Consider the following 281,292-nt stretch of genomic DNA (forward strand, 5'->3'; position numbering starts at 1 on the left):
GCTAAGAACTAACAGGTTGGTAGGTGCTAACAAACTCATGCAAACCCCCCAAAAAAGTGGGCAGACACACCTGTTCATTTAAGTACAATATGTAGATGCACATTCACACTGTGGTCATTAACAAACAAATTCTAGGTTAAAAACAATGAACAAATACCCGGCAGTAAGTAAGCAAATAACTACTATTAGTACATATAAATACCATAAGTGTGATGATTATTCACATCTCATGGAAATGCCGTGAGGCGGGGAAGTCAAAGATTCCCAGATCACATGCCAGGAGAGTACATCAAAGACAAAAGGGATAAGACAAACGAATAGTCAAAAGTAGGTCTGGGGTCAAACGACAATGATCAGAGTATGTCAAAGGCAAAAGGAGTAATGTAAACAAGTACTCAAACAGGCAAATCCAAAGTCTGGCAAAAATTAATCAGAATATCAGAAAACAGAGCACAGGGCAAACACACCACTGAGCAAGGCAGCGACCAGTCAACTAGTCAGGTAATCACCCTGAACAGGTGACACCTGGTAGAATCTCTACAGGCCTGGCCAGATTGAGCAGTTGAACTGTCACTCACAATACTGACAGCACAGCACACCTTTAATCCTGTAGGGCGGCTGAGTTGTCACTCACAGCACCCTTAGGACACCATGAGTGATAGAGTCATAACAGTGAGGCCACCAGATCCAAACATTTCCCAGGAAATCTATAATAGAAGACTGTTGTGAATTCCGTTCTGGAGCTCCCTCCTGTGGCTGCTAATGGTATTTTTGTGAGTTCTGCCCTTGGGCTCCCTCTGGTGGTTTCGAGTGGAACTGCTGCTCTTTTAAGTGGCTGTAGCAGCTGCATTCACTGATCGCCTTGCCTGGGTTTGTTATTTAAACCTGCTCTGGGCTTTAGTTCATGCCAGCTGTCATTGTCTTAGGTTGGATTTTGTTCTCTCCTTGGATTTCTCATATGGCCTGTCCTTGTCAGCAAAAGATAAGTTTCTGCTAGTTCTTGTTTGTCCATTTGCTTTGGACTCTATTGCTTTGCAAATATGTCTCATTTTGTCCAGCTTGTCGCTATGTCATATTCAGGCTAGCTGGAAGCTCTGGGGTAGCAGATTTGCCCCTCCACACCGTGAGTCGGTGTGGAGTTCATTTTTGTAAACTCTGCGTGGATTTTTGTAGTTTTTAATACTGACCGCACAGTATCCTTTTCTCTCTGTCTATCAAGTTTAGTATTGGCCTCCTTTGCTGAAAACTGATTTCATTTCTGTGTATGTCATTTCCCCCTCCACTCACAGTCAATATTTGTGGGGGGCTATCTTTCCTTTTGGGGTTTTCTCTGAGGCAAGATAGCTTTCTATTTCCTTCTTTAGGGGTAGTTAATTCTTTGGCTGTGAAGACGTGTCTAGGGAGAGTCAGGAACATCCCACGGCTATTACTAGTGTTGTTGTTAGGATTAGGGACTGCGGTCAGTAGAGATACCACCTCCTCAGAGCTCATCCCATGTTGCGTTTTAGCCACCAGGTCATTTCAGTGTGGCCTCTTAACCACCAGGTCATAACAGAAGACCCTCTGACCAGACAGTCAGCCTCCACAGATTGAGCTGGAAGCCAGGATCTTTCCTTTGGTCTGTTTACCTTCCAATGGATGAGGTACTGGAAAAAAATTCAGACCCTCTGAGAATCCATGATTCTCTGTAGCTCGTACTCCAAACCATCATTGACAGGAACTGGGATAAGGGAGAAAAATTGAATGGACAAACTTTAATAAGATTCTGTTCAAATGTTAGGGATACAAAGAGATGGCGGAAACTTCAATCTAAATACCATTGGATATCATACTGTAGCTCGGTTTTGGCAATTGATACCGTGACCTGTTGCTTTATGGTCGGTTCTTCTGTCTGTTGAGCTATTGCTTTTTTCCTTCCTTGTCCAAATGTTTTTTGTGCCTATTTGCTATGCCAGTGTAGCTACTCACTCTGGATAATAAGTTAAGCTAAATACTTTAACTGACCCTTCCGGTTCCTTTACAGACTAGAGATCCTAGCCCCGCAGTACCTAGTGATTCCTGCGGGATATAGCCCTAACCACAGACTAGACAATGGCAACTTGGACCTATGCTGCCAGAGAGGCCCTTAAGTGCTTCATGTTCCTCCTATAGAACCAGAGGACAGAGCAGAGTGTGAATTACCTACAAAAGGGAAAGTGTGCCGAAAAAGGAAAAATCCCAGAGTGAGTAAAATAAACCACGAAATACAAAATAAAGTATATAAAGTACATATTGATAGATAACATGCTGCCTACAACCTAATGAGAAACAGAAGATAGATGTAGAGTAGTGATGAGAGAGCATGCTCGCATAAGATGTTATTCGAGCATGCTCAAGAGCTAATAGAGTATCTTCGGCATGCTCTAATGCTATGATCGTGTCGCTGTGGCTGCATGTCTCTTGGCAGTTTAACATCCCCAACACGTGTGGATGTTCAGGTTCATCAGGAACAGTCGAACTGCATTCTGAAGTTTGGGTAGGGCATCAGAGCTTGCCTCGAACTTGACCCCAAACCCCATAGTATTCAATGGGACCCAGAACTATGGTGCTGTAAAATGGCTGGAAAATGTAAGGGCTAGGGGGCTGCAAAAGGAAGCAAAATGGATGTAAGAGCAGGAAATTGCCCTGCAAACAAATGTGGGTAGGAAAATGACTTAACATAACATAGAATAAAAAAATGATAATCTTGAACCAGGAGGTGGAGGTCCAAGAAGAGGAGGAGGTGAATGTGGTGGCATAAGTGTAAGAGGCAGAGCAGGAGGTAGCCAACACTGTTTTAGTGTTTCTTTTGTTATTTATTTTTTGGAGGTACTCTGAAAACAGACTCTGTGACAGGACATGGCTGAATACATGTTGTGGTGCCTTCGCAATTACCACTGAGTTGCCCGAATTGTTACCAGTGCTGATTACTGGGTGACCATCCTGCTGGATTCCCACTACAAGGACTACATGCAATTCTTACTTCTGTCACTGGAACATGATCGGAAAATGCGGTAATGCAAGCACACTCTGGTAGATGCACTACTGATGGCATTCTCACCTGACAGTGGGGGCTCTGTGGAAGTCCAAGGCAGAGGAGGAAGTCTCCAACAGAGCTGGGGCACTGGCACCACCTAAGAAGGGAGGGTAGTATGACTAAAATGTTAAAAACTTTCCTCAGCACGCCACAACATCCACTACCACCATCTGATACGGTCCGTATTAGCAGGCGGCAGCATTTCAACAGCATGGTGGTAGAGTATATGGCCACACGTCACCACATACTGAGTGATGGGTGTGCCCCATTTAACTTCTGGGTCTCCAAATTGGACACATGGCCGGAGCTTGCCCTTTATGGCTTGGAGGTACTGGACTGCCCAGCGCCAAGTTTACTTTCGGATCGTGTGTTTAATACAGCAGGGGGTGTGATCACAGACAGGCACATCTGCCTATTCAAAGCCAACATGGGCAAGCTCACATTCATTAAAATTAATCAGGCATGAATCCCACAGAACTTGTCCATTCCTTTGGCTGAATAGAAACATTTACCAGCTGCACTCCACCACATTTTATTTGTCCTATTTGCCGTTACCAATGCTTAGGGGTCCCCCAAATAAAAATATCAATGAGATTGTTTTGTAGAGTTCCCCCACAGATGCTGTTTTACAGAGTTCACTCACACAGGCTTTTTGGTAGAGTACTCCCACAGAGACGGGTGCAGAGTACACACAAAGAGGCACACACACAACCTAAAGGTACCTTCACACGAAACGACTTTGTAACGATAACGATAGCGATCCGTGACGTTGCAGCGTCCTGGCTAGCGATATCGTTTAGTTTGACACGCAGCAGCAATCAGGATCCTGCTGTGATGTCGCTGGTCGCTGAATAAAGTTCAGAACTTTATTTGGTCGTCCGATCGCCGTGTATCGTTGTGTTTGACAGCAAAAGCAACGATACCAGCGATATTTTACACTGGTAACCAGGGTAAACATCGGGTTACTAAGCGCAGGGCCGCGCTTAGTAACCCGATGTTTACCCTGGTTACCAGCGTAAAATGTAAAAAAAAACAAACAGTACATACTTACATGAGTCCTCCGGCGTCCGCTTCCTACACTGACTGAGCGCCGCAAAGTGAAAGTGAAAGCACAGCGGTGACGTCACCGCTGTGCCCTGCTACTGCCGGCGCTCAGTCAGTGCAGGAAGCGGACGCCGGGGGACGCATGTAAGTATGTACTGTTTGTTTTTTTTTACTTTTACGCTGGTAACCAGGGTAAACATCGGGTTACTAAGCGCGGCCCTGCGCTTAGCAACCCGATGTTTACCCTGGTTACCCGGGGACCTCGGCATCGTTGGTCGCTGGAGAGCGGTCTGTGTGACAGCTCTCCAGCGATCAAACAGCGACGCTGCAGCGATCGGCATCGTTGTCGCTATCACTGCAGCGTCGCTTTGTGTGAAGGTACCTTAACGCTGTCCCTCACTTGAGCTGCATCCTGTCCCTATGCTTATCAAAGCAGAATGCTGGTGCCACCCATGATACGGTGGTTATACAGGCCGGGTCACGTGGTGCGCTGGCCAATCATATAGGCTGTGATGGCTGCAGTCTTTCAATAAAGTTTATTTGGCATCCGAACACCAGCAATACAATGGCTTTCAATAAAATGTTCATGTTCTGAGTTCACTTTACAGTTCAGGTTTACTCATCTCTACTTATTTCCATCAGGTGATACTGACATTTGACGAGAAATACAACAAGATGGGACAAAGCAAGAACTTGACTTGGCATCAGAAAAACATTTTTGGACTATTTAAAAAGATTGTGGATTGGATTGGAAAAAGAATGGAAGATAAGGCCCTCTCCCACAACTACCACGTACACACCAATAGCACAGTGAAACTGCGAATGGTCATTAACCCCTTCATGACCCAGCCTATTTTGACCTTAACCCCTTAATCCCATATGACGTACTATACCGTCGAGGTGGGGTGGGCCTTAATTCCCGGTGACGATATAGTACGTCATACGCGATCGGCCGCGCTCACGGGGGGAGCGCGGCCGATCGCGGCCGGGTGTCGGCTGCATATCGCAGCTGACATCCAGCACTATGTGCCAGGAGCGGTCACGGACCGCCCCCGGCACATTAACCCCCGGCACACCGCGATCAAACATGATCGCGGTGTACCGGCGGTACAGGGAAGCATCGCGCAGGGAGGGGGCTCCCTGCGGGCTTCCCTGAGACGATCGGTACAAGGTGATGTACTCACCTCGTACCGAACGTCTTCTCCCTGCAGGCCCCGGATCCAAAATGGCCGAGGGGCTGTATCCGGGTCCTGCAGGGAGCACTTCCGGGTCGGAGCAGGCTGCAGATGAAAGCTGCAGCCTGCTCCGATGAAAGTATGATCGCGGATCTGATAGAGTGCTGTGCACACTATCAGATCTGCGATCTGTGATGTCCCCCCCTGGGACAAAGTAAAAAAGTAAAAAAAAAAATTTCCACATGTGTAAAAAAAAAAAATAATAATTCCTAAATAAATAATAATAAAAAAAAAAATATTATTCCCATAAATACATTTCTTTATCTAAAAAAAACAAACAAAAACAATAAAAGTACACATATTTAGTATCGCCACGTCCGTAACGACCAAACCTATAAAACTGGCCCACTAGTTAACCCCTTCAGTAAACACCGTAAGAAAAAAAAAAAAAAAACGAGGCAAAAAACAACGCTTTATTACCATACCGCCGAACAAAAAGTGGAATAACACGCGATCAAAAAGACGGATATAAATAACCATGTTACCGCTGAAAACGTCATCTTGTCCCGCAAAAAACGAGCTGCCATACAGCATCATCAGCTAAAAAATAAAAAAGTTATAGTCCTCAGAATAAAGCGATGCCAAAATAATTATTTTTTCTATAAAATAGTTTTTATCGTATAAAAGCATCAAAACATAAAAAAATGATATAAATGAGGTATCGCTGTAATCGTACTGACCCGACGAATAAAACTGCTTTATCAATTTTACCAAGCGCAGAACGGTATAAACGCCTCTCCCAAAAGAAATTCATGAATAGCTGGTTTTTGGTTATTCTGCCTCACAAAAATCGGAATAAAAAGTGATAAAAAATGGTCACGTGTCCGAAAATGTTACCAATAAAAACGTCAACTCGTCCCGCAAAAAATAAGACCTCACATGACTCTGTGGACCAAAATGTGGAAAAATTATAGGTCTCAAAATGTGGAGACGCAAAAACTTTTTTGCTATAAAAAGCGTCTTTTAGTCTGGTTTCACACTTGCGTTTTTATCTGCATGCGTTTTTTAAAAAAACCGCATGTGTGAAAAAATGCATGTAAACGCGGTAAAACGCATGCGTTTTTATAGAAAAACACAAGAAAACAAGAAAAAAACAAAAAACCCTAACCCTACCCCTAACCCTACCCCTAACCTGAAATACGTGGCACTGAAATACGTGGCACTGAAATATACGTTTATATACGTATATACGTATATAAGTGCCACGATATTTCAGTGGCCACGTATTTAAGTGCCACGTATTTAAGTGCCACGTATTTAAGTGCCACGTATTTAAGTGCCACGTATTTACGTGCCACGTATTTTTCAGTGCCTGAAATACGTGGCACTGAAATACGTGGCACTGAAATATCGTGGCACTGAAATATCGTGGCACTGAAGTATTTACGTGCCACGTATTTTTCAGTGCCTGAAATACGTGGCACTGAAATACGTGGCACTGAAATACGTGGCACTGAAATATTGTGGCACTGAAATATCGTGGCACTTAAATACGTGGCACTTAAATACGTGGCACTTAAATACGTGGCACTTATATACGTGGCACTTATGACTGTCAGAAAATGTTCAGTAAACGGTTAGGGTTAGGGTTTCAGGTAGAATTGGGGAGTTTCCACTGTTCAGGCACATCAGGGGCTCTCCAAACGCGACATGGCGTCCAATCTCAATTCCAGCCAATTCTGCGTTGAAAAAGTAAAACAGTGCTCCTTCCCTTCCGAGCTCTCCCGTGCATCCAAAAAGGGGTTTACCCCAACATATGGGGTATCAGCGTACTAGGGACAAATTGAACAACAACTTCTGGGGTCCAAGTTCTCTTGTTATCCTTGGGAAAATAAAAATTTGGGGGGCTAAAAATCATTTTTGTGGGAAAAAAAATATGTTTTATTTTCACGGCTCTGCGTTGTAAACTGTAGTGAAACACTTGGGGGTTCAAAGTTCTCACAACACATCTAGATAAGTTCCTTGGGAGGTCTAGTTTCCAATATGGGGTCACTTGTGGGGGGTTTGTACTATTTGGGTACATCAGGGGCTCTGCAAATGCAACGTGACGCCTGCAGACCAATCCATTTAAGTCTGCATTCCAAATGGCGCTCCTTCCCTTCCGAGCTCTGTCATGCGCCCAAACAGTGGTTCCCCCCCACATAGGGGGTATCAGCGTACTCAGGACAAATTGGACAACAACTTTTAGGGTCCAATTTATCCTGATACCCTTGTGAAAATACAAAACTGGGGGCTAAATTTCATTTTTGTGAAAAAAAAAAAAAAATTATTTTCACGGCTCTGCGTTATAAACTGTAGTGAAACACTTGGGGGTTCAAAGTTCTCACAACACATCTAGATAAGTTCCTTGGGGGGTCTAGTTTCCAATATGGGGTCACTTGTGGGGGGTTTGTACTGTTTGGGTACATCAGGGGCTCTGCAAATGCAACGTGACGCCTGCAGACCAATCCATTTAAGTCTGCATTCAAAATGGCGCTCCTTCCCTTCCGAGCTCTGTCATGCGCCCAAACAGTGGTCCCTCCCCACAAATGGGGTATCAGCGTACTCCAGACAAATTGGACAACAACTTTTGGGGTCCAATTTATCCTGATACCCTTGTGAAAATACAAAACTGGGGGCTAAAAAATCATTTTTGTGAAAAAAAAAAATAATTTTTATTTTCACGGCTCTGCGTTATAAACTGTAGTGAAACACTTGGGGGTTCAAAGCTCTCAAAACACATCTAGATAAGTTCCTTAGGGGGTCTACTTTCCAAAATGGTGTCACTTGTGGGGGGGTTTAATGTTTAGGCACATCAGGGGCTCTCCAAACGCAACATGGCATCCCATCTTAATTCCAGTCAATTTTGCATTGAAAAGTAAAATAGCGCTTCTTCCCTTCTGAGCTCTGCCCTGCGCCCAAACAATGGTTTACACCCACATATGGGGTATCAGTGTACTCAGGACAAATTGCACAACAATTTTTGGGGTCCAATTTCTTCTCTTACCCTTGGGAAAATAAAAAATTGGGGGTGAAAAGATCATTTTTGTGAAAAAATATGATTTTTTATTTTTACGGCTCTGCATTATAAACTTCTGTAAAGCACTTGTTGGGTCAAAGTACTCACCACACATCTAGATAAGTTCCTTAGGGGGTCTACTTTCCAAAATGGTGTCACTTGTTAGGGGTTTCAATGTTTAGGCACATCAAGGGCTCTCTAAATGCAACATGGCGTCCCATCTCAATTCCAGTCAATTTTGCATTGAAAAGTCAAATGGCGCTCCTTCCCTTCCGAGCTCTGCCCTGCGCCCAAACAATGGTTTACACCCACATATGGGGTATCAGCGTACTCAGGACAAATTGCACAACAATTTTTGGGGTCCAATTTCTTCTCTCACCCTTGGGAAAATAAAAAATTGGGGGTGAAAAGATAATTTTTGTGAAAAAATATGATTTTTTATTTTTACGGCTCTGCATTATAAACTTCTGTAAAGCACTTGTTGGGTCAAAGTGCTCACCACACATCTAGATAAGTTCCTTAGGGGGTCTACTTTCCAAAATGGTGTCACTTGTGGGGGGTTTCAATGTTTAGGCACATCAGGGGCTCTCCAAATGCAACATGGCGTCCCATCTCAATTCCAGTCAATTTTGCATTGAAAAGTCAAGTGGCGCTCCTTTGCTTCCAAGCTCTGCCATGCGCCCAAACTGTGGTTTACCCCCACATATGGGGTATCAGCGTACTCAGGACAAATTGTACAACAACTTTTGGGGTCTATTTTCTCCTGTTACCCTTGGTAAAATAAAACAAATTGGAGCTGAAATAAATTTTGTGTGAAAAAAAGTTAAATGTTCATTTTTATTTAAACATTCCAAAAATTCCTGTGAAACACCTGAAGGGTTAATAAACTTCTTGAAAGTGGTTTTGAGTACCTTGAGGGGTGCAGTTTTTAGAATGGTGTCACACTTGGGTATTTTCTATCATATAGACCCGTCAAAATGACTTCAAATGAGATGTGGTCCCTAAAAAAAAATGGTGTTGTAAAAATGAGAAATTGCTGGTCAACTTTTAACCCTTATAACTCCGTCACAAAAAAAAATTTTGGTTCCAAAATTGTGCTGATGTAAAGTAGACATGTGGGAAATGTTATTTATTAAGTATTTTGTGTGACATATGTCTGTGATTTAAGGGCATAAAAATTCAAAGTTGGAAAATTGCGAAATTTTCAAAATTTTCGCCAAATATTCGTTTTTTTCACAAATAAACGCAAGTTATATCGAAGAAATTTTACCACTAACATGAAGTACAATATGTCACGAGAAAACAATGTCAGAATCGCCAAGATCCGTTGAAGCGTTCCAGAGTTATAACCTCATAAAGGGACAGTGGTCAGAATTGTAAAAATTGGCCCGGTCATTAACGTGCAAACCACCCTCAGGGCTTAAGGGGTTAATGACCTGGCCATTTTTTGCAATTCTGACAAGTGTCCCTTTATGAGGTAATAACTCAGGAATGCTTCAACAGATCCTAGCGGTTCTAAGACTGTTTTTTCGTGACATATTGGGCTTCATGTTAGTGGTAAATTTAGGTCGATAATTTTTGCGTTTATTTGTGAAAAAATGGAAATTTGGTGAAAATTTTGAAAACTTCGCAATTTTCAAATTTTGAATTTTTATTCTGTTAAACCAGAGAGTAATGTGACACAAAATAGTTAATAAATAACATTACCCACATGTCTACTTTACATCAGCACAATTTTGGAAACAAATTTTGTTAGTAAGTTATAAGGGTTTAAATTTGACCAGCAATTTCTCATTTTTACAACAAAATTTACAAAACCACCTCACATTTGAAGTCAGTTTGAGGGGTCTATATGGCTGAAAATACCCCAAATTTACGCCATTCTAAAAACTGCACCCCTCAAGGTGCTCAAAACCACATTCAAGAAGTTTATTAACCCTTCATGTGCTTCACAGCAGCAGAAGCAACATGGAAGGAAAAAATGAACATTTAACTTTTTAGTCACAAAAAATTATCTTTTAGCAACAATTTTTTTTATTTTCCCAAGGGTAAAAGTAGAAACTGGACCCTGAAAGTTATTGTACAATTTGTCCTGAGTACGCCGATACCCCATATGTGGGGAGAAACCACTGTTTGGGCATACAACAGGGCTCGGAAGGGAAGGAGCGCCATTTGACTTTTTGAATGAAAAATTGGCCCCAATCTTTAGTGGACACCATGTCGCGTTTGGAGAGCCCCTGTGTGCCTAAAGATTGGAGCTCCCCCACAAGTGACCCCATTTTGGAAACTAGATCCCCCAAGGAACTTATCTACATGCATAGTGAGCACTTGGAACCCCCAGGTGCTTCACAAATTGATCCGTAAAAATGAAAAAGTACTTTCTTTTCACAAAAAAAATTGACGCCATTTTGGAAACTAGACCCCCCAAAGAACTTATCTAGATGTGTGGTGAGCACTTTGAACCCCCAAGTGCTTCACAGAAAGAACACTCATTTCCATCAGATGATATTCACATGAGACAAGAAACAGAACATGAGCATCAGGCTGTTAGGACACTCTACACCTGGCTGTTATGCCACTCTATACCACACTGTTAGGGTACACTGCACCAGGCTGTTATGGCACTCTGCACCAGGCTTTTATGTCAAACTCTACACAAAGCTGTCATGGCACTCTACACCAAACTGTTAGGGCAATGTTATGGTTCTCAATGGCAAGAGAACATAGCCCAGCAAACATAAGAACTAGCTCTTGGAAGGATGGAAACTAAACTGACCATGAACTAAACCTGCCGCACAACTAACAGTAGCCGGGTAGCGTAGCCTGCGTTTTATCCCTAGACGCCCAGCGCCGGCCGAAGGACTAACTAATCCTGGCAGAGGAAAATATAGTCCTGGCTCACCTCTAGAGAAATTTCCCCGAAAGGCAGACAGAGGCCCCCACAAATATTGGCGGTGATTTTAGATGAAATGACAAACGTAGTATGAAAATAGGTTTAGCAAAATTGAGGTCCGCTTACTAGATAGCAGGAAGACAGAAAGGGCACTTTCATGGTCAGCTGAAAACCCTATCAAAACACCATCCTGAAATTACTTTAAGACTCTAGTATTAACTCATAACATCAGAGTGGCAATTTCAGATCACAAGAGCTTTCCAGACACAGAAACGAAACTACAGCTGTGAACTGGAACAAAATGCAAAAACAAACAAGGACTAAAGTCCAACTTAGCTGGGAGTTGTCTAGCAGCAGGAACATGCACAGAAAGGCTTCTGATTACAATGTTGACCGGCATGGAAGTGACAGAGGAGCAAGGCTAAATAGCGACTCCCACATCCTGATGGAAACAGGTGAACAGAGAGGATGATGCACACCAGTTCAATTCCACCAGTGGCCACCGGGGGAGCCCAAAATCCAATTTCACAACAGTACCCCCCCCTCAAGGAGGGGGCACCGAACCCTCACCAGAACCACCAGGGCGATCAGGATGAGCCCTATGAAAGGCACGGACCAAATCGGAGGCATGAACATCAGAGGCAGTCACCCAAGAATTATCCTCCTGACCGTATCCCTTCCATTTGACCAGATACTGGAGTTTCCGTCTGGAAACACGGGAGTCCAAGATTTTTTCCACAACGTACTCCAACTCGCCCTCAACCAACACCGGAGCAGGAGGCTCAACGGAAGGCACAACCGGTACCTCATACCTGCGCAATAATGACCGATGAAAAACATTATGAATAGAAAAAGATGCAGGGAGGTCCAAACGGAAGGACACAGGGTTAAGAATCTCCAATATCTTGTACGGGCCGATGAACCGAGGCTTAAACTTGGGAGAAGAAACCCTCATAGGGACAAAACGAGAAGACAACCACACCAAGTCCCCAACACAAAGCCGAGGACCAACCCGACGCCGGCGGTTGGCAAAAAGCTGAGTCTTCTCCTGGGACAACTTCAAATTGTCCACTACCTGCCCCCAAATCTGATGCAACCTCTCCACCACAGCATCCACTCCAGGACAATCCGAAGATTCCACCTGACCAGAAGAAAATCGAGGATGAAACCCCGAATTACAGAAAAAGGGAGACACCAAGGTGGCAGAGCTAGCCCGATTATTGAGGGCAAACTCCGCTAAAGGCAAAAAAGCAACCCAATCATCCTGATCTGCAGACACAAAACACCTCAAATATGTCTCCAAGGTCTGATTCGTCCGCTCGGTCTGGCCATTAGTCTGAGGATGGAAAGCAGACGAGAAAGACAAATCTATGCCCATCCTAGCACAGAATGCTCGCCAAAATCTAGACACGAATTGGGTACCTCTGTCAGAAACGATATTCTCCGGAATACCATGCAAACGGACCACATTTTGAAAAAACAGAGGAACCAACTCGGAAGAAGAAGGCAACTTAGGCAGGGGAACCAAATGGACCATCTTAGAGAAACGATCACACACCACCCAGATGACAGACATCTTCTGAGAAACAGGAAGATCCGAAATAAAATCCATCGAGATGTGCGTCCAGGGCCTCTTCGGGATAGGCAAGGGCAACAACAATCCACTAGCCCGAGAGCAACAAGGCTTGGCCCGAGCACAAACGTCACAAGACTGCACGAAGCCTCGCACATCTCGAGACAGGGAAGGCCACCAGAAGGACCTTGCCACCAAATCCCTGGTACCAAAGATTCCAGGATGACCTGCCAACGCAGAAGAATGAACCTCAGAAATGACTTTACTGGTCCAATCATCAGGAACAAACAGTCTACCAGGTGGGCAACGATCAGGTCTATCCGCCTGAAACTCCTGCAAGGCCCGCCGCAGGTCTGGAGAAACGGCAGACAATATCACTCCATCCTTAAGGATACCTGTAGGTTCAGAATTACCAGGGGAGTCAGGCTCAAAACTCCTAGAAAGGGCATCCGCCTTAACATTCTTAGAACCCGGCAGGTAGGACACCACAAAATTAAACCGAGAGAAAAACAACGACCAGCGCGCCTGTCTAGGATTCAGGCGTCTGGCGGACTCAAGATAAATTAGATTTTTGTGGTCAGTCAATACCACCACCTGATGTCTAGCCCCCTCAAGCCAATGACGCCACTCCTCAAAAGCCCACTTCATGGCCAAAAGCTCCCGATTCCCAACATCATAATTCCGCTCGGCGGGCGAAAATTTACGCGAGAAAAAAGCACAAGGTCTCATCACGGAGCAATCGGAACTTCTCTGCGACAAAACCGCCCCAGCTCCGATTTCAGAAGCGTCGACCTCAACCTGAAAAGGAAGAGCAACATCAGGCTGACGCAACACAGGGGCGGAAGAAAAGCGGCGCTTAAGCTCCCGAAAGGCCTCCACAGCAGCAGGGGACCAATCAGCAACATCAGCACCCTTCTTAGTCAAATCAGTCAATGGTTTAACAACATCAGAAAAACCAGCAATAAATCGACGATAAAAGTTAGCAAAGCCCAAAAATTTCTGAAGACTCTTAAGAGAAGAGGGTTGCGTCCAATCACAAATAGCCTGAACCTTGACAGGATCCATCTCGATGGAAGAGGGGGAAAAAATATATCCCAAAAAGGAAATCTTTTGAACCCCAAAAACGCACTTAGAACCCTTCACACACAAGGAATTAGACCGCAAAACCTGAAAAACCCTCCTGACCTGCTGGACATGAGAGTCCCAGTCATCCGAAAAAATCAAAATATCATCCAGATACACAATCATAAATTTATCCAAATAATCACGGAAAATGTCATGCATAAAGGACTGAAAGACTGAAGGGGCATTTGAAAGACCAAAAGGCATCACCAAATACTCAAAATGGCCCTCGGGCGTATTAAATGCGGTTTTCCACTCATCCCCCTGCTTAATTCGCACCAAATTATACGCCCCACGGAGATCTATCTTAGAGAACCACTTGGCCCCCTTTATGCGAGCAAACAAATCAGTCAGCAGTGGCAACGGATATTGATATTTAACCGTGATTTTATTCAAAAGCCGATAATCAATGCACGGCCTCAAAGAGCCATCTTTCTTAGCCACAAAGAAAAAACCGGCTCCTAAGGGAGATGACGAAGGACGAATATGTCCCTTTTCCAAGGACTCCTTTATATATTCTCGCATAGCAGCATGTTCAGGCACAGACAGATTAAATAAACGACCCTTAGGGTATTTACTACCCGGAATCAAATCTATGGCACAATCGCACTCCCGGTGCGGAGGTAATGAACCAAGCTTAGGTTCTTCAAAAACGTCACGATATTCAGTCAAGAATTCAGGAATCTCAGAGGGAATAGATGATGAAATGGAAACCACAGGTACGTCCCCATGCGTCCCCTTACATCCCCAGCTTAACACAGACATAGCTTTCCAGTCAAGGACTGGGTTATGAGATTGCAGCCATGGCAATCCAAGCACCAACACATCATGTAGGTTATACAGCACAAGAAAGCGAATAATCTCCTGGTGATCCGGATTAATCCGCATAGTTACTTGTGTCCAGTATTGTGGTTTATTGCTAGCCAATGGGGTGAAGTCAATCCCCTTCAGGGGTATAGGAGTTTCAAGAGGCTCCAAATCATACCCACAGCGTTTGGCAAAGGACCAATCCATAAGACTCAAAGCGGCGCCAGAGTCGACATAGGCATCCGCGGTAATAGATGATAAAGAACAAATCAGGGTCACAGATAGAATAAACTTAGACTGTAAAGTGCCAATTGAAACAGACTTATCAAGCTTCTTAGTACGCTTAGAGCATGCTGATATAACATGAGTTGAATCACCGCAATAGAAGCACAACCCATTTTTTCGTCTAAAATTCTGCCGTTCACCTCTGGACAGAATTCTATCACATTGCATATTCTCTGGCGTCTTCTCAGTAGACACCGCCAAATGGTGCACAGGTTTGCGCTCCCGCAGACGCCTATCGATCTGAATAGCCATTGTCATGGACTCATTCAGACCCGCAGGCACAGGGAACCCCACCATTACATCCTTAATGGCATCAGAGAGACCCTCTGAAATTCGCCGCCAGGGCGCACTCATTCCACTGAGTAAGCACAGCCCATTTACGGAATTTCTGGCAGTATATTTCAGCTTCGTCTTGCCCCTGAGATAGGGACATCAAGGCCTTTTCCGCCTGAAGTTCTAACTGAGGTTCCTCATAAAGCAACCCCAAGGCCAGAAAAAACGCATCCACATTGAGCAACGCAGGATCCCCTGGAGCCAATGCAAAAGCCCAATCCTGAGGGTCGCCCCGGAGCAAGGAAATCACAATCCTGACCTGCTGAGCAGGATCTCCAGCAGAGCGAGATTTCAGGGACAAAAACAACTTGCAATTATTTTTGAAATTTTGAAAGCAAGATCTATTCCCCGAGAAAAATTCAGGCAAAGGAATTCTAGGTTCAGATATAGGAACATGAACAACAACATCTTGTAAATTTTGAACTTTCGTGGTGAGATTATTCAAACCTGCAGCTAAACTCTGAATATCCATTTTTAACAGGTGAACACAGAGCCATTCCAGGATTAGAAGGAGAGAGAGAGAGAAAGGCTGCAATATAGGCAGACTTGCAAGAGATTCAATTACAAGCACACTCAGAACTGAAGGAAAAAAAAAATAAAAAATCTTCAGCAGACTTCTCTTTTCTCTCCTTTCTCTGTCAATTAATTTAACCCTTTGGGGCCGGTCAAACTGTTATGGTTCTCAATGGCAAGAGAACATAGCCCAGCAAACATAAGAACTAGCTCTTGGAAGGATGGAAACTAAACTGACCATGAACTAAACCTGCCGCACAACTAACAGTAGCCGGGTAGCGTAGCCTGCGTTTTATCCCTAGACGCCCAGCGCCGGCCGAAGGACTAACTAATCCTGGCAGAGGAAAATATAGTCCTGGCTCACCTCTAGAGAAATTTCCCCGAAAGGCAGACAGAGGCCCCCACAAATATTGGCGGTGATTTTAGATGAAATGACAAACGTAGTATGAAAATAGGTTTAGCAAAATTGAGGTCCGCTTACTAGATAGCAGGAAGACAGAAAGGGCACTTTCATGGTCAGCTGAAAACCCTATCAAAACACCATCCTGAAATTACTTTAAGACTCTAGTATTAACTCATAACATCAGAGTGGCAATTTCAGATCACAAGAGCTTTCCAGACACAGAAACGAAACTACAGCTGTGAACTGGAACAAAATGCAAAAACAAACAAGGACTAAAGTCCAACTTAGCTGGGAGTTGTCTAGCAGCAGGAACATGCACAGAAAGGCTTCTGATTACAATGTTGACCGGCATGGAAGTGACAGAGGAGCAAGGCTAAATAGCGACTCCCACATCCTGATGGAAACAGGTGAACAGAGAGGATGATGCACACCAGTTCAATTCCACCAGTGGCCACCGGGGGAGCCCAAAATCCAATTTCACAACAGGGCAATCTACAGCAGGATTTTAGGTCACTCTGCCCCTTGCGGATTAATGAAGGTAAACCTGGATTTCTCCTCCACCTATCATCCACAATCCAACGGTCAAGTGGAACAAGTCAATCAAGCTCTAACTTCCTACCTTCGGCATTTCTCCAGAATGATTGAGTCTCTCTTCTCCCATCGGCGGAGTTCGCTTATAAAAATCACCCCAGTAAATCCTCTTCCAAGTCTCCCTTCTTTGTGGTCTTTGGGCAACATCCTGGCATCCCACTTCCTATTTCCCTCACCTCGGGTGTACTGGCTGCAGACTTCTTGTCCTTGGAATTCTCTAAACTTTGGGAGGAAACTAAAGAGGCTCTTGAGAGGGCTAGTTGCCGGATGAAGAGGTATGCTGATAAGAAATGCCTGGACGCTCCTCCTAATCTTCAGGGCGATAAGGTCTGGCTTCTTCACGCTATATCAGACTTAAGATACTCTCTCATAAACTAGGTCCACGTTACATTGGTCCCTTTCAGATCTTAAGTTGCATCAATGACGTGGCCTACAAATTGAAATTGCCTGCCTCGCTACGAATCCCCAATGCTTTCCATGTATCGCTCCTCAAACCCACAGTGTCTAATCGCTTTCACTCTTCTCCGTCTTGCTCTCCACAACCCAGCTCTTCTGATGGTGTCTTTGATGTAAAAGATATTCTGGCCAAAAAGACTGTTAGAGGGAGGACCTTTTTTCTGATTGATTGGAAAGGATTCGGTTCTGAGGAGACAGGGGCCCCAGGAGAACATCAATGCTCCTCATGTCATGAGGAGGTTCCTCTCTAGCATTAAAAAGAGGGGGAGTAAGGGAGGGGGTACTATCATGGCCTCAGATACTTACCCGCCTGTCTCCATCCCTCGGCTCGTTCCCAACATGGTCCCTCACCACTCCTCGCCTGACTTCTCGGGATTGCGGCGTATCGGCAGTTCGCCCCATCATGGCGGCGCCCACCGGATATTTCTTCTCGGCGTCTTCTGTGTTAAGACGCCTGTGTATCTATTGTGGTTACGCTAGCATCCTTGCTGGCACTCTCCCTCATTCTCAGGCTCCCTGTCACTGTTTCCTTTACTTAGTCTCAGCCATGACTTTTCTGTTTCTCAGTCATTCCTGTCCTGTGTCTCAGCCATGCCTGTCCAGTGTCTCAGCCATGACTGCCCTGTGTCTCAGCTGTGTCTGTCCAGTGTCTACTCTTGTCTGCCAGTTCCGCCCATACCTGCCAGTCATTACTATTTTCGTTTTCCCTTTTTTGCAGCATCGTGCCGATGCCAGTGTCTGGCCCTCCTGGTTCCACCTGTCTCCCATATTCCTCTGTTTCCAATTGTTCTCTGTTCCTATCCACTTTGTCCATACCCCGGTCTCTTCTCTTCCTTGACCTGCCCTTAGTTGCCCCTTTCGCTCCAGCCATTGTGGTTTCATCCCCCTTGGGCCTGGCCCTAACGCTCCATGTATAGGGGGTGGTTCCATCTGGTCCGCTCGCCCTCAGGGGCTCTAGAGCCACGACCCAGAGGGTCCACTTTTGGGTTTCTACTTAGAATTCTAATAATATGTATATATAATGTCCAGTGTAATGTGATTTTGCTGCACAATGTATTTAATAGGGAAAGTGCAGTGTATAGATTGGCCATAAGATGTAGACGTAGAGTCCTATAGTCTATCCACCCTGTAAATAGTGAAGGAAAAAACCTCAAAGCAGTCAATAACTTCACCTACTTAGGCAGCACACTTTCCCGTGAAGTAACCATAGACGCTGTGGGTAATAAGAGAATTGCCAAAGCGGGTGCCACCTTCGGGAGACTGCGTAAGAACATCTGGGAATGAAGGGGACTCAGCCTTACCACCAAGCTGAAGATCTACTGCACGGAGGTCCTCACCACACTTTTCTATGCTAGCGAGATATGACAGTCTACAGCCGCCATGCTAAACAGCTTAATCATTTTCACATGAGTTGCCTCAGCAGACTCCTCCACATCAGGTGGCAAGACAATGTCCCGGACATGGAAATTCTGGAACAAACTGGGCTCTGCTGTGTTTACACACTCCTGATGAAAGTCCAAGCCAGGTGAGCTGGTCATGTGGTTGGAATGCCTGACAGCCGACTACCAAAACAATGGCTGTACGGAGAACTGTGCCAAGGAAAGCGAGCAGTTGGGGGGCAGAAGAAGCGCTATGAAGACCGCCTTAAGGCGTCTCTCAAAAACCTGGAAGTCAACACCAATGAATGGGAAAAGCTTGCCATGGATCAACCAGATTGGCGGGGAAGGATCACCACAGGATCACATGCAGCTGAAAATAGGAAAATCTTTGATGCAAAAAGAAAGCGTGCTGTCCACAAGGCACAAGTAGAATCTGGTGTGACTACATCTGCTTCCTTATGTCAAGTATGTGGGTGAACCTTCAGGGCCCGGATTGGACTCATCAGCCACCTCCGGACCCATAACTACTAATTCTCTTCTAACCCTGAAGTCACGGTAATCTTCGACTACAAAGGACGAACATCAGATAACCACATAGCACATAAAAGTGGTTAGCTGGGGAGTAAGGTAGAAGAGCTTCCTGTTTTTGAGTCAGTGTAGCCTGGTAGCTGAAAAGCTCAGGGGGGCTGGAGTGCCCTGACAGTCCAGATGAGCATAATGCCTGGGACTACGCAGTGACCCCACAACGTTCAAGTGCAAGGCCAGCCATCCAGGGTCAGTGGAGAAGATCGCAGCAGTGACAGCAGTAATAGCAGTGACAGCGAGTGAAAAAGCCTGAGCTTCGGTGTGCTCAAAGACAGAAGGGCAGGTCACTCACCTGTATGCAGTTGACTTCGAGGGCTGAAGTTCTTGTGTCTGGGGCGAAACAGATTACAGGATGCCTGACCATGACAGAGCTGAATGGGGAGGACACTGTGGAGCTGTGAAGTGCAGTTCAACCCTGGCGCGTGCTTTGTGTCAGTGAAGGAAGTATAGGGAAAGAGGAAGACGTATACTGCTTGAAACATGGTATTAATGCTGTAAAGGAAATGGATGTGCTGTGTCCTGAAGTCAGTAAAGTTGGTCAGTTAAGAGTTGATTTGTACTGTGTCTCAGTTTCTCCTGATTCATTTGGAGAGGATATCACACAGCAGAAAAGGAAATCCAAAGGAGCTGGACCTGAAGGTACAGGTATGCTGACAAATGGAGAATATGTTTCTGTGAGGAGAGGCCAGGGCACCAAGGTACCAGAGTGTTTGGCCATGACTACAGCCCTGGCCCTGTACTCTACATATAGGTCACAGTCCTGTCAATATTAAGTGAAGCTCGATGAGTACGCACTGGGGATTCAGGGACCCAGTCTCTGTCTCAGTCTCAGTCAGGCGGCACCCACGCAGCACTGACCGTTAAAGAGCAATTGGCACCTCGGTGTTTCTGGAGCCAGCCTGCACACGGCAGGCTTCTCATCAGAGTCCATGTGGTAGATTTCCCCCACAGCCGGGTGCGTGTCTCTGCAGCTAATGGTCCCCGAAGCAGGAGCTCTCCTTCTCCTCAGCCACGCACTCTGCCTTCCCACCAACAACTCCTGTACCCGCGCGCTGAGCTCACCCTGGTAATGCTTAGCCATGCCCCCTGTCAACCCGTACACAGATCGTTCCGGTTCCCTAAACTTTCCCCCGGGCAGCAGAGAAGACAGCCTTGATATTTCCGGACACGGCACAAGAAAGGCACCCCCAGCCTGGTTTCTCTTCTTACATACACAATCTACATAGCTGCTAGTAAAAGAATAAGAAAGGGACAGAGGTGTAAGCCAATAATTAGACAAGAGGTGAGTTTAAAGGAAACATGCCTGCAAACTGATATAATCTATCTTAGGTAATTCAGAATAAATCTATAACTTTCTGTTGTGAATCCTCCATTCAATTGCAAAATAATTATATGTCCAATTTTTATGCCTAGAGTGCAGGGGGACACGTGTCATTATGGGCTGCAGACTAAAGACATACAGCTTCTGAGACCTATGTCTCAATTGACAAGAGGTTTATCACACATACCTCACTCAGGTGTCAGGAGCCTTGCTGTGATATGTGAAGAAATATGTCTTAACCCACATTGTGCTCAGCGAAGAGATCTCCAGCATCATACTCCTCCATCAGTCTGAGAGTTTTATGGCAAGGGACTGTCTGCACCCAACTTTAAAACAAATCAATATTGAGGAGGATGAAGCTGGAGGTAACCCACATGGTGCTCATTTAGGAATAGATAATCTCATATTACAGCCCTGCTCCCGGTTGACTAAGGCTGTTTACACACCTGTGTTTGGCTGGTCTGCGTATGGCTGCGTACATCCTCCCTTAAGCTCCACCAACTTCCGCATGCGTCCTGCTTACCTATCTTTAACATTAGGTACGCAGGGACGTACTCAATGTTAAAGATAGGTACGCAGGACGCATGCAGAAGTAGGCGGAGCTTACGCAAGCCAAATGCAAGTGTGTACATATCTTGAGATATGTGAGATACAGCTCTTGTCATTGAGACTCAGGTCTCGGGAGCTGTATGTCTTCAGTCTACAGCCCATCCAGACACATGACTGGGACAGACTGCAGTTTGAATTATATCAGTGACAGCATTTTATCACTTTTTCAGAGAATCTTGAATTATTTTCTTTGAGTAGAAAATATAAAATCAGTTATAAAGGAAATTTGTTAGAAAAAAAACTGTTAAAAGAGTTAAAAGAAAATCGAATAGGATGTTCTTTTTGAATTACCGGTACTTCCATTTACAAATTTTCAGTTATCCCCTAGTGGAGTAGTACCAAAGAGAAAACTTATGTCTTTTCCTGATAAATCTTTTGTACATTATTGTTTATTTACAGAAGATTTATTGTTACTTAGAGCAGAGGGTTGAGATTTTTTTTAATTTAAAACAGATGTTAAATCGGCCTTGTTACCTGATAATTCAAGAAGGACCCATAGGTCTTCAATTTGAAGGAGAAATTTATTTTGAGAGATGTATCCCAATGAAATTTAATGTATCTTACTTTCATTTTAAAACAGTTCCACATAATTGACTTAGTGTGATTTCCTGGGGATTGAAAAATAGTTCATTATTTAGATTACATTTTCTTCATAAGTGTTTCTGCTGAAGCTCATTTCAATTTATTAAATTTATTTTGTGAATATTTGTGACTTCTTTGGAATTCTGTTAGCCAAAGAAAAGGCAGTATTGCTTACCAATTGTCTTGAAAATCTAGGAATGAAATACTTTTTCAGTGCAATGTCATATAGAATTAATTAAAACTGTTTAGAATTAGAACTAATTTTGTTAACATTTTTATTGACAAAGAAAACTAATCAGAAAAATGGCAATTGGGTTTATTGGTATTTGTATTAATAATAATTCCCATTGGATAAAACATTTCTAGGTTTTATATTTGGCCACAAGAAGATTACTGTCTTCTTCATGTTTTTACTCTTTTTTATTCAAAAGGTTGAGATAGTTTCTAATGTAATTTTGGACATTTGTTATACCGAGTTGGAATGGACCTCAAGGGTCAATGTGTCCAACCCCCTGCTTAATGCAGAATTCACTAACCATCTCATACAGATGTCTTTCCAGCCTCTGTTTGAAGACTTCCATTGAAGGAGAACTCACCACCTCTCGTTGCAGCCTGTTCCACTCGTTGATCACCTTCAACGTCGAAATGTTTTTTCTAATATCTAATCTATTTCCTCCTATTCAGTTTCATCCGATTGTTTCTAGTCTTTCCTTGTGCAAATGAGAATAAAGCTGATCCTTCTACACTGTGACAGACCTTGAGATATTTGTAGACACTGTGGTGTAGTGACCCCTGTGGCAGCTAGGGGGCGCTGTGTGTGCTCCTTGGGATATGCATTGAGGCATATCTGTTGTGATAATGGTAGTAAAACAGTGACTGGCAGTGTAGTGAATGGCCGATATGTGTCGCAGAGGGAGTCTGCGTGGTAAGTCTGATGCAATGTTGTTGTTCTGGGACCTGTAGTCCCTCAAGAGCGTGTATATCTATGGTGTAGTTGTAAGGGAGACTTATTAGGCTACTTGTGTGAGATGGGCGGGACAAACTAGCCACACAAACGCACTCCCATCTAGGGGAGTGGTTGGTAGCATATAATGTGACTGAGGTTTGGTCACATGGGCTCTGAGTGTGGATCTAAATGGTCTGTGCTGGAAGGTCCTGGAGAGAGCCCCATGTGTTGGGAGTGTCGGCTCCATGAAGAGCACATGGTGGGGGCTCTGGACCTCGCACAGACCAGACTGTGGAACGGATGGAGATCCGTGTTGTACTGACCGGGGTCAGAGTGAGAATGTCGGAAGGATGCCTCTGGTGAAGAGAGGTATCCGAGAACCTGTACAGCAATGGCAGGTAACGAATGGAGATTCGTGTTGTACTGACCTGGGTCAGAGAAAAGGAAAGACAGTGTGAATGTCTATAGGATGCCTCTAAGGAAGAGAGGTATCTGAGAACCTGTGCGGCACCAACAGGTAACGGGAAGGAACCATGTTGTACTGACCGGGGTCAGAGTGGAAGAAGAGAGAGACATTGTGTCTGGTGCACCTCTGAGGCCAAGGGGTGTCCAGGAACCCGTGAAGGTTGCCAACGGGTAACGGTCTGAAAACCGTATGTAATGCTGACCGGGGTCAGTGACGAACTGTGGTAAAGTTGAATATGTCCAGATACTGTTCAAGCTGTTACTATGTTCCTGTGGATGTGGTTTATATTGTGTGAAATAAACCTAAGAGACTGTGTTTTTGGTAGAAAACCGTGCCTGAGTGCATTAATCCCGTGCCAAGCGAGTGTCCCCCAAGACACGTAGTAGGCGCTATGCTACAATTGGTGCTCACAAACGGTTCCCTAAAAAGCACATGTGCGGTGCTGGCTAAGCCAGAGGAGTCGATGGTCTGACAACCGTGTGATACTGATCGGGATCAGTGAGAGAAAGTGTTTGTACAATAATGCTGTAACTCGGCGGGGTTACGAAGGTGACAAGCGTCTTGCTGTAACTAGGCACGGTTACGAAGGTGACAAGCATCTTGCTGTGGATCGGCGGGTCCACGAAGTCTGCGGTGGAGCCGTACAGAGCGTTGTGGAGTGCGGCTGCAGTTGCAGCAAGAGGTTCAGCAGCAGCAGCTTGTGATTGCCAGCAGGAGCTGGTGAAGTGTTGAAAAAAAAAAACAAACATTTTTTTTCTCCTCTCTGTGCAGACTCTTAAAGGGCCGGTGCGACCCAAAGAGACGTGTTTTTTTTCTCTATACTGTGTGAACTGGTACTGTTGGGTTTACCCCAGGGAAGGGGTGGTGTCCCTAAAGGGTAGCATCCCCAAAAATGGGGCGGAAATCCCAAACAGGGATGGTTGCAAAAAAGGGGCGGAGTCCCAAAAGGGGGTGGTATCCCAAAAGGGAGTAATTGCCCAAAAAGGGGTGGTAACCCTAAAGGGGTGGTGTCCCTAAAGGGGCGGTAACCCGGGGAATGCCAGTGTCCAAAAAGGGGTGGAGTTCCGCTGAATGGTGGTTTCCAAAAAAGGGGTGGAGTCCCAAAAGGGGGCGGTAACCCAAAAGGTAGTCGTTGCCCAGAAAGGGGTTGTGGCCCAAAAGGGGGTGGAGTCCCGCGGGATGGTGGTTTCCCAAAAGGGGGCTCAGCATCCCAAAAGGGTGATTCAGTCGGACTGTTGTCCGGGGCAAATTAATTCTTGTGCATGAAAATTGATGCAGAGAATGTACCCCCTATAGTTGACAGTCCTAAGTTAGGCGTGACCAAGGAAAATGGTGGACGGTCCCAACTTACATACATGACATCACCTGATGTGTGCCACAATATGACTGTTAGTGATGTGGTAGATAAAACGTGTGGAGCTGACACCCAGAAAGAGTGTGATTTGGGGGTTCGCCACGCTGTGAGGTGTGACACAGACTATGCGGGTGACTGTAACTCTGAAGAAATAAGGGAGTACTGTGAAGAAAAGGCCACCAAAGGAGTGGGGCTTGAAGTAGAAACCCGGTTAAAGCAAGAGGAGCTTTGGAGACAGGCTGCTGAGTGCCGTGTGAGTGCCTAATGGAAGGATTGGTCAAGCCATGCAAGAGATGGTGGATGGGTCTGGAGTGGTGAGGTTGAGAGTGACATAGGTGGGAGACCTTGTTACAAAAAATGTGGTGACTTGAAGACTAGAATTCAAGACTTACATGTTGACCGCTAGGGGCTGGAAAAAACCTAACAAAGGTGTGATGATGAGGATGGTGTGTGATAAGTGTTCAACCCTACGGGTTTGAACAGAGGGGGGGAATATGTGGTGTAGTGACCCCTGTGGCAGCTAGGGGGCGCTGTGTGTGCTCCTTGGGATATGCATTGAGGCATATCTGTTGTGATAATGGTAGTAAAACAGTGACTGGCAGTGTAGTGAATGGCCGATATGTATCGCAGAGGGAGTCTGCGTGGTAAGTCTGATGCAATGTTGTTGTTTTGGGACCTGTAGTCCCTCAAGAGCGTGTATATCTATGGTGTAGTTGTAAGGGAGACTTATTAGGCTAGTTGTGTGAGATGGGCGGGACAAACTAGCCACAAAAACGCACTCCCATCTAGGGGAGTGGTTGGTAGCATATAATGTGACTGAGGTTTGGTCACATGGGCTCTGAGTGTGGATCTGAATGGTCTGTGCTGGAAGGTCCCGGAGAGAGCCCCATGTGTTGGGAGTGTCGGCTCCATGAAGAGCACATGGTGGGGGCTCTGGACCTCGCACAGACCTGACTGTGGAACGGATGGAGATCCGTATTGTACTGACCGGGGTCAGAGTGAGAATGTCGGAAGGATGCCTCTGGTGAAGAGAGGTATCCGAGAACCTGTGCAGCAATGGCAGGTAATGAATGGAGATTCGTGTTGTACTGACCTGGGTCAGAGAAAAGGAAAGACAGAGTGTGAATGTCTATAGGATGCCTCTAAGGAAGAGAGGTATCCGAGAACCTGTGCAGCACCAACAGGTAACGGGAAGGAACCGTGTTGTACTGACCGGGGTCAGAGTGGAAGAAGAGAGAGACATTGTGTCTGTGGCACCTCTGAGGCCAAGGGGTGTCCAGGAACCCGTGAAGGTTGCCAATGGGTAACGGTCTGAAAACCGTGTGTAATGCTGACCGGGGTCAGAGACGAACTGTGGTAATGTTGAATATGTCCAAATACTGTTCAAGCTGTTACTATGTTCCTGTGGATGTGGTTTATGTTGTGTGAAATAAACCTAAGAGACTGTTTTTGATAGAAAACCGTGCCTGAGTGCATTAAACCCGTGCCAAGCGAGTGTCCCCCAAGACACGTAGTAGGCCCTATGCTACAACACCTATTAAGTCTCCCCTCAGTCTTCTCTTTTCCAAGCAAAAACATTCCCAAATCCTCTAATCGTTCCTCATAGGACATTATTTGTAGACCAGTCACCAATCTGGTGTCTCTTCTCTGAACTTGCTCCAGTTTGTTCATGTCTTTTTTAAAATGTGGCACCTAGAACTGGACACAGTATTACAGATGAGGCCTGACTAAGGATGAGTAGAGGAGGAAACAGTTTCTGTTTGTTCACTGATGCACATCAGGTTTTGATGCTTATTTTTAAGATAAACAGCATTTGTTGTTGACAGACATGCAACAGATACAGAGTTATTTGTGTGCAGGAGGAGTTTACACTTTTCTGACAGTAGCTGGCGATGTTGTTACTGTTATATGCTTAGTTGAATGTAATGCATATACTTGTTGTACTTTTGTTTCACTTTCTCTCTGGTAAATAGTCCTTCAGACTTCCAGTAATGCGGTATTAAGAAGCTGATGCATGTACCTCATGTTCCGTGAAGATAAAAGTTGAATAACCCCATATAATCTACTCTCACAAGTTTCTTCTGCGACCAAACTATGCAACAGGTTATGGGCCCAGCATAGAAGACAAAAGGGACTTGGTGAATGCAAAAGAATACTTCAGAGCAATTCTCTCCAAACAAGTAAGACAAATAAGTTAAAGATGAGCTGCAGTTCAGAGCTGAGACTCACATTAGCTAAACTGAACAATGAGAACTACCAGTTATGGAAGTTCAAACTGGAGATGTTATTTATGGGAGGTAGTAACTACAGACAGACCCAATGATAATAAACAGACATGGGATAAGAAAAACAGACAAGCAAGATCTACTATCAGCTTATTAGTGGAGGATGATCAGTTAATCCACATAAGGAATGAGAATACAGCAAAGGGAGTGTGGGAAGCATTGAGAAAGCTACATGAAAGATCTAGTGGAGCGCCCCCTGTTATGGTTCTCAATGGCAAGAGAACATAGCCCAGCAAACATACGAACTAGCTCTTGGAAGGATGGAAACTAAACTGACCATGAACTAAACCTGCCGCACAACTAACAGTAGCCGGGTAGCGTAGCCTGCGTTTTATCCCTAGACGCCCAGCGCCGGCCGGAGGACTAACTAATCCTGGCAGAGGAAAATATAGTCCTGGCTCACCTCTAGAGAAATTTCCCCGAAAGGCAGACAGAGGCCCCCACAAATATTGGCGGTGATTTTAGATGAAATGACACACGTAGTATGAAAATAGGTTTAGCAAAATTGAGGTCCGCTTACTAGATAGCAGGAAGACAGAAAGGGCACTTTCATGGTCAGCTGAAAACCCTATCAAAATACCATCCTGAAATTACTTTAAGACTCTAGTATTAACTCATAACATCAGAGTGGCAATTTCAGATCACAAGAGCTTTCCAGACACAGAAACGAAACTTCAGCTGTGAACTGGAACAAAATGCAAAAACAAACAAGGACTAAGTCCAACTTAGCTGGGAGTTGTCTAGCAGCAGGAACATGCACAGAAAGGCTTCTGATTACAATGTTGACCGGCATGGAAGTGACAGAGGAGCAAGGCTAAATAGCGACTCCCACATCCTGATGGAAACAGGTGAACAGAGAGGATGATGCACACCAGTTCAATTCCACCAGTGGCCACCGGGGGAGCCCAAAATCCAATTTCACAACAGTACCCCCCCTCAAGGAGGGGGCACCGAACCCTCACCAGAACCACCAGGGCGATCAGGATGAGCCCTATGAAAGGCACGGACCAAATCGGAGGCATGAACATCAGAGGCAGTCACCCAAGAATTATCCTCCTGACCGTATCCCTTCCATTTGACCAGATATTGGAGTTTCCGTCTGGAAACACGGGAGTCCAAGATTTTTTCCACAATGTACTCCAACTCGCCCTCAACCAACACCGGAGCAGGAGGCTCAACGGAAGGCACAACCGGTACCTCATACCTGCGCAATAATGACCGATGAAAAACATTATGAATAGAAAAAGATGCAGGGAGGTCCAAACGGAAGGACACAGGGTTAAGAATCTCCAATATCTTGTACGGGCCGATGAACCGAGGCTTAAACTTGGGAGAAGAAACCCTCATAGGGACAAAACGAGAAGACAACCACACCAAGTCCCCAACACAAAGCCGAGGACCAACCCGACGCCGGCGGTTGGCAAAAAGCTGAGTCTTCTCCTGGGACAACTTCAAATTGTCCACTACCTGCCCCCAAATCTGATGCAACCTCTCCACCACAGCATCCACTCCAGGACAATCCGAAGATTCCACCTGACCAGAAGAAAATCGAGGATGAAACCCCGAATTACAGAAAAAGGGAGACACCAAGGTGGCAGAACTGGCCCGATTATTGAGGGCAAACTCCGCTAAAGGCAAAAAAGCAACCCAATCATCCTGATCTGCAGACACAAAACACCTCAAATATGTCTCCAAGGTCTGATTCGTCCGCTCGGTCTGGCCATTAGTCTGAGGATGGAAAGCAGACGAGAAAGACAAATCTATGCCCATCCTAGCACAGAATGCTCGCCAAAATCTAGACACGAATTGGGTACCTCTGTCAGAAACGATATTCTCCGGAATACCATGCAAACGGACCACATTTTGAAAAAACAGAGGAACCAACTCGGAAGAAGAAGGCAACTTAGGCAGGGGAACCAAATGGACCATCTTAGAGAAACGATCACACACCACCCAGATGACAGACATCTTCTGAGAAACAGGAAGATCCGAAATAAAATCCATCGAGATGTGCGTCCAGGGCCTCTTCGGGATAGGCAAGGGCAACAACATTCCACTAGCCCGAGAACAACAAGGCTTGGCCCGAGCACAAACGTCACAAGACTGCACGAAGCCTCGCACATCTCGAGACAGGGAAGGCCACCAGAAGGACCTTGCCACCAAATCCCTGGTACCAAAGATTCCAGGATGACCTGCCAACGCAGAAGAATGAACCTCAGAAATTACTTTACTGGTCCAATCATCAGGAACAAACAGTCTACCAGGTGGGCAACGATCAGGTCTATCCGCTTGAAACTCCTGCAAGGCCCGCCGCAGGTCTGGAGAAACGGCAGACAATATCACTCCATCCTTAAGGATACCTGTAGGTTCAGAATTACCAGGGGAGTCAGGCTCAAAACTCCTAGAAAGGGCATCCGCCTTAACATTCTTAGAACCCGGCAGGTAGGACACCACAAAATTAAACCGAGAGAAAAACAACGACCAGCGCGCCTGTCTAGGATTCAGGCGTCTGGCGGACTCAAGATAAATTAGATTTTTGTGGTCAGTCAATACCACCACCTGATGTCTAGCCCCCTCAAGCCAATGACGCCACTCCTCAAAAGCCCACTTCATGGCCAAAAGCTCCCGATTCCCAACATCATAATTCCGCTCGGCGGGCGAAAATTTACGCGAGAAAAAAGCACAAGGTCTCATCACGGAGCAATCGGAACTTCTCTGCGACAAAACCGCCCCAGCTCCGATTTCAGAAGCGTCGACCTCAACCTGAAAAGGAAGAGCAACATCAGGCTGACGCAACACAGGGGCGGAAGAAAAGCGGCGCTTAAGCTCCCGAAAGGCCTCCACAGCAGCAGGGGACCAATCAGCAACATCAGCACCCTTCTTAGTCAAATCAGTCAATGGTTTAACAACATCAGAAAAACCAGCAATAAATCGACGATAAAAGTTAGCAAAGCCCAAAAATTTCTGAAGACTCTTAAGAGAAGAGGGTTGCGTCCAATCACAAATAGCCTGAACCTTGACAGGATCCATCTCGATGGAAGAGGGGGAAAAAATATATCCCAAAAAGGAAATCTTTTGAACCCCAAAAACGCACTTAGAACCCTTCACACACAAGAAATTAGACCGCAAAACCTGAAAAACCCTCCTGACCTGCTGGACATGAGAGTCCCAGTCATCCGAAAAAATCAAAATATCATCCAGATACACAATCATAAATTTATCCAAATAATCACGGAAAATGTCATGCATAAAGGACTGAAAGACTGAAGGGGCATTTGAAAGACCAAAAGGCATCACCAAATACTCAAAGTGGCCCTCGGGCGTATTAAATGCGGTTTTCCACTCATCCCCCTGCTTAATTCGCACCAAATTATACGCCCCACGAAGATCTATCTTAGAGAACCACTTGGCCCCCTTTATGCGAGCAAACAAATCAGTCAGCAGTGGCAACGGATATTGATATTTAACCGTGATTTTATTCAAAAGCCGATAATCAATGCACGGCCTCAAAGAGCCATCTTTCTTAGCCACAAAGAAAAAACCGGCTCCTAAGGGAGATGACGAAGGACGAATATGTCCCTTTTCCAAGGACTCCTTTATATATTCTCGCATAGCAGCATGTTCAGGCACAGACAGATTAAATAAACGACCCTTAGGGTATTTACTACCCGGAATCAAATCTATGGCACAATCGCACTCCCGGTGCGGAGGTAATGAACCAAGCTTAGGTTCTTCAAAAACGTCACGATATTCAGTCAAGAATTCAGGAATCTCAGAGGGAATAGATGATGAAATGGAAACCACAGGTACGTCCCCATGCGTCCCCTTACATCCCCAGCTTAACACAGACATAGCTTTCCAGTCAAGGACTGGGTTATGAGATTGCAGCCATGGCAATCCAAGCACCAACACATCATGTAGGTTATACAGCACAAGAAAGCGAATAATCTCCTGGTGATCCGGATTAATCCGCATAGTTACTTGTGTCCAGTATTGTGGTTTATTGCTAGCCAATGGGGTGGAGTCAATCCCCTTCAGGGGTATAGGAGTTTCAAGAGGCTCCAAATCATTCCCACAGCGTTTGGCAAAGGACCAATCCATAAGACTCAAAGCGGCGCCAGAGTCGACATAGGCATCCGCGGTAATAGATGATAAAGAACAAATCAGGGTCACAGATAGAATAAACTTAGACTGTAAAGTGCCAATTGAAACAGACTTATCAAGCTTCTTAGTACGCTTAGAGCATGCTGATATAACATGAGTTGAATCACCGCAATAGAAGCACAACCCATTTTTTCGTCTAAAATTCTGCCGTTCACTTCTGGACAGAATTCTATCACATTGCATATTCTCTGGCGTCTTCTCAGTAGACACCGCCAAATGGTGCACAGGTTTGCGCTCCCGCAGACGCCTATCGATCTGGATAGCCATTGTCATGGACTCATTCAGACCCGCAGGCACAGGGAACCCCACCATAACATCCTTAATGGCATCAGAGAGACCCTCTCTGAAATTTGCCGCCAGGGCGCACTCATTCCACTGAGTAAGCACAGCCCATTTACGGAATTTCTGGCAGTATATTTCAGCTTCGTCTTGCCCCTGAGATAGGGACATCAAGGCCTTTTCCGCCTGAAGTTCTAACTGAGGTTCCTCATAAAGCAACCCCAAGGCCAGAAAAAACGCATCCACATTGAGCAACGCAGGATCCCCTGGAGCCAATGCAAAAGCCCAATCCTGAGGGTCGCCCCGGAGCAAAGAAATCACAATCCTGACCTGCTGAGCAGGATCTCCAGCAGAGCGAGATTTCAGGGACAAAAACAACTTGCAATTATTTTTGAAATTTTGAAAGCAAGATCTATTCCCCGAGAAAAATTCAGGCAAAGGAATTCTAGGTTCAGATATAGGAACATGAACAACAAAATCTTGTAAGTTTTGAACTTTCGTGGTGAGATTATTCAAACCTGCAGCTAAACTCTGAATATCCATTTTAAACAGGTGAACACAGAGCCATTCCAGGATTAGAAGGAGAGAGAGAGAGAAAGGCTGCAATATAGGCAGACTTGCAAGAGATTCAATTACAAGCACACTCAGAACTGAGAAAAAAAAAAAAAAAAAAAACCTTCAGCAGACTTCTCTTTTCTCTCCTTTCTCTGTCAATTAATTTAACCCTTTGGGCCGGTCAAACTGTTATGGTTCTCAATGGCAAGAGAACATAGCCCAGCAAACATACGAACTAGCTCTTGGAAGGATGGAAACTAAACTGACCATGAACTAAACCTGCCGCACAACTAACAGTAGCCGGGTAGCGTAGCCTGCGTTTTATCCCTAGACGCCCAGCGCCGGCCGGAGGACTAACTAATCCTGGCAGAGGAAAATATAGTCCTGGCTCACCTCTAGAGAAATTTCCCCGAAAGGCAGACAGAGGCCCCCACAAATATTGGCGGTGATTTTAGATGAAATGACACACGTAGTATGAAAATAGGTTTAGCAAAATTGAGGTCCGCTTACTAGATAGCAGGAAGACAGAAAGGGCACTTTCATGGTCAGCTGAAAACCCTATCAAAATACCATCCTGAAATTACTTTAAGACTCTAGTATTAACTCATAACATCAGAGTGGCAATTTCAGATCACAAGAGCTTTCCAGACACAGAAACGAAACTTCAGCTGTGAACTGGAACAAAATGCAAAAACAAACAAGGACTAAGTCCAACTTAGCTGGGAGTTGTCTAGCAGCAGGAACATGCACAGAAAGGCTTCTGATTACAATGTTGACCGGCATGGAAGTGACAGAGGAGCAAGGCTAAATAGCGACTCCCACATCCTGATGGAAACAGGTGAACAGAGAGGATGATGCACACCAGTTCAATTCCACCAGTGGCCACCGGGGGAGCCCAAAATCCAATTTCACAACAGCCCCCACACCGCCGCAGGGCCGAGGGGCACCCGGAGCCGGGCCTCTGAGTCTCTGCTCTGGGGTTGTCACGGTGGCTAGACCCGGTCCGTGGCCCTGTCTGTCAGTGGGGGACAACCGGTGCAATAAGTGGTGTTGTAACGGTGCAGTTGTGGGGTGCAGGTCGCGGTAAATAACGAGGACACCAGGTTGCAATCTCTTTACCTCTTTACTGAAGATCTCTGAGTCCTCAGTACAGAATACGGTTCACCAGGCTGCGCAAGTCCGGCCGGTCCAATGACACTTCCAGAGTTCTCTTCACAGGAGGAAATCTGTGCCTTCCCCCTAGCGCTATGTGTTGTAGTCCTTCCCTGCTGCGCTTACGGAAAGTACCCCACAACTGTTGTGTCTGTTTCTTAAGTTCCCTCACAACTCGACTAGATGATGTTCTGCTAATCCTCCGTCCCTCCCTGAGGTTCGGGTAGGAACGGCACCCGTTTGACAGGTAGGCCTGGAGTTCTTCCGGGACCCTAGAGACGCCCCTCTCCCACAATTGCCTCCCAAGACTTCATAGGTGATTTGAGTTAGACAGCCCGCCTGAGACTGACTGTCCTGCCGCTGTTTGGAGTATTGCTTGAAGCTGAATGTTATTCTACTCCCTCGGCGTTCCGGCCACCGGTAGTGCACCTCAGTAGGATGTTGCTTCGATCTTACAGCACGACTCCTACTGGTATTTCTCCTTTTGCGTGATCCCGTTTCTCACTCAGCACAATCTATCTCTCTTCTAATCATTTCTTGGACACCGCCGCTACCCGGAGCAGGCACGGTCCCGTTACGTTCGTTCTCGTTGCCAAGCCTCTGTCAGGATCCCACCCCTGACAGAGACCCTACTGTATCTTCCCCTACAACACCCTCTGCCACAAGGTGTTGCCTGGTTCCAACCCAGTCAGCTTTCTGATCTAACTTCCTGCCTGACCCCCAGTTTACCCACTATGGTGGGGAGTGGCCTAATGAATAGCACCCTTAGCTCCCCCCGGAGGCCCGGCTGTGAAATGTATTGGTGTCTGTGATACCTGATCAGATGAACTCCTTCAGTGCCATCGGACGCACCATAGCTCCCCGTAGTGGCGGAGCCACAGTACTGCAACGACCAGGACTCTGGGGCGCTGCACTAGCATAAATAAGAAACTATTCCTGCTAAGAAAACTTTACAAGATGAGATTAAGTGCAAGGAAAGACATGCAGGAGAATATAAACTCCATGATGGAGGTGGTAACACAGCTGAGATCAGTCGGTGAAGACATTAAGGAAAGTCATATAGCAGCAATATTATTGTGCAGTTTACCAGATTCATACATTGCTCTGATAAATGCACTAGAGACAAGACCTAAAGCAGACATTACACTAGAGTTTGTAAAGACCAGACTTATAGATGAATATCATCAAAGGAAAGAGCAAACAAACGATTCCACTGAAAGGGATAGTGAAAATGCTCTTAAAGAGACAGAGAAGAAACCCCATAATACAGAGACAAGAGAATGTTTCAGATTTAAGAAAAAGGGACATTTAAAGAAAGACTGTACTATACGGAAAGCAGAACAAAAGTAATTACACCAAAAGGAGACTGGAATGGTACATTTAAAGTAACTGATAAAGAGCCATCATCAGGTTTATTGACTCAGGAGCATGACTAGTGATAAAAGCTTCTTTACTGAACTTGATGAAAATAAGAAGGAAGCAATTTATCTTGCTGATCGGAGTAAAATAGTCGCAGAAGGTATTGGACAAGGAATGCTAATATGTCCTGATAGATTTGGGTATAATTCAAAATTACTAGTAAAGGATGTGTTATATGTTCCAGGACTAGAAGGGGGATCGTTATCCACAAAGCGTCTGACAGCCAAAGGACTTAGGGTACCGTTACACTAAATTATTTACCAACGATCATGACCAGCGATATGACCTGGCCGTGATCGTTGGTAAGTCGTTGTGTGGTCGCTGGAGAGCTGTCACACAGACAGCTCTCCAGCGACCAACGATGCCGAAGTCCCCGGGTAACCAGGGTAAACATCGGGTTACTAAGCGCGGCCCTGCACTTAGTAACCCGATGTTTACCCTGGATACAAGCGAACACATCGCTGGATCGGTGTCACACACACCGATCCAGCGATGACAGCGGGTGATCCAGCGACAAAATAAAGTTTCAAACGATTTGCTACGACGTACGATTCTCAGCGGGGTCCCTGATCGCAGTAGCGTGTCAGACACAGCGAGATCGTATGTATATCGCTGGAATGTCACGGATCGTGCCGTCGTAGCGACCAAAGTGCCACTGTGAGACGGTACCCTTACTGTCAAATTCAAAGAGGATAATTGTACAATCCTAGTGGGAGATAAGTTAATAATTAATTTCAAAGCAGGTGAACAATTATATCATCTAGACACATTAAAGGAACAGATGAAGTTATGTACACATGATCACAAGAATTGTATTCACATGTGGCATAGACGTCTAGGACAGGAGAGTATAATGGCATTACAAAAGAAGAATTTGACAAAAGACCTATTGATATCTGATTGCTTAATTACTGTAAAATGTGAATGTTGTATAAAATCTAAAGCTACAAGAGTATCTATACCTAAAGTGGGAAAAAGCACAAGACCACTTGACTTGGTACACACTGATGTATGTGGACCCATGAAAGCGACCACATCAAGAGGTAATAGATATATGGTGACCTTCAAGGATGACTACTCAAGATACACACGTACTTGTTAAAGAACAAAAGTGAAGTTTTTGAAAAATTAGAAGACTAGAGCAGAGTTGGCAGTGGAAATGAAAGCAACTCACCTGGTATTTTCTGAAGTTGTTTTAAGATTAGCTTGGATTAGTGAACAGAACAACACTTTGGAAAAATAAGGAATAAAATCAGGATGAAAAAGATTATGTCATCTATTGGATTTCTGTATACAACATATAGAAGGGTTCGAACGTGACTTTTATAGGAAGTATATGATTGATTTGTCACCTATTGGTCTTTTTATAATAAAAGTGGGACTGCAATCCATAATAGAAGAAGCTGTGTTCATCATCAGACATCATCCTTGGACTGCCTACTGTGAATTGTTAAGATCTTAACATAGTTGTTTTCTATAAAGTGTCAGGACTCATGACTTATTTTTTTGCCATAAACTGGTTGCAGATGTGAAACGAGAGATGTTTTTAGAATATTAATTTCAAATGTTTCCCAAACAATATTTTTTCCTTACAGTATCCATAAGTAGCAGAAATAACACACCGTCTAATACCATCAATACATTGTACCATATTGTATCATATCATTCGTACTTTATTCTCCATTTTCTGCCATCTATAAAGAAATCCTATGATAAATGCAGGCAAAAATGTAAATAATTAAAATTGAAATATGTTTTAATTTCTATAATGTAATATACATTTTCAGTGCTTTATAATAATAATAATTTTCCAATTCTTAGGATACATGTACTAGAAATATCAGACATTACAGAATAACTCATAGTTCAACGATTCAAAAAAGAGGAAGGACCTGCCTTACAATCTATGAGGAAATAGGGGAGACACAAAAAGTCAAAAGTGTTGTATTGTATGGTCCAGACAACTTTAACATATATGAAAGTATTCACGTAAAGCTGGATAAACCGTTCACCAGCCAGTATCTGTCTATGTGCACATACCAATTGCTACTGAGTGCATGAAGCGCATGGGAACAGACAATATTAGGGACCAGATTCTCGGGAAAATGTATGAAGAGAGAACAGAAAACTGATTAGTGAGGTGACATGATAGGCCTGGCTACTAAGTTGTCTTTTAGGTAATGCTTAAAACTGTAGACACTAAGAATTAACTGGATTGCCTGGGGGAGTGTATTCCAGAGAATTGCTACAGCACAAAATAAGTTTTGGAGATGAGAGTGGGAGTTTCAGATTATTGACTTTGTTAGTCTTAAGGTACCGTCACACTTAAGGTACCTTCACACGAAACGACTTTGTAACGATATCGCTAGCGATCCGTGACGTTTCAGCATCCTCGCTAGCGATATCGTTTAGTTTGACACGCAGCAGCGATCAGGATCCTGCTGTGATGTCGCTGGTCGCCGAATAAAGTCCAGAACTTTATTTGGTCGTCCGATCGCCGTGTATCGTTGTGTTTGACAGCAAAAGCAACGATACCAGCGATATTTTACACTGGTAACCAGGGTAAACATCGGGTTACCAAGCGCAGGGCCGCGCTTAGTAACCCGATGTTTACCCTGGTTACCAGCGTAAAAGTAAAAAAAACAAACAGTACATACTCACCTGCGCGTCCCCCAGCGTCTGCTTCCTGACACTTACTGAGCGCCGGCCCTAAAGTGAAAGTGAAAGCACAGCGGTGATGTCACCGCTGTGCTGTTAGGGCCGGAGCTCAGTCAGTGTCAGGAAGCAGACGCTGGGGGACGCGCAGGTGAGTATGTACTGTTTGTTTTTTTTACTTTTACGCTGGTAACCAGGGTAAACATCGGGTTACTAAGCGCGCCCTGCGCTTAGCAACCCGATGTTTACCCTGGTTACCCGGGGACCTCGGCATCGTTGGTCGCTGGAAAGCGGTCTGTGTGACAGCTCCCCAGCGATCAAACAGCGACGCTGCAGCGATCGGCATCGTTGTCGCTATCGCTGCAGCGTCGCTTCGTGTGAAGGTACCTTTAGCGACGCTGCAGCAATACAGACAACGATTCCGATCGCTGCAGCGTCGCTGTTTGGTCGCTGGAGAGCTGTCACACAGACAGCTCTCCAGCGACCAACGATGCCGAGGTCCCCGGGTAACCAGGGCCGCGCTTAGTAACCCGATGTTTACCCTGGTTACCAGTGTAAAATGTAAAAAAAACAAACACTACATACTCACCTTCCGCTGTCTGTCCCCCGGCACTGTGCTCCTCTGCACTGTGTAAGTGCCAGCCGGAAAGCAGGGCACAGCGGTGACGTCACCGCTCTGCTTTCCGGCCGCTGTGCTTACACAGTGCAGAGAAGCAGAACGCCCGGGGACAGACAGCGGAAGGTGAGTATGTAGTGTTTGTTTTTTTTTACTTTTACGCTGGTAACCAGGGTAAACATCGGGTTACTAAGCGCGGCCCTGCGCTTAGTAACCCGATATTTATCCTGGTTACCATTGTAAAACATCGCTGGTATCGTTGCTTTTGGTGTCAAACACGACGATACACGCCGATCTGACGACCAAATAAAGTTCTGAACTTTCAGCAACGGCCAGCGATATCACAGCAGGATCCAGATCGCTGCTGCGTGTCAAACTCAACGATATCGCTATCCAGGACGCTGAAACGTCACGGATCGCTAGCGATATCGTTTAGTGTGACGGTACCTTTAGGTCATTAGCAGAAGAAAGAGCATGGGTAGGTTAGTAGACAGAGATGAGAGTAGAGATATAGGGTTGTGCAGTACTGAGAACTTTGTGGGTCAGTGTGAAATGAGATAGGCAACCTGTTCAATGAGTGGCACAAAGTGGAAGCATTGGTGTAGGCCAGGGGTGGGGAATCTTTTTTCTGCGAAGGGCCATTTGGATATTTATACCATCCTTCGTGGGCCATACAAACTCCGCTCACAAAGTTCATCCTGACTGTGGCACTGGTTTCAAGACACAATCTTTCATTACATGCATATGAGTGCTAACAGAGCAAGAAGAAATTAATGAGCTTGTGGCAATCAAAATACAGCTCCTTGCCCAAGAATGCGGTCCCTGAGAATCTGCTTGGGGGTCATTGAGGGCCGTAAATGGCCCTGGGGCCTGAGATTGCCCACCTCTTGTTTAGTGGCTAGATAAAAGTATGATCCTGGCTGATGTATTCATGATGTATTAGAGATGGGAGAGTATAGTGGGGAAAGGTCTATTAGTAGTGAACTACAGAAGTCAAGGAAATAGGAAGGTTTTTTTGCGACTTCTTGGTAAGAAAAGGTTAAATTCTGGAGATGAAAAACAAAAAGTGGTATTCACCTGCGCTGTCTACAAAAACGAACCATAAAATGAAAAATAGATGAATAAATGAATAAGAGAGCACTTACTTAATGAGTAATCATTGGTTATGCAGTGGATGTTGTAATAGGTCCTTAAAGTACTACCAGAAACTTAGGGGAATGAGAGGAAATAAAAAAAAAAAAAAAAAAGGTGTAAATGTTTGTATTGGTGAATATAGTGAGACTAAATAGATTTATAATATATACTCACTCAGATATTAAATGTAAATGTGCAATGAAGAGACGTGTTCCCTGTGTATCTGCAATTGATGCGGGTATTGTGATGACCACCGTTGCTTAATCTTCAAAGTTTTGTAGACAGCGCAGGTGAATACCACTTTTTGTTTTTCATTTGATATACTTTACAGGTCTACACAGAACCTGTCACAATCACCTGCAGCACTCTACAGTTAGCAATTTTGTTCCCCCACTAGGAACTATCAGGAGCGCCAGTGCTTTCTACTTCCTTTTTTAAATTCTGGAGATGTTTATGAGGTGCAGGTAATGTACCGTATTTTCCGGCATATAAGACGACTGGGCGTATAAGACGACCCCCCAACTTTTCCAGTTAAAATATAAAATCTTCTTAAAAGTCGGGGGTCTTCTTATACGCCGTATGTCATCTTATAGGGCCGGTGAATATGTGCCTTTTGGCGTGGGGAGTGGTCCCGATGACGAAGAGAGGGGGCGTCTCACAGTAAAGTGTGAGTGGAGTATATCCCCCTATTACCTCATTGCGGCAGCGTGGGGGTCTCTGTGCTGGGAGCGGTAGCTCCTCTTCGTGCCGTGGGTGCTCTGTGCTGTGGGGCGGCGGCGCATCTTCGTGCCGTGGGTGCTGTGGGGCGGCGGCGGCGCATCTTCTTGCAGCGTCAGGGCTCCTCCGGCATCTCCTCCAGGCCCGGAGGCACCGGCAGCCCCATTGCTGTGATGCGGTGGCCTCCGGGAAAATGGCCGCTGCTCAGATTCAGATCTCGTCTCCCGAGATCTCGGGAGACGAGATCTGAATCTGAGCAGCGGCCATTTTCCCGGAGGCTGCGATGCGGTGGCCTCCGGGAAAATGGCCGCTGGGGGCGGCGCATGCTCAGATTCAGATCTGAATCTGAGCAGCGGCCATTTTCCCGGAGGTCACCGCATCACAGCAATGGGGCTGCCGGTGCCTCCGGGCCTGGAGGAGATGTCGGAGGAGCCCCGACGCTGCAAGAAGATCCGCCGCCCCACAGCACCCACGGCATGAAGATGCGTCGCCGCCCCACAGCACAGAGCACCCACGGCACGAAGAGGAGCTGCCGCTCCCAGCACAGAGACCCCCACGCTGCCGCAATGAGGTAATAGGGGGATATACTCCACTCACACTTTACTGTCTCTTCTTCATCGGGACCACTCCCCCACCCACCATATGCACATTTTATCTGTACCCGGCGTATAAGACGACCCCCGACTTTTAAGAAGATTTTGAGGGGTTAAAAAGTCATCTTATACGCCGGAAAATACGGTAAGTAAATGAGTGATTGAATATATGGAGTTAAGGAAAGATTTTTATTATTTTTTTCGCCGTTTTTTTTAATTTAAAATTCAATGATAATTACTTTACCTCTTCCCAAAATGTAACCTCCATATACAGTATTCAAACATAACGATCCTTATCACAGGATCAAGAAGTGCTACCAAACAGAATTTATAAAACATAATTTCTTTATTTCAATATAAATATCACAAACATTAAAATTGGTGCCTCAAACCAAGCAAACCAGAGACCAGGCAGGCAAAGTGGAATATAATTAGATTTTTCAATAAATAACATAATTTATAGGGACATATACATTATAAGTCTAATACCTGACATATTGCAATCATCTCTCTTTACATAATAAATAGTGAGATATTACGCCAAATACATTGACCATATAGCTATTATAGGGAAGGAAAGCACAAGAACCGGAACTTCTATCCACAAATTGTAGCAGGTGCTGAGGTTGCAATTAACCTATATCAAACAGACACCCCTCATCAATATATATATCCATATATAGTAGCATAGATACCAGGTGAACAAAGGGGGTGGTGGGGACAGAGACTAGGTATAACTGCACTATCACTCTCTGTTCTGAGGACCGCAGGTCGCTTTAGGCCTGCGCCTAAAGAGTGGTAGGGTGATGCTCTGGACGAGTTCCAGCCTGGGCCAGAGCGACATGATGATGTAAAGATTCGAGGTTAGGTGTAAGGATTCCAGACTTTCCTGGTGTCTGTTCGCCCTGATCCAAGATAGAGTCTTGGATCTCGCCCTGTCATGGAACTTCCTGTCTGTCCTGATTATTTAAGTCTGGGTCTTGTGTTCACCTGTGCCTGAGTATTTTGTGCTGCTGGCTCCTGAGCATCTGCCTGTTTGCTGGTTAACTCCCTGCTTCTGCTGCTCACTAGTCGGTGGTCTGCCTTACTCCATTCAGCTACCTCTCTCCTCTGGAACTGCTGTGACGGGCTGCGCACCAGTGGAAGGATCTCCTTTGTTTATAAAACTTTTCCCAGTGTTGTGCCTCTTTGCACAACCACATCAGGTGAGCAAGTTTCAAGCTGTGCTTTCTTCTCCAAGAAAGATCTACTCATCTACTACGCTTAGATAGCGCTCTCCCTCTTTCTCCCCTCGTCCTCTCTTTTCCAGAACATCATTCACATTACGCACCATCTGTGAACTATTGGACTCCTACTAACAAGTACTGTGCGCATATGTGAGTAAGTTTTGCTGGACTTCATCATTTAAGTGCACTAATAACTAATTAGTGCACTAATAACCTTATTGGATTTCCTCGTTTAAGTGTCTTGTTTGCTTCCACATCATTTCCTTGCTGGACTGGTTCACATTAGCGGTCGTGCCCCGCTACTCCGTTTGCTGTGATTTTCTATATAGAGCTGAGGACCTCGTTACTATTGCAGGAATATCTGTACTATGTTTTGTTCACTATCCTGTTGGCTATTTTCTATATAGAGCTGAGGACCTCGTTTCAATTGCAGAAATATCTGTTAGTTCTGTTTACTTTACTGTTTTTGGGTAAATACATCTTATGCTGCAACTTTGCTCTCAGACTGGCTTTATCCCATGCTATGAGATTCCGTAGTACCCATATAATTATTACAGGATACTCAGGCCATTAAAGAAATCTGCTGGGATAATGTCGACTGAGACAAAGATGGATCAGTTGTTCTCTATGATCCACTCTTTACAGGGGGATATTGAGGCACTGCAAAACAAGTTGTTGTGCAATTTGTCCTGAGTACGCTGATACCCCATATGTGGGAGAAAACTACTGTTTGGGCTCACAGCAGAGCTCGGAAGAGAAGGAGTACCATTTTACTTTTTCAACACAGAATTGGCTGGAATTGAGATCGGACGCAATGTCGCATTTGGAGAGCCCCTGATGTGCCTAAACAGTGGAAACCCCCAATTCTAACTCCAAACCCAAACACACCCCTAACCCTAATCCCAACCCTAACACCCCTAACCCTAATCCCAACTCTAACCACACCCCTAACCCCAACACACCCCTAACCCTAATCCCAACCCTAACCATAACCCTAACCACACTCCTAACCTTGACACACCCCTATCCTAATCCCAAACCTAACCCCAACTGTAAACGTAATCAAAACCCTAACCCCAACTCTAGCCCCAACCCTAACTTTAGCCCCAACCCTAACCCTAATGGGAAAATGGAAATACTTTTTAAATTGTATTATTTTTCCCTAACTAAGGGGGTGATAAAGGGGGGTTTGATTTACTATTTATAGCGGGTTTTTATGTTTGGCAGCTGTCAAACACTAAAAGACACTTTTTATTGCAAAAAATAGTTTTTGCATCACCACATTTTGAGAGCTATAATTTTTCCATATTTTGGCCCACAGTCATGTGAGGTCATGTTTTTTGCTGGACGAGTTGATGTTTTTATTGATACCATTTTCGGGCACATTACTTTTTTTGTGAGTTTTTTTGTGAGGCAGAATGAACAAAGGCCAGCAGTTCATGAATTTCTTTTGGGGGCGCGTGTAGTAAAACTGATAAAACAGTTTTATTCTTCAGGTCAGTATGATAACAGCGATACCTCAGTTATCAGACATATTGGCACCACAGATTCCAGGCTCACCAGCACAAGGCTTTGAGATATTGAAACTAGAAAATGACCTATAATAAAAGAATGCAATATCTCTGAACCTAGCTGAGCACATAATCAGAATCTGTATTCCTTTCCCCACAAGCCCATAGCATGCAGCCACCTTTAGAACTCTACATTATTGAGTAATAAAGCATAGCTATCAGGAATTAAATACAGTAGCCGTATTTGGTCTCCCTGCACAGATAAAATCCATATAGTCAATAAGTCCCTAAATATAACCGCAATGGCGCTTCAACAATGCATAACCACAAAAAAGACTTACTAATAGAGTAGTCAAAAGAAGCGAACCATAATATTAAAACCATCAATATTTATTTGAACATTTTTTTAAAGAAAACATGCGACAAAAACACGGGTATTACATACCTGGTAATGTGTTTTTTCATGAGACATGACGGCACCACGAGAGAGGGGATCCGCCCATCAAGGACAGGAAACCTTCAAGATAAAAGGGGCGGCTCCTCTCTCCACATCAGTTGTTTACAGAGTACGAGAGGAACTCCGCTGGTTAGTGTACACATAAATAATACATCCTATACGGTTCTATTCACCGATACCCCAGGGAGTGTATAATACAAATAATGCTAATAATGCACCCAACTAATGACGTGATCAAAAGGGTGGGAATATAAGGGTGCCGTCATGTCTCATGAAAAAACACATTACCAGGTATGTAATACCCGTGTTTTTCCATCATACATGACGGCACCACGAGAGAGTTACAGAGATTGTATTCTCTTTAGGGAGGGATCACTGCTTGTAACACTCTTCTCCCAAATGTGAGATCAGAGGTAGCAGATAGGTCTAGCCTATAATGTTTAAAGAACGTAGACGGAGAGGACCAAGTGGCCGCCTTACAAATCTGGTCGATGGTAGCATCTGCTCTCTCCGCCCACGACGTCGCCATGGCCCTCGTGGAGTGGGCTTTCAGACCCTGTGGAACAACCTTGCCTGCACTACTATATGCTAGAATAATGGCCTCTCTCACCCATCTAGCTATAGTCTGTTTTGAGGCTTTAAGGCCCTTCCTTGACCCCTGGAACGAAACAAATAAAGCCCTATGCTTCCTCCAGGATTTTGTCACCTCTAGATACTGTAGGATACATCTCCTAACGTCTAGGCAATGGAGTCTCTCCTCTTTTTGGTTACTGGGATTGGGACAGAAAGAGGGTAGGGTTATGTCCTGAGCCCTATGAAATCTCGATACCACTTTGGGGAGATATGCCGGATCTAATTTTAATACAACCCTATCGTCCATGATTTGTGTGTAAGGGGGGTCAGCTGACAACGCGTGTAAATCCCCCACGATACGGGCTGATGTAAGGGCCACTAACAAAGCTGTTTTTAATGTTAGTATTTTATCAGAAGTTGTATTTAATGGCTCAAAGGGGCTTTCCGTCAGGGCTGTTAACACTAGATTTAGATCCCATGGTGGAGGAGTAGGAGATGGAACAGAGTCAGCTCTACTACAGGCTCGGACAAACCTCACCACCCACCTATTACTTGCCAGGTCACAGTTAAATAGGGCTGCTAAGGCTGAAATGTGTACTTTGAGGGTACTAACAGCTAACCCCAGATCTAAGCCCTTCTGCAGGAACTCCAGTATTGCCACTATTGGGACCTCCCCTTCCCGTATTGGCCCTGAGCTGGAGAGGAATTTCTTCCATATTCTCCCATAGATCTTGGTCGTTACTGGCTTTCTGCTGCTGAGCAAGGTGGATATTAGCCCAGCCGAGAACCCTTCTTTCTCTAGTAACGACCGCTCAAATGCCAGGCTGTCAAATGAAGCCCGGAGTTCTGCGGGTGGTTGAAGGGACCCTGCGTTAGAAGGTCCTGGTCTTCCGGGAGAACCCATGGGTCCGTCACTGACATCACTCTCAGCCAGTAAAACCACGGTCTTTTCGGCCAGAAGGGAGCTATGACAATTACCCTGGCCTTGTCCTCCCTGATCTTCCTCAGAACCACTGGGATTAGACATATCGGTGGGAAGGCATACAGGAGTCCTGACGTCCATTCTATGCTGAAGGCATCTACTGCCAACGGCCTGTCTGCTGGGTTCAGGGAGCAGAACTTTTGGACTTTCTTGTTGACTTTTGAGGCAAAGAGGTCTATCTTGGGTTTTCCCCACATGTGCACTATCCGTTGAAAAACGGACTTTTTTAGGGACCATTCTCCTTGCCTCAAGTGGTTCCTGCTTAAAAAGTCTGCCTTTATGTTGTCCACGCCTCGGATATGCAGGGCCGATAATGACAGGAGGTGCCTTTCGGCTAGAGACATGAGTCTTGTGGTTACGTGCATCAAAGCCCGAGAGCGGGTGCCTCCCTGGTGGTTCACGTATGCGACCGCTGTTCGGTTGTCCGATAGGACTCTCACATGATGCCCTGCCAAGTGAGGAAGTAATCTCTCTAGCGCTTTTTCTATTGCTAGGAGCTCCCACTCGTTTGAGGATAGATCTTTCTCCTCTTGAGCCCAGGGGTCTTGGACCCATAGTGAGTCTGAGTGGGCTCCCCACCCCCACGGACTGGCGTCTGTTGTGATCACCTTGGAGGCTGTGAATGTCCAGGGAACTCCTCTCGGGGATGACTCTATCTGTAACCACCATCTGAGAGATTGGAGCACAGAGAGTGGGAGAGTGAGCTTCTGCTCTAACTGCCCCTGAAGTTCCTGGTCGTTCTGCAGCACACACTATTGCAGTTCTCTTGCATGGAACTGGGCCCACTTTACTGCCGGTATGCAGGAGGTTAGGGATCCTAACACCGACATGGCCCTTCTTAAAGTCATTTCCGTTTTTTTTAAAATGGTCATAATCATTTGTTTGATTTTTTCCTCTTTTCCTTCTGGGAGGCGACACTCCTGTGCCACGGAGTCTACCGTTATCCCCAGGAAATTCTGGACCATAGCAGGCTCCAGCTTGGACTTCTTGAGATTTAGTTGCCATCCCAGTGTCTGAAGAGTGTCCATCACTATCCTGACCTGTTCCTGACAGTGAGAAAAGTTCTTCCCCACTATCAGGAAGTCGTCCAGGTAGGGTATTATCAGAGTGTCTTTTTCTCTGAGATGAGCTGTGACCTCTGCTATCAGCTTTGTGAATACCCGTGGGGCTGTTGCTATCCCAAAGGGCAGAGCCTTGTACTGGAAGTGACGCAGCTGGGACCCCATCTGGACTGCCACTCTGAGAAACCGACGATCTTGTTGTCTGATTGGGACGTGATAATAAGCGTCCTTGAGGTCGAGGACGGACATGTAACACTGGGGATAGAGAAGTTTCACCGCTGATTTTATGGTCTCCATCTTGAATGATGGTATTACAAGAAATTTGTTGAGGCCTTTTAGGTTTATTATTGTCCTCCAGGAGTTGTCTGGTTTCTTTATGAGAAAAAGAGGGGAATAAAATCCTTCCCTTCTTTCCTCTATAGGAACTTCCTCCAAGACGTGTTTGTCTAGGAGTGATGTTACTTCTCCTTCCAGACTGTCTTGTTTCTCCTGAGAGGATTGTACTGGGGTCTGCATATACCTTCTTGGAGGCCAGTGGTGAAACTTTAGTTTTAGGCCTGATCCTACGATCTGCCGGATCCATATGCTGGATGAGATCCTCTCCCAGGCTGGAAGGAAGTGAGAGAGCCTCCCTCCCACCTGAGAAGGACCGTCACTGGGAGGGTTTTTTGGTGTCTCTGGGGGACTTGCCGAAATAGAAGCCCTTTCCTCCCCTGGGTCGCTTGTCCAGGTTGCTCCTGTCTCGGTCTCTGTACTGCTGTCTCCGGAATTTTTGACCTCTCCGAAAGGAGCGACGAAAGGGCTGAAACGGCTGTTTCGGGAAGTTCTTCTTTTTATCCCCGGCTTTCTCCAACACCTCGTCTAAAGCCGGTCCGAAGAGGAAGTTCCCCTCACAAGGCAAAGAGCAGAGCTTCATCTTCGCCTGAGTATCTCCTGGCCAGCATTTAAGCCATACGGCACGGCGTCCTGTGTTGGCTAACGCTGCTGACTTTGCTGCCAGCCTAGCCGAGTCCGCTGATGCTTCAGCTAGAAACACCGCCGCTGCTTTCATAGTTGGTATTGCCTCCAGGATAGTTTCCCTGGGAACTTTTTTCTCTACCTGTTCCTCCAGGTTGTCTATCCAGATTTTAAGAGATCTGGCTACACAAGTGGCCGCGATGGCTGGCCTTAGTGCTCCTGCTGAGGCTTCCCAAGCTGTCTTCAGGGAACTGTCCACCTTCCTATCCAGAGGTTCTTTTAGAGAACCTAGGTCCTCGAATGGCAGGGAGGATTTCCTGGCAACTTTGGAGACCGCCACATCAATTTTTGGGGCTCTGTCCCAAGATGAGGACGCCTCTTCTTCAAAAGGGTACCTTCTTTTTAGGGAGGTAGTTAACTGGGACCTTTTTTCTGGCTTTTGCCATTCCCTTTTAATTAGTTCTTGTAGCTGCTCATTAACAGGGAAAGACCTCCGCTTTTTCTTTTGTAGGCCAATGAACATGAGTTCCTGGGCTGTCTTTTTGGCCTTCTCATCTACCAGCCCCATGGTAGAGCGAACAGCTTTAATAAGCTTATCCGTAGCCTCTGCTGGAAAGATGTCTTCTTCCTCTGAGCTACTATCAGAGCAGCGGGCTGTATCGGAATCCTGCTCTGACCCCGAGGAATCTCTTTGGGATCCTACTGAAGGGCTGGATCTGTCCCTAGATCTGGCATCTGTGTCAGCTGTCTGTAATGCGTTTACGGACCTAGAGACTTCGGTCTGAATCAGGGACCTTAGGCTGTCCGTAAAGGAGGGTGTTTCCTCCGCAACAGTCTGGTTGATACATTCCTGACACAGTCTTTTACCCCAAGATGTCTTTAAGGGTTTTTTACATAAGGGGCACTCCTTATTTTTAGTTTTCCCCTGACGCTTTTTGGGGACCTCCGGATCCGGAGGTTGGCTGGATTTCTCCATGTCTCCCACTGAGACTAGGGACCCCTCCTTGGCACGGCGATCCGTCCGTACACTGTCCGAGTGGCTTCTGCTGCTGCCATGGCGGGACTGGCTCTTTTCGCTTGAGCGAGACCGCCTCTCCTGCATCTCTTGCTGTGGCATCAAATGCTCTGGTGAAAGACTCTCCATCATACACGTTAACACTTAGCAAGAGTAGTCACCTTCAACCTGGCCTGGTTTTAGTGACACAGGGCAGCGTTTCTGGCTTGTTTAAATAGATTCACTTTTTTTTTTTTTTTTTCCTAATGAATCACCTGGTTGATCCTGCCTTACTGGCTGCTTCAGTGATCAGGTGTATAATCGCACCTGTCCTGAATGATTACCTGGCTGATCGTGCCTGCACCACTTCCGGTGCTTCTATGTGCAATCAATCACCTGGTTGATCGTGCCCACACAAGCGCAACGCCTGCGCTGTGTAAACATGCCAGAGCGCGCACCCGGCAACCACATCCGGTGCGCGCTATTAGAGTCACCATCTACCTGGCTGATCCTGCCATTGCCGCCCTGCGCAACGTTTGCGCAGTAAAGTGATGCCAGAGCGCGCACCCGGCAACCACCTCCGGTGCACGATCCATTCACCTGGTTGATCCTGCCTCTGAGTGCTGCCGCCGGTTCCAACGCGTGCACACGGCCCTGCACGCTCCTTCACTTCCGGGCGCGCACCCGGCCTTTACTTCCGGTGCGCGCCGAAGATTCTGGTCCCCCTGCCCTTCTGCCCGCACTAAACGTTCCGCGCGAGCGCGCACGTACCTCCAATTCCTGGATACCTGGTGCCGCTGGAGGGAGGCTTTCCGGAGCGTCCATGCCACAGACAGCGCAGTTACCTCGCCACTCTCCGAACACCGCTTGACAGGTACCGTCAGGGAGGCGGGGGAAGGGGGGAGACCTGCTTTTGACACTCGACAGGGAGGGCCCCAACCTCCGAGGAGACTTACTAAGCCCGGGCACCGATGTGCCTCACGGGCTGCATGGCCACCAGTAGTCAACAGGGGGGGCACCATAAAGTGACCCCCGTGGACAGGCAGGATTTTTCTCAACTCGACAGGGGGGGAAGCGCACCTGCGGCCCCCGTGGAGGAACTTCACCCGGGCGTTCGCCTCGCGGGCTGTGGCCATGCTTCGCTCAGGGGGGGCATGGTATACATTGACCCCCGAGGCGACTACGGGTACCTGGTGACGGGTGCAGCAGACAGAGCCTGCCCAAATCCACCCGACCCAGGCCCCGGCATCCTCTTCAATCTTCAGACGTCATCCATCTTCATCAGACGTCTTCCATCTTGAGGGTTCCCCGTCAAGGACAGGAAACCAACTGATGTGGAGAGAGGAGCCGCCCCTTTTATCTTGAAGGTTTCCTGTCCTTGATGGGCGGATCCCCTCTCTCGTGGTGCCGTCATGTATGATGGAAAAAACATGATGATACAAAAATATCCAATAGGTGGGACTCCTGACGGTTTGACGGCTAACCTTATCAAAGATGGTAAATATGCAGCTCCGCTGTAACATTGAAATAGTGCCCTATAATATAGAGGATATTAAGCCATTCTATAACAGGTAGTATGCTTTCCAATATACCTATATACTATATAAAAAAAAACAATCTAGAGCTGAATAATCACACACTGGCACATGTCATTGCAATATAAACTAACGCACTCCCAATACTTAAGGCATAACCACCAATTTATATCTTGTGGGAGGTAAAAAAATAAAAGTGAAAATAGCATATATTAGGTACCCAAGAAACTATTATCCACAGTGCTAATAATGCATAGTTTCTAATGGGATGCGTGAAATCACCGTTATATTACATGTCAAGGTACTGCACAACAGTGCCAGTGTGGACGCCAAAACTGCCACGGAGACCCTCCTCACCCAAACGTACGTTTAGCCCTGCCTTCTTCCGGGGGCGTACCTGGGGGAGGAGAGGTGACCCTTTTTTATGTGACTGGGACCCAGTCAGAGAGAAGTATGTACTAGCGATGATGCTGCATTGCTAACCAGAATAGGCGGCGCATGCGATGTGTTCAAAACCTCGTGATAAAATCCACTTCTGGAACAGCGCTCACTGGAAAGCACACTGGAACGCATGCGCACCAATAATCGAGCGCCACCCGAAGTGCCAAGGGCCGAAATCACAAGCGCATATGCACAAACCGGGACACAAGCATGCACAGGGACAATAATTAACTAAAATGCCCAACCATTCTTACTCAATATTAAACCGGAATGCCCTAAAATACAAAGGGCGAGTTGACCCATCACTATAAAATAAATACGCATTAAAATCTATAAAAACATACCAAAGTAGCACATTAGAAAGGTAAACTTAAACTAAAAACAACAATAACCCAACCAATTACCTCCCCTTTAAAAAGATGCCAACTCATAAAAACATATGCAAGCGATGTGCAGCTGATGACGTCACTGCCATGCGCCCCCAGTCACGGACATGCCGTCTTCAGCAGCCTCTGATGGGCCGGAAGTTTGTAATGAAGTGCAGTTACCGGGAGGGGGGTCTCGAATGTGCATCCAAAGGCGCAGATCCTGCTAAAATAGGCCTGCACTCAGCGTGCCCCCTTGCGTATGGGCCCAGTTGCAGTCGCACCACAATCGTTACGCCCCTGATAGGGTCTCCACCTTTTTGGCACTCCAGAAAGTAGTATGTGAATTAGTAGTATGTCAATACGGAGATATGTGTACCTGAGGTGGTTGTTGGTGAGCTGGCTTTGCCTTCATCTTTGTTTGAAATATACGTTTGATTGCCGTGCTCCCGGTTTGCTCTCATTTACTCTGACAATCTCAGCTTTATATTCATGAAAATTGCTAACAATTGAAGTTTTGAAATGTTAAATCTTTTTGAACTGCTTTCTGTCATGGCAACGAATTTAGATAGATCAAAAAAAGCTCTACTTGTTTTTTCCAATAATCCAGATGCTGCTGCTGAAATACCAGATTTTAATGAAAGCCTGAACAAAGCGGAGAAATGAATGATGAAAGAGACTAAAGTTTGGTGGGATCAAACCACGCTTAATAATTATGTAGCCAAGGGTATGATCCCAAGAGGTTTACGTATAAAGAAAATGCCCACTACCGTTTACTCAGCTGAATTCACAGATGAATGGAATGACATTTTGAGCAACTGTTCTTTGAATTTAATAAAACTTATCATCAGATATGAAGATATTAAATTGAGTGACATCCAAGAACAAATTGAAGCTTTAAATGTGTATATGGTTAAATTCAAGACCATGATACAATTTTACTCTTTCATTACTAAAATGCATGAGAATGTATCTGTGTTGGAACAAGAAATAATGGACAGAAAAAAACGTAAATGTAAACGAGACTTAAATGATTACGCCACAAAAAAAGTGTATGAGTGGGGTCATTGAGAAAATGTTATCAGAACTCCCAAGTCAATTCTCAAACGCAAACAATCTCACAATAGAAAAATGACAACCAAATCGCATGTTTATTTTACATCCTCTGATCCTGATTCTTCAGATAATAATTTTAGTGCACCGGAAATTTCTCTTAATGAAGGTGTTGATATTGGAGGAAATAAAGTTTACCGCCCATCAAAAAACGCAAAAGGCGTGGTGGCGGGAAACATCGCAAACGATCCGGGAGTCATTACACGCCGGAAAAAAAATTTGGTGAAGCAATAGTATATAACAATGTACTTAACCTCTCCTCCAAACATCCAACAAAGGATCACATTGATGTTCTGTCTTTAGGCTTGAATTTTGCACCTGATCAAAATTTTGATTTGTTTTTGACTATTTTGAATATAAATAAATTTGTGCGTAATTTGACTGTTAAAAAAAACATTTTTTGACTGATTCCAATAATGAAAGTGAGATGGATCCTAATTAGTGATGAGCGAGTATACTCGGTGGTCTCCAAGTATTTGTAACTGCTCGGAGATTTAGTTTTCATCGCGGTAGCTGAATGATGTACAGCTACTAGCCTGCTTGAATACATGTGGGGATTCCCTAGCAACCAGGCAACCCCCACGTGTACTCAGGCTGGGTAGTAGCTGTAAATCATTCAGCTGGGGTGAAGAAAATTAAATCTCCGAACACTAACAAATACTCGGAGCGTGCTTGGGAAAACCCGAGCAACGAGTACACTCGCTCATCACTAATCCTAATACAAATAGATTTGAGGACAATTTACATATTAATGAATATGCTGACCTGGATTTCAAGGAACTAGTAGTTCTAACTGCCTTACAAGATCTTAACTCGGACACACTTTCAAGTTGTGAAACCATCCATTAGTCATATAACCTTACTACAAAGCATCCTTCTTTTACCTGATTCAGACGAGATCGGATTGTATGGATAAGTTCCAATAAATGGTTGAGAAAGAATTTAAAACTACTTAGTGATAATGTAATGACTCAAAGAGGCATCACTGACAATTTTTCATATAAACAACATAAGGTGTTACAAGATCTGAAAGATATGTCTGACATAGTGATTAAAATACCATATAAGAAAGGAAGGACAGCATCCGATCCAGGTGAAAGTGTTCAAAAATGAAATCCTTTATTTGCCACGGTGCGACGTTTCGACCCGGATGGGTCTTTATCAAGCATAAAACAAGTTGGTAATGGTGGACTTTTATAGGGAGTGGATTACCATAAACCAATCCCCACAAAGAGCCCACCTACATCATAAATATCATAAAAAACAATACAGTAATACACATACAGATAGCACATCTAATATACATAGCAGATATCAAGGCAGAGTCCAAAAAATCATTACATATATGGCAATGTAGTATCTAAAAACACCCACTATAGCCTCATTCTAGATCCGTCCACGTGCCCATAGTAACCATGAACCAATGATTGGGTGCGTTATAACCAGTGTATCAACACCCTACCTATCAGGTCTAGTCTGGTATCACCCTCAGACACATGCATGGAATCCACCAATCCCCATATCACACCAATCACCTGTAACATCCAGAATGCAGTGCTCACCACCACCTCCAATCACACCGCAAGAGTGTGTCATGTTTACTAACAAGCTCCACTAGCCAATCGATGAGCCATACATACCGGCGCCATGTGTACCTCCTCCAATAGATCCGTCGGCCTCAAGAGCTGTAAATAGCAGCCCCACACCAGTGTGCAGGCGTGCGGACGCACATAGCCCCGCCCCCAGCAGCGCCATCCCTGATGACGCAACATAGTGAGGGAGACAACGCACGCCCACCGCCGCACAGCCGCGCATGCGCTCCGGACCCCTGTCTTGCTGTAGCTCGAGCGCTGAATCACCTATCTACAAGGAGGCATAATGTGTATAGCGCTATAGAAAAAACCGCCACACTACAATGGAGAACGCCCCCTGAATAATCTATCAAACTAGTTGTATAGTATGAAGACCATAAATGGCAGTGGAACACATATGGCAGTGGAGTGGTAGAGCATATATTACAATAGGGCTGGTGGATTCATAGACATAATCTATCATATATTAGATCACGATTTCACAATTAGACCAGTGAGCAAGATGATACATAAACAAGACAAAGTCCATAGAGTAACATTCAACGCACAAAGGCCATCAGCCTCTGCATCTTCTACCAAAGTGGCCATGTATGTATATAGACCTATCGTGATCGTAATGTCTGTATGCATGGATGAATGTGGACACCTCTGTCAGCAAAGCCTACATATGGGTTGGCCGGAACCAAGTGTGATTAGATGTAATTAAAAACCACATGCTGAAGGGAGGAGTGCTCGGTCAGTAAGCTAACATAGAAATGACAGAAAAACGACTGGCACATCCAAACTAGTGTGAATAGGTGCATACCAGGAGCAGCTACCTCCATATATAATATACAAAAAAAGGTTGCACTCTATCATGCCAAAGCATGTCTAATAGGAAATACATGAAATATGAATAGCAAAATGGCTTTTGAACATTAGGAAAAATATTTGAGAGACGCTTTGCACAGAATTTGATCAAATAGTGTCAGCCCATCAACCATCGTCAAGGTGGTCTCATTAAACTGATGGGTCCCTGACCTCCCTGTCCAAATGTGAACACTTATGTAGGCTTTGCTGACAGAGGTGTCCACATTCACCCAGGCATACAGACATTAGCCTTCGGTAAGTGTTCACATTTGGACAGGGAGGTCAGGGACCCATCAGTTTAATGAGACCACCTTGACGATGGTTGATGGGCTCACACTATTTGATCAATTCTGTGCAAAGAGTCTCTCAAATATTTTTCCTAATGTTCAAAAGCCATTTTGCTATTCATATTTCATGTATTTCCTATTAGACATGCTTTGGCACGATAATAATAATAATCTTTATTTAGCGCTAACATATTATGCAGCGCTTTACAATTTGCACACATTGTCATCGCTGTCCCCAATGGGGCTCACAATCTAAATTCCCTATCAGTATGTCTTTGGAATGTGGGAGGAAACCAGAGTACCCGGAGGAAACCCACGCAAACACGGAGAGAACATACAAACTCTTTGCAGATGTTGTCCAAGGTGGGATTAGAACCCAGGAGTCCAGTGCTGTAAGGCTGCTGTGCTAACCACTGCGCCACCGTGCTGCCCGATAGAGTGCATCCTTTTTTTGTATATTGTATATGGAGGTAGCTGCTCCTGGTATGCACCTATTCACACTAGTTTGGATGTGCCAGTCCTTTTTCTGTCAAAACTTTTAATAATCATAACAATTCGCAATCCTATAACATTAAACAGTATATAAATTGCAACTCTATTAATGTAGTATATAAGATAGATTGTACTGCTTGCCATTTATCTTATGGGGGATGTACATCAAGCAAATTAAAAAAAGCATTACTGAGCATTTGTATGATATAATTAATACTAATATGTCCAATCGTAGTGTTTCAACAAAATCAAAACACTTTATAACTCACCATGCCCGTAGTACATTACATGTTCAGGTTAGTGGTATAGAACAAGTCAGCAAGCCCCCCAGAGGGGGAGATGTCCGGCGGCGTCTTCTCACAAGGGAGGCATTTTGGATCTACAATGTTAATACAAGATTTCCTACAGGACTTAACAAAAGGAATTGTCATGATCCAGTCCTGAGTTTGCTTTGAGCTGTCTTGTCTCTGGACTCGTCATGCGGGAGTTAATCCCCTCTAAGGGTATGTGCACACGATGCAGATTTAGTGCAGAATTGGTGCAGAACTGCAGCAGATTTTTCTGCTGCAGAAACGCTGCAGAACTGCACTGTGATTTACAGTACAATGTAAATCAATGGGAAAAAAAAAAAGCTGTGCACATGGTGCAGAAAAATCTGCGCAGAAACGCTGCAGATTTCAAAGAAGTGCACGTCGCTTCTTTTGTGCAGTTCTGCAGCGTTTCTGCTGCAGATTTTTCTGCACCATGTGCACAGCTTTTTTTTTTCCCCATTGATTTACATTGTACTGCACAGAAACTGCACAGAAACTGCATAGAAACTGCATAGAAACTGCACAGAAACTGCACAGAAACTGCATAGAATCTGCGCAGAAACTGCATAGAATCTGCATAGAATCTGCATAGAAACTGCACAGAAACTGCAGCAAATCTGCAGATGCAGATTTAGTGCAGAAAATTCTGCACCACATTTCCTACGTGTGCACATAGCCTAACTCGTTTTGAAGCTGGCTGGGCTATTTCAGTCCTCTGCAGTCTGCGGGCCAGTGTTAGCTGTAGTTCATGCTTCCTGGCTTGAGCCCCTGACCTGTACACCTGTATTAGTGATCCTTGTGACTCTGACTGCCTGTACTCGTGTATGACTCGACCTGATCTCTGGATTTCGCCCCTTGTTTTCCGTCTCTGATACCACGCTCCCCAACTGGCTTCAACTCTGGCTTGTACCCCGACTTCGTCTTATGTCTCATGTTTTGGTTACCACGTTCCCGGTAGGCTCTGACTTCTTGCTTGTCCCTGACTACGTGTTTTGCTGTTATCTTTGGTACTTCGGCTCCTGACAGTTTTGGATTCGGCTTGTCTGACTACTCTTTTGTTACCTGTGGCACCTGTGCTGCTGCTCAGTGTTGCTACGCTTTGTGTGCAACCTCTCTTCCCTCACCAGCACCCCCTGGTGAAGGTTTCACTATACTGCACTGCAGCAACACATTACAGTAATTAATTAATGTTTCATTATTAATGTTATTTTATTTTAAGATGTATGTTCTTCGTATTTTCATGTTTTGTTTTCAATTTACCTTACAATTTGTATTTTGCATGTTTAGTACCTTTTAACTTGTCATGTGATGTTTTGAGAGCATTTTCATTGGTGGATAATGTCTATATAACGGTGAATTTACCTAGGTAATATAGCTTGGATAAAGATCGTTACGGATTGAAACGTGTCACTCTTTCCCCATGTTGGCATAATTTGGGGAGCATTCCACCATCCTTCTGGTTTTAATATGGATTAATAAAGATAAAGAATAAATTTTAAGGAGCTGGATCAACCTTTTTTTCTTTCCTGCATTCTACTGACGTACAATCAATACAGAGATCCGTGCACCTGCGGTGGTTGTTGGGGAGCTGGCTTTGTATGTGAATTAGACAGGTGGCTTCCGGGTCTGCGACCCCAACTGTACTTTATGGGAGTTCTGAAACATTAGACAGTAAGCACAAAACCCATGATCTATTGTAGAGCCATGTGCCTGCATGATTTATTCCACTTTAGGGCTAATTCACGCAGCTTTTATTAGGATTTTGAACCGGATTTACTGCAAAATCCCCTTAAAAATGGCTTCAAATACTCTCTGAAGAAGCTTATTATTATTTTTACTGGGAAATGTTCAGAATAACGTGAAACCCTCTCCCCCCAGGTGTTAGTGCACTAAAGGAGCTAGCCAATTCAATCCGAAACTTAGTCACAGAATATTTGACACAGATTTCAATGTGGATTTCAAAGCAGAATTTATTGCTAAATCCTCGTAAAAAAAACTGTGCACATACCATGAGGTTACATCCCGACGATGACTATGTGGTGAGCCTTTCATGTTGCAGATTTTCTGCAGTATTTTGTGCACTTATTAGATAAATTAGTAAGAAGCAGCATTTTTGATACAGTGTCAAAAGCTCACCAAAAACTCATCGTTGGCACACAACCATAGGATGGAATCAGACCGAGCGTATGGCATCCGATGCAATATACTAATGACCCTCGGCTCCAGCTCTGCTGCGAGTTTAAGCCGAGTGTCAGTGCACCGTGTTCCGATCCTCTCGCATGAGAAAATAGCAGCACTGGTGTGGAGGAGACGGCAAAAGTAATTTCTCCGTCTCCTCAAATGACTGTCTAGGCGTACATCGGACTGCATTCGGTTGACATCCGAGTGCAGTCCGATGTTTCACTCGCACCCATAGACTTGTATGGGTGTGTGTGAGCCGAGTCTCTCATGCTGCCCAATCGGCATGAGAAAATAATCATACATCTGCCCCATACAGTAACACTGTGCCGAGTGATGTTTTGTCAGTAGAATTTATATGTATCAGACATTTGTTCTATATACTTTTGATATGCCTCAAATGTCACAGAAGGTAAAATCCCTTTTATTTTTAGTGCAGCCTCTGCATTGGTTCAGAATGACAATATGGACTAAAAAAAAGTTGTGCACTTCAGGATTAAGGCTACGTTCACACGATCAGGATTTACATCCTTTTTTTTTCCTGCCCGTTTTTGGAAAACGGCAGCTAAATTCCGCAGTGAATTTGAGCTGCGTTTTCTGATCCTTTTTCTTCAGCGTTTTCCACTGCGGGTTTCCAATAGCAGTTTCCTATTGGAGCTGCTGGAAAACCGGTGCGGAATCCGCTGAAAGAATTGACATGCTACTTCTTTTTTCCGCTGGAAAATCCGCGCGGATTTTCCAGTGGAAAAACGGATCGTTAGCACAGCGGTTTTGGTTTTCCATTGGGTTACATTGTACTGTAACCAACATGGAAAACTGATCCGGATCCGCAGCTGAAAATCCGCTACGGATCCGGATCAAAATCCGGATCGTGTGAACGTAGCCTTAAAGGTGCTGAAAAGCCTGAGCATGTGAACAGCAAGTCGTTTTTTACAAAGAAATGTCTATGTTTAATCTTCGGAGCGTTTAGTTAGCGTTTTTTTCAGGAGCAGAATCTGCCTGAAAAAGACATTGGCCCAGATTCATCAGGACCTGTGAATTTCTCACCAGTCTTGATGAGGGGGCGTGTAGGAGTTAGGTGTTCCCGATTCATTAAGAGGCCTCCGTGTCCCACTCCACGTATCCTACTCCAGTCCCTGACTGGAGTAATATTTTTGGATTAAGGAAGGCCGCAGCTCCTCATGAATTAGATGAGCAATGGCATCACACCCCATCCTGCCTCAGCTTCACACATTTTGATGGAGCTGGGACAAACTGGAGTGAAAACGACTAAAGCTGTGAGGGTATGTGCACACGTTGCGGATTTTGCTGCAGATCCGCAGCGGATTGTCAGCAGTTTTCCATGAGTTTACAGTACCATGTAAAGCTATGGAAAACAAAATCCTCAGTGCACATGCTGCGGAAAAAAACGAGCGGAAACGTAGCGTTGTTTATTCCGCAGCATGTGACTTCTTTGTGTGGATTCCGCAGCAGTTTACACCTGCTCCTGTATAGGAATTTGCAGGTGTAAAACCACAGGTGGAATCCGCACAAAAACCGCAGTGCGGATTTACCAAAATCAGTGAGGAAAAATCCGCAGAGTGATCCACAACGTGTGCACGTAGCCTCAATGTTTTGCGCCACTCTGAGCTGAGGCCGTTGTGTGCACAGACACTAAGAGACTTCAGAAACATTCAGGCCCATGTGCCTAGTTGGTCACTTCCCGTTTAGAGTGTAAGCTCCTGTGGGCAGGAACCGCAGCGATCACAATGCAACAGGCGGCAGAAAACCAACCCTGCGGCCACATTCCCAGCGGCACAATGCAGTGACCAGACAGAGGTGCCATTCAGGACTCTAGGAAAGCTGGATGGCAGCACTTCAACTGAAATGAATGGTGTCTCATGGTTTTCACAGGAATAAATGTACCTAATGCAAGGAAGTTTACTGCAACTTTGGAAATGTTTTACTTTTGTTAAAAAAATAAATATTTAGAAAATAGTAGTTGTGTAACTTTTTTTTACATTCATTCATTTCTATTTCGTTATGATACAATTACTATAATTTACAGCACAATAAAATGATACAGAGAAAAAAAAACAGCAGCCTTCTCTTCATGCAACGCTGAGCAGCAGCTGCGTACATGGAGGCACATTCTCTTGTGTGGCGACAGGCGAGGGAGCTTTGTGTTGTCTTTGTAATTAAAGCTATCCGCGTTTGACTTGTTCGCCGCAAGGCCTCTCGGGATATGTAGTCTACGCCATGTATTGTCTGCTGTTCCGCCTCTGCCTGCTAGATCGGGACATCACGGATCAGGAAGTCGGGTGGGCTGCCCACGGTGGGAAGGTAAGCGGGATCTAACCCACTATAACCGGCTGGGTACCGCCTGTAATCGTACACAGCAGAGCAGATCTGCAGGCGGTCGCACAGAGGCGGCTCGGTCAGTGCTGTGGACTGGGTTTCCTTTGGCCTCGGTAGTAATGGTGACTTCATTCATCTTCTGCTGTTGGGTGAGCAAGTGTAGGTGGGATCACCCTGATTAACCCCTTAGTATCCAGCTCAGGCAGGTCAGTGGGCTCTGTGATTGCCATGATCGGTGCTGATATCTGGAGCCCATTGACTTCTATGGGGGGCGGCTCCTGTACAATCACACCAAGCGGTAACTTCACGTTTTTCCTGGACCAGCTAGAAACATAACGCCTGCACCTGACTGCTACACTCTTCTAATGCAATTTTTTGATATCTGGCTACTAAAATCACACCATGGCTCCTGGAGTGTGCGGTAATCCATTAACCCCTGATATTCCCCATCTGGAGGGAATTATTTTTATTTGAGAAGAATAGTTGATAAAATGAATGGTCATTGAAAACCTGCTATACTGAAGATGGGGGAAGCCAAGTGGGGTGAAATGGCGAAAAGAAAAATGCAATTCCGACATTTGATTTCTGCAGTGTTCAATGTGCGGTAATAACGATCTGGTAACGACATGATTCTCCAGGTCAGCGTGGCTACAGTGATCCCAAACCTGTTTAAAAAATATATATATATATATATTATATATTCTAAATGAAGAAATAAAAACATATATACATTATATCATTTAATTTTTTTAATATTGTGAATTTAGGAATTGGTAACTAACCAAGCTTTTTTTTTTTTTTTTTAACAAAGTCCTATGCCTTTTTTTTTTTTTTTTTTTCTTTTATTAAGTCTCCTGTTAATTGTCTTATTACAGACGGCATATTAATCTGCCCATGTGCACGTGTCCTTCTCCTCTTCATCATTTTCTGCTTTCTGGACTGTATGGCAATCTTGCCTGTTGATGCTGTTGCAGGAGGTAGTTTGGATTTTTTGCAGGGTCATTGTTTTACCTTGGTTTCAGCCACTCTTTCCACACAATGGGGTCCTGTAGCTTTCACGCTTTGGACCTTGATGAATTCAGTTCATATGCAGATGTCGTCCATCCTCCCCTATACAGATGAGGCTTGGGTTGTGTGTCCCATTTGTTTATCCTTCCACCAGAATACAATCTTATTACAATGTCTCTTGTTTTCAAAACTTTGTGTTTTTAGAGGGATTGTTGTTTCAGGGTTTGTTTGTCTTAAAGGGCATGTCCTGTCTAAAACGACAAGTCTGCAGTCACTTTGACTGTAGACTTGCTAATCCTCTCAGTGCAGGTACTACGCACTGTGAGGAATCGCTGTTGTTCGCGCCGGGAACAGCAAACACGTGACTGCAAGTGTTCGATATGCAAACTGCCTCCCATAATCTGACTAGACTGCTTCCAGTGAGGCCGGAGACAGTCTCTCTCTGTGTGGTAAGTCTGGCAGCAGCTCTCTCATAGAGAACATAAACGCGCTCAGAGTGTGTTCACACTATGTCTTTTTTCAGGCAGATTCCCCCTGAAAAAGCTAAAAAAAAATGCCAAAAATAATGAACATATGCACGGCAAAGTCAAAACGACCTGCTGTGCGCATGTTCTGTCTTCTCACTTCTTTTAACCACTTCAGACTTCGAAAGCCGCATAGTGACTGATAAGGGACAGCTCCTTTCTTCAGGTGGCTTATATGAAATAATAATAATATAATATCCCCTTTCTGTTCTCGGACGGGATAGTACGTCCGAGGTCAGAACCCCCGCTTCGATGCGGGCTCCGGCGGTGAGCCCGCATCAAAGCCGGGACATGTCAGCTGTTTTGAACAACAAACGCTGACAGCGGCATTTAACCGGCGCTTGCGGCCATGTGACGGGGGTCAGCGATGCTTCTGTATAGTAACCGTAGAGGTCCTTGAGACCTCTATGGTTACTGATCCCCGGTAGCTGTGAGTGCCACCCTGTGGTCGGCGCTCACACCACACCTGCATTTCTGCTGCATAGCAGCGATCTGATGATCGCTGCTATGTAGCAGAGCCGATCGCGTTGTGCCATCTTCTAGCCTCCTATGGAGGCTATTGAAGCATGGCAAAAGTAAAAAAAAAAAAAAAATATATATATATATATATATATATGTTTAAATCACCCCCCTTTCGCCCCATTCAAAATAAATCAATAAAAAGTAATCAAACCTACACATATTTGCTATCGCCACGTTCAGAATTGCCCGATCTATCAATAAAAAAAAGCATTAACCTGATCGCTAAACAGCGTAGCAAGAAAAAAATTTGAAACACCAGAATTACCTTTTTTTGGTCGCCGCGACATTGCATTAAAATGCAATAACGGGCGATCAAAAGAACTTATCTGCACCGAAATGGTATCATTAAAAATGCCAGCTCGGCACTCAAAAAATAAGCCCTCAACAGACCCCAGATCATGAAAAATGGAGATGCTACGGGTATTGGAAAATGGCGCAATATTTTATTTTTTTTTAGCAAAGTTTGGAATTTTTTTCACCACTAAGATAAAAAGTAACCTAGTCATGTTAGGTGTCTATGAACTCGTAATGACCTGGAGAATCATAATGGCAGGTCAGTTTTAGCATTTAGTGAACCTAGCAAAAAAGCCAAACAAAAAAAACAAGTGTGGGACTGCACTTTTTTTGCAATTTCACCGCACTTGGAATTTTTTCCCCGTTTTCTAGTACACGACATGGTAAAACCAATGATGTCGTTCAAAAGTACAACTCGTCCCGCAAAAAATAAGCCCTCACATGGCCAAATTGACGGAAAAATAAAAAAGTTATGGCTCTGGGAAGGAGGGGAGCGAAAAATGAACGCGGAAAAACGGAAAATCCCAAGGTCATGAAGGGGATATAATTAAAGAAAATCCACCGCAAAGGATACACTTGAGGAAAGACACCATCAGTGTTTTCCTGAGGCATTTTCAGCTTCAAAAACGATGCGGATCCCCCCGTCTGAAAGACGTGATGTGCACATGACCTATTCCGTGAATGGGAAAGTCGGAGAGACAGCCATGTGATGTGCATGGGGGGCTTTAATCTGCCCATAAACATGAGATAAATGGCAGCTGAGATTTGTAATGGGGACCCACTCGGCCGACCATCGTTTTATGAGTAATTCCTGACAGAAAAGGTGATCTGCAAGGTCAGAATTTTTCAGTTAGCGGAAAATATATTGGTGTTGCAGACCGACGGCGTCATTTCCCTCTGGGCGCAGGCCTACTGTGTTGCTTTTTCTTCCTTTTGCCCTCTATTCGGTCAGGTATTTGCAGGGCCAGCCATCTGTGTGACCGCTGTGAGGAAAAATGATCGGATTCTTCGGTTCATGAAGAGCATCAGGCTCGGGCCACACGGTGACATCTAAGACACAATGTCGCATTGCAATCTGTGACGCCGTCCTAAATCTTTCTAAATATCTGATTTTTAATGTCACTGATCACGAGTCGCAAATAGACGTCCCTGCGGTGTTAAGTTTCACTAATGCAACGTGTGAGCGGGTAGCCCTGGCCTCATGCCGCCAATTTCCATCAGTCTTTGGTCGGTGTGTTGGTTATTGCCATCCGTGTAACCAGTGATTTTCATGTATGCCAAAAATCAAAAAGAATTTGCAAAGCTTTACAAAGTTAAAAACGGAGAACACGCGTGATTTTCACAGGCCCGTAGAATTGTACGGGGGATTTGATCCATGAATGGATGATAAATAGATGTCTCTGTTTTTGGTCAGCAGAAAATTATGGACATGTCCGATGTAGATCTGATCTCGGGGTCGGAATTTCACAGATTTTCAGGAAGAAGACGGAGAACTTTTTTTTTTTTTTTTTTATGGAAAAAAAAAATCAGACCACACATTGATGAAAATAATTGGTTCGTCTTTTTGGTGCCTGAGAGAATCGGACACTTCTGTATGAGGCCCGTCTGTTTTTTGTGTACAACTGCTATCTGTGGTTTTAACGGTTAGCCCCCCGTACCTATAATGGGGAATGGGGTTATTCACATGTCTGTGATTTTTTCACTGGCCAAGTAATCATTGTAAAATCATGGAGAAATGTGATCTTCCATTGCAATGATCTAGTGTGAGAGACTCTGCACAGCCCCTATGCTGACTTATAATAATACATTACTGTGTATTAAAAAATAAAAAAACGGGTTTTTGTTGCATATTTATCTTTACCCTCACGTCTTGCTAATGTTGAATGAGTCAGAAAACAACTTGCGGTAGAGTTTTGTGGGCATGCTCAGTGCAGGGGGAACGGAAGGTGGTGCTGGGGTATAAAAATTAAATTGTTCTGAGTTTTATCCAGAATACGCAAAGTTTTTTTTTTTTTTTAAAACAGCCACAGCTATTAATCAATTACAATTGGTAACTAACAATATTTTAGACCATTTGCAGTTTCCTATGTTACAGAATTTCAATGTGTCTGTAAAAAAAAACAAAAAACGGATTCTAACCTGTGGCTCCATTTTTCACCTGCAGATTGAGTCAGTGGAATAAAAACCAAACTCTTGTCTGCATTGCCCCATTGAATATCATTGGTCCCAGTGCGATGCATCTTTTTTTTACAGATAGTGGCTTGCGAAAAGTTCACCCCCCTTGCATGTGCGGCCGGAACTCCGCTCCCTCCTCCCTGGACTTCAGAACGGGCAGCGGATGCGTCGGGAAACTACATCCGCTGCCCACGTTGTGCACAATTTTGCACAACATCCGTCGGTACGTGGGGCCAACAGTTTGCGACAGCCCCGTACCGACGGAAATGTGAAAGAGGCCTAAGTTGGTGAAGTGAGAAAAATATAGAGAAAAAATAACTAAAAATTGGCATGTGCATACGTAATCACCCCTTTTGCAATGAAGCCCCTAAACATTTTTATGAATTTTTTTTTTTTATGTATTTTTTTTGGGGGGTATAGATTAGGTTACTTCTTTTATCACATTTTTGCCTCTTGTTAATGCCAGGTTTTAAATAAATTTGTTTTGATGCTTCCTGTTATGTAATCTGCACAAGACTATCAAAACGCTTTGTGAAAGCCAAATGAGGTTTAAGTGCATATCCACTGTGGAAACGCACTAAAAACACATTCGTATTTTACCTGCATGGAGTAAAATTCTTTGGGTGAAATCCACACAAAACTCTGCTTATTTTCAAGAGAAATCAACACAACATATTCTTGAATGAAGGAAAAAAACACCGTATATAAGTTTACACAGTGGGAAAAAAACCCCACCATGAGCATGATACTTCTATAAATTCCACCTAATTTGCTGTAACTGTAATATGTTGCCTTCTTTTTTTTTTTTTCATAATGAAAATACTCAGCATCAAATGCAGACTGTGGTAACTTAACCTTAGAGAGCATTTTACACTGCACAATTATGAGGAATGGGCCTTCCAAGGAACGAACACTCATGTCCCTGTAATCGTGCAGTGTAAACAGGTTGTCTAATAGACTGCCTGTCTTACACCAGTGACTAGTGTTGAGCATTCCGATACCGCAAGTATCGGGTATCGGAATTCCGATACCGAGATCCGATACTTTTGTGGTATCGGGTATCGGTATCGAAACAACATTAATGTGTAAAATAAAGAATTAAAATAAAAAATATTGCTATACTCGCCTCTCCGACGCAGCCTGGACCTCACCGAGGGAACCGGCAGCGTTCTTTGCTTAAAATGCGCGCTTTTCCTTCCTTCCGTGACGTCACGGCTTCTGATTGGTCGCGTGCCGCCCATGTGGCCGCGACGCGACCAATCACAGCAAGCCGTGACGTAATTTTCAGGTCCTTCTAGGCATTCAGTATTTTAAAATTACGTTCCGGCTTTGTGATTGGTCGCGTCGCGGTCACATGGGCGACGCGACCAATCACAAGCTGTGACGTCACAGGAGGCTGGACACGCGCGCATTTTAAAATGCGCGCGTGTCCTGCCTCCCGTGACGTCCCGGCTTGTGATTGGTCGCGTCGCCCATGTGGCCGCGACGCGACCAATCACAGCAAGCCGTGACGTAATTTTAGGTCCTTCAGGATTTTAAAATTACGTTCTGGCTTGTGATTGGTCGCGTCGCGGTCACATGGACGACGCGACCAATCACAAGCCGTGACGTCACGGGAGGCAGGACACGCGCGCATTTTAAAATTACGTCACGGCTTGTGATTGGTCGCGTCGCCCATGTGACCGCGACGCGACCAATCACAAGCCAGAACGTAATTTTAAAATCCTGAAGGACCTAAAATTACGTCACGGCTTGCTGTGATTGGTCGCGTCGCGGCCACATGGGCGGCACGCGGCCAATCACAAGCCGGGACTTCACGTAAGGAAGTAAACGCGCGAATTTTAAGCAAACAACGCTGCCGGTTCCCTCGGTGAGGTCCAGGCTGCGTCGGAGAGGTGAGTATAGCAATATTTTTTATTTTAATTCTTTCTTTTACACATTAATATGGATCCCAGGGCCTGAAGGAGAGTTTCCTCTCCTTCAGACCCTGGGAACCATTAGGGATACCGTCCGATACTTGAGTCCCATTGACTTGTATTGGTATCGGGTATCGGATTGGATCCGATACTTTGCCGGTATCGGCCGATACTTTCCGATACCGATACTTTCAAGTATCGGACGGGGTTAAACAACTATAGTCTGTACGTTTTGCCACAGAACCTTATAGGTTAGGATTCATTTTTTTCCCTTAATAATAAAGATCATCCTTTTAAAATCTGCATTTTGTGTTAACTTCTAATATTTACATTGGTTTTGTGATCTGAAACATTTAAGTGTGACAAACATGCAAAACAATAGAAAATCAGGAAGGGGGCAAACACTTTGTCACTACACTGTATTTCTATGCAACTGTCATGTTCGGGTTGGGAAAACCGTCGGCCAGTCTGTGCTCTGCGTTCCGATCTTGCTATGATTTATACGGCCGTCTGACTCTGCCCATATACAGAGTTGTTTCCTTTTATTGAAATCCTGCCTGTGATGAAAATGAGACTGCTGAAACGTCACTAGTGTAAGACAGGGAGTCTTTTAGACAACCTGTTTACACTGCACGATACTTTTAAAGCCATGTGCACACGCTGTGGATTCCATTGTGGAATTTTCCGCAGCGTTTTTGATAAATCCGCAGTGCAAAACCGCTGCGGTTTTTGTTGCGGTTTCCCACCTACAGCTTCCTATTGGAGCAGATGAAAAACCGCTGCGGATTCCGCACAAAGAATTGACATGCTGCGGAAAATAAACCGCAGCGTTTCCGCTCGTTTTTTTTCCGCAGCATGTGCACTGCGGATTTCATTTCCCATAGCATTACATGGTACTGTAAATGCATGGGAAACCGCTGCGGATCCGCAGCAAAATCCGCAGCGTGTGCACATACCCTAAAGGGTTGTCCTGTCCTGGACTATAGTGATGGCTTATTTTTAAGATTGGTCATTAATCAGTGGAGGCACAACACCCATTCAGCTTGCGCCGGTGGCAGCCAGATGTGCAGAGCACTGCTCCATCAACAAACTAGTGCCTGCCAACTAGTACTACATGTCCACTCCCCAATCACATCTACATGGAAGACATGGGGTCCTTTAGTAGCCCCAATTACAGCAGCATCCAGGGGCTTAAACTACTATGATTGGCGCCATCTCTGATCAAAGCAGGTAGACTCCGGTGACAGCTGTACAACACGCCTAATACCTGACGGAGAAGGCTGAGCTCCCCAGTTTGTCGCCCTCTAGTGCCGGCTCTGGGATCAGTCTATTGACAACGTATGTACGGTAAATGGGTCGGTCAGTCCTAGGAGCCAGGTTGGCAGTGCTTCTATTCTAGAGGATATATGAATGGATGACTGAAGACAGCGGAGGCTAGGGTATGCTTTGCAAAATTTCTCTGCACCAGAAGGAAGAAGTCTCCATAGTGCCACTCTGCACACACTAGAGAAGCCATTTCTTCCTTCTGTTGGAGAGCTGGTTTGTGTACAATGAGTCAGGAAAAATGCATGGAGCAAGCCACAGAAATCAATGATTTATTACTGAAAAGTCCTGTATACTTTGGTCTTAAAAAGAAGAGAATGTCCAGCTTCACCGAATCTGTAAAAAAGAGTTTTCTTTATTCCCATACTATTAAGCATAGAGGATACAGGCTTCAGCACAAGCCATATGGGTAAGAATCATGACCAAGGGAGCTTAGTCTCCAGAAACGCGTTGAGATTCTTACCCATATGGCTCATGCTGAAGTCTGTATCCTCTATGCTTAAAGTTTGTGAATAAAGAAAACTCTTTTTACGGATTCGGTGAAGCTGGACATTCTCTTCTTTTTTGGATTCTATACGCCTGGACACAGCGGGTCCGTGCTCCTGAAGATTGGGTTATGCATCACGGGTGAGCTGGTTTATATTCCTACTTTGGTCTTACCTCTGCTTTTATTTCAGCACACTAATCACTAGAGCTGAAGGTGACCATGATGACCCACATAGTGTGACTTGTACCTCTGACCAGTTCACAATGGTGAGTAGCCTTATTATATAGTTTTGTGACCCTACTATGGATATAAAAAGTATAGTGTCGTGTGTTTAAAAAAACAAATCCCACCAATAAGAATAATTTCATAACTTTTTCCACCTTTTAATGATACCCATAATCGGTACAAATCTATTGAGAAATAAATTGAAACCTTTTCAATTGGGAAAAGAAAAACAATGATGAACTAAACTATTGTGGTTGCATAAATATGCACACCCTTAAACTATCGTATTTTTCGGACTATAAGACGCAGCGGTCAATAAGACGCACCCCAAATTTTCTGAAGGAAAATAGGGAAAAAAACGTAATGTGTCAAATGGGGTTCCGTCTTACAGATTGAGATCTCGATCTGAGCATGTACCGGCCCCAGCAGCCATTTTCCCGGAGGCCACTGCATTGCAGAAATGGATATGCGGGGCTTCCGTGCTTTCACAAAATGCTGGCGGATCCCCCCCGTACCACAGAGCACCACCACCAAACCTGCTGCACCACCAGCCTAGGAAGGAGGTGTGATAATTGCCCAGCAGCGTCGGACCGGGACTGCCGCAGAATCGCCCAACTCCTGCTGCCACCACAGTATTTGTAAGTATAAATTTTTTGGGGAAAAAGTGCGTCTTGTAGTCTGAAAAAATATGGTAAAAATATGGTATGAAAAATATGGTGCTTTCTTGATGTAATCATAGACTCCTGCTGAAATTGAATTTATCAGCATGGCACATGTGGAATTGGTGATCTTTGCCCACTCTTCCTTGCAGTAGCATCCAAAAATGTCTGAGATGATCTGTGTACAGCGCCCTCTTCAGGTCAATTCCACAGGTTTTCAATTGGATTCTGGTCTGGGCTCTAGCTGGGCCATTCCAAAACCTTAATCTTCTTTTGGCAAAGCCATTCCTTTGTTGATTTGGAGGTATGCTTAGTCATTGTGCTGAAAGGTGAAATTCCTTTTCAGCAGCGATCTGAAACTACCAGATGCTGAAAAAACAGCCCCAAACTATAATGCTGCATCCACTTTGCTTCCATGTGGGTATGATGATCTTCTGGTGATGAATAGTGTTGGCTTTGCACCAAACTTACTTTTTGGAATTATGGACAAAAAAAAAACCTTGCTTTTGGCAGACTTGATTTAGGGTTTGGCAAAACATAGCCTGTCTTAGATGTTTTTTTTTTGGTAAGTAAAAGACTTCCATTTTGCCACCTTACCCCACAAGCCAGACATAAGAATACTGGTGTTTATCTCGTACAGTGCACAACCATTACTTTCCAGAAATGCAGCTCCTTTAATGTTGCTGTTGGCCACTTTGCAGCCTCCCGGACCCATTTTATTCTAGTCTTTTCATCAATTTGTTGTAAGTGACTTCCAGTTCTAGGTATTATCACTGTTGCGCCAAACTTAAGCCGCTTCTTTTTTGTCCGTCTTCACCACCACGTTAACTGAATGATCGGGGGCATTACCAACAGGGCTGTGGAGTCAGTCGGTGTCCATTTTGGTGAAGTCGGCATAAAATGGATTGACTCTGACTTCTAAAATATATAATAAACTAGTTGGCCTGTGCAAAATCTTCGCACATTGGTTGTCGGCGCAGGCAATTTCAGGAAAATCAAGCTGGATAAATGTTAATGTATTTAATGAGGTGATGAACACAGAGAGGTATTTATATATGTAGATTGGTAATACAATAAATTGGTTTGATAAGTAGAGGCTAAAAAAATGTCTTGAGGTTGTGCTGCCACCTGCAGGTTATTGTTTTTTTTCTGCAGGTTTCTGAAAATCAATGTTTAAATTGTATTTATTGATCAAATTGTGAATGTGTGGTTTGTTTGTGTCTTTTCTTGCTGACGTGGGCAAGTTTACCTTTCAAATGGTGTATTTGTGTGTGTGGGGCGAAGTAATCACTGAAAAAGCAGTGCATGTTTACAAATGTGTTTGCATATGTGACTCGCCTGCAGTGAAGTGTGCAATCCTCGAATTTGCCTGAAATAGGCTGGGCAAGCACTTCAGCAAGCTGGAAAGACCCCAAGGTAAATGCCACCTGCAGGTAATTTGACCTCTGAAATGGTGTATCGTGTGTGTGTGTGTTTGTGGAGTGTAAACGGAGAAAGTGTGCAATTGAATAGGCAGTGCATGTTTACAAATGTGTTTGCATATGTGACTCACCTGCAGTGAAGTGTGCAATCCTCCAATGTGCCTGAAATCGGCTGGGCAAGGAGTTCGGCAAGCTGGAAAGCCCCGAAGGCAAATGGTGCCACCTGCAAGTCATTTTTCCTTACTGCAGGTTTATGAAAATTAATGTTTAAACTGTATTTTGTGATCACATCGTGGATGTGTGGTTTCGCTATTTTCTTGCTGAAGGGGACAAGTTTACCTTACAAATGGTGTATCATTTGTGTGTGTTGGTGAAGTATGAACGAAGATACAAAGTAATCACCGAAAAAGACTGTTTATAAATAATATAGAAGGATTGGTAGAGTAGTTCGGTGCAGGATGTGCAGTACATTTTTCATAATTGGGAAAGTTATGAAATGTCTGTTCTGTTCCTGATCTGAGGATATCTGCTTTTGATTGACATGAATCTGTGCTGCACTTTATGTACATGCTCAGTAGTGATCAGGGCTGGGAAACCAGAATCCGGGAAATTGAGGAGTCGGAGCTTTGGCTTACTGACTCCACAGCTCTGATTACCAAAAGTGGGAACCTCACCGATATGATATTAATGGGTTGACCTAAGAATTGACCATCAAAAACAATCTTCAGAAGCAACCTTTAAAGGCACAGCCATTGGCAGACAGTATGTGTTGAATCTAAATCTTGCTTCTGGGTCTTGTATGTTCACGTTTGCAGTAATCTCGCTGTGGTATCATACTGCCGTAAATACTGGTGGCTGCCCATCTCTGACCCGTACGGTAAACTTGTATCAAGGATCCGAGATCAGTTGATAACTCGACATCTGAGACATTTTCAGAGTTCAAAAGCTTATTAAAATGTGAGTTTCTGACTGTTCATCTTATTTTGTTTCCAGCAACAGACGTTGGAGTTGGCCCTGGATCGGGCTGAGGTAATTCTTTTCTATTCTCTCCCTTCTTAGTATATATAGGAAGCCATGAACAGCGGCCAGTTTAGGAGACCTGTAAAAGTATAGACTTTAGGCATTTCCCATATTGTAGGGCTGGAAGGATGTAAAGAAAATCTATAATATTAGGAAGTTGCATATAAAGCAATTCCCTTATGTGTTACACCTGAGTTTCTCCCTATAGCAATGCTTACTGTATCTCAGTGTTTTGTAAAACAGCCTGTGACTTCGCTTAGATAACTCCCCCGAGCCCTGTAAAGCCCCCGTCTCACTAAGCGAGATCGCTAGCGAGATCGCTGCTGAGTCACAAGTTTTGTGACGCAACAGCGACCTCAGTAGCGATCTCGCTATGTGTGACACGTAGCAGCGACCAGGCCCCTGCTGTGAGATCGCTGGTCGTGTCGGAATGGCCTGCACCTTTTTTTGATCGTTGAGGTCCCGCTGGGTAGCACACATCGCTGTGTTTGACACCTTACCAACGACCTCGTTGACGACTCAGACACTGAATCGTCATAATAGCTCCCATGTGACATCGTTGTACAGGTCGCTACAGGTCGCTGGTGAGATGTCAAACAGTGAGATCGCAGCTGCGATCGTTGGAGATCTCACTGTTTGACATCTCACCAGCGACCACATAGCGACGCAGCAACGATCCCTGACAGGTCGTATTGTTGTCGGGATTGCTTTAGCGTCGCTAAGTGAGACGGGGCCTTTAGGGTTAGGGCTAGAGTTAGGACTAGAGTTAGGGCTAGGGTTAGGGCAAGGGTTAGGGTTAGGGTTAGGGCTAGGGTTAGGGCTAGGGTTAGGGCTAGGGTTGGGCTAGGGTGTGAGCTGTGCTATAAGGCTGTGCTGTAAGGCTGTGCTGTAAGGCTGTACTGTAATAAGACTGCACTGTAAGGCTGTGCTATAAGGCTGTGCTGTACAGCTGTACTGTAAGGCTGTGCTGTAAGGCTGTACTGTAAGGCTGAACCGTAAGGCTGCACTGTAATAAGACTGCACTGTAAGGCTGTGCTATAAGGCTGTGCTGTACGGCTGTACTGTAAGGCTGTGCTATAAGGCTGTGCTGTAAGGCTGCACTGTAAGGCTGCACTGTAAGGCTGCACTGTAAGGCTGTGCTGTAAGGCTGCCCTGTAATAAGACTGCACTGTAAGGCTGTGGTATAAGGCTGCGCTGTATGGCTGTACTGTAAGGCTGCACTGTAAGGCTGTGCTGTAAGGCTGTGCTGTAAGGCTGCACTGTGATGCTGCACTGTGATGCTGTGCTGTAAGGCTGTACTGTAAGGCTGTGGTGTAAGGCTGTTCTGTAAGGCTGTGCTGTAAGGCTGCCCTGTAATAAGATTGCACTGTAAGGCTGTGGTATAAGGGTGCGCTGTATGGCTGTACTGTAAGGCTGCACTGTAAGGCTGTGCTGTAAGGCTGTACTGTAAGGCTGCACTGTGATGCTGCACTGTGATGCTGCGCTGTAAGGGTATGTGCACACGTAGAAAGGAGCTCTGTGGATTTTTCCGCAGCAGATTTTAGAAATCCGCAGGTAAAAGGCACTGAGTTTTACCTGCGGATTTACCGCAGATTTACGGCGGTTTTTATGCAGAATTTGTGCGGATTCGACCTGCGGTTTTACACCTGCGGATTCCTATAGAGGAGCAAGTGTAAACCGCAGCGGAATCCGCACAAAGAATTGATATGCTGCGGAATGTAACCCGCAGCGTTTGCGCGCGTTTTTTTCCACAGCATGGGCACTGCGGATTGAGTTTTCCATTGTACTGTAAACGCATGGAAAGCTGCTGCGGACCCGCAGCAAAATCCGCAACGTGTGCACATAGCCTAAGGCTGTGCTATAAGGCTGCTGTATGGCTGTACTGTAAAGGCCCCGTCTCACTTAGCGATTTACCAACGATCACGACCAGCGATATGACCTGGCCGTGATCGTTGGTAAGTCGCTGTGTGGTCGCTGGGGAGCTGTCACACAGACCGCTCTCCCCAGCGACCAACGATCAGGGGAACGAGTTCGGCATCGTTGAAACTGTCTTCAACGATGCCGAAGTCCCCCTGCAGCACCCGGGTAACCAGGGTAAACATCGGGTTACTAAGCGCAGGGCCGCGCTTAGTAACCCGATGTTTACCCTGGTTACCAAAAAAAACAAACAGTACATACTCGCCTTTCGGTGTCCAGGTCCCTTGCCGTCTGCTTCCTGCTCTGACTGACTGAGCCGCCGTACACTGAGAGCAGAGCGCAGCGGTGACGTCACTGCTGTGCTCTCACTTCTCACTGTACGGCCGGCAGTCAGTGAGAGCAGGAAGCAGACGGCAAGGGACCTGACGGACATCAGAAGGCGAGTATGTATTGTTTGTTTTTTTTTACATTTACGCTGGTAACCAGGGTAAACATCGGGTTACTAAGCGCGGCCCTGCGTTACCAGTGAAGACATCGCTGGATCGGTGTCACACACACCGATTCAGCAATGTCAGCGGGGCCTCAACGACCAAAAAAAGGTCCAGGCCATTCCGACACGACCAGCGATCTCGCAGCAGGGGCCTGATCGCTGGTACGTGTCACACATAGCGAGATCGCTATGGAGGTCGCTGTTGCGTCACAAAACTTGTGACTCAGCAGCGATCTCGCTAGCGATCTCGCTATGTGAGACGGGGCCTTAACTACCCATCCAATCCACACAGCGCAGGCAAAGAAATCAATCCATAGATGTCCATAAATTATGTGTAATAATAAGAAATGGCACAAGAGAAAAGTATTGAACACGCTTGCTGAAATATAATTAATACTTTGTGCAAAAGCCTTTATTGGTGATGACCGCTTCAAGAAGTCTCCTGTATGGAGAAACTAGTCGCAGGCATTGCTTAGGTGTGATTTTAGCCCATTCTTCCACACAAACGCTCTTGAAATGTTGAAGGTTCTGTGTGCTCCTTCTATGAACTCTGAGGTTTAGTTCCTTCCATAAATTATTAGATTCAGGTCAGGTGATTGGCTATTATTTATTTTGTAGCAGCTTTATTTTCTTTCTCTGAAACCACTTGCGTTTACTTGGTTCTTTGTTTGGGATCACGGTCTTGCTGATAGGTCAACCATCATTTCATCTTCATCAGAAGATGTACAGCTCCGCAAGTGAGAACTTGCGGACGCCGGTAACAGCTGATCGGCAGGTTTGCTGGGTTTTGGACTTCAGCCCATCAAACATTGATGACCTATTCTCAGGATAAGTCATCAATCAAAATGTAGTGGTCTTTAATAAACGAAGCATTCATACTTGCCAATCCCACCATGGTTGCTCCTCGGTACTGTTTCCATTGGGGGAGTCTTATGACATCAGCAGCCTTGTTTTGTCCAAGCCGGTAGAGCATGTACGGAAACAGTTTCTTGTGGCTCAGATGTAATGTGACTGTGACAGGCCACTGGTTTCTGCATTGGTCACCTGAATACCGTGGAGACCGGTGGGGGACACTGGCAGCATCTCCGGGTAGCAGCCAGGGTCATGTTGGCAAGTATGTGTTTTTGTTATTTAAGAGTACCATAGGCCTATTTTTTAGGATAATAAAAAGTAGGGGACAACCCCTTTAATTCCTAGAATATCTGTTAAACCATTTTCCTCATATACTGAAAAATGAAGAATATTAATTTTCAGCACATGTGAAAGAGGAAAATTGCTCTCAGAGCTTAAATAAAGTGAGTCTCTTAAAAGTGTTTTTACAATATGCTGATCTGACCAGAAGGAGAAAAAAAACTTGACAATAATGAAATTTATACCAGAGCTCCTTTTTACTATTTTCCAGTATGTCATCGAGAGTGCCAGACAGAGACCTCCAAAACGCAAGCATTCATCCGGGTCGAGGTGATTTCCAGTCTTCCTTGCCTCTAGTAATGTCTGATGGATGTGGTGGCTTTTGTCGTGTACACAAGGAAGCATCCGTTCCATGCATGTTGGGCCATTTCCATTTTAAGCACAATTTGGTCCACAAGGTTCTCAGGCTAAAACCTCTTTTCCTCTTGCCTACCAGTTCTCAGGTTTCCTGCTTTTTCTGGCTGGTTTCAGCTGCTCACATGGAAATCCAATTATGTTCACAGGGAAGCGAGCGCTGAGTGCCAGTAGATGTGTGTTAGTAAGAAGCTGCTGTGTGCGGGCCAGGTGTGCGCAGAAACAGATGTCACCGCGCTCACTGGCACGCTAATAAATGGGACACCGAACGGACTACGTGGGCTTGGCCTCATCTGGAAACCTCCTTATAGAGCCGTGTTATAATAGATGGCTCCTATATTGTACAAGCATCTGTATAGACCCCCCGTGATCATGCTTCAGAAACTAAGCACACACTCTTTGATCTATGATTTTACATATTGGAACATAAGAAAAAATCTGATCCTTTTAGAATGTCTTAAAATTAGACCACTATAACCTCAGATGAACAACTCATGAGAAATTACACAGTGTCATAATTTATTTAAAGAAAACTAATTGCAGAACAGCGTATGAAAAATTGGGTACAAACTTACTGGTTACTTAGGAATTAAGAGGGGAAGTTGCAGACCGGTGCTGCCAACTAAATGTCCTTGATTAATTGTTCATCAGCGAGTGTGACCTCCCTCTATAAAAGCAGAAGTTTAGGCATTTTGCTGGTCTGGCGTATTAGGGCGTGTGGTTGACACAATGCCAAAGAGGAAAAGCATCAGAAGTGATCTTAAAGAAGTAATGGTTGCTAACCATCAGTCTGGGGAGCATTATATGGACATTTTCAAACAACTTGGAGTCCATCTAGAAGTTTGTTTCTACCGAAATTGCACCATGAACAGTTCCGGTCCATCTTACGAACCAAAATAATGTATATGATAGAAGGCTGGTCCTGAATATGGACGAGCAAACAGCCGTTAACATCTGCAGATGTGACTGGCTCATTTTTGGATACAGCGATCTGAGCCCTGCCCAAGGTGGTGGTGTCCAAACTGTTGGTCCTCAACTTTTCCCAAAAGCTAAATTGCCAGCATCTTGCAGTGTGCCGTTTTGGGTTAGTGGCTTTGAGGTCATCTCGACAACATCAGATGTGTGTGTGAAATATAATGCATGTTCCACTTTATTAGTGATATCTTCTTCATATAAGTCATTTCTGTAAATTGTGTCTTTATTTTGTCCCTAGGAAATCTTTGTTCCATAAGCTATATGACCTGTACATCGAAGAATGTGAAAAAGAACCGGAAGTGAAGGTAAACGGGCTGGAATTTTGTAGATGACTCTAAGGAACATGAAACTTTTTGGAAATGTCCTTCAGCCCTTGTTAAAGTTATTGTGCTTTATTAGCACGAGTGGTGCAAGGTGTCGGAGTTGTTTTTGGACCAGAGCTGTCTTTATGTAGAAGTGCAGTATGAGCTATTTCTCCTGTGCATTAGATTGGGAACATTTCTGTCTGGAGCGTGCTTTCCTCTTCTCCTGCCATTAAATATGATTTCATCTCCTCTCAATGTCAGGCTAACCTCTAGCTCACGCTTCCCCCTTGTTTGTCGCTGGAAACCATTACGCCCGCTGCTTCACCGTGTACATTCATTCAATATATCAGGCATGTATTTTATTGTCTCCCAGGTACTAAGTGAGGCACATATGGACCAGATTAGCTGGACAGGCAGACAGGCAGTGACCTCATGGCCCCAGATAACCACGGGTGGTCTTTAGCTTTTCCTTTCCTTTTTTTTTTTGCCTGTTCATATTATAACCTTTTATGAAAAGTAAGAATATGCAGGTTTTTTTTTTTGTTTGTTTTTTTGTCATTCTGTGAGGCCAAATAGTTGCTGATGTCCATTGGTTTTCATTCTATTTTTTTTTTTTAATATAAAAATAGTACAGTTATGAAATATTAGAACATAAGTTGACCGGCCGATTGTAAGTCATTGGGATCTATTTCAAAATGGATCCATCCGTCAAAGCTGTCTCGGCGCTGAAGAATGGAAGTCAATGTAAACAGAGGCAAAAGGAACCTGACGCATTGAACCTCTGGTGTTTGATCCTCCAGGAGGAGATGATTATTTAGGGAAACTTGTATATTATTTATTTAAGCCCTTGCTCATTTTGAGCCCAGCAGTTGAACATCCAGGTTATACTCCAGGTTATACTGAAACTTTGTCCTTAGCTCTGCGTATCCATCTCCTCCGCACCTCCAGCTCCACTGCAGATTCCAATATAATCCACAACTTCATAGATATATTATTTAGCTACGACATTATACCTATGGTAGTTATACAGACTACACCATGTCTGTCACCAAAGGGAGGACTATAAAGCATCTCTCTGTTCACTGCAACTTAAACCTGAGTGCTGGAGAATAAATGCCGTGAAGGAGCTGGATCAGACACTCCTCTGATGCCTCGTATTGTGGCAGTATTGCCATACTCTGAGAGCGTTGTGCCTTTTGTACACTTATTACAACTTGAGCATTCCCTATATCTGGACATAGCCAAGATGGGTCTGGCGTACATTGAAAACATGTCTTGTTTTCCTCCAACGTAGCCTGACTGACAGCTCCTCAATGTCCTCCCAGCTGCTGAGATCTCACACTGCTAAGTACGAGCTGCAGCAGTCCAGTCAGGCTGGGTGGTCAGAGACTGAAAGCACTTGGACTCATGAGCTCTTAGGCTACTTTCACACATCAGGTTTTTTGCATCAGGCACAATCCGGCGAAAGTTCGAAAAAATGGATCCGGCTCAGATTGTGAAAAAATGATGCGACGGATCCTTTTTTTTTCTATGGATCCAGCTAGCATATCCAGATAATTGGATAAAAAAAATTGGAGCATGCTCAGTTTAAAAAAAAACAAAACGGAATCTGGCGCCGGAATCCGTCATTTTACGGATCCATCACCTTCCGGCTCCCATAGGCTTCCATTCTAGCAAACAGCTGGCACTTCCGGCTTTTTCGCCGGAGACAAAAAACAGTGCTAGGGACGTTTTTTCCAGAAACCCGAAACAGCAGAATTGCCGGATCTGGCGAAAACAGGACGAAACGCAATGTCCTCCGGCGCAATCCGGCACTAATACAAGTCTATGGGAAAAAAATGGATCCGGCGGCAACATTTGCCGGATCCGTTTTTTTTAAATTTAGCTGGATTAAGCCTGACTGCAAAAACCTGATGTGTGAAAGTAGCCTAACTCTGCAGTTGGACTTTTTAAATGCTCATTTTGATATCCTTAAAATGCAGCAATTTTGACATGGATTTTCCCAGTAAATACACCAACCTCATAAGGTGTAAGAAATCTATTTAATGTATACTATCTGTGTTGTGAAATCTGGTTTCAGATCTGTTTTAAGTTGTAGGGCAAAGTGTTAATTTAAAGAGAAATGTTTGTTCTGCCCTTCCTAATGAAGGACAAGGATTCGTTTCAAGCATTAAAAGGTTAACTATTATTATAGTTCTGGTTTTGTTGTGTTATAGCACCACCCAGTGGTGGATAAACTTATAACCTGTGTTTTCCATGAATAATAGAGTGTTGCATTGTGGGTTTCAGCAAAGCATCATGGGATTGGGGAATTCCCCAGCCTTTTCTCTTGTATTTCCTGTTCACTCGTGTTATTCAGCTGTGTTGGAACTACTTCATTTACCTGCCACCCTGGTTAGTTTATCCGGTAAGATTGCGATCCTTGTTCTGGTAATATATTGTTCTATAGAATGTGATTACTGTATAGCAGCCAGTACACAGGAAATGTGGTTACCAGAAATCTGCTGTATGTAGTTATGTAGAGGTTGCACCATACTGTATGTTTCCCTGTTAGTTGCAGTTGTGTTATCGTTTAGCCCAATACTTATACATATTATTTGTATTCTTCTAGTTTTACCACGCTCATGTTTACCAATAAACAAGTTAGACTACAGAGAACAGTCCGCTTATTTGGGAGACAGAAGTGGTTTATGCCGTATGTCGGATCACACACCGTATCAACGTGTATGAAGACAGAACAGTAAAACGGAGACTAAATACCAGCGGAGGCCAGTAAAACGGTAGCTAGGCGCCGGGATTACAGTAAAGGGAGGCTAGACGCCAGCGATAGCAAATACCACCTACACAGCCGCTTGTACCACACCGCACTGCCTGCAGATACCACAGCGGCCGCCATACAGTCACAAGTACCGAGAGTGCAGCCCACCAAGCACCACACGTCTCAGTCCACGCTGAAGTCACCCCTACCCGCTCCGAGACGTCCTACAGCCTGCAAACGGACATAAAATGTCTGCAAGTCAAACATCTTCACTCAGGACGAGGTCCCAAACAAGCCGCTCTAGCAAGTCTTCCTCGAAAAGGTCTGCCACCCTCGCCCGAGCAGAAGCTGAGGCGGCGAAAGTGAGATCCTCCTTCGCTGCACAAGAGATGCAGTTAAAGTTAAGACAAGCAGACCAAGAAGCAGAAAGAGCCCGCCAAGAAGCAGAAAGAGCCCGCCTGCGAGCAGAACAAGAAGCAGAAAGAGCCCGCCTGCAAGCGACCTTAGAAAGGCTTTCCGCTGAAAAAGAAGCAGCAGCCGCAATAGCCAAAGCTGAGTTTTTAGAAGCCGTGGAGTTTCCTGAATCCGAGCGAGGCAGCGACATACGCGGACCAGACCTTGATCATCAGGACCCTGCTCAACGCGTCACAGAATATGTCCGCCAACATTCCAAAGTGGAAGACAACTCTGATCCGTTACACCAACCAGCCTATACAGATTACCAGAGATCCTTCCTCCAAACACCGTACTGGAAGCAGGAAAGTATACTGCGAAACGACATTGATCACCACTACCGTCCTACGGAACAGAAGGTACGGCCTCCACCCAGACTGACAGGGACACCCTTCGCCACTGAACGGGTTTATACAGACTTTCCTATGCCAGAAGCTCCTACCAGGTATGAGGATGCACCACAAACACTGCATAACAACAGCACACCAGCTCACGTCGGCACAGACTCCGCCACTATGAACTTTGCAAGGTTCTTTACCCGCCGGGAGCTGGTGACCAAGGGACTTGTAAAGTTCACTGATCGAGCTGAAAGCTACAGAGCATGGCGAGCCTCTTTTCAGAATGCCATCAGAGACTTGCATCTTTCCAGTAGTGAAGAGTTAGATCTTCTGGTTAAGTGGCTTGGGAGCGAGTCAGCTGAACACGCCAAAAGAATCAGGAACATTAACATAAAGTACCCACACACAGGACTTCGTATGGTGTGGGAGAGACTCGAAGAATGTTATGGGTCAATAGAAGCTATAGAAAATGCTTTGTATAAAAGAATTGATGATTTCCCCAAGATAGCAAATAAGGGTTATCAAAGGCTCAGGGAACTGAGCGACTTGTTAATGGAGGTACATGCTGCTCAGGCAGAAGGTGATCTACCAGGGTTGGCATTTCTGGACACTGCCAGAGGTGTCAACCCGATTGTCCAAAAGCTCCCTTACAACTTACAAGAAAAGTGGGTCAGTCACGGGTCCCGTTACAAACAGGCTCATAAGGTACCATTTCCTCCTTTCAGGGTGTTTGTAGACTTTGTTGCTCAGCAGGCTAAAGTTAGAAATGACCCTAGTTTCGATTTCACTATGTCATGTACCGCTGCCTCTGGTGTAAAACCCAGTAAAACACCAGTGGCAGTCCACAAAACTAATGTTACCTCCACAGGTTTTCCTTACAGGGCAAGTAAGTCTTCTCCAGAAGAGGACAAACCGCAGGATCTCAGCAAACACTGCCCCCTACACAAGAAACCTCATCCTCTCCTAAAATGTAGAGCCTTCAGGGAGAAGTCTCTAGAAGACCGTAAGAGTTTCCTAAAGGAAAACAAGATATGCTTCAGATGCTGCGCGACAACCTCACACTTCGCCAAGAACTGTGAAACCAGTGTGAAATGCACAGAATGTAGTAGTGTGGAGCACAACACGGCCTTACATCCTGGACCACCCTCAGGGGTATCGTCACGAGTAGAAGAGTCTGCCGAAAAACAGACGGACCCCGACGTGGACACCCCAGTGGTCACTTCTCGGTGCACAGAAATCTGCAAGGAACTCGTAGCAGGAAGATCCTGCTCAAAGATCTGTCTTGTCAGAGTATTCCCAGCAAGCCAACGGGATAAGGCGATCAAGGTATATGCAATCTTGGATGATCAGAGCAACAGGTCTCTAGCTAAATCCTTTCTCTTCGACACCTTCAACATTGCTGGTCCCGGCTCTCCGTACTCCTTGAAGACATGTGCAGGTACTGTCGAGACGGCGGGGAGGAGAGCAACTGGATTCAAAGTAGAGTCTATAGACGGTCAAACCTGCTTATCCTTGCCATCAATACTGGAGTGCAACCAGATTCCAGACAACAGGTCTGAGATACCTACACCAGAGGTAGCAGCTCATCACACCCACTTGAGATGTATAGCTCACCTGATACCAGAGCTCGACCAAGGAGCTCCTATTGTCTTACTTCTCGGAAGAGACATACTACGGGTCCACAAGGCTAGAGGACAGATCAACGGCCCACAAAACGCCCCATATGCTCAGAGACTTGACCTAGGATGGGTCATTGTGGGAGATGTCTGTTTGGGTGGAGCACACAGGCCGACATCAGTCAACAGCATGCTCACCAATACCCTCGAAAATGGACGCCCGTCTCTCTTCCAGCCATGCGAGAGCAGTTTCCTGGTTAAAGAATTGCCACACCACACCCCTCCACCTTGTCCGTTAGCTGATCCTTCCTGTGAAGACCATGCATGCGACGGTGAGCAAGATCATATAGGGTGCACAGTTTTCCACAGGAAAAGAGAAGACAACCAGGTAGCAATGTCCATAGAGGACAGACTGTTCTTGGACATCATGGAGCGAGAGATAGTAAGAGATGAATCAAAGAGTTGGGTCGCACCTTTACCATTCAAACCACAGAGGCAACGCTTACCCAACAACAGAGAACTTGTCTACAGTCGATTTGTCTCCCTTACACGCAAACTGCAGAAGGCACCAGAAACAAAACAACACTTCTTTACCTTCATGGAGAGAATATTCCAGAGTGGCCACGCGGAAATTGCACCTGTACTTCAAGATTCCGAGGAATGTTGGTACTTACCTATTTTCGGCGTGTATCATCCGAAGAAACCAGGTCAGATAAGAGTGGTATTTGACTCAAGTGCCAGATACGAAGGTGTTTCTTTAAACGACGTCTTCCTGTCTTGTCCAGACCTCAACAACAGACTTCTGGGAGTACTTCTTCGTTTCCGCAAAGACGCAGTAGCATTTATGGCCGACATACAACAGATGTTTCACTGCTTCCTTGTTAAAGAAGAACACAGAAACTACTTGAGGTTCTTCTGGTACCGCAATAATGACCCATACAAGGACATCGTGGAATATCGTATGAAGGTTCACATCTTCGGGAACAGCCCTTCCCCTGCTGTCGCTATCTATGGCCTTAGACATTCGGCCAGAGAGGGTGAAGCAAAGTATGGATCGGATGTAAGATCTTTTGTGGAAAAGGATTTCTACGTAGATGACTGCCTGAAATCCACACCCTCAGAGGAGTCGGCAGTCAGTCTCCTGAAAAGGGCACAAGAAATGCTCGCTTCATCCAATTTGAGGTTGCACAAAATTGCTTCCAACAGCCAGAAACTAATGGCAGCCTTTCCCTCTCAAGATTACTCAACCGATTTAAAAGACTTGGATTTAAGCACAGACTCCCTTCCCATGCAGCGGAGCCTGGGTCTACTCTGGGATTTGAAAAAGGATGCATTCACCTTCCAGATTAGCGAAGAAGAGAAACCCTTCACGCGTAGAGGCGTCCTGTCCGTTGTGAACAGCTTGTACGATCCTCTGGGATTTGTAACCCCTGTAACTATCCAAGGTAAAATGATGTTGAGAGACTTCACCCAAGAGACATCCGATTGGGATGATCCGCTTCCCAGCGATAAAAAAGAATTGTGGGAAAGATGGAAAAATTCTTTAGAAACCCTGTCAAGTCTCTACGTGGCACAACCATATGCTTCTGTGCCTTCATCAGAAATCAAGGTGCAAAGGCTTTGTATCTTCTGCGATGCTTCAACCAAGGCAATTGCAGCAGTGGCATATTCGAAAACAACTGACATCAATGAACAATGCCACGTAAGGCTTGTTATGAGCCGGACAAAATTGGCCCCACTTCGTGAACACACGGTACCCAGACTGGAACTCTGTGCAGCTGTGCTGGCAGTAGAGTTAGCTGAGCTTATCTCGACAGAAATGGACCTGGAAATCAAAGAAGTTGAGTTCTACACTGACAGCAAGGTAGTGCTGGGGTACATTTGTAATGAAACTCGTCGCTTCTATGTCTATGTCAGCAATCGGGTGCTAAGGATCAGGAGATCCACCAAACCTAAACAGTGGCACTATGTGTCCACGCACCACAATCCGGCGGACCACGCAACCAGATCCGTTGAAGCAAGACAACTTAAGGACACAACCTGGTTCACCGGCCCTACATTCTTATACCGTTCGACGCCATATGTGGACGAGTCAAACATCTTTGAATTGGTGGATCCAGAGGCAGATGAGGAAATCCGCCCTCAGGTATCCGTTCTACGTACTGTGACTAAAGACAATCACCTCAAATCCCACCGCTTCAACAGGTTCTCAACTTGGGACTCACTTGTTCGTGCCCTCGTTTGTTTAATTCATGTGGCTCGATCCTACAAGTCAACGTCACCCGCCATCCAGAAACCTTGCAAAGGTTGGCACCACTGCAAGCTTGCTTTTACCGTTCCAAGCATGGAAAATGCCAAGAACTTTATAATCCGTACCATACAACGTGAATGCTACGCCAAAGAAATAGATAACCTCGATAAAGGCCAACCTGTTTCTAGAGATAGTGTCTTGAAGAAGCTTGATCCAATCATTGACCAGGATGGGCTGTTAAGAATTGGAGGTCGTCTTCAAGAAGCTGAAGTGGAATTTGGGGAGAAACACCCTATAATAATTCCTGGACATCATCATGTCACGACCCTGCTTGTGCAACACCACCACGTCTTGGTGAAACATCAGGGACGACTGTTTACTGAAGGAAATCTACGAACTGCTGGACTATGGATATGGAAAGCGATGCGTGAGTAAACTCATTTACAATTGTGTGATTTGTCGCAAACTCCGTGGCGGGACTCAAAAGCCGAAGATGGCCAATCTCCCACCAGACAGACTTAGTACAGAACCTCCATTTACCAACGTCAGACTGGACGTATTCGGGCCATGGTCTGTGGTTGCACGGAACACTAGAAGAGTCCAGGCCAATGCCAAACGCTGGGCTGTTATGTTCACCTGTATGTCCATTAGAGCAGTCCACATTGAAGTAATTGAGTCCATGGACACTTCAGGGTTTATAAATGCACTCCGACGTTTCATCGCCATCAGAGGTCCCGTGAAGCACATACGCTCCGATAGAGGTACCAACTTTGTAGGAGCAGTGAAAGAACTTCAAATCCCTTCCAACCTAGACACCACCGGTGTGGAAAGATACCTGAGTGAGCAGGGATGTACCTGGACTTTCAATCTACCACACTCTTCTCACATGGGAGGTGCCTGGGAGAGGATGATAGGATGATAGGAATAGCACGCAGAATCCTCGACTCCATTTTCTTGCAAGCAGGTAGTGCAAGACTCACACATGAAAGTTTGACCACATTCCTAGCAGAAGTTTCAGCCATCATTAATGCCAGACCATTGACTTCACTTTCTAGTGACTCTGAGGATCCGACCATTCTTACTCCTGCCATGTTACTTACTCAGAAAGCCAGCGTTCTCAGCGCTCCACCTGGAGAATTTAGCAACAAGGACCTCTACAGACGACAGTGGAGACAAGTCCAAAGTCTCTCCAATACCTTCTGGGACAGATGGAGGAAGCAGTACCTCTCCACCTTACAACCAAGGAAGAAGTGGCAGACCGACAAACCAAACATCAAAACCGGTGATGTCGTTCTCATGAAAGACAGCCAGTCACACCGTAATGAGTGGCCACTAGGCCTCATCACTAAAGTATTCCCAAGCAAAGATGGGAAGATCCGTAAGGTCGAGGTCAAAGTAGGCAAGTCCGGGGAAAGCAAACTATTCCTCAGACCAGTGGCGGAACTCGTCTTACTGTTTTCGCCAAAAGAACCTGTAGGTGGCATCGGTTGATGCCAAGCGGGGAGTGTTCTGCCCTTCCTAATGAAGGACAGGGGTTCGTTTCAAGCATTAAAAGGTTAACTATTATTATAGTTCTGGTTTTGTTGTGTTATAGCACCACCCAGTGGTGGATAAATTTATAACCTGTGTTTTCCATGAATAATAGAGTGTTGCATTGTGGGTTTCAGCAAAGCATCATGGGATTGGGGAATTCCCCAGCCTTTTCTCTTGTATTTCCTGTTCACTCGTGTTATTCAGCTGTGTTGGAACTACTTCATTTACCTGCCACCCTGGTTAGTTTATCCGGTAAGATTGCGATCCTTGTTCTGGTAATATATTGTTCTATAGAATGTGATTACTGTATAGCAGCCAGTACACAGGAAATGTGGTTACCAGAAATCTGCTGTATGTAGTTATGTAGAGGTTGCACCATACTGTATGTTTCCCTGTTAGTTGCAGTTGTGTTATCGTTTAGCCCAATACTTATACATATCATTTGTATTCTTCTAGTTTTACCACGCTCATGTTTACCAATAAACAAGTTAGACTACAGAGAACAGTCCGCTTATTTGGGAGACAGAAGTGGTTTATGCCGTATGTCGGATCACACACCGTATCAACGTGTATGAAGACAGAACAATGTTACTTTAACCTAGATGAGACAGTCATTTTCTCTGAATTTTTCTTCTACAGAAGCTAAGACGAAATGTGAATCTCCTGGAGAAGCTCGTAGCGCAAGAGTCTCTCTCCTGCTTGGTGGTCAATCTCTACCCTGGAAATGAAGGCTACTCCCTAATGCTCCGGGGCAAGAACGGATCAGGTATCTGACTCGTGGAAAACCACTAATGGCAACAGACTTCATGTTTCTCTCAGTGATCTAACTTCGAAGAATTCGAGAGCATGTCCTGTATGGCTTAAAAAAAGCTGCCAGATTTTTGGGATCTACTATATAATTGTCTAAGGGTCACTTCCATCTGTCTGTCTGTCCTTCTGTCTTTCTTTCTGTCACGGATATTCATTGGTTGCGGCCTCTGTCTGTCATGGAATCCAAGTCGCTGATTGGTCTCGCCAGCTGCCTGTCATGGCTGCCGCGACCAATCAGCGACGGCCACAGTCCGATTAGTCCCTCCCTACTCCCCTGCAGTCAATGCCCGGTGCCCGCTCCATACTCCCCGCAGTCACGGCTCACATAGGGTTAATGTCGGCGGTAACGGACCGCGTTATGCTGCGGGTAACTCACTCCGTTACCGCCGCTATTAACCCTGTGTGACCACGTTTTTACTATTGATGCTGCCTATGCAGCGTCAATAGTAAAGACATCTATTGTTTAATATAATAAAAAAATTAAAAAATCATTATATACTCACCTTCCGCCGCCTTTCCCGCTCCTCGCGACGCTCCGGTGACCGGTCCATGCAAGCGGCAGGTTACAGTGGCAAGGATGGTCTGCGAGAAGGACCTGCCATGACATCACGGTCATGTGACCGACGTCATCACACCCTGGGACTGGAAGCTGCTGCCTGTACCGCACACAGGCGACAGAACTACAAGGGGCCCTCGGAAGGTGAGTAAATGTTTATTTTTAATTTTTTAACCTGTGACATACGTGGCTGGGCAATATACTATGTGGCTCTGTGCTGTATACTACGTGGCTGGGCAATAGACTACGTGGCTGGGCAATAGACTACGTGGCTGGGCAATAGACTACGTGGCTGGGCAATAGACTACGTGGCTGGGCAATAGACTACGTGGCTCTGTGCTGTATACTACGTAACTGGGCAATATACTACATGGTTGGGCAATATACTACGTGGGCTGGGCAATATACTACGTGTACATGCATATTCTAGAATACCCGATGCGTTCGAATCGGGCCACCATCTAGTGAATTATAATCACCTGTTTATTGCAGACCTTTTTTAGTACTGAAATGGCTGATAGCATGGGATTAACTCTAATATGAAGATGAATATGGCTTTATTTTATGTCTCCTGAAAGATAAAGCTAAAATAATTTGAAAGTAGAATGATTTCTTTTTTTTCCCATTGTTAATCAAGTTGCATTTTTCTTTTTTTTTTTTTTCTTTTCAGATTCGGAAACCATCAAGCTGCCTTATGAAGAAGGAGAGCTGTTGGACTACATAGATGCAGAGGAATTGCCACCAATTTTAGTAGACCTTCTGGAAAAGGCTCAGGTTTTTAATCTTTTGATATTCTTTTGGCTGTAGATTATGATTAGATGCTGCCGTCATAGAAGTTTCACAAATGAGTCGTTGTGTACATCCAGATTTTAAAAGTTTCCCAATAAAATGTCTATTTTCCAGTCCACCACCTGACAGCACCATTGGAGGACGTCCTTCTTATCCGCAGTGGGACAGGAACCACAAGTTAAAAGGACCCTCCCCACTCCACCCACCAGTGTTTTTCCTGTCCCACTGCGGATAGGAACTGCAAGACGTAGCCTCTGACGGTGCTGTGCAGATGGTGGGGATCGGGGGGCCCAGCCTTTCCCTTCCCCGCCGCAAGATATCTGCGGCTGATACCTGCGATGGGGGTCCCTCAGCCTCCCCAGTGTAGCGCTGCTCCTGGGGCTAAGGTCCGTTTCTCCAGGCTGGGGCTCTCGGTCCGGGCGCTGTCTGCTGGAGCGGCGGCCGTTCCCGCATGCGGCCGCGGCCATTCTCGGCGAGGGTTCTCTGTGCGGAGGCCGCTGCCGGCTCCGGGACACGCGGCCGCGTCACTTCCGGTCGCAGCGAGCATGGGACCGGGGGATGCCAGCGGCGGCGCCGGCCTTCAGGAAGGCCCCTTTCAGCACGGTCGACCGCGCGGGGCGCGGTAAGGAGGCAGGATCAACCAGGTAAAAACCTATATAAACATATTATGGGGGTCGTTATTCCGCCGGCTATCCTGACAAAGGTGTACACGGCTATATTGTGTTATTATCCTTATGGAGGACACTACCAGACCTGAGGGGACTGACCAGCTTCAGGGGCACGTGAGTAGGCTATGTAAAAGCCATACCACAAAGCCCACCCCTCCCCCCTGCTCCTCTACTTACAGCCACGTATGTCTATTTACCCTAGGCTGAGCCTCCCATCCCCACAACTGAAAGGAAAAAGTCGGGGAAGAATAAATGCCCGATTTGTGCCACTAAGTTTCCAGAAAATTGGCGGAAACCATTGTGCAGATCGTGCACATCCAAAATTGTGGGTGATGAGCAGACGGCACTACTAACATGAGGACCATGATTCGACAGGAGGTTCAGGCTTCTATCTCAAACTTGAATCTTTCCCAGGCTCAGTCAGAACCGCAGACTTCACGGAAAAGGCCAAGGGAGTCTAGCCCCTCCTCCGAGGGTGAGGTTTCGGAGGGTTCTGACCAGGAAGAAAGAGACGGATCTGTGGGCAAGGGGAAGAGATATCTCTTCTCCGCAGCAGACACAGATGAACTTCTTTATGCTGTACGTAACACCATGCAGCTACAAGATACACCAGAGGAAACCTCGATCCAGGACGAGATGTTTGGCGGATTACATGCCCAGGTGATAAAAGTCTTCCCCGTCAACAACCACATCCGTTCCATGATCCTGGAAGAGTGGCAGGAAGCGGAGAAGAAGCTAGTGATTCCCAGGGACTTTAGACTTCGTCTGCCGTACAACCCTGAGGACATTAAAGTGTGGGATGAAGTTCCCAAGATTGATGTCCCACTAGCAAAGGTGGCGAAGAAGACCTCAATTCCATTTGAGGACTCTTCCGCATTAAAAGATCCTATGGATCGTAAAGCAGACGGTTTGCTAAGGAGAACTTGGCAGTCCTCCGCGGCAATAATACGGGCCAATATAGCGGCAACCTCCGTAGCCCGGTCAATGCACTTATGGATTGACGATTTAGAGGATCACCTCAAAGCCAAGACTTCCAGAGAGGTTATCCTTAAATCATTGCCATTGCTCAAACTCGCAACAGGCTTTATGGCAGACGCTTCTGCCGAATCTGTACGGTTTGCGGCTAGAAGCGAATCCCTGTCTAACGCGGCCAGAAGAGCCATATGGCTAAAGACCTGGTCGGGGGATCTCCAGTCGAAAAATAAATTGTGTGGAATCCCATTCTCAGGAAATAAAGTATTTGGACCAATTCTAGATGATATTCTAGAAAAGGCCTCAGATAAAAAGAAGGGTTTCCCTGAGGAGAATACCAAAAAATATCAGCCCTTTCGTAGGTCCCGACCTGGTCAGAGGACAGACTACAAGGGGAAAGGGAAGACTGGGAGGTGGTCTTATCCCAAGGGTGGAAAAGGTAGAGACTCTATCTTCCCTAGTGCAGGTACACCAAAGTCAAATAAATTACATAAAGGTGGGAGGTCGATTACAGAAATTTCTAGGGGGTTGGCAGAAGGTGTCCCAGAATCCTTGGATTCTACAAGTAATTGCACAGGGATACAAATTAGAATTCTCCGGCAGTCCCCCAGAAAGATTTGTAGTAACCCGACCTTGCCCGCTCTCCGACTTCTCCATGTGGGCAAACATCCAGGAGCTGTTGGAATTAGAAGCGATTGTGCCAGTTCCCATCTCAGAAAGAGGCGAAGGCCATTATTCCCATTTATTTTCAATAAAGAAACCGTCCGGGGACTCCCGGACGATTATAAATTTAAAACCATTAAACAAATGGGTCCGGTACAAAAGATTCCGGATGGAATTTATAAGATCCACGACGCCTCTAATAGACAAAGACATGGTAATGTGTACCCTAGACCTAAGCAACGCATACTATCATGTCCCAATACACATCTCCTACCAAAAATTCCTGAGGTTTGCCATAATGAACAGGGGGATTGTACATCACTTTCAGTTCAGATGTCTCCCCTTCGGGCTTGCTTCAGCGCCCAGGATCTTTACCAAGCTGATGTCGGAAGTGGTGGCCTATCTGAGGAATCAGAATGTGACCATAGTCCCATACCTGGACGACTTCTGGATAATGGCGAAATCACAGAAACTCCTCAAGATAGACTGCACTTTCACCCTTTCCATCCTACAGGAGCTGGGGTGGATTGTGAACTGGAAAAAGTCCTGCCTGGTCCCAAATTCCAGAATAAAATTTTTGGGGGTGATCTTGGATTCCAAACTAAGAACATCTTTTTTACCATAAGACAGGCAAGAGGCACATCCATCAATTGAGAAGAAGTACCCCCTCCATAAGAGAGGCAATGAGGATACTCAGCTTCATGACAGCATGCATACCCTGTGTGAAATGGAGCCAATTCCACTCGCGGGAGTTGCAAAGAGAAGTCCTAGGATCCTGAAACAGGAAACAGAGTTCCCTAGACAGGAAGATGCTTGTGTCTCCGTCGGTGAAGAGATCCCTAACCTGGTGGACCACACCGAGGAACCTGAGAGAGGGAGTACCGTGGGTACTCGATCCCTGTGTTACGGTTACCACAGACGCCAGTCAATACGGATGGGGCGGTCATATAGGAAGAACATACTACCAGGGAGAATGGACTCCTCAGATTGCGGCAAGATCATCGAATTTCAGAGAGCTGTATGCGATCTGGAAAGTGTTGGGCCAGGCCCAGTCATTGGTCCGGGACAGACACGTGAGAATACTGTCCGACAATGTCACAGCAGTGGCATTTCTGAGACACCAGGGAGGTCCGAGACATCCACCACTGCAACACTTAGCAGACCAGATTTTCAGGTGGGCAGAAAGATCTGTCAAATCCATCTCGGCAGTTCACCTGGAAGGTGCCAAGAATCAGCTAGCAGATTTCTTGAGCCGAAAGTCGGTACATCCCGGAGAGTGGGAACTGAACCCGGAAGTATTCAGTGGTCTATGCCAGAAATGGGGCACACCTCAGGTGGACCTCTTTGCCACCAGGTCAAACGCAAAGATCAGAGCATTTTTTTCTCTGAATCCTCTAGATGGAGCCACAGGAGTAGATGCCTTGTCTCAGTATTGGGGAGAAGGTCTCCTGTACGCATTTCCACCTCTTCCTCTGATACCGAAGACACTCAGGAAGATACGAGACGAGAGAGCAACCATAATCCTGGTGGTTCCTTTTTGGCCGAAAAGAAGCTGGTTTTCTCTACTGTCCAGGATGTCAACAGAAGAACCAGTCTTTCTACCGAACAGGCAGGACTTTCTACTTCAGGGTCCGGTGTTCCACAAGAATCCAGACTCTCTGCACCTATCTGCTTGGATCCTGAACGGCAAACCCTAAGATCCAGAGGCCTGTCAGAGGAAGTCATTACCACACTCCAGGCAAGCAGAAAGCCGGTGACTTCGGCGATTTACAACAAGATCTGGAAGCGGTATTGTTCCTTTCTGGGAAAAGGTCATGTGGATACTTCAAAACCAGATATCCCTAAAATCCTCGATTTCCTGCAACTCGGATTTGACAAGGGCCTTCGGCCTAGTACTCTAAAAGTACAGATTGCAGCACTTAGTGTATTTTTTGATACATCACTAGCCTCTCATCCCTGGATAGCGAGATTTTCCAGGGCCACACAGAGAATGAGGCCACTTGTGAGGAAATCAACTCCTCCTTGGGACCTAAACCTGGTCCTTAACACTTTGTGTAAAACCCCTTACTTACTGTCAGAAGATATGGACATAGCCAGTCTCTCCTTTAAAACCGCCTTCCTAATTGCCATCACATCGGCTAAAAGGCTAGGGGAGATGCAGGCTCTTTCTATCCAGAACCCATATCTTCAAATCTTTGACGACAGAATAGTCTTCAAACATAACCCAGCTTTCCTCCCCAAAGTAGTATCATCTACCAATATAAATCAGGAGATAATCCTTCCTTCTTTCTGCCAACACCCTAAAAACGCAAAAGAAGGGGTCTACCATAACCTTGACGTTAGGGAGACTGTTCTAAAATACCTGGGGGCGACAGAAAGCTGGAGACGTGACACTAACTTATTTATACAATACGGTGGTCCAAATAGGGGTTGCAAGGCAGCAAAATCAACCATTGCTAGGTGGATTAAAAACATGATTAGCCTAGCATATACAAACCAAGGGAAAGATCCCCCGGACACTCTTAGGGCCCACTCAACACGAGCCATTTCTACATCATGGGCAGAGAAGGGGGGTGCCTCAGCTGAGCAAATCTGTAGGGCGGCGACTTGGACTAGTCTTTCTACCTTTGCTAGACACTATAAATTAGATGTCGTATCAGACCAATTAGCCTTTGGTAGAAAAGTCTTACATGCAGTAATCCCACCCTAGCTAAACATCCTTTGGTATTCTCCAATGGTGCTGTCAGGTGGTGGACTGGAAAACGGTAATTAGTTCTTACCGGTAATTGTATTTCCAGGAATCCACCTGACAGCACTACTAGTTCCCTCCCACTGCAAGCTTATACTACTGACTAATGTGATGTAACATTGGTGTGTAATTGTAAATAAACTCTCTTTTTGCATCCATCCAGATGTGGTACTTAGAAAATCACTGGTGGGTGGAGTGGGGAGGGTCCTTTTAACTTGTGGTTCCTGTCCCACTGCGGATAAGAAGGACGTCCTCCAATGGTGCTGTCAGGTGGATTCCTGGAAATACAATTACCGGTAAGAACTAATTACCGTTTTTTCTTTCTAAATCTTTGGGTCCCAGCTAGCTGCTTGAGGAGGGATTTTTATTTTTTTATTTTTATCGCTTTTCAAATGTTATCACTATTCAGGCAGGTGTTTAGAGAATGGGACTCTGACCAGTAAATTAAGTTCCTCACCTCCACTGCTTTTTAGGCAGTTGTCATGGTATATAGATATGCACCCAAATATTTACCTCGCAGTAAAGGTGCAGTGACGACATCGGAATTCAATAGGAGGAGAATAGCTGTGGGCAAATCAACAATGAAGTCACTGGACAAGGTCTTCATATTGAAGAACATTTCACTGGCGATGAAGCCAGGGCTCGTTCATAGTCTGCTCTTATCTGTGGTAACGGGTTTGTGTGAAGCATGGACGATAAAGAAACAAGACAGAAGAAGAATTGATGCCATTGAAATGTGGTGCTGGAGGAGGATGTTATCAAGACCAAGGATGGCAAGAAGAACAAACAAATCAATGTTGAAACAAATCTAGCCAGACATGTCACTCGGAGCAAGGATTACCAAGCTACGACTTGCCTACTTTGGACACCTCGTATCAAGAGGGCAACCGCTGGAGAAGAACATCATGGTTGGAGGACTAGAAGGAACAAGGTGAAGAAGAACACCAGCAACCTGATGGCTTTATACAATCAAGATAATGGTCGAGAAGACCTGGTGGACTTATCTAGGCTTGCACAAGATTGATCTTCCTAGAGTTCTTTGATCCATCGAGTCAGCGTAGCGCGAGATCAAGCCAAAGGCTGTTTAAAAAAAAATGTCTTTGAAACTTTTGTACAGTCAGATAATGCCTATATAACAATGACCTGTTTCCCCACTAAGAGCACCATGTGATATGTAGTGAAGGGGTTAATAATAAAATTCCTGGTCTTGGGTATTAAAATATGCAAGCTTCATGTTCCTGGGATTCCAGATTTTGAGGAAATGCTGTGCTGGTAAGCACCTAGTATGACACCCATAATGCCAGGCTTGGCATGAGGCTACTAGATGCTTGGTTCACAATTTACCAAAGTATGATAAAGAACAATGGGGTGTAGGTTTTTAATATTTACATATATTATTGAGAGGTTAAAAAAAATAACATAATTTCTATCCAGGTAAATATTTTCCACTGTGGGTGTGTAATCGCTGAAGTACGGGACTACAGGCAATCTGGCAACTTAAAATCACCAACGTATCAAACCAGGCACGTTCTTCTGAGGCCGACTATGCAGGTGAGCGTTACATGTGCAAGAGCTTCTCGGATCTCCTATTGTGCAGGCACCTTTCATGGTCCCTGGCTGCGGGATGGTAGGATCTGACGTTCATGGATCAGTAACAAAATAGTAATCTGAATTATAAATTAATAGACAAAGATGATTAGAAATAAGATTTTGTTGACTCCTGGCAATAATTCGATTTTCCTGCATAGATGACCAGTGAAGTTGTTTGAAGTGGACCTGTTACCAGGTCGGCTCCGTTGGTAAAGACATTAAAAATTAATGTGGTGACCGTTCTTAAAGGGAACCGGTCACCAGAAAAACGTTAACCTGCAGATATGGGGTTAATCTGTAGGTTAATAGTGTTACCAACCAGCCCGACGCCCGCACTTAGCCGAATGCTGCGGGGAGAAAATGATCTTTATTCTCCCCGACAGTGTTCCAGTTTCAGTTACAGGGGCAGCGCCGGCGCAGGTCCAGTCACTGATCTGAGTGTACAGAGCACCCCCCGGCCCTGACTGACACTGGCCCTGTATTGGGGCTGGCTGTCAGTCGGAGCCGGCCACCACTGTATTCTCAGAGCACTGACTGGAGCCGGACTGCTGCCAGGGAGAATAAAGTTAATCCCCCCGCAGTGTTCGGCTAAGTGCGGGCACCAAGCAGATTAATAACACTGTTAACTCGGACCCGCAGATTGCCCCAATATTTGCAAGTTGGTAGTGTTTTTTTTTTTTTTTTTTTTTTTCTGGTGACCAGTTCAAGACTAGACCACTTCACCCCCACCCTTGTTCCTGACCAGGCACATTTTCAGTATATAGAACTATTTTTATACTTCTTTTATTATTTATTTATTTGCTGATTTTTAGCAATACCCATGAGAAAGGAAAGGATTTGTCTTTTTTTCTTATGTTATTATAATGACTGCAAAGGGCCACTGAAATACACTTGAAAACGTGTCCCTCTTTCTCTAACCATTCATTTTAGATATTGGACATATGTTTGGGGGGTTTTGGTTTCAACAAGAAAAAGGCTAGTAACAGATTTTTTTTTTTCTCTGTATTGTTTCCCTCTCAACCACCCCAGATTATACAGTTCTAAGGGACTTTTCAATTATTATTTTTTTTTTTACCTGATTTTCCCCTACATATTATCCCCAGTTACAGGAGACGTTCTGCTTCCTGGCTGTATAGCAGAGCTGATCTGGTTTTCTTGGGACTCGACAGCTTATTCTTCCTTTCACCCAGCCATCACATGACCCCTGGGTTCAGAAGAGGAAGCACGTTAGCACTTTCTATATGCTGCGCATACATCACTTGGGAAAGCAGCGACAGTAATAAACCATCTCTGCCTTCTCTATGAGGAGTCTGGCTGTGTCTAGCAGTCATTGCCTCCATTGGATAAGTGATCATTTGTTCCAAAATACCCCTTTTATTTCTAGTCAAAAGCTCCTACACATGTGAGTTTTCTGTGTAGTTAGCATTGTGCATTCATAGAATTTCGTAAAGTGATTTAAGAAGTGTCTTCTATTATTTTTCTTTTTTGCTTCCGTCCAATGGAAAACCTAAAATCAGCAACTCGATGTATTTTTATTAGAAACAGTGAGCCTCTAATCAATTTCCTGCGTGACTCTTCAGGCATGAAGTTCTCGGAAACCAGTAGGAACACTACCATATTTCTTCCATCAGTGGTGTCTGTAGCCGTACATTAGTCCATAAGTTCATGTATCTTGGAATGTGAGATCTACTTGTGTAATCCATTTAGCTTCTATTCTTTCAGTCCGGGAGCAGGCAGTGAAGGATGGTGCCAATATTTTAAAATGAAACTATTTCCTTAGTGTGGATTTTTTTGTTTTCAGTAGGGATTATAAGGCCCTGTGCTGGCCCTGAGGAATGTTCCATGCAGTGTGTGATTTACTGCCCTGAAGTTTGGGACAGCAGTTGTGGAAGGGAAGAAAATGAGCCATTGTGTGAATGTCTTTTTTTTTTTTCTTTGGATGATCCCTTTTGGTTGTAGGACACCTTCAGTTCGTTATAGACCTGTCTCCGGCAGTCCTATTTACAATGTATAAAGTGGTGGTGGTGGCGGCCAACACTAAACTCAAGCAGGACTTCGGGTCTTTGTGCTCTCGATCGGTGGGGTTTGTAGTAGTGATGAGCGAACGTGTTCGGATAAGGTGTTGTCCAAGCATGCCCAGGTGATAAGAGTGTCTCCGGCATGCTCGAATATATTTTTGAGGCCCCGTGGCTGAATGTCTCGCATCTGTCCGATATCTGCAAGACATTCAGGGATTGCCTAACAGACAATCCCTGCATGTGTTGTGGCTATCAAACAGCCGCGGGGACTCTAACATATTATTCAAGCACACCGAAGACACACTATTAGCACAAGAGCATGCTAAGATAACACCTTATCCCTGCACGTTTGCTCATCACTAGTTTCCAGAAATCAGAAACTAATTACCTGTCCTTTGATTATTTGCTAACTTTATACAGCCCCATACTAGTATAACTAATAATGCATTTTTTATGCAATCCCATTAACAGTATTCTATATATCTCATTTTATATAGTTCCAACATATTCCAAAGCGCTTTAAGGTTTGCACACATTATAAATACAATTATATGTATGTATTGTTCTTTGCAGGATGGTTTGTAGTTTTGAATGTTAATAATCATTTTATATACAGAAAAGCAGGAAGAAAAATTGTAAGGCTGCAGTGGAGTCGTTTTCTTTTTCTTTTTTTTTTTTTTTTTTTTACTGCATTCATATGGGAAGATACTGGGCAAGCTGATTCTCCATGTCAGTATGATTCCACCAATACCAAACATTTATAGTATGTTGGGGTTTGTTTTGTTTCTTTTTATGTCACTAAAATAATATTCGGAATGAAAAAAAAAAAAAACGAAATGTAATTTTTTTTTTTTTTTTTTTGTAACTATGCAATTTTATTTTTATTTTTTATTATCATTCTGGGGTACAATGTCTACTGTAATCAGTCGCAATCATCACTGGCATTTATACAAATTGTAGCCTTAGGAAAAATGCCCTCTCTCCTGGAGGTCCAGTTCGGTCATTCTGATGCCAAAATATTGATAGCGACTGGTCTGTTTGCTGGGTTATGTGTTTGTTCTTTGGAGGGAAGATCTTATTAGATTTTTTTTTCTTACAGAATGGATTTCTGAAATGATAGAGGTTTTCCAGCTAAATTATAACTGTGTGTAATATTTACACTGTAAGGAATCATCAATGTTTGTCTGTTATTTGACGCCAGTCATATATGATTTGCATAGTTCTAGTCACAGGCCGATTAACTTGTCTTCCTGCTATTTTTTTTTTTTTTTTTTTCTCGGCTCATTGAGAAGCCAGAAAAGCAGCAATCTGGCATGTGACTGCAAGTATGCAAATTACATATGAGCGGTTATGGGTCAAGTGCTCCGGATGGCAAATGGAGCAGAGTCCTAATAGTGTGAACATTGCACACTGTTGGGGTTCGACATGCAACAATGCTTGCCAAAATGTTGCCCTGGCATGGAAAAACCCATTTAACCTCTAATATTAACATACAGAAAGACGTAAGAAGTGCAAAAAATCTTGTAATCTTATTTGCTAATGTAAACATGATGTTTTTTTTTGTCTTCTTTGCTCCCCAGACTCTAGTTTCTGACATACATGCTATCACCAGTGACAATCATAAATGGACGCAGGTAAATGTTTCCACCTCTGAATCTGACATTGTAGCATATTGTGTTTCTAGACAGGTCCAGTGATAGCTGTGTACTTTCCGTAAACGGTTATTGAGGATTATTCTAGAAAGTATAATTTTATTTAGACTTCACCATTCTCTTTGTGACTCAGGTGTTCTGCACAAGCAACAATTTACCAGTCCTGATCCTTTTAGCAGCGAGTAGCAATTTTGCTTCTGATGAAGGAATAGCTGTGTGCACAGTATAGGAAGCACTGCCAGTGCTTCCTTCTCCATCACCCAGTGATCATGTGATCACCGATTTCTGAGTAGGAGGAGCTGGGTCCTAACAGATCCAGGTCAGCTCTGCTGTCCAAGCATGAGGCTGATTTTGCTCTGTAACTGGGGCTGAAATACCAGACTCCATTACAGGAAAAGTCAGCAATATAAAAATGGATTTAAATGTTGAAATGCCTACCAATTTTTTTTCTAACTTTATGGGGGGCATAAATGTGTGAAATAAATTAATGAGCAAATAGAAGAAATATAATAAAGGAAAATGAATTAAAAAAAAAATAGCCTTTCCCAGTCAAAATGGCTTTTTCTAGCCATATGCATCTTTTGAGGATTAACCTCTTAACGACCGCCAATACGTCTTTTAACTGACCTGAGATATAAGAATAGCCTCCCCATACAGGTGACAATCCAGCAGCTGTCGGCTGTCCACTATAGCTGACAACTTGCTGTATCAGCCACGATCAGTGTTTGCCCCATCCAAATCTGTTTAACCCCTTAGATGCTGCTGTCAGTAGTGACTACATCATTATATATGGTTAACAGAGTGTAGGGGTTTCCTCTTTATCCAAATTGGTGCCCTCAGATCATGATTATGTGGTCCTGATGTTTGCCATGGCAATTCATGACCAAATAGTGGCCTTAGAGTCTGACGGCTGTTGTAACCTGTTCAGAAGTCAGCGACATTTAGGTGATAAAAATACACATTACTCTGTCGCCTCATTGGGGGACACAAGACCATGGGACAGGAATCCCTTTTCCTGTCCCATGGTCCTGTGTCCCCCAATTAGAGGCTAAGAGAAAGAGATTTTACTGTGAGTACACAAAAATCTCCTTTTTGATTTCTGTCATGTCACTTGCATTAATTCCTGTAAGGCACCTGAAGGGTTAATAAACTACCCGACATCAGTTTTCAATATGTCAGGGGGTGCTGTTTTTAAAATGATATCACTTTTGGGTGTTTTCTAATATATAGGACCCCTAAAGTCACTTCAAACATGGATAAGTCCTTAAAAATAGAAATTTTGTAAATTTCCTTGAAAATAAGAAAAATTGATGCTACATTTTTAAACCTCATAAAATGCTAACAAAACAAAATAACATTTTACAAATGGCGCTGATGTAAAGCCGACACGTGGGAAATGTTATTTATTAATGGTTTGCTGTGGTATGACCATCTGGATTAAAGAGCTAATCATTCAAATTTAGAAGAGTGCAAATTTTTTAACATTTTTCTAAAATTTTTGAAACTTTTTATAAATAAACACAAAACATATTGACCTAAATTTACCGTTATAAAGTATAATGTGTCATGAAAAAACAATCTCAAAATCAATGGGATTTGTTGAAGAGTTGCAGAGTTATTACTACATAAAGTGACACTGGTCAGATTTCAAAAATTTGGCTCCGTCACTAAGGGGTTAAGGGTCCTCGTTGCCAAAAAAAACAAAAACAAATTGGAATTCCCATTTTCAATTATTTTCCTGCTATAGTTTAAAAAATGTAAGATGAGGCTCATGGCTTATTAAGGTATCAGCAGATGACATGGTGTAATGCTAGCCATCCATAGATATTACATTTTGTCACTCATCCGCATGATTGCTTGGCTGAAAAGGTTAGAATTGTCAATGTGCGGGTGGTGCAGCATCTGCTATAATCTTGCACCGCTTATCTTGTGGTATTTTGCAATAAGATGAAACAGAGAAATTCCTACCGGTTATCTACTTTAAGAAAAAAAATATATTTTTCCCTCGGATTTGCCTCCAAGAATCAGATGGCACTCGCTCGCTCATTCATGTCTGTGGGTTTGTGGAAAACATTGTACCGCATTCTGATGACATCTGAGTGCAGTCCGATTTTTGCTGACTGATCTTATAGAAAATGTGGAGATATATATATATATATATATATATATAAAAATTTTTTATTTTTTTTTTTGTTTGCTTGTTTTTTTCAAACTGATCAGAGTGTGATTAGCATAATCGGAGCAATTTTCTCGAATGCAGAGGACGGTCGTGTTACCTTAGCCTAAGGCTCATAAACGTGTTGTGCAAGTGGATGGGGATGGATTGTGGCTTGCAAGTCACTATAAATCCAAATGAATCTGACTTTTTGTGACTTGTTTGTTGTGTTAACTTGTGGGCCGCCATGTGACATCACTTATTGGCACTATGTTGTGGTATTGCCGCGGCATAGTGCCATCTTCGGTTCTGACACATGGCTGAGGCTGCCATGTAACCTCATCACGAAGAGGTTGACACAACATAACGTGGCACTTCTCCACAAGATCGGCAAGAAATTGCTTATCACAGGCAGGCTGCCCACTGCTTTAATGGAGCTGTAGTGTGCTGCGCACATGAGACCAATGCTTTTTATTTCAGGATGGTCAGTGGTTCCTGTGGTTGGGCCCCAGCTTTCGGCACCCATTCTCCTATGCTGTTTGTCTGTGACTAGTCCTTATGGCAGCCAACCCATTTGAGTAGCCACCTCATACATTTATACGCTGTAAGACCATTTCAGAGCCCGCACCACAGTGCCATAATTCATAATTTTTTCACTTTGGGGATGTTACGTGTTTTTGCCTTGTCGTGTTTTCCCTGGTCACGTCATTGTATATTTCGATGACCTCTTTATTTTATTTGGAGAGGCGCCCTCTGCGGCACACGTGCTGTAGACTGGCATACACTCAGACATGAGGCAAATGTCGGCGGTAATTAATGTGCCGTTGCTTTGACAGTAGATTAATGCCAGAACCGCACATGGAAGGGCAGTGCCTGAGAGGATGAAGATTGTGAGGTGAATAATTGCAGTCCGCTCCTCCGGTTATAATAGAGCCGCCGGAAAGTTTCTCTAGACTTCTACAACATTTGATGGCAAAAGATTCATCAAACTGAATGTAAAAATAAATAAACTCTTACTTATAGTAACCAATCACTGTGCAGCTTTCATTTTACAAAAGAAGAAAGCAAAACAAAAGCTGCGCTGTAATTGGTTTGAAATGAGAAAGTAGAGCAGGTTTTTCTTTTTGATGGCGAACATTTATGAAACTGTATTTGTCGCCAACAGCAACCAATCACGGAGCTGCTTTCATTTTGTTTGCTATAGGCAATAAGACCAGATTTTTCTTTAAGACATTTTTTATAAATCTGCCCCAATATGTTCGGGGAATTGCATACGTTTCCAATATACTTGGGAAGAGAGATGAACAAACCAATTTGTAGTGAATCCGATTCATTGCACACTTCTCACTATTCGATCTGAGAACATGACGGCCCACTGGCGGCCTACCAGCTGCCATTTTGCTTCATTACAAGGACTGGAAATGGGTTAAGAAATCCTGTTCTTCTCGGCCCTCCCCGTATCTCTGCTGCCGCCATCGCCGGTGTTCTCGTCCGCTCCCCTGTCCATCTCTTCTCCAGACCTTCCTTTATTCATTAGGCGTTGTATGGGGGCATTGACATTAATCCATATGTTGGGTCCCGTGTGATGCCGTTTCTCCAGCCTTCTCCTTTAGGCTGTGTGCACACTTTGCGTTTTTGCCACGCGGATTGCATGCTATTTTAGACAGTTAATAGACCTAATTACTCGAACCCCCACACATAATAAAATGGCGCCCAATGGAGCTTATTGGACAGCTTTTTATGATTAAGTAATTGAAAAAAAAAATGATGTGGGGTCCCCCCGTTTTTTTTTTTTTTTTTTTTTTTGGAACCGCATGTGTCACTCTGTATTCTGCATAGTCTATGTGGCTAGTGGAGGACCACTGGCTACCCCTATCTAAGGGTCGGTGGGATCCCAGTTGATATACCCCAGTAATCAGAATTAATGATAACTCTACCCAATGACACTGTGCATTGTAGATACCTTTCTGGAAAAACACTGACTATGATGACTAGGGAATCTAGGCAATCTTATCTTCTATTTTAGTGTGTTGTCGTTTCTTTTAAACTATATTTTTAATGTAGTCTGAAATAAAAATGTCGACATTAAATATTTTTCTACTCCATTGTTCTCCCCATCTAGGAGGACAAGCTGCAGTTGGAGAGCCAGCTTATCTTGGCCACTGCCGAACCATTATGCCTTGACCCATCAATATCCGTTGCCTGCACTACAAACCGCCTGCTGTACAACAAACAGAAGCTGAACACGTGGCCCATGAAACGGTGAGAACTGCTTTTCTGGTATTCAGTGGCGTTCTGTGCATGTCTTGTACCGAGCTATATACATTACGTTGTATGCATACATGTATATGCTCACTCATCGAAGCTGTACTGATGCTTCAGGTGAATGCACTCGGTGGAGTTTGGCACCCTGGCATTCCATTGTGAAAAAGCTGATGGCCCTCAATTCATTAAGACTCGCATTTTGTACGCCAATCTATAATGAGGGACGTGCAAGCGTACGATGCGCCAAATTCATTCGTGTTGTAGGACTTTAACATTGGCCTATTTTTAGGATAGGTCATTAATGTCTGATCGGTGGGGGAAACATGGCTGGGTACTACACATCTGCCCCCTAAACAAATCAGTAGTTGGCGGATGTGCAGTACCCGACAGCGGCCACTATTCCGATGACGGAGCTGTGCAGCTACATAACTGAGCAGTTCCGGGCGGCACAGACATGGGGAACAGCTGATCAGCGAAGGTGGCGAGTGTCGTACCCCCTCCGATCAGACATTGAGGACATATCCTAAGGATAGGCCATCAATATTAAAGTCACGAAATGGCTCTTTAAAAGGCGCATGCAGCAATGTTACTACATCCCCAGCTCCGCCCCATTGAAAAGTTGCAGAAGTTTTTACACAAAGTGTTTTGTGCCAGTTTTCTGATCAGGCCCCCTTCCTTGTGTATAACAGTGTTTGGAATAATGTAGTCGTCCTCGCATATATACATTAAACTCATGGGTACGTGGCAAAAAAAGTATCGCCTTTTAAAGAGGTTCTCCAAGTATGTGATGTTGAAAAGGGTTCTCTGGGCAAATTGTTTCACGTTTATTCGAACGTATGAGGCGAATTCTTTATCTGAGAGGGGCTGCAGGGTGACAGAGCAGTGGTGGTCCGCTCTGTTTACATCCAGCCGCTGCCGTGGCTGCCAGGCACTGAACAGTGAGGCTGCTAGGGGCCGCCACTCCACCTATATTGGGATGTTGGATCATTGGTAGAGATAAGCGAATTTGCTCGGGTTCCCTCCTATTCGGCAAGCGCTATAGCTGCAGAGGAAACCCGGCTACCTGGATCGCGCTTCTAATCGGCGCCGCAGCTGCATGTGATGCAGCTGCATGCACGGAGAGCCCAACAAACAGGATCACCATACATGTATCATGCCTGTCGCTAATAAAAACCAAAAGTTGCGTCTATGCTCCTAGTGGCTGACGCTATGCACAAAATGTTTGTGTGGTCTCTTTTTGTATATACTTTTTTTATTTTTTATTTAATGTTTCAAAAAACATGTGGGTTTTCATTACTTTTGATTAAAAAACAAACGAGATAGAGATATATATATACAGTTAGGTCCATATATATTTGGACAGAGAAAACCTTTTTCTAATTTTGGTTATAGACATTACCACAATGAATTTTAAACAAAACAATTCAGATGCAGTTGAAGTTCAGACTTTCAGCTTTCATTTGAGGGTATCCACATTAAAATTGGCTGAAGGGTTTAGGAGCTTCCGCTCCTTAACATGTGCCACCCTGTTTTTAAAGGGACCAAAAGTAATTGGACAATTGACTCCAAGGCTATTTCATGGACAGGTGTGGGCAATCCCTTCATTATGTCATTCTGAATTAAGCAGATAAAAGGCCTGGAGTTGATTTGAGGTGTGGTGCTTGCATTTGGAAGGTTTTGCTGTGAAGTAAACATGCGGTCAAAGGAGCTCTCCATGCAGGTGAAACAAGCCATCCTTAAGCTGAGAAAACAGAAAAAAACCCATCTGAAAAATTGCTACAATATTAGGAGTGGCAAAATCTACAGTTTGGTACATCCTGAGAAAGAAAGAAAGCACTGGTGAACTCATCAATGCAAAAAGACCTGGGCGTCCACGGAAGACAACAGTGGTGGATGATCGCAGAATAATCTCCATGGTGAAGAGAAACCCCTTCACAACAGCCAACCAAGTGAAGAACACTCTCCAGGAGGTCGGCGTATCAATATCCAAATCTACCATAAAGAGAAGACTGCATGAAAGTAAATACAGAGGGTTCACTGCACGGTGCAAGCCACTCATAAGCATCAAGAAGAAAAAGACTGGACTTTGCTAAAAAACATCTAAAAAAGCCAGCACAGTTCTGGAAGAACATTCTTTGGACAGATGAAACCAAGATCAACCTCTACCAGAATGACGGAAAGAGAAAAGTATGGCGAAGACGTGGTACAGCTCATGATCCAAAGCATACCACATCATCTGTAAAACACGGCGGAGGCAGTGTGATGGCTTGGGCATGCATGGCTGCCAGTGGCACTGGGTCACTAGTGTTTATTGATGATGTGACACAGGACAGAAGCAGCCGAATGAATTCTGAGGTATTCAGAGCCATACTGTGTGCTCAGATCCAGCCAAATGCAGCCAAACTGGTTGGTTGTCGTTTCATACTACAGATGGACAATGACCCAAAACATAAAGCCAAAGCAACTCAGGAGTTTATTAAAGCAAAGAAGTGGAATATTCTTGAATGGCCAAGTCAGTCACCTGACCTCAACCCAATTGAGCATGCATTTCACTTGTTATAGACTAAACTTCAGACAGAAAGGCCCATAAACAAACAGCAACTGAAAACCACTGCAGTGAAGGCCTGGCAGAGCATCAAAAAGGAGGAAACAGTGTCTGGTGATGTCCATGAGTTCAAGACTTCAGGCAGTCATTGCCAACAAAGGATTTTCAACCAAGTACTAGAAATGAACATTTTATTTACAATTATTTAATCTGTCCAATTACTTTTGGTCCCTTTAAAAACAGGGTGGCACATATTAAGGAGCTGAAACTCCTAAACCCTCCATCCAATTTTAATGTGGATACCCTCAAATGAAAGCTGAAAGTCTGAACTTCAACTGCATCTGAATCGTTTTGTTTAAAATTTATTGTGGTAATGTCTATAACCAAAATTAGAAAAATGTTGTCTCTGTCCAAATATATATGGACCTAACTGTATATAATTTATATTTATTTTGTATATGTAATGCGTGCTCGAGTCCCCTAACAAACAGACCACCGTAATACATGCAGGGATTATCAGCCGTGAGACATGCAGCCACGGGGACTCGAGCATATTTCTCAATCACGTGGAAGTCACTAGGTTAGCACACGAGCATGCTCTGATAGCACCTTGTCCGAGCATTTTCACTCATCACTAATGGTAATCGTTTTGTACAGGCCTCAGCAGCGAGGGTAAGCACTCGTCCATGATAATTGCTGCCAGTCTCTATTGCTTAATGTGGCCTTATATTTTAGGTGTCTGAAACGCTACTCCAGACCAGCTCTGAACAGGCAGCAAGAATTGTCCAACTGTCCCATCCCACCACAGCTCAAACTTCTAGATTATCTACATAAGAGGAAGGAAAGGAAAACTACACAACCTCAGTTTGACCTAAAAATATCCAAAACTGGAAACGTAAGTCTCTGGGATTTATCTTTGATGCTACGAAGTTTGATATCAATATCCAGTCTGTGATTTCACTGACCTTTTTTGTGGATCTATTCTCTTTTTCTTTTTTTTTTTTAATTTATTTATTTTTAATTTTTTTTAGTATGTCGATTTATGGAAACAAAATTCTTGCTCCCTTGCCGTGCCCTCTGAAGTAGATGTGAGTATGACCTAGACTGATCAGCTTCACCTGTGTGGGTGTATCCAATATATTTAAGTGTCTCAGTAGGTACACTTAACTGGTTGTGTAGGTGCTTAATCCGGATCAATCTAATATTTAGAATTCTCTAGGCTTCAGAGATGAAATCTCCCATGATCCTCACTGGCTCAAGGTTTCAATAAAGTTTGCTCTGACGACTTGCATTCTGGTATATGTCCAATTTAACATCAGGAGTATAGTAATCTAATAAGGGAAAAGCTAAAGGTGCATGCAGACGGGCTAATCTTGTCCTGGTAGCAAGTGTTGATCGACTGTATAAAGGTTTACCGGCCCTCCTTTGCTGGTCTGTTACCATATGCCAATGAGTACTTATGGAAAGAATAACTAACAGGATACTGTATGTGAAAAGAACTATCCTATTATCGGCAGCAGATCACCTCTTTACTTGGGGTAATGAGCTGCCGAAAACGATAATTTTTATGCCGGCGTAAAAATTATCCTCTCCTCACCTGACGATCGAGCATTTTGCACGTTTGTTGGACAATCACCAGCATGTTTACATGGGCCGATAATCAATGACCAGCAATTCTCAGCCAGTCTACTTGCATCATGACTCTCCACTTAGTTCGGGTGTTACTCTTGACCAACTTGTTGGTGGTTTTCTGTAGAAATCAGTGTAATATTGGTCTTTGGACTAGAATGCAACCTAAGAGCCGGCACATCATAAGTAATGCAATGTGTTTACAAAGAACCCTTAGTCATTGCTGATTGTAGCTGTATAGGCATGCAAGTTGTTTCAAGTATTTTCTTATCGCGTCCAACCTCTCAGAAAAGGGTGCCGCAGCAAGTCATACAGGGGAAAGATTACTCTAGCTCATAAAGAGGTATCCTAAATAGGAAAGCCCCCTTTAACACAACCATATGCCTCTTATGGGAGATATGAATAAGAGTGCCGATCTGGTGTAAGCCCTATTTCTATATTCCTACGTGGATCCTTTTACAGGGAACCTGTCATGTGAAAAAAATGTGATTAACCTGCAGATATAGGGTTAATAGTGCTCCGAACCTGCACGACCCCAACACTTAGAGCCCCGCTGCCAAGAGGAAATTAACTTTATTCCTCCCGGTAGTGTTTGGGTTCCAGTCCCAGAGCCGGCACTGGTTCATTCACCGCTCTGTGTATAGAGAGCGGCAGCTGTAACCGCACCCCAAGCCCTGACTGACAGCCAGCTCTGATAGTGATCCTGCTGTCAGTCGGTGCCGGGGGCGGTGTTACAGCCGCCACTCTCCATACACAGAGCGGTGACGGAACCTGCATCGGCACCACCCTCTTGACCAAAACCCGAATGCTGCCACATGGAAAAAAGTTAATTTCCTCCCGGCAGCGGTGCCCTAAGTGCTGGCGCCGGGCAGGTTCAGATTGCTGCAAACCTACAGATTAACCCCATATCTGCAGGTTAATAGCATTTTTTTCACTTGACAGCTTTCCTTTAATGTGTAATTTTATGTAATATTTGAAAGAATGTCTTGCAAATTTCAACACCCAAAGTTGGTCTGTATCCATATGACCAGATCATCGTTCTGAATGTTCAGCCGTCCCTTACATTCACAGCCTAATTGGCTCTTGGCACCTATTTTTTCTTTTTTTTTTCTTTTTAGGTTGAAAAATATGCAAAAGTGGAAAAATCTATCAAACTTGATGACTCGCAAACTACTGTCTGGCCAGCAGATGTGAGTAATGCGTTCCCTTCTCTTGCCACGATTTGCTTTATCACTGGTGTTATAGTGGAGGGCATCTGTACAGTGTGAAGCCTCTTGGCTGGATGGACACGTTTTCTCCCGGTTACGTCACCTAATTTATATGATTGGTGTTTCTGGCGGTGGTAGCTGCTATGTAAGCAAGACCATTTACATGCTGTAATCGGTTCAATCACAGGTTTTATGGGATTTTACAAAAGGCCTGTGAAGATTTACAGTTTAAAGGTGAGATCCAGTTATAATGACTGTTTGGCTACACTGACGAGATCACATTAACGAAGCCTGATCTCAGACGACCACTGATTTCCAGAATGAAAAGGCTACATTGAGGGATGACGGCCCTTTGACACTGCTCAGCGATTACTGTGACTGAAAGCCTGACCTTACCTGGAATGGTTAAATAAAATTAGAGGCAGTGTTGGCCCTCCTGATTAATGCACCAGCTGTATGTACCAGTGGCCATCTTTCTTTTTTTTTTATAACAAATACTGTATTCTTTTTGGACTATAAGACACCTTTTTCACCCCCCAAAAAAATTGGGAAAATGGAGGTGCGTCTTATAGACTGAATGTAGCTTACCAGAGGGGCGGCTGCAGCAGGAGTCGGGCAGTACTGCGGGCCCTGGGCTTGGAGGAGGGGGTGTTTGGAGGTATATGCTGCGGGGTGATGCTGGTAGGAGGGGGTGTTCGGTGGTGCAGGGGCTCCGTCGACATTTAGAGGAAGCCCTGCACTTCTATGGATGCTATGCGGTGAACAACGGGAAAATGGCCGTCAGAGGCGGCGCATGAGAAGATTGAGATCTCGTCTTACAATCCGAGAACTGTGGTGTACCTGACAGCTGATGTATGCTGGTCATGGATCCTGCAGAACATATCGGACACCGACTGTATGATTTCAGCCAGGGGTTTGAGGAAAAACCTACTTTAAAAGCAGCACCGGTGACAAGTCAGACATGCGGGTCCTCAGCGGCTTCTCCACACCCGCTGCGCTGAAGTGATGGCTCTCTTCCTATACACGTGCACACACAGAGAAACCTGTCATTCAAGGGGAGCAGGCAGGGAGAAGCTGCCAGGGACTCGCCTGTCTGACTAGTCACCCATGCGGCTAACTAGCCCTTCTGTTTTTAATTGGGCTTTTCTCTGGAATGCTTCCGCTTTTCAGAGTCAAACATATGTGACTGTTAGGTTCCCTTTAAATGCTGTGGTGTGGGAGGATTAACCACGAGATTGTGGACATTGGATCATGGCTTCTCTCACCAGTGATACTCATAAGTAAATGCGTTTTCCACCACCTTGAAATATTTTACAAAGCTTCTTATAGTCGATTGTAATCTGATTTATGTAATTGGAGAAATATTCTTGTTTCTCCACTTATGAGCCACTTCTCCCCCTGCCTCTCCCCCATTCTACTAAAATCTATTTTGGAATACTAGCTTACTAAGGGATCAGATTACAGCAGCCTAATAAATTTTAAGGGGAGGATCTTAGTGAGAAATGCACTGACATGTATAGACATACCCGCCTGCTTTCTACTAAGTGTTTATGTCAACCCAGAGCTGGATTCACAGCTGCACAACTAAGTACTGCTGTATAATGTCCTCGATACTGCTGCTGCTTCTTCTAAACTTGTGGTACAAAGAGAAGAGCAGGAATCTCTTCTGTCTGGGCATAAGTGACATTATAGCAGCTTGTCTCCATTATTTCTGTGTATAGAGAATAAAAGCACTTTGGAGATGGGCTGCGTGGATGGAAAAGAGCCTCTTGTTTCAACGCTGTACCAGCATCTTTCTCAAGTAATTTTAAAGAAACACAGTACAGAGGGGTACTTATAGCCTTAAATGGGTGCCAAGTTACATGTGGACCACCCAGCTAGGGGTGGGTACAGAAATTGTCAGGGAAAGATCTAGTCCAGCTCACCCCGCATGCACTGTTTGAAGATCTGGAGCAAAGGAAGCATCCATGACGTGAATGATTTCATAGAAAGCAAAATCCCAAATCTCTTCTTTTATAGAAGACACATATCCATTACTAATCCTATAGTTGTATGGTAAATAAAGACACAGCTTGAATAAAGTCCTTTATTAGCAATATAACAAAACACACTTTTACTTTTTTTTCTTTTATTTAAAAATAACAAACACCATTAGGCTACTTTAACACATCAGTTTTTTGACGTCGGGCTCAATCTGGCGAATTTAAAAAAAAAATGGATCCATCATAAATTGTGGAAAACTGATTCTATGAATCAGGGTTTTTTTTTGCCAGATCCGACTCGCTGATATCCGGGGAGTAGGAGAGAGAGAGACAGTCATTATTAACGATGGATTGCCCCAAGTTTGACGGACACAGAAAACGTTAATATGTCCATTTTCTCCGGCCGCTGGAAACATTTTTTTTTTGATGATCCGGCAAAAAAACGGATGAAAGTTGAGACAATTCGTTGCTAATGCAAGTCTATGAGAAAAAAAAACGGATCCAGCGGCAACTTTTGCCAGATCCATTTTTTTTTTCAAAATTCGACGGACTTAGCCGGACAGCAAAAAACTGATGTGTGAAAGCAGCCTTATACTCACCAAACGCCTATTCCACCGAAGCCCTCATTCTCCTGTAATAAACCAAAAAAAAAAAATAGCAATATCCCTCACCTATCCGTCGTTGTGTCCCACGCCGTAATCCAAGTCTGGGGGAAAAACCGTTTTCAACCTGAACGGTGCCAAGATTCCTGTCCAGGCTGAGCACCACTGGTGAATGAGCTACTGGGAGCGCAGCATCAGTGACCGGCGTTGAAGTCAGAGGTTACCTCCAGTCACTGAGGCTGCATTCCCAGCCGGTCTGAACTGCGGTGCTAGCGGGGATCTCACCGAGGTCATGGTCGAGTTCTAAGCCTGGGCAGTCGCATCTTGGCACCGTCCAGGTTAAAAACTGTTTTTCCCCTAGACATGGATTATGGCGTGGGACAGACCGACTGAGAGGTGAGGGATATTGTTTTTTATTTTTGGTTTATTACAGGAGAACGAGGGCTTCGGTGGAATAGGCGTTAGGGGAGTATAACTGTGTTTATTATTTTTAAATAAAAAAGTATAAGTGTGTTTTGTTTTATTTCTAATAAAAGACTTTATTCTGGCTGTGTCTTTATTTACAATATAATTATAGGATTAGTAATGGATAGGTGTCTTATAGACTCTTCTTCATTACTAATCCGTGGGCTTGATGTCACCTGACAATACAAAGGTGACATCAACCCCACAAATATGAACTCCACTTGCCACCACTACTTGGCAAATGGGAAGAGCCGGGCAAAGTTCCAGAATTGGTGCATGTAATAGATGCGCCTTTTCTTGGCAGCTGCGGGCTGCTATTTTTAGGCTGAGGGGGCAAAATCCATGGCCCCAAGCTGTCTGCTTTAGCAAGGCTGGTTGTCAAAAATGGGGGGGACCCCACGCCATTTCTATTTTATTTAAATAATTAAAAAATACGGCGTGGGGACCCCTCTATTCTTGATAACCAACCTTGTTGAAGCTGACAGCTAAGGGTTGCAGCCCCCAGCTGTGAGTTGTGCCTAGCTGATTATCAAAAATGCAGGGGAACCCACACTGGGTGCAGGAGCCGGCTAATGAATATGCCCATCAGCCGCTCCTGCTCTTGCTGTTAGCGGCAGCAGGTGTCGGATGATGGGAGCAGTAGTCTCATCTGCTGACACCAGTGACCGAAGATAATCTTTATACCTCTGATCACAGCTGAACGCTCATGCTGACTTTTCAAAGCGTGGGAACCGCGGCTCTGACCGGCGGGGATGATTTCACCGCCGATCACAAGCGGCGTTTGCTGCGCTGTCATGCACATGACAGCGCGGCAAACACTGGATGTTCGGGCCTCCCATTCAAGTGAATGGGGTCCGGGTACTGTTCTGGTACCCGAACCCAAACTTTTTGTAACTGTTCGGCCGGACCCGAACATCCAAGTGTCCGCCCATCTCTAGTAGTTAGTACAAAATGCAAGAAGAGGAGTTAAATGGAGTAAAAAGTTTAAAAGTAGTGAATAGAGCATGGTAGTGGAAGAAAAGAGTATAGAAAGTGTCGCTTCTCAGGTAGAGCCACAGAGTGATTAGACGTAAAGTGAATCCGTAAGGTTGTGAAAAAGACAAGAAGGAATTGAGAGATACAAGGGACCGAGGGAGGAATGGTTGTTAGGGAGAGAGATGGAGACGAGGGTAAATGGACGTGACTGTATCGGATATTATACATTGCTTTTTGTTTTCACTTCCACAGGAGACTAAAGAGGACTACATCTTTGAATGTGAGAACAGTACTCCTTTCCAGAAGGCAAAGTTAACCGTTTTTCAGAATGTAGGCAATCCTTTGTATTTTGGTAACATGCAGGCCTCTACAGCTGACGAAGACGATGCCTTCCACAGTCCTCATTCTCAGTGAGTTCAATCCATTAAGAAGTATAATAGAGAGGATTTCCACCCAACATGTAAAAGTGACCAAATGCTAGGAAATGGGCTACAGCCGCCCTTGTAAAATGTGAATTTGAGATGGGGTGTGTTTAGTGAATTAGCTGCTCAGTACCTTGACTGCTTCTGTACCTCGCTGATGTCTGGCCATTGGTTGTGTGAAGGATATTCTATTGGAATTACATGGGCTAGTCCCATCTGGGACATTTTGGGCATGGCCACTGATGATGAGGTGGTCCTTACTGTATGACTGTGATTACAGCTGTAGATGTTACCATCCAGCTCCTGACACTACAGATCATCAGAACCTTTTCAATTTCCTCTTTATAGATGACCAAAAAAAATGAGTTTACCTTATCAAAATCTCCTTACTTCCCTGAAACTGCAGCTGTCTTCTGTTTGTCATTTTTTTCCCTTCGTTGCCAAGTTGAGGTTTTGTTTTGTTTTTTTTTTTTAAATCTTCTTTTGGCCCAAAATATGCTTGTGGTCCCAACAGGGTGTTTACCAGAGATTTCTCAAGGGACACATAGTCCTTCCCCCCTGGTTGAACAGTGATCTGACAAAACTGAAAACTGTGGCAAGATCAGGGAAGTACGGGAATGTTTTCCATGCCCCGCTTGGCCTTTTAAGTGCTGCAGCCTATGTTGGTTGAAAAATTAAGAGACTCGACACTACACCACTTCTGCTTCCATTTAATTTTCAGAATTAGAGGGGGTTTTTGACAGCCACAACACATGCAGGGATTGCCTAACAGGCTGTTGAACAGCCACGAAACATGCAGCCGCGGGGACTCGAGCACTCCGAACACACTCACTCAGCACCCGAGCATGCTCAGATAACACCTTATCGGAGAAGATTCACTCAACACCAATGGCTAGCCATATGTCTTTCCTTTGTCAAATATTAGGAGTTTTCTCATCTCGCTCTATGTAATATAATTATATACATTTATTATTCTGCATAGGAAATTTTGTTTCCACCTTTACAACAAATAACTGAGCCGCTATATTTTTTTTCTTCTCCCCCCTTCTCAGATTTCTTATTGGATCTAAAAATGACATTGACCGGTGAGTGCGCTTCTTGTGAATAACTCCATGTCTTTAGGATTCATAGTGGATGCAGCTGAGAACCTCTTTTGTCATTTTCTCTATTAATTAAAACCGTCTTGCATTGTAATCATTAATGATCTCCATCACATTCAGTCCAAGAGTTCAATCCGCGGTCACTGAAATCTCGATTTCTCTCCTAACAGAGTGGTCAGTCAGTACCAGGACTTATTTAAAAGTGAATCCAAAGGGTTTGTGAAGATGACGTGTTACGCAGGAGGGGTGTCCAGCCACAATCCTCTCTCCCCAGGCAAGGAGATGGAGGTATGTCAGGTGTATACTGTGATTAGCACTTGTGTCCTTTAGCAGTAATATACCAGCCATGATTTTTCATGCCCGGCTTTGTTGTTTAGTCAGATGGCATCACCAGCTCCATCCAGTCCTCTATGCTGGGAAAAGGTGTGAAGCACAGACCACCCCCCATCAAACTCCCCTCCAACTCTGGGAGCAATTCTTCCGGTAAAATCTTTTTTTACTTTGATCAGTGACTTATAAAATTATATGTTGGCTTAGTTCTTATTAGCCCTTATCTACAATGATGGGTCTCATTCGGACATCTGTTTTTTTTTTTTGTCTCTTGCCTGGGAAAAAAATGCAGATCATTTTTCATAGTGTGCAGAATCCAATTTTCATCCGCTTTTCATCAGTATGGCATGGTTTTTTTCTTGTCCCCAAAAAAAAAAAAAAAAAAAAAAAGAAAATTTGAAAGCTTATCCAACCCATTAAAAAGTTAACAGGCTGCAGTCAGATGTCACATGGATGGCGATTACAGCCGTCATTCACTATGGACGGAGTGGTGACTGTAGCCACGCTGGCTGTGCCGCTATGACTGACAGCTCCCGGGAGGAATAAAGTTAATTTCTCATGCTAGCGGGCTTTCAGTAAGGCGTCTGGACAGCGTGGTAACACTATTACCCTGCAGATTTAACCCTATAAGCCGTAGGTTAATAACATGTTTGGGACATGACAAATTCCCTTTAAATCTATGCAGCAGTTAGTACAACGTGCATGCAGATAACTATACTATATATACACGTGTACAAACCTGTCTATTCACCACGGTAAAATCTGTTTAGTCTGCGTCTATTGGGCATTGTGCTAGATAGATTTCCCAACATAAACCCATACATCACCGAAAGGCTTCCATGGTTAAAAAAAAAAAAACTCCCTGAAGGTATCTAATCTCAAGCCAACCACTGTGGTCGCCGTACTTGTGCCTATATTTGACAGCTCTCTACATGTTGGATTATGTTCATATCTTGCAAAATCCATAGTCTTGGTAGATATAAAGTGAACTTGTCACATCAAGCAAATGCTAATTTAGGGTTAATCTGCTATTAAATAGCATTACAATGCTGGACAGCCACACTTTGGAGAAAATGGACTTCTTTCCTCCCATGAGCCGCCGGCTTTCAGTCATTGGGGCATGCACGGAGCGGTTACAGTCACTGCTCACAATACTGTAAGCACATGCAGCAGATCTGTGCAGAGCGAGTTTTCATCGTGCCGGAGAAAGCTGCTGCTTGCAGAACAGTGAGCCGTGATAGTAGCCACTCCGTGCACAACCCTATGACTGAAAGCCGGTGGCACTTGGAATTTAGTTGATTTTACCCTGGTAGCTGCACTTTCAATAAGGTGGTCAGACAGAATTGTAATGCTATTTATTTAACAGATCAACCACATATATGCAGGTAAAAATAAAAATAAAAATCTTTCCTCAACTTTGACAGCTTCCTTTTAAAGGGAATCTGTCACCCCTCAAAATCGTTTGAGCTGTGGCCAACGGCATCAGGGGCTTATCTACAGCATTCTGTAATTATGTAGATAAGCCCCCAATTTAACCTGAAAGATGAGAAATAAAGGTTATATTATACTCACCCAGGGGCAGTCCCGCTGCGGTCCGGGTCCGATGGGTGTCCAGGTCCAGCGCCTCCTATCTTCATATGATGATGTCCTCTTCTTGTCTTCTTGCTCCGGCACAGGCGTACTTTGTCTGCCCTCTTGAGGGCAGAGCAAAGTACTGCAGTGCGCAGGTTCCGGGAAAGGTCAGAGAGGCCCGACACCTGCGCACTGCAGTACTTTACGCTGCCCTCAACAGGTCAGACAAAGTACACCTGCACCGGAGCTGCGGCAAGAAGAGAACGTCATCTGATGAAGATAGGAGGCGCCAGAACGGTCCGCGACGCCCATCGGACCGAACCGGGACCACCCCTGGGTGAGTATAATATAACCTTTATTTCTCATCTTTCAGGTTACATCAGAGGCTTATCTAGAGCATTCCAGAATGCTGTAGATAAGCCCCTGATGCCAGTGGCCGCAGCTCATATACGGGGGTGACAGATTCCCTTTAACAGCTGTGAAGTATTCCTACCATCTACCATACCTCTATGTTGCATCATTGGCAGGACAACCCACCCGCCTTGCGTGGTTCTTTCGGCGATGATATAGGATGTTGAAGCTAGGAGTTACAATACTGCAGACAGTAATTTGCCTGTAACACTTCTGTTTAGCCCTAGGCTTATTGTGATTTAAGGCCATCACTCATATATAATATTCTTAAATTATTTTCAGGTAATATTTTTAGTCCCCAGCAGTCAGGTGGTCACCTGAAGTCCACAACTCCTCCGCCATCCAAACCTCCCAGCATCTCTCGTAAACAGTCCGTGGACCTTACCCAAGTCGGCATGCTCTCCCCCGCAGCTATGTCACCTGCAGGCTCTTCACAAAGTGAGTCACGCCCTAAATTCTCCATTAAATCTCCATAGGCCTTTGGTGTAGAGGTCCTCAAGACTAAGCTCTCCTGTCTAATGGATTGGTGCCGCCATCGTGTGTGCTTGTGTGCGCTCCACTGCTTGTAAAAGCCTCGTAGACTTTCTAGCAATGTGTTCTTGTGAACTGTATGTATTTGTGTTTAATGTAATTGTCGTCATGTTTTATATATACATTTATATATAATTTCTCTTTCTGTATGCACCCTTTGTGTGTACGTATTTATAACCGTATGATGCCAGAATGACTTGTGTTTTTTTATGCTTTAAAAAAAAAAAATACAATGCAAACCAGGTATTCGACATGACAAAATGAAGCGTGCCATTACTCCCTTTTGTATGATGATTTGATATTTAGATGCTGCCGTTTTTTAACGAGATCTCGGACTAAGCTTTTCCAGCTTTGCTGTTTTATACATGTGTAACCTGGGCGGTGCAGCATCCTCCATTACGACAATTTGAGCGCTGTCACTTTAATATGTCTCTTTAATATAATATTTTAAATTGCCTCAAAAGTATTATACGAGTGCATGAAAGCTGCTGGACATGTGCAAAAATGACTGCAAGTCATCGTAAAATTTTACTATTTCCATATATATTCATTTATTTTTATTTTTAAAATACTTTGGTTGCATTGAAGTCTGCCAACCGTTTGTAACGCTGTATGTTGCAGGCAAGTCTGGCTTTTAATTATGATAGGATTGAAGTGATTTCATGGTTGTATCTCTGAATTTTTAAAGTTGCATGCATTGTGTGAAAATGATTTTGGAAATTGTCATATTTAAAAAAAAAAAAAAAAAAAAAAAATACGAGTGAATTTTTTTTTTTTAGGGGGGGTGGGGGGGTTGGAAACTGAAATGTTTGCTTCAGCCTTTACTAACAAAACATTATATTCCTATGATTTGTTTTGCCATTAAATGGGTTTGAAGCATTTGCAATCTGTTAACAAGGTGTTTTCTTTCTGTCTTTTTGTTCAGCAAAATTCAATGATGCTACATAAAAAAAACCTAAAAAACACAACCTAAAAAAAAACAACAAATGGTAAATCTTCTAGAATAATTAGATATATCCTAAAAGACACATATTTGAAGAACACTCTGTATTGTGTTTTTTTTTTCTTCTTTCCTCCACTTTTAACATTGTGTTTTTGTACTAGTGCTCTTTTATTTTTCTCAATGAGCAGGATCTGGAACTCCCAAACCATCTACTCCTACACCAACCAACACCCCTTCATCGACACCGCACCCACCCGATGTTTTGAGCTCCACTTCTCTCACTCCTTCTGTAACCCCCACACCCCAAGATCCAAGTTTTAATTCCCAGCCTACTTTGATAGCACCGTTTGCTCAACAGCAAATGTCTCTGAGTCAGGGGTTACCTGTAATGACCATTCCACTGTCCACCATGGTAACATCTATAACAACTGGAACAGCCTCCACCCAAGTAATGACAAACCCCGCAGGACTTAATATCATCAATGTGGTCGGATGGTAAGTTCTTTGTACTTCTGGACTCCAGTTGTTTTTTGTTTGGCCGGATTTATTGTTTTATCCTCTTATCTTCCTCTACTCCTGTTCCACAGCGGCTGAACAGATATTTAAGACATATCCCATGAGTATGCCATAAATGTCTAAAATACAGTTCTGGTCACCTGTCTTTGCCACCTAAAAAAGGGTTTGTTTTTTTTTAACGCTCCCTTTGCAAAGTAATGATTCTTTACAATATAATCCATTGCCTTTTATTTCTTCTCTCTAAAACACCATCGCTGTTTTAGCTGACCAGTTCATGTTACTTTAGAAGCTGCTTTGAACTGCTGCTCTATCAAGAATCCATACATTATAAAGTGTTTGAGTATTGATTTTTGCTAGAGCAGCAGTTCAAAGCAGCTTCTGAGGGAGCATGCACTAGGCAGCTAAAATGGCACTTTTAGCGTGGCAGAGAGAAGCTAAATGAGTAATTACAAAGTTATAACTTTACAAAGGCTGATAAAATATAAATCATTTAGCTACTTTTCAAGTCTAGGTCTATCAAAGATATCTGAAGCACTGTATCATAGAAATACTCTTTGCATATATGGATTAAAAAATAAATGCATTTTCAATATTGGATTTTTTTTTTTTTTTTTTTATAGAAGGCAACCACCAAACTAACAAGTCTAGTGTAAGGTGGCGTGTAGCTATGGAACAGGATAAGCTCAGCAGGGCGATTAGTAGAGTGTTGTGGGAAAAGATTCTGTATAGCTTGTCTTTACGAGTCCAGTGGGCGTTCCTAATCAGCGATCTTCTTCTCTTATTTATAAAAGGAAGGCTGTCAAACCTTAGTTACAACCGCCCACTGGGCTCCTAAAGCCAGAATAAGCAGGCATGTCAATGAATAAAATTCGAGTTATTTCTTTTCCCACCATATGTTCAACATTCAAGCTCAATGCTCTTATCTTATTTTTTTTCAGTTTTTTTGTTTGCTTTTTTAAATCTTCTTTAACTCCTTCAACACCAGATGGGTGTTATGTAGAGTGTTATATAGAGTACTCTCATGGATCGGTTCACTACACATTACATAATCCTCTAGGGCCGTTGTGTGTTCCGTAGAAACACTTTTCCATCAATAAAATTGCCATCGTCTCTCTTGTTGTCTTATTTTCTCAGACTTTTAAGACTTACTGTGTCCTCATAATAAAACAAGCCTTCCTTCTGTTAGCGTTTCCTTTTATCCTTGCATTCATTTCCATCTTCTGCACTTGTATGTCCGCTTTCTGGTTCCTCCACCATGGTAGTGTGTGCCTGGCCTTGACCAGTCTCGTCATGGATGTCCTCAGTCTGCCCTTCGTCTTCCTTTTTATTCTGCCCTTCGTGTCACTTTTGTGTCTTTTTACTTCTTGCTTTTGGAGTAAATTTGAGGATAAGAGACACCCTTTATATTTAGACACATTGATTTCCTTACTTATCTGCTTTGGTGTGTGTGTGTTTATATTATTTAAAGGGGTTGTCCACTTTATCATAATGTATAAAATGTCCATATGTGGACATTATTTTGTGGCACTTATTAATATATTACAGGTACTTCTCCTGTCCGTGCTAGTACAGCCCTCATCACAGACTGGTCAGATCTCATTTTCAATATGGCCGATTGACAGGACTGGTCACGTCCTCCACTATCAGCCTCCTCCAATTGGAAAGCGGTTTTACTATGTGCGATGTCTTTCAATTGGAGAAGTCAGATGGAGAGGTCGGGCCGCATGTTCTTCTACTAGCGGCCATATAGAGAACAGCTGAGCTATGCAGTCTGTGAGGAGGTTATACGAAGAAGTGCAGCAGGAGAACCTGTAATGCTTATATATCAGCAAGTGCCATAAAAACAGACAAAAGTTGAGAGTTCGGACCGCAATATAATCTAAGGTATTATTTATTTACATAGCACCATTGAGTCCATGGGGCTGTACATTAGATGGGGTTACATACAAATTACAGATATCACTTACAGTAAGCCAACTAACAATGGCAGACTGATACAGAGGGGCGAGGACCCTGCCCTTGCGGGCTTACAGTCTACAGGATTAAGGAGACAGTAGGTCGGGGGGTTGCAGTAGCTCCGATGGTGTTGAGGTGGCCGTGTGATCATTACAGGCTGTAAGCTTCTTTGAAGAGATGAGTTTTCAGGTTTCGTTTGGAGGATCCAAATGTGGTGGATAACCGGACGTGTTGGCGCACAGAATTCCAGAGGATGGGGATATTCTGGAGAAGTCTTGGAGATGATTGGATGAGGAGCGAATAAGCGTGGAGGAGAGAAGGAGGTCTCGGGAGGACCGGAGATTACATGAGGGGAGATATTGAGAGATTAGTTCGGAAATATATGGAGGAGAAAGATTATGGATGGCTTTGTAGGTCAGTGTTAGTAATTTAAACTGGATATGCTGGGGAATTGGGAGCCAGTGGAGGGATTTGCACAGAGGAGAAGCAGGAGTGTAGCGAGGAGAGAGATTAATTAGCCGGGCAGCAGAGTTAAGGACGGACTGGAGAGGTGCGAGAGTGTTAGAAGGTAGGCCACAAAGGAGGATGTTGCAGTAGTCGAAGCGGGAGATGATTAGGGCATGCACGAGCATTTTGGTAGAGTAAGGGATGAGGAAAGGACGGATTCTGGAAATATAAAGTAGCATATATAAATCACTTTAGTCATATGCCAGTTGGTAGGTATTTGTGTCTTTGGAATTTTAGTAGTTAAAGCAGCATATAGAACTGAAAAGAATAACAAGGTGTCGACCAATTGAAGGTTGGTAGACCACTACATTTTTGGATATAAATAGTGCAAATTGAGTGGTAATTTAAATCGGTCGACAGTATTTTAGGGGGACAACCAGACTTAATGATGTATAGCTCACTGTTGAACAATTAAAATGATACCCATGTTGTCCTGATCCATTGCAGAGAAATCCAGACTTTTATCCATCTGTAAGTTATACTGCAAGTGCATGGGACTGGACCACTCTTGGCTGACTGGCAGCTGAGGTTGCGGGGTCTATAGATAATGTCCTAGTCAACAGCTTCTGTCTCTGCTGTCGGTGAAGCCGCATCGGGCGTTGGTGGGCAGGGAGAGCTGAATACAGGTTGTGGGCTGCAAGTGCACTTGCAGTCGTATTTACATATGGATCTTTTAAGGCTCATTCAAACATCCGGGAAAATCGGACCGCAATGCACAGACTGTCCCAACCTGAGTGTGACAGTCTTATCGAAACACTTGAAACTATCACGCTCTGGTTGGGAGAGCCGCGACCAGTCCGTGCTCGGACCAACGTGCTCAGACGTATGAACGAGCCTTTAGTCTGTCAGTCCAATTTGTATATGGAAAGTACAGATTTCTATGCAATGAATCTGGAAAATATAGGTGGTATTTTAATTGTTGAACAGTGAGTAACCTCTACATCTTTACCTCTGCTTGCCCCACTAAAAAGCTTCTGACAAGTTATCTTACCTTTCTAGTTTTCCACAACAATGTGTTTTTAGTCAGGTGCAATTTAAGTTCACAGGATTCAGTGAGGGGAACAATGAGTCTATAGTACATTTTTTAATTTACACCATAGGGGATTTATTTGTAACATATGGCTCGACTGTCGTATGGCAGCTCCTGGTACTTTGTTGAAAATTAAAGTGTTAGATGCGCTATTATGGAGGTGGTCTATTCTAGAATCATGTATTACTATATTCCGGTTTATTTCCAAATTGCCATTTTAAAGGGAATTGTCAGCAGGTTTTTGCTATGTAATCTGAAGACAGAAGGAGATAGAGACTGAAACACAGAACTCAGGGATGTGTCACTTGTCACAGTGAGTGATGTTGTTTACTAACTGTGAAGGATTTATCACTAAGAAATTAACATGCCAGACTAGTCCGACACGCCCCCTCCTGTGATAAGCAGCGCACTGTCTATGGACATTATACACTGAGAGCCTGGTGTGGGCGGGGGCAGCTTCCTCAGCTCTGCTTCATTCCAAATCTAAAAGCTCAGAATGTGTCAGAACGGCTGCACCCAGTAATCTAAGTGATATATCGTTGGATCCAGCTTCTCTTTACTTACATCATGCTGCTCTCAGATGAGGTTGCAAAACCTGCTGACCCATTCCCTTGAACGTTGCCTATGGGTCTGATCCTGTCTGCCACACCCTCCAGTAAAGACCATAAAAACATGCACTAATTAAAGTCGGTATCTCTGGAACCGTAAGGCGGATTTACAAAAAATAAAATAAACCAAAATACTAGGGAGAATAAAATAAAGGGAAAAACTGGCCAAAAAAATCAGGTCCCATTTTGAAAATGTGTGTGTATGAAATATATGTTTGTGTCAAGGGTATGTGTGTTTTTTTTTTTCCCCCTCATTTTTATAGATCTCTTCCAAATATGTACTTAGGTTTTTTTCTGTTCTGAAAAAATAATACACAAATCAATCTGACTCCAGTGGTGAGACTAGCAAGAGCTCCGTCACCAGTAGCCACACGACACCAGTAGCCACACGACACCAGTAGCCACATGTCTAGCACAGACTACACATAATAAAGTAGAGCTTTAAAACAAAACAAAAAAATAGAACATTTTGGAATTCTATAGATATTAATTCACTTTCTTTCCTGTTCCGCAGTGGCCCACAGGCATTGATGAATGGCTCAAATACCATGCTGGGGTGTAGTACTGGAGCCATTACCCCTGCAGGGATAAATCTGAGTGGCATGTTACCATCAGGAGGCCTGGTGCCAGGTACAATGCCGGGCACATTGCCAGCTACCATGCAGTCTGCCTCTCAGGCAGGTCAGTATCACTTTTTCTTTTTTTTTTTGCTTTTAAGAAATTCACTTTAACATAAGTATTCTTAGACAGCAAAATTGACCTTTTTTTTTTTTTTTTTTTTGTTTAGTTTTGAATTTTCACCTTAGTTTTTGTTTTAGGTGCCACACAACATGAGTTGTTATGGAGATTTTTGGATAGTCAAATTCCGCCATCACATTGTGGGTTATTTCCTTTATTTAGTACAAATCTCATTTCTAGTTCTAGTTTTCTAGATGTTGGAATATAAGGACATTAGTTAAATCATACACTTAGCAAACAGTAATCAAAAATTGTGTCTTCTTCCTTTAAAGGGAAAAAATAAGATGCAAATGAAAACAAATTTGATTTTTTATTTTTTTATAGTCACTGTAACAATAAAATAATTTCAGTGGCACATATTATATAACACGATGGTGGTATCGGCTTTTTCAGATTTTTCTCCCCCACCCATCCCTCCAAAGAAAATAATATTAATGTGTTAATATTGATTTCTAGTAAAATTTGAAATGTCATGCATCTACATAAAAAATGTTTATCAGACTAAAAGCAGGAGCAAAAAAAAAAAAAATAATAATTTTTTTTTTGTATTGGTACTGAATGCAAAAAGTAACATGTTCTAACATGGTTGACATAATAGAAAATCTACGAGAATATAATATAAAGCCTATTATACACAGGAGACCCCAACAAGCCAATGTCCTTCTTGCCAAAGCCGGTATAGAAGTAATGGCACAGTACTGACTGACACATTGTGACGTTCCAGGCGATCTCGTTTAGAAAGCTTTGCCTTTTCTCAGCCTTTCTGCTGCATTTTTAAACAGACCCTTTTCTCCAACAGGTGGTCCTTATGGTATAAAAAACAATCCCAACCTGAGACCATTAAATCTGCTTCAGGTAATTACGGCCATGTATTTCTTTTTGCATATTTTTTTTTTTTTTTTTTCATTCTTTGTTTTTGTATAATGAGGTTACTTTTTCGTGTTTTTTTTTTTTTTCCTTTAAAAAGTAAAATTTAAATTCGGGATTCCTTTAAAAAATGTAGGAAATATATACCCCCTGATTTCTTGTTAAACCATCTGAGAGCAGCATGATGTAGGGACAGAGACCCTGACTCCAGCGATTTCAGTGTATCCCTTACTTTTTAGTGTTGATAAAATCTCCGTTTTATCAACAAGTTTCCTGAATGTTGAGCTCTGTATAACCCCGCCCCCATCACTGATTGGCAGCTTGCTGTGTACTGTGCATAGGCAGAAAGCTGCCAATTGGTGGTGGAGGTGGGCTTATACACAGCTAATGAATATGGAGGACTACATGGCAGCAGGTTTGCTAGCCCTCTAGTGACGATCTCTTGCTGACTTTAAAAATAATTTAAAAAAAATCACTAATCAGCACTCAAACAAGCAGTCCAGTAAGTTACCCATCTCTGGAATCGGGGTCTCTGCACCTACATTTAAGGTTGATGTATACATCTGTAATTGTAAGCACTCCCTTTAAGGCTATGTGCACACAGTGCGGATTTGCCTGGGGATCCACTGCGGTTCGCAGCAGTTTTCCTTCAGGTGTACAGTACCATGTAAACCTATGGAAAACCAAATCCGCAGTGCCCATGGTGCGGAAAATACCGTGTGGAAACACTGAGTTGTATTTTCCGCAGCATGTCAATTCTTTGTGCAGATTTCACAGCGTCTTACACCTGCTCCTCAATAGGAATCCGCAGGTGTAAAACCACAGGTGAAATCCGCACAAAACGCAGGAAAACCGCGGTAAATCCCTGTGGATTTTCCAAAAACAGCGCGGAAAAATCCGCGCACGAATCCGCAACGTGGGCACATGGCCTAAAGGAGTTGTTCATTATTGGACAACTCCTTGTTAAAAACAATGGCCACTGATTGGCTGCAGCGGTCACATGATATAACAATGTCATGTGACTAGGAGAAGCGGCAGTGGTTCGGGAGGTTACTTTATAATTTTTTTTATGGTAGGCACTTTAGTTATCAAGAAGGGGTTGTGATGTTTATACATAATGGAGCAAGACTGGCCAAGCCAACGGCCTCATACATACGGGGTGTCCTGATACTAACCCGGTATGGGAATAGAAGACTCGGGCAGGTTTCCTTTCAGTGCTCAGTTTTGTTTTGTTTTTTCTCGAGAGATGTGTCTGGCTGTGTCTTCTTTCCCTGAAGAAAATGTATTCTCAGTGAAATGCCAAACGGGGTGTGCGTATGTATGAAGGAATCAGGAGGAGTCAATATCAAAGGTGTAAAGGAGTGTTTTGACAATAGATTAATTTGCCGCTCCACAGAATAAACGTGCACACTTGGCCGATCCGACAGCGTGGAGGACATCTTATACTCCATCTTGGTGCACTATGACCTATATTTTTATTATACGTTGCTACTTTATACTTTTTGTTGGAGAGGATGGAGCTGGCTCATGAACTGAGCTCGTGAACAGAACAGGTAGATGCAGGTATTGCATACCCGGTATCTGCCTGTAACTACTATGACCACAGTTGGCTCCAATCACTGCAGTTTAACCATTTAAATGCCAACATCTGACATTATTGACTGACATGAGCTCCAACGGCACTACCATAAAGAACTGATGGATTAACTGCTAGAAGGCTATCATAGTACCATCTGGCTCCACCTGTGAAGCTCAGCCCCGGGCTGAACTTCCAAAGATAACGGAGATTTCACTAGATATGATAATACTGTGGTTACTGATTCACGCACCCTAAAAGGACAAAAAAATAAATAAATATATATATATATATATATATATATATATATATATATATATATATATATATATATATATATATATATATATATATATATATATATTTAGTACAGAGCTGAAGTTTGGACACACCTACTCATTTAAAGATTTTTATGTATTTTCATTACTATGAAAATTGTAAATTCACACTGAAGGCATCAAAACTATGAATTAACACATGTGGAATTATATACTAAACAAAAAAGTGTGAAACAACTGAAAATATGTCTTATATTCTAGGTAGGTTCTTCAAAGTAGCCACCTTTTGCTTTGATGACTGCTTTGCACACTCTTGGCATTCTCTTGATGAGCTTCAAGAGGTAGTCACCGGGAGTGGTCTTCCAACAATCTTGAAGGAGTTCCCAGAGATGCTTAGCACTTGTTGGCCCTTTTGCCTTCACTCTGCGGTCCAGCTCACCCCAAACCATCTCGATTGGGTTCAGGTCGGGTGACTGTGGAGGCCAGGTCATCTGGCGTAGCACCCCATCACTCTCCTTCTTGGTCAAATAGCCCTTACACAGCCTGGAGGTGTGTTTGGGGTCATTGTCCTGTTGAAAAATAAATGATGTCCAACTAAATGCAAACTGGATGGAATAGCATGCCGCTGCAAGATGCTGTGGTAGTCGTGCTGAACTTCAGTATGCCTTCAATTTTGAATAAATCCCCAACAGAGTCACCAGCAAAGCACCCCTACACCATCACACCTCCTCCTCCATGCTTCACAGTGGGAACCAGGCATGTAGAGTCCATCCGTTCACCTTTTCTGCGTCGCACAAAGACACGGTGGTTGGAACCAAAGATCTCAAATTTGGACTCATCAGACCAAAGCATAGATTTCCACTGGTCTAATGTCCATTCCTTGTGTTCTTTTGCCCAAACAAGTCTCTTCTGCTTGTTGCCTGTCCTTAGCAGTGGTTTCCTAGCAGCTATTTTACCATGAAGGCCTGCTGCACAAAGTCTCCTCTTAACAGTTGTTGTAGAGATGTGTCTGCTGCTAGAACTGTGTGTGGTGTTGACCTGGTCTCTAATCTGAGCTGCTGTTAACCTGCGATTTCTGAGGCTGGTGACTCGGATAAACTTATCCTCAGAAGCAGAGGTGACTCTTGGTCTTCCTTTCCTGGGGCGGTCCTCATGTGAGCCAGTTTCTTTGTAGCGCTTGATGGTTTTTGCAACTGCACTTGGGGACACTTTCAAAGTTTTCCCAATTTTTTGGACTGACTGACCTTCATTTCTTAAAGTAATGATGGCCACTTGTTTTTCTTTACTTAGCTGCTTTTTTCTTGCCATAATACAAATTCTTACAGTCTATTCAGTAGGACTATCAGCTGTGTATCCACCAGACTTCTGCTCAACACAACTGATGGTCCCAACCCCATTTATAAGGCAAGAAATCCCACTTATTAACCCCTTCCCGACCTTTGACGCCACGTAGACGTCATGAAAGTCTGTGCCAATCCGACCTGTGACGCCTATGTGGCGTCATGGACGGATCACGTCCCTGCAGATCGGGTGAAAGGGTTAACTCCAATTTCACCCGATCTGCAGGGACAGGGAGAGTGGTACTTCAGCCCAGGGGGGGTGGCTTCACCCCCCCGTGGCTACGATCGCTCTGATTGGCTGTTGAGAGTGAAACAGCCAATCGGAGCGATTTGTAATATTTCACTATGAAAACTGGTGAAATATTACAATCCAGCCATGGCCGATGCTGCAATATCATCGGCCATGGCTGGAAACACTGGTCTGTACCCCCCCACCGCCACCGATCTCCTCCCCAGTCCTCCATCCTGTGCTCCGCTCCCCCCGTGCTCCGATCCCACCCCCCTCTGCTCCGATCACCCCCCCCTTCCTCTTACTTACCAAGCTTCCCAGTGTCCGTCCGTCTTCTCCACGGGCGCCGTCATCTTCCAAAATGGTGTGCGCATGCGCAGTGCGCCCGCCGAATCTGCCGGAGGGCAGATTCTTTCCAGCTACATTTTGATCACTGTGATAAAACATATTACAGTGATCAAAATAAAAAAATAGTAAATGACCCCCCCCCTTTATCACCCCCATACGTAGGGACAATAATAAAATAAAATAATTTTTTTCCACTAGGGTTAGGGGTAGGGTTAGGATTAGGGGTAGGTTTAGAACTAGGGTTAGCGTTAGAATTATGCTATGTGCACACGGTGCGGATTTGGCTGTGGATCCGCAGCGGATTGGCCGCTGCGGATTCGTAGCAGTGTTCAATCAGGTTTACAGTACCATCCGCTGTGCCCATGGTGCGGAAAATACAGCGCGGAAATGCTGCGTTGTATTTTCTGCAGCATGTTAATTCTTTGTGTGGATTCCGCAGCGTTTTACACCTGTTCCTCAATAGGAATCCGCAGGTGAAATCCGCATAAAAAACACTGGAAATCCGCAGTAAATCCGCAAATAAAATGCAGTGCCTTTTACCTGCGGATTTTTCAAAAATGGTGCGGAAAAATCTCACACGAATCTGCAACGTGGGCACATAGCCTTAGGGTTGGAATTAGAGTGAGGGTTGGAATTAGGGCTAGGGTTGGAAATAGGGCTAAGAATAGGCTTGTGGTTAGGGTTATGGTTAGGGGTGTGTTGGGGTTAAAGTTGTGGTTAGGGTTGGGATTAGGGTTAGGATTAGGGTTAGGGTTGGGATTAGGGTTGTGGTTAGGAGTGTGTTGGGGTTAGGGTTGTGATTAGGGTTATGGCTAGAGTTGGGATTAGGGTTAGGGGTGTGTTGGGGTTAGTGTTGGAGTTAGAATTGAGGGGTTTCCACTGTTTAGGCACATCAGGGGTCTCCAAACGCAACATGGCGCCACCATTGATTCCAGCCAATCTTGCGTTCAAAAAGTCAAATGGTGCTCCCTCCATTCCGAGCCCTGACGTGCGCCCAAACAGTGGTTTACCCCCACATATGGGGTACCAGCATACTCAGGACAAACTGGGCAACAACTATTGGGGTCCAATTTCTCCCGTTACCCTTGCGAAAATAAAAAATTGCTTGCTAATACATAATTTTTGAGGAAAGAAAAATTATTTTTTATTTTCACGGCTCTGCGTTGTAAACTTCTGTGAAGCACTTGGGGGTTCAAAGTGCTCACCACACATCTAGATAAGTTCCTTGGGGGGTCTAGTTTCCAAAATGGGGTCACTTGTGGGGGGTTTCTACTGTTTGGGCACATCAGGGTCTCTGCAAACGTAACATGATGCCCGCAGACCATTCCATCAAAGTCTGCATTCCAAAACGTCACTACTTCACTTCCAAGCCCCGGCATGTGCCTAAACAGTGGTTTCCCCCCACATATGGGGTATCGGCGTACTCAGGAGAAACTGGACAACAACTTTTGGGGTCCAATTTCTCCTGTTACCCTTGGGAAAATAAAAAATTGTGGGCTAAAAAATCATTTTTGAGAAAAGAAAAATTATTTTTTATTTTCATGGCTCTGCGTTATAAACTTCTGTGAAGCACTTGGGGGTTCAAAGTGCTCACCACAAATCTAGATAAGTTCCTTGGGGGGTCTAGTTTCCAAAATGGGGTCACTTGTGGGGGAGCTCCAATGTTTAGGCACACAGGGGCTTTCCAAACGCGACATGGTGTCCGCTAACGATGGAGATAATTTTTCATTCAAAAAGTCAAATGGCGCTCCTTCTCTTCCGAGCCTTACCATGTGCCCAAACAGTGGTTTACCCCCACATGTGAGGTATCGGTGTTCTCAGGAGAAATTGCCCAACAAATTTTAGGATCTATTTTATCCTGTTGCCCATGTGAAAATGAAAAAATTGAGGCTAAAAAAAATTTTGTGTGAAAAAAAAAAAAAGTACTTTTTTATATTTACGGATCAATTTGTGAAGCACCTGAGGGTTTAAAGTTCTCACTATGCTTCTAGATAAGTTCCTTGGGGGGTCTAGTTTCCAAAATGGGGTCACTTGTGGGGGAGCTCCAATGTTTAGGCACACAAGGGCTCTCCAAACGCGACATGGTGTCCGCTAAAGATTGGAGCCAATTTTTCATTCAAAAAGTCAAATGGCACTCCTTCCGAGCCCTGCCGTGCGCCCAAACAGTGGTTTACCCCCACATATGAGGTATCAGCGTACTCAGGACAAATTGGACAACATCGTTCGTGGTCCAGTTTCTCCTTTTACCCTTGGGAAAATAAAAAAAATTGTTGCTAAAAGATCATTTTTGTGACTAAAAAGTTAAATGTTCATTTTTTCCTTCCATGTTGCTTCTGCTGCTGTGAAGCACCTGAAGGGTTAATAAACTTCTTGAATATGGTTTTGAGCACCTTGAGGGGTGCAGTTTTCACTTTTGGGTATTTTCAGCCATATAGAACCCACAAACTGACTTCAAATGTGAGGTGGTCCCTAAAAAAAAAATGGTTTTGTAAATTTTGTTGTAAAAATGAGAAATCACTGGTCAAATTTTAACCCTTGTAACTTCCTAGCAAAAAAAATGTTGTTTCCAAAATTGTGCTGATGTAAAGTAGACATGTGGGAAATGTTATTTATTAACTATTTTGTGTTACATAACTCTCTGGTTTAACAGAATAAAAATTCAAAATGTGAAAATTGCGAAATTTTCAAAATTTTCGCCAAATTTCCGGTTTTTTTTTTTTCAGAAATAAACTCAGAAATTAGCGACCTAAATTTACCACTAACATGAAGCCCAATATGTCACGAAAAAAACAATCTCAGAACCGCTAGGATCCGTTGAAGCGTTCCTGAGTTATTACCTCATAAAGGGACACTGGTCAGAATTGCAAAAAATCGGTCAGGTCATTAAGGTCAAAATAGGCTGGGTCATGAAGGGGTTAAACCTGACAGGGCACACCTGTGAAGTGAAAACCATTCCCGGTGACTACCTCTTGAAACTCATCAAGAGAATGCCAAGAGTGTGCAAAGCAGTCATCAAAGCAAAAGGTGGCTACTTTGAAGAACCTAGAATATAAGACATATTTTCAGTTGTTTCACACTTTTTTGTTAAGTATACAATTCCACATATGTTAATTCATAGTTTTGATGCCTTCAGTGTGAATGCACAATTTTCATAGTCATGAAAATACAGAAAAATCTTTAAATGAGAAGGTGTGTCCAAACTTTTGGTCTGTACTGTATATTGTACTTGTGTGTTTTTATTTTTAGTGTATTTTTAATATTGTGTATTGGTATCATGGTGGCCCAAAAATTCCAGTCTACCAAAATATAAAATGTATACCTTACTTTAAATGTCAAAAAGAGAAAGAGAAAAACTGAATACTAGAATTACCATTTTTCAGTCTCCACACTTCTACAAAAAAAAATGGAGAAAAAAAAGCAATCAAATGTTTAATTTATACAATTTTGGTTTAAATATAAGCGTCAGCTCATGGCACCAAAAACAAGAGCTCAAATTGCTTCATTGATAACCTATTCTAAAAATGTATTTGCAAAAAAAAAAAAAACTTTCCACATTTTTTTTTTACACCTCTAAAATATAAAGAAAATTGGACAGGTTTGATATTGCTGAGAATCATGTTCCCGGGTCATTTTTTTTCCTCCCTACAGCGCAGTTAAATCAGAGTCCCAAAAATCAATGGTGGAAACGCAGGAATATTTTTACAATTTCGCAGCGCTTGGAATTCGTTTCCCATTTTTGACTACATTATGTGGCAAAATGCATGGTGTCATTCGAAACTACTCATCCGAGAAAAAAAACAATTGATGTTGCATTGCTGAAGAGGCAAAAGCTGAAGGCATTTCATGGTTTTCCTCATATATTACCTGGGTAGCTGGCCATCAGTACAGTAATTTTTATTGTAAGTACACTTCAACTGTGAGAGACAGAATCTTAAAAAAAAAAAAAAAAAAAAAAAAATCCAGAAAATCACTTTGTATGATTTTTACATTATTACCGTATATACTCGTGTATAAGCCAAGTTTTTCAGCACATTTTTTTTTATGCTGAGAACTCTCCCCTTGGCTTATACTCGAGTGAGGAGCGGAGCACCGGATCACAGGAGGCAGGAGCCAGCTGTGGCTAACACCCGTACACGCTGCTAAAGAGAAATTAATATTCACTGCTCTCCACACCAATGGGAGTGGAGAGAAGTTAATATTCATTTGTCTTTAATAATGGACAAGCTGTTGGCCGCAGCCGCCTGCTTCCTGCAGCTGCTGGGTTCTAAAGTGTGCCCGTTACATAAGGGAATGAATATTCACAGCTGTCCACTCTCATGGGCATGAAGAGCAGTGAACATTCATCTTTAATAGCAGACACGCTGTTAGCCACAGCTGCCAGCTTCCTGCAGCTGCGGGGCTCTATAAAGTGTACTCGCTAATTAAGGGAATGAATATTCATTGCTCTCCACGCCCATAATCCTGGTGTGGAAAGCAGTGAGTATTTCGGCAGTTGTCCTCTGCTTGTAAGCAGCGCATTACGTCACTGCCATGCGCTGCTTACAAGCATCAGCTACTGGCATCAGAACAGGACGCTGCGAGGGAGCGCAGGGAAGGTAAGTAGAATGGTTTGGTTTTTTTAATGTGTTTCTGATGGGAGGCCTTGCACACCAGGATGGGGGATGATGGGGCCATGCATACCAGGCTTATACTCAAGTCAATAAGTTTTCCCTTTTTTTTGTGTGTGTGGTAAAATTAGGTGTCTTGGCTTATATTGGGGTCGGCTTATACTCGAGTATATATGGTAATTTGCATTTTATTGTATGAAATAATTAATACAATAGAAAAACAACTTAATATTTGGTACAGAAACCTTTTGTTTGTTTGTACACATTGCAGCAGGAATTGTGGCCCACTCATACAGATCTTCTCCAGATCTTTCAGGTTTCGGGGCTGTCGCTGGGCAACATGGAGTTTCAGCTCCCTCCAAAGATTTTCTATTGGGTTCAGGTCTGAAGACTGGCTAGGCCATTCTCAGACCTTGAAATGCTTCTTATGAGCCACTTCTTACTTGCCCTGGCTGTGTGTCTCTGATCATTGTCATGCTGGAAGACCCAACCACAACCCATCTTCAATGTTCTTACTAATGGAAGGAGGTTGTTGGCCAAAATCTTGCAATACATGACCCCATCCAAAGTATGATGTTTCTCCCACCATGCTTCACGGTTGGGACGATGTTCCTGAGGTTGTACTCCTTCTTCTTCCTCCAAACACGGCGAGTGGAGTTGATCCCCAAAAATTCTATTTTGGTCTCCTCTGACCACATTACTTTCTCCCTTGCCTCTTCTGGTTCATCCAGATGGTCATTGGCAAACTTCAAACAGGCCTGGACATGTGCTGGCATGAGCAGGGGAACCTTGCGTGCCCTGCAGGATTTTAATCCATTATGGCGTAGGGTGTTACTAACACTAATGTTTGAGACTGTGGTCCCATCTCTCTTTGGGTCATTGACCAAGTCCTTCCATGTAGTTCTGGGCTGATTCCTGGTTTTTCTCAGAATTATCCTTACCCCACAAGGAGAGATCTTGCATGGAGCCCCAGACCAAAGAGGAGCGACAGTCCTCTTCTGTTTCTTCCATTTTCTAATTATTGTGCCAATAGTTGTTGCCTTCTCACCAAGCTGCTTGCCTATTGTCCTGTAGCCCATCTTCTGCCTTGTGCAGGTCTACAATTTTGTCCCTGGTGTCCTTACAGCTCTTTGATCTTGGCCATGGTGGGAAGGTTTGGTCTTGGCCATGGTGGGTGTGATTGACTAAGTGTGTGAACAGGTGTCTTTTATACAGGTAACAAGTTCAAACAGATTGAATTAATACAGGTAATGAGTGCAGAGTAGGAGGGCTTCTTACAGAAAAACAGATGTCTGAGAGTGCCATAATCCTTGCTGATTGGTAGGTGATCAAATACTTATTTCATGTAATAAAATTCAATTTAATTATTTAAAAATCATACAATGTGATGTTCTAGTTATTAGTTTTAGATTCTGTCTCTCACAGTTGAATTGGACCTACAATAAAACTTATAGCCCTCTCCATTCTTTGTAGGTGGGCAAAATTGGCAGTGTATCAAATACTTATTTTCTCCCTTGTATATTACCTAGGGTACCCAGCTATTAGTACTGCTTGGCGCTTACTATAAAGATTTGGTTAGGACAAGGCTTTGTTCATGAGTACAGCTACACTTCACTTGGTAAATAAATAAAAAAAAAATGGTGAAATTGTTAAGACATCAGCGTGTTTCCTATCCTATTACACTACTACATACACTTATTGAAATACGCTGCACTTTTCTGAAACTGGATGTCATCTTTGAAACAGCTTCCCGGTGCTTCACTTATATTCAATCCATTGCAACAACAGCAGCCGCAGCTGTCCCAGTATTCTCCGCAGCAGACGGCCACCTCCAGCCCCCAGCAAAGCGACCAGCTGGGGCTGATGCCATCGGTAAGAATTTCTTAATTCCTAGATCATTTATATTAAGAAATCGTTCTGGTTCTCAGATGAATGTTCAGATTACTAGAATTCATATTTTGCAAATCTTCCATATTGAAGTTGGTGGACAACAGCAGCAAAAATGGATAAAAGGGGATAAGATTTAAAACCATGGTAACCACCATGCATTTTTTTTCCCAACGTTTTTAGTGCAGAGTTGAATTACACAGCACAGAAGTGCAGCTCTCCTGTTACTATTTCCAGAAGTGCTGTGTAATATATCATCAGGGCTTATTTAGGCGGCACACTCCTGCTGACAGGATCTGTGAACCCTGATGACATCACAGGTTCTTCTGCACTTCTATGTTGCTGTCTGCTGGTGATTGGTCAATATCATAAAGGAGGCAGAAGAACACACCCCCGGTGACAAATAACTAACACCAACATAGATAGTTAACTCATTAGGTGACAAATATCTGATTGCTAATATCTTTGCAACGGAGCGGCGAAGTTTAAAAAACTAAAATAAAATTGTATTCTGCTCTGCAACGACTATTACATTTTGTATCCAGCTCAAGATGAATAATTTAGTGAAAAGTCCTCTTCAAAGTTTTTATTTAGTTCAATCCTGGAATTCTACAGTTATAAACAAAACCACGTTACTTGCATTTTTGCAGGCACCCCAACGAAGCAGAAAAAAATGCACAGTGGGCATACGTATTTATGAAATTTCCTCCACTTTGCTTAAATTTGTTAATCCAGCAGATTTTGTGCACTACAAAATGAAGCAGAAAAAGCATAGGATTTATGCTATGTGGGAACATGGTCTTCTGCTACATGTCTACAGTCATTCTATGTGGCTGTAGACTTCTGATTCCTTACAGCACGTGCACCTCATGGTGTCCATATTCCGCAGTGTTGCTGGAGAGTGGGTGGCCATGGGACTGCAGGTATGCACTTTGCGTACTACTTCTTGCCACATTCCAACTAGACGTGCGCAGCCGGGCCTGACTCAATTCACTTCTATTGGGCGAGGCCAAGCATGTCTAATCTGCACATGACCGCTGGCGACATTTTAGAATCCTGACTGCATACACTGTATGGATTCATCAGTCTGCAGGTGCGTGGAGTGACTGCTGACTTTTTTTGAGAAGACTGGACAGCCCCTTTAATTTTCATTCCACAGTATGTCTTTACATATGTTTTTATTATTTAGATTTCATGCTTTTCAATAAATCTGGTGACATCTGCAGCAAAATCCAAAGAAATACCAGTCAGATCTGCAGCTGCTTCACAACATCATGCAGTTTGCTTATTCAGATTCCACTTTTGGAAATGCGTTTTTAGTTTTCAAATGTGATTAGCATGATCTAGATCATGAGACAGGCACTTAAGGCCTTTCCATGAGCCGATAATCCGCACATGAGCCTTTATAAGAAATGTTCCTGATTAGCTCTTCGTGTAATCATCCTAGTGTGCAAACCAACGAATTATAAAAAATGGTCGCTCATTATCGGCAGCCCTGCGCCCCTTGTAAACATATCATGGCCTGCTGATCACATATATGGGGACAGAACGATCGTATTGGCCATTGTTCTATCTGCGTCATTGGTCATAGACTTGTGTAAACGAGCTCCAAATGACTAATCTATTCTATCTGCACTTGTTCCAAGTCGGACATTGGCCTGGGTAAATGGGCCATTAGTTTGGTATGTTATTTATTAATAGCGCCGGCATTAATCTCCTGCTACCAGACTTATGGTTTACGTGGCATGTTTACACTGGCTTTCCTAAAACCCATAAACCTAAATCGGCATCATGGATGATGTCCGATTATCAAGTATGCATTTACACTACACCTACATGCTGCATTGCTGTGCTGTGACTGAAGTTACCCCCTCACTGGTGTCCAGAAGATGAGCCCTTTAGTGGGGACCTCACAATGTAGGACAGCTGTGTCTACCTTGATATGGAAGGAACGCTTCAGTAACCAGAGATTTTCCGCAGGTTGTGAACCAAACGCACTAATTGTATGACATGGGAATAAGACATGCATAAGTGGGATCTGATCTTTGGGACCATGATGGTCACCGAGAGTTGGGGTCCCCAAGTTCCTTTTCCAAGTGAGAAACGAAGAGTCAGCTGTTCAAATGTAGTATCGGAAATGGCAAAATGTGAGCATGCAGCGCCTTCCGAAGGTCCCATCGTTCTTATGGAAAGTAGCTGGACACGTGGCCTACCCCCTGGTGACAATAGTGACTACCCCTTTTTTGTTTAGGACTAGCTTACAAACTATGAGATGTAGATGTATATGTGCTATCCATTGTGTCCTTCACTTCAGTCTTCTGCTCTGTTCATGTGTTCTTCGCAGGGAATGGAGCAAGGCCCTAACGGTCAGGAGCAGACATTAACGCCTCAGCAAGCCGCAGTTATTAACCTGACCGGAGTAGGTGGCTTCATGCCTCAACAGACAGCTGGTATGTATCCGTACACTCCATCCCCTCAGTGTCTACTCCGAACCATCTCATCTCCGCACACCTGGCCTCAGACTGTAGTCATGCAGCACAAGTGGGAATCCATTACAAGGAACAATCACCACCTGATCTTCACGGTGCGCTGTTATCAGCTACTATCGTATCCACAAAGTTCTTGAGTAAGATTTTGAAGAAAAGGTTACCTTACAGGATTGCTGAGGTAAAAAAAAAAAAAGCTGCACAGCCTGCTGATGTTTTAGCTGCTATTTTTGCAGTTACTCTTTGCTGTCAATGGGTGAAAAAAGCTGCAAAAAACACTGAAAGCAGTGACATGCTGCAGTTTTCAAAAAAGCAGCAGTTTTCCAACATTGTCAGGAGAAAAAAGAAATGTGTGTGCATTAGATCTCACAGCTTTTGTCGGTACTGTAAAAATCAGCTTTTATTTTGCATAAAAAAGCACCAAAAATGCAATGCGTGAACATAGCCTCAGGCTTTAGCCAGAGTCACATTCGACGTATAAAAAAATCAGTCCGATTTTGACGGCCGAGAATTGCACCAATGTTCTCCGTATGGTCATCTGTGTGTAATCCGTCTGCGATGCGTGGATGCGATTTCCTCGCATCTTGCATCCGTATGACATCTGTATGCAATGCGATTTTTAACATGAGCTTTTACATACAGCAGTTCTCTGTCATTGACACATAGTTTTAAAACGAAATATTATTCAAATAAAATAAATATATATATATATATATATATATATATATATATATATATATATACACACACTCACTCACCGGCCACTTTATTAGGTACACCATGCTAGTAACGGGTTGGACCCCTTTTGCCTTCAGAACTGCCTCAATTCTTCGTGGCATAGATTCAACAAGGTGCTGGAAGCATTCCTCAGAGATTTTGGTCCATATTGACATGATGGCATCACACAGTTGCCGCAGATTTGTCGGCTGCACATCCCAAAGATGCTCCATACAAGGCAGGATGGATCCATGCTTTCATGTTGTTTACGCCAAATTCTGACCCTACCATCCGAATGTCGCAGCAGAAATCGAGACTCATCAGACCAAGCAACGTTTTTCCAATCTTCTACTGTCCAATTTCGATGAGCTTGTACAAATTGTAGCCTGTTTCCTGTTCTTAGCTGAAAGGAGTGGTACCCGGTGTGGTCTTCTGCTGCTGTAGCCCATCTGCCTCAAAGTTCGACGCACTGTGCGTTCAGAGATGCTCTTAGGCCTACCTTGGTTGTAACGGGTGGCGATTTGAGTCACTGTTGCCTTTCTATCAGCTCGAACCAGTCTGCCCATTCTCCTCTGACCTCTGGCATCAACAAGGCATTTCCGCCCACAGAACTGCCGCTCACTGGATTTTTTTTCTTTTTCGGACCATTCTCTGTAAACCCTAGAGATGGTTGTGCGTGAAAATCCCAGTAGATCAGCAGTTTCTGAAATACTCAGACCAGCCCTTCTGGCACCAACAACCATGTCACGTTCAAAGGCACTCAAATCACCTTTCTTCCCCATACTGATGCTCGGTTTGAACTGCAGGAGATTGTCTTGACCATGTCTACATGCCTAAATGCACTGAGTTGCCGCCATGTGATTGGCCGATTAGAAATTAAGTGTTAACAAGAAGTTGGACAGGTGTACCTAATAAAGTGGCCAGTGAGTGTGTATATATATATATATATATATCTGTCTTTATATTTCATAGTGAGATAGAATATTAGCCGGTAATTCATTTGTCGGCTTCTGTAAAATCTCCACAGGAGCCGAAAGGATAGAAGACATGGATTACATACACTAAATAGATGCAGAATAGGTAGATATATAGATGTCAGTGACCAATACAATTACCGTATTTTTCGCTTTATAAGACATTCCGGATTATAAGACGCAGCGCAAATTTAGAGGAGAAAAATAGGAAACCTTTTTTTTTTTAAATAAAATGGTGGTGCTTCTCATAATCCATGCGGCTTATTGCCTACCCGGGGTGGTGACTGCGGTGAGGCGAAGACCCAGGGACGCTGCTGGAGGAGGCAGGAATGGGGTGATGCTGCAGGCCACAGGCTGGGATGAAGTGCTGCTGGTGTGTGGCGCTGCTGCCCGGTGCTCTGCAGGTGTCTGGTGCCCGGCAGCGCTGCGCGGGAGGGGGGGAAGGTGTGTCCTGCTGCGGGTGCCTGGACGGTGCTACCTGGTGCTGCTGCGGTGGTCTCCGGTGCTGCTGGGGCTCTGCCGACATTTTGTGAAAGGCCAGAGCCCCGGCAGTCCCATGATTTCCTGTGCAGTGGACTCCTGGAAAATGGCCGCCAGGGGAGCTGCGCATGCGCAGATGGAGATCTCGACCCAGATCTCGGGAGATGAGATTTCAGCGCTGAAATCTCATCTCCCGAGATCTGGGTCGAGATTTCTATCTGCTCATGCGCAGCCCTGCCCAGTGGCCATTTTACCGGAGTCCACCGCACAGGAAACCAATGCTGCCAGGGCCCACCCCAGCAGTCCCATGGAGACCGCCGCAACAGCATCGAGCAGTGCCAGCTGTGCACCTGCAGCACCGGAGACACCAGCAGAGCTTTGGGCAACAACGCTGGACACCCACAGCAGCGCCACCGTGCACCGGAGACAACCGCAGAGCAATGGGTAGCAGCGCCGGACACCCCTTCATCCCGGCCTGCAGGAACAGTACCCCATTTGCCCCCCCCCCCAATGTTTTGGGGAAAAAAGTGTCTTATAATCCAAAAAATGTAGTGTGTGTGTGTGTGTGTGCAAATTAGAGGACATGTATTTAATAAATTATTTTTTGGGGGAAAAAAATGGCGTGGGCTCCCGTGTAATTTTCCAAACCAGAGAGGGAAAGCCAGCGACTGGGGGCAGATGTTTATAGCCTTAGAAGGGGGTAATATCCATGGAGCTTCCCAGGCTATTAATATCATCTCACAGCCGTATACTTAGCCTTTACTGGCTATTAAACTAGGAGGAACCCCCCAAAAATGACGTGGGGGTCCTCCTATAACTAATAACCAGAAAAGGCTTATGCAGACAGCTGACTGATATTCATAGCCTAGGAAGGCCATGGATATTGCCCCCCCACTCCCACCCCCGGCTAGAAACACCAGCTCTTAGCCACCCCAGAAATGCAGCAATTCCAGCACTTAGCCTCTCTCTTCCCACTTGCCCTGTAGCGGTGACAAGTGGGGTAATAGCTGTGGGGTTGGTCACCTTTGTTTTGTCTGGTGACATCAAGTCCACGGCTTAGTAATGGAGAGGTGTCAATAAGACACCTCTCCATTACTAATCCTATTGTTGTTACAGGTTAAATAAAGACACAACCAGAATAAAGTCTTTTAATGAAATAAAACACTACAGTTTCCCATCTTTATTATACTCCTAATTCCTGCGACACCCTCGTTCTCCTGTAATAAAAATAACCTAAAAAAACAATACACAATCCCTGTCCCTCGCTGTGTCCCACACCATAATCCATATCTGGGGTAAATACAGTTTACAACCAGGACGGTGCGAAGATGTGACCGCCCCGGATGTAAACCACTCGTGAATGAAATGCTGCCGGCGCAGCATCGGTGACTAGCGGTGAAGTCACTGATGCTGCGCTCCCCTCTGGAGCGTGGGAAAATGAACTGGTTATTTTTTCTCGCATACCACTCATCCGTATTCCTCGCTAGTGTGACTCCAGTCTTTACATGAGTATCTGTAATCACTATTTATTTGCAAACAGCAAGTGTCAAAACCAAGCTCTTATGACAAAACAGTCAGGGGAAAAAAACAAGGTGTGTGCATGAGATTTCTGAAATCGCAGACTTTGCTGGTACTGTGAAACAATGTGTGAACATAGCCTTGAAGAGTCAGAAGACAGACCAAAAGCTATTGTAGTTATTACACCCAAGTCACATTAGGGGAATCCAGTATTTTCATGGATGAATTATCGCAACAACTAGAACAAGTTCAGCAAATAAGATTTTTTTAATTCAGCACCATTAAAAAACCTTAAATCCATTAAAAAAACTTTTTTTTTTGTAGACCTGTGTTATAAATAAAAACTAAAAGTTCCATTCCATACTTGTATGGAATGTTATTCTAACTATATCAAGGTATAGGGACAGATTTATAAATACTGGACCTTCTTAAATGCACATTTATTATAGTAGTTCACGCAGTTTAATACATTTGGTGAACTTTTTTACAGTAATTTAGGCATATACCACCTATTAGTTGTCTTCCTTAGTTCCAGAAATGTGCACCACAGTTTCTCTTAAATTTTTAGCACACAGTGTGAAACATTAGACTTTGCCCCTTTGCAGCGAGGTCATGTCCCCTTGTTGGTGGCAAAACACAAAACGTGTCATGAAAAACTTAAGAAATGTGGTGCAAATTACGAGATTTGCACCAGAATTATGGCACTTGTAATGTTTGCGCTCCAGTATTTGTTTCTTCACTTACTGTAGCGCTGGAGTGGTGCTACTAATAATGTAAGTTCCCTGCCACTAGTATTCACCAACCGCCCTCTTCTGTTAATGGCGCTGCTCTGCTCCGTCTCCGGCAGGTTGGGATTGGCTGGAGCGAGTCAGAATTCCATACGTGTCTATGAGAGTCAGAATGAACATAGTTTTGTCTTTTTTTTTTTGTTTACTGATCTTACTAATTTATATTTTGATTGTACTTTTTATGGAACGTGTTCTAGCTTTTTTTTTTTTCATGAGTGAAAAGGACGATTTGAGTTTTTTTAATTTAAAATTTACAGTGAAAAGCTGTCGCTTGGAGAACTTGAATCTGCAATTGTCTTGTGCTCTGTGCAGCGATAATACAGTATTTCTGTATATTACAAGTCTGTTTCCTTTTGAAGCACAGCCATACACAGGGTTTTCTTACAGCTCCGTGATGGCAGGCATAGAGGCCCAGCATAGACCCCCAGCTAACATGGCAACTCATCGAGGGTCTTGTCTCTTGATCACATAGATGATGGGCACATGGACAAACGCAACCTCATGCCAACGCATTAATGTTGCTGTTATAGATTGATAATGGTGTTTAATAGGTTTGCAGCTGCTGGAGCTGAAGTCAGATGCTGGCTGTGACACACAGCCGTTATCTGCCAGAGATGGGGTGGGCTCTGCCACCTGACTGGCTCTGAACATGTACGGTGGATTTCAGGAAGTGCTTAACAAGTCTATATATCCTGTGATTTGCACAACTTCACAACGTTTCCTCCTTGGTATAACACTGGATCCATCCTCCACAATACAATATCGACTGTAGGTAGAGCCGTTACCTTTCATGGTCATCCTGTCTGTTCCGATAATGAGACCGCTGAATAGTTATCTGCACATCCACTGATCAGTTGCCATCTTCCACAGTTTTCAATCACATGACCACATTTATGACCTGATTGGAGATCAGTCAGACGTCCAGTGTAGTCCTCTAACATTTTGATCAGTCCACTGCCAGGTCATGGCAAACCTTTGTGGCTCCTAGGCCTAGCGCCATGTGGTGACTACTGCTGCATCAACACCACACAAGGGACAGACTATGCAATCTAACATGTCTGTGGAAAACACATGGACCGCACATCCATATATTATTAAACTGAACATGAAGCTTTTTGCTTAATACTTTGATCATAACCTGTCCAGGCTTCTACATTCTGAACAAAATGGTGAAGGTTGTCCGGCCGTAGGGTACTAGTCTGCAGTCACTATTGACTGCAGACCTGTGAATCCTTAGGGTATGTGTCCACGATCAGGATTGCATCAGGATTTGGTCAGTATTTTACCTCAGTATTTGTAAGCCAAAACCAGGAGTGGGTGATAAATGCAGAAGTGGAGCATATGTTTCTATTATACTTTTCCTCTAATTGTTCCACTCCTGGTTTTGGCTACAAATACTGATGAAAAATCCTGACCAAATCCTGATGCAATCCTGAACGTGGACACATACCCTTATATCGAGTGCTGTGATTATGCACCAGGAGCGGGCGGTCGTGTGTTCGCAAGTATGTGATGTGCGTTCCGGCCACATGCCAACTAGACGTGTCCGGCCTCCTTCAATCCACTTGTATTAACTGAGGCAGCCGCCTCGATCTAGTTGGCACAATATGAGGATTCACAAGTTTGCAATCAGTTTAAGGTGGGACAACCCTTGTAACTAAGAACCTCAGATTCCGTTTTGGTAATTTTGGAACACATCAATGTATACTGTTTGGATGTGCGGTACCTTATCTTTTCCTACAGTTAATCTAGACTCACAATATGACAAAGGCCTTGTGGCCAGTGTGAAATGTGCAAGATTTCTATTTATTTTCCCTCTGATATAATGTTTCATGTTTTGATTTTTCCATTTCATGAACAAAAATACCAGAGAAAAAAAAACTATTGAAATAATTTTGATGACATTCCTTTTAAGTGACATTAAAATTGGTTGTGTGTGTGTATATATAAAAAAATCAATACTGTCATGAGAGGGAAGGAAAAAAAGGGAGATTGTTTGTCAAGGAGCTGCTCCATACAGTTACCTTAAAATGAATCTGTCACCAGGTTTGGCTGATATAAGATACGGCTAACCCCTTTCAGGGCTGAGATACGGCATTCTATAATGCTGTAGATAAGCCCCAACCCGACCTGTAATAGAAGAAAAATAACTTTTATAAGGCCGGGTTCACATTGCGTTAAACAGCAAACCTGTGTCCTCCATTCTTTACTGCATCACTCACCATCTTCCTCCATACAGCGGGAGCCCTGGGGACATACTTCACCTGTGGGAAGTTATACCATCTCAGCTGCCTTAACATCACCTCCGTGGACCCCTTTAAGCAGCGTCGGGTCCCACTGACCGAATACCACAGGTGGCGTCACGAACACAAACTTTATTCAAAACCCCTTTAAGGACATTCCCTTTAACATAGGCACACAGTGCCACTGACCGGGTCGCCTCCACTGTGACATCCCCCTGTGAGTACCGGACCCGGTACCAAGTACCCCACGACCCTGGCGGGCGTTTCACTCGCACGAGTCTCGCATCTCAATACGCGGCACTGCTGCCGGCACTCAGGACCTGAGCGCTCAGCGGCATAGAAATACATGCAGCCGCAGACTCCGGTCCCGATTGCCGGCGGCAGTGTCGCATATTGAGTTGTGAGACTTGTGAGAGTTTCCCGCACTTGTGATCCCAGCCTAAATCCCCCTTCCTCTCTTCCCAATCCCCCACAACCCTCATTGTGCTCCTTCCCCCACATCCCATTATTGTCCTCTCCCCTAACCCATTATTGCCTTCTCCCCCAGCACCGCCATTGCCCATTCCACCACCTACATCATTTCCTCCTCCTCTGCCACCACCCCGTTCAACACATACGTTAACGGGCTGCTGTTAACACAAGTGCCGACTTATCATACCGCTAGCGCAGATAGAGCTAGCAGATGCTCTATCTGCGCTAGCAGTAACGGACCCGGAAACGCTGCAGCCCGCGTCCCAGGGTCCGTCACTCAATGACGGCACATCCCTAGCACACGCCCATTGTGGCCGTGCGCTAGCGATGCGTCCGACATTGGACTCAATGGCGGCGTTAACAGACTACGTTATGCCGCGGTGTAACGTAGTCCGTCTAACGGACGCCAGTAACGTAGTGTGAACCCAGCCTTACACTCACCCGAGGGGGGACTGTCCGGTCCAATGGGTGTCGCTGGTCTTGGTCCGGCGCCTCCTATCTTCGTGATGTCGCCCTCCTGCTTGCTTCACAGGCCCCCCGGTCACTTCTGCGCAGCTGTACTTATCTTCCCTGTTGAGGGCAGAGCAAAGTACTGCAGTGCGCAGGCGCCGGGAAAGGTCAGAGAGGCCGAGATAAGTACACCTGCGCAGGAGCGTGATGCTGGGGAGGCTGTGAAGCAACAGGAGGGTGGCATCGCAAGAAGATGGGAGGCATTGGCCCCCGACCTGCAACATCCATCGGACCGGACCGCCCTGCAGGTGAGTATAAGTAGTTATTTTTCTTATCTTGCAGGTCAGACAGGGGACTTATGTACAGCATTATAGAATGCTGTACATAAGCCCTGAAATGGTGGTGGCTGCATCTTATATCGGCCAAACCTGGTGACAGCTTCTCTTTAAAGGGGTGGTCCACTACTAGGACAACTGTGTCTTGATCTAAATGTTTGGCGCTGATGAAATTAAGCTTATACTCACCTACTGTGCCAGCACTCGTGTTTCCAGGGCTCTCGTGAGGTGACCCCTGGCGCCCAATCATCACTGATGTCACTGTCTCGGTCTTCAAACATCAAGAGGAAGTGAGAGGTTCATTTGAAGGTGGAGACAGTGACGTCAGCGATGATTGGGCGCCAGGGGTCACATGTCATAACCTCACAAGAGCCCCGAGAATGTGAGTGCTGGAACAGCGCCAGCCATGGGAGGGGAGCATAAAATAAAAAAAGCTTATCGGGACCAAGCGTGGAGTATGGGAAGGGGTTGTCCAAGTGGTGGACAACTTTTTTAATCCAGTGGTCTTCAGATCTGCTGGGAATTTTAATTTTGGAACTGATTGGGACCAGTACCCTACTCTAAAAGAAGCCCTACAGACACCTACCCAACAGATTAGAGGTGGCCCTTTTGGTCTTTTACCCTTTTCATTCACTGCTCCAAATTTATGTACCTGCTCTTCCCTTCTCCTCTCTATAGTGTTATCTCCGCTCGGATCTGCTGTGAACAGACCCGTGCGCAAACGGCCCCACAAGAGTATGCGTCTATCTCCTGCCTTACCACTGCCAAAGCCGCCAGCCTTGCAACAGCAGCATCCACCCATACAAGTAATCAAACCAGTGTACATAAATAGGAAATATACAAGTTTTGGAAGAAATAATTTATGAAAAAAAAAGAGGTAGAATGAATACAAATATTAAAAATGGCCAAAATCAGACTTGTGCTTTTATGGTACAGTAAGATCATGCATGTGAAGTGCTGCATGTGGAAAGCTCTGGCAGGACTGTGGCTGCGATTCGTGAGCCGCTACATTGCATACATTATACTGCACCAGATGTGCTAATGGACCGTGCCTGGAAAAGACCGCGCAAGAATAACCTTGTGGGTGTGATCTACATAAACCTAACACTGCTGTGAATAGATAGATGGAACTATACTGTATATGTAAACCTTAAAGGAGGGACTTGTTTTTTAAATGCATGCATCATAAAAAAAAATGTACCTTTTAGGCTATGTACACACATTGCGGATTTGACGCTGCGGATCTGCAGCAGTTTTCCATGCGTTGTACAGTACCATGTAAACCAAAATCCGCAGTGCACATGCTGTGGAAAAAACTGCGCAGAAACGTAGCAGTGTTTTTTCTGCAGCATGTCAATTCTTTGTGCGGATTCCGCAGCACTTTACACCTGCTCCATAATAGGAATCCGCAGGTGTAAAACCGCACAAAAAACATGGTAAATCTGCAGGTAAAATGCAGGGCGTTTTACCTGTGGATTTTTAGGCAGATTCCGCAACTTGTGCACATAGTCTTAGTCGTCTAGTTTTTATGTATCACAGTACATACTGCTCCCATAAGAAGGATCCTCATCTATTCATTGTGGATATGCCATTAAAGGGAATCTGGGAGCAGCATGATGTAGGGCAGAGACCCTGATTCCAGCGATGTCAGTTAGTGGGCTGCTTGTTGTAGTTTAGTGATGAGCGAGTATACTCGTTGCTCGGGTGGTCTCTGAGTATTTGTAACTGCTCGGAGATTTAGTTTTCCTTGCCGCAGCTGCATGATTTGCGGCTAATAGACCGCTTCAATATATGTGGGGATTCCCTGGCAACCCCCACATGTCCTCAGGCTAGCTAGCAGCTGTAAATCATTCAGCTGTGTCAACAAATCTAAATCTCCGAGCAGTCACAAATACTCCGAGACCACCCGAGCAATGAGTACACTCGCTCATCACTATTGTAGTTTCAATAATATTGAGTGTTTCATGAGCAGGAGATTATCACTATAGGATTAGTCTTGTGCCATGTAGTCATCCTGCTCTTTTTAACAATTCCCCAACCAGTGTCTGGCAGCTTTCTGTGTAATCAGTGGTGGTATAGTCTGCAGCAGATTAGTGATTTTATCAAAACGTCACTAAAGTAGACCAGGAAGTGACACGATTGTAGAATCAGAGTCTCTGCCCCTACATCATACAGCTTAAATGGCAAAAAAAAAAATGGTAGCAGATTCCCTTTAATGTATGAAAAGGGAATACTGTAAATCACTCAGTGAGCTCAACATTGATGGCTCGATCTGCAATACTAATCTCCTTGCCCTGATTTATGACCACATCCATGGTGATTTTTGAAGCTCAAAAAGGAAAGCGAGAAGCATTACAGATTTTCAGATGAGCTCACCAGTTCCCAAGTTACCTTTATTGTAGGGTAGCAGCACGGTGGCTTAGTGGTTAGCACTGTTTCTTTTCAGCAGTGGAGTCCTGGATTTCAAATCCCACCCAGGACAACATCTGCAAGGAGTGTGTATGGTCTCCCCGTGCTTGCGTGGGTTTCCGCCTACTCTCTAAAGACATATTGAAAGGGAATGTAGATTGTGACCCCCAATGGGGACAGTGATGATACGGTCTACAATGTGCTATACATACACTATGTATTGTGATACATAAAGGCTGTAGAAGCTAAGCGGGATGACATTTTTAATAAAAAACACTTCTCACCAAACCTTACAGTAAACAGAAGAGGAAATCAGAAAGTTGTTGGTAAGGGGTGATTAGACTGATAATTGGGCTACATGACCAATGTGTACTGCGCCTCTAACAAGTCTAATTCCTGACCCTATATCCTCACCATGACTTGCTTTGGTCCCACTGATGCTGCATGACTGCTCATTCATGTCTTTGTTGTGTATCGCATCCACATTGTTTACTCTAAAAAAAATTTGCATAGAAATTGTGTTGACTATTGTCTTTTTTTTTCCCCCTCCATTGAAATGTTCACAGTTGCAATTCTTGCAACATCAAATGCACCAAATGGCTATGGCAGCAGCACAAGCTCCGGCACACCCACGGCCTCATTCAGACAGCAGATCAAAAAATAAGTGAAGAGGATGAAGCTCCGATAAACCAGCCTGGACACTGGCCTCTCCTGTTTACCACTAACCAATCTACGACACTGAATGGACTCAGCAGCCAAAAATTGCCTTTTCTACAATAATTTTAAATGTTTTAATATTATAAATTACAGAATTTTAGAAAAAAATAGTTTATGAAAAGATGAACTTTGCATTATGACAGTGACCATAGATACTTCACAGCCGAGGAGGTTTAGAAGTGTTTTCTTAGATGCAGTAAAAAGACTGTGGCGTCCCACGTTCCCATAATGAATGTATAGAAGAGACCGTACACATAGCAGAGGGATTGCTTTATTTAGTACAAAATGTGTCCATCTCTAACAAATACAACTTTTTACATCGTCATTAATGAAAAACAAAAGGTTTCTTTTTACTGTGTCTTGGCGCTGAGCAGAATTTCATCCAGCAGAGCTTGCACTTCTTTATGCCTGGAGACCGCCCGACTGATGCACTCCTGAAGCTTGTCTGCAGAAAGGGAGCTCCCGCCTGAGCAGGGAGGACAAGTTAGACGCAGCAGGAACATGGTGGATATTGTGCTAATCCCCTAATGCGAGGTCACTCTGTGTGCAGAGGTGCGGTCAATATGCCAGGACTACAGCAGTATAAATGGCCGATAACTTAGGATCCACTAATTCCAAGTCGCCACATAATGTCTTACCTAGTGCAACCATTAATCAGGAACCACGTGGAAGGAGGGAAGATTTATTTATGAAGAAATCAAAAATACAATGTTACCCATTCTGTAGTTTCAAGCAAGTTGGTCAATGAAAGCAGGAACATGACAAAGGCCGTGTTCAGACAGCAATATTTCACGAGCCACATTTGGACCACAATGCCAGAGGACTGGCCTCAGATTTCCCGACCTGAACCAACCATCTCATATATGCTTGTGAAACTAGTTTTGGTAAGAAGACTCATGATCAATCAGGGCAAGGTGGTCTGTACATGGCTTGTGAATCTTTGCCGTCTGAACCCGGCCTTAGTCTTGTTGCTGCTTCTGTTGACCAACTTGCTTGAGACAACAGAATGGGTAACTCATTTTTTTTTTGGGCTAAAGGCAAGCGTAATTCCACCACTATTTCTAAAATTCCCCCGTTGCCCGTATGTTACATGGAATCTATCGGCTAACCACAAGATCTTAGAAAAGATCTGTAAATTCTGATATTGGATCGATGCTGAGATCTTCAGGACCATTCTTCACCCGTGAACAATAAAAAAGTTGCAATCCAGCACCAAAATATATATAGAAACAAAAAAAGTCAAACTTCTTTTAGCTTCATTTAAAATACAGGGCGATCCACTCGCTACTTTACCCCCCAAAAATGTTGGAACTTCTAAAAGAGACAATGTATCTTATTGAAACTTGGACTGTACAAGCCTTGGTTCATGAGTAACTGACGTTTAAACCAGCTGTTGAAAATGTCCACTGTTCGCATCCACACAGTTCAGGATTGTTGAGCGTTTTCCACAGGACTTCTGGGGTCACAGCCTGAATTTCTCACTGTATGTTCTCTTAGAGCACCTGTAATATCCGTGGCTTCTGACTGTGCCCCTGACCCTTCCAATGGCCCCAAAGGGAAAAAAAAAAATCCAGCGGCGTTAAATCAGACGATCTTGGTGGCCACAGTCCCCTTGTCATCAAAGAAGGCTTTGGATGGTGGATTTTTTTTTTACCTGAAAACTTCCGTAGAAACTCCCTTTTCACAAAGAAAATGCGCTCTTCCAAACTGTATCTGTACATTGTTAACAAATGATGAAGTAATTTGACAAGAGAAGTGCATCGCACCGTCACTTCTCATGATCCAAAGTATGAGTCTAAATTTCAGTAGGGTCGACAGTCTCTTAGAATTTACAGCATTTTTTCCAGGTAAAGTAGCGAGTGAATCGCCATGTACGAGCAGCGAAAAGAGGAGTTCCAAGACCTGCAACGTGTTGTGCGTTTCAGATAGTAATGTCCTTACCCATAGGACTGACTTCCTCATAGGAGTAAGGAGATTGCTGTATGAAACCCGCAAAGTGTCAGATGTCTTGATATTCTCGTTTTTACTCCTTGTATTTTTAAATTAAGCTAAAATAATATTTTTTTATATTTTTAGTTCCGGAATGCAATTTTTTCATTGATACATAGGAGAGACAACATAGACCCACATTTACTAATGCCGGATAACGGACAGTGTAATTTTGATCTTACAAGATGGGCTGAGTTTATCAATTTTTGCGCAAATTGTGATATTTCATTGAGGTAAAGGCCTATGCCAAATTCATCAATGTTATACCTCATTTATACATTTTTTAGTACCTCTGTCAAACTTAAAAACTACAAGAAAAGCAGGCACTGTTAACCTTTTGTTGGAAAGTACGATATATTTATGTTCGCATTATCTAAAGGTCACAAAAAACTCTGATGTTCTAGACCGGTCATAGCGGTTTAAAAAAAAAAGTGTTAAAGAAATACATTTGTCGTCACAACCATTTTTAATATACATAATTACAATTGGTGCAAAATTCTACATTAATGTGTGACATTTGACACACCAGGGTGGATTGATTTAAATCACGCCGATTTAAATCATGATTTAAATCACGATTTAAATCAAAAGATTTTTTTCTATTTAAATCGGATCGATTTAAATCATGATTTTAATCATGATTTAAATCACTGATTTAAATCAAAAGGTTTTTTTTAATATAAATCACGATTAAAATGAGAAGTGAGAGCAGTGCGCATGTGCGCCCATAGTTACACGGACGAAACTAGGGGCAACGATCTAACGCCAGGGTGAGGGGGGGACCCCAAAGTAAGTAAAAATCTTTTTTGTTTTACTATATGGCAATAGGTAGGTGTTTAAAAGCAGCATGTCTTAATTGTATAAACTATTAATAGCCTCCACATTTTGTTCATACTGCCCCTTTAATTCCACACTTCTAGCTTGGTTTCACTTTTGGTTTAGTTTCTTTTTCCATTCAGTTGACATGCCCAAACTTGTTGGATAGTCAGCATCCTACAGAAACCTCTGGAAGAGCATGGCATTGTGAATGTTACACATATACAGCCTTTATTCTACTGAGTTAAACAACTCAGCTTTATCTCATGATGGAAGAACCTTTGGATGGTAAAATATTTTCCTCAAAAAGCAGTTTATTGAAAAAAATCCGATTTAAATCAAAAAAATCCGATTTAAATAAAAAAAATCCGATTTTTTTTGATTTTTTTTAAAAAACATTGATTTTTATCCACCCTGTGACACACTGGTCTTCCACGACGGTCTAAGATTGGGTAGTGTACATGTTGAAAAACTTTTTTCATTAGCTTGCGACATTTCACTCCTTAGAATCCTGCTTTTAAGTAACAATATGAAGTGCACTACCATATTTAAAATGTTGCTCTGGTGTAATTTGCACCTAATTTATCATTATGGTGCGGCATTCGATAAATTTGGCGTAGCGTAGTATTTTAAAGATTTGATGTAAATCACACCAATTATGATAAATGGGGTATGTGTGTTAGATGTGGTGCATCTTGTGTGATGTCAGACACTTTACCTTCTGTGCATTTCTGGACTCTCCACCTTCTCTAAATGAAGCGTTTGCCGGCCGTCTTACTAGTGGTAGACAGACCTGGAGATCAGCCGTGAAGGAAGGCAGGGTCAGCCAGGCGGTAGCTAGTGAGAGTTCCACTGTCACAAGAGTGCAGATGACCCGTGCGGCCCTGTCCCAGGAACATGGCGTTAAACAATTTGTCCTGTTGTTCATGTGTAACGTTCACCACGTGTATTGTGCCGCCATCCATGACCATCAACACTGTGCCTCCGCATTGTGCAGAAGAAAACAGTAAGCCGATTTCCCGCTTCCCTCTGTACACAAGTTTTTTTGGTCTTTCTACAAACTTGTCTGGTTTCCTCATCATGGGTTTAAATGGGTCTGGCACCATGCAAATTGTGGCAGAGCTGAAGGTGTCCACAGCAGCAATACAACCACGCATACCCAGCCAGGACCCCCATTTTTATGTAATGTGCCGTTGTGTGGAAGAAGAGTACCTCGCCCCCAGCCACGTTACACAATCGCTAAGTAACTGTAGGATTCTCTGGTGTCCGGAGTGGGCGGTCATGTGACTGCAAGTATGTGATTTGCACACTGCAAGCCACATTCCAACTAGACTGTATACGACCTCCCTTAATATACTTATGTTGAGTGAGACAGCGCCCATCTAGTCGGCACGTGACCGCATGAATACAAGTGACACACTTGTCATGTTCTTGGTGTCGCAGAATCCTTACAGTGCAAACTGCAAGTAATGTGAGGATTCACAAGTCGGCAGCCAAAGTGACTGGTAGCCTAAAGCCAGACAACCTCTAATTGTCACCTGTGCCTTTATAGTGTTTTGTTGTTTGTTTTTTAAAGATGTCCTCACATTACCTGGTTTTCGAATAGTACATAACTTTCCATCCTCGTCTGTCACAACAGTCAGAAGTCCTGTGGCGAAACGTTCTTCTTCACCAGTTGGGTCCACAATTACGTACACACTATAAATGAAAGAAACAAGTCCAGGTTGATCTATAGCAGGGGTCCCCACCCTGTAGCCCGAGAGCCACATGTGGCTCACAGGCCCCTGATATGTGGCTTGCGCAGCAAACCGCTATTAAGAGCAGATCTCCAGATGGAGACTTTTCTGTGGTCCTGCACAGAAGAGAAGATCTCAAGATGAAGATTTATGTGTAGCCCCTCATAGAAGAGCAGATCTGAATGGGGGTAAGATAGGAAACCATGGAGCTTGGCGTACTGCCTTGGTTTGCTTTCAGTGGAAAAAGCTTTGGCAGTCATTATACCAGTAATAGGGGGCTGTGGGTGTCACAACTGTGAGTGGGGCGGGAGCTGGATGTGGTTGGGGACCTCTGGTCTATAGTACGTATACATCAGCCAGCATCATAAGTGAAAACCCACATTCTACAGTATGCTGTGTATATAATACATTTTATCAGTAATTCCAATCTTTGCTGCAAGTTACACCTCCAGACATTACGGAGCGAGTATGCAAAAAAAAAAAAAAAAAAAATAATAGATGACTCCTCTGTTTTGTTCAGCTTTATATGCGAATAGCTCGTTAACACCTTAGTAACCTCAGCAGTCAGGATCTTTACCAGATAGAACTATCTGGAGTCTCGTCAACCTGCTGTTAGACTATGTGGCAATGCAATGTGAAGCCTCGTTGTTGTGGTCACCATGTGGGATGCAGCACAAAATTCATTGCAAATTGTATACTTTTTTGTTGTAGATTTAATTGAGGGACTGTCACAGAGTTTTGCCCTTTGCATGCAGTGAAAATCCGCAGCATAAATCCACAGCGCAGGTTCATTGACACTGAAGATTTTTCTTTCCAGAAGTCTTGTATCATTTTAGTGCTGTTATTGTAATACCCTGTGAATACCCCACACACAAACTTCCACCCACCCCCACAAATCCTGCAACAAATTATTAATGTGGAAACACACCTTAAGTTGAGGTCCGGTCGCTTAAGATACTTACTCATCAAATACAGCAAACGATGTGGACACCGGATGTTTCAGGATGTTCAGGGGACTCTTGGACGATAACTGGACTTGCGCCAAACCTGTGTCTTCACTTATTTTAACAGCTGGCAATCGTACTGTGCGAGGAGAGACCGACGACAGTCAGCGAGCAGGAATAGCGTTTTATTATGTCTAAACACAACTACTTTCTACATGATTGAGGTGTGAAGAATGCCCTGAGCTGGCCGGGAATATTCACATACAATATACTACACAAATCAGTGACCCTCTGGAGTAACCTACTGTGTGTGTCTCAGAAGAAGTTAAAAAACATGCTGCACTGTAAACCTCAGGGAAAAGTCTCAGCAGGATAGGTGATAAAATGCTTTTAATAAAAGTGAACAAATCTCCTTGTGGCATTTTCCAAGCTATGCAGATATCTCAAAAAACAAATAAAACAATTGCTCTTATATAATGTGTCCGCCAGACACCTCATAATAAGGCGTCCTGATTGAGTCCACAACAAGTGAAATTTCGAGATTCTTTTTTTTTTCCTCTACTAAATCAGCAGATCTGAGAAGGTACATGTGAGCGCGTTCTGGTGGTGGTAAAAATGTACAGTTGAAATCAGGGAAGGAAGAGCAGTACGCCACACAGAAGCCGGGACAGGTAAGGCAACTTTCACACTAGCGTCGGGCTCCGCCGCACAACGGGGGCAGCGGATGCATTTTTCCAGCGCATCCGCTGCCCCATTGTGAGGTGCGGGGAGGTGGGGGCGGAGTTCCGGCCGCGCATGCGCGGTCAGAAAAAGCGGACCGTCGGGAGCAAAAAACGTTACATGTAACGTTTTTTGCTCCCGACGGTCCGCCACAGCACGGCGCAACCGTCGCACGACGGTTGCGACGTGTGTCATTGCGTCGCAAATGCATCGCTAATGTTAGTCAATGCAGAAAAAACGCATCCTGCAAGCACTTTTGCAGGATGCGTTTTATCGGCAAAACGACGCATTGCAACGTAATGCAGTTAACGCCAGTGTGAAAGTAGCCTAAGGAGTATACCTGGCGTTATAATGGGGAGCATAGCGCGGCCGTATAAGCTCTATTTTAAGCAACTTAAGAGGAGTAGTCTAAGCAAAACTGTTCCTGGCCTGAATGGGGTTCCTTTAAGGGTGTGTGCACACGCTGCAGATCTGCAGCTGTTTTCTATGAGTTTACAGTACCATGTAAACCTATGGAAAACAAAATCCGCAGTGCACATGCTGTGGAAAAAAACATGCAGAAACGCAGCGGTTTACATTCCGCAGCATGTCAATTCCGCAGGTGGAATCCGCACAAAAACCGCGGTAATTCCACAGTAAATCCGCAGTAAGGCTACTTTCACACTAGCGTCGTGCACTGCACGTCGCAATACGTCGTCGTGGATAAAAAACGCATCCTGCAAAGTTGCCCGCAGGATGCGTTTTTTCTCCATAGACTTATTAGCGACGCAGTGCCACACGTCGAAACAGTCGTGCGACGGTTGCGTCGTGCTTTGGCGCACCGCCGCCACAAAAAACGGTTACATGTAACTTTTTTTGTGCGTCGAGACCTCCATTTTCGACAGCGCATGCGCGGCCGAAACTCCACCCCCTCCTCCCTGGACCTTGCAATGGGGCAGCGGAAGCGTCGTAAGACTGCTTCCGCTGCCCACATCAGGCATTTTTTGCACAGTATGCGTCGGTACGTCGGGCCGACGCAGCGCGACGGCCCCGTACCGACGCTAGTGTGAAAGCAGCCTAATCCGCAGTGCGGTTTACCTACGGATTTACAAAAACAGGTGCGGAAAAATCCACAGACATCCCACCTACGTGTGCACACACCCTACATTTTTCTCATGAACTGCCCCTTTATGCCCAGCTCTAGATTTTGAGTTTAACCCAGAGTATTTCTTTAAAGGGATATTCCCATCTGAGGCATTTATGGCATATGTGCAGGTTGTGTGCCAAATGTCTGGTTCCATTACTGGGACCACCATACATTAGAAGAAAGAGGGTCTCCTGGCTCCATTTGATAGATTAGGTGAATCCCTGATCTAGAGGAGTGTGTCCCCTCGGAGGTTTAGCAGTTTTCTATAAAGTATAATACCTGGAGAAAACTACACATTCGTAAGCCGACAACCAAATCACCAGCACAAGCTCGATACAGACACTGAACAAGCAAGGGTGCAGAAAAACTAAAGGTGCGTACAGATGTGCCGATCGACTACGTACAAGTCAATCAGTGCTGGTTTACTGGCTTGATGGTGGCAGAAGGATAGTCAAGTCAGTCCCAATTCAGCACTGGGCTATCGGCAGCACATCTCCTACGGATAACGATGATTACTATGCCGGCATGAACGAGTAGGTCACCTAACACATATTTACACAAGACAATTTAGAGTTATTCTGCTTTTTACGTAGATAAACTAAATTGGTCATGGCCCTACATTAAAAATTGTAATTGATAACTTACCATTTCTTAAGGCAGCTACTAATGCACATACACAGGCGTCAAGGAGGTTCCCGTCATAATCCAAACAGATGAGATCACAATACAAAACCCATGCCAGCTACAAAAAAGAAAATATACAACCAATGTTATAAGTGAAGCATGCAATACTAGTCATTCTGCTTATCTGCAAAGCATCATTACATACAGGTTCTGACAGAGAACGTAATCTGTCTCCTCTGTATAGCTCCGAACTAATCTCCCGACACGCAACCTCTGGTCCTCCCAAGACCTCCTTCTCTCCTCCGCACGCATACGTTCCTCACTCAATCGCCTCCAAGACTTCTCCCAAGTATCTCCCATCATCTGGAATTCTGTGCCTCAACTCATCCGATTATATTTATCACACTCAGAACTTTCAGACGGAACTTGAAAACCCATCTCTTCAAGAAAGCTTCTAGCCTGCAATGACCCTGCTGCCTCCTCACCACCACTGGAGCTGCCGTAACCCCCAACCTACTGTCTCCTTCCCCATTATCCTCTAGACTGTAAGCCCACAAGGGCAGGGTCCTCTTCCCTCTGTACCAGTCTGTCTCTGTATTTTACATGCAACCCCTCCTCATGTACAGCACCATGGAATCAAACATACTATATAAATAATAATAAGTCACAATCTAATATATAAAGCTGAATGTGTGTATGTGTGTATGTCCGGGATTGGCATCTGCACCGTCGCAGCTACAGCCACAAAATTTTGCACAGTCACACGTCTGGACCCCGAGAGCGTCAAAGCTATGTTGTGAGGTGAAATTTTAACCCCGCGCTTTCCAATTCACCAAACAATTTTGCCCCTAGCTACATAATGGGGAAAAAATGAAAGGAAAAGTGTTGGAGGCAAATTAACAGCTGCCAGATGTGAACAAGGGGGACTTAAAGAATGACAGCGATGGCGCCAAAGAGTATATACAGGTCCTTCTCAAAAAATTAGCATATAGTGTTAAATTTCATTATTTACCATAATGTAATGATTACAATTAAACTTTCATATATTATAGATTCATTATCCACCAACTGAAATTTGTCAGGTCTTTTATTGTTTTAATACTGATGATTTTGGCCTACAACTCCTGATAACCCAAAAAACCTGTCTCAATAAATTAGCATATCAAGAAAAGGTTCTCTAAACGACCTATTACCCTAATCTTCTGAATCAACTAAACACATGCAAAAGATACCTGAGGCTTTTAAAAACTCCCTGCCTGGTTCATTACTCAAAACCCCCATCATGGGTAAGACTAGCGACCTGACAGATGTCAAGAAGGCCATCATTGACACCCTCAAGCAAGAGGGTAAGACCCAGAAAGAAATTTCTCAACAAATAGGCTGTTCCCAGAGTGCTGTATCAAGGCACCTCAATGGTAAGTCTGTTGGAAGGAAACAATGTGGCAGAAAACGCTGTACAACGAGAAGAGGTGACCGGACCCTGAGGAAGATTGTGGAGAAGGACCGATTCCAGACCTTGGGGAACCTGAGGAAGCAGTGGACTGAGTCTGGTGTGGAAACATCCAGAGCCACCGTGCACAGGCGTGTGCAGGAAATGGGCTACAGGTGCCGCATTCCCCAGGTAAAGCCACTTTTGAACCATAAACAGCGGCAGAAGCGCCTGACCTGGGCTACAGAGAAGCAGCACTGGACTGTTGCTAAGTGGTCCCAAGTACTTTTTTCTGATGAAAGCAAATTTTGCATGTAATTCGGAAATCAAGGTGCCAGAGTCTGGAGGAAGACTGGGGAGAAGGAAATGCCAAAATGCCTGAAGTCCAGTGTCAAGTACCCAGTCAGTGATGGTGTGGGGTGCCATGTCAGCTGCTGGTGTTGGTCCACTGTGTTTCATCAAGGGCAGGGTCAATGCAGCTAGCTATCAGGAGATTTTGGAGCACTTCATGCTTCCTAGCACCTGCTCACAGTGCCAAAACCACTGGTAAATGGTTTACTGACCATGGTATTACTGTGCTCAATTGGCCTGCCAACTCTCCTGACCTGAACCCCATAGAGAATCTGTGGGATATTGTGAAGAGAAAGTTGAGAGACGCAAGACCCAACACTCTGGATGAGCTTAAGGCCGCTATTGAAACATCCTGGGCCTCCATAACATCTCAGCAGTGTCACAGGCTGATTGCCTCCATGCCACGCCGCATTGAAGCAGTCATTTCTGCCAAAGGATTCCCGACCAAGTATTGAGTGCATAACTGAACATTATTATTTGATGTTTTTTTTCTTTGTTATTAAAAAACACTTTTATTTGATTGGACGGTTGAAATATGCTAATTTATTGAGACAGGTTTTTTGGGTTATCAGGAGTTGTAGGCCAAAATCATCAGTATTAAAACAATAAAAGACCTGACAAATTTCAGTTGGTGGATAATGAATCTATAATATATGAAAGTTTAATTGTAATCATTACATTATGGTAAATAATGAAATTTAACACTATATGCTAATTTTTTGAGAAGGACCTGTACAGTACAGTTGCTAAGGTGGGGCCCCGACATGGGATAATCACCACACCACCACGGGGATATGAACACACACACAAAATGCGCCACACACTACCACGTGCTCGAACACATATACCACCCTCAGCGCACATTTCACCACACATACACCAACCTCGCCACATAAAAGTCGAAACACAAGTCGCCGCTCAACACTCGCCACGCGCAAAACTCTCCACATGCAAAACTCGCCACACGTGCAAAACGCGCCACATGGAAAACTCGCCACACGCAACTCAACAAACACAACTTGACACACGAAACTCGCCCTAAAGCACACACAAGTCTGGTATTATCCTTCAAAAATAAAAATCTGATTAATAAGCAGACAAACTACAAGAGCAACAAATGTACCATATAGGAATCCGGCAGCTGTCAGTCACATGACCAGTCTATTATGTGTATGTGTGAGCTAATATATACTGCCAGGGGGTGGGCTTCCTGTAGGCTGGGGATTTATCAGGCTGCCAATTTAGCTTACAAATACTGAGGTAAAAATACTGACCAAATAACGTGTGAACGAGGTCTAAAACAGGAGGAGATGACATACAGATATATACTATATACAGGAGGAGATGACATACAGGTATATACTATATACAGGAGGAGATGACACAGATATATACTATATACAGGAGAGATGACACACAGGTATATGCTATGTATAGGAGGAGATGACATACAGGTATATACTATATACAGGAGATTACATACAGGTATATCTAATATATAAAGCTGAATGTGTGTGTGTGTATGTGTGTGTGTGTATGTCCGGGATTGGCATCTGCACCATCGCACCCCGAGAGCGTCATAGGCTATGTTGTGAGGTGAAATTTTAACCCCGTGCGTTCCAATTCACCAAACAATTTTGCCCCTATCTACATAATGGGGAAAAAGTGAAGGGAAAAGTGTTGGAGGAAAATTGACAGCTGCCAGATGTGAACAATGGGGACTTAAAGAATGAGAGCGATGGCGCCAAAGAGTATATACCGTACAGTTGCTAAGGTGGGGCCCCGACATGGGATACTCACCACACCACCACGGGGATATGAACTCACACACAAAATGCGCCACACACTACCACGTGCTTGAACACATATACCACCCTCAGCACACATTTCACCGCACACACACCAACCTCGCCACATAAAAGTCGAAACACAAAAGTCACCACTCAAAACTCTCCACGCGCAAAACTCGCTACATGCAAAACTCGCCATATGCAAAACTAGGCTCACGCAAAACTCGCCACACGTGCAAAACTCACCTCATGCAAAACTTGCACACACAGAAAAATTGCCACATGTACAAAAGTTGCACCACATGCAAAAGTTGCCTCACACAAAACTTGCACATACTCAAAACGCACCACACATAAAACTCGCCACGTGCAAAACTCGCCATGCACAAATCTTGCTGCACACAACTTGCTACACTAACCTGTCACATGCAACTCGACACACAAAAAGTTGCTACACGCATGTCGCCACACAAAACTCATCTCACAAAAGTCGCTACATGCATGTCGCCACACGCAACTCAACACACAACTTGACACATGAAACTCGCCCTAAAACACACACAAGTCTGGTATTGTCCTTCAAAAATAAAAATCTGATTTAATAAGCTGAAAAACTACAAGAGCAACAAATGTACCATATAGGAAATCCGGCAGCTGTCAGTCACATGACCAGTCTATTATGTGTATGTGTGAGCTAATATATACTGCCAGGGGGGAGGGCTTCCTGTTGGCTGGGGATTTATCAGGCTGCCAATAGCAACCAATCACAGCTCAGCTTCTATTTTGCTACAGTTAATTAATCTGAGCTCTGATTGGTTAATATAGGCAACAAAGACAGTCTCAGTATAACAAAGCTAATATATGTTGTGAAATGCTTCTATTAGCTTAGTTTTTGCCTTTTAATAATTACATTTCTATCTATTTGTTTTGTGGTTTTTGTGTGCAGAATAAATTTTTGTTAACACATTCTATTTTGCTAACAGCAGTCATTAACCCGGGCAAAGCCGGGTAGTACAGCTAGTTAGTCATAAAAGCATTTTGTGCGCAGAATAGCCGACATTTTATGTCTACCAGTCATAAAAAAATAAGTGTGAGGCAAAGAAGCTCAGTCCAAAGCGTAAACCCCTGATAACCAAGTCACTGTAAACCAGTAACTGTAATTTTTTGCCTCAGCATTTCACAAACTATAATTTTTTCATTCACATGACTGTATGAGGACAAGTTTTGTGTGGGAGAAATTGTTTTCCCATGAACAAAGGATATTTTAATCAATAGATCTTGGAATAATAATAAGTTGCACAATAATATGTGAGTATATAAAATGTTCCTGTGCTGAGATAATCTTATAAATGTGCCCCTGCTGTGCACTGCGTAATGGCTGTGTCTGACCGTGCAGGAACATAGTCCGATCATACCACAGCTCCTGGGCAGGGGAAGAAGGAAAAAGCATATACAGACAGGACAGGACAGTATGGGATCACCGCTGTGAGGTAAAATATTTCCCAGTCTGTTTAAAAACATATTTTACCTCACAAAAATAATCAGTTGTGATCCCATGCTGTCCTGTCTGTAGACTATTTTGCTTCATCCCCTGCCCAGGAGCATGTATCACACCATGTTACTGTACAGCAGGGATGCCAGACTCAAATACAGAGGGACAAATTAAAAACTTTGACAAAGTCACAGGCCAACCTTGACATTTATTAAAACAAATGTCTATAACTGAATTTTTTCCATATCACTCCATACAGTACAGTTGGCACAGCACAATCCTCCATACAGTACAGTGGGCCCCACAGTCCTCTATACAGTATAGTGGACCCCACACAGTTCTCTATACAGTATATTGGGCACCACACAGTCCTCCATACAGTACAACAGAGTCCTCCATACAGTACCGTGGGCGCCACACAGTCATCCATACAGTACAGTGGACCCCCTCTATACAGTATATTGGGCACCACACAGTCCTCCATACAGTACCGTGGGCTCCACACAGTCATCCATACAGTACAGTGGACCCCACACAGTTCTCTATACAGTATATTGGGCACCACACAGTCCTCCATACAGTACAACAGAGTCCTCCATACAGTACCGTGGGCTCCACACAGTCATCCATACAGTACAGTGGACCCCCTCTATACAGTATATTGGGCACCACACAGTCCTCCATACAGTACCGTGGGCTCCACACAGTCATCCATACAGTACAGTGGACCCCACACAGTTCTCTATACAGTATATTGGGCACCACACAGTCCTCCATACAGTACAACAGAGTCCTCCATACAGTACCGTGGGCTCCACACAGTCATCCATACAGTACAGTGGACTCCATACAGTCCTCCATACAGTACAATAGGCCCCACATAGTCCTCCATACAGAATGCAGGTCCAGCGTTGCAAATTGCAAATATAAATCACCCTGAGAGCCAAATGTGGCCCACAGGTCAGACATGTAAGCTGTACTGTCAGACACAGCCATTACACAGTACACAGCAGGGGCACATTTATATGATTATCTCCACACAGGAACATTTAAAAAAAAAAAATTATTTCACAATCTACTGATTAAAATAAACTTTGTTCATCGGACAAAGCCTTTAAAGGACCAGACCAGACACGTTCTGGGAGCTATAACATTTTCATTTTTTTTTTTTAGAATTAACTGTATGAGGTCTTATGTTTTGCAGAAAAAGTTGTGTTTGTCAGTAGCACCACATCCGGGTTCACACAACCCAATATCAAATTTTTATTAATTCTTTATGTAAAGAAATTGAAAAAAAAAAACAATACACCAATTCTGCAATATGTTTTGAGATTTTATATTTTAGGCTTCTTTCACACTAGCGTCGCTTGCTGTACGTCGCAATGCATCGTTTTGGAGAAAAAACGCATCCTGCAAAGTTGCCCGCAGGATGTGTTTTTTCTCCATAGGCTTGCATTAGCGACGCATTGCGACGTATGGCCACACGTTGCATCCGTCGTGTCCGCCATTTCCAACTGCGCATGCGCGGCTGGAACTCCGCCCCCTCCTCCCCAGACATCACAATGGGGCAGCGGATGCGTTGAAAAACTGCATCTGCTGCCCCGTTGTGCTTTTATTTCACAGCATGCGTCGGTACGTCGGGCCGACGCATTGCGACGGCCCCGTACCGACACTAGTGTGAAAGTAGCCTTACAGTTTTCATTTATTGCACAAATAAAGGCCCCGATTCATCAATTTTTCTATGACAGAATTCTGAAGTAAAAAGCTTTGGATGTCACAACATTTTGTCGCAACTTGAAAGAGCACTAAAATGTACCGACTTTTGGCATTTTTCCCCAGCTCTGACAACTTATGCGAAGCAGGGACGGTGGTGCAGGGACCGTCACAAGTCAAATTCCTGATAAGCAGCGTCGTTCACTACGCCACTAATCTTACTCCAGCAGGGACTGCGGTAAGATTGTAATGAAGGCACATGCCACTCGCCAGACGTTCCTGATTCATAAAAAGGCATTTGCCACTTAATGAATCAGAAGCCTCGCACGCCACACTCTGTTAAAAAATGGCTATGCAAAACGTATAATATCTTTTTTTTTTCAGAGAGTCATAACTTTAACCCTTGACAACCTCTGACGTACATTAATGTCAAAGATCGTGTTGCTTTCTTTGATGTGGAATCGCAAGCCGAGCCCACATCTTTCTCTGCACTTGATGGCTCATTTAATCAGCCATGAAGAACCTTTAACCCCTTTACCCCCAAGGGTGGTTTGCACGTTAATGACCGGGCCAATTTTTACAATTCTGACCACTGTCCCTTTATGAGGTTATAACTCTAAAATGCTTCAACAGATCCCGGTGATTCTGATATTGTTTTCTCATAACATATTGGGCTTTATGATAGTGGTAAAATTTCTTTGATATTACCTGCGTTTATTTGTGTAAAAAATGGAAATTTGGCAACAATTTTGAAAATTTCGCAATTTTCCAACTTTGAATTTTTATGCCCTTAAATCACAGAGATATGTCACACAAAATACTTAATAAGTAACATTTCCCACATGTCTACTTTACATCAGCACAATTTTGGAACCAACATTTTTTTTTGTTAGGGAGTTATAAGGGTTAAAAGTTGACCAGCAATTTCTCATTTTTACACCACCATTTTTTTTTTAGGGACCACATCACATTTGAAGTCATTTTGAGGGGTCTATATGATAAAAAATAACCAAGTGTGACACCATTCTAAAAACTGCACCCCTCAAGGTGCTCAAAACTGCATTCAAGAAGTTTATTAACCCTTCAGGTGTTTCACAGGAATTTTTAGAATGTTTAAAAAAAAAAAATAATGAACATTTAACTTTTTTTTCACAAAAAATTTACTTCAGCCTCATTTGTTTTATTTTACCAAGGGTAACAGGAGAAAATGGACACCAAAAGTTGTTGTACAATTTGTCCTGAGTACGCCGATACCAGATATGTGGGGGTAAACCACTGTTTGGGCGCATGGCAGAGCTCGGAAGGGAAGGAGCGCCTTTTGACTTTTCAATGAAAAATTGACTGGAATTGAAATGGGACGCCATGTTGCGTTTCGAGAGCCCCTGATGTGCCTAAACATTGAAACACCCCACAAGTGACACCATTTTGGAAAGTAGACCCCTTAAGGAACTTATCTAGATGTGTGGTGAGCACTTTGACCAACCAAGTGCTTCACAGAAGTTTATAATGCAGAGCCGTAAAAATAAAACAAAAATATTTTTCCCACAAAAATTATTTTTTAGCCCCCAGTTTTGTATTTTCCCAAGGGTAACAGGAGAAATTGGACCCCAAAAGTTGTTGTCCAATTTGTCCTGAGTACGCCGATACCCCATATGTGGGGGGAACCACCGTTTGGGCGCATGGGAGAGCTCGGAAGGGAAGGAGCGCCGTTTGGAATGCAGATGGATTGGTCTGCAGGCGTCACATTGCATTTGCAGAGCCCCTGATGTAACTAAACAGTAGAAACCCCCCACAAGTGACCCCATATTGGAAACTAGACCCCTCAAGGAACTTATCTAGATGTGTTGTGAGAACTTTGAACCCCCAGGTGTTTCACTACAGTTTATACCGCAGAGCCGTGAAAATAAAAAAAAAATTTTTTTCCACAAAAGTTATTTTTTAGCCCCCAGTTTTGTATTTTCCCAAGGGTAACAGGAGAAATTGGACCCCAAATGTAGTTGTCCAATGTGTCCTGAGTACGCTGATACCCCATAGGTTGGGGTAAACCCCTGTTTGGGCACACGGGAGAGCTCGGAAGGGAAGGAGTGCCGTTTTACTTTTTCAACGCAGAATTGGCTGGAATTGAGATCGGATGCCATGTCGCGTTTGGAGAGCCCCTGATGAGCCTAAACAGTGGAAACTCCCCAATTATAATTGAAACCCTAATCCAAACACACCCCTAACCCTAACCACACCCCTATCCCTGACACACCCCTAGCCCTATTCACAACCGTAAATGTAATCCAAACCCTAACCCTAACTTTAGCCCCAACTCTAACCCTAGCCCTAACCCTAATGGGAAAATGGAAATAAATACATTTTTTAATTTTTCCCTAACGAAGGGGGTGATGAAGGGGGGTTTGATTTACTTTTATAGTGGGTTTTTAGCGGATTTTTATGATTGGCAGCCATCACACACTGAAAGACGCTTTTTATTGCAAAAAATAGTTTTTGCGTCTACACATTTTGAGAGCTATAATTTTTCCATATTTTGGTCCACAGAGTCATGTGAGGTCTTGTTTTTCGCGGGACGAGTTGACGTTTTTATTGGTAACATTTTCGGGCACGTGACATTTTTTGATCACTTTTTATTCCGATTTTTGTGAGGCAGAATGACCAAAAACCAGCTATTCATGAATTTCTTTTGGGGGGGCGTTTATACCGTTCCACGTTTGGTAAAATGGATAAAGCAGTTTTATTCTTCGGGTCAGTACGATTACAGCGATACCTCATTTATATCATTTTTTTATGTTTTGATGCTTTTATACGATAAAAACTATTTTATAGAAAAAATAATTATTTTTGCATCGCTTTATTCTGAGGACTAACTTTTTTATTTTTTTACTGATGATGCTGTATGGCGGCTTTTTTTTTTTGCGGGACAAGATGACGTTTTCAGCGGTACCATGGTTATTTATATCCGTCTTTTTGATCGCGTGTTATTCCACTTTTTGTTCGGCGGTATGATAATAAAGCGTTGTTTTTTGCCTTTTTTTTTTTTTTTAACGGTGTTCACTGAAGGGGTTAATTAGTGGAGCAGTTTTATAGGTCGGGACGTTACGGACGCGGTGATACTGAATATGTGTACTTTTATTGTTTTGGTTTTTTTTATTTAGATAAAGGAATGTATTTATTGGAACAATATATATATATATATATATATATATATATATATATATATATATATATATATATATATATATATATATATATATATATATATATATATATATATATATATATATATATATATTATTTATGATTTATTTTTATTTTTTTTTTACTGTTTTACTTTGCCCCAGGGGGGGGGACATCACAGTAAAGTGAAAGATCGCTGATCTGACACTTTGCTGTGCACGGTGTCAGATCAGCGATCTGACATGCACAGCAGGGAGGTTTCCCACCGCCTGCTCTGAGCAGGCGCTGTGAAGCCACCTCCCTGCAGGACCCGGATGCAGCCCCGCGGCCATTTTGGATCCGGGGACTGCAGGGAGGAGACGCTCGGTACAAGGTGAGCACATCGCCTTGTACCGATAGTCTCAGGGAAGCACGCAGGGAGCCCCCTCCCTGCGCGATGCTTCCCTATACCGCCGGAACACTGAGATCATGTTTGATCACAGTGTGCCGGGGGTTAATGTGCCGGGGGCGGTCCATGACCGCTCATGGCACATAGTGCCGGATGTCAGCTGCGATAGTCAGCTGACACCCGGCCGCGATCCCCCCGTGAGCGCGGCCTATCGCTCTGGACGTACTATTCCGTCCTTGGGAAGTAGGGCCCACCCCACATGGACGAATAGTACGTCCAATGACAGAAAGGGGTTAACAGCTGCGGGTGGACGGGTGCTCCACCTACCATGTTAACGGTTCACTGACAGCGGGATTTAACATGGGCTGTCAGGAACCGAGTCATTAATCCCACCCATCGCTGCCCATCATGTGATCACAGGGCGCCAATGGGTTGTCATGACAGATGGGGGTGTTTATGACCTCCGTGCCTGTCATTGTGAATCTCCTGTTAACACCGGCCCGTGACCGGCATTCATAGGAAATTAGGATTTCTACTTTGTATATCACGAGCTATCAGATGCAGCCTCAAGCCTCCTAAGGGGACTACTGAAGTCAGTAAAAAGTGTGGAGAAAAAAAAAAAATAATCAAAAACACCAGAATTACATTTTTTTAGCAGCAGCAACATTGCACTAAAATGCAATCAGAAGGAATCAAAACATTGTATCTACCCCCAAAAATGTATCAATAAAAACGTCAGCCTGGTGCGCAAAAAAATAAGCCCTCACCCAGCCTCAGATCCTGAAAAATTAAAACCGCTACAGGTCTAGGAAAGTGGCCAAATAAGCGGAATTTTTTTTTTTTTTCCCCCGTTTTCCAGTACACTATATTGTAAAAATCAATGGTGTAATTCAAAAGTACAACTCAACCCCCAAAAAAACAAGCCCTCATATAGATATATTGATCGGAAAAAAGTTATGGCTCTGGGAAGAAGAGTAGAAAAAAAACGAAAGCTCAAAAACAAACAAAAAAAAAATCGAAAGGTCATAAAGGGGTTAATACTTTTTCGAAACCAGATTTGTGAAAAGACTTATTTTTTACGTGACAAGATGTGGTTTTAACCCGTGTGTTCTCTGCTTTATGCAACACGGCTTCAGGAACATACAAGAAAAGCAAACTGACAAACGACGAGGACAAGATTGTTTTTTTGTTTTCTTTTACCCTTTATTTCAAGATTTTGTGTTGCATAAATCAATATAAAAAAAATAAAATCCATACCTTGCCACTTTCAATACACAGGTCTTCTTTCTGTATAATCTGTGAACTAAATATATAAATTGATGGTGAATTGTGGTTCATTTTACCCTTCTCACGGGTCTATGCGCCGTCTCCTGGACTCTTATCTTTCCCTACGCGGACTCCACAAGATATATATCTCCTCATATCTCCGCCATGTAGGTAAACCACAGATCTGCCACCACTTAATATGGTTCATTTCACCTTCTATTCTGAATTCAGTCTTACGTTTCGATGACATCTGCTATGAACTGACTGGCGACCTGTGCCTCCTCTCCTGGCGGTCCGGGGCGAAACCGTGAAGAACACAGTGGTGTGAGATCCACATTAGGTACTAAAAATAGAATTGTGTAAGTCTGAATAGAAGCTTCGCAATCATTAGGTCCAATGTACAATTGCTCTCATCTGATATTTCAATTAATAAGATTAGACCGGATGTTACTGGTTTGTTACTTGATTTGTAAATGACACCCGAATCCCGAAACACGATGGTTTCATTAAAAGCTATGAATGGAACTAATTGGTGATACTGTCACCTATTAAAACATGAAAGGATCATCAAAGGTTCATGAATATATGAAATTAATGAGCAGAATCAGGTAAGTGTGTCTAGGCTTTCAGGTCACACTGAAAACGATTCATACAAGTTTTTTGCCACTTTTGGTCCAGTAATGTGGTAGTAAGCAATGCCAAGTATAACCTGGTACGGATCATTATCTGCAACTTCTCATCAAAGTATAATGCCATGGAAAATATGGCACAGAATACACTTTAATAAGATAACGGTGTGCTAAAGGGAACCTGTCACCTGGAAAACGCCATTAACCTGCAGACATGGGGTTAATCTGCAGGTTAATACTGTTATTAACCGGCCCGGTGCCTGCACTTAGACCTACGTTGCCAAGAGGAAATGATCTGTATTCTTCCTGGTAGCATTCCAGTTTCAGTCACCGAGCTCCCGGTACTGACTGACAGCAGGATCAGCATTACAGCCGGCTGTCAGTCAGTGCCAGGAGCACAGATACAGTGGCTGAAATGAAACCGAAACGCTGCCGGTAGGAATACAGATTATTTCCTCCCGGCCACATGGGTCTAAGTGCAGGCCCAGGGCAGGTTAATAATAGTATTAACCTGCAGATTATCCCCATGTCTGCAGGTCAATGGAGTTTTTCAAGTGACAGATTCCATTTAACACACCGTTATCATATTAAAGTGTATTCTGTGCCATATTTTCAAAGGCATTATACTTTGATGAGAAGTTGCAGATACTGATCCATGTGTTGTGCATATAATGTGTTGTGTGTATACTGTTAAGCTGTCTGTGTGTTGTGAAAAATAATGTGTTTGTGTGTATATATTTTTAGTGTGAGGCAGTGACTCGTGTCACAAGTAGGGGTCGCTATGTGTTCTGCCCAGGTTGTGCATGGAGACGGATGTCCATAGCTGTGCATGGCAGTCACGGATTTCCGGTCCGGGTTTTTCATGTGGCTGAAAGCCATAGGTTTGTTAAAAACCCTGCAGTAAGGGGTATGGGTGTGTTAGGTGCAACATCAGTGTCAGTCTGGTGTGTGATGTTGTGCAGAGCGCTGGCTGTGTGTGTGTGAAGCAGCACAGGCCAGCGGAGCCAGCAGCTATGGCAGCTGAATAGCCTGGCACCCGCAGCGTATACAGCGAAGCAAGTCGTCCATGGTAACGGTCCTGGATGTGGACAGTTCTGTGTCCGGAGGTGGATGTCCTGTGCCCGTAAGAGGACTGGCATGTGTAACAATTGCAAACAGGTGGATATAGTGCCCGGCTGCTATCCGGAGGATATCCTGGGCTGTGTACGGATGTGAGTAAAGAGTCTGTGATACAGCAGTGCAGGACACCCATGGGAACTAGTCAGAGGAGGACTGGTGCGTTCAGTGCCTGCAATATGTGAAGCTGTATTTGGAGACTGTAATATGGCGTGTTTAAGGACTGCAATCTAAAAGCCATATGATGTGTAGTGCTATGAAATGGGCACTGAGACGAGATGCAACTGTGTATTGAACTTTGATGACATGTACAATAAAATGCTATGCACCTTTATGTGTGAAGTAACACATTAAAGAGACTTTTGGGTTTGAACTTTGTGGGTCACTGCCTCTTCACTGCGTACGGTGCTACAGCAGCATCACAGTGTATATGTATATACAGCTCTGGCAAAAATGAAGAGACCATCACATCAAAACCCTGTCATGGGCAGCCCAATCTCCAGACCTGAACCCCATTGAAAACCTCTGAAATGTAATCAAAAGGATGATGGATAGTCACAAGCCATCAAACAAAGAAGAACTGCTTACATTTTTGCGCCAGAAGCAGTGTGAAAGACTGGTGGAAAGCATGCCAAGATGCATGAAAGCTGTGAGTAAAAATCATGGTTATTCCACAAATTATTGATTTCTAAACTCTTCCTGAGTTAAAACATTAGTATTGTTGTTTCTAAATGATTATGAACTTGTTTTTTTTTTGATTATTTGAGGTCTGAGGCTTTTTTTATTTTTTTTATTTTGACCATTTCTCCTTTTCAGAACAAAAATACAAAATGTGTGTATGTATGTGTATATATACATATATATCGGTCCACATGGTCAATTTTCTACAAAAAACAATGGTCTAGAAGATATGACATTTTTTACTTTTACTGACCAATATATCCTTTATTGGGAGCATCTGTTGGGGGGCTGGTAAATTCCTAAAATGAAAAACAAATAATATCCAATGAGTTCACAAAGTTTATGAAGCGCTTAGGAAAATAACTTGCGAAGAGGAGCAGTGAGAATAATGCGGCAGATTACACATCCTGACAACTGGGGCAAGTCCCCGAGGAGGGAACACTCCCTTCTCCACACTTCCCAAGACTTACTGCTTTAATGCCGCATATTACTGTGCAGTTCCCAAGCTTCACCAGAGCTGATCCGTCTGCTGTGGTAATGGAGCCTGTAATAAGACAAAATACATCAGCCCAGGAATAAACCAGAAATTACACAGGACACAAAGTACTATCGCTGTAGTGACCACAGAGGCTTCATATAAATATTACAAATAAATGAGAGGGATGAATTCATGATCTACGGTGACAGATCCTGATCAACCATTTGGCTCCACCAATATCCAAGATAATGCTGGGAACTTATGGATTAAGCCTTCAAGTTCATGAAGTTGAAGCTCATGGTGGCATGAAAGGTTGCATGGTTTGTCCATAAATATTGCTTGGCTACATAGATGCCACCAGAAGATGAATACCTGGGACAGAACTACTACATAAGGAGTGCTAAAACTTATTGAAGGACGTATGTATATAGATTGTAATTTTTTTAAGGCAAGAGTCCCACGAAGGTTAGGTCAAACTTCACAAAACTGGCTTCTATGGCTGCCATTCAGACACCATCTGTATCAAATGTCAAAGCTCAAAGATATACGGTAAATGTTTGGAACCCAAGCTTAGACTGTCGAGTAATGGATTAATATATTATGGTCTAATTTTATCCTTTTGCAACAAGTTTGAACAAAGCCAATCCTTCAACATGTTCAACATTCAAGGACTGTAGAAAGTCCAGGCGACATTCATCACGTGTGGAGGACAGGCGATTCAGGCAGCTAAATAGGAGAAGGTTCCTTCCAGTTAGAGCAGTCAAGACTGTGGAATGTCCGACCACAAGAGGTAGCAATGGCAATCGGGGCTTCAAAAAGGGCTGGATGCCTTTCTCACAACAAATAGCATTGTGGGTTATAAATGACCTAGTGATAGAAAATGTAGAACTGGTGGCGAAAGATCCAATCTTTTTTCAGCCTTTGTAACTTACATATCAAACGATAGTTCTTAAAAGAATAAGACCGGTACTCGATTTTCACAGAACTTCCGCTGTACTTTTTATTGATATGAAGGCAGTTTCATATGAGGCTATATGGTTGGGCTCTACTCGAGCCTTTCTTTTATGTGAAAACAGCCAAAGCTCATTCAGAAGTCAGATTTTCTCATGTACGAGAAATGCAGACCACTTAATTGTGAACAGAGTGTGGTCCGAGTGTCATCATTTCTTCACGTACATGGAGCAAAAATAAAAATGTCTTCACCTTCTCTTTTCTGATGGCATCTATGTACAGTCCGATTTTCTCCCGGACCCATAAATTTCCTTGGCCCATTTTGATCTGACATTCGGATCAAAGTCAGATACGTCTCTGATTTTTTAAACAGAGCAGTTGATCGGAGAGAAAAAAAAAAGATCAGACATGTGCACAACCCCATAGATTATCATAGGTACAAGTGCTATCTGTGAAAAAGAGGGATTTTTGGTACTTACCGTAAAATCTCTTTCTTGGAGCCTTCATTGGGGGACACAGGACAACCATGGGTGTATGCTGCTGCTGCTGCTAGGAGGCTGACACTATGCAAAAAAGGAAAAGGCGTAGCTCCTCCCCGGCAGTATACACCCACCGACAGGCACCAAGCACCTCAGTTAGTGCAAAAAGCAGTAGGAGAAGCGACAGAACTCATAACAGTAAAAGTACCAACTCAACTAGGGTCTCCAGGCCCCAAACACGGTACCAGACCAAACCAGTAGGGAGGGTGCTGTGTCCCCCAATGAAGGCTCCAAGAAAGATTTTACGGTAAGTACCAAAAATCCCTCTTTCTTTATCGCTTCATTGGGGAACACAGGACAACCATGGGACGTCCAAAAGCAGTCCCGGAAAAGGGTGGGTAGAAAGGAAATGAGAAAAGGTGCGCCGCCTGCAGTACCTTCCTACCAAGACCTGCATCGGACGAGGCTTGGGTATGAACCCGATAGAACCTCGTAAACGTGTGCAAAGACAACCAGGTTGCGGCCTTGCAAACTTGTAAGGCGGAGGCCTGGTGGCGAACAGCCCAAGAAGCTCCGACAGCTCTGGTGGAGTGAGCTCGCACCCCCGGAGGAGGACGTGCCTCATGAACACGGTACGATTCTGAAATTGCCGAGCGAATCCAGCGCGAAATGGTGGATTTAGATGCTTGAAAGCCCTTCCGACGACCCTCAGAAACGACAAGGAGAGAATCGGATTGACGGAAAGGAGCAGTTCTAGAAAGATAGACCCGAATGGCCCTGACCACGTCAAGCTTGTGAAGGGACTTCTCCAAAGGATGAGCCGAAGAAGGGCAAAATGATGGAAGGACAATGTCTTCGTTGATGTGGAAAGCCGAGACCACCTTGGGAAGGAATTCGGGAACCGGTCGAAGAACGACCTTATCCTGATGAAGAATCAGGAAAGGGGAACGACATGACAGGGCTGCCAACTCGGAGACCCTCCTGATGGATGTAATGGCAATGAGGAAGGCGACCTTCCAAGAGAGAAGGGAAAAGGGCACATCATGAAGAGGCTCAAAGGGAGCAGCCTGAAGAGCGCCAAGGACCAGGTTAAGGTCCCAAGGTTCCAAGGGAGGACGGAAAGGAGGGGCGATATGAGCAACTCCCTGTAGAAAAGTCCGAACCTGGTGAATGGAGGAAAGGTCACTCTGGAAGAGAATCGACAGAGCAGACACTTGTCCCTTGAGTGTGCTGAGGGATAAGCCCGAATCGAGATCAGACTGGAGGAAACCGAGAAGATCCGGAAGAGAAAAGGACATTGGAAAAACTTCATTGGTTTCGCACCACCGAAAGAACGCTTTCCAGTACCTGTGGTAGATACGGGAAGAAGCCGGTTTTCTGGCTCTGATCATGGTCTGTATGACCTGGGAAGAGAGACCAGAGTTTTTCAAGACTGCAGCCTCAACGGCCATGCCATTAAACTCAGCGACTGAGAACTCTGGTGGTAGAGAGGTCCCTGCGAGAGGAGGTCTGGCCGATCCGGGAGTCTCCAAGGAGTGTCCGCGAGCCTGTTTACGAGCTCGGCGTACCACGGCCGCCTTGGCCAGTCCGGCGCTATCAGTATGACTGGAATCCCTTCCAACTTGATCTTCTTTACCACCCTTGGAATCAAGGGGAGGGGTGGGAACAGGTAGGGAAACTGAAACTGGGACCATGGAATTACCAGGGCGTCGTGGCCGACGGCAAGAGGATCCCGGGACCTGGCGACAAACTGAGGGACCTTGTGGTTCATCTGGGACGCCATAAGATCGACGTCTGGCGTACCCCAGCAGAGGCAAATTTGATTGAAGACTGCGGGGTGGAGAGACCACTCGCCCGCTGCTAGGCCCTGGCGACTGAGAAAGTCGGCTGCCCAGTTTTCGACCCCGGGGATATGAACGGCTGATATGGCCGGAACGTGGCGTTCCGCCCACCGAAGAATCTTTGCCACTTCTGCCATTACTTGGCCGCTGCGAGTCCCGCCCTGGTGGTTTAAGTACGCCACGGCCGTGGCGTTGTCCGACTGGATGCGGACGGGAAGATTCGACAGAAGAGACTGCCAGCGGATTAACGCAAGGAAGATTGCCCTGATCTCCAGAAGGTTGATGGGAAGGAGAGCTTCCTAGGTGGTCCATAGGCCCTGAGCCGTGTGTTGTCGGAAGACTGCTCCCCACCCGAGAAGGCTGGCACCGGTGGTGATGACCTGCCACTGAAGGGGAAGAAATGATCTTCCTCTCAGGAGAGAGGAGGACAGCGTCCACCAGGATAGGGACTGACGGACCTGGAGAGGAAGGTGGACGGGACAGTCCAGGGAGTCCAAGGACCTGTTCCAGTTGGATAGGAGGAATAGTTGGAGGGGCGGGTGTGAAACTGGGCGAAAGGAACAGCCTCCATGGAGGCCACCATCTTTCCCAGGACTCCCATGCAGAAGCGAAGTGACTGAGGGACTGGGCGTTTGAGAAGGCGGGCCGCCTTGAGGAGTACTGAGAACTTGTCTTCTGGGAGGAAGACCCGAGCTAAGTTCGTGCCCAGGAAGGACAGTCGTTGGGACTGAATCAGAGAGGACTTGGTCCGGTTTATAATTCAGCCGAGACGGGTCAGGGTGTCCAGGGAGACCTGGAGACTGTGGGCACAGTCTAGACGAGAGGACCCCTTGATCAACAGATCATCCAGGTAGGGGATAACAAGGATTCCCCTGGAACGAAGGAGGGCCATGACCGCCACCATGATTTTGGTGAAGACCCTGGGGGCAGACGCTAAACCGAAGGGGAGAGCCATGAACTGTTTGTGATTGTCCCCGACAGCAAACCGAAGGAATCTCTGATGCCGTACGCAGATGGGGACATGAAGGTACGCATCTTGGATGTCGAGCAGAGGAACTCCCTGGGTTCCATGGCGGCGATCACTGACCGCAGGGATTCCATTCTGAAGTGGCGAGGTCGGACGTGGCGGTTCAGAAGCTTCAAATGCAGGATAGGGCGAAGAGACCCGTCCTTCTTTGGGACTACAAAAAGGTTCGAGTAGAACCCGGAAAAACGTTCTTCGGAAGGAACGGGAACTACGACTCCGGCGGGGACCAGAGACGTTACGGCTTGAAGCCGGGTAAATGGGACGGTTGCTTTGGGGGGCGAGAGAGAAAGAAGCGATTTTCTGGGAGGGTAGAAAATTGGATCTTGTACCCGGAGGTGATAATCTCTCTGACCCAGGCGTCGCTGATCGCTGACAGCCAGGTGTCTTTGAAGAGAAGAAGCCTGCCTCCCACCCTGGAAAGACTCCCAGGTGGGGGCGACCCGTCACTTGGGACGGTATCTGTTGGAACGAGGTCCGGAAGACCTAGGAGGTGGAGCCCTGGATCTCCACATGGGAGCTGGCTTGTAAGAGGGTTTTCTACGTTCACCCGTGGTAGCGGGTCGCTCTTGTTGTAAAGAGGAATCTGAGGCTGCAAAAGGATGAAAGGGGCGAAATGTTCGAGGACCCTTTGGGTTAAAGAAGCGTTTTGGCTTGGACTGGGGGAGAGAGGTACTCTTGCCCCCAGTCGCGTCTGAGATAATTTGATCCAGATGAGCGCCAAAAAGCCTGGAACCTTGAAACGCCAAGTTGGTGAGAGACTTTTTGGAAGTAGCATCTGCATTCCATGCTTTGAGCCAAAGAATGCGGCGAATAGCGACAATGTTGCTGCTTGCCCTGGCTGAACATGCTGCTGCATCTAAGGAGGCAGTGAGAAGGTATTTCCCTGCGTGGTTAATCTGGTCTGCGAGGTCAGCCAGCTCGGTAGGGCAGGCCGAAGCCAAAATGCCCCGGCAGAGAATCTTGGCCCAGGCAGATATGGCCTTAGCCACCCAGGTGGAAGCAAAGCTGGGGCAGAGGGAAGCACCCGTTGCCTCAAAAGCTGATTTGGCCAGCGCCTCAATTTGTCTGTCCGATGCGTCCTTAAGCGACGCGCCGTCCGGTAAGGAGAGAACAGTCTTGGAGGAAAGACTGGAGATTGGTGGATCGACCTTTGGAGATTCAGCCCACTTGGAGAGAAGATCAGCGCTAAAGGGATAGAGCACGTCCAGATGTTTTCTACCCGAAAAACGTTTTTCAGGATGTTCCCAGTGTTTAGACAGGGTAGACTCAAACTCCTCATAGGTAGGAAAGGAGCGAGAGGGACGCTTCACCCGCTTAAAGGAGACAGAGGAATCCTGGGGGGAAACCTCGTCTTGTTTTAGTTTGAGGGTTAGCGATATAGCCGAAATAAGACTATCTACGACAGCCTGCATGCTAGAAGCCTGGTCTGAATCGGAGTCAGAACCGGACTGGGAATCCACATCAGACCCAAGGTCCTCCTCCGAAGAGGGGAATTGGGAGGAGAGCAGCTTGAGCGCTGCGGAGGGACCTGGAGAACCAGACGAAGAGCCAGAGTCCTCTTTCTAGAGCGGCTGGCAGATTTGTCTCCCTGTGGTTCAGGGTCAGGTGCGGCCGACTCGCCATGGAAGACGGTCGGAGCGCTGGTGGCTGAAGCAGGCGGTGGAAGACGTTCAAGCACCTGGACCAGGGACTGAGATACCTTAGTCAAATCAGAGACCGACTGCGAGATAGCAACGGCCCACTCAGGGGGAGGGGGAGCACCCCCATCCCGAGAGTCAGACGCTTCCTGCGGGGCAGACATGGCAGGAGGACTGCAGGACTGGCAGAGAGGCGACGATTGGCCTACAGACCACTTTATCTTACAACGAGCACAGGCGTAGTGAGTTATGGTAGGTTTGGTAAGGAAGGCTACAGAAGAGTTGGACATAAGGATATTCTGCAGCACTATACTACAGAAAAGACTAAAGGGCCTACAGTGGTATGGATAATACCAGGGAGGGGCCAATATAGCGTCGCAATCCTACCGCACCGCAGAGCAGAGTTGTCCGTGTCCCCCAACACACGATGTCTCCTGTGCACGGAGCTGCTGAAGCAGGAAGTGCCAGCGGAGAAGAAGGGGCGGTGCTGTACTGAGAGGAATAAGCCAAGGCTCCTGATAGGGCAGCACCGAAAGGGAAGGGTGTGCCCGGGATGTAAAAGCCCCTCTGAGTGGAGGAGGAAAAGAGCGCCGAAAAAGCGCGCCCGAGGAGGGGTCGTGGCCGGCCGCAGCGGTGAAAGTGAAAGTAAAAGTAAAAAATGACCGTGACTGTGTGAAAGCACTGTACATTTAGACAGGGAAAAATATAGTTCTTACCGAAAACGGTATTTCTCTGAGCCCATGACGGCACCACGGAGAGAGGGGATCCGCCCACCAAGGACAGGAAACCTACAGTTGTACCGCATCAGTTGTTTACTAGAGAACGATGGGAGACTATGGAACAGCTTATTAGTTTCAACATTACTTTATATTAACTTAATTGAGATACCGCGTGGCCTATCATAAAATAAACTATCAAAAAATAAACTATGGCACTATATTAACGTGCACACCCATAAGTGAAGGGAGGGGATGTACGGGTGCCGTCATGGGCTCAGAGAAATACCGTTATCGGTAAGAACTATATTTTTCTCTGTCGCCCATGACGGCACCACGGAGAGATTTGAATAGATTGTACATTCAGGGAGGGACCACCGCCTCTAGAACCCTTTTACCGAAGGCAAGGTCCGAAGAGGAGATAAGGTCCAATCTATAGTGCCTATAGAATGTGGAAGGTGATGACCAAGTAGCAGCTCTACATATCTGGTCTACAGAAGCTCCGGCCTTCTCCGCCCAAGAGGCTGCTACTGCTCTTGTTGAGTGAGCCTTGACGTCCCCTGGAGTGGACAGTCCATTTGCCGAGTATGACAGGCTGATAGCGTCCGAGATCCATCTCGCTAGTGTGGCTTTGGAGGCTTTTTTCCCCTTTCGGGGACCCTGGAAACACACAAACAGAGAAGCATCCTCCCTACTCTCCCTGGTGGCTTCTAAGTATTGCAGGAGGCATCTTCTGACATCTAATGTATGTAATATTTGTTCCTCCCTATTTTTAGGGTGGGGACAGAAGGAGGGGAGAGATATCTCTTGAGATATGTGAAATCTGGAAGCCACTTTCGGGAGGTATGCTGGGTCTATTTTTAAAATGACCCTATCCTCTAAGAACTGAGTGTAAGGGGGGTTAGCTGAAAGCGCCTGTATGTCACTAACCCTGCGGGCGGATGTGAGGGCGACCAGCAGGGAGGTTTTGAGACCACGTCGATCTTCTTTCTGGTAAGTCCGTAGGTCTCCCATCAAGGACAGGAAACCAACTAATGCAGGAGAGTGGTACCGCCTTTTTATCTGTAGGTTTCCTGTCCTTGGTGGGCGGATCCCCTCTCTCCGTGGTGCCGTCATGGGCGACAGAGAAATACTGCTGCGGGGGAGCGGCTGCTGAAGCGCTGGTACCTGCATGTTCCGGTTCCACAGGTAGAGGGAGAGAGGATCGACCAGGGGCCCAATGAGAGAGGGGTCGCTGGAAACAGAATCCTTCGTCCAGAAGACGGCCTCGACCCCAAAACAAGGGGGAGGGTCACCGCTGGTGACCACCGTCTTCCTCTCAGCCCTCTCCTAGGACAGGGGTGAGGGGGACTGTTTGGCAAGGACCGCCACCATAAAGACCCTGGAGCACCTGGGAGGGTGACAGGGGATAATGTCCTGCCGGCGGTCTGAGAGCTGCGATGCGGACGACACCACACTGCTCGCTCAGCCGCCCTCCAGGGGAGGCAGGGTGAAAGATTGCACCCTGAATCCCTGAATGCTGTATCTGAAAAAGAAAAGCCAAAACGTTAATAAAAACAACAAAACCTGTAAAGGAATCAAGATTAGCAGTGGATCTGAAGATCCAGGTCCGCCTCCTACAGACACTAAGCACAAACTGAGGTCCTTGGTGCCTGTCGGTGGGTGTATACTGCCGGGGAGGAACTACGCCTTTTCCTTTTTTGCATAGTGTCAGCCTCCTAGCAGCAGCAGCATACACCCATGGTTGTCCTGTGTACCCCAATGAAGCGATAAAGAAACATGCATAGCATTCATACGAGAAATACTTGTGTCTGAATGATCCCAAAGGAAGAGTCAAAACGCGTCACGTTATTTGCTGCTTCATTCGTTTGAATAAAAATGACAATGAATTCTGTGAAAAGTGAGTTGCGGTCTTCATTTTCCATATGCTTATAGGACTCTGTCCCCAGCCGCGAGGATCATATTGCAAATTCAATATTCGCCGGCGATCGTAATCCGAACCGAATATTGAAAAATTCACTCAACTCTAGTTATAAGAGAAGTCCATAAAAAAGCCCCGACACTGGGTGAAGAGAAGGGAGCTGTACATGGAGTCCTTGGCATCGGCCGTCAATCCACCTAGCAATCATTACTTGTTAGTATTTTATAAGACAAAGATGTAAGAAAATCTACTAAAAAATTAAAACAACAAATCTCATAGTCCCTTTAATTATTGACTTCCACGGTATTTATGCCAGTAAACAGAAAAGACTGGTTCAGAATTGTGGAGAATCTAAGCTGCTACTGCCATCTACATATCATACATGCTCTCAGGATATGTGTGTATGAGACAATACTGATGATGTAGGGGGAAAAAAAACAAACAAACTGTAATTCTCCTGCGAATTGCTGTAGTTTTGTAATAATGTTTTAAGCAGCACTTTTTTTTATGGGTGAAACATTAAAAAATGTGTGTAGAAAACAAGCAATGTAAAGATATCCTTAAGGCTCTCCATGAAAGGGGTCCTCTGCTCAATAGGTAAGTGTCCCTGTTAGCAGGCCTCGGATTAGAATAAAGATGACACTTTCCTCCCAGCTTCAGTGCTGCTGTTCTGCCACCAGTGACTTGCCTGCTGCAGCCGCTGGTTAGTGTCTAATATTGTCAAAAGCAGCGCTCCAATCAGGTAATTAGAACAGTAATGGTGACATTATAGCCGTTTTTGTACCCGGACCTATCGGCCACATTACAACCTACCAACTCACCAACATTTATTGTGGTCGTCCTAAACTCGCTCACATCCCGTCCGTCTGGCCGACAATTCTGCTTCTGTAAAACAGAACATTTATCACACTCTTATGTAAGTTTAGGCTCTGATCGAGCAAACTCCTGACAGCCTCGTTATTAGCCGGTCTGTACCTGCGGCTGCATACACAGGCTGCCATAAACAGCAGGATATTCTGACTCCGAGGATAAGACACTACAGGACCATTAGAATCTGCAGGTGTCTTCCACTCCTAAAGGAATGTGGGAACTGCAGCCAATCAGTGGCCGCTGATTGGCTGCAGGGGTCATCAGACTCCACTGAATGCCACTGGACCAGCGGTGGGTGCAGTAGACCGTGTAGAAGAGTGACACCGGTCAGAGATCACTGTACATTTTCTTTTTACACCGCCCGGGCACATTAAGATTTAACTTTATTGTAGTAGAGAACCTTAAACCCTTTAAAGGGATTGTCGCCTTTCAGGAAAGTTTTTCCAATAAAAGGGGCCTCGGCCATATGGGACAAATACTTTTCCAATTTATAAGTCTGGAGAACAGCGTAAGCGGCAGTACTACATGGGATTTTTTGCTGCTTTTGGAAAAAGGGGGCAAATTAAACTTTCATATTTTTGGAGGTTTTTTTGGATACATCTTTTACAATTATTTTACAATGTTATTGACTCATTTCATTTGTTTCCTAAAGAAGGCTGCCCCTGTGATCGCCTACACAATTGACCGCGATACTGCAGCGTATTGTGAAATCTATAATTTACTATTAAGTCCGGACAGTCTGGGCTTCATAGAGATGTAGAGGGCAGACCCGGGTGAAGGGGGTGATGGCAGTCAGAAATAATGGCCACCATTTTAAATGCTTCAGTCATGCATGATAGTATCATTAATGGAATCAGTCAGCAGGTTTTTGCTACCTCATCGGAGAGCTCCGTAATGCAGGGACAGAGGCCCCCGATTCCAACGATGTATCACTTAGTTTACTGCATGCAGCCGTTGTGATACAACAGCGTATTTAGATGTAGCAGATGTCAGTGAGCTGCTTATCACAGGAGGGGGCGGAGTCGGACTACTATGCACGCGCTGCTGTAGTCCAGCTAATGATAATCACCAGGTGATGAATCCTTCAGTGTAAGTAAACCACAGCACACAGCTTGATAAGCGACACATCGTTAAAATCGGTGTTTTAACCCCTACCTCATGCCGTCCTCATTACATAGCAAAAACCTGCTGACAGATTCCCTTTAAAGAGATTAAATTGTCGCTGGCTCCAATCGTTTCAGTTCCTCCCAGGGGCCAGGCATCTAACAGAGCTGCATGGAGGGGGATCAGCTCCGGCGCCGAGCCACACAGTGATGTGCCCAGCACAGCGGTTTCTGCAGGTTTCACCTTTTGCAATGTAGAAGGTGAAACTTGTGTCATATCCGTATCCCCAATATCGCAGACTACAATACAAGCTCTGCCACGGTGGTCCACACTGCAGCCTCGTAGCCCTGGGGTCCGACCAAGGACAACATCTGCCTGGAAGTGCTATGTCCCCTCTCCCCCCCTCCCTGCATAGAGCCCCTTATGGGTCAGGGCCTGTAGTGATGGCAATGTCTGTACTGCCCTGTGGAATATGCCGGCACTATATAAGTAACAAAAACGCGTTTTACTTACTAGAAACTTCCTGTAATATTCTAACGGCTCCACTGTTCTGTTGGAGGCAAGACAACGAGAATAGATTAGAAATTACATGTACATCCCTGCAGGACAGCTTACACTGCTGAGGAATACACAGCAACAAGGAATTCACAATATAAACTGCATACAATATTAAAACCTTACACCCAGTGAGATGGGTGTACTCACTTTGAAAATCTATGTTAGAAAGGCTGTATATTAAAGTGAACATGGAGTTTAGGCAATAAGAAGAAAAACTCAAAGGATTATGTGAAGAAACCAGATTGTATCTTAATTTCCCAGACAACCATGTTTTTGCAAACCAAAAGAACTGGCTTTTTAATCTGTATATTGGCTTGTGAATGTAAGTGTTTATTTCTGGTGGGTCAAGACAGACTTGCCAACTGATATACTATCTAACATACTGTGTAAAGGTACCGTTACACTAAACGACTTACCAACGATCACGACCAGCGATACGACCTGGCCGTGATCGTTGGTAACTCGTTGTGTGATCGCTGGGGAGCTGTCACACAGACAGCTCTCTACAGAGACCAACGATCAGGGGAACGACTTCGGCATCGTTGAAACTGTCTTCAACGATGCCGAAGTCCCCCTGCAGCACCTGGGTAACCAGGGTAAACATCGGGTTACTAAGTGCAGGGCCGCGCTTAGTAACCCGATATTTACCCTGGTTACCATTGTAAAAGTAAAAAAAAAAAAAACACTACATACTCACCTTCTGATGTCTGTCACGTCCCCCGCCGGAGTCCGCAGGGTTACGTGCTGCTGCTCAGAGCTTCCTGCACTGATTGTGTCAACGCCGGCAGTAAAGGTAAATGGTGGGATTGTCCTGATTGCTATTGTGTGTTGTGGTTCAATAAAGTATCGCCACACTGTTTTACCTTAACCCTGTGTAGTGTATTGCCCACTGGGAGATAGAGCGGGCTTCAGTGGTATGAGCCGTGGTCCATGCAGTCTTGCTAAAGCCAGCCGGGCCAGCGGACGAGAGCACCCACTGACCCCGTTTCTCCACAGATTAGTCAAACATTTTGACATGGATTTTCAAAGTGAGTACACCAGCCTCATCAGACCCGAGATCTACTGTATTTATTCTATTTAATAAATCTATACAGTTTGCACTGTGAAATCTTTACTTTAAATTTGGGTAAATTGTATTTAATCCAATATAACTGAGCTGATTAATGCTGAATTACCATCAAAAGCATATAAAACAGGCAGGTGGGCTGACTAATGTGCATGGGGTCCCTCCTGATGGCAGCATTGACCCAATGTTTTCTCTCATGGGAGATAAATCACTGCCAGAGATGTCTAGCAGCGGCTTGCTCGCAACAAAAACACAAGTAAGCGCTGTATGAACCTGATTTAGGCTATGTGCACACGTTCAGGATTTCTTGCAGGAAAATTCCTGAGAAAAACCTGAAATTTTCTGCAAGAAATCTGCATGCGTTTTTGCCGCGTTTTTTTCCGGACATTTCCCAATGCATTTTATAGTGGGAAATCTGCAAAAAAAAAAACAACGCAAAATTAATGAACATTCTGCGTTTTTTACCGCGATGCGTTTTTTTCCACGAAAAAAACGCATCATGTGCACAAAAATTGCGGAATTCATTCTAAATGATGGGATGCATATTGTATGCTGTTTTTTTGCGGTTTTATAGCGTTTTTATCGCGAAAAAAACGCAAAAAATCAGCAACGTGTGCACACAGCCTTACTCTTAGCTTTTTGGTGACCGCTGCCACTGTTCTATGGATCAGGCTCAGGATCGAAGCCCCCCCCCCCAAGTGAAACTGATACGATTAGTGCCAGCCCAGATCACAAGAGTCCTCACAGTGCGCACTGTGTGAGATGTGAGGATCCACAATCCGCAGTCACATAGCGCCACGGCAGACTGGTACCACAAGCCTGGGCAACCTTCACGGGGTTTAAAAGAGTTTTGTAAAAACAAACACCCAACTGTAACCAGGGCCTGTGGCAGCCTCGCTGGCTTTTACCCTGTAGTCACTGCTGTAGGGGAAATCCAGCATTACATGGCGGCCATTCAGGCAGATGCCACCGCGGCTCATCGTACTGAGCACCGGCCCCTCTGTGACCCCATATTGGCCGATACCACTACACACCGGCTTCTCTGCAGCTACAGGCTGAAATCTGGGACGTATTGCCCACCTGTAGATAAAATATTGTATCCGTATAGAAATCACTGCGGCTACGAGGCCCCTACATGTGATCTGTACAGTGAGGTTCTACAGATTGTGCCACAGCCATTCAGACCAATGATCTACATGAGGCATCATCACTATGAGCGACCCCAGGTACATGAGGCATCTCTGGTACAGCAGCAGTGTGACCCCTGACCTATCAGTGATTATGGCACAGACCCCTCTGGTGGTACCCTGCCCTATCTGCCCAGAACAGACTCCCGTGTAACCGGCAGGTGGTCACTCACTTGTATCCCGCAGCCATCTCTTCACTTCCAACATGTGTCAGCAGAGAACACGCGGGTGAGGAGAGGACATGTAATGAGGAGAGGCGCTACATGTACATGGATGTACTGTGCACACACAGCGGCCGCCGCCGCCGCTCACAGGAAGTCACCGCACGTGTGCTGCCTGGAAACACGCACAGCACGCCGGCCATATCCTGCGCCGCACTGCTCCCTCTGCTGGACACATGCCGGAACTGCGCCCCCACACAGCACAGAGCAGGATGTGTGATCACCAGCACAACACAGAGCGCAGGAGAGGCCCCCATAGCTGTCCATCATCCATCTATATGTGTGTCCATCATCCATCCATATATGTGTCCATCATCCATCTATATGTCCATCATTCATCTATATATGTGTCCATCATCCATCTATGTGTCCATCATCCATCTATATATCTGTCCATCACCCATCTATATGTGTCCATCATCCATCTATATGTGTGTCCATCATCCATCTATATGTGTCCATCATCCATCTATATGTGTGTCCATCATCCATCCATATATGTGTCCATCATCCATCTATATATCTGTCCATCATCCATCTATATGTGTCCATCATCCATCTATATGTGTGTCCATCATCCATCCATATATGTGTCCATCATCCATCTATATATCTGTCCATCATCCATCTATATGTGTCCATCATCCATCTATATGTGTGTCCATCATCCATCTATATGTGTCCATCATCCATCTATATGTGTGTCCATCATCCATCTATATATCTGTCCATGATCTATATATCTGTCCATCACCCATCTATATATGTGTCTATACATTCTGTTCTGTGTATCATATATCTATCTATTTATCTATCTAGTAATCTGGTAATGGTGCTGGTAGTGATGCTGGTGGTAATGTGCTGGTGATGAAGCTAGTGATGATGATGGTAAGGGGGCTGGTGATGGAAATGGTGCTGGTAATGATTCTGGTGATGTTGCTGGTGATGATAGTAATGGGGCTGGTGATGAGGCTGGTGCTGGGCCTGAACTGGAGAATCGCGTTTCTCGATCATTTCTACTGGACAAATAACGCTGTAAGGCTACGTTCACATTTGTGTTCTGCGCCGCAGCGTCGCCGCATGCGTCATGCACCCCTATATTAAACATGGGGGGCGCATGGACATGCGTTGCACTTGCGTTTTGTGACGCATGCGTCACTGTGGTGCATGCGTCAGGGCGCAGAGGACGCAAGTTGCAGTTTTTTCTGCACCAAAAAACATGCAAAAGTGGACGCATGTGTCACAAAACGCTGCGTTGAGCATGCGTTTAAATTTGCGTTGTGCGTTGCGTCGCCGACGCTGCAGCGCACAACGCAAATGTGAACGTAGCCTTATAAGAAGCGATCGATAGTCTGCACTATCGCCATTATGTTCCTTCCCCCCTAGGATCACACCATTGCGGCTCCCATGGCTGAGCTGGCGCTGTTTATTATTGTTGTGACTTCCTGCCCCGCACCGCTGCCGTATACCGGCTTCTTCCTATGCACAGTCCTACACGACCAGAAAATGATTGAGCCGCTATGTTGCCTCCGGACGCACGGTGGCGCTCCTAGCACGCCGCTGGACTAGCGAGGCTGAGCGGTTTGCTCTTGAATCAGAGCCTGCAGTAGAACGTTGACAGCTTCACTTCCGCATAGGTGTAACTATGCTATAGGTTCCGGCAGATGCAGCGCTGGTGTGTGCCGGGTACCGGAAGACAGTGGTTCCGGGCTGTAGACATTGCTGACAGCGCTCGGTTTTAGCTGTGTGAGGACGGGCATGGTGCGGGGATCATGCTGTGCTGCCTGTGTGATCTCCTGCAGCTGCTGGCTGCTCTGGCCGCGGTGCTGCTCGTCCTGGTGAGTCCCGACCACACGTCAGATGTGGCACATACTGTACAGCAGCGGCTCAGATACCGTGCTGCGAACTACAGATCATAGATGTGGTGACAAATACCCCAACAGAACGTGTGCACAGCTCCAGTGCCAGGCTGTGTGTCTCCATAGTGACAGAAACAGAGCCAGGGCAGTCTGAGCCTGCAGTAATTGCATCAGTCTGCTCCTCACCGTGCCAGTCTGTCCCTGCGCCCCACCCTCACGGTGCCCGTCCATCTCTCACTGCACCTGCCCCTCCGTCCGTCCCTCCCTACGCCCCTCCGTCCCTCCCTGCGCCCATCCGTCCCTCCCTGCGCCCGTCCGTCCCTCCCTGCGCCCGTCCGTCCCTCCCTGCACCCGAACCTCCCTGCGCCCATTCAACCCTCCCCTGCACGCGTCCGTCCATCCCTGCACCTGACTCTCCCTGTGCCAGTCCATCCCTCCCTGCTCCTGACCCTCCCTGCACCCATCCGTCCCTCCCTGTGCCAGTCCATCCCTCCCTGCTCCTGACCCTCCCTGCACCCATCCGTCCCTCCTTGCGCCCTCCCGTCCCTCTTTGCACCCACCGGCTTGTCCCTCTCTGCGTCCGTCCGTCCCCTGGGTGCCCACCCACTCGTTCTTCCCTATGTTGTGACTTTTTAAAGCAATTTACACCATGATTCTGGCAGATCTTCTTTGATGAATCGAGGCCTTAGTCGCCGTATTAATTATTCAGAGGATGGAGGCAGCAGGCAGTGAGCCACTTTTCTGGTAGTTTCCTTTACCATTTTCTTCTTGCTTTCCTCAGTGTTTGCTTCTATTTATGTCATATGTCAGGAAATAAATAGTGATTGCGTCCTATAAATGTCACATTAATGGTACATTCCCTAAAGCACAATGTGGGTGTACTGTGGCTATATCATCTTTCAGAAATTAGTTTGACACAAGTCTCCTGCCTAACTTTGCCCTCACCTTCCCCTCGAGCCTTTTCCACGCCGCAGTAGCTATATGTATAGATAGATAGATTCGGTATAAATATATATAGGAACATTTAGGTCAGCACCCGAGATTACAAAAATGGGTGAGGACTGGAGATGATCAGTGGGTTGTGTCCAGTATTCCATCCAAGTGAAGTGGGGTGAGCTGCAGTGCCAGCACAGCCCATGTACAATAGTGGCTTCACTTGCGCGGAAAAACAAGAGTAAGTCCTTTATTTTATTACTGTGTGAGCAGTAGTTATCTAGCGCCATTCACTTCTACATCTGGAGGTGAGCAGTGCTGATGGCATCGTGTCTGCATGTACCTGTTAGGGTCCGCTTCCCGGTACGTATGTGTGAATGCGATGTTATTAGTGTGCAGCGCTGCTGGATAACATTTTATTCGGTTTCAGCTCCTCCATGTTTTACATATCCACATACAACGGGTGAAATAAGTATTGAACTCGTCACACATTTTCTAAGTAAATATATTTCTAAAGATGCTGTTGACATGAAATTCTAATCAGATGTCGGCAATAACCCATCCAGTTACTTACTGAAATGTATTTAATATTTTGTACAGAAGCCTTTGTTGGTGATGACAGCTTCAATACACCTCCTGTATGGAGAAACTAGTCGCATGCATTGCTCAGGTGTGAATTTGGCCCATTCTGGGCTCCTTCTATGGACTCTGAGCTTTAGTTTCGTCCATAGATTTTCTACTACAACCCGTGGCAAAAATTATGGAATCATCGGCCTTGGAGGATGTTCATTCAGTTGTTTAATTTTGTAGAAAAAAAGCAGATCACAGACATGGCACAAAACTAAAGTCATTTCAAATGGCAACTTTCTGGCTTCAAGAAACAAGAAAAGAAATCAAGAACAAAAAAATGTGGTAGTCAGTAATGGTTACTTTTTTTTTTAACCAAGCATAGGGGAAAAAATTATAGAATCATGAAAAACAAGCAAACAAAAAAACACTCCAACACATCACTAGTATTTTGTTGCACCACCTCTGGCTTTTATAACAACTTGCAGTCTCTGAGGCACGGACCTAATGAGTGTCAAACAGTACTCCTCATCAATCTGGCTCTAACTTTCTCTGATTGCTGTTGCCAGATCAGCTTTGCAGGTTGGAGCCTTGCCATGGACCATTTCCTTCAACTTCCACCAAAGATTTTCAATTGGATTGAGATCCGGACTATTTGCAAGCCATGACATTGACCTTATGTGTCTTTTTTCAAGGAATGTTTGCACAGTTTTTGCTCTATGGCAGGATGCAGTATCCTCTTGAAAAGTGATTTCATCATCCCCAAACATCCTTTCAATTGATGGGATAAGAAAAGTGTCCAAAATATCAACATAAACTTGTGCATTTATTGAAGATGTAATGACAGCCATCTCCCCAGTGCCTTTACCTGACATGCAGCCCCATATCATCAATGACTGTGGAAATTTGCATGTTCTCTTCAGGCAGTCATCTTTATAAATCTCATTGGAACGGCACCAAACAAAAGTTCCAGCATCATCACCTTGCCCAATGCAGATTTGTGATTCATCACTGAATATGACTTTCATCCAGTCATCCACAGGCCACGATTGCTTTTCCTTAGCCCATTGTAACCTTGTTTTTTCTGTTAGTTGTTAATGATGGCTTTCGTTTAGCTTTTCTGTATGTAAATCCCATTTCCTTTAGTTGGTTTCTTACAGTTCAGTCACAGACATTGACTCCAGTTTCCACCCATTCGTTCCTCATTTGTTTTGTTGTGCATTTCCTGTTTTGGAGACATATTGTTTAAGTTTCCAGTCTTGACGCTTTGATGTCTTCCCTGGCCTACCAGTATGTTTGTCTTTAACAATCTTCCCATGTTGTTTGTATTTGGTCCAGATTTTAGACACAGCTGACTGTGAACAACCAACATCTTTTGCAACATTGCATGAAGATTTACCCTCTTTTAACAGTTTGATAATCCTCTCCTTTGTTTCAGTTGACATCTCTCTTGTTGGAGCCATGATTCATGTCAGTCCACTTGGTGCAACAGCTCTCCAAGGTGTGATCACTTCTTTTTTAGATGCAGACTAACAAGCAGATCTAATTTGATGCAGGTGTTATTTTTGGGTATGAAAATTTACAGGGTGATTCTATAATTTTTTAATCAGAATTGAATTTTTTTTCCCTATGTTTGGTTAAAAAAAGTAACCATTACTGACTACCACAGTTTTTGTTCTTGATTTCTTTTAGTGTTTCTTAAAGCCAGAAAGTTGCCATTTGAAATGACTTTAGTGTTGTGCCATGTCTGGGATCTGCTTTTTTTTCTACAAAATTAAACAACTGAATGAACATCCTCCAAGGCCAGTGATTCCATAATTTTTGCCAGGGGTTGTAGATTCAGGTCCGGTTATTGGCTGGGCCTTTCCAACAGCTTTATTTTCTTTCTCTAATACCAATTTAAAGATTCCTCCGCTGTATGTTTGGGATCATTGTCTTGCTGAAATGTCCACCCTTCATTTCATCTTCATCATTTTGGTAGATGGCAGCAGATTTTTTTTACTCTTCGCCACGACAGCACCCTACTGGAGAGAGGGATCCGCCCTGCAGGAACAGGAAACCTATTGAGAAACAAAAGGGGGCGGTCCGCCTTTCCTCCTCAGTTTAGGTTTCCTGTTCCTGCGGGAACGACAGGACTTCGTTATGGGAAACATACCTGGGCTAGCATGCCGCCTGCGCGGTGTCCGAGAGAACGGCAGGGGCTGCGGCTCAGAAGCAGCGTCGGGGGAGTTCCGTTAGACGGCTCCCTCCTCGTCTGATGGAGCGGGCAGACGGCCGGGTCCGGGGAGGGCCGACCGGCGTCCTTCCCAGCGTGCGGTGTGGCAGCATGTCCAGGAGCCGGGTAAGGTGATCCTCCGTTGCGGCCCGGCGCTGAATCCCGGGCCGCACATGCGCCGACCGCCGCAATACAGGCTACCCCGGAAGTGAATCATGGACTTCCGGGGCGCCCAGGCCGGATCCAAGGCGGGGGAAGCCGGCGCCGATCTGCGCATGCGCAAAAAAAACATTTTTGGCGCACTATTTAAATCGCTCACAAACATTAGAACGGCGAGGCAGAGATGTCATCCCCAGGTGCCATGGACCCCACAGCTGGAGATCCAGTACCCCCCGCCAAAGATCACACCAGAGGATCCTCGGACACCGCTCGTAAAAGTGACGGTTCCAGAACAGGATCTCGGCCTTCTGATCCGGTATTATTTGCTTCACTGGGTGAGTTGTGAACTCTGCCTATTAAGCTGACGCTGTCTCCCTATTTCTCTCTCTTTTCCCTTTCTCTCTCTACTTATACGCTTAGAGCAAAAAACGACAAAAAACGAAGCACAGGGAATGTGCCTTGTGTAACCAGCCCCTTCCTGACTCATACCCCAAAAAGCTTTGCAAAGACTGCTTTAAGGAAACAACACAGGGAGCAGCAGTGTCCATTACGGACCTACGGGCCATTATTAGAGAGGAGCTAAAAAATATGTCCCAGGACAAACCGCGTAGTGCTAAGTCTAAAACACCGACACTTGTGTCAGACTCCGACAGTGACCAACCTGTACTGTCAGACGCCTCCCTGTCATCATGTTCAGCATCATCATCCTCATCAGAGATCGAGGGACGCTCATGTTTTCCCTTAGACAGTGTGGACAACTTGGTAAAGTCAATTCGAAATACCATGGGGTGTGAAGAGTCTAAGGGTGCACAAACCGCGCAGAACATAATGTTCGCGGGTTTGGCAGACAGAAAGAGGAGATGTTTTCCAGTTATACCAGCAGTGAAAACATTAATTAAAAGAGAGTGGGAGAAGCAGGATCAGAGAAGCTTTTTACCCTCAGCGTCAAAACGTAAATATCCGTTCAGTGATGAGGAGCTTCTTACATGGACCAAAGTCCCTAAGGTCGACGCTGCTGTAGCTTCTACCTCTAAGCAATCCACTCTACCTGTGGAGGATGCAGGATTACTAGTCGATCCTTTGGATCGTAAGGCTGAATCATCCCTTAAACGTTCTTGGGAAGCGGCTACAGGAATATTCAAACCTGCAGTAGCCAGCACTTGCGCGGCCCGGTCAATGATCATCTGGATTGATCAATTAGACCAGCAAATTGAAAACAAAAGCTCGAGAGAAAAACTACGAGCAGCCATCCCTTTAATACGAGGAGCAGCGGCCTTTATGGCAGACGCCTCCGCCGACTCACTCCGTTTAGCAGCAAGATCTGCGGGCCTTGTGAATAACGCAAGAAGAGCTCTATGGATGAAGAGTTGGAAAGGGGACGCGCAATCTAAATCCAAGATATGCGCAATCCCATGTGAGGGTGAGTACCTCTTTGGTAAAACCTTAGACGAGATACTCAAGAAAGCAAAGGACAGGAAGAAAGCTTTTCCTGAATCCTCTATTCCCTTTTACAGGAGAGCCTTTAAAAGGAGGCCGTTTGGCAAGAGGAGACAAACGGATAGGTCTGCAACATGGACCCCTAAGGATGACAAGCAGAGAGGTACCATGTTTAGAAGACCCAACCCCCCAAAAGACAACAAATACTGAGGATATACCAGTTGGGGGCAGACTTAAATTTTTTACCACTCAATGGGAGAAAATAACATCTAGCTCGTGGGTTTTAAATATCATCCGAGATGGAATTAAACTAAAATTCTCTCGTGTTCCCCACGAGTCTTATATTATAACATCTCTCAGCTCGCCTATACAGCATCAGGCTTTAGAGCTTGAAATTCAAACCCTAATATCAAAACGGGTCCTAGTCCAAGTGCCGGTGGGACAGGAGGGTAAGGGATTCTACTCTCCCCTATTCCTAATTTCTAAGCCCGACGGTTCTTTCAGGACAATCATAAACCTTAAAAAACTCAATTCATTAATTGAAAACTATACATTTAAAATGGAATCCATTAGGTCCACCATAAAGCTCCTATTCCCAAACTGTATGATGGGGGGCATTGATCTAAAGGATGCTTACTATCATCTCCCCATTCATGACAGATACCAAAAATTCCTCAGAGTGGCGGTAAAAATCAACAACGAGGTTCGTCACTTCCAGTATGCGGCCTTACCCTTCGGCCTCTCAACAGCGCCGAGGATCTTCACCAAGATAATGCTAGAGGTGATGGCATACCTACGCCAGAAGGAAACTTTGATTGTGCCCTATCTGGATGACTTTCTGGTAATAGGAAATTCAGTTACTCAATGTACCGACCGTTTAGCTCACGCAATTTCCTCTCTACAGGACCTGGGCTGGATAATCAATACCAACAAATCCAGACTCACTCCGCTTTCCCGTCAGGCGTTCTTGGGGTTCCAGTTAGACTCCATATCTCAAAAGTGTCTTCTGCCGCAGGTAAAGATTCTACTGATCAGACACAAAGTCCTAGCTGCAATAAATAATCCGCGTATATCCCTAAGACAAGCTATGTCGTTATTAGGGTCTCTTATCTCTTGTATACCAGCAGTGAGATGGGCTCAACACCATACTCGAACACTACAACATCAAGTTTTACAAGAGGATAGACGGTTATTTGGGCGCCTAAATGCAAAAATAACCTTATCTCAGGAGGTTTTAACTTCCTTAGAATGGTGGCTAGACTCAAACCATTTGATGAGTGGGGTTCCATGGGTAATAACGCCATCTCATACCATAACCACTGACGCCAGTCCTCATGGATGGGGCGCTCATATGGGAAATGATTATTGCCAGGGGTCATGGAGCATGGAGGAAAGCGGCAGCTCCTCTAACTTTAAAGAACTGAATGCTGTAAAATACGCCTTATATCATTTCCTCCCACAGCTTCGGGGGAAAGACGTCAGAGTCCTATCCGACAACACCACCACAGTGGCGTATCTAAATCGGCAAGGAGGTACGCGATCAGAGACTCTGATGTCTTCTGCTACAGAAATCTTAAATCTAGCAGAAAGTCACCTAACATCCCTTACTGCGCTGCACATAAGAGGAGCAAGCAATCAGCAGGCGGACTTTTTAAGCCGACACACCCTGAGACAAGGAGAGTGGTGTCTAAACCAGCAAATATTTCAGGACATAATATCTCTTTGGGGCCGTCCTCAGATAGATCTCTTCGCCACAAGGAAAAACAGAAAAGTCCGGAGATTTGCTTCTCTATCTCCAGCGGATCATCCGGACATTCTGGACGCTCTCCAAGCCCCGTGGCAGTTCAGTCTGGCGTACGCGTTTCCTCCGATCATATTGCTACCTCAAGTTATACGCAAAATCAGAGAAGAAGGGGCGAGAGTTGTACTGATAGCTCCATTCTGGCCCAAGAGACCATGGTTTTCATGGCTACAGACCATGTCGGTCTCAGATCCTTGGGTCCTCCCCTCAACGCCCAACCTTCTCTTCCAGGGTCCGTTTTTCCACCCTCAGGTGGACAATCTACACCTGACGGCCTGGAACTTGAGAGGCAGATGTTAAGATCGAGAGGATTCTCGGGGGGTTTAATTGATACGCTTCTCCATAGTAGAAAACCCTCCACCACAAAAATCTATACAAGAGTATGGAGAAAATTTTTTCAATTCCATACATCTACCAACACATCAAGATTCCGATACATTCTATCCTGGAGTTTCTTCAAAAAGGGAGAGAACTAGGTCTAACTGTAAACACCTTAAAGGTTCATGTTTCAGCACTAGGAGCCCTCTATGGCCATAACATCGCGGGGGATAGATGGGTATCCAGATTTATTACGGCCTGCGAAAGAATGAATCCAGTTAACATACCTAGGATTCCACCCTGGGATTTAAATTTAGTCTTACAAGCCCTAACAGACTCTCCATTCGAGCCAATAGACTCAATACCAATTAAATGTCTATCACTAAAAACGGCCCTCTTGGTAGCACTGACTTCAGCTAGGAGAATCAGTGACATCCAAGCACTCTCTATAGATCCACCTTTTTTGTTAACCTTTCAGGATAAGTTAATTCTTAAACCAGACCCTTCCTACCTACCCAAAGTAGCGAAAAAATTCCACAAGTCACAAGAAATAATCTTGCCCACTTTCTTCAGTAATCCATCCACTCCTGAAGAACAAAAATATCACACTCTAGACGTTAAAAGAGTAGTGTTAAAATACATTGAAAAGACCAGCAGCTGGCGACAGAGTAGGGCTCTGTTTATTTCCTTCCAGGGTGTCAAAAAGGGTCATGGAGTGACAAAAAGCACCTTATCCCGGTGGATCAGAGAATCTATCAGACTGGCTTACTCCGCGAGGAAAGAAAACCCTCCGGAAGGCATAACGGCACACTCTACCAGAGCGATGGCATCCTCCTGGGCAGAGAGGGGAGACGTCCCGATCGAAACTATATGTAAGGCGGCAACTTGGTCAAATTCTTCTACATTCTATAACCACTATAGGCTAGACCTATCGTCAACTTCTGACCTAGACTTTGGCAGGACTGTCCTCAGCACGGTGGTCCCCTCCCTAGGTGATGGTCTCTGAAAGATCTCCAGTAGGGTGCTGTCGTGGCGAAGAGTAAAAAGCCGGATTACTCACCGGTAATGCTCTTTTAGTGAGTCCACGACAGCACCCTCTTACATCCCTCCCTAGAATAATATAATACATATTATTTGAGTAAAATCCTTTTAATCATAAGCAAATAAGTTTAAACAATGAAATTAATGATATTTGCCTAATACTGGCGGTCCTCCGGGTACTCTGAAATCAAAACTGAGGAGGAAAGGCGGACCGCCCCCTTTTGTTTCTCAATAGGTTTCCTGTTCCTGCAGGGCGGATCCCTCTCTCCAGTGGGGTGCTGTCGTGGACTCACTAAAAGAGCATTACCGGTGAGTAATCCGGCTTATCAAGAATGTCTCAGCACATTTATAAATTCATCCTCCCTTCAATTATATGAAGTTTACCAGTGCCGTATGCTGAAAACAGCCCCACACCATGATGTTCCCACCTCCAGACTTCACTGTTAGTATGGTGTTTATGGGGCGATAGGCAATGCCTTTTGGCCTCCAAACAGTTCAATTTTAGTATCATCTGACCAGACTATATTGAACATGCTTTTTGTTCAGCAATGGAGTCTTGCTTGTTGAGCGTGCATGCAAGCCATGGAAGTTGAGTGTATGACTTTGAAACAATTGTACCTACTAATTCCAGGTCTTTCTGTAGCTCTGCACAGGTGGTTCTTGGCACTTGGACAACTCACCTGTTAATTCTTTTCACTCCACTGTCTGAAATCTTGCTGGGAGCACCTGGTTGTGAACGGTTTGTGGTGAAATGATGCTCTGTCCACTTCTGGATTATGCTCACTGGAACCTTCAGTAGTTTTAGAAATTCTTCTGTAGCCAATGTTAGCAGTATGTTTTACAACAAAAAGGTTGTGACGGTCTTGAGACAGTTTACTGGTTTTACTCCTCTTGAGATGCTTTTTGTGTGTCTCCTTGGTAATGAGACACCTTTTTATACATCATCAGTTGAACCAGCTGATATTATTTTTCACTATGTGGCAGGATTGCTTTCTAATTACTGATATATTTTTTTAGCTGGTGTCATGACTTTCCGTGGCTTCTTGCATCTCTCTTTCTTCATCTGTTCCATACTTTTTCCCTGGGTCATTTTTTATTATTACACATAACTTAATTTATGGACATCTATGGTTTGATTACTTTGCTTGTGTGGATTGGTTGGGTTGTTACCGACATCTGGTGAGAATTTCATGTCCATAGCGCCTTTAGAAATATATTTACTTAGAAAATTGGTGACGTGTTCAATGCTAATTTCACCCACTGTATCTCCCTCTTAGTATATAATATGCTTATTAATCCTTTTACTTATTATTATATCTGGACATTGTTTTTTGTGTTTGTTTGGTTTTTTTACCAGGTTGCTATTATAGCACATGTGACTGCCAGAAAAATGCCAAATCTACATCGCCACGAGGCAGAGAAGTTCTTTGTTGCCAGTAATGGAGAAAAGAGGCCTTTCCCAAGTATTCACGACCGGCCTGAAAAAGATCTGTCTGTTGTTGTCCCTGCATACAATGAAGAAGAGCGGTGTAAGTGTATCTGATCATTAGGGCTACTGGATGAGTCCAATGAAGATCTGCAGATGGCTTTCTCTTTTTCTCTGTCGGTTTCTCTGTCAACATCACCCACCGTGCAGGAAACTGCAGCGCAGCCGGTGCGATAGTGGAGGTCATCCCTGGGAGCCAAATTTTTGGGAGTGCAAAATTTACAGCCCCTCTCCCTATCGAAGGAACTGGGGCTGAGGGATCCACTTATTGGCAAGCACCAGTTCTTCACCCACTGAAAGTGGCGCAGTTATTGCCTTGTTCCCAGCTGGTTAGACGGAGTGAGGTAGCAGCCTCTTTTTCATCTCTGTTGCTGCCTATGCAGAGCGCAACAAAAAAGAAAAAACTGCTGTGCTCTGACTGAGATGATGAAACACAGTATAGTGAAGTATTGACTCTGCAATTTCTTCACACTGAACTTTGTCATCTTAGTCGCTGCCTGTGCAGAGCACACAAGGAAATAAGAAAGTCTTCTCTACTGCTGCGCTCTGCATGAACAGCAAACTGGATGACGGACGCTGATCTCAATATAGTGAAGTATTGAATCGTGTGCAGAGCAGCCGAGGACGGTCATCTCAGCTGCTGCACTCAGGGTATAATGCTGGAGGACCAATATACAACCCCTTTATCCTCAAAATTCAATATAGATTTCAAGAGTTTGTGAAAATCATAAGCAGGCGACTGTAAATAATTTTGAATATCCTAGCATTAAATGCATTTATTTACGTCACTATTTTCTTAAAATACACTGCATTTTCTAGGGTGACCAGGGGTTCAATACTGGACTAATAGGAGGAACTCTGGAGTGCTAAAGATTCAGTGGGTAGTGGGGACTCCGCCACTCGGACAACCCCTTCTCAATGCTTGTGTTTCCCCTCCAGTAAAATGTTAACACTTATACTCACTGGTCCACCGGTGTCAGCACTAGCTCTCCCAGGGACTGTGTGACATTTTTATGTCAGGTAATCCCTGCGGCCATTCAGTGCTGGCTTCACTCTCCTCTCCTAAGGACTTATTTGGCATCCAGAGGAGGCAGGAGCTGCGGCTGTTCTCTCACTTCCTCTGAATGCCGTGATTTGTCATAAGGAGGGGAGAGTGAAGCCAGCGCTGATTGTCCACAATGATTGCGTAACATAATGTCACGTGATCCCCAGGAGAGCCAGTGCTGACAATGCTGAAATGGCGCCTGCATCGGAGGTGAGTATAGGTGTTATTATTTTACTGGGGGAGGGACATAAGGATTCAGTAGAAGTTGTCCTAGTAGTGGACAACCCCTTTAATGCTTGCCTTGCCTCAATGTAACCAACGCCACACCACTGAACTCTGCCAGAGTAGAGGGTCTTGTGAAGGTTCGCAGTCTGCATCCCCATGAAAATTAATTTGGGTCCTGTCTGTTCCACTGTGATGCCAAATGCTCATAGATATTAGTTATTTTCCATTTAAAATGACCGGGAACCTGGGGGACCCCAATGTTGTAGCGGGGGTCCTGTCAGATGTCGTCATTGCCTGATGTGTATCAGATGTGGCACTGCCGGGTGGTTTCTGTCTGTAGACGATCGCTCCCTATTATTTGTCTCATGGACTCGCCTTTCGGTACAGATCTCTACTGTTACTAATCATCTCCATCAGCCGTAGAGGACGGCTCCCTTATAAATGGATGAGTAACGATTGGGGGCGACAGATACATGATTCTTGTAATTTGCTGGTATTTTACCATGTAAAGTGACATGTTTCTCTCTTCCAGTGCCTGTTATGATGGATGAGGCATTGGAATTTCTTGAAAAAAGACAGGTATGTATGAAATAAAACCCTGCATCTGTTTTATTATTAATAATAATGTATTTTCACAGATCGGTTTATTAAGCTCCTACCTGCTTGTGCCGCGTGCATTCCTCCAGGAACCCGGGCGCCCGGAAGGAAAGCGACGGCCATCAATGTCCGAGCACATTCACATGGGGCACAAATCAGAGTGATTACCATCGGCATGATGACCATTTATCATCCCATTAGTCTGCAGAATTGGCAAACGATCAGTCGACATTGGCTGCCTTTTCAGCTTAAAAGGAACCTGTCAGAAAGTTTTTCCCCTCCTAATCCATTATGATCATTTAACCCTTTACAGGATAAGCCAGTCGATCCCTTTATGACCCCCAAGCACTGCTCCAGCAGCACGAACACGTGTTCTGTATACATGTCTGGCCGTGCATTGGGGCGTAATGATGCACTTCCAGCTCCTCTGCCTCACGCTGTGTCGTTTGCTCTGGTTCATGGCCGCCGACCGGCCATTCCACCAGGGTTATGGAGCTGCTAGGTAGGAAATGAAGTGTTTGGAGCGAGAAGTGCAGCGTCACGCCCCAGTGCACCTCCCGACACCTGAATACAGAACCCCAAACACAATCTCTCGCTGTTGGAGCGACACTTTGGGGTCATAAAGGGATCAACTGGCTTATCTTTTAAAGGGCTAGACAGTCATACAAATACATTATTTGGGGGGGGAGTTAAAGATTCTGACAGTTTCCTTTTAAAAGGAACCTGTCACCATGAAATGTCAGTCCGATCTGCAGGCACCATGTGATAGAGCAGGGAGGAGATTGATATATAGTTTTGTGAAAAAAGATCTATTCATTTAATCCTCTGCTCTTTCTAGCATTTTCTATCCAGTGGGCGGTCCTATCAGTGACTGACAGCTTTCTTTTTATGCTTGTGTGTCTATAGACATAGCTGTCACTGATGGGACCGCAGAGGTGTAAATGAATAAAGCACGGGTTAGAATGAATCTGTTTTTTTTGTCACAAAACTATATATCAATCTGTTCCGCTCCCCCTACTCTATCACATGGTGCCTGCAGATCCGACTGCATTCTCCTATCAGTTCATGGTGGTGCCTGCGTTAGTTAGAACAAACACTAGGGGGCAGTATTGTTATTGCAATAGAATAGAATTGCTGTAAGAAATAGTATAGAAATAGTGTTTGCTTTCCACTATGGCTGACTCCAGAATTCCTGCGCCACTTTGCTTATGTAAAAAAAATATTTCTCTCTGTGGTAAAAACAAGATAATCTTATAGTTATGATACCTTTTTAATGTCTAACAAAAATACAATAAATGATTGTACAAAGCAAGCTGTGGAGACTTCTTGGGTTCCTTTCTCAGGCATGGTATAACAAAGTATCTGAAGAAACACAAATATATGCACAAAAAAAGAAAGGCATGACATAATAAATGGACATTCAAATATACAAGCTGAGCTCAGAAATGTTTGGCCACCGGTAAATGTTTTTCTTTTACCTGTAATCGTGTGCCGATGATCATCCTGGCTCAGTTTCCGTCCTGTTTCTCCAACATAGAGACCCCCAGTTGGACATATCGTGCACACAAGATTATCTTGATTTTCCCACTGAGATCATTCTTTTTTCATTGATCTAACACGGAACCAAACCCTTTTTTTTCTTTTTGCTTATTTAAGCTGTAGTTTGGAAAAATAAAAAAATCCTCAGGTTATCTGTCTTTCTTCAGTGCCAAATTAAAAATAAATAAATAATAAAATGTGTAATATTTTGGTTCTTTATGAAACCTAAAGTAAAGTAATCCCATTTTTTTTCCTGTTACACAGAAGAAGCGGTCATCTTTCAAGTACGAGGTGATTGTTATAGATGATGGAAGTTCTGATAAAACAACTCAGGTAAGACGACTTTATAGGGTGACCGTTTATTATCTGTTTTAGTTTTAGGGCTTGTTCACACTCTGCAGATTTGCTTAGTTTTTTGTTGCGTTATTGCCATGCCGATTTGCTAGCAAAACCTGAAGCAAACCAGACAAACCAGAAGTGTCATGCACGCCAGGGCTGTGGAGTCGGTAAGCCAAACCTCCGACTCCTCAGTTTCCATGACACCGACTCCGATTCCGACTCCTCCAAAATGGGTTCCGACTCCACGACTCCGACTTCAAAGCCCTGATGCACACGTTGAGTATTTTTGACTTGCAGATTCAGTGCAGAAAATAATCTGCAGCATGTCCGTTCTCTGTGCGGTTTTGCCAGCGTTTTTCACAATTGACCTCATTCAAATCAGTCAAAATGCGCCAAAAAATGCGCGTTCTTGCAGCTGCGTTTTTCCTGCCAAGAGATGCCGAAATTTGCATCCATTTACTCCACATGTGCACACACCCTTATAGTTTATAGTTTTTGTTTTTCTTTTTAAATGAATTAATAAATAATAATAATCTTTATTTATGTAGCGCCAACATATTCCGCAGCGCTTTACAATTTAACAGTTTCAAACACAACAGTCATAAGTAACAATGTTAACAATACAATAATGAAGCGAAATAAGACGACCCTGCCCGTGAGAGCTTACAATCTACAATGAGGTGGGGAGATACAAAGTACAGGTGTGTATTTACAATGATGTATTTACAATGATGGTCCAGCCATCTTCAGGGAGTGGGGGATAGATGGAGATAGTGAATGGGCTACACACACACACAAACATAAAATGACTTTGATTAGTGAACGTGATAGGCCTCTCTGAACAAATGTGTTTTGAGAGAGCGCCTAAAACTATGCAAGTTGTGGATGGTCCTAATATCTTGGGGTAGAGCATTCCAGAGGATTGGCACAGCACGGGAGAAGTCTTGGAGTCGGGAGTGGGAGGTACGGATTAGTGCAGAGGTTAGTCGAAAGTCGTTTGCAGAGCGCAGAGGTCAGTTAGGCTGATAAACAGAAATGAGGGAGGAGATGTAAGGGGGTGCCACACTGTGGAGAGCTTTGTGGGTGAGAACAAGTACTTTGAATTGTATCCTGTAATGAATGGGCAGCCAGTGTAACGACTGGCAAAGAGCGAACGCGTCCGAGTACCGATTAGCCAGATGGACGACCCTGGCTGCTGCATTAAGGATGGACTGGAGAGGGAAAATTCGAGTAAGGGGGAGCCAATTGATAGAACGTTACAGTAGTTCAGGCGGGAGTGGATCAGGGCGACAGTGAGGGTGTTTGTTGTTTCCATAGTGAGAAAAGGGCGGATTCTAGAGATGTTCTTTAGGTGTAAGCGGCACGAGCGGGCAAGAGATTGTATATGGGATGTGAAGGAGAGATCGGAGTCAAACATAACACCCAGACAGCGCGCCCGCTGCCGGAGTGTTATTATGGTGCCACCCACAGAGGGGGAAATGTCAGGTTTAGCGAGGTTAGTAGACGGTGGGAGCAGAAGTAGTTCAGTTTTGTAGACGTTGAGTTTCAGATAGAGAGCGGACATGATGTCGGAGACTGCGGACAGACAGTCACTGGTGTTCTGTAGTACAGCGGGAGTAAGGTCAGGGGATGACGTGTATAGTTGTGTGTCGTCGGCATAAAGATGGTACTGAAAGCCAAATCTGCTGATGGTCTGTCCAATTAGGGCCGTGTAGAGAGAGGAGAAGGAGGCCAAGGACTGAGCCCTGGGGTACCCCGACAGTGAGAGGAAGAGGAGACGAAGTGGAGCCAGAGAGGACTGAGGGGTCTGCAATACCAAGATAGGTTATTACACTTGGGGCTATTTAGTTTGGAAAAACGAAGGCTAAGGGGTGATCTTATGTTAATGTATAAATATATGTGGGGACAGTACAAAGACCTTTCTGCTGATCTTTTTAATCATAGACCGGTGACAGGGACAAGGGGGCATCCTCTACGTCTGGAGGAAAAAAGGTTTAAGCATAATAACAGACGCGGGTTCTTTACTGTAAGAGCAGTGAGACTATGGAACTCTCTGCCGTATGATGCTGTAATGAGTGATTCATTACTTAAATTTAAGAGGGGACTGGATGCCTTTCTTGAAAAGTACAATGTTACAGGGTATCTACACTAGATTCCTTGATAGGGCGTTGATCCAGGGAACTAGTCTGATTGCCGTATGTGGAGTCGGGAAGGAATTTTTTTCCCCAATGTGGAGCTTACTCTTTGCCACATGGGGTTTTTTTTGCCTTCCCCTGGATCAACATGTTAGGGCATGTTAGGTTAGGCTATGGGTTGAACTAGATGGACTTAAAGTCTTTTTTCAACCTTAATAACTATGTAACTATGTAACAGAACACTGAAGGAGCGGTCAGAAAGATAGGAGGAGAACCAGGAGAGAGCAGTATCCTTAATGCCTAGTGACTCTAGCCTAGAGAGTAGGAGAGGGTGGTCAACAGTGTCGAAAGCTGCAGAGAGATCGAGAAGAATGAGCAGAGAGTGGTCACCGTTACATTTTGCTGTCAGAAGGTCGTTGGTCACTTTGATGAGTGCAGTTTTTGTCGAGTGTAGGGGGCGGAAGCCGGACTGTGAAGGGTCTAGGAGGGTGTGAGTGGAGAGGTAACGGGTAAGGCGGGAGTAGACTAGGCGCTCCAAGAGTTTAGAGATGAAGGGGAGGTTGGAGACCGGTCTGTAGTTATTTGTGCAGGATGGGTCGAGGGCAGGTTTCTTTAGTAACGGAGTAATGATAGTGTTTGAAGGTGGACGGGAAAATGCCTGAGGAGAGTGAGAGATTAAAGATTGTAGTTAGGTGAGTAGTGACGACTGGAGGAGATGAGAGGGAATGGGGTCGGTAGTGCATGTAGTCGGACGAGAACAAGAGAGGAGCCTGGAGACTTCTTCTTCTGTGATGGGATCAAATGTGGGGAGTGAGCCAGGGGAGATGCAGGGAGGGATGGGAGTCACTGAACTTGGTGATTGGGAGCTGATTTCCTGACGGATATTGTTTATTTTCTCTATAAAGTGGGAGGCCAGGTCATCAGCACAAATGTCTGTGATAGGGGCTTGAGGAGGGAGTGAAAGGTGTCAAAAAGTTTCTTGGGGTTGTTGGATAGTGAGGAGATCAGGGTGGTGTAGTAGGACTGTTTGGTGAGGTGAAGGGCAGAGTTATAGGTTTTTAACATATATTTGAAGTGTATGAAGTCTTCTGGTGTGCGAGTTTTCCTCCATAAATGTTCAGCACTCCTAGAGCATCGCTGGAGAAATCGGGTTTGCGATGTGAGCCAGGGCTGTTTTACTTTGTGTTTGGAGGTTCTGATGGTGAGGGTAGCTACTTGGTCCAGGGTGCTTCTAAGAGTGTCATTGTAGTGATGTACCTCCAGATAAGGACAGGAAAAATAAGAGATTGGGGACAGTGATGAGTGTAAGGTGTCTGAAAGTGTATGAGGGTTAATGGCTTGTAGATTTCTGACTGAATGGTAGGTTGGAGTGTGCTGGGGTGAGCGGATTTGTGAGCATGAAGGAGAGAATGTTGTGGTCAGAGAGGGGAAGTGGTGAGTTATTTAGGTAGGAGATTGAACACAGCCGGACAAAGACCAGGTCAAGGGTGTTACCGTCCTTGTGTGTCTCAGAGGTTGAGAGCTGCGAGAGGGCAAGCAAAGTGGTTAATGATAGAAGCTGGGATGCAGATGTAGAAGTGGGGCTGTTTATGGGGATGTTGAAGTCTCCCAGGATAAGGGTTGGACGTTCTGAGGACATGAAGTTCGGCAGACAGGCAGAGAAATGGTCCAGGAAGTGGGTGGGTGAGCCTGGGGGCCAGTATATGACCGCTACTCTGAGGGAGAGGGGACAAGAGAGCCTGATGGTGTGGACCTCAAAAGAAGGGAATGAGAGTGATGGAGCTGGGGGGATAACCTGGAAGATGCATTGTGGGGAGAGAAGTATGCCGACTCCACCACCATGTCTGTTTGTGGGTCTCGGGGAATGGGAGAATTGTAAGCCACCATGAGAAATGGCAGCAGGGGAGATGGTGTCAGAGTCTTGGATCCAGGTTTCAGTGAGGGCCAATAGATTTAGAGAGTTGTTCAGAAAGTAATTGTGCAGGAAGGGAAGCTTGTTACATATAGACCGTGGATTCCAAAGGGCACAATTAAAAGAAGGAGATGAGGGAGTGCAAGTAATATTAATAAGGTTAGAATGATTTTGATGTGAGGTAGGGTAGCGGTTGAGGTTGTGGGCAAGATGGACTGAGGTTTTTCAGGAAGGTGAGAAGTGCATGGGAGCTGTACATGGGAGAGGGAAGGAGAGAGGAGCTGATGTGTATGAGGGGTGATGAAGGGGGGATTGGGCGGTGAAAGTGGATTGCAAGGGAACATAGGAGGATAGGAATAAAGCACATGGATAGAAGGGAGAGCAGAGTGTGGTTTGCCTGACCCCTGCCCTGACTAACTGTCATGGAATAACTGCCCTTTAACTTGATGCTTGTCTAATGCGATGCTTTGCTGAATGCGTGCGACCCCACACATGCGTGCACCCCTAAGAATGAATCTAAATTTATAGGCCCCCAGTGCAAGGAGAGGACAGCGGGATTATGGGAGCTGGTTAGTTATAAATTAGGGACAGCTGCTCAACACATCCTGGTGTGGATAGAATTATTTATGTCTATAACTCTGATACTTATATGATGACATTAGCAGGATTTACTATGAAATCTAAAATTTGCATTCTTTTTTTCTCCATCGCCACATTGGGGGACACAGGACCGTGGGTGTATGCTGCTGTCACTAGGAGGCTGACACTAAGTAAATACAAAAAAGGGTTAGCTCCGCCTCTGCAGTATACACCGCCCACTGGCACCGGATAATACCAGTTCTTGCTTAGTGTCCGTAGGAGGCACAGTGCGTCTGGTTTTTTCCAGACGTTTTATTTTTATTTTCAGTTTTATTTTTATTTTTTCACTTTGCGCAAGAGGATGAAGGGGGCGACGGACCCTTTTAAGAGGTCCGATCTCCCCCGAAACACCAACAGGCGAGCACGGCGAGTTTACTCCCCGTACCCTCTCCTGCGACGTGGGATGCTCGGCAGTGGACATGCCCTGTGAAATCCTAGGGGAGCGAACCCTTAGGATACACAGAGGCCATCTTCCCAAAGTACTGTCCGGCCACCCTCTCTCTGCTCCACCACTAAAAGAATAGCAGTGCTGCAAGGAGCTTCCCAGTCCCTCTCCAGCCCCTCATCAAGAGGGCGCTGGATTGAGGTGGACTGCATCGCCCCTCATACCTCGCCTGAAGAGGATCCCAAGCAGTGAGTCTTTTAGGGTTAGGGGGGCTCCCGAGCGCACCGCTGGTTCGGCCGCATCTTGCGGCCAGGCACCGCTAATTTAGTCCCCGGCTTCTGATTCTGCTAGGCCGCGGTCCGCCCACAGCGCGCGTCACGCGTGAGGCCCCGCCCACCGCTTCAGCGCTTCTCGCACACTGCGAGAAACGCCCTCCAAGCTCTCGGCGGCCATCTTGCCACAACAGGGGGACCTCAACGCCACTTCACTAATCCATCACCGGACTCAGTGATCTGGGGATTTATAGAAAAATAGGGAGAACCACAGCTGGGCAAATGCAATGTTATGCTAATAGTAGATCTATAAAGGGGTACAGCACCATGCATAGCCAAAAGGACATAATGGAGCAACCAAGAAAAGCAGACACGCAAATGGAGCGCACACCCAGAAAAATACAAGCTGAGTAGCAGCAAATACAAAAAGTTTATTGAAAACAGAGACACATACACTAGAATAAAAGCATATTAAAATATGACAACCACACCACTTAGTCCCATGGTGAATACTCATGAAAGACAGCCCAAAATACAAATAGTAATATATATATGCTATACACCACAACAATAATGGCAACCAAAAAATACCTATATATGAAAATCAATGATTAGACAGCATATAAGGAAGACCCGTAAAGTGGGGAATAAAACCCCCTAAGCCCTATAAAAATGTAATATGGCTCAATGATTCAATAATACAGATGTAATAGTACAAACAAATTAAAGTGCACAGAGGGTCTAGGCGTCCCCAGATACCCCCAGTATGAATGAGTAGCCTTGCTATAGAAGATGAGCCTGTGACTATCAAGGGGCCATAATAGGAAAAAAAAAAAAAGGGGAGGTAATACCAGCAAAAGGTAAATTAAATCAAAGAAAAAATATATATATAAATGTAAAGCAGGGTGATCAGATGGAACAAGAATATCACCCAGGCTATAGTAAAGTGCCCACAAAGGTCAGGGTATGTGGCACAATAGTAGAAAGAACACAAGGTATGAGTATAAGTATAAATCACCCGATCAGGTCATCCAGTCTGCGGTCTGGGCTGTCAGCTGTCAAAAGTCAGGAGTCAAGGAAGATGATCCCGGGATCCAGTAGGTGTGGGGAGGCCCCACGCGTATCGCTGCTGAGCGCAGCTTCGTCAGGGGAAGTGCTGGGGGATAGGCCAAGAAAGACTTAAGTAGCGGCAGAAAAAAATTAAGACAATTACTCACAGGTGGGCAATCGGTGTCCAGGTAAGTACCTTGATAAGCATGGGGGATTAAGGAAGTGCACCAGCGCCACAAAAAAAAAAAAAAAGCAGCTGAAAATGAAAGCAAAAGTGCGCACATGCGCAGAGCGCTCGCTACTGAACCTCCAGAGGGCGTAAGAGCACAACACCCTGCTCATAATAGAGCTTATGTGATGAGAGAAAGGGGGGCCGGATAAGCCCGCAGTGACAAAGGGACAGGGCGCATGCGCATAGTAAATAAGTAGCGCCGAGTACAAACCCCAAGAATGAGTAACGCAGCGCCATGACAAGGCGCTGACAGGGTAAGCCTGCAGCGATACATGAACAGAGCGCATGCGCACAATAACCATGCGGTACCGAGTAATGACCCCCAAATTGCATCCCGCAGCGCCACAATGAGGCGCTAGCAGGGCAAGGGGGAAATAAGGATAAAGCAGCAGGCGATGTAAAAAAGGGGAGGGAGGGGATAAATTGGCTGGAGGTTAAGAGCCGCACTTCAAAAAAATGGACAGATGGTAAAAGTGCCCCCAAGGGAGTCCAAAGCACAAAGATAATACTGACATATTGATAGATACATATATATGAGAAGATGGAAGGGATATATAAACAAATGTTTAAAATGCAGAGAGTCAAATGTATATATATCCAGGAATATTAATCAAATGCCTAGACAATGAGAACAATGTGCATATAAATGGGTATTTGCCACAAGAAATGGTAAAGGATGTAAAAACAGGATAAGGGAAAAACCCGCAGGATCCCAGCTAAAGCAGTAAAGTATACAAAAGAAGGGGAACACAAAGCACATATCGGCCAGCAAACAATGGAGAACCAGATAAGGTATGACAAAAAAAGGTTACTGTATGTGACACCGACAATGAGGATATAGGTTATAACCAAGGGCACATCGCCCGTACGGATAATAGCATAAGGTATGTAAAAATACCAAGACAGTTGGGTGACATATGGATACACAGGGGATGCAATGTCCATAAGAAGGAGGGTTGCCGTTGCTGTGGGAAAAGGTAGGGTTCCTATGGAGATCCCTGAAGTAACATGTGGTCCCCCTTCATATTCTATAGTCTTCCGATTAGAGATGTGTCAATCCGGTAGTATCATCCCAGGAAACTTGTAAAGAGTAGTTCTTCATTGAGCCCGGTGGGGGAGAGACTCCGCAGATTAAAGATCCACCGGGACTCGATTTGGAGCAGCCGCTTCTTGTGGTTACCTCCTCTGGCACTAGGGAAGATTTTCTGTAAACCAAAAAATGAGATGTGAGCCGAGGAGCCACCATGAACCATTAAAAAATGCAGAGCAACCGGGGACACAATCCTGCCCTTTCTAGTGTCAGATGCCGCCGGATGTATTGTGGACAGGTGCTTCTGTGCCCTCTTTCTGAGTTCCTGGGAGGTTTGACCAACGTACACCTTAATGCATGGGCAGATAATGGCGTAGATCACATTAGCCGTTCTGCAATTGATATACAAAGTCAATTGGTATGATTTTGAATCCAAGGGGCTGATGAACTGATCTCTTGTGGCAGGAACATGTTGACATACACTGCAACTTCCACAGGGAAATGACCCCCTCAGATGTATCCCCCGATTCAAACTGATTGCCGGGCGTAGAAAATGGCTCCTAGTCAGGATGTCCCCAAGGTTAGGAGCCCTCTTGGCCGTCAAGGCTGGACGGGAGGTGACTAGGGTGGAAGTCTGAGTGTCGGTGGTGAGGATGTCCCAATGGGATGTTAGGACATTTCTTATCCGATCCCACTGGTCATTAAAGTCCATTATAAAACGGACACTGGTGTCCTGCTGGCGATTACTAGGGGAAATCAGCAAGTCCTGACTCATACCTCTGGCTCTTTGGAAGGCATGGGAGATAGTTTTTTTCGGGTAGCCACGTTGCCTAAATCTAGACGTAAGAGCCCTGGATTGTGTAAGAAAATCCTCATCTGAAGTACAATTGTGACGGACCCTTAAAAATTGGCCAATTGGAATGCCCCTCCGGGTATGAAGAGGATGGAAGCTATCATACCTGAGCAGGCTGTTCGTCGCGGTAGATTTTCGGTATAGATCCGTGGCCAGATGTCCATTCTGGATAAAGACCTTTAAGTCCAGGAAAGTCACTGATAGATGAGAGAGGGAATGCGTGAGGACGATGTTTAAATTGTTGCTGTTCAATTCATTAAGAAAATCCAGGCATTCCTGCTCAGTACCTGTCCATAAGAAAAAAACATCGTCGATAAAGTGATGCCAGTGCCGGACGTGTGTCTTAAAGGACTCAGAGCAGTACACAATGGTTTCCTCCCACCAGCCTAAAAAGATGTTTGCATACGCCGGTGCGCAGCGCGCCCCCATCGCCACGCCGGATACCTGCCGAAAAAACGTGCGATCAAAAAGAAAATAGTAATGGTGTAAAATAAACTGCAATAGGTCAATCAAAAAAGAGTCATGGAAACGGTCTGGATTATCCCGTCCACTGAGAAAATGCCCCACTGCATGCAAACCGTCAAGATGGTTGATATTTGAATAAAGCGATTCGACATCGCAGGTCACCAAAAATGTTTGGTCCGGGCAGATTACATCGCGGCACAGGCTGATGAAGTGGGCCGAATCCCTAGTATAGGATGGTAGGGAGGTAGCCAACGGTTGCAGAAAAAAATCAACATACACGTTGGCTTTCTCACAAAGGCTACCTATACTGGACACTATAGGTCGTCCAGGAGGCGCAGTCAGGCATTTGTGCACCTTGGGGAGCAAATAAAATGTCGGGATGACCGGGAACTCCACCCGCAGATATTGCTGTGTGCTTTTATTGATAATGCCATAATCAAAAGCCTGACTGACCAGTGAATGGTATTTGGCCGAAAAGGTCTCCGTAGGATCGGAAGGGAGCCTGACGTAGAATCTATTGTTATTCAATTGTCTCTGGACTTCTGCTGTATAAAGGTGAACAGGCCAAAGGACAATATTGCCGCCCTTATCCGCCTCTTTAATGATGAAGCTTTTATTGTTTTTCAGTGAAATGAGTGCTTTCTTTTCACTAGGGGTAAGGTTGCTGAGAACCCCTGAGGAGGGCGACAAAAGCATAATGTCCCTTTTGGCGAGTTCAAAAAAGATCTTTACGGCAGGGACCAGGGAAAAAGAAGGAGAGAATACAGATTTATTCCTGTAAGGAAAAATCCTCCTACCTGGTCCGCCCTCATTTTCATGCAGAAGATCCAAGAGATCCTGGAGAGCCTGTTCCTCCATAGTATCCAGATCCCTCGCCATCTCCGGTTTACGGTGGATAACCTGTAAGACTAATTTACGGCAAAACAGAAATAGGTCTTTGACCAAAACAAATTTATCAAGGGCTTTGGTAGGTGAGAACGTGAGGCCCTTTTGCAGTATGGAGATCTCAGAGGTAGACAACGGATAATCAGAAAGATTAATTACCTGTAAGTGCTCGGTTGCAATTAAGGAAGACTGATCTTCAGAAAGTGCCGGGGAGGCGTTCATTGGCGTCGAGGTCTGTACGGTCGGTGAAAAGGGGATTTGGGCCCCTTGGAGGCTTTTGTCCTTTTTCTTAGGACCCTTGTACTTGCCCCCTCCCCGCGTCTTCCGTCCAGATCGCTTCCCCCTGACGATAAAAAAATTGCTCGAACTTGTAACACCAGTGAGGGGATCGTCCGTAAGGTTAGCAACCTGATTAGAACTTGGTCCGTTTGGCCGCCACTGATTGCCGGAATGTCTCCACTTAAATGCGGCGTTGTTATCAAAATCCCAACGATCCCGTTGAAACTTCTTGCGCTTCCTAGCTATCACCTCGGCTTCAAATTTGTCAAGAGTGTCTTTCAACCTCAGTTTGTAGTCAGCAACTTGAGAGGAATCGTACGTAGTGAGTTTAGATTCCAAATCTCTAATCTGCGCTTTGGTGGAGACAAGAAGCTCTTTGTCATGTTCAAGGAGCAGGGAAATAAGTATATTAGAGCACCGAATTAGGCCCTGTTCCCAAGTAGTCTTAAAGGCTAATGAGGGTTCCCAAGCCGGGAATATTGGGACCCTAAGGCCCCGTGGGATAATAGAGGCTCTAGTGTACTCTTCAAGACTCCGTATATTCCACCATAAGCGGATACCTGATTTGTGTGCCGCAGTGAGATCGTTGGTCAATTTAGAGAAGTCAGATCCAGCTACTGGAACATCCTGTGTTTGAAAGATATTGGAGGAACAGGCCTGCCAGGAAGCTTCACGAGTTTCCCAATCCATATAAAATGTACCTGGCCCAGGACACCTACTGTACACTGAATGGACCTAAACCGCTACTATAGAAAAAACACAATACAACATGATAAAAAACAAGGAAGTGGTACAAGTCTCTGAAGAAACTAGATAAAGTTTCACTAGTCTCATAGCCCGAAAATATAATAAAATGTGTGCTACCCCGTGGAAAAACTTCAAGGAGAAGCTACAAACATAAGGGGATTTATAGAAAAATAGGAAGCACCACAGCTGGGCAAATGCAATGTTATGCTAATAGTAGATCTATAAAGGGGTGCAGCACCATGCATAGCCAAAAGGACATAATGGAGCAACCAAGAAAAGCAGACACGCAAATGGAGCGCACACCCAGAAAAATACAAGCTGAGTAGCAACAAATACAAAAAGTTTATTGAAAACAGAGACACATACACTAGAATAAAAGCATATTAAAATATAACAACCACACCACTTAGTCCCATGGTGAATACTCATGAAAGACAGCCCAAAATACAAATAGTAATATATATATGCTATACACCACAACAATAATGGCAACCAAAAAATACCTATATATGAAAATCAATGATTAGACAGCATATAAGGAAGACCTGTAAAGTGGGGAATAAAACCCCCTAAGCCCTATAAAAATGTATTATGGCTCAATGATTCAATAATACAGATGTAATAGTACAAACAAATTAATGTGCACAGAGGGTCTAGGCGTCCCCAGATACCCCCAGTTTCTATGCACATTTATTCGTCACTGGTATTGTTCTCATTGTCTAGGCATTTGATTCATATTCCTGGATATATATACATTTGACTCTCTGCATTTTAAACATTTGTTTATATATCCCTTCCATCTTCTCATATATATGTATCTATCAATATGTCAGTATTATCTTTGTGCTTTGGACTCCCTTGGGGGCACTTTTACCATCTGTCCATTTTTTTGAAGTGCGGCTCTTAACCTCCAGCCAATTTATCCCCTCCCTCCCCTTTTTTACATCGCCTGCTGCTTTATCCTTATTTCCCCCTTGCCCTGCTAGCACCTCATTGTGGCGCTGCGGGATGCAATTTGGGGGTCATTACTCGGTACCGCATGGTTATTGTGCGCATGCGCTCTGTTCATGTATCGCTGCAGGCTTACCCTGTCAGCGCCTTGTCATGGCGCTGCGTTACTCATTCTTGGGGTTTGTACTCGGCGCTGCTTATTTACTATGCGCATGCGCCCTGTCCCTTTGTCACTGCGGGCTTATCCGGCCCCCCTTTCTCTCATCACATAAGCTCTATTATGAGCAGGGTGTTGTGCTCTTACGCCCTCTGGAGGTTCAGTAGCGAGCGCTCTGCGCATGTGCGCACTTTTGCTTTCATTTTCAGCTGCTTTTTTTTTTTTTTTGTGGCGCTGGTGCACTTCCTCAATCCCCCATGCTTATCAAGGTACTTACCTGGACACCGATTGCCCACCTGTGAGTAATTGTCTTCATTTTTTCTGCCGCTACTTAAGTCTTTCTTGGCCTATCCCCCAGCACTTCCCCTGACGAAGCTGCGCTCAGCAGCGATACGCGTGGGGCCTCCCCACACCTACTGGATCCCGGGATCATCTTCCTTGACTCCTGACTTTTGACAGCTGACAGCCCAGACCGCAGACTGGATGACCTGATCGGGTGATTTATACTTATACTCATACCTTGTGTTCTTTCTACTATTGTGCCACATACCCTGACCTTTGTGGGCACTTTACTATAGCCTGGGTGATATTCTTGTTCCATCTGATCACCCTGCTTTACATTTATATATATTTTTTCTTTGATTTAATTTACCTTTTGTTGGTATTACCTCCCCTTTTTTTTTTTCCCCCCTATTATGGCCCCTTGATAGTCACAGGCTCATCTTCTATAGCAAGGCTACTCATTCATACTGGGGGTATCTGGGGACGCCTAGACCCTCTGTGCACTTTAATTTGTTTGTACTATTACATCTGTATTATTGAATCATTGAGCCATATTACATTTTTATAGGGCTTAGGGGGTTTTATTCCCCACTTTACAGGTCTTCCTTATATGCTGTCTAATCATTGATTTTCATATATAGGTATTTTTTGGTTGCCATTATTGTTGTGGTGTATAGCATATATATATTACTATTTGTATTTTGGGCTGTCTTTCATGAGTATTCACCATGGGACTAAGTGGTGTGGTTGTTATATTTTAATATGCTTTTATTCTAGTGTATGTGTCTCTGTTTTCAATAAACTTTTTGTATTTGTTGCTACTCAGCTTGTATTTTTCTGGGTGTGCGCTCCATTTGCGTGTCTGCTTTTCTTGGTTGCTCCATTCCGGACTCAGTGATCTGAACACAGGACCTGGGTACGTGCGCTGCGCGCTGACACAGCTCCCATCCTTCCCCAGGCTCCGCCTTACTCAGTGCTCTGTTTTTATCTATTCAGCACAGTGCTCCGCTTTACTAGCCGCACAGTGCTCCGCTTTACTAGCTGCACAGCCTGCACGGAGATTAACAGACAGCATGTCTCTGCCTAAACACAAAAAGTCTGCAAAAACGCATACAGTGTTTTCTACTTCTTGCACCTCCTGTCAGGCTGCGCTACCGAGCGGGCATACTGCCCCGCTCTGTAATGCTTGTGACCTTAAAAGCGCTCAGGAGCCCCCTGCCGCAAACGAGCCCGCGGTGACCTGTCCCCCTGAGTGGGCTTTGTCACTTTCGCAGTCTATGGCTTCTTTGACTAAGGCTATTGAGTCCCTCCAGGATCCAACCAGGAGCAGGACCACTAATCCGCCTATTCAGGAGGATTCCCCTATGGCTGCGGAATCTTCAGCCTGCAGGGGCCGACCTCATTCTAAGCACAAGCGGCCATCTAGGAAGTGCGTCCGTAGCTCGTCCCCCAGGCCCTCTGGTGCCTCGGCGTCTGGTAGCTCCGCTTCCCGCTCTCGCTCCCCAGGCACCTCTTCCGACCAGGACTCTGATCCTTGGTCCGATGGGCCTCTAGATCTGGAATCGCCAGGTTATCAGAGCACTATAGATCAGAGGTGTCAAACTGCATTCCTGGAGGGCCGCCAACAGGTCATGTTTTCAGGATTTCCTTAGCATTCCACAAGTTGCTGGAATCATTCTGTGCAGGTGATTAAATTATCACCTGTGCAATACAAGGAAATCCTGAAAACATGACCTGTTGGCGGCCCTCGAGGAATGCAGTTTGACACCTCTGCTATAGATAGTCTCATTGAGGCCATCAACCAGTCCCTTCAGGTCAACGAGGAACCGGCGACCTCCAGTACGGATACTTCGGTGTCCTTCAAAAGGAGTAAACGTACTCACAGGGTGTTGGCCAATCACCCGGAGTTCCAGGCCATAGTCCAGCGACATAGAGAGCGTCCAGACAAACGTTTTCAAGGCCAGAGATCTCTTGAGTCCAAATATCCCTTTTCTCCTGATCTCCATAAACAATGGACAGAATCCCCTCCCGTGGATCCTCCTGTCTCACGTTTGTCCTCTAAAACTATCCTTTCCGTGACGGGCGGATCTTCTATCAAAGATCCCACGGACCGCCTAGTTGACAGCCTCGCCCGTTCAGTCTTTGAGGCTTCAGGCTCGGCACTCTTCCCCTCCTTCGCTGCTACCTGGGTAGCCAAAGCTCTGGCCTTCTGGGCAGACTCTCTGCATAAGACCTTACAGAACAGCGACCTTTCTCCTGACATAGCGGAGCTTGCAAATCAGATCTCCTTGGCTGGCGATTACTTAGTAAACGCTTCCCTGGACGCGGCTAACTGCTCTGCACTTATGGCCGCTAACGCTGTGGCGATTAGGAGAGCGCTATGCCTGAGGAACTGGCGAGCGGACTCCATATCTAAAAAGTCGCTCACGTCTCTGCCATATCTCAGTGGCCGTCTTTTTGGTGAAAAACTGGACAAGCTGATTTCCGACGTTACGGGGGGGTAAAGGTACTTCCCTTCCCCAGCAGAGATTCAGACAACCGTTCCGACGACAGCCACAGGCCCAGTTTCGGCCCTTTCGTGGAGCCTGCTCATGGCATTCCTCGGCCAGTTTCCCTGGTTCGGGGCGCTGTGCCGCCAGAGACAAAAGCCCTCAGGCTTCATACAGCCAACCATTCCTGGAGGGGCCGCTCCACACAATCTAGGTCCAGGGGGTCCAGACCCCAATCATCTTCTTCCAAATGACTCGCAATCCCGTCTGGACGACACCAGCAAAGTTGGCGGATGCCTTCTCTCATTCCGTCATGCCTGGCTTGCCGTTGTTCACGACAAGTGGGTCAGGGATCTGGTGTCCTCCGGTTACAAAATCGATTTTTCCTCCACCCCTCCAAACCGGTTCTTCACTTCCCACCCTCCCGAAGCGGGACAGCGCGCCCGAGCCTTTTCCCAGGCCATCCAGTCGCTCCGACAAGACGGATTGATTGTCCCTGTCCCAGAGGACGAAAGTTTTTATTCAAACCTGTTTATGGTCCCCAAAAAGGATGGAATAGTAAGGCCCATCCTGGACCTAAAGCTCTTGAACGGATTTGTCAAAGTCCGTCATTTCAGGATGGAATCCCTCCGTTCCGTCATTGCTTCGATGGAAAACGGCGAATTCTTAGCATCCATCGACATCCGGGATGCATACCTCCACATCCCAATCTTCCCGCCTCGTCAAAGGTTTCTCCACTTCGCCGTCGGAGAGGAACACTTTCAGTTCACGGCCTTGCCTTTCCGGCCTCGCCACCGCCCCCAGAGTTTTCACAAAGGTCATGGCGGCTGTCATGGCCATTCTGCATTCTCGGGGCTTAGTCGTTCTTCCCTATCTAGACGACTTACTGGTCAAAGGCCCATCCTTCCGAGCCTGCGTCCGCATTTCCTTGGATACTCTTTCTCGGCTGGGCTGGTTGATCAATTTAAAGAAGTCATCTCTTCTCCCAGCTCAAAGGATTTCCTTCCTGGGCATGACCCTGGACACGTCCCTAGGGTTGGTGCTCCTTCCTCGGGACAAGGCCCTGGCCCTTCAACAGGGGGTCCGGAAGCTTCTTTGGCCGTCCCCCTGCTCCATCCGTTTCGGTATGAGGATTTTCTGAAAAATGGTGGCCACAATGGAAGCAATTCCTTTTGCGCAACTACACCTCCAGCACGCTCTTCTGGATGCATGGGACGGGAGTCCGTTTTCCCTCGACCAACTGTGTCCCCTCTCCCCTCGGGTCAGACAGACACTCCAATGGTGGATGCTCCAATCCTCTCTTCTCCAAGGGAGGTCCTCCCTCCCGGTCCATTGGCTGGTAGTCACCACCGACCCCAGCCTCCTAGGCTGGGGAGCGGTCTTTCGCCATCACACTGCGCAGGGAACCTGGACTCGTCTCGAGTCTCGTCTTCCAATCAACATCCTGGAGATACGGGCGATCCGGCTGTCCCTAAAGCAGTTCCATCATCTCCTCGCAGGTCGCCCCATCCGTATCCAGTCAGACAATGCCACGGCTGTGGCTTATATAAATCATCAGGGAGGCACCCGCAACAGAGCTGCAATGCGCGAGGTAGAACACATCCTTTGCTGGGCCGAACACAACCTCTCAGTCATATCGGCCGTTCATATTCCCGGAGTGGAAAACTGGGCCGCGGACTTCCTCAGCCGGCAGGGCCTTGCCTCAGGAGAGTGGTCTCTCCATCAGGACGTATTCCAACAAATCTTTCTTCGTTGGGGTACTCCGGACGTAGACCTGATGGCTTCCTGGTTCAACGCCAAGGTACCTCAGTTTGTGGCCCGGTCACGGGATCCCAGAGCAATCGGAGCGGACGCGCTAGTCCTTTCCTGGAGTCAGTTTCATCTTCCTTACCTCTTCCCCCCCCTGCCCCTGCTTCCCAGAGTAATTAGGAAGATCAGGACAGAGGGTGTCCCGGTAATTCTCATCGCCCCGGATTGGCCTCGCCGGGCGTGGTATGCAGAGCTGGTCCAGCTCATCGCAGACGTTCCCTACCAGATCGCCCAGATCTACTTTCTCAAGGCCCGATCTACCACCAGAACTCAGGGGCCCTGTGTTTGACGGCTTGGCCGTTGAATCCTGGGTTCTGACTCAAGCGGGTTTTTCCCGCGAGGAAGTTTCCACCTTGATCAGTGCCCGAAAGCCGGTGTCATCGCGCATCTACCATTGGACTTGGAAGATCTTCTTTGATTGGTGCAGAAGCAGAGGTCGCCCTCTGATGGTCTTCAACATCCCTACCATCCTGGATTTCCTCCAATCTGGTCTGGACTTGGGGCTTTCGCCGAGTTCCCTTAAAGGACAGGTCTTGGCCTTGTCAGTCCTTTTTCAATGCAAAATTGCTTCCAAACCTCAGGTCAGAACGTTCTTTCAGGGAGTCTCTCACATGGTGCCTCCCTACAAGGCGCCTCTAGAGGCTTGGGACCTTAATCTGGTCCTACGTGTCTTGCAGGAATCTCCCTTCGAGCCGTTGCAGGACATCTCTCTACCTCTCCTTTCATGGAAAGTGGCCTTTCTTGTCGCTATTACCTCGATCAGACGAGTCTCTGAGTTGGCTTCTCTTTCCTGCCGGTTGCCGTTCCTTACGTTCCACCGGGACAAGGTGGTCCTCAGACCGTCCCCTACTTTCCTCCCAAAGGTGGTGTCTTCCTTCCACCTCAATGAGGATATCTTACTTCTGTCCCTTTGCCCTGCTCCATTGCACCGCGTGGAGAAGGCTCTTCACTCCTTGGATCTTGTTAGAGCTTTCAGGAAGTACGTGTCCAGGACGGCATCTTTTCGACAGACGGATGCTCTGTTCGTGCTCCCGGCGGGACACCAGAAGGGACTGGCCGCTTCTAAGTCGACAATCACCAGATGGATTCGGTCGACTATTCAAGAGGCTTACTGCATCAGAGGCAAGCCTATCCCTGCGGGCCTCAGGGCACACTTCACTCGGTCGGTGGGTGCTTCCTGGGCCTTTCGGAATCAAGCGTCTGCAGAGCAGGTTTGAAAACCTGTGACCTTGTCTAGCCTGCACACCTTTTCAAAGCATTACAATGTCCATACTCAGGCATCTTCAGATGAAATCCTTGGTAGGAGTATTCTGCAGGCAGCGGTAGCACACCTGTAGTCAACAGGTGCCATAAGTTTACACTGTTGTGTTGTTATTTCCCACCCAGGGACTGCTTTTGGATGTCCCACGGTCCTGTGTCCCCCAATGTGGCGATGGAGAAATAGGGATTTTTGTGTACTCACCGTAAAATCCTTTTCTCCAAGCCACTCATTGGGGGACACAGCACCCACCCTTGTTTGGCTTGTTGCCTATAATAAGTGTTCTAGTCTCTGACATGTTGTTTCTACAGTTAAGAGTTTTTTGTTAATCTCCTACTGCTTTGCTACGAACTGGTATTATCCGGTGCCAATGGGTGGTGTATACTGCAGAGGAGGAGCTAACCCTTTTTTGTATTTACTTAGTGTCAGCCTCCTAGTGACAGCAGCATACACCCACGGTCCTGTGTCCCCCAATGAGTGGCTCGGAGAAAAGGATTTTACGGTGAGTACACACAAATCCCTATTTTTTTTTTTTCTAAACTGCCCATTAGGACTAGTGCACACCACCGTATTTGTGGTCCGTTGGAAAAGGTATCGCATGCGGAACGATGTTATTCAGTGAGGAAGAGCAGATGAGCAAATTTTTTTTTTTATTAGTTTTTTTTTTTTTTTTACTGATTCGGTTTGTGAAAAAAATCACCTCATGCCCGATATTCCTCTGGAAATGAGACTCACCCATTCAAGTCTATAGGTGCACAAAAATAATTGTCCCGCTTTTGTTGATGAAACGCTGAAGGCTTTTTCTCTCTACATTCTTGTGAACCCTCTGAGGTTATTTCTGTGCAGGACGTCTCTAACTGCTTGTATAGAAAGTGGGGGGTGAAGATGGGATGAAAAAAAAACATTAAACCAAAAGGAAAAGTTAAGGAACAGTATAAAACTTCTGGGTTTCTACCTTTTAACATCAGTCAGCAGATTCACGCTCCCGTAACCCAGGGCGGGGAGGAATAGTCTCTTTCACTACAATGAATTATGCTTCCCTTTGATGTGCGGTGGAGGTTAGCGAGAGTCTGGCTCCCCCCTGACGGCTTTCCTCGTCTTGATTAACAGCACCGCAAGCAGGGAGAAGAGGGCGACCATCTTGCCCACGCTGATTATAGCATGCACAGCGTTCAGAGGTTTGTTGTGGAGCAGCCTCATGTTCTTGGGAAACAAGAAACTGGAGATATATTGACTTCTTTGTGAGGACGTTTTATGGATATGATCTGTGTAAGGAGGGGGAGGAGGTGAGCTGTGACATCACCTATAATGAATGGGTGACTGTGTATACAATTATTAGACGATTTGTGTTTTTGAGTCATTTTATTATTGAACAACTACAGTGCTGTCAGTCAGTCCAAAAGGTGAATAAACCTGCAGTCGTTAAGGGGCCTTATTCTGGATCACTCCCTTTTAAATGGTGGTCAGGAATAAGTGACTAGCAGCACACCGTGAGTACGGATCCCATGGGTGACAGCTGACACCATGCGGTATCAGGCCCCGGCCGGCTTTGGATTGGGGCCGATAAACCCCCTTAAATTACTCTGTCAATTGGAACACCAGTATCTAAGTAGTTTAAAGAAGATTAAAAGATTCCCTCTGACAGGATAGCCCCCGTGATCGTAATCGTGGGTGCTGATCATTGTCATGCTACCCTGATGTCATCTTTTGACCCCTGGGTGGTACTGTGGCCTATGAGATCTCACTGACTCAGAGTCTAACCGGGTGAGTCAGCGAGACATGACCGGTCTCATTAATTACAATTTGCCAATGAACGGAACTGATCCCTAACTAAAGACTATTAGAAATTAACTTTTAGTGAACTATTTAAAGAATAAGATTAAAATATACGACAGTGTGTATAAGGGGACACCGGGATATAACCCCTTTTCCGCAATGCTCGCAATATAGTAATTCCCTATATACCATATTAGTGAATATTGCTATGTATTAGCTTGGTGCGGCCACTACCAACTGCTTTCTAATATTGCCAATTACACAGACTGACTGAAGCTAGTAAAACCTAAAGTCTCCCCAACATGTTTCACCAGGAATCTGGCGTCATCATCCTCTGTCCCCTGATGACGCCAAAATGCATCAGGCTTGTTTAGATGTTCTTTTGCACACTTCCTACACTGAATTTTATGGTGAGGACACAGGAGAGGTTTTCTTCTGATGACTCTTCCATGAAGGCCATATTTGTGTAGGTGTCTGAACAGTAGAACAATGTTCCACAACTCTTTAGTCTGCTAAATCTTTCTGAAGATCTTTTGCAGTCAAGCGGGGGTTCTGATTTGCCTCTCCTAACAATTCAACGTTCAGTTGTCACTGAAATTTTACGTCTTCCTGACCTTATCTTGACCTCCACTGTTACTGTTAACGGACATTTCTTACATTTCGAACTAAGCAAATGGCAACTTGATAATGCATTAGTGCGGCCAAGTATATATTTTTCTCTGAAATGTTCTGGTGTTTCAGAGAAAATAGGGTTTGACGATCTGGCCAGAAACTATATTAAAAAGACCTGAACAGTCCGGCACTACCCCCAGCTGGCTTCCCCCTGCACCGTTCCAGGTGATTGACAGGTCTCTCCTTATGTACATATGTGTGAAAGACCTGTCAATCAGCATGAGCGTCACAGGGAAAAGCCATCCGGGGGCAGCGCCGGACGTTTCAGGTCTTTTTCCTTTAGTTCCTGGCTGCATCTTTAAACTATATTTCCTCTGAAAGACAAGAACATTTCAGCAAAAAAATATTCCTGGATGCAATCATGTAGTCATGCTGCCTGAAGCTTGGGCAGCATGAATCGTGTGACGGGTTCCCTTTAACTATTTTCACCCAACTCTATGGGTGACAGATTCCAATGTCCAGCATTCCCACAGGTCTCCGCCATCGGGTTTGAGTGCTGTGTATCCAGATCAATTATTTGTTTTCACACTACATAATAAATGAGACTGGCAAGGAATGCAATTCATTATGTATACAATAGAGGAGGACAAGATGACCTGTTCTCGGCCTCCAGTCCTCCTCTGACCTGTCTCCTTACATTGTTAATTGGCCTGATTTAGGAAGGGGTTGTATAATTGTACAAGGGAAATATTTCCCCTTTTATTTATGGGGTTTGTTATACAGCACTGTTCGCTTTGATTTGTCAGTCTTTTCTGAAATCTGGCCCATTCTCCAACATATCTTATTTTTCACTTTCTGTGTAGGTTGCCTTGAACTATTCCAAGAAATATGGAAGTGATAAAGTTCGGGTGTTGACGCTGGTGAAGAATCGAGGGAAAGGTGGAGCCATCCGGATGGTGCGCAAATGTATAGTTTCTGTGTATTAACCATTTGAAGTCACATTTTAGTTATATTCTTTGACATTTTAAGGGTCGTTTTTGGTCCTGCAGGAAAACACCTTGACACCCTCCTATCTTCTGTTTGTCATGAAGGTCTTGGCGACCTGTCATGAAGGACCTACAGGACGTATTCACGGGCAACTAGCTAGGCAAAAGCCTCTGACATGCGGGTTTTTACCTCTGCTGCCATGTCTGTAATAGATCACAGAATTGTGGAAATTACTCTATAACAGCAATTTAGCAGTTTTTTTGTCTGAATAGTGAAGCATAGGCTATTAACACTTTACTGCTTCATGGCGGATGCATACATCATGGAGCGAGGCCGGGTGTGTGGAGTAAGCTCAGGAGCTGTGTTACATAGCCAATATCTGTTCATAACAGCAGAAATCTGCGCTAGTGCCGATCCCTGTAGTTCACCCATTTTAAATACTGTTGTCAATCACTGACAGCATTGTTTAGCCTTGATCTGGCCATTCTCCTCTCCCCAAGACTGATTTGCTTAGTGGCGGTGGGTTGCCATGTCCGCTGGGGGCCTTCTGAAGTTACCATTGCTGGCATAGGAGACTGATTTTTGTTGCCATATTGTCACAAGGGAGTCACGTCCCCCTGGGAGACCTGGAGTTAGAAGGTCACAATGGGTGATGATTTGCAGGTCCTCTTTAGTGATGGTGTGATTCGTGTCATATTTTAAATGTATTTCCCTTCAATCAGTGCTGAAAGGGTTAAGGACTCTTTCCATGCTGGCTGGAAACTTACAGGTGGTTACTTCCAGCAGCAGCTGCTAACATAATCTCACCTACCTATATAAACTAGCTCTGAGCATTTCTTCTGTGCTGGTGAAAGATTCTTCTTCCTGTCCTATGAGTAGAAATTGTAGTTGTAGTGATCTGTAGTTTACTCTAGTAGGTGAGTGTTTAGCTCCTGGTCCCTATTCTTATTTAGTTGATTCCTCCCTGTCCCTATCCTCCTCCCTATTTTGGTGAGTGTTTTTTTAAGATAATGTTTTCTGTTATCCCTGTTTTGTCTTTGTGTCTAGTTTACCTTACATTTCTGTCCCATGCCTCGTGGGGTAGGGGAGTTTACAGATCAAGGTTTAACAGGAGCATGTTGAGGTCGGAGACCCGGGCCTCTCTACCTTCAAAAGTATCCCCAGGACAGGGATAGTTAGGGCCCCTGTTCCAGGGACAGTTTGAGGCCCCTCTCCCTACTTAAGACCGTCATAACCTGACACATATACAGTGCCTACAAGTAGTATTCAACCCCCTGCAGATTTAGCAGGTTTACACATTTGGAATTAACTTGGCATTGTGACATTTGGACTGTAGATCAGCCTGGAAGTGTGAAATGCACTGCAGCAAAAAAGAATGTTATTTCTTTGTTTATTTTTTTTTTAAATTGGAAAAAGTCTTTTCAGAGGGTCATTTATTATTCAACCCCTCAACCCACCAGAATTCTGTTTGGTTCCCCTAAAGTATTAAGAAGTAGTTCAGGCACAAAGAACAATGAGCTTCACATGTTTGGATTAATTATCTCTTTTTCCAGCCTTTTCTGACTATTTAAGACCCTCCCCAAACTTGTGAACAGCACTCAAACATGGTCAACATGGGAAAGACAAAGGAGCATTCCAAGGCCATCAGAGACAAGATCGTGGAGGGTCACAAGGCTGGCAAGGGGTACAAAACCCTTTCCAAGGAGTTGGGCCTACCTGTCTCCACTGTTGGGAGCATCATCCGGAAGTGGAAGGCTTATGGAACTACTGTTAGCCTTCCACGGCCTGGACAGCCTTTGAAAGTTTCCTCCCGTGCCGAGGCCAGGCTTGTCCGAAGAGTCAAGGCTAACCCAAGGACAACAAGGTAAGGAGCTCCGGGAAGATCTCATGGCAATGGGGACATTGGTTTCAGTCAATACCATAAGTAACGTACTCCACCGCCATGGTCTCCGTTCCAGACGAGCCCGTAAGGTACCTTTACTTTCAAAGCGTCATGTCAAGGCTCGTCTACAGTTTGCTCATGATCACTTGGAGGACTCAGACTGACTGGTTCAAGGTTCTCTGGTCTGATGAGACCAAGATCGAGATCTTTGGTGCCAACCACACACGTGACGTTTGGAGACTGGATGGCACTGCATACGACCCCAAGAATACCATCCCTACAGTCAAGCATGGTGGTGGCAGCATCATGCTGTGGGGCTGTTTCTCAGCCAAGGGGCCTGGCCATCTGGTCCGCATCCATGGGAAGATGGATAGCACGGCCTACCTGGAGATTTTGGCCAAGAACCTCCACTCCTCCATCAAGGATCTTAAGATGGGTCGTCATTTCATCTTCCAACAAGACAACGACCCAAAAGCACACAGCCAAGAAAACCAAGGCCTGGTTCAAGAGGCAAAACATCAAGGTGTTGCAGTGGCCTAGTCAGTCTCCTGACCTTAACACAATTGAAAACTTGTGGAAGGAGCTCAAGATTAAAGTCCACATGAGACACCCAAAGAACCTAGATAACTTGGAGAAGATCTGCATGAAGGAGTGGGCCAAGATAACTCCAGAGACCTGTGCCGGCCTGATCAGGTCTTATAAAAGACGATTATTAGCTGTAATTGCAAACAAAGGTTATTCCACAAAATATTAAACCTAGGGGTTGAATAATAATTGACACACACTTTTATGTTTAAAATTTATAAAAAAAATTAACTGAGCAACAAAACTTTTTGGTTTGTAAGATTTATGCATCTGTTAATAAATCCTGCTCTTGTTTGAAGTTTGAAGGCTCTAACTTATTTGCATCTTATTAAACCTGCTAAATCTGCAGGGGGTTGAATACTACTTTTAGGCACTGTATACCCCAATACCATAGTATTGCAGTATATAGTGTGAATGATCAAATAATAGCAGGTTCAAATTCCATAGTTACATACATAGTTACATAGTTATTAAGGTTGAAGGAAGACTTTAAGTCCATCTAGTTCAACCCACAGCCTAGCATGCCCTAACATGTTGACTAAAAAAAAAAAAATAAAAGATTAAAATAAAAACATGAATATTTGAATCACCCCACCTGTTTTCCCCAGTTAAATATAGATGTTTAAAAAAAAAAATACACGTACAGTGGGGAAAATTAAGTATTTCATACACTGGATTCTGACTCTCACAGACATGTTGTTTTTCTTCAAGAAGACCTCCTACTCTGCACTCATTACCTGTATTAGGCTAGGTTCACATTGCGTTAATGTGTGCACGCTAACGGACAGCGTTGCACGGCGAAAATGTCGCAATTAACGCCGTGCAACGGGTCCGTTAGCGCACCCATTGACAGCAATGTAAATTTCGCCTGTAGCGCATCGCTAGCGCGTGCCTTTTTCGGCTCGCGCTAGCGATGTGCCGTTCTTTTGTGACGCGCCGCGGACGCTGCTTGCAGCGTCCGCGGCGCGCCCGAGGTCCGTTCCCCGCTCTCGCAGATCGGGGATCTGCTAGAGCGGGGACGTTAACGCGACCCCTAAACGCGGCCCCGAAAAAAACATTGCGTTAGCGCAATCCGCTAGTTCTAGCGCTAAACGGATTGCCCTAACGCAATGTGAACCTAGCCTTAATTGCACCTGTTTGAACTCGTTACCTGTATAAAAGACATCTGTCCTGACAATCACACTCCAACCTCTCCACCATTGCTAAGACCAAAGAGCTGTCTAAGGACACCAGGGACAAAATTGGTAGACTTTCACAAGGCTGGGATGGGCTACAGGACAATAGGCAAGCAGCTTGGTGAAAAGGCAACAACTGTCGGAGCAATTATTAGAAAATGGAAGAAACAGTCTTCCTCTGTCTGGGGCTCCATGCAAGATCTCGCCTCGTGGGGTAAGAATGATTCTAAAAAAGGTCAAGAATCAGCCCAGAACTACAGAAGAGGACCTTGTCAATGACCTAAAGAGAGTGGGAACTACAGTCTCAAATATTAGTGTTAGTAACACCCTAAGCCATCATGGACTAAAAAACTGCAGTGCACGCAAGCTCCCCCTGCTCATGCAAGCACATATCCAGGCCCGTTTGACGTTAGCCAATGACCATCTGGATGATCCAGAGTACACATGGGAGAAGGTCATGTGGTCAGATGAGACTAAAATAGAATAGACGATCAGTACAACCCCAAAAACACAGTCCCAACCGTGAAGCATGATGGGGGAAACATCATACTTTGGGGGTGTTTGTCTGCAAAAGGAACAGGATGACTACAACGTATTGAAGGGAGTATGGATGGGGCCATGTATCGTGAGATGTTGGCCAACAATCTCCTTTCCTCAGTAAGAGAATTGAAGATGGGTTGTGGCTGGGTCTTCCAGCATGACAACGACCCAAAACACGCAGACAGGACAACAAAGGAGTGGCTTCGTAAGAAGCATTTCAAGGCCTAGCCTGTCTCCAGACCTGCACCCAATAGAAAATCTTTGGAGGGAGCTGAAACTCCATGGTGTTCAGGGACAGCTCCGAAACCTGAAATATTTGGAGATTATCTGTATGGAGGAGTGGGCCAAAATCCCTCTTGAAGTGTACCTACGATAAAAAATTACAAACCTCTCCTTTCTTTGTAGGTGGGAAAACTTGCTAAATCGTCAGTGTATCAAATACTTATTTTACTCACTGTATATTGTTTCATATGTAAAAATCTCATCTATCAATATATAAAATTGATTAATCTCTTCAGTGAATGTCATAAAAAAAAAAGAAAAAAATGAAAACTCCAAAATTGATGTTAATTTTTGGCACAGCACCTCACTGAAAAAATTGCAGTAAAAAAAATATCAAAATGTAATGTGTACCACAAAGTAGTATCAATAAAAAGCCAACGCACCATTCAAAAAACACAAGGCATCGCACAGCTCCATTTGACTACAAAATAAAAAAAGTTAAACGTGGTTGGCATCACCATTTTACGAGATGTGTAACTTTTTTTTTATTTAAATTTTGTTTATTTAAATTTTTTTTAAAGCCACTAAATTAGTAAAATTAAAAAAAAAAGTCTACAAATGTTTATTGCCGCAGTTGGACTGCACTAGAGAATCATGTTCCCAGGTCATGTTTACTGCACAAATAATACCGGAAAATGAAACCTAAAAAACAATTGCAGAATTGCATTATTTTTTTTTTTTATCGCCATTTATCAGCACTTGAAATCATATACCATTTTGCTGTACGCTATATAGAAAAACTAGCTATTGAACCCGTTCTACGCCCGGGTGGCGAGCATTTATATTGGTATATGGTCTCCATCCTGGTATGTGCTGCTCCCATCTTGCTCTCCCATCCTGTCATGTGCTGCTCCATCCTGCGCCCCCATCCTGTCATGTGCTGCTCTATCCTGCGCCCCCATCCTATCATGTGCTGCTCCATCCTGCGTCCCCATCCTGTCATGTGCTCCCATCCTGCGCCCCCATCCTGTCATATGCTGCTCCATCCTACACCCCCATCCTGTCATGTGTGTGCCCCCATTCAGTCATGTGCTGCTCCCATCCTGTGCCCCCATTCTGTCATGTGCTGCTCCCATCCTGTCATGTGCTCCCATCCTGCGCCCCACCCTGTGATGTGCTCCCATCCTGCGCCTCCATCCTGTCATGTGTGCGCCCCCATTCTGTCATGTGCTGCTCCCATCGTGCGCAATCATTCTGTCATGTGCTGCTCCCATCCCACGCCCCCATTCTGTCATGTGCTGCTCCCATCCCGTGCCCCCATTCTATCATGTGCTGCTCCCATCCTGCGCCCCCATTCTGTTGTAATGTGCCGAACCCATTCTGCCTGTTCCTGTTTCCATTCTGCCATATGTTGCTCCCATCTTTCTCTCTCCGGCTCTACTGCCCGAGTGCGGCTGTGCTGAGTGCGGGCGGCTGTGCTGAGTGCGGGCGGCTGTGCTGAGTGCGGGCGGCTGTGCTGAGTGCGGGCGGCTGTGCTGAGTGCGGGCGGCTGTGCTGAGTGCGGGCGGCTGTGCTGAGTGCGGGCGGCTGTGCTGAGTGCGGGCGGCGGTGCTGAGTGCGGGCGGCGGTGCTGAGTGCGGGCGGCGGTGCTGAGTGCGGGCGGCGGTGCTGAGTGCGGGCGGCGGTGCTGAGTGCGGGCGGCGGTGCTGAGTGCGGGCGGCGGTGCTGAGTGCGGGCGGCGGTGCTGAGTGCGGGCGGCGGTGCTGAGTGCGGGCGGCGGTGCGTGGCGGTGCTGAGTGCGGGCGGCGGTGCGTGGCGGTGCTGAGTGCGGGCGGCGGTGCGTGGCGGTGCTGAGTGCGGGCGGCTGTGCGTGGCGGTGCTGAGTGCGGGCGGCTGTGCGTGGCGGTGGTGAGTGCGGGCGGCTGTGCGTGGCTGTGGTGAGTGCGGGCGGCTGTGCGTGGCTGTGCTGGGGGCCTGAGCAGGCGGGGACACCGGCGCGCTGTGGGGGTCAGGTGCCGGAGTCGCCGCTAGCTCAGGCCCCCGGCACTTGCTATATTTTCCTGTCCCGGCGTTCCATCGATGCGCGCTGGTCCATCCACCACATCCTCTGGATGTGACTGTTCAGTCAGAGGGCGGCGAGCATTAAGCGCGTCATCGTGCCCTCTGAACTGAATGTCACAGGCAGAGGATGTGGAGGATGGAGCAGCGCGCAACAATGGAACGGAGGACGGGTAAATATTGCATACTCACCCTCCTGGCTCATCCCTGCTTCTCCGTTGGAGATCGCGGTGTGCGTTCAGTGCTTACGCATACCGCGATCTCCTGGGAGCGTCACTCTGTGGGGTCCAGACTGCGCCTGCGCTTGCACAGTCTATAAAGGCTTCGGACAGATTGACGCTCCCAGCGTTATATTATAGATGCTATTTTTCAAAGCTATGGTACATCTTGTCCCACTAAAAAACGGGTCCTCATGTCAGTCAGTGGAAAAATAAAAAAAATATGGCTCTTTGAAAGAGGGGAGAAAAAAATTAAAACACAAATTAAAATTGTCCTCGTATTTAAGGGGTTAATATAGAATAATGTAGAGGTTCTTGTATTTGCCTTGTGTATACCTGCTATGTGTACAGGGAGGACGTGCAGCAGGCACCATGTGAATTTCGGCAGTTAAATATTTTATAAATCTGCTTTTCCTGTTGTATTGTTTCATCAGGGAGTTCTTGTATCCAGGGGAAAGACTATATTGATGGCTGATGCTGATGGAGCTACCAAGTTTGCAGATCTGGAACTTGTAGAAGCTGGACTTGACGGTCTGAAGCCCTGGCCAGTAAGATGTACCTTGTTCGTACAGTTCAAGGCTATGCAACCTTCTGTTTACTGCACTGCTGGTGGTGAAGCGGTCTGGGGAGGAAAGGTGGATATACACATTAGAGGAATGCCGATATCATCAGGACTGGATAATCATATTTATTCCTCCAGTCCCTTGTTGCCTTGTAATGTTATTTCTGCTGCTTATCTTGCTTTCTCCTATTATTACATGAAGCCACCACTAGGGGGAGACAGTGTTGGGCTAGGTTCACACACATAAAGAGAGCATTGTTTTGGGGATTCCACTGAAATCCTGTTTTTTCTGGGATTCCAACTGAAAGCCCAATGGCTCCATCCTTTATTATAAGGCATTACTTTGGACTCTGTTCAGCCTCCATCCCCAATGGTCTTTGTCTTTTTCAGACATGCACAAAAATGTGACCGACAATGTTTTTGTGCACATCTGTTAAGAAAGAGTCCACACAGTGTCCAATCGACTGTGTTGGCCTTAAAGTAATGAATGACTCTTTTTTTAGAGGGGCAATTCCAACAGGAATCATTGCTCAGCGGAGAGTATTTTGTATGTGTGAACCCATCCTTATGCAGGTCCTACTAAACATCATAATTAGTTGGAGCTCCAGTCTCAGAATTTGGGTTCCCTTCCTTTTAGAATTGGTGCGAATCGAACCAGTCCATTGACCACTTGAGTAATTACTGGCCCAAGGACAGGAGCTCTGAGAACCTCCTTTTACCTCCCGGCACCCACTTCTCTTCTTTTGATTAGTTGGCCTGGCACAAAATCGTCATGAGATGAAGAACCTAGTCGTCGGATGAAGAACCTAGTCGTCGGATGAAGAACCTAGTCGTCGGATGAAGAACCTAGTCGTCGGATGAAGAACCTAGTCGTCGTCGGATGAAGAACCTAGTCGTCGTCGGATGAAGAACCTAGTCGTCGTCGGATGAAGAACCTAGTCGTCGTCGGATGAAGAACCTAGTCGTCGGATGAAGAACCTAGTCGTCGGATGAAGAACCTAGTCGTCGGATGAAGAACCTAGTCGTCGTCGGATGAAGAACCTAGTCGTCGTGAGATGAAGAACCTAGTCGTCGTGAGATGAAGAACCTAGTCGTCGTGAGATGAAGAACCTAGTCGTCGTGAGATGAAGAACCTAGTCGTCGTGAGATGAAGAACCTAGTCGTCGTAAGATGAAGAACCTAGTCGTCGTGAGATGAAGAACCTAGTCGTCGTGAGATGAAGAACCTAGTCGTCGTGAGATGAAGAACCTAGTCGTCGTGAGATGAAGAACCTAGTCGTCGTGAGATGAAGAACCTAGTCGTCATGTGGCCTGCTAATGGAAAAAGAGACAGCTTTCCTGTCCCGTGGCCAAAGATTGCTGACGTGGTAAATAGGCCAGTTCCTGAAAATCAATTTGCACCAACTTTAACTTCCATGTCTGATGCTTATTAGCACACCATGAACATCCAACAAGGTTTATTGTATTAGTGTTTACACATGGGGAGCACAATGCCTGGTGCACACGGATACTCTATACTTACGTGTTTTACCGATTGGCAATACGGTGCTCATAGAACTCTATGGCCCACACTGAGCCTCTTCTGCATACTTTTATGTATGTAATATGATCCCTCTTGGTCTCCATGCTCAGCAGTACAAGGTCCATACCAGAGTCATTGTAGTCCTAAACCCAATGCTCATTTACAAGTAGTTATTTCACTCCTTTTAAACATTGATTTTTTTTTTCTGAAATGTATATAGTTATATAATGGCTTTTTTTTTTTTTTTTCCTTGATTCAGGACAATCTGGCAATATCATGTGGATCACGAGCTCATCTAGAGAAAGAATCCATAGCACAGGTAAATCTTAGTTTGCACTTCAGCCCTTGGTCACGCCAATTTTAATAGGCATATGCAGTTTTTAAACGGGTTGTCAAGAGAAGATAAAAATTCCCCAAAAGGCAGTTAATGGTCTAAAAGAAGTGATGAGGTCTCGTTCTTCAGTCACCTGGCCGCTGCCACTTGTGATTGACTGCATCGGTGAGGTGACTGTAACCAAATGTCATCGTGTGGGCATCTCATGACAGCCCAGAGCACCTGAGGGGTCTGCATCGCAGCCCCTGGGGTTCAACCTGGGCAGTATAGCGTCATTTATTTTAGACTTTTTTTTGCTTGGCAACAAACCTTATTTAATCCAGACAATTTTTTTACATTTACATAGATGGTATCAAATAAATAAAACCCATTTTCTCAAAAGCTCAAAAGCTTGTTAAAGGGGTTTACCATTTTCTTTTATTTTAAATACTGCATGATAATGGACACACCTCCTGTTGGTAACACCCAGTTGTCTGTCTATTTCTACTTTTCTGGGAGGAATAGCAACAGAATTACACAATACATAGCTATAAGAAAAATAGGGATTTTTGTGTACTCACCGTAAAATCCTTTTCTCCGAGCCACTCATTGGGGGACACGGGACCATGGGTGTTATGCTGCTGCCATTACGAGGCTGACACTAAGTTAATACAAAGAAAGTTAGCTCCTGTCCTGCAGTATACACCCTCATTCTGGCTCCCTGAGAACCAGTTCAGTGCAAAAGCAGTAGGAGAACATTAACAATACATAAGAGTACAACATGTCAAACTAAAGAACAAGCACAAGCCATTAGGCTAACAGGGTGGGTGCTGTGTCCCCCAATGAGTGGCTCGGAGATAAGGATTTTATGGTGAGTACACAAAAATCCCTATTTCTCCTTCGCCTCATTAGGGGACACAGAACCATGGGACTTCCCAAAGCAGTCCCTGGGTGGGAAAACAACCGAAAACATCAGGCTTCACGTAACAACTGCCTAGATGTGCGCCACTGCAGCCTGCAGAATTCTTCTGCCCAGCCCTGCATCAGCCGAAGCTTGAGTATGAATATTATAGTCCTTCGAGAAGGTATGTAGGCTGGACCAAGTTGCGGCTTTACAGACCTGCTCCTCTGGTGCCGAATGGCCCAGGAAGCTCCCACTGACCGAGTGGAGTGTGCTCTGATCCCTGCTGGGATAGACTTCCCTCTGATGCGGTAGGACTCCTGAATAGTGGAACAAATCCTCCTAGCTATCGTGGCCTTTGAAGTGGCTAGACCCTTCCTGTGACCCTCAGGAAGCACGAACAAAGAATCCGACCTTCAGAAGGACTCCGTCCTCGAGATGTACCTTCTCAGAGTTCTGACTACATCCAGAGTATGGAGAGTCCTTTCCACCCTGTGGACAGGAGTAGGACAAAATGAAGGAAGAACAATGTCCTCATTAAGGTGGTAAGATGAGACAACCTTGGGCAAAAAGGATGGGGACGGCCTAAGGACAACCTTGTCCTGGTGGAAAATAAGGAAGGGTGCTTGACAGGTCAGAGCAGCCAGCTCTGAAACCCGCCTGATTGATGTGATTGCAGTAAGAAAGGCAACTTTCCAGGACAGAAAGGTGAGCGAAATGTCCTGAAGCGGTTCAAAAGGAGCTTCCTGTAAGACTCCCAGGACCAAGTTAAGGTTCCAAGGGTCTAAAGTCATGCGATAGGGGGAAGCACATGTGTAACCCCTGAATGAACGTCTTCACCTGAGGTTTTGTCGCAATCCTACGTTGGAATAAGACCGATAAGGTGGATATCTGGCCCTTGAGCGAGCTGAGCGCCAGGCCTGAGTCCAGGCCGGCCTATAGAACTCTAGAATGGTGGGAATAGAGAAGATGAGGGGAAGACGTCCGCAATCCTTGCACCAAGCAAAAAAATGTCTTCCAGGTACGGTGATAAATGCGTACCGACGCAGGTTTACGAGCACTGATCATTGTGGACGTGACCCGTTGTGAAAAAACAGCTTGGGTCAGAATCCAGGATTGAACGTCCAAGCCGTTAAACACAGGGCTGCTGAGTTTTGGTGGTAAATCGGTCCCTGGGAAAGCAGATCTGGATGATCTGACAGTCGCCAGGGTACATCGGTGACAAGGCGCACCAACTCTGCGAACCACGCCCTGCGTGGCCAATCCGGAACGACCAGGATGACTGGAACTCCTTCCGCCTTGATCTTCCTGATGACACTCGTAAGAAGCGGCACTGGGGAAAAATGTATGGAAGACGGAACTGGCGCCACGGAAGAGCCAGAGCATCCACTCCTATGGCTCTTGGATCTCGAGACCGCCCTATGAATATGGAGACTTTGGCGTTCAGTCTGGACACCATCAGATCCACATCCGGGGTCCCCCAACGAAGACAGATCTGTTGGAAAACTTGAAGTTCCCACTCCCCAGAGGCGAGACCCTGACGGCTGAGGAAGTTTGCCTCCCAGTTTTCCACGCCTGGTATGTGCACTGCTGAGATTACCGAGTGGTTCCTCTCTGCTCATCGGAGAATGCGAGTTACTTCGCACATAGCCGCCCTGCTGGTCCCTTGATGGTTTATGTATGCCACAGCCGTGGCGTTGTTCGATTGAATTCGGATGGGGTGACCCGCTAGGAGACAATGAAACTGCAGTAGCACTAGCCATATCGCTCGGATTTCTAAGACATTGATTGGAAGTTTCGATTCCTGAGATGACCAGTGGCCCTGAACAGTGGCATCGGTAGACACCACTAGCCATTGAACCGGGAGAAAGGACTTTCCCTGGTGGAGAGAAGAACTCAATGTTCACCATCTGAGAGTCTGCCTGACCTGCACAGATAGGCTGTACCGGCAGTCGAGGGAGAACGGGTTCCTGTCCCAAGCCGCTAGAAGAGCATACTGTAGGGGACGGAGGTGCATCTGTGCGAAAGGAACCGCTTCCATTGCAGCCACCATTTTCCCCAGTACCCTCATTACAAAGCAGATGGAATGAGGGGATGACTGAGAAAGTGCGCCGGCTCTTTGCTGAAGGGCTAAGACCTTGTCTCGAGGGAGAATCTCCAACCCTCGAGAGGTGTCCAGGGTCATGCCTAAAAAGGATATCCGTTGGGCTGGAACGGGGGAAGACTTGGCTAAATTTATCAGCCAACCCTGACGAGAAAGAGTATAGCAAGTGATAAGAACGTACTCCGCGCAGTCGTGGAAAGACGAACCCTTGTCTAGGAGGTCGTCCAGGTAGGGCAGGACGACTACACCCCGAGAGTGCAAAATGGACATGATGGCCGCCATGACCTTTGTGAACACCCTGGAAGCGGTAGCGAGACTGAAGGGCACGGCCGTGAATTGAAAATGCTGTTCGTGAATGGCAAAACGCAGGAATCTTTGGTGGTGGTGGGGGGAATCAGGATGTGCAGGTAAGCATCTCCAATATTGATGAGGTAATGACCGAACGCAGAGACTCCATGCGGAAGTGACGGACCTTGACAAACTTGTTTAGAAGTTTGAGGTCTAGTATGGGTCTCACTTTTCCGTCCTTTTTGGGACAACAAATAGTTTGGAGTAGAATCCCTCAAACCTTTCCTTTTCCGGAACCGGGACAATGACGCTATTGCGGCTCGAAGAATCTATGACTGGGGAAAGAGCTTTCGCCCTTGTCCTTGACGCTGTAAGCCAGGAAGGAAAGAAACGAGCTGGGGACGCGAAGAAAAATCGATCTTGTATCCGGAAGACACTAGGTCTTTGACCCATTTGTCGTGAACGACTGAGAGCCAGACCTGGTGAAAAAGAAGTAGGCGACCGCCTACTCTGCTGGTGTCGACCGAATAACTTCATGAGTCATTGGGCAGAAAATCTCTGGGACTTAGATCCAGACTGTTTGGGCCGATCCTTCCATTGCTGACTGGACCTATAGGATGTCTGGGAACCTCTGTTCCTGCATGGAGAGCGTCCTGATCATGAAGAGGTAGTGATAGTGGACCAAACTGGATTGGTACGAAAGGATCGAAAACAGATTTGTTGTTGACGCCGAAAAGGACACCTAAGCCTCTGCTGGGGAAGAAATTTGCTCTTTCCTCCCGTTGCATCTGAGATAAGCTGATCCAGCTTCTCTCCAAATAAACGCCCACTCTGGTAAGGAAGAGATGTTGGAGACTTTTTTGATGCAGAATCCGCTGTCCATTCTCTGAGCCATGAAGTTCTTCTGATGGTGATGGCATTTGCCGCTGACAGAGCAGCACAGTTAGCCGCATCCAAAGAAGCGTGTACCAGGTAATCTCCTGCCTAAGAAATTTGGCTAGCCAGCTGCGCTGCCTCCGGAGGAAGTTTACTGCTTTGAATGGAATTAGCCAAGGTCTCCAGCCAGGAAACCATTGCTTTAGCTACCCACGCTGCAGCGAAGGAAGGATATAGAGCCGCACCTGAGGCCTCGAAGACAGATCGCGCCAAATTTTCTGTCTGGCGGTCTGTAGGATTTTTAATAGATGATCTGTCTGGCAGGGATAGAAGGGTTTTGGATGCCAGGCGAGAGACTGTCTGGTCTACTGTAGGGGACTCGGCCCAATCTTTTCTCAGATTGGCTGAGAAAGGGTACTTCGCCTCAAGCGGTTTTGTCCTGTAAAGCGCTTATCCAGTCGTTCCCTCTGACGATTAACTATGGCCCGAAACATCAGGTGAATAGCAAATGTTCTATGAGGACTCTTGGTTTTTTTGAAGCACACAGCTTGATCCGGCACAGAGCCGGAGTCTTCATCAACCTTCAGAGTTTGGTTGACGGCCTCAATCAGAGAATCAACCGTCCTCTGAAAGTCTGGGCGAATTCGGATCTAAGGAGACATCCGATTCATATCCGAATCGAGTTCGCTACCAACGTCTGGAGAGGGAGACCGAGAGACGGAGTTCACGGACACCATGGTACATGATTGTACGGGAGACGCTCTACGTATCCGTTTCCTGGACGCTTGTACATTTCTAGATTGTGTGCGGCCCCTGCTAGCCGACTGTTCTCATGTAGGGAAGGGTCCCTCTGCTTCAGATGTGCGAACGCCACGATCCCCAGAAGGAACACTGAAGGATTCAAGCACTTTGGCCAGAGAAGTCATAGATTGAGACAGAGATGAGACCCACTCAGGGGGGACTAAGGACACTGGACTCAGTGTCGACAGGGGCTCCTGAGCGCATTTGGGCTCACAGGCTTTGCAGAGCGGCGAACTCTGAGCTTTTGGAAACGCAGACTCGCAGGAGTTACATAAAGTGAAGAAGACTGTAAGAGTCTTATAGGACTTTTTAGATGCCTTGGGCCGGGACATGATGTACTCCTATGTGCCCCCTTCATCAGGGTTCCCACAAAGGAAAGGATACTGAAAGGGAGAGAGAGCGAGCTAATGCAGCGCTCCTTACCCAGGTCCTGTGTCCCAACCACGAGAATCACACTCCATGTCGCTATCTGGGCAAGCAGGAGGCTTCCTGAGCATCCGGAGGCCCTGTCAGCTTGCAACAGGGTGCAGGAAGATGGCTGACGAGATTTCATGGGCACCTCTCGTTTAGAACGAGACGCGCCCAAAAGTGGGCGGGGACACCACATTAGTCATAGCGGGGCGGAGCTTGGGCATGTACAAGGCCAAAGCCAGGGACTAAATTTTTACCCTGGCCCGAAAAACAAATGCCCCCCCCCCTGCCAGGAAAAGTCTGCTGCCTGTGCCCAGACTGCTCAGAGCCCTCCCTTCTCAGCGCTTACCAGGAGAGGCTGGAGATGTCCTTTGGACGATGCCGCAGGTACTTTCCCTGTAGTGCAGGTACCTCTGTGGTGCAGCTGCTGTCGCTGGTGATTTTTGGACGGTGCAGGGATAAGGTTTAAAAACCCTCAATCCACTCTCCCTTTCATAGGGAGATGGAGAGGAACCGTCCGGCTACTTGCTTCATTCGCTAGACAGTGGTGGAGCAGTGGGGGCTGCACGGACGCCAAAACAGAGGGTGCCTCTGTACATCCAGGGGGTTCAATCCTGGTGGACAGGGCTGGTTGTCCGGCATTAGGCCTGGCTGCAGAAGAGGATACATGGAGGCGACACTCCATGTGCTCATCTGTTGATGGTGCGGGGAGATCGGTGCCCTTTAAGTGACCCGTCGCCCCTAAAAATCAGCCAAGGCATGGCATCCCACGTCGCAGGAGAGGGTACGTGGAGGCGACATTCCAAGTGTTCGCCTGTTGTTGGTTCGGGGAGATCGGAGCCTTGAAAGGATCTGTTGCCCCTTCATCCAGGTAAAAAATCTTAAGAATTTAAAAATTAAAAAATTAAAAGTAAAAATAAAAATGTTTTTGGTCTGAATAGCAGACCTGTGTGCTTCCTACAGACACAAAGCATGAACTGGTTAGCTGAGAGCCAGCATGAGGGTGTGTATCATCCCCCTCTTGCATCTATGCGCCGCCTCCTGTGTTCCTGTTACAAGCCCTGATGTAAGTTCGCAGGCAGCGCGCACGGCGCATGTCTGAGAAGTGTTGGCAGAGCGCAGGTGCCTGGCATGTAACAGGAACACAGGAGGCGGCGCACAGACGCAAGAGGGGGATGATTGACGGCTGCGAGGCAGTTAACACAGGGGGAGAAAACATACCTCCGGGACACAATAGAGGTATAGCGGGCAATTTTATAAAAGTGATTATATCAGCGTTCCGAGGGATAAGAAGAAACATAACAGCCACCTTCACAGAATGCAGCCTTAGTGCTGCTGAAGGTGGCTCTTTTACTGAAAAACGCCCTGGGGGGGGGGGGTGACAGGTTCCCTTTAATCTTGTCAATGTTTTTTTTTTTTCTTCCCAGCGTTCCTTGTTCAGAACTTTCCTCATGTATGGGTTTCATTCCCTCGTCTGGTTCTTGTGTGTCCGGGGGGTTAAAGACACACAGTGCGGATTCAAGCTGTTCACACGAGAAGCTGCTGCGTGCACATTCACAGCTCTACACGTCGATCGCTGGTAAATTCACACATTTTCTTTAAGTTCTAAAAAAATGTTTTTCCTAATTTACTAAGTAAGGTCTGCCCCACACTGGAACTTACAAATGAAGGCTCCGTATTTTGCTCAGGTCCCTGGGCTCTAGCTGAAGCTTCATGAATTTATTTTTATCTTTACTAGCAAATTGTTAGCAGTCCTCATCCCTGGAATTATCATGTGCAAGTATTCTCTAAATATTAAGAACTTTTCTGTCTACAGAAGCTGACTTGCAGCCTTTATGCAAACATTGATATATTCAGACATCCTGCACTGTGCGCCATTCAGATGTGAGCTGTTACCGCAGCTGCCGTCTGCAACTATCAGTAAGATTATATCATCTACAGGCTTCAGAGCTGAACTCAAAGTACTACTTTGTGCCATTGTCTGCACCGAGCGTTCTGAGGAACCCTAAGCATTCACTCTAGGCAATGTATAGTAATTTTATGGAGAAGGCATTAGTTTTGCAAGAACGGAATCCCAACGCATGCTGCTGTTACTGGAGAGGTAGTTGGAATTCCCACACATTTCACACGCCATTCATGGGAATTCTGACCACCTCTCCAATGACTGTTTTGCCCTTTTCTGAATATTGATGCGGATCCCATTGGGAATCGCATTTACTATACATTTAAAAACTGTACAACATGGGAATACTCGTTTAATACAGAGGCACCATGTAACTAAGAATTCTCTGATGGGGTATCTGGAGATTGGTTTTCTATACCATATAACATTATTTATCTGTTAGGGAGGGAGATGTCTGCTGACAGCCTTGTTGGTTGTTTCCAGGCTGTTGGAAAACAAATGTATTTATACTCGACAGTGTCAAGATCATTTTGTTTTTTTCTTAAATGAGTATCCCACACTAGACACTTTTGATTCACCCATAGGATATGCCTGCACCTATGTGAAGAACAGGGGTTCATCAACCACCAGCCTGCCTGATGAGGCGACTGATGTCACCCAGATGAATGGAGAGATTGTGTCTCTCTCTACTTAGTCTTACAAGAGTTTTTGGAACAGCACAAAAGCCATGTTTGCCACAGTCAGACACCTGTATAAATCGTACCGAGATCGGAACACGGTGGCTGGTGGCTCTCCCGAAGCGAGCGTGACATCTGCATCGAAATACATTACATGAAGCTGTCACAATCTGGTCAGGAGAGCCACCGGCCAGTCCTAGCACCACAGTCCGATTTATACAGCTGCCCTGACTGCTGTCTTCTAGAAGTGAATGGAGACAGTGGAACAAACTCGCAACCACCTCTCCATTTACATTTACCGGCAGTCCACCACTCTAACCCATCGGGGGGGTCGCACCATTTATGGAATTTCCCTTTTAAATGTCCTTTTCACATATATTGTATTTGTCCACCAGACTGGAGGCTGTTTTGATTATGCTGCCATTAGACCACAGGGTGCATTGACCTTCTCCTCTATATAATTAACCTTCCTTTTATAAGAAGATGGTTGTGAGCCGATAAGCCACATGATTTGTAAATGGCCTCGGCACAGGGCCGTAATGACATCTGCAGTAGCTTTTGTAAAGCACAGATCAATATGCCGTATCTCCGCTTTATGCAGGGCGTTTGATGTGGAACTGCTATATATAGCTCAATGTCTAAAGATCCCGATTGCAGAAATTGCAGTAAATTGGACAGAGATTGAAGGTAAGCTGAATTCTCCACCGCTGCTTTATACAAATTTGACGGACTAACAGAGCCTAAAGCGGACGGCATAAAATCATTACTATAATGGGAGCGTGATTGCAGACATGATGGTGGGCGGGGGAGGACAACAGGAGAAATGGTGTCCACTCTACTCTATGGAGGAGGAAAGTTGCTCTTCAACATGTATAGGGATTGTCTGAGCCTCTTTAGTAGGGTCTGTTAGGACATATAGACGTCATAGGTGGGATCTCTTTTTCTAGCCGTTGTTGAGAGCCTCTAACAGATTGCACTTAATGGTCAGATATTTATGACTGGCCAACATGATTACTGGATCAGCACCTGATAAATAGACCTTTTTCATTTCATCTTGATGTCATCAAACCCCAAATGTCTGAATCTTCAGCAATCTAATATTTCTGGAGACTTCCAGACATTACCAAGATCGTTGAATGATCTCCAGTCTGGAAGCCATGTATTTTTCTTATTTGCCCCTTGAAAAATGCAGGTGACTACTTTTGTTGAAGGCTTTATTTTGGCTTCTTCATGGCTCTATTTACTCCGAGTCAATCATGAGTCTGATTCCTTTAATCTAGTGATTGGTGAATACATTGGGGTACATCCCCATGTCATCTCTGCTGTAGAGACTTCCCGCAAAGATGCCACAGCGATATCCACAGCAGTATTTATCGCCATAAGAAAATTTGCAGGGAAGCCTTACACTTCACCCTTTGCATTGCATAAGCAGGAATTTCGCCCTGATGTCCAGAGCATAAATTGACATTCTGTGGACTCACGCTGCATTTCTCGTCAATTTTTGCTGCTGATATCCAGTGGAACAACTGCTGCATTTTCACATAGTTGTTAGATCATATGTTCTGGATTATAGGACTGTCATGGCAGTTTATGAACTTTAAGACTGTTCTCTCATTAAGACAGTCCTTCTACCCGATTGGGACATATGGGCATTTGAGAGAAATTTTCAATTGTCCCCTTTTTCAAAGTCCGAAAATAGAAATTAAAATAAGCATATATGGTATTGCCGTGTCCGTAAAAGTCAGATCTATCAAAATATAAATTAAACTACGGTATATGGTAAATGCTGTAAATAAAAACAGAAATTAAAAAAATGCAATAAAGAGCAACCTAAGTTTTATCTACCCCAATTGTTGTTTTTTTTGTTTTTACAGAGTTCTGAATCAGTAAAATGCACAAACATTTTTTTTATAAATTTGATATCTTTATAATTTCACTGACCAATAGAATCCTATTCTCATCATTTTTACCACACATTGAACACCATAAAATTGAACCCCTTAAAAAAACTAAATTACAGGGGTTTTTCATCTTTTCACCATACCTTTTTTCCCCATTTTTCAGTGCATTTTGTGGTGAAATTATTGGTATCTTTCAAAACAACAACTCAAAACACCCCCTTGGATTTTTTCCTAATTTGTTACATTACAACCTGTTTTTAAACATTTTTGTAGTTCAATTTGTGTGTAATTCATCAGCACTAAATATTTTAAGTTGGTGAAGTGAGAAGGATATAGGCATAAATTACATTTATGGGATCAAATAAAATTTCCATGTGCATATGTATTCACCCATTTTGCTATGAAGCATCTAAACATTTCTGGTGCAAACAATTACCTTCATAAGTCACATGCTTAGTGAAAGGAAGTCCAACTTTGTGCAATCTAAGTGTCAATCTAAGTGTCACATAGTCTGTCAGTATATACACACTTTCTGAAAGGCCACATGAAAACCAAGGAGATAGCCAAACAAGTCAGGGACAAAGTTGTTGAGAAGTACAAGTCAGGGTTGGGCTTAAAAAAAAATCCCAATCTCTGACGATTCCCCCCCCCCTTCCCCCCGGAGCACCACCAAATCCATTATGATCAAATGGAAAGAACATGGTACTGCAAAAAACCTGCCAAGATGGGGCCGCCCACCAAAACTCTCAGCTCAGGCAAAGAGGGCATTAATCAGAGAGGCAACATAGAGAACAAAAGTAACCCTGAAGGAGCTGCAGAATTCCCATGTGGAGACTTGAGTATCTGTTCATATGTCCACAATAAGCCGTACACTCCATAGAGGTGGTCTTTATAGAAGAGTGGGCAGAAAGGAGCCTTTACTTACACACAAAGATTAATTGTAAGGCTCGTATTGAGTTTGCCAAAAGATATGTGGGAGACTCCCCAAATGTATGGAGGAAGGTGCTGTGGTCAGTTGAGACCAAAACTGAGCTTGGTAAACTCAAGGTAAGCTCAATGTCTGGTACCAAACCAACACAGCTCATCACCCCACGAAAACTATCTCCACAGTGAAATGTGGTGGTGGCAGCATCATGCTGTGGGGATGTTTTTCGGCAGCAGGGACAGGGAAAATGGTCAAGGGGAAGATGGATGGTGCGGCATACAGGGATATTCTTGAGCAAAACCTGTTTGTCAGTAATTTGAGACTTGGATGGAGGTTCACCTTCCAACAAGACAATGACCCAAAGCATACTGCTAAAGCAACATTTGAGTGTTTTAAGGGGAAACGTGTAAATGTTTTGAAGTGGCCTAGTCAAGTCCCAGACCTTAATCCAATTTAGAATCTGTGGTCAGACTGAAGATTGCTGTTCACCAGAGGAAACCATCTAAGGGTACTGTCACACAGTGCAATTTTGATCGCTACGACGGCACGATTCGTGACGTTGCAGCGTCGTATGATTATCGCTCCAGCGTCGTAGACTGCGGTCACACGTTGCAATCACGGCGCTGGAGCGATGCCGAAGTCCCCGGGTAACCAGGGTAAACATCGGGTTACTAAGCGCAGGGCCGCGCTTAGTAACCCGATGTTTACCGTGGTTACCAGCGTAAAAGTAAAAAAAAACAAACCGTACATACTCACCATCTGATGTCCGTCAGGTCCCTTGCCGTCCGCTTCCTGCTCTGACTGAGATCCGGCCGTACAGTGAGAGCAGAGCGCAGCGGTGACGTCACCGCTGTGATCTGCTCTCACTTTCCGGCCGGCAGACAGTCAGAGCGATCAAAATTGCACTGTGTGACAGTACCCTAACTCCATTGTCCATTCCTTAAGGAATGGACAAAATTCCCAGTGACAAGATGTTGAAAGCTCATAAAGACCTATCCAAATTGCTGCAAAATGAGGCTCTAGAAAGTACTGACTTTAAGGGGGTAAATAGTTATGCACACTGAAGTTGTCAGTTATTTTGTCTTATTTGTTGTTTGCTTCACAAAAAAAAGAACACCAAATGTTCACAGCTGTAGGTATGTTCTTTACATGAACTGATGCAAACCCTGAACGAAAAAAAAGTGAAATGCCAGGTTGTGAGGTAGCAAAACATGAAAAATGCAGAGAGGGTGGGTTAAGTAGGGGTTAAATACTTTTGCAAACCACTGTACATTGTCTAGATAAATAAGTTATTACTCTTGGAAAAGGAAGAAAAAAATAAAAGCACAAAAACAAAAAAAAAAAGACTTTTGATTGACAGGGGTTACTAAAGCCACAATTTCATCAAAATAATATGCCTGTGTGTGTATAAGATAAATAAAATATTACTTTACTCCAAATTTATGTTTTTGTACATACAGGATCTAAACTGGTGCCTTTCTGGAGCTGGTTGCAGATGGGAAGAGACCTCCTTTTTATACGGCTGCGCTATCTCACCGGTGCCTGGAAGTTGGATACCACTGGAAAGTTGGATTAAATTTGATAAAAATTTATAGAAACTTTAATTTGAGAAGAGTCCATCTTCATGGACAACTCTGGAGGTTCTGGGTTGATATGGGACTATATTTAATGGTGTACTGAAACCATCTCGTGTTTCATAATCTCTGGTGGTAGTGTAACCGACCGATGGCCGTATGTTATTACCACTGGTGCAGGCATCCTTGTTTGAGGACAAGTCCACTCTGTGCAAACTTTTTATTTAAAAAAAAATTTCAGACCAAACCTCTGACAAGTTTATCATGTCGAGTAAAAACAGAGAAACATGGCAGACATTACTTCAAATGGCTGTCACGTATTTTTTTATGTTTTTGTTTTGTTTATTTTTTTAAACATATAATTGAAATTCTGTATAATATGTCTAATGGCATAAACACATGATTAAAAATGTCCCTTTTTACATCTATTTGTTATCCATTGTTTACTTTAAGGTTTAATGGGCTCGATGGTGAAATGCAATATGTCTTCAGTTAATGTTATAATTAAAGGGGAATATCCTTTATTTATACTTTGCACTATCGGCAAAAAAGAAAAAAAGTTTTTCAATAAGAGGACTCGACACTGGCTGACCCGAGAGGTCCATGTATTAAGTGGATGACTATGCACCTAATATGCTGGCTTGTAATGCTGCATTTGTCTGACCAGTCGAGGCAACGAACAAAGCAGCAATTTGCAGAAAGTGCTAATTCTTGAACACCTTGGTTACTTCCTATGCTGTAAAAATATATTTAAGAGTTTTTTTAATTTTTAATGTTTAACTTTAATGTTTAACTTTAATGTTTAACTTGAGCAGAATACATCAAATTATTTGGCACCTGGAGGGTTACCTTTTGTTAAGTTGACGTGGATGTTAGCAGATACTCTTCACTAGGTACGGGTACTTCTTCTTTGTATGATGTTGACCAATCGTAGGCATGCAGCAACACAGCAGAAAAAGAACACGTCACGTCACGTCCCGACCTTAGCATAGAGCAGGTTTCCCAGTGTGTGAGATGTATGATAGACAGCCCCGGTCTAACCTCCTATGAGACCAAAACCATTAACACCTTTCAGATAAAGTTTCTGTGGCGGAGGAGCAGAACAGCTGAGTTTAGCTGTGTGACATTACAAACCCTTCTATCACCTCTGCTGTTATGTCCCCTTTCCACACTGTCTGTCCGGAGATGTCAGTAATCACAATTACCAGCATGTCTGCTGTGCTCAGGCAACTTGTACTCACACTGCAGTGAGATCAGGGCTGTCATTACATCTCACACAGGAGTAGCCCAGAACAGACTTCTCCTGTGTGAGATGTAATGACAACGTAATCTCACTGCAGAATAAATACAGGTTGCTTGAGAACAGCAGTGTAATTGCATCATAAAAGGAGAAGCACTGTCTGATAATTCCAACTTGGATTTGGCAATCAAAGGGTTTAGCATGAGTTAATTTTTGTTAATATCTCTGCAACAGAGAAGCAACATAATATTATCCTGTGAACAATCCTGTTTAGTTAGTTTGTCTAGGACTTGGATATGGGGATATTGATGGCCTATTAACATCGGATTAGTACGGATCCAACCCATGTCACCAGCTTCCCCAGTGTTTGGAAGCACACAATGTATGCAGGCAGGACACAGCCGCTCCATACACTGTATAGTGGCCATTCTCATGTACAGCAGCAAAGATATAATTAGAATGAATCAGAGTTGTATGTGCAGTACCTGAGAATGACCACTACACCATGTCGGGAGCTGTGGTCTTCTGCATGCATACCACCTTGAAAGCTGCAAACATCTGGTTGGTGTGTCCAGTATAGAACCCCCACTGATCTGATAAGGAGTGCCTAAGTACCATTAGGCTATGTGTACACTTTGCGGATCGTATGCGTTTTTGACGCTTTTTTTTGCGGCGAAAACACATATACAACAACAACCCATTGAATTCAATGGGATTCCACAATGCTGTGCTAATGCTGCGTATTTTTCTGTGGCGGAATCGCATTGCGGAAAAATACACAGCATGCTCATTCTTTGTGCGGAATCGGGGCGATTCCGCACACATAGGAATGCCTTGATCCGCTTACTTTCCGCATGGGGCTTTGCCCACCATGCACAAAGTAAGCGGATCATGTGCGGATGGTACCCAGGGATTGGAGGAGAGGAGACTCTCATCCAGGTCCTGGGTACAATATTCCTGGAAAAAAAAAAGAATTAAAATAAAAAATATGGATATACTTAATGATGGCCCCCGAAGTCCCCCCGGCTCTCAGCGGTGCACGCGGCGGCTTCCGTTCCCAGTGATGCATTACGTGAATAACCTGGGATGACGTCACGGTCATGCAACCGTAATGTCTCAAAGGTCCTTCGCGCAAAGCATCCCTGGGGACGGAACGTACCGGGAGCGCCGCTGAGGAGATCGGAGGCCGTGGGAAGTTGAGAAAAGCCATATTTTTTTTTTTTTTATTATTATTATTTTTAACATTCTTTCTTTTACTATTGGTGCTACATAGGCAGCATCAATGGTAAAAAGTTGGTCACACTTGTCAAGCACTATGCCAGACAAGTGTGACCAACTTGTCAATCAGTTTTCCAAGCGATTCTTCAAATCGCTTGTAAAGCGCAAGCATTCTGCAAGCTAAAAACTCTTTAAAACGCTTGTGTTTTGCGGGAAAACGTATGCGAATTCTGCAGCAGGGAGTTGCAGAAATGCTGCGGACATTTCCACAGCATTTCTGCAACGTGGGCACATAGCCTTACAACTCCTTTATAGGGGGCGTCTCTTGAATACTATTTTTTTTTTATAACTGTAAGACCAGCTGCTCAATCCATCCCAAAAATTGTTTATATGGTCCTGTTAATCTCTTAAAGATAAGGTCATCCATTCCTTTACCAATGCAATCTGTTGCTCCCTGAATGAAAAATCATTGTTTTAATTCATATGCAAACAAAGCTTAAAGTCAATCTGTCAGGTCATTTCTTTGTGGTATACTAATAGTATTCTGAAATCGGGCTCGGGCAGCCCTTTCAGGATATGTACTGTAACTTTTATTTTTCTATGTTAACTCCGGACAAATTTATTCTCGCCCTATTTCAGGATACTTTTCGTACACTACACAAAAATGAACTGATAGATTCCCTTTAAACAAAGTACAATTTAATCAATAGTTTGTGGGACATAAAAATAAGTTCCTTTTATCCAGGCATCATGGCTCCAAGGATCTGCTTTGGAATACCCTCTAATACCTCCTGATGAAGCTATATCAAGGACTGGGGAATGCGACGAGCTCGCAGTGAATTAGTAGCTATATGAGGGTCCTTATTTATAAGTAACTTTTATATTCCTGTTTGGTCATATGAAATTGGGTTTACTGCCCGCTGGACCTAACTGGTTTTCTCTCCAGCTGAACAAGGTATTTCCAGAATCCATCCTTTCTTCAACCGTCACACTACTAAAATGCTTGTGCATATACCCTCCCTGACTACTGCAACATCTTTCTTTGTCACCTACCTACTAACAAACCTCTCCAGTCAGTCCTTCACTCTGCTGCTCCACTAGTTCATCTGTCTCCTCGGTACTCCCCTGCTTCCCCTCTTTGCAAATCCCTTTGTTGGCTCCCAATTCTCAAGCATGTCCAGTTAAAACTAACACTGACCTACAAAGCCATCCATCCATCTCCAAACGAATCTCCCTGTAGCTTTCCTCACATAATCTCCAGTCTTCCCAAGATCATCTTCTCTCCTCTACACTTATTCATTCCTCACCCAATCGTCTCCAAGACTTCTCCCAAATATCCCCCATCCTCTGGAATTCTGTGCCCCAACACGTCCGATGATCCACCACATTTGGATCCTTCTGTTGGAACCTGAGAACCCTTCTCAAGAAAGCCTACAACCTGCAATGACCCCGCTGCCACCTCAACAGCACCGGAGCTGCTGCAACCCCCGACCTACTGTCTCCTTGCCCATCATCTTGTAGACTACGATGGCAGGGTCCTCTTCCCTCTGTACCAGTCTACCATTGTTAGTTTGTTTACTGTAAGTGATATCTGTCTTTTGTATGTAATTGCCTTCTCGTGTACAGCACCAGGGAGTCAGTGGTGCCATATAAATACATAATAATTTTAATGTCTATACTGCAGCCTCAAGGCTATGAGTTCCTGCACTTCTTCTGGACTGAATTTCCACTTGCTACTCCTTACACAGGGTGCTAATAGCTTTGGTTTAGGGTCATGAATGGGATGGGTCTTTCCCCCTTTATCCATTTTAAAAAATTATAAGCAGGTCCATGAATTTTACTAGAAACTGACAGGGCAGCTCCAGAACGTCCCATGGTCTCCTTTTAAAGGTGTTGCAGTAGGCTCAAAAAAAAAATTACTAGTGTGTGTTAGCTACCGTGTACATTAGTATTTTAAAATCTTACAATAAAGTGCATACGTTTGACATTTCTACGGGTTTTCCATCTTCGAGTCTATCCAGCCCATGTAATACGTCTCTAGAATTTTTTGGGACGTTCTTCATACCTTTGCACACTACCAGTAATAGTGTGGCACTAGCATAAATCACTTTGGAGTCCAAACACATGAAGAACTTTAGTAGCATACACTGACAATTCATGCAAACATTTTGTAAATTCCATACACGTCTGTTTTCAGGAAAGTTGAGCTTAAGAGAAGCCAGGAGAACAACAAGTGTCCACTACACTCGTGCCACGTATCCTAATTAGACTGATAATTCTCAGTGGCAGAAATGAAATAATAATCTTGTAGTTATGATACTTTTTAATGGCTTAACAAAATTGTTTTGTAACAATTTATTTCAATCTTTCGAGACTACTTGGTTCTCTTCATCAGGCATGATATAACAAAGTATCTGAATATGTAAATTGCCTCTTCAGAGTGCAAGAGGACTTACAATCTTGCACCACCCATTGGATCAAATCAACCCAAGTTCCAAAAAGATATGTTTATGGGCACTTCAACTAAATACGACCAACGAAGTCCCACATCATTACATGTGACAAAAAAAGCGATCCTTCCTTATAGAAAATCAATTATTTTATTATTCAAGCCAAAAAGGACAATAGTACCACCTATTGGATGTAGTAATCCTAAAAGTCAATATTGATTCTTTAACAAGCCTTGCCACATGGAATCCCAATTTGCAGACATGGTGTTTCGGGGTATTGCCCCTAGTCAGTGCAAAGTATGAGATCTGATTTGACAAGGTGAGAGGCTTAAGACTGGAATCTAAGGGGTAACGTTTTTCCTTGTAGAGAGTGGCAAGCCAGACCTGACATGTCAGAGTGAGGAGACTTGTATACGGAATGCATGCTCCTCTGTGAAGTTTAATATGCAAAATGACTCTTCAGAGGAGAAGAGGGCTTGAACTCTAGTGCCACATACTGGAAGTAGCAATCCTAAAAGTCAATATCAAACCTTTAAGGAACCTTACCTTATATCCCAAAACAATGTGTCTGAAATTGAGATTCTGGTTTGTTTGTTTGTTTTTATTCCAAATCATATGGCAAGGCTCGTTAAAGGGTCACTATTGACTGTTAGGATAGCTACTTCCAATAAGCGGCACTAGAGTTAAAGTCCTCTTCCTCTCTGAAGAGGCAATTTGCATATTTAATTTCCCAGTGGAGCATGCATGGTGTATAAGTTTCCTTACTCTGACATGCCAGGCCTGCCTTGTCACATTCCACAAGGAGAAACCTTACCCCTTAGATCAAAGTATCTAAACGCACACACATATATACACAAAAAGAGCTGAGATGTGGCAAAACAAATGGACATTTACCGTATTTTTCGGACTACGCACCGTACCATAAGACGCACCCCAAATTTGGGGTGAAAATTGCAGAAAAAAAGATTTTTTATGAGATGAGGGTCCGTCTTATTGTCCGAATTTAACCCCTTCCCGACATTTGACGTACTATCCCGTCGAGGTGGGGTGGGCCCGTATGACCGCCGACGGGATAGTACGTCATCACCGATCAGCGGCGCTCACGGGGGGAGCGCGGCCGATCGCGGCCGGGTGTCAGCTGCATATCGCAGCTGACATCCGGCACTATGTGCCAGGAGCGGTCACGGACCGCCCCCGGCACATTAACCCCCGGCACACCGCGATCAAACATGATCGCAGTGTACCGGCGGTATAGGGAAGCATCGCGCAGGGAGGGGGCTCCCTGCGGGCTTCCCTGAGACCCCCGGAGCAACGCGATGTGATCGCGTTGCTGCGAGGGTCTCCTACCTCCTTCCTGGCTGCAGGTCCCGGATCCAAGATGGCCGCGGCATCCGGGTCCTGCAGGGAAGGAGGTGGCTTACCGAGTGTCTGCTCAGAGCAGACACTTGGTAAGCCTGCAGCCCTGCACAGCAGATCGTCGATCTGGCAGAGTGCTGTGCACACTGCCAGATCAATCTGGCAGGGGGGGCCTGGGACAAAGTAAAAAAGTTAAAAAAAAATTTTTCCACATGTGTAAAAAAAAAAAAAAAAAAAATCCTAAATAAATAATAAAAAAAAAATATATATTATTCCCATAAATACATTTCTTTATCTAAATAAAAAAAACAAAACAATAAAAGTACACATATTTAGTATCGCCGCGTCCGTAACGACCCAACCTATAAAACTGCCCCACTAGTTAACCCCTTCAGTAAACACCGTAAGAAAAAAAAAAAAAAAACGAGGCAAAAAACAACGCTTTATTACCATACCGCCGAACAAAAAGTGGAATAACACGCGATCAAAAAGACTGATATAAATATCCATGGTACCGCTGAAAACGTCATCTTGTCCCGCAAAAAACAAGCCGCCATACAACATTATCAGCAAAAAAATTAAAAAGTTATAGTCCTGAGAATAAAGCGATACGAAAATAATTATTTTTTCTATATTTTAGTTTTTATCGTATAAAAGCGCCAAAACATAAAAAAATGATATAAATGAGATATCGCTGTAATCGTACTGACCCGAAGAATAAAACTGCTTTATCAATTTTACCAAACGCGGAACGGTATAAACGCCTCCCCCAAAAGAAATTCATGAATAGCTGGTTTTTGGTCATTCTGCCTCACAAAAATCGGAATAAAAAGCGATCAAAAACGGTCACGTGTCCGAAAATGTTACCAATAAAAACGTCAACTCGTCCCGCAAAAAACAAGACCTCACATGACTCTGTGGAGCAAAATGTGGAAAAATTATAGGTCTCAAAATGTGGAGACGCAAAAACTTTTTTGCTATAAAAAGCGTCGCTGGTTTCACACTTGCGTTTTTGTCTGCAGCGTTTTTTGCACAAAAAAACGCATGCGTTTTTTCCCTATATTTAACATTGAAAACGCATGCGGTTTTTTTGTACGCGTTTGGTCGCGTTTTCAAACGCATGCGTTTTTTTTCTGCATGCGTTCATTTTCAGAAATACAACCTGCAGTATTTTCTTGCGTTTTTAAGCACATGCGTTTGTTTGCGTTAAAAACGCATGCATTTAAACACACTGAAAAGCCACCCACCACCATCAAGGTGATAAAGGGATCCAAACCCTAACCCTAACTCTACCCCTAACCTCACCCCTAACCGTTTAATGAACATTTTCTGACAGTCATAGTGCCACGTATTTCAGTGCCACGTATTTCAGTGCCACGTATTTCAGTGCCACGTGTTTCAGTGCCACGTATTTCAGTGCCACGTATCACATATTTCAGTGCCACGTATCACGTATTTCAGTGCCACGTATCACGTATTTCAGTGCCACATATTTTAGTACCACGTATTTCAGTGCCACGTATTTCAGTGCCACGTATTTCAGTGCCACGTATTTCAGTGCCACGTATTTCAGTGCCACGTATTTCAGTGCCACGTATCACGTATTTCAGTGCCACGTATTTCAGTGCCACGTATTTCAGTGCCACGTATTTTAGTGCCACGTATTTCAGTGCCACGTATCACGTATTTCAGTGCCACGTGTTTCAGTGCCACGTATTTAAGTGCCACGTATCACGTATTTCAGTGCCACGTATTTCAGTGCCACGTATTTCAGTGCCACGTATCACGTATTTCAGTGCCACGTATTTCAGTGCCACGTATTTCAGTGCCACGTATTTCAGTGCCACGTATTTTAGTGCCACGTATTTCAGTGCCACGTATCACGTATTTCAGTGCCACGTGTTTCAGTGCCACGTATTTAAGTGCCACGTATCACGTATTTCAGTGCCACGTATTTCAGTGCCACGTATTTCAGTGCCACGTATCACGTATTTCAGTGCCACGTATTTCAGTGCCACGTATTTCAGTGCCACGTATTTCAGTGCCACGTATTTCAGTGCCACGTATTTCAGTGCCACGTATCACATATTTCAGTGCCACGTATTTCAGTGCCACGTATTTCAGTGCCACGTATTTCAGTGCCACGTATTTCAGTGCCACGTATTTCAGTGCCACGTATCACGTATTTCAGTGCCACGTGTTTCAGTGCCACGTATTTAAGTGCCACGTATCACGTATTTCAGTGCCACGTATTTCAGTGCCACGTATTTCAGTGCCACGTATTTCAGTGCCACGTATTTCAGTGCCACGTATCACATATTTCAGTGCCACGTATTTCAGTGCCACGTATTTCAGTGCCACGTATTTCAGTGCCACGTATTTCAGTGCCACGTATTTCAGTGCCACGTATTTCAGTGCCACGTATTTCAGTGCCACGTATCACGTATTTCAGTGCCACGTGTTTCAGTGCCACGTATTTAAGTGCCACGTATCACGTATTTCAGTGCCACGTATTTCAGTGCCACGTATCACGTATTTCAGTGCCACGTGTTTCAGTGCCACGTATTTAAGTGCCACGTATCACGTATTTCAGTGCCACGTATTTCAGTGCCACGTATTTCAGTGCCACGTATTTCAGTGCCACGTATTTCAGTGCCACGTATTTCAGTGCCACGTATTTCAGTGCCACGTATCACGTATTTCAGTGCCACGTGTTTCAGTGCCACGTATTTCAGTGCCACGTATTTCAGTGCCACGTATTTCAGTCACGTTTAGGGTTAGGGTTAGGGGTAGGGTTAGGGTTAGGGCTAGGGTTGGAGGTAAAGTTAGGGTTGGGGCTAAAGTTAGGGTTGGGGCTAAAGTTAGGGTTAGGGTTTGGATTACATTTACGTTTGGATTAGGGTTGGGATTAGAATTATGGGTGTGTCAGGGCTAGGGGTGTGGTTAGGGTTACCGTTGGGATTAGGGTTAGGGGTGTGTTTGGGTTAGGGTTTCAGGTAGAATTGGGGAGTTTCCACTGTCCAGGCACATCAGGGGCTCTACAAGCGCGACATGGCGTCCAATCTCAATTCCAGCCAATTCTGCGTTGAAAAAGTAAAACAGTGCTCCTTCCCTTCCGAGCTCTCCCGTGCGCCCAAAAAGGGGTTTACCCCAACATATGTGTTATCAGCGTACTCGGGACAAATTGAACAACAACTTCTGGGGTCCAAGTTCTCTTGTTATCCTTAGGAAAATAAAAATTTGGGGGGCTAAAAATCATTTTTGTGGGAAAAAAAAGATGTTTTATTTTCACGGCTCTGCGTTATAAACTGTAGTGAAACACTTGGGGGTTCAAAGTTCTCACAACACATCTAGATAAGTTCCTTGGGAGGTCTAGTTTCCAATATGGGGTCACTTGTGGGGGGTTTGTACTGTTTGGGTACATCAGGGGCTCTGCAAATGCAACGTGACGCCTGCAGACCAATCCATTTAAGGCTGCATTCCAAATGGCGCTCCTTCCCTTCCGAGCTCTGTCATGCACCCAAACAGTGGTTCCCCCCCACATATGGGGTATCAGCGTACTCAGGACAAATTGGACAACAACTTTTGGGGTCTAATTTATCCTGTTACCCTTGTGAAAATACAAAACTGGGGGCTAAAAAATCATTTTTGTGAAAAAAAAAAAGAATTTTTATTTTCACGGCTTTGCGCTATAAACTTTAGTGAAACACTTGGGGGTTCAAAGTTCTCAAAACACATCTAGATAAGTTCTTTGGGAGGTCTAGTTTCCAATATGGGGTCACTTGTGGGGGGTTTGTACTGTTTGGGTACATCAGGGGCTCTGCAAATGCAACGTGACGGCTGCTGACCAATCCATTTAAGTCTGCATTCCAAATGGCGCTCCTTCCCTTCCGAGCTCTGTCATGCGCCCAAACAGTGGTTCCCCCCCACATATGGGGTATCAGCGTACTCAGGACAAATTGGAAAACAAATTTTGGGGTCCAATTTATTCTGTTACCCTTGTAAAAATACAAAGCTGGGGGCTAAAAAATCATTTTTGAGAAAAAAAATAAAAATTATTTTCACGGCTCTGCGTTATAATCTGTAGTGAAACACTTGGGGGTTCAAAGCTCTCAAAACACATCTAGATAAGTTCCTTAGGGGGTCTACTTTCCAAAATGGTGTCACTTGTAGGGAGTTTCAATGTTTAGGCACATCAGGGGCTCTCCAAACGCAACATGGCGTCCCATCTCAATTCCAGTCAATTTTGCATTGAAAAGTCAAATGGCGCTCCTTCCCTTCCAAGCTCTGCCATGCGCCCAAACAATGGTTTACACCCACATATGGGGTATCAGCGTACTCAGGACAAATTGCACAACATTTTTTGGGGTCCAATTTCTTCTCTTACCCTTGGGAAAATAAAAAATTGGGGGCGAAAAGATCATTTTTGTGAAAAAATATGATTTTTTATTTTTACGGCTCTGCATTATAAACTTCTGTGAAGCACTTGGTGGGTCAAAGTGCTCACCACACATCAAGATAAGTTCCTTAGGGGGTCTACTTTCCAAAATGGTGTCACTTGTAGGGGGTTTCAGTGTTTAGGCACATCAGGGGCTCTCCAAACGCAACATGGCGTCCCATCTCAATTCCAGTCAATTTTGCATTGAAAAGTCAAATGGCGCTCCTTCCCTTCCAAGCTCTGCCATGCGCCCAAACAATGGTTTACACCCACATATGGGGTATCAGCGTACTCAGGACAAATTGCACAACATTTTTTGGGGTCCAATTTCTTCTCTTACCCTTGGGAAAATAAAAAATTGGGGGCGAAAAGATCATTTTTGTGAAAAAATATGATTTTTTATTTTTACGGCTCTGCATTATAAACTTCTGTGAAGCACTTGGTGGGTCAAAGTGCTCACCACACATCTAGATAAGTTCCTTAGGGGGTCTACTTTCCAAAATGGTGTCACTTGTAGGGAGTTTCAATGTTTAGGCACATCAGGGGCTCTCCAAACGCAACATGGCGTCCCATCTCAATTCCAGTCAATTTTGCATTGAAAAGTCAAATGGCGCTCCTTCCCTTCCAAGCTCTGCCATGCGCCCAAACAATGGTTTACACCCACATATGTGGTATCATCGTACTCAGGACAAATTGCACAACATTTTTTGGGGTCCAATTTCTTCTCTTACCCTTGGGAAAATAAAAAATTGGGGGCAAAAAGATCATTTTTGTGAAAAAATATGATTTTTTATTTTTACGGCTCTGCATTATAAACTTCTGTGAAGCACTTGGTGGGTCAAAGTGCTCACCACACATCAAGATAAGTTCCTTAGGGGGTCTACTTTCCAAAATGGTGTCACTTGTAGGGGGTTTCAGTGTTTAGGCACATCAGGGGCTCTCCAAACGCAACATGGCGTCCCATCTCAATTCCAGTCAATTTTGCATTGAAAAGTCAAATGGCGCTCCTTTCCTTCCGAGCTCTGCCATACGCCCAAACAGTGGTTTACCCTCACATATGGGGTATCAGCGTACTCAGGACAAATTGTACAACAACGTTGGGGGTCCATTTTCTCCTGTTACCCTTGGTAAAATAAAACAAATTGGAGCTGAAATAAATTGTGTGTGAAAAAAAGTTAAATGCTCATTTTTATTTAAACATTCAAAAAATTCCTGTGAAACACCTGAAGGGTTAATAAACTTCTTGAATGTGGTTTTGAGCACCTTGAGGGGTGCAGTTTTTAGAATGGTGTCACACTTGAGTATTTTCTATCATATAGACCCCTCAAAATGACTTCAAATGAGATGTGGTCCCTAAAAAAAAATGGTGTTGTAAAAATGAGAAATTGCTGGTCAACTTTTAACCCTTATAACTCCGTCACAAAAAAAAATTTTGGTTCCAAAATTGTACTGATGTAAAGTAGACATGTGGGAATTGTTACTTATTAAGTATTTTGCGTGACATATGTCTGTGATTTAAGGGCATAAAAATTCAAAGTTGGAAAATTGCGAAATTTTCAAAATTTTCGCCAAATATTCGTTTTTTTCACAAATAAATGCAAGTTATATCGAATAAATTTTACCACTAACATGAAGTACAATATGTCACGAGAAAACAATGTCAGAATCGCCAAGATCCGTCAAAGCGTTCCAGAGTTATAGCCTCATAAAGGGACAGTGGTCAGAATTGTAAAAATTGGCCCGGTCATTAACGTGCAAACCACCCTTGGGGGTGAAGGGGTTAAGATCTCTTACCTGAGGGCAGGCAGTGGCAGAGCAGGGTCACAGGAGGCATGGTGGTGGCAGAGGTGAAGTGATGCGGTGGGCGGAACGGCGTGCACCTGAGCAGGGTCCCATCTTGCTTAGGTGGGCGACGCCATGGCCTGGTGTCCATGGGGAGGTTGCTGTGGCGGCGGCAGATGTGCCGTCACTTCCTCAGGTGGCGGCGGCCAGGGTCTCTTCCACATTTGAGGTGACGCCACAGCAGTAGTGAAGGAGAGCAGCAGAGCTGGGTGAGTCACGGTTTTCCTGGTGGTGGCGGGCTTACCCGCATTGTGGCGGCGACAGAGGTGCGGGGATGATGTGGCGCGGTGAGCTGTATGGCGTGAGCAGGGTCCCGTCCATATTTGAGGTGAATCCGCGGCCTGGTATTGATGGAGAGCAGCAGAGCTGGGTGAGTTACAAATTTTTCCGGTGGCGGCGGCCATCTTGCTGAGGCCGCGCGTGCGCAAATTCACTACTCTGCGTCCCAGGGCTTCAGGAAAATGGCCGCGGGAGGCCGCGCATGCGCAGATGGAGATCGCGGCGGCCATTTTCCTGAAGCCGAGATCTCAATCTGCGAACTCGGCTTCAGGAAAATGGCCAACGCGATCTCCATCTGCGCACGCGTGGCCTCCCGCGGCCATTTTCCTGAAGCCCTGGGACGCAGAGTAGTGAATCTGCGCACGCGCGGCCTCAGCAAGATGGCCGCCGCCACTGGAAAAATACCGTAACTCACCCAGCTCTGCGGCTCTCCATCAATACCGGGCCGCGGATTCACCTCAAATATGGACGGGACCCTGCTCACGCCATACAGCTCACCGCTCACATCATCCCCGCACCTCTGTCGCCGCCACAATGCCGGTAAGTCTGCGTTCCAACTATAAGACGCACCCCCCATTTTCCTCACAATTTTTTTGGGGAAAAAGTGCGTCTTATAGTCGGAAAATTACGGTAAATAACAGTCCACCTGAGCTTAGAGAGTAAATTCCAAATTAGATTAGACAAGTGGTGTGACAGTTTTATTGTCCCAATATCCATGTAAGATCAGAGACCAGGTGCCATCGCTGTCTCTGGAGCAGATTCCTCAAATTTTGTAGTAAATCATAAATCCTTGTGACAGATTTACTCCAGTTTGGAGGATATCTAAAACTGCAATACATTTTTGTTCCCAGACCTTTCAGCTTTTTTGTGATTTGACGTTGCCTTCTAACATGTCAACTTCAATACTGTTTATGTTGTGTCCAGGACCGCAGAAATGTTTGGCCACTGGTAGATTTTTTTCTTTCTTTCTTTCTGTAATCATGTGGCGATGAGACCTCATCCTTGATCCCAGTTTCTCTCCTGTTGCACCAGCATAGAGACCCCAGGAAGACATATAGTGCACAGAATTAAAGGGAACCTGTCACCTGAATTTGGCGGGACCAGTTTTGGGTCATATGGGCGGGGTTTTGGGGTGTTTGATTCACCCTTTCCTTACCTGCTGTCTGCATGCTGGCCGCAATATTGGATTGAAGTTCATTCTCTGTCCTCCGGAGTACACGCCTGCGCAAGGCAATATTGCCTTGCGCTGGCGTGTACTCCGGAGGACAGAGAATGAACTTCAATCCAATATTGCGACCAGTGTGCAGCCAGCGGGTAAGGAAAGGGTGAATCAAACACCCCAAAACCCCGCCCATATGACCCAAAACTGGTCCCGCCAAATTCAGGTGACAGGTTCCCTTTAAGTATAAAACATTGGAAGAGGAACATGTGAATGTCCCAGAAATCGTATAGTCCTGCCGTGCATTGGGGATTTGTATCCGATCTGTGGTTATTACATGAGTGCAAGCTTTGCAGCTCTTCACATTGCAAGGATAGGTTCTTCTTGATGTATCAGAACTTAGGCATTGAACTTCTAATCCCTATCTTCCTTAAATTTGGAGGTTTTCTGTAACAGATTGGCTTTTGAATATTATTTTTAGCTGGTAATCTTTGTGTAGGATATGGTGAGGTTGTGTTTTTGGGTTTTTTTAGCAGTTTTAATCAGCACTTTCACTTGACTTCTAGGGATCTTTGTGGCTCTAATGATCTGCTCATCAATGGAGGTGGGGTGTTTGCTTTGGTTTAAAAATGTATTTTTAAGATTGGTTGTGTTCATCCCTGCTGTTGGGTTAGAACAAACATGATTATATCTAAGGGCCTCACTGTAGACAATGGTCTTAAGGTGTTTCGGGTGGAAACTGTCTCATCTGAGGTTTGTGGACAGAACAATTGGCTTCCAATACAAGGATGTCTGGGTTGAACCATTTTTAATATTTATGGAGGTATCCAAAAAGTTGATTTCTGTATTTGAATGGTCCAATGTCAAGTTTGTGGTGGGATGAAAGGTATTGAATCTCATGAAATTTTATAAGTTCTTGTTCAGAGTCAGTCCAGATTATTAAGATGTCATTGATGTACCGTAAATGGGCCAAGGGTTTGATGGAACAGGATACTAAAAAGTCATTTTCCAGTTTAGACATGAAAAAGTTGGTATACTGGGGTGCTATTTTGCTGCCCATAGCAGTTCCGGTGTGTTGTAGCTATAGCTCCTCACCAAAACAGAAAAAAGTTATGCATGAGGAATGATCTTGTGAGGTTTAATATAGACTTAGAAGGGATCCAATTCGCTTCCAGAAACATTTCGATGGCGATTTATACATCTTTATGCTGGATGTTAGACTATAGGCACATCCATGGTGGCTAAGATTGCACCTTTGGGAGGGGACCTATTGTAGAAGGCTTTTTCAAAAGGTCTTCGGTGTCCTGTAAATAAAACTTTCATGCCACTTAAGGATTCAGTCTCTGAGCTTAGGCTGTTTGCTATTTAAATTGCCATTTGTCATGCCATGTCTCTGCTTTTTTGTGTGTATGTATTTGTGTTCATTCAGATACCTTGTTACACAATACCCACTGAAGAGACCTAAGTAGTATCGTAAGCTGGCTCATTTTATTTTTGTTATTATTCCTTCATTGCCATTTTAAAATGGTGATTGGAAATAAGACTGTAGCGCCCCCCAGAGTCGGAATATCTTAGTCAGTTTCGGTTACCGAGTGTAGCTGAGACCTCGGAGAACATGATCAGGGCCAGATTTTCTGGTGTTAGATCACAAAAAAAAAAAAAGTACCCGCAGTTACAATGATTTCGCTCTCTTGTGACATCATATACATGTCAGAGGAGAGAGAAATTATACCCTCCGGCAACCCAGCCATCCCCTGGCCCGGCGTCATCTTCCTGGGAAAAAAAAAATGGCTGGCGCATGCACATTTTTATCATACGGCCTATCGCAGTAATCAAAATAAAAAACATAGTAAATCAAATCCCCCTTTGTCACCCCCTCAGATAAATATTATAAAATATATATTTATTTTTTTCCATTCTTTGCAGTTAGGGTTGATTTAGAGTTGGGGTTAGGGGTGTGTTAGGGTCAGGGTTATTTTAGGGTTAGGGTGACAGCTAATGGTGACCGTAAGTGTTCGCTACTCGAGTTTGCAACGGCTGCTCGGGTACACACGGACTATTGTGGATCCCAGCATGTTTTTTTAGGGGGGTGTCTAACAGCTGCAAAACATGCGAGGCAGGGACTCGAGCATGTCACTCGAGCACCCGTGATATTTGGCGCAGACCCGAGCACCCGATGCTAATTGGAGTAGCGTGCACTTGCACTCAACACTCATGACAACATTCAATATGACGACCTAATGTTATAAAATTCTGTGTCGAACCAGTGGGTTCAAAATGCTCACAACACCTCTGGATAAAATACTTGAGGGGTGTGATTTACAAAATGGGGTAATTTGTGGGGTGTTTCCACCTTTTAGGCACATCAGACGCTAATTATTCCAGCAAATATTTGGCCCGTGACACCAGAACCACTACCTCTATTTGGGGTCATTCTGGATGAAGGACTTTGTGGGGTCATTCTGGATGAAGGACTTTGTAATACCCACAATACTGTATGTGTGGCCATTATTCTGCATGGAGGACTATGTGGTGCCAATAATAATACTGTATAGAGAACTATGAGGGACACAATACTGTATAGAGGACTATGTGGGGCCATTAATTTGCATGTAGGACTATGTGGTGCCCATAATACTGTATGGAGGACTATGTGGGGCCCATAATACTGTATACTAGTTAGCCCGCAATTTTGTCAAAGTTTTTCATTTTGTGTGTTTGAGTTTGACATCGCTGTTCTAAGCTCTCTAGCAAGACTAAGGAAATAAGGAAAAGGAAGCCCCGTTTAGAGGTTTTCACTGTTTTGGAAAATGATAGAGACCTCATCACTTTCTTGCAAAAATGAACAAAGGTTTCATCAGCTCACAGGTTTGAGAAATGCCTGAGATGAGGGCGCAGTGCACGTAAGCTCCAGGCTGGTTCCTGAGCAGAGGACCCATGAAAAAGGAAGGAGGAAAATCCAGCAACTGCATAATTCTAAATCATCACATTTATTATAGATACTAAAAATGGGGGAAATTATTTAACATTTTAAGTACGGTACATTTTAGCGCTAAGTGTTGACGCTTTTTTATAGCTCGAAATGCGTTGATGCTTAGAGCTAACATCTACTTAAAATTTTAACTAATTTCCCCCCTTTTTTAATACCTATAATAAATGTGATGTTTTAGAATTTGCCTGCGGTTGCTGGATTTTCAAAGCCTTAGACGCTTTCGCTGATGTCCCCCCTGAGCAAGATCAGGATTATGAGGCAATTAAAAGTGCGCTGCTGTGGTGCATTACACCTGAGGCACACTGACAAAAGTTCTCAAACGTGAAAGGTAGTGATTCCGACACCTACAATGGACTTGTTGGGCAACTACTATCCAACAGTGGATTGGACGATTAAAAATCAACAACTTTGATGGACTGAAGGATCTGATGATTCAGGACCAATTCCTTTCATTATGCCCACTGGATGTGAAAGAATGGGTATGGAACTTGCTTCATCTGAGGAGGTACCCAGACTGGTGGACTGATATGCTTCTTCTCAGGCTCCCCTCGTTAGAAAAGGAATCTTTGGGCTAGGACATTCATCAGATGGGCAACCAGGAGAAGCCCTCAGTCCTTTCACCTGCTGTTTCTTCTTCTCTGCCTGGGAGAAGACTTTTGGTGGAGCCTGTCATTGTTTTCTGTGCATTCAGGTCGTGCACCTTAGTGCCACCTGACCAGCAAAGAAGAAACCTGCACAGAAGTGATACCAGCCCTAAGTTCGTATCCAGAAGTATTGTGTGTCGCTGGATCCAGAGAGACAACATGCAATCAGTCACTGTGACAAAGCGATGGTTTAACAGACATCGGTGCGGATGTTACTCTTGTACATTTTCACTTGTGAGTGCTGAGAACAAGACTATTTGGTTATGTGTCCACGTTCAGGATTGCATCAGGATTTGGTCAGGATTTTTCATCAGTATTTGTAAGCCAAAACCAGGAGTGGGTGATAAATGCAAAAGTGGAGCATATGTTTCTGTTATACTTTTCCTCTAATTGTTCCACTCCTGGTTTTGGCTTACAAACACTGATGAAAAATCCTGACCAAATCCTGAACGTGGACACATACCCTTTCTGTGTGAGGAGTTGGAGGGATCCACAATGCCGTGCCTATTGCCAGTGTGTACATAGACTGGGGTACAAGCATAGTGCCCAACTCTCCCAGATTCAGCGGGACTGTCCTGCCTTCTATACTCACCTCTCTTTTCTCCGTTGTCTTCATTGCTCCTCCTACTCCGGGGGCAGGGCTGCTTTCTGCATAAATTAAATGGGATTATTCATTGTTTCTCCCCCTCCTGTGTTCTAGTGTCCACCAGGACTCAAACTCACAGCTCCATGTCCAAAAGCGATTATCCTACCTAGGAGCCACAGCCATGTAGATAGGAGAATTTGGTAATCTTGACCTGTACTGCAGGGAACCCAGAAGCAGGTTATACATGTCCATAGAGATACATTGTGCATAGCAATGTATTTCTATGGTCCCTGTATACTGAGGTGAAGACAAATATTTTTTGTTCCTATAAAAGTAGTAAAAATAATAAACAATTACAAAAATGTAAAATTTTTTTGTACGAGTCTCCCCAGGTCTCGAAGCCAAAACCTTAAAGGGAACCTGTCAGCTGTTTTGGCCGCTAAAAGATGCGGCCACTGCCTTTCAGGGCTTTTCTACAGCATTCAATAATGCTGTAAATAAGCCCCCGATCCAACCTGCAAGATAAGAAAAATAAGTTTTATTATACTCACCCGGGGGGGTGGTCCGATCCAATGGGTGTCGCAGGTCCGGTGCCTCCCATCTTCTGTTGAGGGCAGAGTAAATTCCTGCAGTGCGCAGGCGCCGGGAAAGGTCAGAGAGGCCCAGCGCCTGCGCCTCAACAGGGCAGATCAGTAAGCCTGCGCAGGAGCATGATGCCGGGGAGCTATGAATCAAGCAGGAAGGCGACGTCCCCCGGGTGAGTATAATAAAACTCATTTTTCTTCACTTGCAGGTCGGATCGGGGGCTATCTACAGCTGTATCTATGCTGTAGATAAGCCCTGAAAGGCAGTGGCCGCATCCTATAGCGGCCCAAACAGCTGACAGGTTCCCTTTAACTTAACAGGCAGGCACTAAGCTACTGAGCCACAAGCTCTGATGATGTGATGGGAAGAATTCTGTGTACTCGATCTGTATTGCAGAGGGAGAATAAGAGATTGTTTTCATTTTATAAAATTACAAAAAAATACTGAAAAACACTTGATAATGAAAACAACATTTTTAATGCATTTTTTTTAATAATAAACATTAATCAGCAAATAACACTGACATATTTGGTATCCCTGTAAACGTAACGACACGCACAACACAGCAATCAGATCATTTATGGGGATCGGCAAATGGCGTAAAAAAATTGATATCTTTTCTCTATACCCATAAAAAAGTATTAAAACTGTAATGCTGAGGCCGTGTTTAGCAGCGTCTTCAGACCACAGGTGGCGGAGATTTCATGGAATCACATCCATTTTGCTTGGAAATTTAGACCGTGTTCACATGTAGCATAGATGCTGCGTATTTTCTGCTGCTTTTTTGCGCAAAAATTCTGCTGTGTTTAACTGTTCAAGCAAAGTGGATGTGATTCACCCCTGCACAAAAACACAACAAATAAGGGAGAGAAGATTGTTATTGTGTACCGTAGTTTGATGCGGACAACCGCAGAAAACAAAAAACTGTATTTCTGCAACATGTGAATATGGCCTACGGACACAAAAAAGCCAGATGTCATGTAGTGAACCTACAGAAAGATGACAAAGATCTGTAGGCTACAGCTGAATGAACAAAAAATAAATCTACAGATCCCAACTAGAGATGAGCAGGATGCATAGATGATGTCTCGCAAGCTCTAGCTAATCAAAAGTCCGCTGGAGTCGCTGGAAGGTTAGAGATTCGCGACCTCCTGTCCAGTCACCAGCTAGCACTGACTTGCACGCTAGGACAGAGACCCGTGAATCAATTTGTTCATCTCTAGTCCCAACTGTTCTGGATACAGTGAATAGTCCTGAATTTGGGTTTGTTCCCTCAGGCTCAGGCATCTGCTGCATTTCCCTCACTACCAGCGCCCATCTGACAACTCCTCCTGCCAGGCGAGAAAGAAATAGTAAATGGGGGTGGCTTGGGGTGTGACCAGGGTCGTGGCCAAAATTTGCTGGGGCGTTGGATGATCTGTCTTTCATTCAGTTGTTCATAAGTTGGGAGGTATGGTGCAGGGAGGAGGTGAGAAATAATGTAGGTGTATTTGTTCCTACAAATGTTTTTCTTGGCACAGATTTATTCAGGATGGTTGTCCATTATGATTCAGATGATACGATTGGCCATAAAGTTGGGTCAGAATCTATCCCTGCTTTTTCACATGCATCCTCGCCCGAGGTAGGGATAGTGGCCATTATTCCTCCAATTCTAATGAGTGGCAGGAAGCTTGGTAGGATCAGTGACCAAGGGCAGATTAAGAGTAGCGAAGGCCCCGGGAATTTTGGAAGGCGTTGCCCACCCCCAGGTACCCAATGTATCATGTGACATGTTACATGATCCCCTTTGATAGATCATGTGATAGGTAATGTAAGTACAGTGGGGAAAAAAGTATTTAGTCATCCACTAATTGTGCAAGTTCTCCCACTTAAAAAGATGAGAGAGGCCTGTAATTGACATCATAGGTGGACCACAACTATGAGAGTCAAAATGAGAAAACAAATCCAGAAAATCACCTTGTCTGATTTGGCAAGATTTATTTTGTAAATTATGGTGGAAAATAAGCATTTGGTCACCTAAAAACATGCAAGATTTCTGGCTCTCACAGACCTGTAACTTCTTCTTTAGGAGGCTCCTCCGTCCTCCACTCGTTACCTGGAGTAATGGCTCCTGTTTGAACTTACCAGTATAAAAGATACCTGTCCACAACCTCAAATAGCCAAACTCCACTATGGTGAAGACCAAAGAGCTGTCGAAGGACACCAGAAACAAAATTGTAGCCCTGCACCAGGCTGGGAAGACTGAATCTGCAATAGGCAAGCAGCTTGGTGTGATGAAATCAACTGTGGTAGCAATAATAAGAAAATGGAAAACATACAAGACCACTGATAATCTCCCTCGATCTGGGGCTCCATGCAAGATCTCACCCCGTGGGGTCAAAATGATCAGAAGAACTGAGCAAAAATCCCAGAACTACACGGGGGGACTTGAATGACCTGCATAGAGCTGGGACCACCTAAACAAAGGCTACCATCAGTAACACAGTACGCCGCCAGGGACTCAGATCCTGCAGTACCAGATGTGCCCCCCTGCTTAAGCCAGTACATGTCCGGGCCCGTCTGAAGTTTGCTAAAGAGCATTTGGATTATCCAGAAGAGAATTGAGAGCATGTCATATGGTCTGATGAAACTAAAGTAGAACTGTTTGGTAAAAACCAAACTCGTCGTGTTTGGAGGAGACAAAATGCTAAGTTGCATCCAAAGAACACCATACCTACTGTGAAGCATTGGGGTGGCAACATCCTGCTTTGGGGCTGTTTCTCTGCAAAGGGACTAGGACAACTGATCCGTGTACATGAAAGAATGAATGGAGACATGCATTGTGAGATTTTGAGTGCAAACCTCCTTCCATCAGCAAGGGCATTGAAGATGAAACATGGATGGGGCTTTCAGCATGATAATGATCCCAAGCACACCGCCAGGGAAATTGAGTGACTTCATAAGAAGCATATGAAGGTCCTGGAGTGACCTAGCCAGTCTCACGATCTCAGCCCCATAGAAAACCTTTGGAGTTAAAAGTCCCTGTTGCCCAGCAACGGGCCCAAAACATGACTGCTCTAGAGGACATCTGCATGGAGGAATGGGCCAACATACCAACAACAGTGTGTGCCAACCTTGTGAAGACTTAAGGCCCCGTCTCACACAGCGACGCTGCAGCGATACAGACAACGATGCTGATCGCTGCAGCGTCGCTGTTTTGTCGCTGTGTGGTCGCTGGGGAGCTGTCACACAGACAGCTCTCTCCAGCGATCAACGATCAGGGGAACGACTTCGGCATCGTTGAAACTGTCTTCAACGATGCCGAAGTTCCCCTGCAGCACCCGGGTAACCAGGGTAAACATCGGGTTACTAAGCGCAGGGCCGCGCTTAGTAACCCGATGTTTACCCTGGTTACCAGCGTAAATGTAAAAAAAAAAAAAACAGTACATACTCACCATCTGATGTCCGTCAGGTCCCCCGGCGTCTGCTTCCTGCTCTGACTTCACTGCTGTGCTCTCACTTTACGGCAGCTCAGTCAAGGCAGGAAGCAGACGGCAAGGGACCTGACGGACATCAGATGGTGAGTATGTACTGTTTGTTTTTTTTTACATTTACGCTGGTAACCAGGGTAAACATCGGGTTACTAAGCGCGGCCCTGCGCTTAGTAACCCGATGTTTACCCTGGTTACCAGTGAGGACATCGCTGGATCGGTGTCACACACACCGATTCAGCGATGTCAGCGGGACCTCAACGACCAAAAAAAGGTCCAGGCCATTCTGACACGACCAGCGATCTCACAGCAGGGGCCTGATCGCTGGTACGTGTCACACATAGCGAGATCGCTACTGAGGTCGCTGTTGCATCACAAAACTAGTGACTCAGCAGCGATCTCGCTAGCGATCTCGCTATGTGAGACGGGGCCTTTACAGAAAACGTTTGACCTCTGTCATTGCTAAAAAAGGATATATAACAAAATATTGAGATGAACTTTTGTTAATGACCAAATACTTATTTTGCACCATAATTTGCAAAATAAATCTTCCAAATCAGACAAGGTGATTTTCTGGATTTGTTTTCTCATTTTGACTCTCATAGTTGTGGTCTACCTATGATGTCAATTACAGGCCTCTCTCATCTGGGAGAACTTGCGCAATTGGTGGCTGACTAAATACTTTTTTTCCCCACTGTAACACACAGGTCCTCTGGTGCACATCTGAAGATGAAAAAAGAGCGATAGCGGCACGTGAAACACTGCACACACGTTTTTCTCTTATGTACAGCACTATACATAACATGAGCCCCCCATAGCCACCTATATACTGTATGAACCCCCACATAGCCTCCTGTATACAGTATGATTCTCCACAGTCTCCTATATTCAGTGTGAGCCCGCACATAGCTGCCTATATACAGTATGACCCCCAAAGTCTGCTATAAACAGTATGAGCCCAGATAGCTGCCTATATACAGTATGAGCCCCCATATAGCTGCCTATATACAGTTTGAACCCAACATAGCTTCCTATATACAGTGTGAACCCCACATAGCTGCCTTTATACAGTATGAGCCCCCATATAGCTGCCTATATACAGTATGAGTCTCACATAGCTTCCTATATACAGTATGAGCCCCACATAGCTGCCTGTAGACAGTATGAGGCCCATATAGCCTCCTATATACAGTATGAGCCCCTATATAGCCTCCTATATACAGTATGAGCCCCATATAACCTCAAATATACAGTATGAGCCTGCATATAGCTGCCTATATTCAGTATGAGCTCCCATATAGCTGCCTATACAGTATGAGCCCCACATAGCGTCCTATATACAGTATGAGCCCCACATAGGTGCCTGTATACAGTATGAGCCCCCATATGGCCTCCTATATACAGTATGAACCCACATAGCTGCCTATATACAGTATGAACCCCATATAGCCTCCTATATACAGTTTGAGCCCTCACATAGCCTCCTATATACTGTACATCAAGACCCCACACATACAGTACAGAGCAAAAGTTTGGACACACCTTCTCATTTAAAGATTTTTCTGTATTTTAATGACTATGAAAATTGTAAATTCACACTGAAGGCATCAAAACTATGAATTAACACATGTGGAATTATATACTTAACAAAAAAGTGTGAAACAACTGAAAATATATCTTAAATTTTAGGTTCTTCAAAGTAGCCACCTTTTGCTTTGATGACTGCTTTGCACACTCTTGGCATTTTCTTGATGAGCTTCAAGAGGTAGTCACCGTAAATGGTTTTCACTTCACAGGTGTGCCCTGTCAGGTTTAATAAGTGGGATTTCTTGCCTTATAAATGGGGTTGGGACCATCAGTTGTGTTGTGCAGAAGGCTGGTGGACACACAGCTGATAGTCCTACTGAATAGACTCTTAGAATTTGTATTATGGGAAGAAAAAAGCAGCTAAGTAAAGAAAAATGAGTGGCCATCATTACTTTAAGAAATGAAGGTCAGTCAGTCCGAAAAATTGGGAAAACTTTGAAAGTGTCCCCAAGTGCAGTGGCAAAAACCATCAAGCGCTGCAAAGAAACTGGCTCACATGAGGACCGCCCCAGGAAAGGAAGACCAAGAGTCACCTCTGCTTCTGAGGATAAGTTTATCCCAGTCACCAGCCTCAGAAATCGCAAGTTAACAGCAGCTCAGATTAGAGACCAGGTCAATGCCACACAGAGTTCTAGCAGCAGACACATCTCTACAACAACTGTTAAGAGGAGACTTTGTGCAGCAGGCCTTCATGGTAAAATAGCTGCTAGGAAACCACTGCTAAGGACAGGCGACAAGCAGAAGAGACTTGTTTGGGCTAAAGAACACAAGGAATGGACATTAGACCAGTGGAAATCTGTGCTTTGGTCTGACGAGTCCAAATTTGAGATCTTTGGTTCCAACCACCGTGTCTTTGTGCGACAGAGAAAAGGTGAACGGATGGACTCTACATGCCTGGTTCCCTCCGTGAAGCATGGAGGAGGAGGTGTGATGGCATGGGGGTGCTTTGCTGGTGACAATGTTGGGGATTTATTCAAAATTGAAGGCATACTGAACCAGCATGGCTACCACAGCATCTTGCAGCTGCATGCTATTCCATCCGGTTTGCGTTTAGTTGGACCATCATTTATTTTTCAACAGGACAATGACCCCAAACACACCTCCAGGCTGTGTAAGGGCTATTTGACCAAGAAGGAGAGTGATGGGGTGCTACGTCTACCTGGCCTCCACAGTCACCAGACCTGAACCCAATCGAGATGGTTTGGGGTGAGCTGAACTGCAGAGTGAAGGCAAAAGGGCCAACAAGTGCTATGTATCTCTGGGAACTCCTTCAAGATTATTGGAAGACCATTCCCGGTGACTACCTCTTGAAGCTCATCAAGAGAATGCCAAGAGTGTGCAAAGCAGTCATCAAAGCAAAAGGTGGCTACTTTGAAGAACCTAGAATATAAGACATATTTTCACTTGTTTCACACTTTTTTGTTAAGTATATAATTCCACATGTGTTAATTCATAGTTTTGATGCCTTCAGTGTGAATGCACAATTTTCATAGTCATGAAAATACAGAAAAATCTTTAACTGAGAAGGTGTGTCCAAACTTTTGCTCTGTACTGTAGCTCCCTATATACATTATGAGCCCTACATAGCCTCCTATATACAGTAAGAGCCCCACATAACCTCCTAAATACAGTATGAACCCCCACATAGCAACCTATATACAGAATGAGCCCTCACATAGCCCATATACAGTATATAGGTACACATCACATACACATATTAATAAAAGAAGACACCACATACTCACCTTATTCCCATTCCCCTGGCGCTCTGCTCCGGTCCCAGAGGCTCCACTTGTACTTGTGGTGCGCACATGCTGGCGTGCGCCAGCATGTCATAGCAGAGGTGATGGAAGCTCCAGGAAATACCTCTTGACAGGGTATTTGCGCCGCCATTGGCAGTGCCCAAAACATTCTAGTGAGGGCAATCTGGACATGGGCACTCCTGGAGTCTTGGACTGTAGCCCTTATTGCCCCTATTATAATCCACCTATGTCTGTGCAACGAATGTTTCAGATGATCTTAGTGGTGGGACTGTGGTTATAGACTCTCTCCCCTGTTGACATCCTCACCTACAATTGCAGCAGATGACTGTATCCCCCAAGTGTTTAATGCTACCACCAGCTGATATGGGAAAGATTGTGTCTGTGCCAAAGGTACCATCTGCATTGACACCACCGCAGGATAAAATGGAAGTAAGCCCAAGGGGTCAGATTTACTGGGAAGGAGGATAAGGTAGAAAGGCTAATGTTTCTGAACTAGTTTTCTAGTGTGGGTAGGCTAATAGGAAGATGAGCAATCCCCTGAGAATCTTCTAAGTGGGAGAGACTACCAAGAGCGGGTCTCTGGATCCATTCCTTAAAGCGCTGTGGTTCTCCATTTGTCTCTGAGAGATGCCAGTACTCAAAGGCCCAGGGGCACACTGGATGTACACAGATATAATACAGATAAAGAATTTGGCACTCCAAAGTAGATGCAAAGATAAGAAATATTTATTTTAAAAAAGCAATCCACTGTATATTCATATAAAGTTTCGGCCTTACGTCAGGCTTTCATCAGAAGCAGTGTATAAAAGTCAATTATGAAACTAATTGAGGTAGCAGCGCTTAGGGTATATGCAAATCTGTGCTGAGAAGATAGTGCTGGGGTACCCAGGTGTTCACAGCTCGGAGCATGAGACCTTATAGTTTGTCTCAGGCTGAGGAGGAGGCAAGGATCCATGCTACTGTGGGGTTTCCTACAAAGCCCCTGCCTGCTGATTTGGGAGAACCCCAAAGAAAAATGATCTGCTTACAGGTGATGGAAAAATGAATATGCCAGATGAATCTATGAAAATATTGTCTGATACGATTCTTAGTGATTGTCATAGGCATCATGCTGGGTGCAGTAGTCCCTCACTGAATGTATGTGGGAGTTTGCACAGCAACAACAGGATTAAACCATTCACACTTTTCTGTCCTGAGGAGAAGAAACTGGTCCTAAGCTCATCTGCATCACAAAGCCATAAACTCACCAGGGTATCCCACACAAACCTGATAATACCACAATGGGGTATATCCCATGGGCTGGCGATATGTTAATGCACTGAGCACCAGAGGCTTAATGTGCAGCAGTCTGTATGATAAATGTAGGGGGGATCTTAATGGACCTTGGTTGTCATTTGATATCAGTCTGCAAACATTTAGAATGAGCTATTGTCAATTTACAATATATAATAATAAAAAAGGAGGAGGAATTATGGAAAATGTACGGTAATATAATTGAACGTGTCCTTGGGTAGAGCTCGATGTGGAAGGTTTATTTTTCACATTAGTCCTGGGAATTGCATTTCTCCGCAGTTACTCATCACAATCCAAAGGTGGGGGAAAAACATTAACTATATGCGTCATAAAATGCAATTATCCTGACCCAGGTCTGTAGGTGACATCACAGTAGTGGTCTCCCCCCTCCCAAGGGTCACACCCATGCGCCAGCTCCAGTGAGGGTGGTTGTGACACATAACAGTGCACATTAATGTGATAATGCTATAATAGACCATGACATCTGAACACTGGTGAGCAAAACACTGCATGTCATAGAGATAAATTAAAAGATTATAGAAATATCCGTGTAGAAAGCTGGTTAGGGAAGAAAGTGAAACCACAGGTTTAGACTGGTTTAAATAAGGTAAAAAGGCGCCAGAGTAAATTGGAGCATGCAGGATGGATGGAGGAGTTGTACTATGTGAATAATATATTGGATATGGGAATGTAGGTAAGTGAGTGCAATGCAGAGGAGGGTGAGTGCAGGTGCAATAGTGAAGAGGAATCTGTCCGGCATTGGGAAGAAAAACAGAAAAAGGCTCATGCAGCCCCACATAAGGGCACTGCCACCACCATGTTTCACTGTAGGCACCATGCATTTAGCAAAAAGTGAAACCTGGTAGTGACAGTGCCCTTATGTGGGGCTGCATGAGTGCTGCTGATGTTGGGGAGCTACATTTCAATGAGTATCAGGGTGAAGGGAGCAGAGGCCAGACCCGGGACAGGTGTGTAACAGAAATCACTGACCTCTCAAGATGATCCTCAACAATATAGCACCTTCTGTCCTGTTACCTGCTAGATCCTAGAGGAAGTTCTATGCTGGAATCTTGGAGTGGCTTCTTGGAGCTTAGCTGATATTTTCTACTGCCAGCTGTGGAGCTGCAGAAATGCTCCCTGCCTGACAATCAGTTAGATGCTGGCAAAATTGAGCATGAGAACAATCTGGCCCTATTCCCCTCCCTGGAGCCCCGCGCAGTAGGTCAGATTGGCCCTATTTTGGGGTTGAGCGGTGGGGGCCCACCAGGGACTTCTCCAGCACATAGTGGGTCAGTCCAAGCCTGATCGATAGTATTGATTATTAAACCGACTAAGGCTGTGTGCACACGTTCTGCATTTTTGTCGTTTTTTTTCACTATAAAAACGTGATAACACCGTGAAAAAAACGCTCACATTAAGCATCCTATTTAAAAGAATGCAATCCGCATTTTGTATGCACATGCTGCGTTTTTTTCCTGAGCGGAAACGCATTCCGGAAAAAAACGCAGCATGTTCATTAATTTGCAGAATCGCGGGGATTCCGCACACATAGGAATGCATTGATCCGCTTACTTCCCGCATGTGGCTATGCCCACCATGCGGGAAGTAAGCGGATCATGTGCGGATGGTACCCAGGGTGGAGGAGAGGAGACTCTCCTCCTCGGACTGGGCACCATATAATTGTTAAAAAAAAAAAAAGAATTAAAATAAAAAATAGTGAAATACTCACCTTCCGCTGGCCCCTGGAGTCCTCCCGCCTCTCAGCGGTGCACGCGGCGGCTGGGATGTTGTGTGCAAAGGACCTGCGATGACGTCGTGGTCACGTGACCATGACGTCATCCCAGGTCCTTCGCACACAGCATCCCAGCCGCCGTGTGCACCGCTGAGGAGGTCGGGGGACATCTGAAGGAGAGAATAACTATTTTTTTTAATTATTTTTAACATTAGATCTTTTTACGCATCAATAGTAAAAAGTTGGTCACACTTGTCAAACACTATGTTTGACAAGCGTGACCAACCTGTCAATCAGTTTTCCAAGCGATGCTACAGATCGCTTGGAAAACGCTAGCATTCTGCAAGCTAATTAGGCTTGCAAAACGCTACGTGTGCACTTAGCCTAAATACATACATACAGAGGTAGATTGTAAACCCACAAGGGCAGGTTCCTCTCATTTCTGTACCAGTCTATCATTGTTAGTTTTCTCACATGAACAGCACCATGGGATCAATGGTGGTCTAAAAAATAATAATAATATAGAGGTCCAAATGGGTCAAAATCAATAAGAGTAATTTACCATGCATAATCATAAATAACAGCATCATCATTATTAATTACACTGACATACAAACATACAAAGGATCATAGAAGGCCATTACGGAGGTAACAAATATCATTCACAAGTGGGTCACTTGCAACTGACGAACACTGCCACTGTCAAAGGAAGCGGAATGGGCCTGCCCTATGTTAGCGCACCAAGAATCTAGGTCCCAAACAGAGAACCATCTCATGTGGGCCTGTACTCACTTCAAACATCCAATCCACCTGATAATTAGTCCAGAGGCTTTATTGAGATAGAGTTAACTGTCATTTTTATTTCATATCAGTGGTACTTGTGAAAATTAGCAACTTTGTAATATATCTTATCAGAGAGATCTGCTTCTTTCCCTGCCAAAATCGATCAGTCATTATCAAAATTCTCAATTCTGAGGCAAAATTTGTATTCAGGTTTGGTCCCTTATTATGTAGCATCCTCTGTTATGTACAGCTTTCTCCTATTATTACATAGCTTTATGTCTTGTTGTATATAGCACTGTCCCTTACAAAGCATTTTCTTGTAATTTTTGTTCATCACAGCGCCCCCTCTTTATTACATAGAGTCCTATCTTATTACCATAGATATAAAATGACTGCTGATGGGGCATTGTATGGCCAGAAGACCTATCCATCAGCCTCCTCTGTCAGAAAATAAGCTTTCCCATGCTCCATCAGCCACCATTGCATTATATTATCTAAGAAAAGAGGACGGTATGTAATAAAAAACAGGGTTTTATATAATCTGATATGTAAGGGACGGCGCTGTACATAGCAAGAGAGGGCACTGTGTAATAAGAGACGGTGCTGTACATAACAAGAGAGGGCACTGTGTAATAAGACGGTGCTGTACATAACAAGAGAGAGAACTTTGTAATAATAGACGGTGCTGTATATAACAAGAGAGGGCACTGTGTAATAAGGGACTGTAATATACAGAATAAAGGAGACTATATATACATCTGTAGCTTTGTCACCATGAAAGGAGTGGGGTTCAGACACATTTCTTGAACAGGGGCCCTAATCTGTCATTGTCTGCTCCTGGTCTATTCTTTTGCATTGGTGGAGTTTGGCCATGGACCTTGATGCTCTTCATAGAAAAGTGCAGCTGGCTGCTGTACATGTGTTCACATACGCATTATAGTCTATGGGGCTGCTTATGTCAATGGTTTTTTTTGTGGACCAGGTATCCGCAAAATAGAAACGGAGACATTTCTTGGGTGTCAAAAAAAACCTGAATGAGGTCTAAGGCTGCTTTCACACATCAGGTTTTTTGTTTCAGGCTAATTCCGGCTCTTCCGCCAAAAACGGATTTGGAAACTGGAGAAACCGGATCCGGGTTTTCCCCCATTGAATAGTATTGGCGCCGGATGGCCCAGCGTTCCTTCCAGTGTGATGCCGGATCCAGCATACAATCGATTCTGGCGTCTGGAAAAAACGTCTACTGTAACGTTTTTTGTCTGCGGCGAAAAAGCCGGAAAGGCTGGATCCGGCATTTCCGGCTTTTCGCCACAATGCATGTCTATGGACGCCGGATTGCGCCGGATCCGGGAAAAGGCGGATCCGGCGGGCGGATCCGGCTTTTTACAGTGAGCATGCTCAAAAAACTATGGGCCAGCTCCCAGGACTATATATAAAGCAGTGCCATTGAGGCCTTCATTCATTTCCAGCCTGCAAAAGAGCCGACACCCTGCCACACGCTGCCAAGACGGAAGGAGCCAGCTTGCCTGCCTGCCACAGAGCCAGAGAGCCTGCCTGCCACAGAGCCAGAGAGCCTGCCTGCCACAGAGCCAGAAACCTGCCACAGAGCCAGCTCGCCTGCCTGCCACAGAGATAGAGAGCCTGCCTGCCACAGAGCCAGAGAGCCTGCCACAGAGCCAGAAATCTGCCACAGAGTCAGCTCTCCTGCCTGCCACAGAGCCAGCTCTCCTGCCTGCCACAGAGCCAGAAACCTGCCACAGAGCCAGCTCTCCTGCCTGCCACAGAGCCAGCTCTCCTACCTGCCACAGAGCCAGAAACCTGCCACAGAGCCAGCTCGCCTGCCTGCCTGCCACAGAGCCAGAAACCTGCCACAGAGCCAGCTCTCCTGCCTGTCACAGAGCCAGCTCTCCTGCCTGCCACAGAGCCAGCTCTCCTGCCTGCCACAGAGCCAGAAGCCTGCCACAGAGCCAGCTCACTTGCCTGCCACAGAGCCAGAGAGCCTGCCACAGAGCCAGAAAGCCTGGCACAGAGCCAGAAACCTGCCACAGCGTCAGCTCTCCTGCCTGCCACAGACCCAGCTACCTACCGCAGAGCCAAGCTGTACTAGAGCAGCAGCCATGTCTTCTTCTGGGAGCCCTCCTCCTCGTCGGCGACGCACAGAGGTAAATATGAACATATATCTTGCTCCATCGTTGTTGAGTGTGTGTGAGTGTGTTTGTGTGTGTGTGAGTGTGTGTGAGTATGTCTGTGTGTATATATAATGTATTTTGTAATCTTTCATCTTTGTAGGAAGCTGCTGAAGCTGCTTCCCCAGTTGAAGTGGTGCTCCCCCGAAGAAGAGGGAAGGGGTGGAGAAACACATGGCTCACAATTGGTATGTATCTGTCATGTATTGCGGAACCACACCCTACACTACACACAACACATAACACAAGATACTTAGAACACAACACATAGAAAGGCTACCAACAAGCACATAATTTTTGTTATTTTTCTTCTAGAGTTCGGAATCTGGTGCTCAAGCAAGAGGTTCTTCCACTGGCTCCCAGGGTCGTCGGCGTGAGACTCGTGGCGGCCGTCGTCGTGTAGGTTTGTTTTTTTTATTCCTTGGAGGTTAGCAATGTTTCAAATTTTGTGTTAATTTTTTTCCCCTTTTCCAACAGGTTTCACAGCGTGCTCCTGATTCTGACGGTGAGGAGGCCGGCCTTGATATTGACCTCCTCATCGATCTTGTCCGAGACAGGGAGCCGCTGTGGAATATGGGTGACCGCCGCCATGCTGATCTCTCAGTGACCCGTCGACTCTGGGAGCAAATCTGCCGAGAACTGATAGCGAGGTGGGAGGACCTTGATGTTCAGGCCCAGATTCAAGAACGTAAGTATCCTCAGTTCAGTTTTGGTGATGCATTCTAAAATGCTGTTTCTAACCAAGTTGTATTTCTCCTTTTTTAACAAGTGAGCGGATTGTGAAAAGGTGGCGGTCGATCAGGGATCGCTTTAAGAAGGAGTTCAACAAAGAGATGCGGGCTCCGAGTGGATCTGGAGGACGCAGGAGCAAATACAAGTATGCCCGAGCCCTGTCGTTCCTCAGGTCAATGATGGTGACACGAAGGTAAATATTACCCACCACATGCACTAATAAATGTTTAATATGTCTAAACCTATTTTGCTCTTTCAGCCAGGGCCATGCAATGGCAGTATATTAATTGTTTGTTTTTTCTCTTTTGTTCCACAGCACCGTCGGGAGCACTCGGGAGCCTGCAGCACAGTTGAACCCTTCTGGGGCGATCCCTCAGGAGGCCGCCACCGAGGGACACTTTGAAAGTGAGAACCCCTCTGCACCTTCCCCCTCTGCACCTTCCCACTCTGCACCTTCCCACACATTGGATCCCTCTGTCCCATCCACGAGTGCTGGAGCTTCCTGGCCGACTTCCATTGAAGGTATCTGCTGGTGAGGATATAGCGTTTCCTGTACCCCACCCCTCTGCTGCAGCCACCTCTAGTACACCTGTAGCATCGGGGCGCCTTCGGCAGAGGGGTCAGGTACAGAGTTATGCGCCCGAGTTCTTACACCTGAACGCATCATTGTAGAACTGTTTGAAAGTTTTGTCCGAGCAAATAGCTGCAGGTTTTAATTTTATAAATAAAAGTATACTCGAGATGCATACACTTCTGGTAACGATGCGTTCAGAGGCAAGACAGTCACCGAACAACACTTTTTTCCAGTCGGTACTTGAGCAAATGGAGGCGCTATCTACTTCTCAGCAGATGCAAGTAATGGAATCCTGCCAGTCCACTCTAGCGCTCATTGCCTCAAGAGCAGATACTCTTGCCACCCATGCTTCAACTGCCCCCACTTCCTCCACTGTCCATCACTACAGCCACTACCATCCTCCTGACCCGTACCGCCAACCAGACCGTGACCCATCCCACCAACATCACCCACATCGTGCCCGTGCCCCGTCCCAACCTCCACAATACTTCCAGCGTTCCCGTGCCCCTTCCCACCAGTCACACTACCAGCCTCCCGCCCGTGCCCCTCCCCACCAGTCACACTACCAGCCTCACGCCCGTGCCCCTTCCCACCAGCCACACTACCAGCCTCCCACCCGTGCCCCTTCCCACCCATATGATGATCCCGACCCTTACAACTTCCCATCTACTTCATCCTCGCCTCCTCTCCCTGCCCACTTCCAACAGCCTCTATCACCCTCTTCCCAACCCTCTTCTCCACCCATCACTCCTTCTGCCTCCCAATCCTCCCAAAACATAACCTACACCCCACCATCCTACCAAATTCCTAACCCCAATCCCACTTTCTTGTCCACCCGCTCAATTGCATTCTCCACTCCTTCACCACTACCTATTGATCCTTCCCCACCACCAACACATTCCTCTCTCCACACTCCCACTGTCGAAGTGTCCCTATCCGACAGCCCCTCCAACAGTATCTCCACCCCGACGTACGAAAATCTTTAGTGTTATGTAGGCTGCATTATTTTTTGTGTTTCAAAAAAAAGTTTGGTTGATAAAGAAAAATTTTAATAAAACTTTTTTGTTTACAACTATCTTGTATTTATTCGTTAGGGACAAATAACAATTTGGTTACACAAGGTTTATTGTTAGAAGGTAAAATACTTTGGGTACAACCCAAACAGATGCACATCTTGGTTAAAAGGTAAAACCAAACAGGTACACAACATGGTAAAGGTAAAAACCAAACAGGTACACAACATGGGTAAAAGGTAAAACCAAACAGGTACACAACATGGGTAAAAGATAAAACCAAACAGGTACACAACATGGGTAAAAGGTAAAACCAAATATGTACACAACATGGGTAAAGGTAACAGTTATTACTAGGTTAAATACAAAGTGTTTAAACTCTCTCATCCTGCCAGTGTATTCTTCCTTCGGGTGAAATAAAATATTCTGCAAAGTGATCCCGTATTCTGGAAACTGTGGCAGAACTTCTGTATGTTTGGTTGCTATAATCCGTCAAGGTGGTTTCGGCAGAGTGGTCCTCAATGGAAAGCTGTTCCTTGGATATAACATAATTGTGTAGGACAACACACGCTTTCACTACCTCATCCACAGTGTCTGTCTTCAAGTTAATGGATGTCAGGAGAACTCTCCATTTGGCGGTTAGGATCCCAAACGCACACTCCAACATTCTCCGTACACGTGTGAGTCGGTAGTTGAAAATTATTTCAGTATTGTTTAAACCACGGCTGGAGTAGGGTTTCAAAAGATGCTCGGAAAGCTGAAAAGCTTCATCCCCAACACATACAAATGGCATTGGTGGCTCAGAGGTTTGAGGCAGTGGTCTTGGGGGGGGAAATTGAAAGGTTTGTCCATATAAAGGCCGCCCCATAGAAGACAGTTTGAAAACTTGCGAATCATTAGAATGGCCATACGCCTCAATATCCACCGCTACAAATTTGTAATCCGCATCAGTGATGGCCATCAGCACGATGGAAAAGTACTTCTTATAGTTGAAAAACTGAGATCCAGAACCAGCCGGTTTCACGATACGGATGTGTTTCCCATCCACTGCACCCAAGCAATTGGGAAACTGACACACTTCCAGGAATCTGTCAGCTACTTCCAACCATGTCTGCTTTGTGGGATGTGGAATGTTTTCTTCATGCAGAGAGCCCCACAGTGCACGGCAAGTGTGCCTCACTATTCCAGATATGGTTGAAATGCCCAGTCTGAACTGAAAATGTAGTGAAGACAGGGATTCACCAGTTGCTAGGAATCTGTGAACAAAAGCAAGGCAAAAATTACTGCAAATTCAAAATATCAACTAAAGTGCCCTACAAGAGTAGATCCAAAAAGAATGCTTACCGAAGAGTGACCATCAGACGCTCGGCCGGGGTAATCGAGAATCTGCAATAGGTATCACTCCTTCTTATCAGATGTTCAACCCGCTCCACCAATACATCAAAGTTCTCAGCTTTCATCCGCACATAGCTGAAAAACTTGTCAGGGTCACCTCGAAGCTCCATATACAAAGTGGAAAAGACTCCCCGGGTCATTCTCTGTGCCGTGATGGGGTGGATCCACAAACGGCGTCGGCGCAGACGCATGACACGCTGTCTCTCTTGCTCCTCAATAACAATTGCTTTCAATCGATTCGCCTCCACGATGAAATCCACATTGTTCTGCAGAATCTTCGCAATAATGCCGTCCATCTTGCTCTGCATCTTGCTCCTCTCCAACCTCACAGATGGGCTTTAGGAACACTGTATATATAGTTTTCAGCGGGCCAATCACCTTTTTAGCCTTTCAGGGGGCGTTTATACAAGCCGGATCCGTAAAAAAACGGATAGAAAACCGGACGAAACGGATGGTAACCGGATGGGACGGATCCGGTTTCTCGCCGGATCCGGACACCTGATCCGGCTGAAAAACGGATCCGTCTCATCAGGTTTCTACAAAATAAGCCGGATCCGGCACTGCGGCGAAAAACCTGATGTGTGAAAGCAGCCTAACTGCTCCCTTGTAGCTATGGAAATGTGACTCTTGGCTTACACTCTTTTTTTACCTTTCCATCATGGATATGACTTTTGGACATTATAACACATAAAGTGTTGTTCACATTGTTATAAATGAAAGCCATGAGGTGTAAAATCTGTCGTACGATGGGTCCAAACGGTGACAGACAGAGCCAACTGACTGATAATGGGGTCCGCCAAAGTAACAGAATTGTGTCAGGGAAAATATCGCTGCATACAGCTGTATTCCTGCCTTTAAAAGTTGTAGAAACCTCAATAAAAGCTCAGAGAGCAATGTTTACAGAGCCTAAGATTAATCACAAGCCGCATTTTACTTTTGTCGCCATATTATCTTAATGTTAACATGTCCAAAAACTGTTGTCAGACTGCACAAAGAAAGTAACAGACTGGCATTGATAGGGTTCATCGGCACTTTCTAGCTGGGAGAAGCAATGTTTCACACAAAGCGAAATAAATAAATAAAAAAATGGATAAATAAAAAGTTGTGAAGTTTTTCCTGGCATTTTTTCTTCTTTTTTATATTCTCACTACATGTTGGCTATAAGATGTAAAAAAAAAAAAAAAGTTGGAAATGATGGTGCACGCCTTATTTCAACATAATTTGAGATCTTGATTTTTCCTTAATTTATGAGATGGTTAAAAAAAAGTTGGAGGAGTTTTGCAGAAATGGGTGGGACCATATAATGGGCTGGTGGACATTTGCTTTTTTTGACACCTCCAGGGCAAAATGGGCACCTAATGAATTCAGAAGCGGGAGCCTCTTAATGAAGAGGACACACCGAATTCCAGCCTGCTTACAATTAAGGCCATAAAAGCTGTACTGCAGCCTATAATACAAGCGATCGACCAAGGTTCTTGTGCACGAAGGGCACTAAAGAATAAAAGTAACAAAGAAAAGTTAAAAAAAATAAAATATTGAATCAACCCTGTTGTCCCTATAAATAAAGAGAAAGAAATTAAAATAATAAAAGGCGTAATGTATTTAGCATCTCCACGTCTGTCCAATCTTTCACAATATACATTTTACTATTGAGTACATACTGTACAGAAAAACAAAGTGCTCCCCCCCCCAAAAAAAAGGAAAAAAAAGTCATCAAAATATCTTACGTATCCTGAAACCGATTTGTGATGTCATTTCTTGTCTAACCTCGTCTTTTACATTTGTCCAACCCACACTCCATTACAGATGATAGATAGATAGATAGATAGATAGATAGATAGATAGATAGATAGATAGATAGATAGATAGATAGAAATGGGATAAATAGACAGATAGATCTGTCCAGAGAAAAAGAAAAAAGAGATCACCTCCGCACAGCTGCAGCCAAGCTAACCACCTAGCATAACAAACAAAAATAATGCTGAGAGTCCCACACGGCAGCTCCAGTGGTGCAGTATCCAAGGAAAACAAGACGATAAATATCCAAATGTATAAGAAGAGAGGAACGCACTCACCGGGCAGGTAAAATCCAATCCTTTATTGAAGCATTGATAAACTTAGCAGGGAGGGGAGTGGAGGGTGACGGATGTTTAATGTTTAATTAAAAAAAAAAAACAGGAAAAAAATGGCGTGGGCTCCCACGCAATTTTCTGCGCCAGAGAGGGAAAGCCGACGGCATTATATTTGTAGCCTGGGAATGGGGTAATACCCATGGCCCCTTCCCAGGCTATGAATATCAGCCTGCAGCTGTCTACGTAGCCTTTACTGGCTATTAAAATAGGGGGACCCCGTCCAAAAAAATAATGTGGGGTCCCCTTATATTTTATAGCCAGAAAGGCTACGCAGACAGCTGCGGGCTGATATTCATAGCCTAGAGAGGGGCCATGGATATTTCCCCCCCCCGGCTACAAATACCAGCACCCAGCCGCCCCAGAAACGGCGCATTTGTAAGATGCGCTAATTCTGGCACTTAGCCCCTCTTTTCCTACTCCCGTGTAGCGGTGGGATATGGGGTAATAAGGGGTTAATATCACGTTTGTATTGTAAGGTGACATTAAGCCGGGTTAATAATGGAGAGGCGTCAATAAGATACCTATCCATTATTAATCCTATTGTAGTGAAAGAGTTAAAAAAAAAGAGACACAGCCAGGAAATAAGTATTTTAATATTCTTAATTTCACCATACTTACAAACACGCCTAATTCCTGTGACGCCCTCGATCGCCTGCAAAAAATAAAAAATAATAAACCAACCGTATACTCCCTGTCCAACGCAGTCCAATTAATAACGAGTGTCTCACGATGATCTCCCCTATAGAACAGTGACATTGAGTGATGTCACTGCTCTATAGAACCTTCAGTGACACACAGGAGACAATGGCTCCTGCAGTGCATCGCTGAAAAGGTTACCTGAGTTCAGGCTCTCACTTTATGGCAAAGCTGCATGGGAATTTTCCCACACAGCAGAGCCACAAGTTAAAGTATGAACTATACTCACAGCAGCTTTCCGTCATTGTAACGCCGGAGCCCCTGGAGAGCGGTCACATCAGCTGATGTGGCAGCTCTCCACGGGAGATCGTCGTGGACACTTGTATTAATTGGATTTCTGCACATCAGGGAATCAGGGAGTATATTGTTTATTATTTTAATATTTTTTACAGGTGAGCAATGGCTTCGGGATGAAGGTGATTGGTGAGTATGTACTGTATTTTGTATGTACTGTATGTTGTATGTACTGTATGTTCTGTATGTTGTATGTACTGTATGTTGTATGTACTGTACGTTGTATGTACTGTATGTTGTGTGTACTGTATGTTCTGTATGTTGTATGTACTGTATGTTGTATGTTCTGTATGTTGTATGTACTGTATGTTGTATGTTCTGTATGTTGTATGTACGTGTACGTTGCATGTACTGTACGTTGTGTGTACTGTATATTGAATGTTCTGTATGTTGTATGTACTGTATGTTGTATGTTCTGTATGTTGTATGTACTGTCTGTGTATATATGTGTGTATGTGTTTTTTTTGTACACTTGAACACAGTAGCCGGATGAAGGGACTATACTGTCCCATCATCTGGCTACCTGTAACTGTAGCAGGCATAGCCGGATGGGACTAGTAGTCCCATCGGACGATGCCTGCCTGCATACAGACCTGCACACACAGACACACACAGCCCCGCAGATTCACGCACACAGACACACAGCCCCGTAGACACACACAAACACACGCACACAGACACGCACATCTTCACGGCACACACACAGTCTCTGCCCACACACACAGTCTCCGTCCACACTCTTCCCCTCCCGATCTGCAGCGTTTCTCGCACCCAACTAAGCAGCAAAACCGCAGATCTTTTTTAAACCTGCGGTTTTGCTGCGGATTGGCCTGACACAATGGAAGTCAATGGGTGCAGAAACGCTGCAGATCCGCACAAAGAATTGACATGCTGCGGAAAAAACAACCCTGCGTTTCCGCGCGTTTTTTTCCACAGCATGTGCCCAGCGGATTTGGTTTTCCATAGGTTTACATGGTACTGTACACCACATGGAAAACTGCTGCGGAACCGCAACGTGTGCACATAGCCTAACTCGCCCCGAGACGGCCATGGTGAAAAGAAAAACTAATATCGTCTCCGTCCTTATGGCACGTGGATAATGTAGGCAGTGATTAGTGTGAAAGATGCCATTGAATCCACGCATTGCCTTTTTTCATACAATTTTCGGGTGAGAACACGTGACTTACGGAGGATGGCGCAGACTGTGACTGGTGGCAGCCAGACTGCTGGCAGCTGGACTGTAAATGGTGGCAGCCGGACGGTGACTGGTGGCAGCCTGACTGTGAATGGTGGCAGCCGGACTGTGAATGGTGGCAACCGGACTGTGAATGGTGGCAACCGGACTGTGAATGGTGGCAGCCGGACGGTGACTGGTGGCAGCCTGACTGTGAATGGTGGCAGCCTGACTGTGAATGGTGGCAGCCTGACTGTGAATGGTGGCAACCGGACTGTGAATGGTGGCAACCGGACTGTGAATGGTGGCAACCGGACTGTGAATGGTGGCAACCGGACTGTGAATGGTGGCGGCCAGACTGTGATTAGTGGCCACCGGACTGTGAATGGTGGCCGCCGGACTGTGACTGGGGCCGGCCGGACGGTGACTGGTGGCGGCCGGACGGTGACTGGTGGCAGCCTGACGGTGAATGGTGGCAACCGGACGGTGAATGGTGGCGGCCGGACTGTGACTAGTGGCCGCCGAACGGTGACTGGTGGCAGCCTGACGGTGACTGGTGGCAGCCTGACGGTGAATGGTGGCAGCCGGACGGTGAATGGTGGCAGCCGGACGGTGACTGGTGGC

General features: G+C 44.8%; 3 protein-coding genes and 1 long non-coding RNA gene across 6 annotated transcripts; 3 read left to right on the forward strand and 1 right to left on the reverse strand.

Moving 5' to 3' along the window:
• Positions 1–2,201: 2,201 nt before the first annotated feature.
• LOC143818535 (uncharacterized) lies at positions 2,202–4,958 on the forward strand. Its single transcript, XR_013224593.1, has 3 exons — positions 2,202–2,222; positions 2,848–3,032; positions 4,742–4,958. It is a non-coding gene; the product is annotated as an uncharacterized LOC143818535 (long non-coding RNA).
• A 54,165-nt stretch (positions 4,959–59,123) lies between these two features.
• Positions 59,124–146,925, forward strand: SUPT20H (SPT20 homolog, SAGA complex component). Of its 3 annotated transcripts, none has more exons than XM_077298193.1 (25): positions 59,124–59,365; positions 67,820–67,895; positions 70,928–70,963; positions 74,764–74,822; positions 76,120–76,186; positions 85,775–85,901; positions 87,172–87,275; positions 93,777–93,893; positions 97,531–97,584; positions 101,880–102,019; positions 105,303–105,462; positions 105,599–105,655; positions 107,315–107,386; positions 111,681–111,838; positions 112,903–112,935; positions 113,121–113,238; positions 113,328–113,433; positions 115,546–115,701; positions 116,926–117,232; positions 121,869–122,035; positions 122,892–122,947; positions 133,084–133,209; positions 135,569–135,674; positions 144,365–144,492; positions 146,662–146,899. In XM_077298193.1, the coding sequence occupies exons 2-25, from the start codon at positions 67,893–67,895 to the stop codon at positions 146,761–146,763; spliced, it is 2,559 nt and encodes an 852-aa protein (XP_077154308.1). In that variant the 5' UTR covers positions 59,124–59,365; positions 67,820–67,892; the 3' UTR covers positions 146,764–146,899. The 3 variants fall into 3 exon arrangements, with proteins under 3 accessions (XP_077154308.1, XP_077154310.1, XP_077154309.1); XM_077298194.1 differs by lacking the exon at positions 59,124–59,365 and adding an exon at positions 59,417–59,529; XM_077298195.1 differs by lacking the exon at positions 144,365–144,492 and having other exon boundaries at positions 146,662–146,925.
• A 140-nt stretch (positions 146,926–147,065) lies between these two features.
• EXOSC8 (exosome component 8) lies at positions 147,066–183,073 on the reverse strand. Its single transcript, XM_077298196.1, has 11 exons — positions 182,808–183,073; positions 180,337–180,373; positions 178,671–178,734; positions 169,270–169,343; positions 169,053–169,098; positions 166,611–166,716; positions 166,365–166,410; positions 154,789–154,885; positions 152,316–152,436; positions 151,209–151,315; positions 147,066–147,278 (listed from the first exon to the last, which is right to left on the reverse strand). Exons 1-11 carry the CDS (start codon positions 182,822–182,824, stop codon positions 147,163–147,165), a joined length of 831 nt encoding a protein of 276 aa, XP_077154311.1. The 5' UTR covers positions 182,825–183,073; the 3' UTR covers positions 147,066–147,162.
• A 1,119-nt stretch (positions 183,074–184,192) lies between these two features.
• Positions 184,193–241,486, forward strand: ALG5 (ALG5 dolichyl-phosphate beta-glucosyltransferase). The gene is made up of 10 exons (XM_077298197.1): positions 184,193–184,693; positions 194,543–194,714; positions 196,474–196,520; positions 198,342–198,410; positions 219,498–219,590; positions 226,736–226,849; positions 228,644–228,703; positions 235,506–235,657; positions 237,260–237,345; positions 240,945–241,486. The coding sequence occupies exons 1-10, from the start codon at positions 184,628–184,630 to the stop codon at positions 241,058–241,060; spliced, it is 975 nt and encodes a 324-aa protein (XP_077154312.1). The 5' UTR covers positions 184,193–184,627; the 3' UTR covers positions 241,061–241,486.
• Positions 241,487–281,292: the final 39,806 nt, after the last annotated feature.

Source organism: Ranitomeya variabilis, chromosome 3 (assembly GCF_051348905.1).
Source record: "Ranitomeya variabilis isolate aRanVar5 chromosome 3, aRanVar5.hap1, whole genome shotgun sequence".
In the NCBI taxonomy this organism is placed as follows: domain Eukaryota; kingdom Metazoa; phylum Chordata; class Amphibia; order Anura; family Dendrobatidae; genus Ranitomeya; species Ranitomeya variabilis.

What these genes read in the sequence shown, in the direction of transcription:
- EXOSC8 (XM_077298196.1), bottom strand. An exon ending in AGTAGCTGCCTTAAGAAATG is followed by an intron (nt 152,437 to 154,788) that starts GTAAGTTATCAA and finishes CTCCTCGCACAG; the next exon opens with TACGATTGCCAGCTGTTAAA. An exon ending in ATGTACTATTCGAAAACCAG is followed by an intron (nt 147,279 to 151,208) that starts GTAATGTGAGGA and finishes CTCCCTGCTCAG; the next exon opens with GCGGGAGCTCCCTTTCTGCA.
- ALG5 (XM_077298197.1), top strand. Translation starts at nt 184,628, where the DNA reads ATGCTGTGCTGCCTGTGTGATCTCCTGCAGCTGCTGGCTGCTCTGGCC. An exon ending in CCGCGGTGCTGCTCGTCCTG is followed by an intron (nt 184,694 to 194,542) that starts GTGAGTCCCGAC and finishes TTTTTTTACCAG; the next exon opens with GTTGCTATTATAGCACATGT. An exon ending in GCTCTACACGTCGATCGCTG is followed by an intron (nt 235,658 to 237,259) that starts GTAAATTCACAC and finishes CGCTTTATGCAG; the next exon opens with GGCGTTTGATGTGGAACTGC.
- SUPT20H (XM_077298193.1), top strand. An exon ending in AAAAAGAACCGGAAGTGAAG is followed by an intron (nt 76,187 to 85,774) that starts GTAAACGGGCTG and finishes TTTCTTCTACAG; the next exon opens with AAGCTAAGACGAAATGTGAA. An exon ending in AGCTGGGGCTGATGCCATCG is followed by an intron (nt 133,210 to 135,568) that starts GTAAGAATTTCT and finishes TGTTCTTCGCAG; the next exon opens with GGAATGGAGCAAGGCCCTAA.